Raw genomic sequence first — 266,296 nt, 5'->3', positions numbered from 1 at the left:
TGCTTAGTCATGCTGGCCACATGACTCGGAAAAAATGTCCGTGGACGAACGTCGGCTCCCTTGGCCAGTAAAGCGAGATGAGCGCCGCAACCCCAGAGTCAGCCACAACTGGACCTAATGGGCAGGAGTCCCTTTACCTTTATAGTATACACACACACACACAACCTGAGCCTGCAATGGAAGAGTTCACAGGAGAACAACCCCAAAAGGGTCTTTGTTCCCCCATGGCCACAGCCTTTGATTCAAACAGACATCAACCACTGTTCTGCCTTTCCAGCCTGAAGCTTTCCTTCCAACTTTTAGAATCCCTAATCTGTCCTGATTGCCCAATGCCAGGAACACATACTCTAGATTTTCTCCCACAACTGGACAGAGAGCCTGGAGATAGAGAGAATCTCTATAGATCACAGCAACACCCACTCCCCAATCCTTGAGTCTGGCCTGATGCTGCACTGAGTACCCAGGTGAGCACAACTCCACCCCACTGTTCACCCACCCAGGTTTAAGTAATACATGCCAGATCAGCCAGATCACGGATGAGGGAGATTTTATTCTGGACCAACCTGGCATTCAACAGCAGCAGTCACAGACCCGAGGGCTGGCTGATATGACAACCACAGTTTCCCAGCTTGGATGAGGGGCTGGCACAAGGCACAGTCACTAACTGCCTATGCCGTGTGCCGCTTACCCGGCCTGCCCTTCCTCCCATGCCATACATCTCCCTATCCAGAACCACTGTAAGTGGGTCTCCCCCGCTCCTCACCTCCCAGGCACATCCCACAAAATACTCTTACAACTCAGTTAAAGACAGTTAAAACACACACACATGCAAAAAAAATTTAAGGATATAAAAAACAATTTAAAAGCAATTTAAAAGAAGAAGCCCTCTCTGCTGGGCAGCAGCAGCAGCAGTCCTTATAAAACCTGTCAGGCCCCGCCCTGGGCCAGATGGGTAGAGGCAGGAGCAGGGCCCTCTGGCAAATCTGTGCAGGGATGCCCAGTTCTTTCATTCTGCTTCTTGCACTTGCTTCATGTTACCATTCAAGGGTGACGTAACAAAAGAAAATGGATCTAAAGAGGATGAATTGGGAAGGAGTTTAAAAGGGCAAAACATATCTGAAGCCGGAGCAGCATAGACTATTGTATATGTGTGTGTACTTCTTTAGGTTGCAGTCCTATCCACATTTATTTGGGTACAAACTCTCTGTGGGATTTACTTGCATAAGACTGAGCTGTGGGTTTATAAATAAAGTTAATAAATAAATAAAGATTGCTCAGGTTATCAGTTTGCACCCTCTCACTCAATCACATCTCTTGTTGCCCTTAGTTAGCAAAATATGCTGGTAGCTATGATTATTTCACTACGGAAATATCAGCAACTGAGACAGACACATAAAAAAGGATATGGATTTCTGAGTATTAAGAGAGGATATTCTTTTGCATAATGTAATCCTGCAGGTCTTTGTTACAAACAGCAATAGACATCTAACCAAAATTCTCTTACCAGAGTACTAGGACTCAGCTATAAAGCTGCAATTAAAACATTTTAAGTGTGTTTTAAGTGCAATATACAATGTGACACTAGATGGAGATGATGAGACATGGAAAATTCAATGTATTTTTAAAAACGCATTTTCTTTTTAAAGCATTTTCAGAAGGGATTTATATGTGTGTAGATTGCACCCTAGTCAGCCAAGTTATTGAAAACTTTTGAAGAGCTCAAGAACTATGTACAACTGTCTGGAGTCTGGAATCTTGCTCTCTTCCTCAGAATTAGTTCAAGAGCAGCTGCTACATATGAACTAACTGAGAAGTGGGTCATCACCCAACATAGCTTGCCAAAAACTGCTGATGTAACCACATGCCCTCATGAAGTCATCATCAAAAGAAATTTTAAGCTGAACATTTGAAATACTTTTAGAATACAGTGGACGCTCGGGTTGCGAACGTGATCTGTGCAGGAGGCATGTTCTCAACCCGCAGCGTTCACAACCTGCAGTGCCATGTCTGCGCATGTGTGGGTTGCGATTCGGCACTTCTGCACATGTGCAAAGCCTGATTTAGTGTTCCTGCGCATGCGCGAGCGCCAAAACCCAGAAGTAACCAGTTCCGGTACTTCCAGGTTCAGCACGGTGCACAACCCAAAAACGCATGACCTGAAGCGTCTGTAACCCGAGGTATGACTGTAGTTCTAGAATCTTCCAGAGGATGAGATGAATGGGACACCCAGGGACGGCCTGTCTATTGGGCACGGTGAAGCCATTTGCTTTAGGCAGCGGAGCTTACTGCTTCCCCACCCTACCCCCTCCGTTGTGCAACTGCCTGCCCCCCAGGGCTTTGCCTGCCCCGCCAACACAGCCCTGTATCCCAGCATTCACACTTCCCATCAGCATTTACTGGGGGAAATGCTTGAAAGCAACTTCAGGGGTGGGTTGTTTAATTCTAACACTTATGAAGACGAAATCATATAGTTACTATGTAAAGATCATACAGTCACAAAGAGAAACACATACAGCCTTAACTGCTCTTTATCCACTGGTACACATCTTGGCATTCAGCAAGTCTAATCAGCTGGCCAGCAAGCCTTGACTCATTTTATAAGAAATAAAGTGTATCTTGGACACAATAGTACTTTTCTTTGTGGATGAGTGTCACCAGTGAATCACCAGAAATGAAACTCTTCTGATTAATACGTAAATATCAACCAGGAGAATTTGAATCACAGACTCCTTTATTAAGTCTTGTTCCTGACACAGCTTCCCTTGCTCCTCTTTATGGTTTACCTTGTATCATTTATTCTTCTCATTTGTACACAGGTCTGAACAGGATAGTTTGACCGTCATCAGACGCTGTGGTATATGAGAGTGTGAAGTGTCTCAACTCGTTGATAATACAGAATTATTTGGAAACCATTAAAATGGTTACATTGAAAACCTACAACTCCTCTGCCTCTTTTTTATTCCTTTTATGAAAGGTTAAATGGAAGACAATGGCATTTGCTTTTCTTGTGCATAGAAGCTTGAGCTGTGATGCACCATGGAGCCACAATTCTAAGCACTCTTAAAAATGAGAGTTCCCATTATCCATTGGTGTGTACGCAGCCTAAGAGCATTGCAGTAGCTTTTCAGGACGTTGTTAACCAGAGTATTTAAAGGAGGGAACCCCTATAGGATGTCTTCTTTTCCCACTTGCTTTACCTTTGCTGAAAGATGGCTTATTCTTCCTGATGTTGACACTGTAGCTGCTCTTTCTCATGTTGGCTTCCCCGTTTTTGTTTGTTTGTTCTCCTTTCCAAGAGTCCAAGTGCTGGTATAGGTTTCAGCCATCCATGCTGAATTCTAGGAACATCTGAACTGCTGCCTTTCCTGTTAATTGTCAAAACACCCACACCTTCCTTACGATAATATTGTTTGTTTTTCTCCTTCTTCCCCGAGTGGTGAAAAGTTCAGGGCAGCCTATGCAGGGTCAAAGGGAACAGAGTGCCAATGTCTTCAAAAACCCTTTGAAAGAATCTGTTGAATCTCTGTTTGCAGGAGTGTCAATCTTACAGGCTCAAAGCACAATCAGTGCAAGGCCCAGATCGAACAATCTCTGATCTCCCAACACTCTGTAATGTGGTAGTTGGTGGTTACTGGACTTGGCAGGGCAGCTAGAGAGTATGGCCGGTGGGGTCACAAAAGTGTCGCCAAGTTGTTCTGATTTCCTCTCCCTTGGGAAGACAACATAGACACTGAAGCATTGCAAATGAGCAAAGACTTGGTACCTAACTAAACTGATACACTAGGAAAGGTAGGCAGGTTTGGAGTCTGTGTCCCTTTCAAAATTTATCTGCTTCGCTAGCTTGATTGTTCCCATTCCCTTAACAGCCTATAACATTTGCTTCTGCAAGCTTCATATAAAATTTAGCAGATTGGAGCCTGAATTTTGAATTTTCTGCCACTCTTGCATAACATAATTTTGGTGGCTGCTCTCTGGTTTTCTTTTTTTACAAGGTGCTCCCCAGAAGTGCTTCACTCTGAACTTAGCTTCCTGGACTAAGTCACTGTTACTCCACAACTCTGAGTTCCCATGAGAAAATGATGCCCTTTCACTATTCATGACAGGACTATCCTACCCTTTACAACACAAAGAACACTCACCTACAGCAATTATGCACATAACAAGTGAATAGTTCCTTTGAACTCCATGGTTTTATTCACTCCATAAAGAGACTTGGCCTGCCAGTCCCAAGCCTACCTAAGTCGCTTGGCCTTGCATAATGGTCTTGCATTCACCAGATGAACTTTATTTCGAGATTGCCCTGTTTAAGGGAGTGCCTCTCACAATGCCAGCTCTGTGTGAAATTCTGGGTTTGTTTGCTTTATAACAGAATATTATAGACTATCAAAATGCAATGCAGGATGAGTACTATAGTCCAAAGGCATCCCTAGGAGTTAGTGAAGTTGGCCCCCACTAAGGGTGCAGACCCACCCCCACATGACTTAAAGTTATTATAGTTTTATATAATTACTCTGCAGTATCAGAAGCTGACTTTATAGATCAGGGGTCAGCAAACTTTTTTAGCAAGGGGTCGGTCCACTGTCCCTCAGACCTTGTTGGGGGGCCAGACTATATTTTGGGTGGGGGAAAATAATGAATGAATTCCTATGCCCCACAAGTAACCCAGAGATGCATTTTAAATAAAAGGACACCTTCTGCTCATGTCAAAACGCGCTGATTCCTGGACCGTCCGCAGGCCAGATTTAGAAGACGATTGGGCTGCATCCGGGCCCCAGGCCTTAGTTTGCCTACCCATGCTGTAGATCCTTCTGCGCTACTGATATCTGGGTCTTTAATTGTGTTGTATATTTTTTATTTCTTCTAAAAAAGGGATTTTTGTAGACGTTACTTTGCTGAAGAACTAGACTGCAAAATTTGGAGATGTGCAAAATTCAAAGGGTGGCGATGTTTCAGTTCATGTATTATTTCAGAAAGTGTGAATGAGGTAAGTTCCCCTTTTAAGGCAAACCAAACTGAATCTCTCACACATCCCTAATGCAGACCCAGCATCAGCACCTGGCATGGTCAGGAGCCCAGGAGCCTCACAGGGGCTGACAGCTGTTCCCACAGCAAACTCTCCTGGACCATTTTAACCTTTACTAGGGTGGGAAAAAGTGAAGTGCTGGCTGAGGCTGCCCACCATCTTGATTTTCCTAGGAGGCCTGCAATGTCCTCCAGCCCCTGGGGCAACTGAGATTTGCAGATCATCTTGAATGGGGCAGGCCCTGGCGCAGGGGGCCACAAGTTCCATGAGCAGGTTTATGGTTGAGCTATGTGCCTGAATATCAGGTCCAAATCCAACACTGGGACATGTTGGGTCCATGCGTAATCTGAATGCTTTCCTTGTGGGTGAACGTTCTTTATTTATTGTTGCACAAAGAAATCAAATGTCGCAATATTTCACATTCTGCTAGCAATGGCACAAGAAAGCCAATGTGCCAGATAAACTTAGGAAGATAAGGAAGTGCATAGCTAGAGTGCATATATTATCATCACAATGAGATGCCATTGTTTATGGAACAAACAAAATCTAATATGCAAGCAGATGGTCAGTCCGGATAGGTAAATAAGAAAGGCTAGGGCTTAAGGCTGAGAATGAACAATAGCCCCGGAAGAAAGCATGCCACCCCCTTTGACCAGACTTCCATCCAGGAAGCGCAGGCCGTACTATAGTCATCCTGTATCCTGTTCTCCGTCTAAGGGCATAGATTCAGTTCCAGTTAATCATACTAGCCCTGCTTTCCTGCATAGAAACGTTGCAGATTCTAAGCAGAATTACAATGGGAAATGTTTCTCTGGGATTCCTCTGCACAGTCTGAAAAATGAAGGGGAACTCAGAAATGAATGTTTGGGGTGCAGAGCAGAATGAGCATGCAAAGCTGCCTTAAACTGAATCAGACCATTGATTCAACTAGCCCCCTTCTGTCTAAACTGGCAACAACTCTCTAGGGTCTCAAACAGATAGTCTTCCCTGCGAGATGCTGAGGACTGAAGCTGGTATCTTCAGGATGCAAAACACGTCCTCTGCCCATTGAGCTAAATCCCTTCCCTGTATGTGGCTCTTCCCCCCCCCCCTTTTTGCTTCCTACTTCACTTGTCTCATGCGTCAGGAAAATGGAGCAGACTAGAGCCTTTTGTGGAGAACAGAGTTGCCAGAATTAATGTGGATCACCAGAGCTCCCATGCCTTTGACAATTTGCGTGCGGAAAGGAATTTGACGGACTGAGACTTCTTTTAACAATGTCGTACCGTGATGGGAGAAGCGACATGACTGCAAATGAGGAATTACGTGACATTTTGCATTGATTTTACTAGGCAAACAAAGGTAGAAAATGCCCATTATTATTAAAGCATTCATTGATTTAGAAACACCTTGCTTGAAATACCATTATCCACTTGGTCCATTATTCTAGATCGATTAGGTCAGTTACTTATTTATTTATCTGCTTCAGATAATAGAAGTCTCTAAGTGGTTTACATAAAAACAATAAAAATGCAACAACATTCAATAAAATTTCCTAATAATAAGATAAACATGATATAAAAACTGAGTGGTGCACAAAACAAAAATAAAATTGAATTAAGAGTAAATCTCTGGGACTTTACAAAGGTGTTGGAATCTTGGCAGAACTACAGTTCCCAATGTTAAATTGAGGGTGCCGTATCTCCAGTGTGAGGAAACACTTTCCAGTGCTTTCCAACATGGGAAACCCATTGGCATTTCAGTGGTTACATGCCAATGGTGGCTGGGGATTCTTCCCTGTGCATGGTAAGCCACAGTCTCCAGAAACACTGGAGGTTTCAACACCTATGTCTCTCCACCCAGGCAAATGGCAATACTACAGTCCATAGACATATTCCAGCCAGGTCAAAGGAGGGCCAGGGAGGGGTGTGGCTAAAGATTGTGTGACACATTTTTATAGCCATTTCCTGTAAGTTTATAGATGAGTTTACAGTCATTTGTGAAATCTGGCACTACTGTAGCTATGTGGTGTGGGCAGCTAATTTCATGTTTAGCTTCATGCGTGCCGTGTGGGTGGGAGAACACCCCCTGGCCCCATGCGTCACATAGGCCTAACTTGCACACATACCCGTTTAAAGTTATTCTGACTTACACTAATGAGTTTCCATTCTTTCCTTCACAGCAACATTGGCATCATGTAGTGGAAATAATATATAATCAGAGGGTTCTGAGAGGAAGGAAGAGGACCGGCTATATATGGTCACCTTCATTTGTAGGAAGTTGAGAAACACCATAACTGTTTTCACATTTCCTAGCGGGAAGAAAGAGAGGGGAAATGACTGTGGGTCGTGCTTTCCTGAGCTAAGCTAAGCAACATAGGATGCAGGTCTGCTAAGACCTGTGCTCCCTGAAATGCCCACATCAGCAAAAAAGGTGAGTGTGTTTGTGTGCAAATATTCCTCCATGAAAAGGTGGCATGTTTTCCAACACAGCGCTTCCTCTGTGTGCACCGTTAACCTCCTGCTTTTCTCGACGAACATCATCCAATTGGTAGACCAAAAAGGATAGCGCTTAAATGGCTTGCTCGCAAAACTGCAGGTTCACTTAACAACACAGAGGGAACTTCAGGCCTGCCTGTGGCCCTCCAAGCTTCTTTGTCTGGCCCTCGGGGCTCTCTCTAGGCCACACCCCTTTCTGCCCCTGCTCTGTGCCCTCAAGTGATTTTGCCTGGCTTGAATGTGTCCTTCAACTATGCTAATTTCTCTTGCTTGCTTGCTTGGATGGAGAGATACTGTATAGGGGAGCATGTAGGAACCTCTGGCTTTGGTGAGGCTGGAATGTAACCCACTGCACAAAAGCAAGAGCCTCATCCATTGCCTCTGGCCCTGTCTAGCCCTGGCATGCGGCTCCTGAAAGGATATCTATAAGGAATGCAGTCATCAGGCTGATAAAAGACTGTGGCCACTTTCACACCATGCCATCTTCCACTTTAAACAGTCATGAATCCGCGCCCCCCCCCCCAATAATGATGGGAGCCATTGTTTGTTAAGGGTGCAGAGAGTTGCTAGGAAATGCCAATTCCCTTCCCAGAGCTGTTTAACAATCAATCCCTTTTCACATGGAACTCTGGGAGATTAAGAGGGGTTTCCTAACAACTCTCAGGACCCTTGACAAACTACATATCCCATAATTCTTTGGGGGGAAGCTATGACCACCTGAAGTGGTATAGTGCTTTAAATGTATGGTGTGAATGTGGCCTACGAGCACAGACCCATTTACTATGCATCCAGTGCACTACTATCGCTGCTTTGGGAAGCAGTGTACACACGACATTAGTCACAATCTATACTTATTTTGTATTGATCCTGTCGGTTCTTATGAAATACTACATTTTGCCAAAAACCAGCTGAATTGAGAAAAAGAATGGCCAGCCTGCATTGTAAGCCAGTAATGTGCACACAGTCAGATATTCCCCAGCCCTGACTTAACACACGAAAACGATGCATCTATGTTGTCTTTCAGCTTGCCGGAGGGAAATACTTCTTGCAATGGCCCAGAGGATATGTAAAATAAACAGGAAACCTTCACTATAATGTAGATGGCATGCCAGAAATACGTTCTCTTATCAAAGCAATGGGACCCTAAGTGGGAAGCGGTACTTAACCAGACAGCAAGGAAACCATTTATGCACCTAGCATAAGTTAGGACTGATTGTGCCTTAAGATCTCCCTCAGTCCAGGCCCTGGCACTGCGTGACAAGATTCTCTTTGTTAAATGGTGTTTTGAATTAAAGTTCAGAGTATAATACCCTCATTGTGACAACGAGGGATGAAATCAGCTTCTTTGCTCAGTGTACCAGCCAGAGAAAAACAAGAGCGCAACATCCCAGGGAGAGTCCTTGGCGCAGCTCAAACCGAGGAAGATTCCCAAAGTTCTAGTCTTACATGTGGATTTCCAAGCAGAAAAAAGGATGGTAAGGTGAGAGTTGCGGTCTTTGTACAAAAGAACTGCACCACCACACTGCCTAACCAGGGCGGTTAGTTCTTCTGACACCGACTTGCTTTATGCGCTTGGGCAAGTCATTGAAAATAATGTGTTCTTGACTATCTCAGATAACAATGGTTATCTGTTCGTTCCACTGATCTTAACTGGCTAGGTTTTACATGTTTTAATATACAGGACTCATAGATTTCTCAGGCCCCTTGAGATCTGGCCAGCTAAAAGTCTAAATAAATGACTTCATAAATAAGGGGGTGGTTAGGCATCTTAGCCTCCACCAGATCCAAGTGGAACCTTACACAAAAATGATGGGGAGGGAATTCTTGTTCTGATCACCCCTCTTTGTCTTCTCAACTTTATTTATTTATCATTAAATTTGTATACTGTCCTTCATTGGAAGAGCTCACCGCAGTTTGCTGCACAAAAACACAAGATAACAATGCAAAATACATAATAAAAACAAGAACAGAACAAACCAATAACCCCCCTCCCACTTCTTTTCCCCATCTTCCTTCCACCACAATTTGCAAGTTCCCTTTACCTCGCCTGCCAGAAGATGATGCAGAATTCAGAACCGGCAGCCCCAGTGTTTCACAGCATGTTAAAGAATCACTGCAGCAGGATTTATGGTGCTATTTCAGGGAATATATGGAATGGGCCAAGATTTGGCAACTGTGACACTGGATCCCATGATGCTTCCCCAACTGGGCAAGCAATGAGAGGGAGTACATAGAGGCAGCTGTGATGACACTCCACTGTTTCTGAGTTGGTGCAGCATAGTGGCAGTTGCTGGTCTCAGTCAAGAGTGGCACAGCTACAAAATCTGCCAGAGGGGTAATGGTCAAGCATTTGCCATTCAGACACTTGCTTGAAGACAGCTCTGACTCATCCCCCAAAGAGCAGAGGAGTGACAGATTGGCAGATGGCTCTGCCACGCAAACATCTCCTCCTGATGTCTCTAGCACATCTCTTCCGTTCTATGCCTCTCTGTGAGTTTCAGGCCCCAGACAGCTGCTGCTGTTAATTATGATAACATTCCTGATCCAGGAATGGGAATTAGAATAATGAATTGGTACATAGTGGTAACTGTTTTGCTTTCTGGAGAAAATGCCTGTATTAATTTTTGCTAAGCAAGCTTCATTTACCACGTAATAGACTGTGGTTCAGATGGAATTTTTACCCAAATATATGGCCTTTTAAAAGAGAGGGAATTGTTTCATCTGGTGTTATATTTTGTACGTATCTGTTTGGTCGGAGGCCAGAAGAGTTTTGGAACATTGATTTCATCTGTTTGCTTCTTAATTTTTAGACTAAGCCTTATACCGGATCAGCACAGTTTAAATGTCAGGAGCTGGAGTCAAGTGAAGGTCTGCAATAAAAACAAAAACAAAAAGACTGGTCTCTGTGAAGTTAACTCTTCATTCACAAAAATCAAAACAATGCAAACCTAGTGATCCCAGAACTCTTCCCAGTAGTTCTTGCCCCACTGAGGCAGCTGCAAGGACTTCCTAGGTTTTTCTAAGGAGATGTAGATTGTGCCTGCATTCAACCAATCTCTCCTCTGCCCTTTTCACTTCGCTCTGTGTTCTAGGAGACCAAGGGAGAGGGGAGCTGGTCTCAGCAGGAGGGGGAGACTGCCTCTTTGTCCCCCTCCTCTGCCCCAGCCTCTTCCTGCTCACTAAACCCTGTTACCCCTCTTTTGCTTCTGACAACTCTTCCTTCCAGTCTGCTCCCTCCTCTTCCTCTGCCCATTCATTGTTTTCCCACCACCAGTCCCCTGGCTCTGACCTTCTTCCCCTGGGGGTTCCCCAGTTGGTGCCTCTACATCCAGCCAATCCATGACATTGACCCATGCCAGGGGGGCATTTGAAAACTTGACATGCCCTGCAACTCATACCATGGCCTGTTGTCTTGGCAGTAACAGAATGCTTCTGTCAAGCTTAATTTCAGGGAGGGAGGTGGTTCTGTGGGCACATGTGTGCCTGCAGGCAGCATGTTGGTGGCCCCTGATATATGCAGCGCAGGCTGCAAGCTCTCATCTTTGGAGAATTTTCTTTATGCCTCTTGTGCCTATTCACTGTCTGGAGCTGTAAGCCAATTCTGAGATGCTTGGTGCCTGAGGTAGAAAACCCAAATGGCACCTACCAGAAGTAAAAATATCATAGTCAATTAAATAACTAACAGTGTGCTGCTCTTTAATGGTTCACGATATCTGCCATCTGGAGCAGCTGCCTAATGGTGTGGCAGAGCCTCAAGCACAGGCTAAATTCATTATTTTCAAAACTGAAAAAGAATTAAACAGCTGATGTTTACGGGATACCGTTCCCTCCAGCTCCATATCAACATTTTCACAAGTCGCATTCATTTCCACGACTAGCTGTTTGTTTCCAACTTTGATCAGAATGAGCAATGGCATTCAATTCTCTTTAACAGGTAGGGAACAAGACGACAGCAGTGTGTAAGTCCCATGGGTGGGCAAACCAGTGACACCTCGTGGCAAAGACTGGAAGCGATGAAGTTAACAAATCAAGAGGTTTGGTAAGTCACAAGGAGAGGAATGCCTTCAAAAGACAAACGTAATGAGAATGGAATTTTAAATGCTGTGTTTCATTCACATAGCCTCATTCCCGACTCTAGTACAGCTTTGTTTCTGTTTCCATGTACTGATTATTATATTTGTTTCTGATTTGTGCATGTAGCCAGAAGCCTAAAACATGCAAATTATGGTAGCAGAATTATTATTAAATAAATGTAATTATACCTTTCCCCCACCCTCTTAATTTACATAATATATATTGGTTAGAGAAAACAGACCCTCTGATTATGTTTAAATTGCCTGGATGCAAAACCTTGTTCTTGTTGTTTTTACTGGTTGTTTTTTTAAAGTTTATACAAGCACACAGTGAGTAATGTGGTGGAATAACTTTTGAAATTATATTACCTCTGAAAAAATATTTTACATTTCCGCCTGCCCTTTCTCAAGGGGCTCAGAGCAACACGCACATTTCTCAGTTCAATTCCATTTTATATTCACAGTGAGAAAGGGTAAACAAAGAGATTATGAAGGACCCAAGAGCGCCAAGCAAACTTCATAGCTATATGAAGCTCTGAAACACAGATTAGGACCAGGACACATAAATGGCTGTCTTTGGTTGCCTGCCTGCTCTTTAAGAGCCACAAAAACAGGACTGGGGAGCCTTTGGCCCTCCAAATGTTGCTAAACTCCAATTCCCATCAGCCCTAGCATCGTCAGGGGTGATGGGTGTTGTCATTCATTAGCATCTGGAGAGCCAAAGGTTCCCCACACCTGTATTAGAGAGACTCTACTCACAATCCTGCTGGTATCCAAGGTAATTTTGGCAGGGATACAGCAGTGAGCCTTCTCTGTGGCAACACCTAGGGGGTTGGACCATCTTACTCAGTGGTTGCTTCAAGACAACCTGTTTATTGAGTATTGCTCCTGATTTCTTTGCACACAAGTTACAGGAAGGTTAGGCTATTTATTGAGCGTACGTTCCAATTTATGGGGATGTTAGACAATGCTGTGTCTTACCATTGTCCTCCCACACTTTCCAGTGTGTTTCCCCATCACTTTCCCAATCACAAAGTGTCTGGCTTTGTGGGGAAATGGCTACATTGCACAAAAATCACTCAACTGTAATTGTGCAACCTGAGTTTGCTGGTATGTGGTTAATTCCCACCCCTGAATAGCCAGCCTGGGGTGGTTGTCTTGCTTCCTCTCTGATGGTTTTCTGTCGCCTGATGAGGACCTTCCTCTTTTGACAGGCCAAACTGAAAGTATTTCTGATAATTTTTTTATAGAACTAGCCCAGGTTGTGCTCATCTGCTGTGCCATCTTTTAGCATTTAAATTCTTGTTGAGATGTTTGCGATTGTTTTCAAAATTGGTTTCAAGTCACCCTAAGTGATGGATGGTGGCGTTGTTTCTCTTGCTTAAACGGAAGGGTGGGATGGAAATACGTTAAATCAATAAATAATTAAAATAAAGGATGTGGATTTGAACCCAGGTATCTCCGATTCTTGTCCGACTCCTTATCCCCTGCACTGCTTGGCAATTCCAACCATGCGTTTGGAATGACAGTGAGTCACAGTATAAGAAATATAAATGACAAGGTCTTGTGGCACCTTAAAGATGTACAAATTCTGTTATGGGCTTTTTGTGAACTAGAGCTAACTTCATTGAATGCTAATTTGGATGGGCTCCAGGTAATCTATAGCCATGTTACTTTCTGAGGTTTTATTCCTTTCCCTAGCACTGTCTTCCTCTGAAATCTGTTCTGAAGACATTTGTAGTACTGACAGCTGAGGTTTTGGAGTGTTCTTTCTGCATTGCTAGGATTGTAAGTGATTTTGAGGAAAGTGAGCTACTGTCACACGTACCATGGCCGTGACACTGACATTAGTTAAGTAAAAGGGGGGGGGGCATGTTGGGAACAGCTCAGGAACTTGGCTCAAGGACTGGTTTACATCTCTCCTTCTTCTTTCCATTCTATTGTTTCCACCAAGAGTAATTAAAAACAAAAAAAAAGCAACTGCAAAATGGACTGAGGGTCAGAAGAATGCACCTCCAATGTAACTTCTGTTGCAGCAGCCAGACAGCCTAGCAGGGCATTAGATGAGCGGTTAAAACACCTTCAGCTGTGCCCCGTCACCCTTAACCTTCGAATTGCACTCTTAAACCTTTTTTCAAAGCAAGCATCCATCACATTCTTTTCCTTCATGTTGTTCACTTTTGTTGTTTCTGTTTTCCATGGGAGGAAGTTTAAAAATTGCCTCAGTTTCACGTCAGTTTTTGCCTTCCTCCTTCTCAGAGCTTGGCTCAGTTCCCTAATTTGCCAATTGCAAAGGGCTGCAATAACAACAACAACAAATGTTCCAAGGCAAACAGAAACCTGCTTTCATTCACCTTTTATTAAACTGAAGTGTTTTCATTGATCAGAGACCGCTACACCAATTTTCCCCAACTCAGGCTCAATTGGGTGCTTAATCGACCTGACGGTGTCTTACCCTTCTATAAAGAATCATGATATTACAAGGGTTCTTGGTATTAATTAAAGTTTCTAAAGGATTTGGCCAGTTGGATTTAACATGATTAGAAAAGATATGTATCAAAAAGCAAGTAAAACAGTTAATTTCATTAAAGCAACAACAGGGAGCCAGTGTTAGGTAGCGGTAGAGAAATCGGATGTGAAATGGGGAGACCTGGTTTGTGTTGGCACCCATCACATTTTTATGTATATGAGTATCAGAACCTTATTTTTACCCCCACCCCTCAAAAAGGAGTGCACACATGCAATGAACACATAAGCATGTAGTAGGAATGCTATCACTGCTCACAACTTGGGCACTAGAGATAGGAACGCTGTCAGATTCTTCCACCCAACTGGGACCCCTAATTGGCCAGGCACATATTTATTTATATATATTCTGCCTTTAAGGTGGAGTACAAATAAAATTAAATAAATGAATAAAATCACAATAAAAGGATATTGAAACAAACCAAGTCATCAGGATTCTGAAGCCATTTTCTGCCATCTCTCTCTCTCCCTCTCCTGGGATCTTTCCCTCGGTGGCGATAAGATGACCCTTTTCCTCAGACCACTGAATACATGGCTGCAACAGGGTGCAAGGAAGAGCACAATCAACTGGAGCATCAGTGTCAATGTGTGGTTGGCAGGGGCTTTCTGCATCACACTTTCATTGAACGTGTGGGAGGCTTTGTTTGAATGCTCTGTGTCTCAGCCTAGTCTGCTTCACAGGGTTTCTGAGAGCATAAAAAGAGGAGAAAGTGCTATTAGATGTGTAAAATGCCCTTTGGAAGGTTCCTGTTTTTAGTTTCCTCAAATGAGGGGGCATTCCTAGGAGCAGCTCTGGCTTTGAATTATGATATCAGTGGTGATGTTTTACAACCATAATTAGACACTTTATAAACCAGCACCAATATGGAGCTCCCAATTAGCTTAAATCCTTACAGGAATATTTTGTGCTGCATGTTGGTACCAGAGAGGTTGGACGGTTGTCTCAAGTCCTTTAGGGGACAAAATAATATCAAGATTTCCTTTAGGTAATCTGGTAGGTTAGATGTAGCACAGTCAAGCAAAGGAAATTCCTTCCAGTTGCTTCTACATGATATTTGTCTTTGTCTGAAACCAAGAGGTGCATGTCCATATTGAGAGCAGTTTTCTCTTTTCTTTTACCTGTCTGACACAAACTATCATATTTAAAGTGAAAGTGAGCTACACAAACTTTCATCAAGGCCTTGCATCTGAAAGCCACTGGAAATGACCATCATTGCCATCTCTCTTCTAAATTTTCCAAATGTTAATCAGCTGAAGGACAGAGAAACCTTACATTTCATGTACAAATAAAATTTCAGTATCATCCTCACCTACAAAGTTCAGATGGGTTTATCTTTCCTTTCAATGATGCCTAGTTATATGGAGCCTGTTAGAATGATCAGTTCAGTTGAAACTTCCTCACATGAGGTAATAAACTCATAATCAACCATTAGCTTCTTTCACTAAATTTATCATGCACAAAAACAGGCCAATAAGGTGAAGATGGATGAGTGGACCATGCTCAAATATGGGGATTTGCCCACTACAAGTTCACTGCAATTGCTACCCAACCCATGGACATGTTTAGTTGGAAATAAACCCACTGAGAACGATGAGATTCCCTTCTTTGTAAAATGATAATGCTGACTTTTCATCTTTGCTTTGTGAAATTGTCCCCCAAGGACCCATACTTAGATTTGGAGCTGATCTCGTGCCATGGGCAGGTTCACTGGAAACTGGATTGCTGAAAACGAATGTAAATTGCCTTTTCATCTCTGGACATCTTGTGTTTTGGAAAGCCACAAGAACATGGCTGGTCCTAAACTGAAAGGTACTATTGCAGAGAATTTAACACAGTTGAGGAAAGCCAGTCCTTGTACTAGATGAGAGCCATTAACTTTTAGAGTATCTCTTCTTCATGATGACGTTAAGTGGATCAGATCCCTATTGCACAAAAATAAAGGTCTTGAAGTCCTGCCAAATTTTGGCATCTGGTAGCTCTTATGGAGTGTTACATCTGCTCACAATAACAGTGTAAGGGAATTGAGTGCTCCTAGAACCACAGGTTCCATTGTCACCATTTGAAACAGCAAAGGTCACTCTTTTTTCAGCCTCCTCTGAGGAAAGCATTTTTTTTAAATGGTTGGCCTAATATGGGATGACCAAAGAACCACCTTGGTTCTGATATTATTATATGCCAGATATTACATCTACTCTCAATTTTCATCATCTAGATGGGGATCTGTGAAAGTAGCATTGGAACCACTTGTGAGAACACAAACATTCCTCCCCAAATCAATCATGATCCAGAAATGTGTTGTCCTGCCTTTGGTGATCCTGACTCTCCAGTGTGTGCCTCATAGAGATAAGCAAAGCTAAGATTGAACATAAAAGTGGCTGTACTGCTGTAAGCTGGTCACCAGTTAAAAGCTGCCCTTTGTAGGGGCCAACAAAAGTACCAACCCATTGACATCATAGACAGCTGTGTGGAGGCAGGATAGTTGCTCTTCCTGTGTTGCTGTGCCGCAAATAGTAGTTCTCATTCAATAGTCCCAAATCAACCAAAATGCAGTCCCATGAGCCTTTCAAATAGATGTTGACTTACACCACCCTTTTCGCCAGTGTAAGTTCAGCTTGGTTGCCAGATCGCGTGACTGAGCTGAACAAAGTTAAGACCCAGCATATAGTGCTCACTGAAAGGACAGATCGTGAAGCTGAGGCTCCAATACTTTGGCCACCTCATGAGAAGAGAAGACTCCCTGGAAAAGACCCTGATGTTGGGAAAGATGGATGGCACAAGGAGAAGGGGATGACAGAGGACGAGATGGTTGGACAGTGTTCTCTAAGCTACAAACATGAGTCTGACCAAACTGCGGGAGGCAGTAGAAGACAGGAGTGCCTGGCGTGCTCTGGTCCGTGGGGTCACGAAGAGTCGGACACGACTAAACAACTAAACAACAACAAATATGTCTCCCATGCCCAGTCCAACCTCTACCACTTTCCCAGAATGCCCATTTTCAAGGTTTTTGCAGCCTAAAATCCAGGCTCCAGGATGGAGATATTGATTTTAATTATCTACCCAAATCTTTAGCTACAAATTTCCAGTAATAATTATTTTTAAAGGATGGTCCATGAGAGGTTGGTTTATACAGTCCAATAGGAAGTTCTCCTATGCAAGCAACATTGAAATGCATGGAGACTATGCAAAACACAAGTGCTCTTCATTTTGGTAGGGATTTCCCTGTAGGTTGTGCCCCACAGGGCAAAACCATCAGCTATCTTTCATGACATCCAAAATCTGCCATCTCAGGCAGCTGCTGCCTTGCTGCCCCTTATAGGAGGGTCGAGCTGCCTCTAAATCCCACCCATAAAGGAAGGGAGATAATATCCGAAAGATGGGTGAGAGCCTTCAGAGTGAGAGCATGCAATTAGATAATAGCCCAAGGACTGAGTGATCCGATCAAGATTAAAGGTAATGCATTTCCTATGAATGGACATCAGGCAATGAGCTCCAGTAATCACTGCAAAGAGAATACAGTTCAAAGAGATGAATGGAGTGAGAGTGGGGAACCGGAGAGAGCCCAAAACCTTGAAAAAGACGTCAGCCAGCTTTTGCAATCAATAAGCAAGCATCCCTGGGAATGACACAACCTTGATCAATGAGTCCAAATGACACACATTATACTATGATGCTAAATACAAAAATATTCTTCTCTGTAATAGGCATTCTAGCCGTATTTGTATGACCCTTCAGTTTGGAAATATTTGTGGTGGCTAGTTTGGCACTAATAAGCAACACCGATGCCTTAGGGGAAACACTGAAAATAGCAATAGTAGCACATTAAAAGTGATAATGGTGGCAGCTAAACATCCTTGTTGAATCTGAGTGTGGAAGCAGTCTCAGTCAATGTCTTTAAAAGTTATTCAGGAGAGTATGTGTGAGTGAGTGTGTGAGTTGTGTGTGTGTGGCTTTTTTCCGCTGGAACTCACCAGGACTCAGTTCCAGCACTTATCAGGTGGGCACCATTGCCATTACTGTATAAGAGAACAAGGGATGTGTTCATGGTGAATTCCAGCACCTCTTTTTTGCAAAAAAATAGCATGGTGGGGTATAATGCAGCTGAGACAAGATCAACCACATAATAAAAGTGTCCAGTACTGCCACCAGAATTTTTGCTTTTTTAACCAAAGTACTTGTTTAAGCAGAGTTGAGAAAAGCATTCACTAGATGTGCAGATAATTATAGACACAATGAGTGGTATTCAACATTAGTCCTCCTTTGAGTAAACCTGTTGAAATTAATGGACATGGCTAACAAGTTCTTTAATTTCAATGGCTCTGCTCTGAGTAGGATTTAGGTTGATTGAATGCAGCCCAATATTACACAACACATTTTTATGCTGTTTGGTTAACTCTAAATCTATTTAAAAGAAGTAGATTGCTATATATAAAGCCTGTTCTCCTGGCATCCACCAAGCCCACAGCTGCCAAAACTATGGTTAGCCCTTGTCTGTGTGCAAATTCACGTCAAAACCACTTAATCCTTTTAGCAGGAGAAGCATCAGGGTTGCTATCATACACCCCCACCCCCCACAAACAAAATAATTTGGAACTCTGGTAACAGAGCAACCATTAGAAGTACACCACACAGGACAATCAAGGAATTTAACAAGGGTTATTCCAGACAGAACAATTCAGAGTCAGCAAATCAATATTAGATATGCCCAAGGTATAGAAAGATGCACTCTGCACATGCACTTTTGATTGAGAAATCAAGGAGCCTGCACATCCAGAAATCTGTTAACCAACTACATAGCAATTCTATGTGCAAAAAGCTGCATAAAAAATGTCTGCCCTTTTTCTTTCACATTGCAGATAATGCTCTCTACTACACACTCTCCTTAAAGTCTCTTTAATGTTTCAAAGGAATCCATATAAGTGGTCCCTCCTCACAGCTGATCAATCTTAATTAATTTCAAGAGGCCGCAGATGGTAAAATGATATGCTCAAACAGCTCCCTCAGGAATCTCTCTTCCTACTGCTCATTATAAAAAAAACCAGAAGAGAAATTATACTTTCTTTGGCATTTCTTCTACTCTTGTAACTGATCTAGAGAAAGTTGAAATTGAACCCAGGACTTCTGCAAACAGGAGCCCATCCCTTAGGAAAGTCCTGCATTTCCAATGCAGTGCAAACAACTTTTGTGTGTTTGGTTAGATGCAATCTTTGATTTATTTCAGGAGAAAAATGCAAATGAAACCTGTGTTGCCAGCAGTTTGAACGATACGCACAAATAAAGAAGCCTTTGGAATATGTAGTATATAAGGCACTGTGGGTGGGAGAGAGATGAATTAAATAGGGCAGAAGAAGAAGATCTTGCTCACAGAAATGGGATCTGAACTTTTCTTGCATGGGAAGATTTACTCACCAGCCTTTAGGACCTAGAGCAGTAGCTTTCAGATATCCCACTGTAGTGTACCTTTTGCAGGATACATCTGGCACATGGCAGAGGTTTCTGGGGACTGTTTTAAGGCACATGTGTAGTTCACATGGGGCACAGCTGGATTCTATTGTTGCTCTGTTTGAACAGCACTAGCCTATGAAAGTCTAATCTGAGCCAACAGGGGCTTGATCACATAGGAAGATGAACATACGGTGCTGCCTTATACTGGCAGTCCATTGGGTCATTTAGCTTGGTACTGTCAACACTGGCAGAAGATCTCCAGGGTTTCTGCACAGGGCATTTCCCAGTCCCGGCAGGAGGTGCCAGCCTAAGCGTGGGCTCCTCCCTGATCTTCAATATGGGTGGGGGACAGGCGGTAATTTAAGGTATACAGAGAATGTGCTCAGGAAGCATTTATTATGAATCTTTGTTCTAATTTCCCTTGGAATGTCTGAAGACAGCACAATGCCCAGTGTAGCTACAGGAGGACAAGCAGGTTCTGCTTCTGATGTCACATGTCAATAAGGACTCAGACATCCAGTTACTGGAACAGGATTACTAGAAACTGCCTTATACGATGTCAGATCATCCTTGGTCTATCATCTAGGTCTGTATTGTCCACATTAACCAGCTCCTGTTTTAGTTTCCTACAGGGGACATTCCCAGCACTACCTCTAGATGCCAGGGGCTGGCAACTTGGGGCCTTCTGCATGCAAAGCAGATGTTCTACCACTGAGCTAAGGCCCCTTCCCTTGTTCTGAAAGCCCTTTGCAATGAAAACAGAATTCACAGCTCAAATGGCACCCCTGTCCCACGCAAGTGAAGCCATTCTAGGAAAACTGTCCTAAACCCATGAGCACTTACTTGGGAGTGAGAGCTGCAGAGTGAAAAAGTAGGCTGTGACAGCAGAATTATGGACTAAAACACTGGAGGTGGGGGCTAAATGTCCCACTATTTATACCATATGCTGTATTGTACATGTGCTGATTTATTGAGTATGTTGCAGCCATGAGGGCATAGGCAAAATATTACTGGCATGCTACTTATTTTTTAAACCCACAACAAATTAGAAAACAAATTATTGGGTTGCCTCCAGACAACCTGTTTATTGAGGGTTCATCCCAATTTGTTTCCGCTGAAGTTATACGATTTCTAACCTGGATAGCTCAGTTGGTTAGAGCATGATGCTGATAATGCCAAGGTTGCAGGTTTGATTCCCCGTATGGGACAGCTGCATATTCCTGCCTTGCAGGGGGTTGGACTAGATGATCCTCAGGGTGCCTTCCAACTCTAGGATTCTATTATCTATGGTTGCTACCTCACCCTTTCTAGTGCATTTCCCCATCACTTTCTACTGCAAAAAGTCACTTTGTTCTTTACGCGCCTTTGCTGAAAAAGAGCACAAAATCTGACTTCAATTGTGCAAGCCCGTTTTGTCCCTCCCACAAAATAATGGGAGCCTGGAGCTCAAATGAGGGCCCACCTAAAAGAAAGTTAGTAGCGATGGGCATGTTATCATTTTCTAGTGCCTGAGAAGGATTGCAACATTGTAGAAGAGTGTATGTTTTGCATGCAAAAGATTCAATCCTTAGTATCTCCAGATGTGGTTTCCTTGCTTTGGAATCGCGGAGAGAAATCATGCCAAGCCAATACTGAACTTGATGAATCGGTGATATTACACCGCAGAAGCATCCTCCTTTGTTTCTATGAGAGAAATTAACTCCACATTTCCCCCCTTCTTTAATAGTCCCTTTGTTTTCTGGAGATACGCGGTCTCCACATAAATACGCGCGCGCGCTCGCGTCTTTCGTTTTCTCCTCGGTCAAGGTTTTAAATCAAACTGGTTTGATTTGCATCTTGCGAAGCAGGCAACCATTGGTGCAACCCGAATTTTAACAATCAGACTGAGTATCTCGCCATTTATCAGCCCTGTAAAATTTACGCAGGGTCACATAGGTTCTCTTGCACAGGTTAAGGAAAAACGAACCAGCTGCGCCAGGGAAATGGGCTTCACGACTTCCGTTGCCAAACAGATACTTTCCCCATAGCAGCCTAACAAGCTTCCTCCTCCGTCAGGCTTACAGAGGGACTACAGCTCCCACAATGCAAAGCAGCCTAACAAGCTGCCACGTGACTACAATCACCCTCTCTTCTTCCGATGTTGGGTGGCATCAGGTCACATGAGAGAAGGAAGTATGGCTGCAGTGGGCGAGGAGGATTTCGCGGCGCTTCAGATCTTGCTGAAAGTAGGTGCATATTTCTTTATTTGTGGGCAGTTGTTGTTTACTGCAAGATCTATCAGCTCTCATAATTTTTAATGATGTATAAAGCACGTTGTGGGGATGAAAGGGTGATATTGAAAATCAGTCATTTATATCATTCGCCCATGATAGCACTGCTAACGTCCAAAGTGCTGCACATTTTTTAATGTATCTTTACTATAACCCTGGCAGTTAGATCGGACAGGGACGGTGGCTAAAAAGAGATTTGTCGAAAGCCCTTCAAGTGATTGAAGAAGTCCCAGCGAAAGATACAAAAATGGGAAATCAAGATAACAAACTTTTTATAAAAGAATGGAAATGGTTTATTGAATATTTACAAATAAACTGTGAACAGATAAGAACATTGGCAGGATTACTATAATAATCTGCAGTTTTATAACAGTATGGATGAATAAAGAAGTAAGTTAAGTTAATTTGGAATATCCAGAAAATGTAAAAAATAAATTTAAGGAACCGCAGAAAGAGGGGGAAGGAAGTCAAGTTTCAAAATGTTAAAATGATTACAAAATTATTGAAATGTATAAAATAAAATTAAAAGAAAAGAAAAGAAAAAAGAAAAGAAAAGAAAAGAAAGCTCTTCAAATGAGGTCATGATGGAGCCACATTTGGAGCTCTGATCAGATTGAAGTTCACTGAAGTCACTGTTATTTCCTCCCCTCTTTCAAAGAACCTGTTCATTAGCAGAATCGTGTTTTCAATGGGCTCATTCTTCCATTTGAAAATCAACCAGGATGCACGCCTAGAAACATTGTGTCACATTTTATAGGCTACATGGGTGGGATTTTTCATTGATGCTGACATGTCAGGTTAAATACCCTTCCCCCTCCAAAAAATGGTAATATCCTTTGGATTGTTTAGGGCTATCCAATGACACTGAATGTTGGAAATTTAACATTTTCCTTCATGCTCCCGCAAAATGTAGTAACAGCCATCAACTTTGACAGCTTTAAAAGAAGATTACAGAAATTCATGGAAGAGAGCCGTCATGGCTAGTAGCTGTTGATAGTCCTACATTCTGCCACCCTTGTCACAGGCTGTATGCCAATGTATGCCAGTTGCTTGGAGTAACAAGTGAGGACAGTGCTTTCGCTCTCTGGTCCTGCTTGAAGGTTGGCCACTGTGGGAACAGCATGCTGAACTAAATAGGCCTTTGACCTGATCCAGCAGGGCTCTTTTTACATTCACAATCCTACGTTCACAATTGCGTTCATTAAGTCCCATTGCATTACACCTCCAGAATATATGAAAGTGCAGTTTATAAATACTTATAAAGTAAGGTTGCACAGCTAAATCGCTAGTTATCAGTGAGCCATCCCTGAAAAGGAAATGAGGATAGATAACCGTAATTGGACATGACAGTGATGGCCTTTCCTATTTCCCCACCCCCACCCTCAGTTTATGATATTAAGAGGTATTATAACCTCTGTAGATGGGATCCAGTTCTGCTTACATGGCTAATGGCAGCTGATGAGAGCTAGTTTTCTTTAGTTTGTGCAAAGATAAATTTGAGCTGCACCATATCCTGTGTTTTGAAAAAGCTCACTGTTCATTTCTCTTTCCCAGGCTTCATCAAAGGATGTAGTTCGGCAGTTATGCCAGGAGTGCTTTTCTAGCTCTGCAGGTGGTTCTGACAAACTGATTGAGAACACGTGTTCCAGTCTCTCGGTTACGCCAAATGAAGCAAGTCAGGTAAGATTTAGGCTGTAACCCTGTGCATGATTATCTGGGAGTAAGTCCCACTGAAGAGACATGTGTTGCACTATTAAGTCAAGTTGGCTTTTTTGACAGATCCTGATGTTTTATCGCTTTTTTATTATTAATAATATTCTGCTGCCCAGAGTGGCTGGGGAAACCCAGCCAGATTGACAGGGTATAAATCTATTATCATCATCATCCTGAGGAGGGAGGGGCTGGTTAGGTGTAAAGACTGAGCAGCAAGAGCTCAGAACAGGAAGAAGAGAGCCTCTAGCTCAGGGGGCAAGGAGAGATCAGGGTTCAGGATTAAAGGGCAGAGGCCAAATGGTGAACTGGACTGATGGGAATCAGGCAGCAGAGTGCATATATACGATATAGTGTGTTGGTGCTGGGTTGAAAGTGAGAGAGAGAGAGATTGCCACATTTTGTTGACATGGTACCTGAAAGATCTGTCTGGTTCCTCTTGCAGCTGATCCGATCTTTGCACAATCTTACAAGACACACAGTCTATCATGGCCTGACGTCACCAGAAGAAATTCTCGCCCTCTTTCCAGAAGGATTTCACCAGAATCTTAAAAACCTCTTGACCAAGATAATCCTGGAAAATGTGTAAGTGTCATTGAAGCTGTTTTCCATGGAATTAGACCACTGGTCCATGTAGCTCAGCATTGTCTCCACTGACAAGCAGGGTTTCAGGGAGAAGTCTTTCTCAGCCATGCCTGGATATACCTGGGATCACACCTGGGACTTTTGGCATGCAAAAGATGTGCTGTGACACTGAGCTGCAGCCCTTCCCATCAGGTTTGTAGTGTTGGACAAAAATACCCCCCTAGGCAGTGGATTGGTAGGTTAGTCAGGCTTCACACTATTATCCAGTTGTCCCTGCTTTCTAGCTGGTCATTGGGTGTGTAGTAACACCAGATTCCCAATTAGATGGTCACCATGTGTTAGGATTAAAGGCAGGCAGCGATGACCTGTCCCTCTCAATGGCAAGTGATTTTTGCACTCCCTGAATGGTGGAATAAGGCTGGAGCCGTAGCCCCATGTACATGGGAGTTTGCTCCACTGGAATTCTATAGGGCTTACTTCTGAGTAGACATGGATCTGATTGCACTCTAAATCAGATCATTTGCCCTCCATAGAGTACATTTTGGTTTATTAAAACTGGTGGGGCTGAAACCTCTTGTGCTTTGGACTCCTTCAGACTTGATGGCTGCAATATGGTACTTCATGTGGCGAAAATAGCTTTCCTGAATCCACCTTCAGTCCCTGCTGCTACTCTGTGTTTCAAAGACAAATGGTGCATATTTACATTTTCTCTGCTCTTTTCAGCTCTGCCTGGAGAAATGAAGCACAAGCCAGTCAAAGTAAGTAATGGGCTTTGTTGAGGAGCAGTTCTCGTTTCTGAAATGGTTACCCTTGCATTTATTGGGGGTATTTATTAGGTGGTCTTGCTTCGGGAATGGACTGGATGAGAGGCACCAAAATGAAGCTCAATCCAGATAAGACTGAGGCAGTGTTAGTGGGCTGTTCCCTAGACTGGATGGATGGGAGGCTGCCTGCTCTTAATAGGGTTACACTCCCTAGGAAGGAGCGGGTATGTAGCTTGGGGGTACTTGTGGATCCTTTCCTGTGGCTTGAGGCTCAGGTGGCCTCAGTCATGTGGAGTGCCTTCCATTAGCTTCCATTAGCCAGCGTGGTGTAGTGGTTAAGAGCGGTAGTCTCGTAATCCGGGGAACTGGGTTCGCGTCTCCGCTCCTCCACATGCAGCTGCTGGGTGACTTTGGGCCAGACACACTTCTCTGAAGTCTCTCAACCCCACTCACCTCACAGAGTGTTTGTTGTGGGGGAGGAAGGGAAAGGAGAATGTTAGCCACTTTGAGACTCCTTTGGGTAGTGATAAAGCGGGGTATCAAATCCAAACTCCTCTTCTTCTGGTGGCCCAGCTGCGCCCCTATCTGGGATAGCCTAACTTCACTTGTCTATGCTCTGGTAACCTCTAGGTTAGATTACTCCAACACTGTATGCTGAGGGTTGCCTCTGAAGATGGTTCAGAAACTTCAGCTGGTTGAGAACTCGGCAGCCAGGTTGTTCACTGGGGCAATACTCTTTGAGCATGTTATACCAACCCTGACCCGACTTCACTGGCTGCCAATTAGCTTCCAGGCCAAAAGTGCTAGTTTTGACCTCTAAAGCCTTAAACAGCTTGGAACTGCAGTACCTCAAGGACCATCTCCCCCACCCTCAAATGAACCAACCCAGACCCTGGAGTCATAATCTGAGGCCCTTCTTCATATGCCTCTTCTGCGAGAAACCCGGAGGGTGGCAACACGAGAATGGGTCTCTTCTTTGGTGGCTCCCCATTTGTGTAATTCTCTCCCTAGGGAGACTCACCTGGCACCCTCATTACGTATCTTTAGGTGCTGGGCAAAAACGTTTTTCTGTAACCAGCCCTTTGGCTGATTAAGCATTCTGTGGACATTTAAATGTGTTTGCCATAGGGGGATTATTGGTTTGTTTTTGTTTTGTTTTGTATTATATGTTTTCATGTTGTGAACTGCCCTGTGATCTTTGGATTAAGGGTAGTAGTAATAATAATAATAATAATAATAATAATAATAATATAACCATCATCACCACACTTACGTTGTGTCAGTAGTGGCAGCTCCTTTCCTCATATGTTCTCTGTATGAAACCATCTTTTTTAGCTCTGCTACTTACCTAACTTTTGACTAGCAACCTTCTATATAGAAAGTTTGTGCTGTATGAATGAGTTACAAGGATCTACATGCTATTCATTAGTAAAAGGTGTGGAATGAACACCTCAGCGACTAAACTGTGCCATCAGTGTGCATGTTATGAGAGGATTGGCCCCTGTCCCATGAAGCTTACAATTTAAAAATCAACATAGGAAACAGAGGAAATGGAGGAAAGAGTAAACAGGAAAGCAAAATGTGATTGCTTGTTTGTTTGTTCAGTTAAGTGCTTACTTACCAGCAGAGTTATTAGTAGGGCGTGGGAATCTTGGTCTTGGTTCACCATATAATGTAGCAACCTTGTTAGCAATTATCCAGTACAAAGTTTATCCTTTGGCTGTGGAAGGAATTAATTTTTGAGCATCCTCTCTATGTTGCCTCTGGCTCTTCCAGCTCGCACATATGGTGTCTTTGTGATGTTGGACGAGAGGACTGGTATCTCATTCTGGCAGGGGAAAAACAAATGGTAGCTTATGCCAATACAAGGTTGACTTCTTTTCAAACACCGTTTTAGATAAATTCCTCCCCCACCTTGTCCTAGAGCTGTGTTGCCTTTTTTTTTTTTTTTGCACGAGACGACAGAGAGAGAGAGAGAAGTGGACTATTGTACGTGATGCTTTTTTGTGCAAGGAATCTATTATTGTTGTTTATATAATGGCTTCAAGATTCATGGTAGTCTAAAGAGTTTTTTAAAAGATAGGATGGGGAAATATTTGGACAATAGGAGTCTTATTCAAATAAAGAGAACAAAAATGAACATCCATTGTCAACTTATGTTTGTTTTGTCAGCAAGGTAAGTAAAAAGAAGAAGAATTTGCAGAGTGTATTTTTAAAAACAAAAAACCAACAATAAAAAAATATTTCAACAGGATACCAGCTAGGCTGGCTGTCGCACCATTGGATAAAGGAGTAAAAGGTGTGCAGAGAACCTGAACAAACTTATTTGAGTCTGTTCTCACACAATAGATGATAAGAGAAGCATAGAAAGCTGCCTTATACTGAGTAAGACCATTGGTCAATTTAGCTCAGCTTTGTCAACACTAACAGACAGTGGCTTTTCAGGGTTTCAGGCAGGAGACATTTCTAGACCTACCTGGAGATGATGGGGATTGAACGAGAGACCTTCTGTATGTACAGCAGTTGTTCCACCACTGAACTTCTTTATGCATTGTATGGAGAAAAAAGATAGAAAGGGTTTTTTTCCCCCCCTTCTCTGTGTATTGTGCTACTGGAACTTTCGGTCGTTCAATGAAACTGATTGGACAGGAGATTCTGAATAAGAAATAGAAAATGCTTCTTTATATCACAGATACACAATACTCCTTGTTGATGAGCCCCAGCTTTTTAAGGAGTTAAGACAGATTTATGAAGCTTAAGTCTATTAGCAGCTACCGGTTTTGTTGGCAGTATGTAATTATAGCTCTTTCCAACTCTACAGTTCTATGATTCTCTGGGACAGAAGCTTTCAGCAAGTGTTACTGAGCAGCAAAAGAAATGTGAATACAATAAAATAAAGATGGAAACCCCAAATGTAGTGATATTAGGATTTGGTGGTGGTTGTTTAATAAAGGCCATGTTAAAAATCCTTAGCTGGTTTTCAGCTGTGGCGTTGAATTAAAAAGCAGCTTTTCAAATGAGTTGCTAGATAAATTGAGCAAGCCTCAATTCCAAGCATGCTTGTTTGGAAGCAAGTCCCATTGAATTCAATGAGAGTTGGTTCCCTAATAAGTTTGTTTAGGATTGCGATCTGCAGAATATTTGGGATTTCTTGTTTCCTAAACATTTGCACGATTGCTGCTTTCTGCAGCTCTGTTAGAAATAAGGTCAAGGTTTTGCTCCAGGAGTCATCAGTCAAGTAGAAGTGTCCCTAGAGCACCCAGGGCCTGATATCCCATGCAGTATAAGGACATCCTTTTGTTAACAGGCACCAGAATTGCAGTCACGTTCTTTACATTGGTTGGTTTTCAGAACCTGATTTATTTGTGGCTGCTGAGTGCCTACCCACAGTGCCTCTCAAACTGGAAGCTTGTCAGAGGGAAGGGGGATGATGGAAAGAGATGTTTAAAAAATGCACGAAGGTAACTCCTAGTCAGTTCGGCCAGATTGGATGGAGGAATGAGGCTACAATCCTGTATACACTTATTTGGGAGCAAACCCTGCTGAATGCAGTAGGACTTAGTAAATAGCTGTGAAGACTCTTTTTTTAAAAAATGAGATCACTGTCATAATTGTGCTCCCTCCGTCAATTTTTCAAATGTTCACTGACATTCTTTTAATTCTGTTCTATTCAAGTGCAGAATTAAGGTTAAGGATACGGAATTTGGCACCCTGCAAACCAATTATTTTTATTTAAAACAACAACAAAATTTCTGGCTCTTACAGATATGAAAATGGGCTTGAAATGTTGTGCATTTTTTAAAAAAAACCATTGAATCATCAGAATATTTTACAATACCACAAAACAAAGGACCAAGTGGCAACTTGCCATTATAGATCCATGATGCATGGTTAACTATTACTTCAGACCATAGAAAAGGTTCGATCAAGAAAATGGGAGTATTGTTTTCATAGAATCTGAGAGGACTAATAGTAGTGAGTATGCACATGTAATCAGTGCTATATTTACATTGCATGGATAACCTTGGGACTGGATTTCTTAATCACGTTGTGTTGGAGCTCTCGAACATGCACTTCAGTATTACCTGGAAATGAGATTTAAATAAACTTTATTTAACAATGTAAAAAAACCAACAACTAAAAACAGCCTTAGTGGTTAAGAAATCTAAGTATGGCTTTTAAGCATTGCCGAAACAGAGAATGATTACCCCATTGCTCTGTGGCAGGCAACAGGGTCCTCCTCCATCTTTTCTGGTGCTCCTTCCCTTCCTCTTCCAGTAACAACATACAGGCAACCACATGGCAATCTTGGGGACACCTTGCCTAGTCTCAATTCTCTTCACAGCTCTGGGGGCTAAAGTGGAGAGTTCTTGCTCTGTTGTTGCTGCTGCTGCTGCTATTGTCATTTTAACAGGCTGAGCCAGACCCTTCTTGTCTCTGCTTGAAGAGAAGCCTTGTCTGACCTTTAGTGTTCTCAAGGGAAATGGGGCTCTTTTTAGCCAGCTTGATTCTTATTTATGGCTTGTCTATCTTGGCAGGATCAAGAGCCAATATATTCTTTTCAGAGCCAGAACTTACACAGCAAACAATGCTGGAAACATATTTTAAATCCCCCAAATGCCAGCATGAAACGAGGTCTTGGGTAGAGGACACCCACATCACCTGCCACCTGATTAGGAATAGGCCAAAGCCGACTGACAGAGCACAGACTTTTTTCACCCCGAGACCATTATTTATCATAATTATCCGACTTTCCAAAAATTTAACACTTCTTGAGATACAGCACATGCTTTGCTTGCAAAAGGTCTCCAGCATCTTCAAGATAGGCCTGGGAAAGATTCCTGCCTGAAACTCTGGGGAGCCACTATGAGTCCGCCTTGACAAAACCGGGCTTGACAAAACCAATGGTCTGACTTGGTCCTGTGATCCTTTGAGCCATATCCACCTGGGGTGTTCTGACTCTGAACTCTGGTCCCCCTCAACATGCATAAGCTCTACTGATGAGACGCACTTCTTCCCAATCTTACATGAGGATGAAGTTTTATACGAAAGCTACAGTTTTAGCATGTGAACCCTTCCAGGGTTTTTTTTTATAATTTGCTCACAGAGATATCCCCTGAATAGCTCTGAAATTACCCCTGGCATGCGGTCCATGAGTTCAGTATCCTGATAATTACAGTTCAAAGGTCTGTGTGTTCATTCATTCCATTTTAATTCCAGTTTCCCTGCCCCGGCTTGTGGATCTGGACTGGAGGGTAGATATCAAGACCTCCTCAGACAGTATCAGCAGAATGGCTGTCCCTACCTGCCTGCTGCAGCTGAAGGTATTGTTTCTTGAGAGCCATTCATGACCCACCATGCTCAACACAGTCCCACCTATCAGCAGTGTACCAGAGGCTGAGAAATTATCTTAGCTTTACAGCTTGTTTGGGGTTGTGAAACCACTGAAAAGCCACAGCACAATGAGAGGAGAGTTGCAACTTGTGAGCATCTGTGATGACACATGATTGCATCTGTGATGACACCCCTGGCCTCTAGACAGTTTCCCACAGCTTCTGAAGCTCTAGTTGTACAATGGCTTACTCACGCTATTACCAGGTCACACTATATCACCAAGACTTAAGTGTAAAGTCCCATTTATTTCAGTGGTGAAAATCCCATAAACTAGGTTGGATCCACACCAAGTAGGCTAGATCCATACTATGTGCAGCTTACTTAGTGTGGCTGTCTTGATAGAGTCTTAATTGATGGAGTTGTGATTGTTCAGTGATGAGGACTTTGCATCTACTGCAAAGCAGAAGTGTCAGCTTTTTGTGCATACCTTGATTTATGGAAGAACAGCAAAGCTGCATTCAGACATAGCTGGAAGGTATGTTGAGTCAGCTAACCCAGAAGAGGGAAAGCATCGGGTTGGTCTCTGGTTAGGACTCCTTTTTTTGAAAGGTGACTAGATAAACTGGAATTCAAGAATGTTAAGAAGATAAAGCAGATGTAGCCAAGCCCTGCAGATGCTGTAGGAATCCAACTCCCATTAGCCCTTGCCAGCAGAGCCTAGTGGTCAGGTCTGGTGAGAGTTGTAGTCCAACAATATTGGAGAGGACAGCTTGTTGAATAGCCCTGCTTTAGAATTTATGGCTTGTCCACCAAACCATCCTTCCTGGCTGGGTTTGGTAGAAGCTGGACATTGGAAAAGGCATTTTGTGTTCCTTAAGGATAGGGAAATATCCCTGTTCTCTGTCAGTAGAAATATTAATCTGCCAGAAGAGAAGGAGGGCTGGGATTAAACCAAGAAGGTGGTTTTGATGGTGATTTCAAGCTCTGGGATCTTTTTTCTTTTTCAGATTCAGGAAGATGCTGCCTTGTGTGGGAATGACTTCACAACCTCAGCATTGACAGTAGAGTTGAATAAGCAAACATTGGACACTATGTTAGATGGCCTGGGAAGGATACGGGACCAGCTTTCTGCTGTTGCAAATAAATAAAGCCTTCTGACTAAAGGATTCCAACAGCTTTTCACATGCGGAAGATAACTCTCCTGTCTTGCCAACCTGGCTGTGACATTTTACCAACAGCCAATCTTTGGCTTTCTCTTCCTCCTCATAACCAAACATCATTGTTATTTTTTTACTTTTCAATGAAATGGCATGGGCTTTTTTCCCCTTCAGAAGCAAAGACTTCAACACTTTCTCGCTCCGATGCCTGACATAAGCTCATAATGACAATCAGGACCTCCTCTTGTACATATTCCTAGAGAGGCTCATAACTCAGCTTGGAGCAGGAACGAAGAGCAGCCGATGAAGCGGACTGTGTCTTCTGCCTCTGAAATGGGAGATGAACATTAACATGGCTAATAGGCTGGCTTGCAGCCTCAGCGCACTCTTGAAAGGTGTTTGCTGAGAAGTGTGGGATGTTGGTCTTTTCCTCCTCACTGAGGCACAGCTTTTGAAACAGACCATCCAGGCTGCAGTGCGTTCTCTCTCGCGGCGGAAATACCTTGCGTGTGAACTTTTCAGTTCCAAGTTTAAACTGCTGGAATGAATTCAGTAGCAAGTATCACCAATCTGATGATGGAGGAGAGAAAGTTTTGTCGCTTCGTATTGGCGTTAACAGGAGGCTCTGTGATAGACTTGGATGTACTGAGAAAGGTTGCTAATGGCAACTGGTTCCTGTAGCAACAAAGTCACTGCACACATTTATGAATTATTAAGCGTTTCATTTAAAATACAACGATTGTGCTAGATGGATTTATGTTTGCTTTAAATAAAACAAACAAACAAACCAGGGCCTTTTCCTTGTTTTTCTTCTGGTGATTAAGTTTAGCGTTTTCCTTTGGTACTTTGAAGTGTACTGTTGTGGATTTCTTATTCTTATTTCTTCTTTCTCTTTCAATCCATGGGTTACATCTTTAAAGTTCATGATATACCTAGATCTCCTTTTCTTTCTTTTGTAAGCTGTGTTTAACTGACCGTTTAACCACCCCTTTACTGCTACATGAACAGCATTGAACTAGGTAATCATAGAGTTGTAGAACATAAAAACCTCCAAGGAAGGAGAGTCCACCACCATTGCATCTTTTGCTGGTTTCTTTTTGTGCAACTCAAAGGTGTTTTCGCATCTTGCTTGATGTGACAGAGAATGGAAAGGGCAGTGTGCACACACATCTGCACATGCATGTAGACAACTGGCTTTTGAATGGCTGGAATGTAGCTTACTGCCTTTATCCTGTATGTTTATCTTGTGAGCTGCCCTGAAATCTTTGGATGAAGGGCAGTATATAAACTTAACAAATAAACAATAATAATTTAAAAGGAAGAGCCACAACCATTGCTCCACCCACTTTTGTCTCTGGCCCCACCCACTGTTGGAGCCTGGCCCCCAGAAAGTTACTCATGAGGAAATGTGGCGCTTGTGCCAAAAAAAGTTTCTGTACCCTTGGCCTAAAAGCAAGCAGGTGTCTTGTCTCCACTCCTTTAAACAAAGACATGAAGTTTTGTTTCCTTCACCTGAAATTCATTCATTCATTTTTTTTTTATTTTGGCATTCAGTATGTTAATTCTACACTATTAATTACACAGTTTTCCCTGCATCCTTCCCTCTTTGTGGACAGTTTTGTACATAAAATGGCTGGCTGATTTATTTTCTGCAAAGCCTTGTGTGGCTGGAATTGCTCGAGCGTTATTGAATAGCTGTCGCCCACTCAATGTAACTTGATTAAGGTTTAATAATTCAGCTGCCGATGGGCTCGCTGCTTTCCAGCAGCCACAGTGCCGATACCCACCGTCAGGCTGGCAGGCTCGGCTCCTTCCCAAGCAGGGCTTTCTCTCTCTCCGCTTCCCATGCTATCTGTATCCTACGGCAATTGTTGAGGCGGTTAATCGCACTAATACGTTGTGTTTATATGGCATCCATTCAACAACTATTAAGCCCGCCGTACAAATGGGGGAAGCCGAACTGCAGGAGCTGCGAAGTGCTTTATCAGAGCCTCTGTTCCTGTAAATCAGCAGCAGCATCGCAGAGGCAGAATTGGGAAGTGCAGATCAGAAAAGTTACGTGCCTTGGAGGGCTACAGTTGCTGGGTCCCACAGGTAGGGAGAGGGTTGTTGCACTTGGGTGCCGTTTGTGAACTTTACACGGTTGGCCACTGAGAACAGGATGCTGGACTAGGTGAGCCTTGGGCCAGATGCAGCAGGACTCTTCATATGTACAGTGCCAGCCTAACCCAAGAGACATGCACTCAGGAAGGGAGCTCTGCACTCTTCCTTGGCATGCCCATGGCAGTTTGCTCCAGGGTATAGTTTTCCGCCAAAGGCCTGCCGACAAATGTTCCAGTAAGGAGAAGAAAGCATCTGTAAGGGGCTTCTGTCTCTTCCCAGTCCCTCTTATTGCCTCCTGTTCCCCTGCTGATACCCCATGGATATCCCTCCTTTTGTTTGATGGCTCTGCACTCCTATTTATGTAGAGTCCTTTTCTTTCTTTTGTTCCTTTTGGTTGTTTTTTTATATTCTTATTTACTTTTACAATAATTATCTCAATAGAATAAAACAATAAATAAGCAAGCAAGCAAGCAAGCATGGGAAAAAGTGGCCCCATTAATACTTTTTATCATAAATAAATAAGAATAAAAATGTGCACCCTACCACCGAGACCATTCCATTGTAACTATCCAACCTCCCAAAATTTCAGCACCTCTTGCGATGGTTTGACCCCATTCCATTTTAACAGTACAAATTCTGCAAATACCTTCCATATCTCCTCAAAATCATTTCTGCATATTCCCCTTCTTACCTTAATGGTATATGTAAATTTATCATTAATAGCTATATCCCACACCTCTTTATACCATTCTTCCATTCAATAGTCTGCTTGCATCTTCCACTTTCTAGCTATAATTATTTGTGCAGCTGTCCATGAATTTGTGAGCAAGTCCTTCATAGCCTGCGAACCTTCCACGCCATCGCAAATTGATAATAATGCTGTCTCCGGACTAGACTCCTTTTCAAGCGAACTCCATAGTGTGTTCAGAGTGCTCTGTGATGTGTTCCTGTGCAGCACCTCACAAACGAGATCATAGTGATGCCATGCTTGCAAATAGTTATGGAACTGATAGAGCCCTTTTGTCTGTGTCTCCCTCCTCCCACTGCAGAACAGTTGGCTGACGTCTGCTCATTTCTTTAAGAGGTTGCTGGCACTTCTTAAGATCTTGGAAAAGGAATCTCCATGCATGAAACTTTTATGGCACTGCGCTGTGCTTAAGCCATCTTCGTATGCATGCATGCACATCAGCCAATAATATTATGAGGAGCAAGCTGCATGTGTGTGATGTAGTTTGGACTTGGCTTTAATGAGATGACAACTTGAGAGGCTGTCATCTCACATGGAGGAATTGGCTGGCAGGGGTGGGGGGAAGAGAAAGGTGGCACATAATCATTTCTGCTTTGATTGGTTTCTTTTTCTGTCCCCAACCCTACCCCAAACACTGCTTTTTCCCTCTTGGGAAATAAGTGGCTGAGGTGCATTTTTGAGAAGGCAAAGTTCTCTTGAATGCTCCTGTGCTCATGAGTGCAGCTGTTTGAGGCTGTTTTTCATTCTTCTTTTTAAGAAAAGCGTTCTTTCCCAGCTCTCAGCCATTACGTTTGCTACTGGCCTGAGGTAAATCGCAACAAGAAGTGTCCATTGTTGCTGTCTTGATATGCCACTTTTTTCTCCTCAAAAGCTGAGTGTATTGGTTTCATAGTGCTGCCTTGTGTCCATGCAGCACTGTGTTGGCTCAAGTGTTTTTCTTACAGCCTTCAAATTATCAGCTCTAAAAGCTCTTAAAGGACTGTTTGTGCAGCAGCTGCCAGAGAGTGCAAGAGTTGCCATCCAGGTAGGTGTACAGGTGTGATGACATGGACTGACCTGGGAGCAATCACTACTTTTTAAGAAATGCAAATATAGCAAACATGCACAGCTATTTATGTATTTTTTAATCCAGCAATTCAGAGGCCAAGATTTTAAAGTCCCTTTATAGGAAATTTGCTTAATTGTTATAGGCATTTGCTTAAAAGTTTCCAATTGAAATGAACAGGAATGAAGCATTTAAGGCTGCTTTAAGGTCCTAAATGTGGTTACAAGGGAGTAAGGCCGACTGAGCACAGATTGTGTCTGAGTGAACATGGATCGGATTGCGCTGCCTCTGCCACCAGCTTTCATGGTGAGGTGGTAGAATACCTCCTTCTGCATGCAAAAGAGCCTCCCTCCAATGTTGCACGGAGCATTGGGTAGGATCTCTGAAACCCAATCAGCATACAGAATACTGAGCTAGATGGACCAATGGTCTGATTTGGTATAAGGCAGCGTCATATCTTCCCACTTACAAAGGTCCCCTCACTGCTCCAATGTTCAGTCAATGAGACTTTGGTGAGTCTCATTGGGGAGTGAGATGCAAAATGAAGAAACGACGACAACAGGTGCAACTAGATTTTAATGTGGGCAGTCTGTGGTTAGGATTTCCTGCATGCTCTAAGATGTGAGTAGCAGCTGCCGCAGGAGAAGCTGTTGGAATGGCTTGGGGCTGTGGTGTTGTGGGGAAGGGTGTTTTCCCATTTGAAGCTGCCCTCCCCCTGCACTTCCCACTGATGTTTGCAGCATAAGGTGAAAATGAAAAGGTATCAGTTGTTGGAGGAGTAAAACAATGGGAGAGCTATTCCCTTCATGTGCCGCTTTTTACTTACCTAGAGTCAGCTGTTTATTTAGCCTTTGTGCAGGATGCTAAACAAGATGCATCTTTGGCCAGGCCCACAAGGCCTTTCCCCGTGTTCTTAATCACAGATCTCTTGTGCCCCATCTAATTTTGGCCCAAAGTCAGGATGAGTTCAAACCACCCAATGACCTTAATGCCCTCTTAGAGGTTACTTTCCTGTTGCCTGATCTTCTCCCCCAATGAAGTATGTTTGGAAGGAGGCATTTCTCATAGTCTTCTGCCGAGCCATCAAGTAAGATAGTACTTCTGTGAAAATGTTCGGTGTTCCCATTTACAAATGGGCAAATTGTTTCTGAATGTTATGGATCAGTGTCAGAGTCGGCCCACAAATTTGGCTGATCTATGCTTCTGATCTCATCCTGCGCTTCAACTGTATCTTACTCAAAATCTTCCAGGAGAGAATGAGTGAACTGGATAGTGGAGGATGGGAATGAAAGAGGCCACAGCAGTTTTGCAAAGCCCCTTTGTGCCTTGCGTGTTTTCCCCAGAAGATGGCACCCCTGGACTCTTGATTTTAACTGCATAATCTCATGGAAGCAGCAGAGTTGACAGTGTGTCTGTAGGGTGAAGTGAGGATATAGGAAGCTGCCCTACACAGAGCTAAGCCAAGCATCTTCCTAATCCTGTTTTGTCAACACTCACTGGCAATGGCTGTATGGAGTTTGGCAAGTGTGTTTCCCAGCCCTACCTAAAGATTTTGGGACTGAACTGGAATCCTTTTGCAGCAAAGCACTTCCCCTACCAGGTGCCTCTCCATCTTTTGAATTGTGAAAGAAGGAGGAAAACAGAACTTATTTACTGCTTAAGAAAAAGGCCTTTCGCCTGAGATGCGGAAAGCGTCTGCAGTAGGTGTGGGAGCACACACTTTCAATGTCCTTTTGAAAGGAAAAGGAGACAGATCAAGTGCACATCTTCCTATTTATGCCGCATCTCAATGCAGACGCTGTGAGGATGGTCCTGTTTAGCAACAGTCTATTTAAAAAGTTTATTATTGAGCACATAATATATAGTTTTAAAACTGAAACTAGCATAAATACAGAAGAGCACAAATCATTTTCCATCTCTAACAATGGGGGTGGTTTTGTTGCAGGGTGTCAGGACTTCCATTTCTCAACAACCATTTCTATTGTTTTTATTTACTATATTTATTCATCACTTTTGACACACAAAAGTGTCCCGGAGTGACTTACAAAACATAAAGAAACACATAACATAAGACTTTGTGAGCCATGTATAAAAACAATAATAAAACAGAATACCCCAATATGCTTTTCAATATTTATTGAAAGGATAAATGCTACCCATTCCACTTCAAGATGAGCACCAAGGACAGGCAAAGAAACATATTTCAACACGCTCCAAATTAATGGCCAAATGCTGACACATATATTTTCTCCTGGCATCCCAAACCAGACAGCAGAGAGAGCATTCCATAAATAGGGAGCCACCACTGGAAAGTCTAGTTCTTGTGTTGCCACTGTCTGCTTCACCCTAAGAATCTCTGATGGGGCTGGATTAACAATTAAGCAAAATAAACACATGCTTAGGGCATCAAGGGAAGGAGGACAGCACAGATTTTTTCCATTCTTGGACTTACTATGGACCATATAGACCAACAAAAATAAACAACACTATTTACACAAATGTAGAAAAATAAACGGTGCTGGAGGAGACTCTTGAGAGTCCCATGGACTCCAAGAAGATCAAACCTATGCAGTCTTAAGGAAATCAGCCCTGAGTGCTCAATGGAAGGACAGATGAAGCTGAGGCTCCAATACTTTGGCCACCTCATGAGAAGAGAAGACTCCCTGGAAAAGACCCTGATGTTGGGAAAGATGGAGGGCACAAGGAGAAGGGGACAACAGAGGACGAGGTGGTTGGATAGTGTTCTCGAAGCTACCAGCATGAGTTTGACCAAACTGCGGGAGGCAGTGGAAGACAGAAGTGCCTGGCGTGCTCTGGTCCATGGGGTCATGAAGAGTCGGACACGACTAAACGACTAAACAACAACAACACAGAAAAATAAACATTATTTTCCATCTTACTGTAGGTTTTGCTTCATTTCAAAATGATTAGAGCCTCTAAAGGCCTTGGTTACTGAGAACTCTGGGCGGCTCCCAACAGAATTTTAAAAACATAATAAAACATCAAACATTAAAAACTTCCCTAGGCAGGGCTGCCTTCAGATGTCTTCTAAAAGTCAGATAGTTGTTTATTTCATTGACATCTGATGGGAGGGTGTTCCACAGGGCGGGTGTCACTACTAAGAAGGCCCTCTGCCTGGTTCCCTGTAACCTCTCTTCTTGCAGGGAGGGAACTGCCAGAAGACCCTTGGAGGAGGACCTCAGTGTCTGGGCTGAACGTTGGGGGTGGAGACGCTCCTTCAGGTATACTGGGCTGAGGCTGTTTAGGGCTTTAAAAGTCAGCAGCAATACTTTGAATTATGCTCTGAAACATACTGGAAGCCAATGTAGGTCTTTCATTGTTATATGACTTGGTGGCCACTCCCAATCACCAGTCTTGCTGCCGCATTCTGGATTAATTGTAGTTTCCAGGTCGCTTTCAAAGGTAGCCCCACGTAGAGCGCGTTGCAGTAGTCCAAGCGAGAGATAACTAGAGCATGCACCACTCTGGTGAGTTCAGACCCATTGATGAGGTATGGTGACTACATATGGCCGATTGTCTTTTGCTTTGCTTTATTATGCCTTTAAAGTGTATGGTTGGAAATCTGTCCTATATAATTACAAACAAATAAATAACTTTCTGGCCCAGCACCTCCAGTTTGCCACCATGCAGAAAGACACCCTTCAAAGTATTTTAAATAAAGGAAGATTTATTTGTCCTAATCTTTTCCTTAAAAGGAGCAAAAACTCACCCCTTCTTTCATTTCTCTCTTTAATGCAGCTGCCACCCTGCATAGCTTTTCTAGTTTATTTTTGCTTCCTTCCCCGGAAGAAGAGAAATCTTTATCCTCTTCTCCCTCATCATCTCTTTCAGGGAAGGCTTGTAATAGCAGCAGTGGCAAGTTCATTTTCTATGCAATTTGTTTTTCAGGCTGACAGTGTCCCTTTATGCTGATGAGACAGTGGAAGTTCAGTGCCAACAACTAGCAACAGAATTATAATGGCATCCATTAGGGGTTGTTAAGTAGAATCTGCCACTGGTTCTTCTTGTAATTTAAGGGTGATAACTCAGCTATGCAAATAAGATTCAGGAAACAAACTGCATAATTAAAAAAGAAGATGAAGAACCAGAGCCCTCAAGTGAGGTTTTTAACAAAATGGGAAAGTGATCAAAAGCACCATCCAGCAGGAAGGTTGATTAGGCTGAAGGTTAGAGACAGGCCTAAGGTCAACCAGTCTGTGTACAGATTTGAACCTGGGTCTCCCAACTCCTGGCCTGATATGCCAATCACTTCCGTACACTATGATTAAATGATTAAACACCTTTTTAGCAATTCAAAAGAGAAAATAATGATACAGGGCTCATTATTTTACAGGGTTCATTATTTTAAATTCAATTATCTGTGGCACAAGTAGCCATCGTGGTTCCCTCCCTATGTTGTTAGGTTCGATCTCTCATCATTTGTTAAAACTTGATCGTTTGGCGTGGCAGCATCTCAAACTTTGGAATTCCCTGCCTATTGAGATCAAGCAGGATCCTTCACTGTACTCATTTCAGCACCTGCTAAAAACATTCTGGCACCGGCGGTGGGAGGCCTCATTAGGGAAAGTGCACCTCGGTTCAAGAACAGTTTCATTTTAAGAACGGACTTCTGGAAAGGATTAAGTTTGTAAACCAAAGTATCCCTATATTTTAAATTTTGGTTGTTTGAAACTATAGCTGGTGTGTTTTTCCTTGGTTTTATCTTTTTGTAGGCCGTTTTGAGGTTTTTTACAATCAATCAGTGTATAAATTTTATGAAATAAATAAATCCCCAGCCAGCATGTCCAACCGTCAGAGGTGATGTGAATTCTAGTCTCACCCCATCTGGAAAGCAAACTTTGGCTACTCTTGACTTACAGGTATACAAATTGCATAGGGGCATCTTTGAAGGGACACTTTCTACTTCTCTTTTACAGAAAGGAACACTACTGATCAGGTACCTACTGATACATGTGTATCAATCAGAGAGAGATTCATATGCACATCTATGCTGTTTTGATTAACCCTCATACAATAATTTGACTAGAACTATTGAGTGCTAGTCCTACTGAAGACATGTGTTCATTTGTCCTTAGTTCATCCATTTCCTCTCCATCCTTTTCTTCCTGCACATTATAATCACATGCACACTTTCTTAGGAGTAAGTCCTGTTGAACTTAATATGGCTTGCATCTGAGTAGACCTGCATGGGATTATACTGCCACTGTTGAATTTTAGGTTGCAAACTCTTCACTTAATGGAGCGGGTGGCGCTGTGGTCTAAACCTCTGAGCCATTGGGATGTGCCAGTTGGAAGGTTGGCGGTTCAAATCCCCGCAACGGGGTTAGCTCCCATTGATCTGTCCCAGCTCCTGCCAACCTAGCAGTTCGAAAGCATGCCAGTGTGAGTAGATAAATAGGTACCGCTGTGGCAGAAAGGTAAACTGTGTTTCTGTGCACTCTGGCACTCATCATGGTGTTCAGTTGCACCAGAAGCGATTTAGTCATGCTGGCCACATGACCCAGAAAGCTGCCTGTGGACAAACGCCGGTTCCCTCAGCGTGAAAGCGGAGATAAGCGCCGCACCCCATAGTCAAATTTGACGAGACTTAACTGTTTACTCCATAAAACAACATGTACATAGATGGTGCATTAAATATTAGTAGCAACAATCTGCGTTGAGAATTGCATTCTCTTGGCCATTATGCTGAAGGCATTAACAATGGTCTTTTGTTTATCCTTTCTTAGGCAACTTCAATTAGAGCTTTTATGTAGTAGTTTAATTTTTTTTTTTTACCCTACCCTAGACTGGAGTGGGGCAACTTCAATAAAATGGGGGTGGGGACAATTACTGCAGGACAAGCTTCCTTGTGCAATAGCATCCTTGTGCTAACTAACATATTTGAACCATGTGCCTGGGTGTTTCTTCTGCTTAATGGTAGTGGTGGGGATACTGGTTGTGCTTGGAGGCATTAGTACAATGGTCACTGTTAAACTCTGCTGTTTCAATATCTTCTTCTGTGGTGATCACACGTTGCTGAGTAAGATTGTCTTCCACGAACATGGTCTTAACAGTGAGTCCGTAAGTGGCTATGGAGGCCAATTCTGGATCCACACGTCCTTCCACAGTGTGAACATAGGTTTCTGGGCGGGAGTTGATCACGGTGAGGGTTTGCCAAATGTGCCTTCCTCTTAGCATGTTTCTCCCTTTCGTCCTGAGTTCGAGTGTCTTCTAAACCCATGACACCTTTGGTAAAGGCTGTTCTCGTGGAGGGCTCGCAGGCCAGTGTCTCCCAGTTTGCACTGGCAAGCATTAAAAAATGTTGCTAGGACATCACCTGGGAGAACGCGTGTGTGCTGGTCCAGGGGGGAGGTTACCGTGGGGCGAGGTCCAGGACCTGAGTTGAGGGTCGGCAGACAGTCCTCAACGGGCGAAGCGGGGTCCACAGCGAGGAGCCGAGCAAGGACAGGAACTCTGGGGGAACAGGACTGGATGCTGGCCGAAACAGCTCTTCAACGATGTTGCTCCCGCAACCTGGGACCGGGCTGACTGACCTTTATCTTCTCTGAGGCCAGGGGCGGCCCCGGCCCCCAGGAGACCCGCCTCTCCTGGCCTTAAGGCAAGCACTCCTTCTGGGAGAAACCAGTTCCCTTCGCCTCTCTGCCCTGAGCTTCTGCACTTCAGGAGAGGCTGAAGGGTTACTGGACCCAGGGGGAGACTCACCTGTAGGAACTGAGTCCTCAACCACCTCCGGAGCCAGAGTGGATTCACCTGGTGCCTGCCCCTGAGGATCCGGCACAGGTGCAGGCGCTTCAGAGGCGGGGACTCCTGTGCAGGCTGGGATTCCTCCGGTTCAGCCTCTGAATCGGATTCCCAGGCCATCACAGCGTGCTTCATTCAAACAGACGCAGTAATAGATCAATAATACATCACCTCATGCTGAAGTCCACAGAGCTAAGGATGTTAAAATTGATGAATGCATTTTAAATCAACACATATCTCTTCATTCGGAGCAGTTGGAGGGAGGGAGGGCTGGGATGTGCACAGCCATCTGTTTCTTAGGATAGCTTTGTGTTTTTGTGTTTTTTTACTGGGCACAGATGGCAAACATCAAACACTGAAAGTGTTCCCATGTAGAACAGCAGTAATATGAGCATTCATCGACACAGGTTTTCACTCGTGGGTTTTCCCATGACCTTGTTTTTCACAATGGGTCAGCATGCCAGATTGGGTTGAATCTAATGGAAGAGGATGCCAGATTCCCAAAGGAGGAAAGGCTTTCATTTGCTGCTCATAACCAAGCTTAGCTATACTTAGGAAGGGCACGAGAGGATTATTAGGGAGTGCATAATTCCACACAAATTGCTTCCCTTGTTTCAGAAAACAAGGCTATCAACTGGTGATATGAGGGAATAGCAGAGATGCTGAAGCAGCAAGGCACTTTTTTCGCTTAGGGAAATTGAGGGATATTGGAAGCTGCCCTTGGTCTGTCCAGTTCAGTGTACACCATCTTTCTGCATCCTGGTGCACTCTTTGTGTTTAGGACTACCATTCCCATCAGCCCCAGCCCACTGCTTTTTAATGACTGGCAGCAGCTTTCCTACCAAGACATGCATGGGACGGAAGCGGGACCTTCTCCGTGTAAAACATGGGTTTTATTCCAATTCACATTCCCATCAGCACAGCGATTTCCGCTTGTGGCTTCACCCCCACCTTGTGCACCCTCTATATCTGTTCCAGAGGTTTTCCCAACTCTCTGGAGCAGATTTGGGGAGGTGTGGGGAGAGGAGAGGGCTGCAAAGTCTTGCACTAATGGAACATGTTACTTGGATACCACCTCATGTGCTCTACCACTGAGTCCCAGCCAGTAACTGAATTTTCAGGGTTTGTTTGCCACACAAGTGGTGAGAAAAATAATGATCAAGTGTGAAGACTGTCAGGAAGATGTAAGTTAACCCACACTGACTTTTCCAGCACAAAATAATTTAAGAATCAATGGACAGGAAGTACTGAAAATGTTGCCACTCATGTCTTCTTAGGAATGGTGAGGCAAATGTTATCTTTCACAACATTGCAACCCTTTACCTGTACGCTCAGCAACAAGTCCCTCCAATTTCAGTGGGCTTGATCTCCAGTAAATGTGTTTAGAACAGTAGCCTAATACAGTTCACATGTATTAGATGGAACAATGTACAGTGGTACCTTTACAAACTTAATCTGTTCCAGAAGTCCATTCTTAAACCAAACCGTTCTTAAACCAAGGCGTGCTTTCCCATAGCAGTGGGGGACTCAGTTTACAAAGGGAACACACTCAACAGGAAGCAAAACATGTTCTTATTCCAAGGCAAAGTTCACAAACCAAAACACTTACATCCGGGTTTGCAGCGTTCTTAATCCAAGTTGTTCATAAACTAAGCTGTTCTTAAACCAAGGTACCACTGTATATTGTTGCCTCTGGATTTTAGCCCCTAAGTACCCCTGCTTATCAGGCATATCCCTATTTTCAGGCTACAAAAGAGACTAGGAAGATGTCTTGAAAGAACAGCATTTCTCCCTACCATTTTTAGCCCATTGATCTTCTTTTTCCCTGCCATTAGAACTGTGGGGAGTCCCATCCAAAAGACTGACACTGGGTAGGGGAAATGAATTGGAAACACAAGGCAAAAGCGAATCACATAACATGCACTTAGTTTCCATACTTGTCTACAGGGATGGCTGAACTTTGCTTGTAAGGCGTTGCTGCTTTATTATTTCATCAGTACCAAAAGGACACCTTAATTAATGAATTTTTACTATGGAGACAACGAACCCGGCTGTATCTGACTGGCGAGTGCAGGAAACAATTTCATAAGCTCATTACGCCTCTCTGCTGAAATCATCTAAGAAGCCACAAAGTTTACCAGTGCCTGAAAGACAATTTGACTTTCAGGTAAGGAAATCCGATCAGTCACAGTTCTTGGGCAAGGCAGCTTGGAGGAAAAATCCAAATCGCAAGCTGTATCTTAACTGAGCATGCAGATAACTGCCCCTCTGTGATAACCACAGGGGTGCTGGAGGGAGGGAAAGGACAATGGGGTGACCACAGATATTACCCTCTGTTTCCTCCCACTGAACTGTGACTCAGACTCCCAACATCACTCCTGGCTGTGTGACCCTTGGAGGGAGTCCTCAATTTCCCTTTTTATCTAATGGATGCAATATTACTCCTTGCATGCCTCACAGGGGAAATAGGGCAAGTTATGCTTTGTACTAGTTTAAGCATATTTTTTCCTGAAAGCCGCTGCGTACAGCCTTGACAAATTAGTCGCCTGTAGCTGGGAAAAAGACAATGGTGTCAGATGTAAAAACCTTCTGTAGTGAATGATTAGAGGATCCTGTTACATGTGCCAACTGCTACTTAGCAAGAGAGGCTGCCCCACTGGTGAATTTTTCTTCCTTGCTTCCCAATTACTGTATCAGCTGTGCTAGGGGCGAAGGTCAGTCCGCGTGAGCACTTCCGATATTAGGGGCCTGGGGTGAAACACATGCTATAGCTCAGCTGGTTAGAGTGTGATGCTGATAACACCAAGGTTGCAAGTTTGATCCCCGTATGGGGCAGCTGCATATTCCTGCATTGCAGGGGGTTGGACTAGATGATCCTTGGGACCCTTACAACTCTATGGTTTTATGCCAGTGCTTCTTAAGCTCAAGTACCATTACATACACATATGCATACGAGGGGCAAAACTGTGACACCCAATGTTTCTCTTAAGAATGTTTCTCTTAAGAAGAGCCTGTTGGGTCAGGCCACTGGCCCATCTAGTCCTGCATCCTGTTCTCAAAGTGGTGGGCATGGGGGGGGGGGACAGGAGGTGGCAATTCCTGCTTCTCCTCAGGTGACGACGTGGGATGGGCCGCCCCTGCCTATACATGCACAGCTGAACATATAAAGGCATTGCGTAGGATCATACAGGGACACAAAAATTTAAGCACTGTTGAATGCCATAGGGAATGATACTCAACCACAGTGTCTCCAAGACTCTGGAGAACTACCATCTCTGTACTGCCTGCCTTCATGCCTGCAGCACACAGGATCACAGGCTGTCTCTTACATTTGTGGCCTTCATAACACCTGAAAGAACACAGCAATTTCTGAGAATGCATAGCTGTCCTCCGTAAGTTTTCAGCATGCTTCGCATCTGGTGACGGCCGGCACCAGAGACTCCTCATTGATAAAAAGAATGTGACTCCTCAGATGGCACGCAAGCTCAGTGCTCTTAACATTCTTCTTTATAGACCCGTTAAGGGGGCAAAATGAAAGTGAAGAGGGATGGGGGCGATTTCTCTGCATATTTCTTAGCTATTCCAAATGTGTCTGCATGAGCAGAAAGGAATTTTTGGCATTACTAAATGGATCAAGGCTGGAGCGGGATTAACTAGCACAGAGTTTTGTTTTTACAGCTGGGCTACCCTGTTCTCCAGATTTTATTCTTATGTGCAATGCTCACTCCATATGGGTAGACTTAGGGGGCAGTTTCTACGCTGTCCCATTAAGAATGCCATCACGCCACTGAAGGTCTCCTGACCCAAGTGCAGGAATGCAGAGGCACATCCAAATCCGTTTTATGAGGAGACATCGGGCAAGCCTGCGTAATGGTAGTGTTTGTGGAGGAATAAAGCAGAGATTACCTAACAGCCAAATCTCGGCGTGAAAAAGCAATTTGTCAGGGATCATCAGTGAAAGGTTGCTGAGGCTAGCCAGAGTTGAAAGGCCTCGGGAATTAGGAGCCGAGAAAGGAAGCCAGTTAAGGTCAAGGGCCAGAGATAGGTCAGAAAGGCAGGAGGCCAGAAATTAAAGCCAGTGTCCTAGAAGCCAAAGCAAATCAAAATGCCAAGAGGTTAACCTGAGGCAGGGATCAAGGCCAACAGTGGAGAGAGCAGTGAGGAGACTGCTTGAACTGAGAACAAGGTAGAAGACAAGGGACTGGGGGAGGGGGGCTTCAGACCCCATATTTTGCAGAAGAAATCCAAGCACAAAGATTATGGTGGTCCCTTCTTTGGAGATACAGTTCCCTCATGGCTTTTAGGTGGCAACTGAAAGCATGTCTTTTCACATAGGTATTTGAGGGAGGATACTAAACCCAGTATACCTGAAGGAGTGTCTCCACCCACATCGTTCAGCCTGGACACTGAGGTCCAGCACCCAGGGCCTTCTGGTGGTTCCCTCACTGCAAGAAGTGAGGTTACAGGGAACCAGGCAGAGGGCTTTCTCGGTAGTGGCGCCCATCCTGCGGAATGTGCTCTCATCAGATGTCAAGGAAATAAACAACTATCTGACTTTTGGAAGACATCTGAAGGCAGCCCTGTTTAGGGAAGTTTTTAATGTTTGATGTTTTGTCACTTTTTTATATATTCTGTTGGGAGCCGCCCAGAGTGGCTGGGGAACCCAGTCAGATGGGCAGGGTATGTATGCATGTATGTATGTATGTATGTATGTATGTATTATTATTAATAATAATAATAATAATAGTAACAACAACTGCTGTGGTTTTCTTTGGGGTCGACCGCTGAATTATTACTAGCCTTGTTAAAATGCCTTGGAGTGGTTTTCAGCAATGAGTTAGACCATCCTCACCTGAGAGAGAAGTATAGAACATCGATTCCATTTCAACAAATGAATGAATGAATGAATGAATGAACGCATTTGCCCACGTTCTTTGTAATAAGAAAGCAGCCTTCCCAGCAGCAGGGCTCTGCGGGGCTTCTGCTGTGGAAAATTGTTTCTTTTTACTGTATCGCAGGGCAATGTGCTGCATCCCAAGTCATCCACACAGTACTTTGACTGCTTTCCCGTATTCAGCCCAGTGCCAGTCTGGCTCAGGAATAGAAACCTGACAACTTTGCAGGCTGAGGTGCTATGGCGGCTTTATCACTCAGTCCTCAGACCAGTGAGCCTGCCTTTGAAAATAATCCAGCTCATCTTCCCGGGCTTGGTGTTTTCCTTTTGTCTCAGTGGGCCTTTTTCATGCCTTGTTAGCACATTTTCAGCCGGTTTGAAGAATGCTTTGAAGGGCGGGCCTGCCACCAGGAGCCTTGCACTGGAGCCCTTTGATGTTAATCCCGGCTTTATGTGTCTACATGACATTTCTGCGGACAAGCTGGTGTTTTCTCCATCACCTGGCAGGCACTGCTGCGAAGCGAGTGACACCATCAATAATGCTCCGATGACCACCGTTTTTATTTCGGTTAATGGCTGAGAGGGGGAAGGAGGGAAGAGGCAGTAAGATGTGGGGAAATGATGGAGTTCCCAAGGCTACCTAGCAGGAATGGGATATGGCAGCTTTTGCCTAGGCAGCGCTGGGCAGCCTTTGGGCCTCCAAATGGAGCTGGACTCCCAACTCCCATCATCCCTAACCATTGGCCAAGATGGAGGGAGCTGGTGGAATTGGAGTCCAACAGCACCTGAAGGACCTAAGGTTCCCCAGGCCTGACCTAAGGTGTATTTTGTAGCATTTGGCACAACTGTGGTAAATCCCTCCCTTCCTCAGTTCAATGCTGATGGCACTTCTCCTTTAAACAACTTTTTTTTATTATGGAAGGAAGTTACTTAGTATAAATAACACAGAATAAGGTGAAGTGAAAGACTGAAGAAAATACAGCTGCTGTAGTAGAAGAAAAGATGGAAGAAGAGAAGCAGGAGAAGGGAAGAGGGGGGCAAGAATATTGTTAAATGGATTGAGAAAAGCCTTTCCCCCCCTTTTCTTTGTGCAGATTATGGAAATAAATAGCTGATAAGCATTAAAGATGATTTACATTATGTCAGTCAATGTGAGGCTGACTTTACACATCAAAGTGTTTTTAGTTTTTTAATCATTAAAATTGTTTATACAGTATATATGAAAATGTGCAACATATTTCCTGGCAAGCAATTAATAGATGAGGAGACAATATACACATAAACACACACCTCCTTGCTCAAAGAAAACTAGTATGTCAGGAAAAAATGTTCAACTGAGTCTTCCGCTGGCAGTTTAGTTCCTGACTCCCCCCCCCCCCCAGCTTTCAATGTTTTTCCGTTTCACCAGTCCTTACCGCACTGCAATTTTTTGGAAAGTTTCTCATGACGTAAACTAACTTATACAAACTAAACACACATGTGCTAAACTGATTGCTTTACAGATTGTGTTGTATGATAAGGAGGGGGGAAATGAGTATATTTTTCATAGGGCTAAGAGGGCTCTGGGATGGTCTGTGGGACAGGGTGGGTTGTCTTCTTCAACAGAAGCTGAGCAAGTAATGTGCTTTCACAGTATAGTCCCAGTTAGTGCTTAAACCTTGGCCCAACTCCCAACTAATCACTCTTGCCTCACTCCAGTCTAAACCATGCCAGGCAACATAATCTACTGAAGATCTATCCTGAGAGCTCAGAGGCATTAAAAGTGAGGCATTAACAAAATTCAGTGCCAAAAAACCTGCTTGCTTCTCTGAAGAGTTTTCCAGATAGGACTGAGCAAAATAATGTTTACCCCACTTTGCCTAGTCCCTTCCTCCACACACACACACACACACACACACACACATATTTATAAATATAGTGAACTTTAATACCAATCTGCTATTCTCCAGAGCACTTTGAGAATAAGGCCAGGATAATTTATTTCCATTTGCTTTCCCTTTTCTGTCCTCAGGACAGGACAGGACAGTGCAGTTTCAGCGGACTCTTGTCCCAGCCAGCTTATTCTGCTCTATCAAAATCCTTTCTACCTATGAGTGATCACTATTGATTTGTTTCTGGCAGAGTTCCAGTATCCCAAACAGGCAGAAATCCATCAGGAAACACTTTCCCTGCAATGCACCTCTTGTTGTATTTCTGCCCACTGGGTCTCTGTTGAATTTCTGTCTGCCTTGAAGCCCAAATCTAGCCCTGTTCTCAGTCCTCCTGAGATGAGGGAGAGGGAAAGAACATGCACACTGGTGAGCCACACGGCAATTCCCGGCCCATCCGCGGGCCAGATCCAGAAGGCAGTTGGACCTGATCCAGCCTGCGGGCCTTAGTTTGCCTACCCATGACGTAGGCTTTAGGCAAACAACATAGAGGAAATGGCTGCCACATGCCTGATAAATTATAGGTGACGACTGGTCTCTAGATTTATTTCTAGCACTGAGCTACTAAGCCCAGCAACCTTTTGTTCCTTCTTTTATTGAAACTTTTAAATTCCAGTTGGTCATTACAAGAACTCTAACTAAGAGGTAAAAATGGTAAAGGTAAAGGACCCCTGGACAGTTAAGTCCGGTCAAAAGCAACTATGGGGTTGTGGCACTCATCTCACTTTCAGGCCGAGGGATCCAGCATTTGTCCACAGACAGCTTTCTGATTCATGTTGCCAGCATGACTAAACCGCTTCTGGCACAACGGAACACTGTGACAGAAACCAGAGTGCACGGAAACATCGTTTACCTTTCTGCCACAGCAGCACCCATTTATCTACTTGTACTGGCATGCTTTCGAACTGCTAAGTTGGCAGTAGCTGGGACAGAGCAACAGGAGCTCATCCCACCACAGGGATTCAAACCGCTGAGCTTCTGATCGGCTAGCCCAAGGGCTTTAGACCACAGTGCCACCCATGTCCTTGTAACTAAGAAAAAGTGCCTGAGTTTCCTTTTTCCCTCCCAGCTCGCAATCCCTTTTCCTTTCTGTCATGTCTTTTAGATTTTAAACCTGAGGGCAGGGACTGTCCTATCAATGGCACTCAGTAAATTGCTCTGGGGGCCTTTTTTGACTGAAGACTAGGATGAAATGCTTTCAATAAATGTATGGGCACACACACCACCCGAGGGTGAAAAGCACATTGTTGGATCAGTTGACAAGAGTGCGAGACGCTTGCCATTTAGTTCACAGAACCCCAATTTAAGCAGGATGTGAAGTAGAATGAAAAGAGCTGGGCCGAGAGCTTACATATTTCCACATCCAGCAGCTCTCCTGTAATAGGTATCAACAAATCTATTTGTCTTTCCTTTAATCTCTCAGAGGATACTTTTTGTGTTTGACATTAACAACCAAGTGCATTCCATCTTCTGCCAGTCTGTCTTACATAAGTGGGAAAGTCTTTACCCGTGGCAGTTAAGAAGCCCATCTCCCAAACATCTCTCCCTGCCCCAAGGGCCTGTGCCGCTGTTCAAGAGGGTATTTTAAGCTTTCACATCTAGAGAAGCCATAATTGAACCTGACACAGGAGCACTAAGAGCCCTGCTCTCACACAGAGCTCCTGAGAGTGCATCACGCCTTCATTTTGATGGCCCTTGCAGCTTGAGGGATACCCCGGTCAGGAGGAACTGCAACATGGATGTATGCCCCTGGAGGAGGAGGAGGAGAGGACAGAGGGTGAAGAAAGAGGTGGGAGTAGAGGGGAGACCTTTCCTCGTCTTTTGGATCCCCTGGGAAACTCAACAAACCTGTTGCAGCTGGAACTGTTTGAATGGGACACAGCTGTGGGAAGCCTGAGGAAGTATCATCTTCCTTGGGCTTGCCCATAAAAAGCAAGTCTAGAGGGATTCCAGGAGTGAGGCTTTTGTGGGTGAGCTAAGAGTTTGTTTAGACCCTGGAGGCTGAGAGGAAGGGTGCATCAGAAGGAAAATAAACTGATATTTATTTTTATAGATATTAGTAACTTTGTAGTGATGTAACATTTTTATATTTAATGCTGTATTTTCTGTAACATTTTATTTAAGTTGTCTGTTGTTGCTTCAGTGTTTTGTACACTGCTTAGAAGTATTTTTAATATGTTAAGTGGAATAGAAATTAAATAATCAATCAATCAATCAATCAGTGCAATTTGATGATTCCCCCACAAAATAAGCACCACATTGGATGGAGTGAATTTCCAAAAGATAAATTCAAAAATTAATCCAAACAGTATAAAGGACCTTAGCTTTTTTATTTTTTATTTATAAAAATATACATATACAGTACTGCTGTATTGTTAAAAAAAAAATTGCAGGGTTTTACAATAGAAGAAAACAAGACCAAGCAATAGTTCAGTGGTAGAGCATCTGCTTTGCATGCAGAACTCCCCAGGTTCAATCCCTGGCATCTCTGGGCAGATCTGTGGAGGTCAGATGCCAGCAGATAACGCTGAGCTAGGTGGTCTGACTTGGCATAAAGCAGCTTCCAATGTTCCTATGATTGCACCAGTTCTTTTTGTCAGTTTGCATTTCTTAGTACAGAAAGTATTGATCTGATGTGTAGAGATCTTTCCTGTTCTGCTTAGTTAAAGAGGGTTCTGGAAAGTTTTCTTTCTATATGAAAGAAACAGGCAGAAGGTTCTTGTTTGGGTTATTTCTTCTGGGAAGCTGAGTACATCTGGTTTAAACTGGTTCTGTTCACTGCCAGAGGAACAGGGGTGTGGGGGGAGCGTACTGCCCCTGGCGCCCCGATCCCGGTGGGGTGCCATCACGGCTGCCCCCCCCCCCACGCTGGGTGCCACGCCCCCGCAGGCAGCACACCACGCCCCTGTGGACAGCATGCCACGCCCCCGGGATGTGCGCCAGCCACACCCCCATCTGCTCTCCCCCCCCCTCCCACTGCCGGAGCTTGAAGCTCCGCCACTGGTTCTGTTATTTATCTGTCAAGGTTATGCTAACTATAATAATCAGTCCAAGAGGAGCCTGGGTTTCACTTTCTTTCACTTCTATCTCTTTGATCTGTTCTGTTCTGTATGCTTAGTGTTAAGTTTAAGTTTTATTATAAGTCATTGTAAGTTTGGCACTGTGCCAATCCTGAATGTATTGGATTTGTGACCATTATGCTCATTTGCCTTCAGTAGCAGTAAAGCTCTGCTGGATGAAGTACAATTGCCTCTGGTCTATTTTGGGGGGAATTCTGCAACGTGTCTTTAAGTTGTTTCCTTCTCCAGAGATGGTGCGACACTTTTCCCTGGGGGAGGTGGGGAGTGCTTGGTCCCATGTGCACCAAGGCCTGAGTAGAGCCTGTTGCAGATGCGATGAAATCCACAAGCCCCACTCCCTGACCCCACCCAAACCACACCTTTCTTGTAGCTTTCAAAGGGCAGCACCTAAGGGAGACCCCCTGGCACCCCTGTAATCTGAGCACTGTTTCAAAAATCCTAACAGGAATTCAGTCACCCTGGAGACTGAATTTTCTCTCTCCCTTTCTCCTCTTTTGGCTGATTCCCTTCTTCCCCACTCCCTTTCACCTTCTCGATCGCAGTCTCTCAGCACTCTAATTGCCTGGAGTTCTAGCAAGGTTTGCAACCCCAGCAGAGCTAGCTGTAGTTCCCACCGCTTCCAGTCTTTGGCTGCAGCGTCTACAATGCAATGTGAGAAACCAGCAGAAAGGAAACAAATTGGGGCAGCATCAGTATTTAGGACAGCTGGTGCAATAAGCCATGTGATGTGTTCTTAATAATGACGAAGGGCTGCTGATTTGGGGAGCAAATTATCTTTTCTTTTTTTTTAATTTGCTCATCGGCTTAAAAATCTGGTCTGACAATAGCTTAAGCCTCATTGACTTGACCGCTTTCCTTATTGGTTTCCTAGCTTGAATCTGAGCCGTTTCCCCGTTGCTTAGGAAACATCACGGAGAAGGGGGGGAGAGATGTCTATTCTGCGGAGGGAAAAGAGCAATAACATTTCATATAACTTCTGCTGACAGAGACAGCCTCAAACCTGAAGGGGATTGAGGGCAAAGATCTAATTTTGCAATAGGATGATATCCAGTTTTTCTATTATTACGCAGGGTCAGAAGATCTCTCCTTTGTCAAAGTCAGCTTTGGTCCTGGTGAAAGGAACTGGATAAAGATTTGCAGCCAAAAAAGAAAAAAAAGAGGCAGTGCTGCTTTCTGCAGAAAAGGTTAATGCAGGCAGTTCGTACGGAAGTAAAAAAGGTGCAATATAATTATGCCTCAGCACCTTCACTGTCATAAGATGCTTTGTTACCTCAGGCAAGTTTGCTTCTTTGCCACTTACTGTTTCTTTAATTCCTCGTGATTTCTTTAATTCCTCCAGAAATATTATCACCATATGACAGTGAAGGCTTATATATGTTTTTGGCCAGCATGCCTAGTGCTTTAGGTCACGAAGCTGTTTGCAACAACAACAACAACAATGTATTATTTATAGTCCGCCCATCTGACTGGGTTTCCCCAGCCACTCTGGGCGGCTCCCAACAGAATATTTAAAAAAGCGACAAAACATAAAACATTAAAAACTTCCCTAAACAGAGCTGCCTTCAGATGTCTTCTGAAAGTCAGATAGTTGTTTACTTCCTTGACATCTAATGGGACGGCATTCCACATGGCAGGTGCCACTACCGAGAAGGCCCTGTGCCTGGTTCCCTGTAACCTCACTTCTCGCAGTGAGGGAACTGCCAGAAGGCCTCCAGAGCTGGACCTCTGTGTCCAACAACAACCTTTCACTGTTCATATGGGGCACTTCAAGCTCAGGGGCCAAATGTGTCCCCCATCTCTGTCTGGCCCCTGCTGGGCACCAAGCTGGCCAAGGCTCCCTGAAGGCAAAGAGACAGAGGAGCTAGAGCCTTTGCCTGAGGGAATTTTGTGCATGCTAGATTGTTTCCCTTCCTGTCCCACTTCTTTGCCTCCATCCCTTTAACCCACCTCACCCTTTTGTCATTTTCAGATTGTGATTCTCACAATGGAAGCATCCCCACATGTCTGAATGATGACCGTTGAAAATATTTCCCATCTCCCACTATCCTCCTCCTGTGCTGGGACTTATTGCCCACTGCTTGTAACTACACATTGTCTTTTGCCCAGCACTGCTGGCACCTGAACTTTCTGCAATACCCGATTATCGCAACATAAGCACACTTAATTCAAAGCCAACACCGCCCAGGATAAAACATCTCATCTCTCCAACAGGCTGTGCAAACACTGCATTTTTATCTAAAGTGGCGAAGTCAACCATCTCCATTTCACAGGGATTTAGAGTCTTAATTCCATCCTAAATGTTTGCATAACACTTTGAATTCCCTCAGAGTGTCAGAGCCAAAGCTCTGCTACCAGGCCCTGAAAGCTTGGAAGAAATCAATTTTGGAGAAAGAGGATGGTGGGAAAAGAAATGAGACAAAATGGGTCCGTGCTGACATACTAAACAGCAACAGCTCTGTGTTCCTCTCCGATCACTTTCTACACCCAAGTTTGGGGCCATGAGCAAGCTCTCCACTGTGGGAATTAATTGGGGATTTTTTTTTCACAGTATCTGGGTCCATGAACTGACAGGATCTGTTCCAATCCACCCGCATCTTCGAGCTCTCTCCACTCTCGTGCTTAGCTGGCAGCCTAAGTCAACTGTTCAAAAGAGCATTCAAAATAAAAATGCGCATCAACGCTTTGGAACTAATATATCCAATCAGAACATTAAAAAAGGAGGTGCAATTTGTCTGTTGTCAGAGAAAGAAGCGCCAGAAGGTTTATAACGTTAGTCTAATATACACAACTGGAAGTACAGTGGTGCCCCGCAAGACGAATGCCTCGCAAGACGGAAAACCCGCTAGACGAAAGGGTTTTCCGTTTTGGAAGTGCTTCGCAAAACGAATTTCCTATGGGCTTGCTTGGCAAGACGAAAATGTCTTGCGAGTTCCTGCGGTTTTTTCCCCTCCCCCCCCCCTTTTCCCCAAGCCGCTAAGCGGCTTATCAGCTGATCCGCTAAGCCGCTTAACAGCTGATCCGCTAAGCCGCTTATCAGCTGATCCGCTAAGCCGCTTATCAGCTGATCCGCTAAGCCCACTAAGCCGCTAATAGCGCTAATCCGCTAAGCCGCTAATGGGCTTGCTTCGCAAGACGAAAAAAACCGCAAGACGAAGAGACTCGCAGAACGGATTCTTTTCGTCTTGCGAGGCACCACTGTATCTGGGTCCATGAACTGACAGGATCTGTTCCAATCCACCCGCATCTTTGAGCTCTCTCTGCTCTCGTGCTTAGCTGGCCCTCTAAGACAACTTTTCAAAAGAGCATTCAAAATAAAAATGTGTATCAACGCTTTGGAACTAATATATCCAATCAGAACATTAAAAAAGGAGGTGTGATTTGTCTGTTGTCAGAGAAAGAAGCGCCAGAAGGCCTCTCCTGCGATTCCCCCAATCCCTTTCCCTTTGCCTCCTGCTTTAATTGGAAAACACTGGCTTGCTTGTAGTCCAGGAGAAAAGAAAAGAAATAAATAAAGCAAGGGAACACTTGGTGCATTTCAAAGAGCTGTCGTCAAAGTAACTGGGCTAAAACCTAGGTGGGTTTATTTATCTGTGTTCTCCGCTTGAGAAACTCCAGTTGAAATGGGCTTTCAGGGTACAAAAGTAGCCAAGATTATTCCTCCTCTCTGCCTCCTCCCCCCTGTCCCTTCCACATCTGCCATTCAGCCAGCCACACTTGCTTGCCCGGACCCCTTGGTGGTGCCCAGATGCCAGGAAACGAAAAGGTAGTCCCGCTTCAGGCCTGCTTTAGTCCACAGGCTGGCTGTGGATGTGATTAACGAGCAGCCGCTGGCAGATGCAGCTTATCTTGAGAATGCACAAAGGCAGCGGGTAAGCAGGCATGAAAAGTGCACATTTTTCACCCGCAGTGCTACTGCTGAGCAGGGAGGTGGAAGGCAGAGATTTCTCATGCCTTCGCCACAGAATGCCAGATATCCACGAGATGCGGCAGCAACCCGAGATCTAAGAAGGGCTTCCGTTCACAGCTCTGCCTCCCAAAGCCTAATTCAGCAGTGAGGTGCTTCAACACAAATTTTGGAAAAGTAAAGAGAAGGCCCGAAAGAGAAGTTCTTGCATTCACCTGCAGATCTAGAGGCTGCCAGTGCGGCGGAGGAGCCAAAATCGAATCAGAGGCCCAGTAAAATTGCAAGAGAGGACAGGCTCAAATCAGATTATTTAGGAAGTGGATGGTGTACAAATTGTCCAAATAGGAACACTAAAACAGGATGTTGCAGAGCAAGACAAAATGAGAGCTGACGGCCGCCACTCGCAAGGCCAACTTCACAATATCTTGAGTGATATAAAACCCTTCCTGTGACTGTACACAAACCACAGTTTTGATGCATCCCACGCTTGCATGCTTTGTTTTACGTCTGCAAGATGTCATTGTCCAAGTGGCAGCCTGCATTTCTCCCCCATTTAATTTGGATTTTCCTTAACGGCAGGTAATATGGTAAGAGGCATGTAAAACTACATGTAACCCAACTGTGAACATGCTGAGGCACATTGTGTGGGTTTGTTGTTGTTTTCTACTTGTTTGGTGACATTTCGCTGGATGCTATATATCACCACAATCCTAACTTCTATGGGTGGTGCACTCCTCAGCAGGCTGCTGGTGGGACCAGGCGCAACACAGGCACATTTTTAGTTTTTAGCCCACTTTTTTGTGCAAGTCAGATATACTTGAAAACTACTACCTCAAAAATTAATAAAAAGATAGCCCTTGTGCACAGGTAAGCAAATACCAGTGAGCAGGTTTACAACGGACTTCACGTTTCTGGAACTCAGGGAGAGCAAGGAAGTACCAACTGAGGGGACAACAACAAAAGGGCAAATACACTCTCTCAAATACCACCTAATAACGTGGATGGGAAACACTGAGACCAAGTTCAGCTGAAAGTGCTGACGTGTGAATGAAAGGGGGGAAATAGATTTATGTACATGAATATTCTGGTGTGTACACAGCTTTTGTCCAGCTTAAAATGAACAAAGGAGCGCAAAACCCTTCATCTATCAATATATTTGGATGATTCCAACGATTACCCTCATATTTTGGCTCATTCAAGAGGGAAATCGAGAGGCTTATTTTCTTCCTGTCTAATAGGAACCCAATTTACACGTCTCCTCCCCTAAACCTTGTGAATGACAAGGACTAAGCACCCACTTCCATAAAAAAGCAGACACCACACGTATTCTTTTACTGCATTTTGATTGAATATCTTTTGTCCCTTGAACATAATTGAAGTGTAGGTGGGTTCAGGCAGGACCCAAGACTGAGTTCCAAAAGGATTTATTGGAATACCAGGAACAAGAAGAACAAGACTGACAAAGAGGGACACTTGGCACAGTATATATACCTTAAGCTGGCCCAGGCAAAACAAACAAACAAACAATACAGTGGTACCTCGGGTTAAGAACTTAATTCGTTCTGGAGGTTCGTTCTTAACATGAAATTGTTCTTAACCTGAAGCACCACTTTAGCTAATAGGGTCTCCTGCTGCCGCTGCACCGCTGCTGCGCGATTTCTGTTCTCATCCTGAAGCCAAGTTCTTAACCCAAGGTACTATTTCTGGGTTAGCGGAGTCTGTAAGCTGAAGCATCTGTAACCTGAAGCATCTGTAACCTGAGGTACCACTATATTAGCGAATCCCAGCACTGATCCTATCTCAGCAGGGATTGGCAGCCTGCCAGCTACTAACAATGTCATTGGAGGGTTTTAGAATCCTCTCTGTCTTTTGTTATGCAGATGAAGCTCCTGAGCGCCAGGAGGCCTGAAGGCCTAGGCCTGCATTGCATGCATACGATGCTTGCATACATAACACCAATATATTTCAGATGTTTCCTTGCGTCTGTTTCCTGGATGAACATCCATGAAAGATATTCTGCTTGAAAGTTACTGAATCTTCCTTGGAGAATATATCAGTTCAGATACCTTTCTTCATTTTGTTTTCAATGCAAACTGTTCTTTCTCTCATTCTCTCCGTTTTGAATTGTTTAATAAAAGACTTGTTTGAAGACTTATTTGAATTGTTCAAATAAAAGAATTTGAACTTTGGAGGTAACTCAGTACTTTGTTCATTCAGGATCTGACTCTCTCATTTGCCTAATCGGTTGTCCATGCTGCATGCTTTTAAGGAGAATTAAAGGCAACCTGCTAGCAGGTTTACCCCCTTCTCCACATATTTGGTTTCAGATTCAGAAGAGTCAACATGGTGGCAGCAGCGATGGAATTCAGAAGCAAACCTCTCTTATTCTGTTCTACCTCGCAAGAGTGTGCCCTTTCTCTTATACTTTAAGGAGGACTCAAATGTAATTTCCTTCAGCTAGTAAATACGGTGGGGTTTTTTAGGAAATCATATTTTCTCAGGGCTCAGTAACAACATTTCATTGCTGGGAAAATGTGTTCCCTCCTGTAGCATGGGGATTAACAGATTGACAACAAAAGTGGATTTTGTGAGTCCTTATGGTAGCTAAGAGACTTAGGTTTTGAGCCTGGAAGGATAAATACCCACTGTCTATTGTGCCATGGTCTGAGGGCTTCATTGCCCTGGCGACACTGAAACGTATTTCATATAGGCATCAATTTCATGCGGATACCTATTGGACATCTGAGGGACTTATATGAACTTTTCTGTTTAAGATTTGTGCACTGATGGGCATCATGTCTGCAATGTGAACTGGTGGTAGTCTACTGTTGTTAATAGTACTGTATTATTTGTATCTTACATTTTTTTCCGTTTCTCTTCCTCCTTTCTCTCCTTTCATTTTATTTCTCGTTTCTCCTTGTTAATTTTACCAATAAAAAAATTAATAAGGTGACCCATCCCTTTGCAATTAGCACAGCATGCAAATGTCAAGGACTCTTCCCATCCTGCAGCCGACTGGTTGATCCACTATGGGAAATGAGTCACTTAAACATATATTAGGGGGTGTGCATTGGCTATGCGTACCTCAAATTACAAGGCAAGGTGGGGTGATTCAGGGAAGGTTTTCACTTTTTTAAAAAAAAATACAAACAAACAATTTTATAGGATGGTTCTCACATTTCTGAACTGGATACCTAAGCTTCTGAGTGGTTCGGTGACTTTGTTTCTCGAAACATTGAACTACTGACACCCCCCACAAAGAAAGGAAAGCAAGCTGAAAGGAGAAATGTCCAGAGCTCAAGGATCATTCTTCATTATGACAGAAAGACCTACCAGTAGTTTTTAATCCTAGTGAATTATTTTCTAGTGCACTCCATGCATCGTGATTTGGGTGGAGAGAGAGTAAAATCTGCTTGGTTTTTTTGCATAGGACTTGCCGATCAGAAGGTCGGCGGTTTGAATCCTGCGACGGGGTGAGCTCCAGTTGCTCAGTCCCAGCTCCTGCCAACCTAGCAGTTTGAAAGCATGTCAAAGTGCAAGTAGATAAATAGGTACCGCTCCGGCGGGAAAGTAAATGGCGTTTCCGTGCGCTGCTCTGGTTCGCCAGAAGCGGCTTAGTCATGCTGGCCTCATGACCCGGAAGCTGTACGCGGCTCCCTCGGCCAATAAAGTGAGATGAGCACCGCAACCCCAGAGTCAGTCACGACTGGACCTAAAATGGTCAGGGGTCCCTTTACCTTTACCTATGCCTTACCCTATGCAGGTCAGTGGAGTGGTTGTCATTCCCTAAAATGGGATGGGGAGCCCACAGTCTACTACTAACTATTAGGGTTAGAGGGGCCTTGCTGGCAGTGGAGGCTGATCATTATGGCAAAAGAGACTCTTCCTCACCAACCTCAGTCTCCCTCAGGTGACCCCATCTGATTGCCTTCATACAAACAACCAGTCCAGGGGGTGCCATTCGTGGTCAGCTTCTTCCTCCCCAGCTTGGGGGCTTGCAAATTAGAAGCTGCTTGTATCTGAATGAAAATTGCTTTGTCCATATCATGTTGGCATCAATCAAGCACCCATCTCACTTCTTTTCAACAGTGAATTTGGGTATCCCCAATCCTGGGGGTGATCTGAACCCTTGCTTAAAACTCCTTGCATGTATCTATGTACTTATAATTTGATACACTTAATTGGAGCAGGTCAGCCCCAATTTTAACCACTTTGGAAAAGGTGGGGGGGGGAGTTCTAGCCAGCTGGTTCCCCAATATAGTGAATGGGGCACCCACAGCTTTTATATAGAGTGGCTTGGAACCCAGAGCACAGACTGAAGAGGAGAGAACAAAGAGAGTGGCTAAGAAACAGATCAGAATTTTTAGATACATGTACAAGATGAATCTTTGGGCTCATGTGCACCCTTAAAATATATCCTACCTGCTCTATTCAGACTCTGCAGGGCAGTAGTATAAATTGAGAACCAGGAGGTGACCACCTTACAAATCTCTGATATAAAAAGCCCAGTTAATTTTGTTAAATTTCCTGCACCGGAAATGTTTCCTGGTCCATTCCCTGGAAATAAAGGGTGGGCCTGCATTTATTCATATAAGTGCTATCAGTATGCATAGTGCTTTACAGTGTGACAGGAAGACAGGTCTCTGTCCCAAGGCACATACAATCTAAAAAGGCAGCCTATGATCCTTGCCCAACTTGACTTTATTAATATTTTAATATCCATTAGGATAGCAGCAGGGTGTTCTTAATCATGATGAATGGGGGTGCCTTAAATGTGATTAATGAGCTGTAGGGTTAATGTGGAGTCCTGACTGACTGAGATTGTCAGACGTGATTAAGGGAAACACCTATCATATCTCCACATCCTTGCTGCTCTCAACGTTTTAAGCCGAACACATTTAGGATGTTAATGAAATTACGAAGCGTATTAATATTTTACAATTTCTTTGAGAATGTGAACCATTCCTTCCACTGACCATCCTCACAATGGATCATTAGTTCCTAAATTCACATTAATTTGTTACTTGCAGTTCCCAGTGCCCTCAAGATTTTACCAGAAAAGTTTAATGAATCTGGGGAACTTCAGGACCCTGGGTGCCCAGGTTACCCCCCTTGCTCCCTCATTCCCTCGCTCCTCCCTCCCCTTTTCTCTTTCTTCAAACTAGAAATGAGAATACATTTATTTTTAATGGAGAGGTAAGATGAAAGAGAAGCTGCTGCAGATCAGAAGCTGCTACTATTCCATCTAATTAACTTCACCTGAATTTTCAAAGGAAGGAGGGGGGAAAGATCTGAAAATAATTTCAATCCACTTTCTCTGCTCCCCCCCAACACACACTTCTAGTCATCTTGTGTTTGATGCTCTGCTAATATAGAGGTAGCAGGGATGATTCTTTAATTCCCGAACCCCAAATATATCATCAAAGAGAATTCCTGAAGTCATTTTCAGGCAAACAAGAGGTGTTCTGTGTTTTTTTTTTTAAAAAAATGTATATTGTCATTATGGATTTAGTGTTTTAATTGTTTTTAAAGGATTTGGTTGTATACCAGATACAGAACTCAAGTTATTCGGCAATTAACAGTTATTTCTTTTATTTATTACAGTATTTTTATACCACTGTATCATCATGTATCAGGGTGGTGTGGAACATAAAACACCATTGAAAACAATATGAATAATCATTCAAGCAACTGGCTAATCGATTGATCAGTCAATAAAAATAAAACAGACACATAGGTCTGTTGGCATGAAAGGGTATTCAAGAGATGCCTGAAGGTCAAAAGCAAAGATCCCTGCCAAATCTCTGCTGGAAGAGCATTCCACAGCATAGGACCAACATCATCCAATTCCTGACTTCCGGTTGAAACTAGTTGGGCCTCTGCAGCATGGGGAACAATTAATAGCGCTGCTTCAGGTGATCTCAGTGATTGGGGTGGGATATAAGGGTTCAGATGGTCCTGGACCCAAGTGCTTCAGGGCTTTGTGTATTGACACAAGAACCTTGAACCTGGCCTGATAGCAAATGTGCAGCCAATGCAGATGTTTTAGCATAGGTAACAAACAAATAAACAAAAATAGTGGACAATAAAGTGATGAGAAGTCTAAAGGTAAAGGACCCCTGGACGGTTAAGTCCAGTCAAAGGCAACTATGGGGTTGCGGCGCTCATCTCACTTTCAGGCCGAGGGTGCCAGCGTTTGTCCACAGACAGCTTTCTAGGTCATGTGGCCAGTGTGACTAAACTGCTTCTGGCTCAACAGAACACTGATGGAAGCCAAAGCGCACAGAAATGACATTTACCTTCCTGCCAGATCGGTACCTATTTATCTACTTGCACTGGCATGCTTTTGAACTGCTAGGTTGGCAGAAGCCAGGACAGAGCAACGGGAGCTCACCCCATCACGAGGATTCAAACCGCGACCTTCTGATTGGCAAGCCCAAGAGGCTCAGTGGTTTAGACAACAGCGCCACCTGCATCCTATTGATGCGAAGTCTATCCATGATGTTGTAAGATCTGTGAAAGTCACCACTTAATGTCACTTTAGACCAGAAGTTCCCAAACTAATTTGGCATGCTGCCCCCTTTTCAGAAAAAAAAATTACTCCGTGCCCCCCTACCTTCTTTAAGCAAACAAACTGAAAGATGCATTGATAGATATGTGTTCTTTTGTGTATATATATTTCTACCTATGTCCTATAACAGGCTTCCTCAAACTTGGCCCTCCACATGTTTTGAGACTACAATTCTCATCATCCCTGACCACTGGTACTGCTAGCTAGGCATCATGGGAGTTGTAGGCCAAAAAACATCTGGAGGGCTGAGTTTGATGAAGCCTGTCCTAGAACACAGTAAAGCTGAAATCCACTTCCTGGGCCTGGATGAAGCTGAAAAGGGTTCACCCAAGCCCAGGAAAACCCCTCGCCTTCAGCACGACCACCAGATCCAGGGGAGGCATTGTTGCCATCCTGTAACAGTGCCCAACTTGGTGGTAGGCGTCATTACACAGCAGATAAAACATGTACAAATGGTTTTTCAATTTTTTCTTCTTTCTTTATGCTTCCACTGTGCCCATGTTTTATTCAACACCCTTTAACTGCACCCAAGGCTACTACTGCCTGCCTGGATCATTCCAGCACCTCCCAAGGAGCAGTATCGGCCACTTTGGGAAGCACTGCTTTAATCAGTTGTTGAATACTCATGAACGAACTGGCCTTTATGTTGAAACAATGATGCTTGAAACAAAATGGGACCATCAGCTGTGAACCTCAATTGCAATTGTCCCCATGCTAGAGCTTGGGGGAATGTTGTATGAAGCCCATCAGGGCAGGCTGTTTGTTGCCCTGGTATGCATGCAAGGTACAAGTGGACATTGCACAGGTCAGCAGGGCATTGGTTGGCCTGTTGTCCCCAAGGCAAGTTTTTATCCCCCAATTATCAAAGGTTTTTACCTGTGCAACAACTGGATTAACTTGATTTGCTTTTGTAAAGGTTCCATTAACATGTGATATGCTTCATTCTGGACCTGAGTGAGTAGTAGCCACGGTGCTCTTCTGTAAATGATATGCCCATTTGTTTAAAGTTCAAGTCACTTTCAGCAATGAACAGACTGTATCAACTGCTAACAAAGCACTTACCACCTTGTGCCTGTTGGAGGAATTTCAAGTCACAGAACCTTAAAATATCATCAGTTTAAAATGTGAGCAGGAGACTCTTTTCAGGGGAAGGGGCACTAGCTTTGAACGACATTTGCAGATTGCAAGCTAAGTAAATGCGCACCGCCAGTCAGAGATGTTTGAACTTTAATGCCATCACTGCTTTCAGGAAAATGTGTTTAGATGTCAGAGTGAATATACGTGATCAATTATGACGGCTGGCTTTGGCACAGATACCATTTTCCCTGGCATGGCTTTCTTGCGAATATAAGTGAGATTTATGTTCAGCAACGTACTAAAGAATGTTTTAACATATGATACAGAAGAATTGCCTGTATTTGGATAGTAATTAATATAATTTGAATCACACAAGGGCTCAAGTACAAGCCAGTTTCAGCATATGTGAACGACAGGGGTACTCGAGCGTATTGGAAACGGAAAGATCTGCAGCTTAGAGGTGGAGAATCTACTTTGCAGGCAAAAGATCCTAGGTTCAGTCTACTAAGTACTACTGCCTAGCAACATTAACTGTAGTTCTGCTTTAAGTTTGTACATTAACTCTACAGATGCATGGTATTTTTTATATATGATATTCATTTCATTGATATGAATATGATAGGGCTGCCATATTTCAAAAGTGAAAATCCAGACACAAAAGTTGTTAAGCTTTTGGCAAAGTTTATGTGATTTTTCTCATTACATTCAGATTTTCCCATGCATTTGCAACCCGGACAGTGCTTCCGTCCAGGAAATTCCAGACCTATGGCAACCTGAGAATATGAACCTTAATGACTCATATTCATAGTTCAGACTTGCTGAGATTTAGTTATGCATTTTTTTTGCATTTTCACTGGACTGGCACATGGGTCTCTTACTGGCACATATTTATAATCAGTGCTTTCCCCCCCCCCCCTAGAAAAAAGTGCCAGAACTCATCCCCTCAGTCACCAACTCAGACGCTGACACCACCACCATCTTGAAACCAAAACCATGTGACAAGATGCTGGGCTATACCATCTTATAGGGAGATTCAGATTGCCCCCCCCCCAGCACTTTCTCTCATTAATGGGAAGCAAAGTGTTTACAATACGTACTCTTCAAGGCTGCAACTTGAAATCCTGCTGTTTTATACCCTCCTTTATTTGCAGGCGACTCACTGTGCGAAGCAGCTATACTTGGTGGGCACCACCATGCAGCACAGATCCCCCATGTTGAGCGTGGCCATGGCAGCATCCAGCCACCGCCACCTTCATCCTCCGGCCTCCAGGCATGTGCCCTGGTGGCAGCCTGGCCTGCGCTGCACAGGTGCCCTTGTGGACAAGCAAGCCTTGACCATTGCTTCTCTGTATCACGAGGCAGCTGGAGTGCTCCCTCCAGCTTCTGCTGCCGCTGCGCATGCGTTGCTATTTGGATCTCACTGCGGCTGTGGTTTTTTGGTAAACAAAGCAGCATTATCATCTTCAGGAAGGTGGCCCACAATAGCACCCACCTGAGAATTCAAGAGAAATGTCTCCAGATACACTAACAACGTTATGTCAAAGTGTATATACCAAAAACCCCACAGTTTTAACAGACACAAAATGATGCATAGTAATGTATAATGCTTGGATTGTTGACCGCAAAGAAAGAGATGTATCAACAACAATTATGATCATATGTCTTATTATTATTTTATTACTCGGAGGGGGGCGTTTTTTTGTTTCTTGACTTGGTTATTTTGCTTGTGTTGTTGAAGGGCTTCTTCCTCTGGTTTGTCTACCTGACTCATTATAAGGCAGCTTCCTATGTTCCCATGTAAAGGGTTCTGCTTAGGTGAAAGCTATACTGGAGCCACTATTTCTGAGAATTAAATGCGCTCAGCATTGCAGTAAGTCAGTTGGCCTTGGTCTGCATGGATCATCCGCACAAAGACCTTTGTTAACTGGAAATTCCATTCGGAGTCGTAAGTGGAATTATTATGGGAATTTTTAAAGAAAGAGATCAGCCAGCCAACAAATCATGTGGGATTGGATGGCGTTGAGAGTGGTATGTTTTCCATCTCTTTTGGCCTTCAAAATAAAGTTTGGATTCTCTGTGACCCATCAAATTTTTATGGGTCTGGTGAAGTTTAGCACTGAGTAAATTTATGTCTTTGGTGAAACAGGAAGCAAAGCTCTGCAAGCTTTTCTCTTCGGTTTTAGAGTCACAACCCTTATCCTGATTGGGTCTGGATTGGCTGAGCATTCAGAAGGACTGAGCTATTGTTCATAAACTAAGCAGATGGCCATGAGGAAGCCCTGTTGTTATACTCACCTCTAGACATAACTGAAAATCCATAGCAAAGGACTGTGAGGTTCTTCCCTGGCACAGAACTTAGATCCATGTTCAGAAATTCTTTTAAAGGTTTGGGGCCAAGAATTGTTCTGCTTTCAAATAAATGGTTAAAGCTGTCAGGAGAGTTCCACAAAAGACCACATATGGTAGACCAAAAATGACTATCCCTATTAGGGATAGAAGTGGGAAGTGTGGCAAGAAACACATGGGGTGTGGTAAGGAACACCCTGGAATTGGCAAGCAATAGAAAACATGGAGTGACAACTTTTTGATAACCTATGGGATGCACAGCAATGTTAAGAGTGCAACTAATGGCTGATCATAGGCTGAACTTAGAATCATACACTAGTGGCCCAAACCTTTTGGGGAAAGTGTATTTCTCAGGTTTGATGGCTCATAACACCTGATTGGCTCTCTAAACCCTCATACTCATTGGCTACATTCAAATGAAGGAAAGCAACCTAAGCAAGTTGTGCTTCCTTTTTCTGGTTATTTGGCTATAACTTTTTATTTAATACAGTGGTACCTCTGGTTGGGAACTGAATCCGTTCCGGAGGTCCATTCGTAACCGGAAACCGCTCATAACATGAGGCACGCTTTCCCTAATGGTGCCTCCCACTGCTGCCGTGCTGTCGGAGCGTGGTTTCCTCTCGCATCCCGGGGCAAAGTTCACAAGAAGGGGCATTTATTCCGGGTTAGTGGAGCGCGTAACCGGAAGAATTCATAAGGGGGACAGTTCGCAACACGAGGTACAACTGTACAGATAATTGCATCACATTATTCATTAATTTTTTTCCATTGATATATAATTTTATGGTATTACTCCAAAAAAAGTGGTATTATGAGCCATCAAACCTCAGAAATACACTTTTCCCAAAAGGTTTCCACAATTTTGGCCACTAGTGTAGAGTTGGAAGGGGTCTTGACTGCATCTGCTCCAACCCCCTGCTCAATGTAGGAAATCCAGAGCTAGAGAATGCCCATGCAATGGATGTCTTGCCTCTGCCTGAAGGCCTCCAACACCCCCCTAGGTAATGGTTGAACCGCTCTTACCATCCAAAAATTGCTCCTAAGGTTCAATGGAAATCTTGGTGGGAAATGGTGGGTACCTGTATCTTAAGCCCATTAGATGAGGGAGGACCGTAGCTCAATGGAAGAGTCTCTACTTTGCATGCAGAAGGTCCCTGGTTCAATCCCTGGCGTCTCCAGGAAGTACCAGGAAATATCCCTTCTTTGGAATCCAGAAGAGTTGCTGCCATTTGGTGCAGACAGTACTGAATTAGATGGACCAATGATCTGATTCAGTAGAAGGCTGCTTCCTACGCTCTTGGTCCTATATCTTTGTGACAGCCTTTCAGGTATTTGAAGAACAAGCTGACGACAAACATGTCAGATGTGTCCTTTGTTTATTAGCAGTGTTGTGCTAACATTTAGAAGATTGGATATCAACAGCTTGGCGGCGACAGGAGACACATATAATTAGTCCACAGTCTGTGAAAATCTCATAGGCATCTGCATGTGGTTAGTCCAACACCACTGAGATGTTACATTAATATCAATTAAGCGACCTTAACAACTTTCTTCTCGCAAGCTTCGGATATCGTCTTATAAGGCGAAGGATCAATGCAGGCTGAATCGATTCCAGACAAGCTTTCAGGGCCAGTGGAGCGACTTCTTGCTTGCATCAAACTCCTTTGATGCTGTGGGTTTGTCTTTTGTGTTGGTGTAGATGCTGTCGGTGGACACTTAACTATGAAAAGTCTGCTTTTTCTGACTGACTTAAGAGAGATACAGCAATTTTGGGACAGAAAAGAGAGCTTAGAGACTATTCTTGAACAATAGTAATTTGATTCTTCCCTTGATTGGCCTCTGCTGACAAAAAAAAGGTCACATTTAAAGTACATGGCTTCCCCCAAAGAATTCTGGGAACAGTAGTGCCTCACAGAGCTATAATTCCTAGCAGCCCTAACAAACTACAGTTCCCACAATTCTCTGGTGGTTGTAATGTGTTTTAAATATGCTTCAGATGAATGGTGTGTATGCAGCCCAACACCCAATAACCAAAATATAGGTGAGATTGATGAAGCCAACTCCAAATGGACTCCTGCTGTTCCTGATTTTGAGATTTCTTGTGCTACCGAAAGAGATGATTCTAAGGCTCTTTTATCTCCCTGTTTATGATAATGGAAATTAACTGCACTTGTGGTTTCCAGAGAGCTTGTTTAAGACCTAGCCATCTGAAAGGGGAACTTGAAGGATGAATGGTAGACTCTAGGTCTGTCAGAAGCTAGTAAACCTCCTGTTTCCAGAAAATCTGGTCATAGAGCAATAATAGGAGGGGTAGTACAGCCCTAGATTAACTTCAAGCTATCACGGGCACCTGTGAGAAATATTTTTCGGTTTTAAAGAGGTTTCTTTTCTTTTTTAAAAGCAAAGACACATCTGGTGTACAACCCATTAGGAATTTCTGATACACAAGCTGTATTGAAATGAATGTGAGTGCAATAGAAACAATTTTTGCGCTTGGCTGCTTATGTCCATTTCAAAAAGTTCCTTGCAGGAGAAGGTCCTGATGGATTGTTCCCATTACTATTATTGCAAGGCCAATGTATTCAAGGTGGTAGGTGGCACCTGCAATTAAAATGAAGGCTATTTGCTTTGTTGAAAAATAAAAACTTGTCTTAGTTGAAATGAGGGCAAGACATCTTGTTATTGAGTTGACAAACTGATGGCCATACTTTTGTTACTGAACGATTGGTCACACTTAAATACAGAGGATTTGCAGGTCACAGTAAGAACTTCTGCTATGGCCAGCAAATGGGATATGGAGCTTTATTTACCTTCAGGCCACTAGTTTAAAGCAGTTACTCTTTCCAAGCCATTGAAAGTTAAAAGTTATTCTGAAGTGATTTTCACATTGTAGAACTACAATGGGATTTTAATGGTTTTCCTTTCTAGATACCTTTTAGGTGATGCCCAAGAGAGCTTTGGGATGTCGTACTTACTGTACTGAGATGACCATAGGCATTGGGCCCTGTGAGTATTCAGCATCGTTTGGCCAATGACTTTAACACTGTGCTGTGCAATCCTGAGATCAATGGCATTAAACCTCTTTTAGCTACACTTCCCATACTGACTTCTCTAAGAATCAGAGCCAGATGTTTATCAGCACAATATGGCTGCAGCTTCCCTGCAACACTTGAGTGTCACGGAATGGATCATAAAAGGAGGATGGTGCTAAACTGGAGCCCTCTACGCAATCTACCCATTGGATGCAACTCTCTAATTGGATCCTTCCAGCAAAAATGCCAATGGCTACCGCTATTGGCACTATTTAACTTAACGAATTAGCACTCAGACATGACAAAGAAGCCTCTAGAAGAAAAACATGCTCTGGATTGCACTTGTAACTACATTATTCACATAGACCAAATATATAAAGGAAGCCACAGTGGCATCAGTAGCCATAGGCAGCCTAAGGATGCTGCATGTGGTTCACTGAATACATTTGGCATTGGACCATCTTCTCTGCTTTTACTTTCAAGTTGTATGAAATAGTCAAACAGCCCTACATGACTGAGGTTGAAATTTATGTCTGCATCAATTCCGTCTGTTCCAAGCTGCCCTGCCTGCTAAATAACCAAACTAGCCCCTACCAGGCTGCAGATGGATACTCAACAGCCCCACCAACCCTGACCCCAAAGTCTCTTCCCGATAACCCTGACTGGCTTTTTCCAGACAAGAGGTGCACTGCTTAGTAAGTGACTACCCAAGTCTGGATTCAAACTTATGTGCACTGGAAAAACACATCAGAGAAGGCTGGGTTTGACATTTCCCCCTGACAGGTTTGTTTGTTTGTTTTTGTTTGTTTGTTTGTTTGAAGTCCAGGGAGTTTGTTTCCAGGGGGAACTCGATAGATAAGATAAACTTTATTCGCATTAGCCAACAGCCATAGCAACATAAAACAAGCAACATATACAAAGAAAGAGAGACAACAATGGGTAAAAAGGACAATCAAATGATCAAGATTATTGTTCAGATAGTGGCCCTTAATCTCATTGCACCCTCGATTCCAGGGGGAATATGTAATATGCAACCTCCCCGCCTGATGTAAGGTGCCACAACCCAGCAAAAATATTACTGATTGCATAAACTCTCAGACAATGAAATGATATCTGAACACTTGCCACCAAATTTGGATGATGCCACTGAAACACAAAGAGCGTTGTGAGGCTCTTCACATGGGGCTGAAAAGACGACACCTTAAACATTAAACAAAACCAAAACAAAGATCTAGCCTTAACGACAGGAGAAAGCAGAATTTTAAAAAGTATACAAAAATAGTGCGTGATTTAGAATTTAGCTTCGAAAAATAGGAAGCTGCCTTATACTGCCAGACCACTGGTCCATCCAGGTCAGTGTTGTCCACTTTGAGTGGCAGTGGTTCCCTAGGGTTTCTGTCAGGAAGTCTCTCCCAGCTCTGTTTGAATGAATAAAAAGGTTAAAAGGGAAAGTGTGCAATCTGTCTTCATGCATTCCAACATCACTCAAGTGACACAAATGCCACAATGCTTTTTTCCCCTTCTTAAAAGTAGACCATTCAAGTCTCTTTGGTGCACTTTGGTAAAGCTACCGGTATATAACTGTACCTTGGTCTGTGTTCTGTTGTTAAATGGATTATTACTTCCTCTGGTATTGTTGATGAATGTGTATGCAATTTAAAAATAAAATAATCCTCGCCTTTGATTTTAAAAGTGATATTTAATAAAGGGCTTTAAATTTTCCATGCAAAAGCATTCCCTTGATTTACTGGCAATCAATAAACCATCTTTCCAGAGAATCCAGCACATCAAAGCTTGTGGGACTTTCGGCACTTTTGACTGACAGGTAATCTAGCCTGAAATATTATATTGATTGGGAGCAGCTTTCTAGACGTAACTTGAATAGCTCATCGGTATACAATGCTGAGCTTATCACATGGAATGTAACCATCACAACTTGAAAAAGCAAAAGTGAAATATATAATTTGCAAATGTCAAAACTGAATCATCAAGTGAGACTCACCCAAACGTCTGGCACTCTCCCATTTTATTATGTTATCAGCACAGGTCAAACAGTTACATATTCAGCAGTATTAGGAAGCCTAGTTGATGGTATAGCATCAAATAGTTTCTCCATGAAAAGAGAGATGTCTGCAATACTCCAAGCTATATTGCAAAAAAGCCAGCCAGGTATATTACCAGAGATCACAGGGGGATCATCTCTCCACCCCCTGCCATTTCACACCACATACCTAGCTTCCGGAACTGGTTTCTGGCCAACCAGGACCAGCTCTGCCATTAGGCAGGTTGCAGAGGAGAGAAGAAGGGAACATGTTACCTAGGTCCAGAAATCCGAGGCATCCTAACCTGGGCTGAGGGAGAGAAATGATGCTGAACTCTGTAGCTCATGTTTGAAAACATTTCTGCATACAGTGGTACCTCGGGTTAAGAACTTAATTCGTTCTGGAGGTCCGTTCTTAACCTGAAACCGTTCTTAACCTGAGGTACCACTTAAGCTAATGAGGCCTCCTGCTGCCGCCATGCTGCCACCACACGATTTCTGTTCTCATCCTGAAGCAAAGTTCTTAACCCGAGGTACTATTTCTGTACCCAAGGTACAGGTGTCTGTAACCTGAAGCATCCGTAACCCAAGGTACCACTGTACTTATTTTCCCACATCTCCGTGAGTTGTCAAAATCGGAGGAAGTTTGCACAAATCAGGGAAGTATTGTAGCCAGCCAGTGTAGACAATAGAGAGCTAAATGGGCCAATGGTCTAAGGCGATTTCCCATGTTCTTATGTGAATAGATCACCCGAGACAAAAAATAAAATAAATGCTACCTGACTTTTGCAGCTACTACCTACGGTGGCTATGCTCTCCCTCCGCAGGTTGGAGACAGAAATGCTTCTGAATACCAGTGGCTGAAAACCGCAGGAGGCGTGCTCAAATCTTGCTTGCTAGTTTCTCAAAGGCACCTGGTTGGTCGCTGTGAGAACAGGTTGTGGGGCTAGAGGGGTCAATGGCCTAATCCTTCTGGCTCTTCTTATGTTCTTATTTGCAGGCTGTACAAGTGAAGCACCATTTTGGTAAGCTTCTAGGGGACCAGGAAGAATCATAGAATCATAGAGTAACTGCTTGAGAGTTTCAAGGCTTAGCTTAGGAGTGATGGGAAGGGTGTTGTTTTTTGCATGTGTTCTTGTGGTGCTAAAACTCAGTCTCTCGGTGTGTTGCCATCCACCATGCCCCATTAAGCTGGATGTTTTTTACATCATGATGTTGCATCGTTTCAGAAGCTTGGTGGCGGTCCCCACCCCTCAAAATTGCTGAAATGTTCCCTTTCCCTTATGCTACCTGCAAATGTAAAGCAACGCTGGAAAATGGCATTTCAGACCAGGTTTAAAAGCTCCAAACACGCCAGTGAATATTAGCTTCTGCTAAGTTATAATTCACCAGGAGAAGGAAAAAAAGAGAGGCACATTTGCAGACAAGTCAGCAAAACTGGAACTCGGAGCCATTACTGTGCAATCAAGCAAACAACAAAAGCCTTATTATTTCTGAACTTTCCTTTCCATCAAGATGTTTCCTCCCCAAATTATTTCACCGCAGAAGTTTTGATTAAAAACATTTCTTGCCCTTATGTACAGCGTATGATGAAAGAGACAATTAAAGGAGTTTCGTTGCACATAATGAAGTCCTGCATCTGACAGGGGCCATCAGGGGGCAAGGCTGAGAGCTAATAAAGGCAAAAGAACACGCGGCTTCAGGCTGCCTTTGTGACAATAATGTGAGGCTCAGAAAACTGGAAAGCAAAATAAAGGCATCTTCTCTGCATTTTGCAGCTAACTTAAGATTAATTTCCTTTCCCTACTCACAAACAGCTTTAAGAAAGATCAACATTTTTAAGAGATTTAATGATGCTGAACAATAACAACCCCAAAAGAACATGTTAAATGTATAAAGTATACATCAGAACTCAGCCAAGCTGCTGCTGCTGACCTTCCAATATTGCAAAAATGGTCCAAGCTATATAATGAGCTGACAAAAGTGACAACAAACCAGACTATAATTTGAAACATTTCCAGTTTTTGGCAGGTAACATTAGCCAGGCATGGGTTTAAAATCTCCAACTTCCTACTTTGTTTCTTATATAAAACTGGGAGAGCAAAGTGAAAAAGAAAACCAAGCCGATTTAAAGGGGGGGGGCTGTCTCCATGGGATGGAGAGAATGGAAAATAAAAGGGTTCAGGGGATAAAATTCTCAGCATTTTCACTTAAGCTGCCAATACACCAATCAAACGTAGCTAGTGAGACTCTGGGCTGCAATATGAGTCTTGTAGGGAAGACTGAATACACCCTGCATTTGCATTCCTTGAAAAGGAGGCCTGAACCAAAATTGTGTAGCTGGCAGCTTGCAGTACACGTTGAATGTTACATTTGAGAGTGGATGTTTCCTGGTGTGCTGCTCCCTTTAAGTACCAGGACTCTTGTGGAAAGGGAATGGAAGAGCGTACATGAGACTGAAGATCAGATCGCCTTCTCAATCTGGCCCGCGGATGGTCCAGGAATCAGCATGGTTTTGCATGAGTAGTATGTGTGCTTTTATTTAAAATGCATCTCTGGGTTATTTATGGGGCAAGGAATTCATTCCCCCCCCAAAAAAAATATATAGTCCAGCCCACCATATGGTCTGAGGGATGGTGGACCAGCCCATGGCTGAAAAAGGTTGCTGACCCCTGCTCAAGACTGTGCACACACACGTTTTTAAGCGCACCCCCCCCCCCAGAATCCTGGGAACTATAGTTTCTGAAGGGTGTTGTGTGGTGGTTTTGGCTAAAGAAGGAAGTTACCTCTGTCCACAGCCATCTCTTTTATGCCCAGCTGCACCCTGGATGCAATGGCATGTATACTTAGATACAATTCAGTTTTAAAAAGTTCAAAGTACAATTGAGTTTAGAAACTTCATATAGGTTTAATGTCGTAATTCCAGTTGAAAAGATGCAATGCCCTTTTTAACTGGATAAACGTCCCACCTTCTCAATCACACTGCTGCTACTGCACCTTCTCAAGCAAGGCGTAAGGGACCTGGCTTTTGTTTTGTTAGACTACATTCTTCAAAGGCAAAAGGATGAAATGAATTGCTTACTGAGATGGGCACTTCTGAGGCTAGGAAAAGGTAAAGGGACCCCTGACCATTAGGTCCAGTCGCGGACGACTCTGGAGTTGTGGCGCTCATCTCGCTTTATTGGCCAAGGGAGCCAGCTTACAGCTTCCAGGTCATGTGGCCAGCATGACTAAGCCGCTTCTGGCGAACCAGAGCAGCGCACGGAAACACCGTTTACCTTCCCTCCAGAGTGCTACCTATTTATCTACTTGCACTGTGTGCTTTCAAACTTGTTAGTTTGGCAGGAGCAGGAACGGAGCAATGGGAACTCACCCTGTTGCGGGGATTTGAACCACTGACCTTCTGATCGGCAAGTCCTAGGTTCTGTGGTTTAACCCACAGCGCCACCCACGTCCCACTTCTGAGACTACCAAGAGGCTAATCTAAGCCAAAGTTGGGAGAACCTTTAAAATGTATGATATGCTGGCCACAGCCTGCAGCAGTATCTGAAGATATGCTATGGTTTTTATATATATATATATATATATATCATAATAGCCTCTTCTGCCCACAAACTTCAGATCTTTAAGAAAGGAGGGAAAAACTGGAGACGTATTCAAAAGCAGTTTAATGTTTCTCAGGACCACTACAACAAAGAAGAAACAGAGCACCGAAGAAACCCTCTAAATGCGGAGTTTCTGCTAAGAATATAACTTACAAGACCTGCCGAATGACGGCCAATATCTCTCTATGATCATATAAAGAGCTTAATTTGTAACCGGGGAGGGCATAATGGAGAAAGCACCTTCTCAAGAGGCAAGGAGTAAGATGCAGAGGCTGATAGTGGAGGCTCAGCTGCCTCAGGCATGTCTGTACCAGATCTGTTTTATTTGCAAGATTTCTAGGGCACTTTTTAGCAACTGCTCCCAAAGTGATGTACAGACAATTCTATAAAGCCTGTGAAAATCAAAATTTAAAGTTAATGTAAAACTAATACAGCCAATGGCTAGCAATGAAACATTTTTATAAACACGAATCTCTATGATCTGACAGTGAAAATAGCACAAGGCTGTCTGCACATCAAGTTCCCCAGAAATGATCAATAATCTGCTTCCTATTTCCGCTGTATGGAATTTAAGTCCCTTTCAGATTTTAAAAAACGTCCATACAAATGGACACATACAGAGGGTGCACATGAGGAACTTAAACGTAAGAGAGAAGGGCTTTAGCTTCCATTATATATTTTTTCTATGTACAATATGTTCTTGGGGGGGGGGAGCATTGGGTTTTGTGTGCTCCCCCTGTATTTTGAAGCTGTACAGCTCAGATATGTTTGCCATCTCATTTAATTAAGCTAAAGCCACGGCAAAACAGTGGGTGTCCATTCAGTGACAAAGCCTGACTTGCTCATGCAGCAGTTTCATCTTTAAAATAATGAGGGCAATTCCGCAGATTTGAGGCAAACTCAATATTCTAGTAACAGACAATAAAAGCAATACGCAGCTAAAAATCAGAAGCTGCAACTTGATTGCCATTTTATTTTTTGCTGCCCAATATTAAGCTCCTTTTAGGGTGAAGTTTTGGTGAAGTTTTGAACTATTCATTTGGAGATTATTTCTTGTAAACCACTTAGAGGATTGACTTACAATCAAGAGGTATATAAGCATTGTTAAATAAAATAAAATGAATAAATACTCCATTTTTATTCCTGGGAACCAAAATACATTTCAATTATATACATCAGAGGTGGGCAGAAGGTAGATCAGTATCTAATGGTTGATTGCCAAGAAAACTCTTCCACACCATTAAATTAAGACTGCTGAAATGAGGGGTATGGGGGTGGGGGTATAACCAGGAATGGATTTTTGTGTGAAGGGGGGAAGCACTGTGAACTCATCAGCTCAGTTCTGGGACTCAAAACAAGTCCCTGGGCTCAGCAGGTGCTCAGGTGCACCGTGTTCTTTAATTCTATGTGTAAGCAGGGCTTTTTTCAGCTGGAACTTGCTGCAACTCAGTGGATACCATTGCCATTATAAGAGAACAAGGGGTGAGTTCTGGCACCTCTTTTTCTAGAAAAATAGCACTGAGTGTAGGTCTTTTGTGCCCGACTCCAATGCGTGGATCTTGGGAGTTTTAGTAAAATGAAAAGTAGATCCTGCACACCTTAAGTCTGTTTTGCTGGATTGCATCCCTATTTGGAATATAACCACCAGAATGTGAACTTTTATTCCTGGAATATGCACTGCTCCACTGATAGAAATGAACATGTATTAGACTAGGGATGTGGAACCTGCACCCTTTCAAATGTTGTTGGAGTCCAAGTGCCATCAGACCCAGCCAGCAAAAAAATAAAATAAAAAATCTGGCGGGTCAAAGGTTCCCCTTCCCTGTATTAGGCAAATACTATTGACTGGGATTGTGGTCATGGAGGCTTCAGGCTTGTGTTTTTTAAAGAGCTGCTCCTATGCCATGTCAAACTGAAGGGACAAATATGTGAGAATGAATAGCAGACAGTAAGAAAATAAAAGAAAACTATACAAGGAATGCCCAAGCCCTTAGGTGTGCCTAAAGTAGCTCTTTGGATCCTGCCTTATGTAAATAACTTCAACACTTTAGGAAGAATCTTAGCTAATGCACTGCAGGGGGAAAATGTACTATTTATGCATTACTATTTAAAATAAGGTTTAAAACCTCATTTTGTGTTAAATTCAGTTATGAAACATTCAAATTCTCAGCACTCTTCAAAAGTTATAGCCCCTTCAGGGGTTTAGTGTTACCACAATAGAGGGCATAATTTTAAGATATATGAATATGAAAATAAGGCTGCCTTTGAAGGAAATTTTAACATTACCAAATGTGCACAGTTCCGAGACATGCTAGTGTATTTGTCCTGTTACTAAGCTGTTCCTTGCAATGAGCTTGAAAAGCACACTATACTGCCCTATTTATACCTAGAATCATAATATGGTAGAGTTGAAAGAGACCCTGAGGATCATCTAGTCCAGGCTTCCTCAACCTCAGCCCTCCAGATGTTTTGAGGACTACAATTCCCATCATCCCTGGCCACTGATCCTGCTAGCTTGGGATCATGGGAGTTGTAGGCCAAAAGCGTCTGGAGGGATTTAGTCCAACCCCCTGCAAGGCAGGAATATACAGCTGTCCATCAAACCTGCAACCTTGGCGTTATCAGCACCACACTCTAACCAACTGAGATATCCAGGCTTATTCTTTCTTTTTTAGTTTCCCAAGGGGGGGGGGGATTCCTTTCTTCTTTTGACCTGTGGGGGGAGGGAGGGATGCAAACATACAATTAAAAAAAAGTATTTATTTTAGAAGTCCAAAACTAAATATTTCAACACAAATGTACAGCCAAAAGAAAGGCATTGGGTAAAAGAGGAGACACTGCAGCCAATTAAAGCCTATAAACACAGTAACTTGATTTCAGGGGCTGAATGATGCCCAAGTACTGATCATTTTAAAGACTGAGTCACACCATGCAGCAATGTGAGTGTCATGTGTATGCCAGTGTTTGCAGCGATATGTGCTGTACAGGACAGTTGAGTGTTTGCAAGCAGGCAAAGAAAAAAGCTAACATGCCCCTCTACTTTGCGTACTGAAAATGCTGCTGCGAATGTAGCAAATGAAGCTTGCTGTATAGAGTGTGAATCATAATTTCATCCAGCAAACACCAAAGAGTGAATGTGATTTCTTTTTCCCCTGTATCAAAACAGTTGTAATTCATAGAGTATCAAAGTTATTTCCTGATGAGCTACAGCTCTGAAATTTGGTACCTGCATATTTCAAGGCACTTCAAATGATAAAAAGGGGAAAGGGGGTAAAAGAGAGAGAAAAATGTCGCTTCACTCTCTTAAAATGGGAAATAAAGCATGCCTCTAACTGCAACCAGAAAGATTAATTTTGGCACACATGTAGCCTGAAACACTCTAAAATCTTGAGAGGAGGACAGACATTCATATATCTATCAGAACAGGGGACTCAAAAGGAACCTCCAAATGGTCAAGCCCAGGCACAGGCAAACTCAGCCCTCCAGATGTTTTGGGACTACAACTCCCATCATCCCTGACCACTGGTCCTGTTAGCTGGCGATAATGGAAGTTGTAGTCCCAAAACAAATGGAGGGCCAAGTTTGCCTATGCCTAGTCAAGTCATTCCCATTCTGGATAGGAAGCTGAAATCCCAAGACACAGTAATTATCGCTACAAAACCCTGAAAGAGAAACTTCTTAAAGTCTTAAGCACTGGGGGAAAGGCTGACATAAAGTACTCTGCGACTACTAGATGAGTCTACAGACTGGCTATTTTGACACCTAACCATCAAAACATGGACATAAAGCTGACCTCAAAATTAGGTTCCGTATTCCAGCACAAAGTAAGCAAGTCAAACTGGATGTAGCGTAGGTATGTTGGGTTATTTATAGCAGTTCTGCTTCCTCTTCAGGCTTGGATTCCGCTCCCCGCCCCCTTGTGGTGATTCCAGTAGCCCCCAGCAACACAGATCAATACTTGCATAATGCAAGTTTTGTATATTACATACATACTTACAAGACATAAATACACATTTTTTAAAAAATAAAGAAAAAACACGTAGAGATGTTTTGAAATATAGGTATAGATCTAGGCACATGTGCATATATTATATTATATTCCGACACATGCACATAGTCAATACCCTTGAAATACCTTAAAAGCATGATGTATTACAGAAAGTCAAAGTTAAATCTGAACTGAAATTCCAGAACTGTTCCCACAAGCTCAAAACAAAACACTGGAGACTAATGTGGCCGAGGCCACTGGTGTCATTCACATTCCCATGAGGCAAAGCTGTTAACGGTGTTTGCAAAGCCCCGGTTTCTTTCAGTGTGGAATGCGCTAGAGAATCTCCCTAATACACTGCAGTCATTGTGTAGAAGAAGTCCAAGTGACCCTGGACTTCTTAGGTCCAGTCCAAGTCCAAGCAGTCGATCCATAAGAACCTTACTGTTTACAGCACTCTGACAGAATCTGAATTGATCAGAGAGTCACTCTGCTCAGCTGTAATTTCACACGGTGCGCCGCGAGAGTCCACACTGGCAGCGGTGCTTCTCGTCCGACTACTGTCCACAGTCCCTGGACTTCTTGCCCCTGTAGCATCTGTGCTCGCCACACTCCCAGTCCGAGAGCGATATGGAGGGAGTTCTATGTGACTCTGGGATTCGGATTCTGAGGAATAAGGAGGTGGAGGAAGATCAAACCACGGTGGTCTGCTGCAAGGTATAAATGAGACGGCAAATTACTAAAGGTACAAAGAGAGCATGAAGTATCTGATTGTTGCTACAGTGGTACCTTGGTTCTCAAGCGCCTTGGTACTCAAACACCTTGGTTCCCAAGCACTGAAAACTCGAAAGTAAGTGTTCCGGTTTTCAAATGTTTTTCGGAAGCCAAATGTCCAATGCGGCTGTCAGCTATTGTTTCCGGGGTGCCTGAACCAATCAGAAGCCATGCCTTGGTTTCTGAACATTTTGGAAGTCAAACGTACTTCTGGAATGGATTAAGTTTGAGAACCAAGGTACCACTGTATACCAAGCACACTAACCTTATATGTACTAGAGAAAGGATACGTAGCTACATACATATATTAGTTGTCAAGCCAGATGTGTATTTGTTTATATACAAATTGTTTTCCATGCAGGAAAACGTGGTTCTGGCTATGCACAGCACAGATTGACTGACTCCTGTGACATTAAGACTTTAATCTGTCCCATCCATGGAATGATTTTACAAATCTTAAAATTTTTATTTTGTAAAATGAAAAATTAAAAGTTTAAATGAATACATTTTAATATGTTTTTTAAAAATGGACCACCTGCCAGAAAAATGGGGTGCAAGACAGATGGCTGAATCAGCATTCAAAGTGCTGTTAAGTGCCATCTGTCCAATAGGGAGGGGGAGAGAGAGAGAGAGAGCGCTGGGCTTACTTACTCTGTAGCATAACAAGAGAGGATAGCAAGTCCTATATAAATGTAGTTTTGTAATAATGCCTGGCATGTATGTAGCAAGGAATATTTAGGACCATCATTCTCCCATTCCCCATCCCCCTATATGAAAATGGTAAATGAAATGCACAAGCTGATATTGGGCTACAGAACATTTCATTCTACATGATTCTGGCCATTCTTCCTATCCCCAGGACAGCAATGAAGAAGAACTGGACTGCTGGCCTAAGTTCAAGGCATGCTGGAAATCTATCAACATTACAAAGCTGCTGCCTGCTGCCACCAATCACCACAATCACTACTGAAGCCATGACGGCCATGGTAGTAAAGCCAAGAAATGAATGAATTGGCTTCCTATTCCTACAAAGCACTGTTGTAGCCACATATCTCCCACAACAGACTGTGGGCAGATAATGTTTTTATTGGATCAGCGTCTGATGATGCAGCAGGCATGCCAGCAAGTTTCAAGAGCTACATTTTAAAATCTGGGAAATCCAAGGCAAATTTCAAAATAAATACATGAAGTCACTAATTAACTGTTAGTCAACACAATTAACTATGAACAAAGAATCCTACAGGCAAAGTCTTTTACAAAGTGAGTTTTCTTGCTTTTTCCCTTCCTTGCACAATAAATGAGCTTTGTGTACTATCTCTTTCAGAGGCTCCAGATGTCTTCTCTCAAGGTAGCACTTCCACACAGAGATGATGCATTCTCCTAAGGCACAAACCTAAGCATTTGTGTCGGGGAAATGCAATTTCCTCTCCCACATGTGGGAATTGCGACTGTGAGTGCATTTCAGAACATGGTTTCAAGAACCCCATGGCACTTAGCGATGCCATTAATGGTGAATGACAATTCCCTGCCCCCTTCCTTGTGCGCAACCTTTTGAAAGTTTAATTTTGTTTTGAATTATTTATTCTTTAAAGGTTGAAGACTCCCATACTGTACCATTTGAGTGCAAAAGTGCTTGTGTAGCCCCTTAAAGGAAAAATGGTGAACAGGAAGAAAAAGTGGAGTCTGCCTCCCTCCCCGCAACCTCTGGCAACAATGGCCTGCTATTATGCACATTTTTAAAAAATACTTAGTGCTTTGAAAGTTCTGCACTCCCCATTTCCATCAAAAGTGCCTATGACTTTCTTGGTTCAAACAACAACAATGCACAACTCCACTATTATGAGAAAACAGTCTTTCTCATTGTATTCTATAAAAGTGAAGTATTGTTTGTAGAAATAGCACTAAAAGCCAGCTGTGAGGAACTTTGGCTCTCCAGATGTTGCTGAACTGCAGCTTCCGAAAGATGGGAGTTCTAGTTCAGCAACACCCTATGTTCCCTCTGTCAGCGATGCACAGAAGTGATGGTGCCTCAGAGTTTCCAAGCGACAGCTATTCTATACTGGACTAGTGCTGGGACGCATGCTTAGTGCACATACCTTTGGTCTAGTACAGCTTCTGAATAGGATGGTGGGGAGTCCAGGTCTGGTGGCCTGTGGTAGGCCTGGTTGGACATGTATTGGACCCCGTTGTTGACATTGTAGGTGACACTGCACTGGTGTGGGTGGTCGAGGACAACCAGCCGGGAGAGGAGGACGGGGTGCTGCAGTCGATGTACAGGAAGCGTCATGAGGTTGTTGCGCTTTCGCTGGTGGTGCAAAACCAAGGCGAGGAGGGCCACTACCAGCACAAAAATGGCAGAGCTGCCAATGACTGCATAGGTGATGCTGGGATAGAAGATCAGCTGAGGCTCGGAGGTCACATAATTCTGGTCGCTGCCAGCTTCTGCAAGGGAGAGGAAAGGAGAAAGAGAAAATTAGTCCCTGTGGAAGAGAAGCAGCACTTCTGTTCCCTAGCTATATTCTCTGCTAATGTACCACTGGCTGGCTTCCCACCAAGTTTTCCTCCTCCTTTAGGAAGTGTGGAAAATGAGCTTATCAAGAACATATGCACCCAAAATGGAGACCAGCTGACTGAAATTGCACATTTCCTTTTGCCTGCCTCAGATGTTTCTGCTTTGTGCAGATGTGCTCCATGGCTGTGGAGGGAAAGAAAAGTCAACAGGAAAGACAAGAAGATTTATTTAGCCTTGTATCAGCACTTATGATTTAACTTTTTAGTAAACAGCTGAATGGAAAAAGTCACGTCCCGTTTCCATGTGGTAAGGCTTAAAACAGAATACGTCTTGCCTAAACCCCAGTGCAATGCTAATCCAACTGACAAGCCCAGAAGAATTACCAGCTGTCCACTCCCCCCCCCCCAGCTTATCTGTGTGCAGAAAGAAGAGAAAACTTTTGTATAGCTTCCCAGCCTAATTGCCTGGAGGTGAATTTTCTGTGCTACAGGCAATCAGGTGTGCGACTATTTACAATTCCGTTAGCCATTGATTTTGACCATGCTGTGCCATCTCTCTTATCTTTCTCAAAACAAACAGTTTCATTGCAAATCTGAAACAAACATAAAGATACACATCATTAATTGTTTCTTAGCAAAACCAAACACCTCTTAAAGAAAATGAAACCATCATAAAATATTAAATGAACCTTTTGCTTAGCACAATATTGTGTTGCGGCAATAGGAGAATCGGACTACCAATTTATTTTGTTAAAGCCCTTTATGATGCTGGTAAGCAACAGGCCACATGATACCAATGATTAACATATCAGCTGGTATTAAACATCAAACGTTTCTATGGTTTTGTAAAGAATGAAAATGGTTTCTTGGAATTCAACACAAAGCTCTTTGCCCAAATATCCTAAAGCCAACATTTGCACTCCCTCTCTGTTTTAAATTTCAAAACAGCAACTCCTTACATTGTTAAATGCAGTCTGCACATTCCAGGGCAACTTCAAAAAATTCCCAGTCAAGAAAGATAGCAGATTTTAAATGTATTCAATTATTTAAAGCCAAACATTTATTCAAATAGTGCTTGCCTTGCTAGCTAAGAAAGAAATGAGAGAATACGGTTAGGGAACACATACAGTAAGTCACACTGCTCCCTTGTGTGTCTGTTTGAAAAAATGTGAAATGAGAGCCACTAATGGCCCTGTGGCATTTCATTACTGGTTGTTGTTTTTTAACCTGCTGCATATTGTGTCAAAACCTTCCTAAGGAACTCAGGATTACCTGATTGTGACATTCTCCTCTTTTAACTTGAAGCAAATTAAAATAAAGAAGCACCAATGTGAGGCAACCACTCATCTCAGCAGAACTCAGTTTCTGCTATTGCTGCCTCCGGGCTTATTGCTTATACTCCCACCACCACCTGCTAAATTTGAAGAGGAAAAGGGGAAAGATAAAATGGAACAGGGTTTTAGACTGCCATCTAATGCTGCACAACTAAAGCCCTGTAAGGCTGGGGGATGAATTCCCAAGTGCTGCTATCTTTAGGGTGCTGCATCGTCACTTATTTCCAGCAAACTAGCATTTCTTGAGCTTTGTCCCAGGACATACTTCCCAGTTCTGTCCAGTCTAGCCACTACATCATATATACATCTCTGGAAACAGGGGTATGGAAACAGCTGAATCCCTGAAACTCGAGTACAGTATTTGAGAAAAAGCAGCAAAAGGAATTAAGTATTGCACTTGCCCACACTATTAAGCAGACATCTTTTGCAGCAACCCAGCTTGACCCAATACGATGGCAAGCAGAGGTGCATGAATTCTACCTGGATGCTGTGATCCAAGCAAGCAGAAGAGAGTGCCATAGCTACTTCGCTGCTGGAGCTCGAATGCTCCCATGCCTAGGATAGATAAGCACTAACAATTAGGATAGGGCAGATCACGCACTGGTTGAGTTTGATGTTCAGCAATGACTGGCACTGTCAGAACAGACAGCTATGAGTGATGATACGACAGGCAGTGTGTATACTGTGCATAAGAAAACCAGCGCACTGAATGTTATATGTATCAGGAATGTTGTTGTTGTTGTTTAGTCGTTCAGTCGTGTCCCACTCTTCGTGACCCCATGGACCAGAGCACGCCAGGCACTCCTGTCTTCCACTGCCACCCGCAGTTTGGTCAGATTCATGTTTGTAGCTTCGAGAACACTGTCTAACCATCTCATCCTCTGTCGTCCCCTTCTCCTTGTGCCCTCCAACTTGCCCAACATCAGGGTCTTTTCCAGTGAGTCTTCTCTTCTCATGAGGTGGCCAAAGTATTGGAGCCTCAGCTTCACGATCTGTCCTTCCAGTGAGCACTCAGGGCTGATTTCCTTAAGAATGGATGCATTTGATCTTCTTGCAGTCCATGGGACTCTCAAGAGTTTCCTCCAGCACCATAATTCAAAAGCGTCAATTCTTCGGCGATCAGCCTTCTTTATGGTCCAGCTCTCACTTCCATACATCACTACTGGGAAAACCATAGCTTTTACTATACGGACCTTTGTTGGCAAGGTGATGTCTCTGCTTTTTAAAATGCTGTCTAGGTTTGTCATTGCTTTCCTCCCAAGAAGCAGGCGTCTCTTAATTTCGTGGCTGCTGTCACCATCTGCAGTGATCATGGAGCCCAAGAAAGTAAAATCTCTCACTGCCTCCATTTCCTCCCCTTCTATTTGCCAGGAGGTGATGGGACCAGTGGCCATGATCTTCGTTTTTTTGATGTTGAGCTTCAGACCATATTTTGCACTCTCCTCTTTCACCCTCAATAAAGGTTTTTTAATTCCTCCTCACTTTCTGCCATCAAGGTTGTGTCATCTGCATATCTGAGGTTGTTGATATTTCTTCCGGCAATCTTAATTCCGGCTAGGGATTCATCCAGCCCAGCCTTTCGCATGATGAATTCTGCATATAAGTTAAATAAGCAGGGAGACAAAATACAGCCTTGTCGTACTCCTTTCCCAATTTTGAACCAATCAGTTGTATCAGGAATAGGTGGGATCAAATCCTCCTTCCACTATGAAACACACAGGAGGATTTTAGAAAATCACCATATCTCAACTCAGCTTCTTTCACAGGGTTGAAGATTTAAAAAGCAGTGGGGAGTAAAATTATTACAATAAAGCTAAATATCTTAGGACAACAGTTAGAAGAAAAATTGGCATATGATATGGTGCTATCAGTTGATGTTCACTATACCTGGAGTTGAGGTGAAAAATGGAGAATTGGTGGAACACTTCTTGTACTCCCACCTGTCCCAGGTACTAAATATAGCCCTCCCCAATTTGCACCACCAAGCAACCCCTGGGGAGGTCAGATCCACACCTGGAAACCAGACTGCTCTCACTCATTATGGCAGGGAGGTGGAAATAAGGCTGGAAGCTCGATTGCTCATAACACATTATGACAGAGGGGTGGAAATAAGGCAGCATTTTGACTGGATATTCAGTTTAGAATTTTAGAGAAATTTATGGCTTTTTAGTTCTGCTCTAATAACTTTCAGCAAATACTTATGCATCACAGATGAAGCTACTGAATTAAGTTTCCTGGTAATGCAAAGGGAACATTTCTCTGTGAAGAGCCAGGTATGATGACACACGGAGATTTAGAATACTGTTTGTTCTGTTTCATAACAACAGAGAGAGTGGACAAGCTGAATTAACTCAGATTCATGCGGCTTCCATTCTTCTCTGGTTTTCTTAGCAGGATCTATGTATTTTAACAGCACTAGGTAGAGATAGTTCATCAATGCCACTTTCGCCTATTAAACCTCATTAGCAGAAAACATGCTGAGTGTGCAGACTAGAAGCTTTGAGGATAAAAGTATATATAAAAGGCCCAAATAGTTATGGCTGAACAGAGGGATGGTAATGAAAAACATTACAGGGTGTACTCAAAGGACCGTTTTATTATCCATGAACAAATTACACCATCTTAAAATTATTAAAAAAGGTCTAGGACCAATTGTATTAGGCCTCTTAAGACACTGGGAAATGGAGAGGCCATTACTTTGTCTCTCCTCAGCTGAGCTGTTTCACACTTCATCAGGGCTAAAAGCTTTTGAAATACATAATCGGAGCAGGCATCTGCAGCTTTAATGAACACAAGTAACTGCCCATCTCCCAACAAAAGATACCACTTTGACATCACATTTAAATTCCAGCAGATTAAAAAAAATAAAAAATGTGGCAGCTGCAAAATCACCAAGCCTGCTGGTTAGCACACCCTGCTTGTACAGAACTCAGAGCTGCTGGATAAGAGCTCAGGGTGACTCTGTGCTGCCCGATAGTCCTTAATTCTGTGCTGCCTCATAACACTGGGCAACAATTTTTTACTTTTTGAATGTTGTCTAGATTTCTACAACTGATTTAGGGTATCTTTGCACTGCTGAATCAGGAAATGGCATCCATTTCTCTCCATCAGGTCAGGTTTTTGTGCTATGTTGATTTGAAAAAAATCAGATCTTGTGACAAAATCGATTACATTTTTGTGGCATCATCAGCTGATTTTTGTCAACACTTATCCTAAATATGTTTTTAAGAGAAAAAAATGTTTTTCCAACAACATATATTGATTACCTGATAGAAAGATCGATTACTGTAAACTGAATGGTGGGCATTGATAAAGGTAAGAACACGTAAATTGCATGTTGCTTCACCATTTTTCAAACTTCAGGGCTTGAACTTCCATTTCTTGGAACTCCTGGAATGCTCAGTGGCAGGGAGGTCTCTCTTCAGAGTCCAACAGTAGTCAGCCATCATGACTGCGTCCCAGCGACCCTGATACCTGGTCTCCATCTCTTTCATGTCCTGATGGAATCTCTCCCCCTGCTCATCACTCATTGAACCCAGGTTCTCAGGAAACCGGTCCATATGTGAAAAGAGGTAGTGCATCTTGACGCTCATGTTGCAGCCCAGGTTTCTGAAAGCAGTCAGCATGTTGTTGACAAGTTCTGCGTAGTTTCTGGCCTTATTGTTGCCAAGAAAGTTCTTCACTACCAGAACCAATGCCTTCCACGCTTCCAGTTCCACTTCGTTCATTGAGTTTCCGAACTCTGGATCTCTGATGAGCTGACGGATCTGAGGACCGTCAAAGATGCCAGCTTTCAACTTCTCCATGGTCAATCCTGGAAAAGCCTGGCACAAGTAAGTGAAGCAGTCACCATCCTTGTCCAGAGCCTGCTTGATTAAGCCGAGCTTGATGTGCAGCGGTGGGAAGACTATTCTGCCTCTGTCAACCAGAGGGTCGTTGATGACATTCCTTTTTCTGCAAGGCACCAATTCCTCCCACACAGGCCAGTCCTTCTTCATGTAATGCTGAGCACGGTCCCTACTATCCCACATGCACAGAAAACATGGGTACTTGGTGAAGCCAGACTGTTGTCCCAACAAAAAGTTCACCATCTTCAGGTCAACACAAATAAACCACTTATGCTGATCATAACCAATTTTCTCCAGCACATACTTCACCCCTTCATAGTTCTCCTTCAGTGTACTTGAGTGAGCCAGGGGTTTTGATCCCCCAACTTTATGCTTTGCCGCACCAATTTATGGAAGATTTCGAGGTTTTATGACTTCAAACTGATCCCTTTTCGACATAATCACCCAGAACTCTCGAACCTGAATACTTCTTGTCATTAAAATAATCATTTCCAATCAAAACAATTATTCGACATGGCATTTTACCCCCACCAACTTCTTCTAAAATGCTCCACACAAGCGTACATGTGAACAAAAATGTAAAAAAACGACATGTGACCGTAACTCAAAAACCTGACCTGATTGAGCAAAACCAATGTGATTTTTGGATTCAGCGCATCAGATTCGTCCTAAATCAGCTGAAAAAACGCAGACAACAAATTTGTTGTTGACCAGTGTAATCCAGTAAGACCATGTAAAGTGTGTGTGTGTATGTTCTAAGGGGAAAGCTTTCAGGACAGGTGTGTGTGAGTGGGGGTGAGGGTGTAGGCAGCTTCACCCCAGGTCCAGTTTGAATAACTCTGTGAGAATAACTCCAAACATAAGCCAAAGGCTCCATGCACTGCATTCATCTTATTATCAGAATTAGGTGGAAACAAGCTCTTTGTGAGTCCTGAATGTACAAGTTGCAGGTACTGATTAGGGCAGGCAACAGATATCCAAGAAGGGTTTTTGAGACCTTGCTCAGCCTCCTGTTGCAAAGCTCAGCTTATTATTTTAATAATGTGCTTGGTTGTATGGCGGATCTGTTCCCTTTCTCTTCTGGAAGTCCCTGTGGTCCTTGATACAACTTGTAGAAAATGAGGTTCTGACACAGTGCTGTGGGCCCTGCATATCTGATAACGTTTAAAGCACCACTGGACATATCTTTTCCATGAAAGGAGTACTGGAGTATGTGCAGCAAAATGCACTGTATGAGAACCCCAGACATTACAAGCTGAGTGAGGGACAGGGAGCTAATTTTGTTTGCCCCACCTTGGCAATTGCAAATAATCACGCTAGCCCTATTTTCACCTTCAGGTCCCTAGTCAGAATCTGCTTGCCACTGGGCAAAGTGATTGGCAGAGGAAATGAAAGAGACTCTCAGGGTGTCTTCCTATTGCCACGAAGTGTGGAATTTTGAAGAAGTGAACCTGACCTCAAAAAAACCCTTAGGAAGGAGCCGGCATGCTTACTTGTCTCTGTGTACTTCACTGCTGATACAGATGCTCAATCCCCCTCTCAGAAGCAGTGCTGCTTAAGAGCTGATGGGTAAATGTAGGATCCCCTATCTTCCTTTTTTGCATTAGTAGCAGTGACAGCATAGCCATTGACATGGAGATGCATTATCTAGTGTGGCTGCCACCTCTTGGCATGCTGGAAAATGAGTAGAAGGCACAAGACATAAGTGTCATTGAGCCCCTCTTCCAACCATGTGAATGATGTGTGCACCTTCATTTTCTTTAATGATATACAAGTGCTTACTATACATATAGTAATTTGCTACTCTTGTTATCCAAGGCATTCCAGCAGAAAGTAAGTCTAGCTATGCATGCACTTAGACTCTTTCTCCTTTATGTACCTGAACAGTGGCAGCCACACACAAAAATCCATTTGGTACAGCAGCGTCTATAGCTGGTTGCCTCTGAAGGGTTGCCGGCAGGGGTTGTCCTGTTAATTGTTTCTAGTATCTGGTATTCAGGTGCAAACTACATTTGTACATGAAGATCTGTAACCCCCATAAGGTTGCCAGTCACCATCTTAACTGCTCAGAGAAATTGAGTCCAACTCAGTTCATCCCAGTAATAGCAGACAGGCTGGACAAATATCTTGGGGATAGCTGCTAAACAGGTTCATCAGTCTGGCTAAGCTGTGCTGGCTTTGAAAGTAGTTCTTCAGCCATCCACCTGCGAGAAGAAAGAGAGAACCTGCCTCTGTGCTGGGCAACATGTTTTTATAGCACTTGAGTGGCATCCTTCAGTGAGGGGCTGGGAGTGCTTGACCTCAAAGTGAAAGGTCACAGCACATGCATGAAAAGGATCTACAGTGAAGGTGTTTACTGACAGAGTTTTGGAACAAGACTCTCTGATGTCTAAACGTTGGAGATGAATCTTCTTTTCCATTTTACACAAGTAAACTGCTCTGGGACCAGTTTTGGCAGAAGACAATAGGTATATATTTTAAATAAATAAGACAAAACAAAACATGTTGCTATCATAGCTAGTGGCTACTAAGAGATCTATCTTCCATAATTTGTCTTATGTTGTTGTTGTTGTTGTTTAGTGGTTTAGTCATGACCGACTCTTCGTGACCCCATGGACCAGAGCACGCCAGGCACTCCTGTCTTCCACTGCCTCCCGCAGTTTGGTCAAACTCATGCTAGTAGCTTCGAGAACACTGTCCAACCATCTTGTCCTCTGTCGTCCCCTTCTCCTTGTGCCCTCCATCTTTCCCAACATCACGGTCTTTTCCAGGGAGTCTTCTCTTCTCATGAGGTGGCCAAAGTATTGGAGTCTCAGCTTCAGGATCTGTCCTTCCAGGGAGCACTCAGGGCTGATTTCCTTAAGAATGGATAGGTTTGATCTTCTTGCAGTCCATGGGACTCTCAAGAGTCTCCTCCAGCACCATAATTCAAAAAAATTGTCTTATAAATTTATCTAATTGTTTTTATTATTTATTTTATTTTACTAAGTGATTTATAAACTGCCTTTTGGGGCACAACTGCCCAAACCAGCGTACAGAATTCTGTATGAAGCATGATAACCTTCAAAACCAAATTAATTCTGCCCACTTTGAACTAAGCCACAGCAATTAAATTTTATCACAGCAATTAACAAGTAGGTGGAAGTGAAAATGGGATCTGTAAGACCAAGCTATATGTAGTGCGAGGTTTTCAGAGTCAAAGGAATACTTTTCACAATCTATTGCCAACTGTTAATTTAGTCCTTAGCACACAGAACTTTTCTTTACAAAACTTGCGACACTACACAAGAACAGTGTTGTTGGCTGCATAGTTCATTTCAGCTATTGCTTAGCACTGCTGCACACTGCACACTGACTCATCTGACAGAAGACCCAGAATTTCACCTCTCACCTTCTCTCCTTTTTATTTCTTACAATGCTGGATAATTATCCAGAGCACCTCTCCTGTCCCAGTTTCAATGTGGGGAAAAGAAAGGCCTAGAAAGGACATAATCAGCAAAGTGAGAAAGTAAGCCGAGAACACATGAATACTAAGTTCTAAAATTAATCTTAAGAGCTATAAAAAGGGATGGGCTTTGATAATATCAAGTGCTGTCCATGGTGTACAAAACACGTTACAAAGCTTAAATGATTTATCACCTTAAAAGGTAGGCTAGGACAGCACAGTGCCTCTGGGACAATTCACACAACTATACCAGACCCTGATACTTGTAGCAAAAAGGTCATCCATGCTTGCTTGTTTGCTAACCCAGATGTGTGCATCTGCTGCAAAAGGATGATGTCAGCTCAACACTGTGCGAACTGGTCTCTATGTAGGCTACCCAGAGAATGTCATGGCTGCCAGGTTTTGCACCCGGTTCTTTCAAGTTCAATGAACACTCTTTATTAATCAACTGCAACCCACTGTTATAATTTCATTTGCAAAGCAAGTGTTCCTCAGTGAGGAACCCCGACAGTTGACCAACCTGCAGGGGCTTTCCAGATTTAATCTGGGATACAAACACACCTTATAAGGCTAGCACAGTTTCCAACCTCATACATGTCTCATACAGGGGCGAGGAGAACATCTTTAGGAGAAATTCAGTGGGCAGGAGGGGTGGGTGCTTAGCTGTTTCCTGCCCACCAATTCTCCAAATGCCTACTCTGGCCACCTGTGGCCCAGCCCTCTCTGCCAAGTCAAGTTCCAAGCCTGGCTTGAAAGAAGATGGCAATGAAGATAATCAGTGAGCATAGGAAGGCTTGAGTACCCTAATTCCTGCCTGTTGCATAGCCCTACAAATGCTATTCTCACCCCTGTGCTCTGTGTCGCTTCAGGAAACACACATTTGGAAATACACATTTTCCAAGCTAGATTCTTGGGCTACAACAGGAAGCATGCAACTTCAAGTTCTGGTACCAACATTAAGCATACTGAGTGGACGCAGAGAAAACATATTTGGTATTATCTAGAAACAGCAAATTAACTTATAGCAAGATACTGCTTTAATACTACAGGCTATTGGTTTGCATGGGAGGGAAAGCAGGGCGATAATAAGATTCCGTTATAATCCAAGGGTTTAATGAGCCTGCAGAGTCAGCTGCAGTTGGCAAGAAATACTGCTAGCTTAAGCGTGATTTAGATATACTGTAAAGTGTATTTTAATCCACTTTTAAATGTAGTGCAGTCATTCAAAGACTTTATTTTCAGGAAGTGGCAGTCTGAAAAACTGCTAGCACAACATCTATGTACTCCGGCATATTATTTTAATGAACACACAGTTGCTCTAAAGAAGTGCTCAAGAGAAGAGATGCTGTCAGATAAGCAGTCCATATGGTTTAGTTCTCTGAAAGATAGTGTCCAGAAGATTTAGAATATGCAGGACCCTTTGACCAAGGCAGAAAAATCAATCCAGAAAGCTGAAAGAAAAAGGCCCGTTAGGTCATGCAGAGCATGTTCAGACATTATCTCCAACATCTAATCATTAGTATACTATTTATTATCGACATAGCTCCCACAAACAAGAGTTGTACAAAGACTCACTTCCCAACGCTGCAAGGCTGGAAGTAGCTCACACTGCATCCTAGCCCATGTCCTTCTCCAGTTCAGGTACCACCCAAAAGGGGATAAAGCAGCAACTCCTTTACCCAAGAGGTTGCACCCACCCTGCCATTCAAGAACTCATGAATTAGGTCCCGATATACAGGTTGTGAAGTCAAAACTGTTTGCCAACTTCAGGTATATGCTAATAGGTAATATCACTAGTCAAGGGAGGAAGTTCATCAAACATCTTACACAATAACCAGGGGACAGAAAAGCAATATGGGCAACGCTGACTAGCTCTAAATCCTCCAGATAATCTCAGGGAGCAGCAAATATTACTTTGGCCACAATGGAGCTTTAAAAGTTTAAAGGTAACTTGAAGCACAGCTGAGGTTCCATGTTCTCCAAGCACAAACAAATGGTTATGCATTTCCTTCTCTATGCAGGCGAGTTTTATTCCTCACATACACTATTCTGTATTTATGGATTGTTTCAAACACAAGGATATGCAAACCAATACGTATGAGTAATGCCCTAATTAATATTGGCATAGCCACATTATCAATATTTCTCCTAGAAAAAGAAAAGAGGAGAGGGAAAGCAGAAAAAACATTTCAAATCCATAGAAAGTATTGATGGTAATACAAAATAAAAAGCCATAAAGCGGACAGAAGAGAATTCAAACTGTGCTTTGTTGTGCCTCTATGGAAATGGATTGGCTAACTACTGAGTGCACTTCTTTTTGAATTTGTTGCAAGCATTGGTGATGCTGTGACTCTCACTGATTGATTTAAGTGGTTGGTAACAAGTGTGCTTCCCTTGTTTTCATATCTACCAGCTAAGGCACTGTTATACATTTCTCTTTTTTTTAGTGTCAGAAGTAGGCAGGAAGGAGAATTTTGTTGGTCTACAATGAAAAGCAACCCAACCTAAATGTGAAGTTCCTGGACTTATACATGGATCAGAATGCAATTATCAGTTGGACTGCCTGCTTCTCTGAAAAATATTTACAAAAATACCTATTTTATGGGAGAAAGCGCACACAGATGTGTATTTTAGGGCAAAATGCATAGAAAAGAATTGTTGTTGTTTAGTCGTTTAGTTGTGTCCGACTCTTCGTGACCCCATGGACCAGAGCACGCCAGGCACTCCTGCCTTCCACTGCCTCCTGCAATTTGGTCAAACTCATGCTGGTAGCTTCAAGAACACTGTCCAACCATCTCGTCCTCTGTCGTCCCCTTCTCCTTGTGCCCTCCATCTTTCCCAGCATCAGGGTCTTTTCCAGGGAGTCTTCTCTTCTCATGAGGTGGCTGGAGCCTCAGCTTCAGGATCTGTCCTTCCAGTGAGCACTCAGGGCTGATTTCCTTAAGAATGGATAGGTTTGTTCTTCTTGCAGTTCATGGGACTCTCAAGAGTCTCCTCCAGCACCATAATTCAAAAGCATCAATTCTTCGGCGATCAGCCTTCTTTATGGTCCCCTTCATGGATCACTGCCTTGCTGTGGCGAAGGGGCTTGAATAACTCAGAGAAGCTATGAACTATGCCGAGCAGGGCACCCAAGGTCATAGTGGAGAGTTTTGACCAAATGTGATCCACCTGGAGGAGGAACCGGCAAGCCACTCCAGTACCCCACCAAGAAAACTCCATGGACAAAGACAATAGAAAAGAATACAAAAGCACAAACTCAAGGAGAGAAATTCATACAAGTTAGGAGGGAAATCCTTACAAGTATGTTTTAGGGAATATGTGTACAATTTAAAAGCATTTCTTCCATGTGTCTTTTATTATTAATATCTGCAAACAGATTGAAACAGTACTGTAGCAGTAGGTGACTAAGTATTAGAAATGCTTTCAAGCCAATGACTTGGTTTAGAATCCTTCTAGGTGTTGCCACCATCTATAAATGCTGCAATCTGCCTCCATTCCGACCAGTGCATGTAACAAATCAATCACTTTCGAACCCTGCCAGCAACCTGTGCCATCTGACCAATACTCTCTCGAAGTGAAACTTGTTCATTTTTTGTTATGGGAAAGAGGTAGGTGGCTAAGGCTGGCCTAACCCAGTCAACAGCAGATCCATTCCCAGTTATTAATCATACATGGAATTCATGGAAGATAGACAATTCCATTCAAGCGTAAGTCACCCCCCGCTTTCTGAATGGATGCTACTAGATAGATTAGCAAATTCACCCAAGCACCTGCAAAGCTGTCACATCCCACTGACAAATGCAAAGAGTAGATACTCCAAATATTCCTCTATCAGCATGAATGCATTGAGAATTTCTGGCTACTGGCAGAGTAGCAAGGCCATTAACATGCCACCGATATGTGTGTGTTCGAGTATAATTAATTATATACTGATAGCAAAGACAATTTTCTCTAATAGATTCTCATTTTGCTAGTTAAACACACAAATGACATATTAGAAAAAGGACTCATGTTTCTATCCATCTTGTCACAAGAAAGAGGACCCAGTGTTAGGTCAAGTTCAGAATGTCTTCCATTTAAACGGTAAAGGAATACAATACACCAAGTGCTTGACATAAGTATTATCTCATCCCAGAGGTGATTTCATTAGACCACTTATACACAATTGGCAGTTCTATAAATTCTAAAACTTTACAAGCAAATCACAAGCACATAAAAATACTTGCCTTTTGAAACGATGTGCAAAGTTAACTTGGATTTCTTTTGTAGATTGATTCAGTGAAGCATGTCTGGCAGTAAATCAAGATATTACAATCCCTGGGACTCTATCCAAGCGCCTTATTCCCCATTTGATGTACACATTGCATAAAGATTCAGTCTCACTTCAGCAAGTTTTTGCAGAAATAAATTAAGCAAAAGATTGCTTTAATTACAAAAAGGAGAAAACTGCTTCACTTGGCAGGAAGATTCTTTTTTAATTTTTTTCTCCTCCCCACACCCCACCCCCATTTAAAAAACTATTCTTGACAGCAAATGCATGATTGAAGTGACCATATCAAGCTTGTCCACTTGCAGGGAAATGGGTTTCCCTTTTGGCCGTGAAATTAACTGGATACCATTGAAGACAAAATGCTCGACAGAGTGGATGGAACTTTGATTCAGTGTGGCAAGACTTCTGTTGTATTGTTAATAGGAACAGATTCAAAACTACAACATATCTGAACAACCTGTCACCCACACATTCTGAACACTAAATATAATGGGGTTATATCAGTCATGATTTATTGAGTCCTTAATGGGCTGCGTTTGGCTTTGTGGGTCACAATTTATATGGGCCTAATCAAGAATATGGAGAAAAGCATTATATTAAAAAGCAGTATGACTAATATATTCAACATGATAGTAAATCTTACACAGAACAGGTGCAAACCTACTGATAAGTGTTGTGGCATGCTCTCTGACCATTCCAGTGGTAACTTGGGGAGGAGATTCATTCAAGTTGTATTTAAACAAGAGAAAATTGCCTAGTAGGAATAATTGGTGGAGAATGCTCTAAACTATACGTTTGCAGTCTACTTATGTTTCGAATTCACTGCTAAATCCAGTTTAAAAGGTTAGGAATTATTAACACACAAGAGGAGAAAACCTTCACTGTGGCACATTCTTGGTTCAGGTTCAGTGTGTAGAATTAATACCAAGAAACTTAATAGGATTCTGCCTCGTAACTATGGTGTATTATTAAAGCCTAAGAAAAACATGTTCTCTCTTTTATGAAACCTTGTAATACCACATTTATAGTACAGTGTCCAGTTTGAGGCATTTTATCTGAAGGAAAAGTGGGTATGATGCTGCAAAGATGAAGGTGCAATCAGTGCATGAGCAATTAAAGGGAAATATCAAGAACTGTACAAAAATATTACAATTTTATTAAGTTTGCAGAATTTAATTAATGAGATTGACAGATTGATCAATGCAAGTTTCTGCCCCACAATTAGCCACTAACCTTTCACTATGATGCATTCTCAGTATGCACTAGTTTCCTGGCTCGGAGTAGTCATTGACTAATATGAACTCTGAGCACATCTCCTAGTGCTGCCCTGAAAATATGGTCACCTATGCTCAAGACTCAGGAAACCCATCCAAAGCAGCTGAATGGTGTGAGATTCAGAGGAGAAAAAAAGAAGCACCTCTTCACAGAGCACAGACTTACATTGACCCAGGATGTAGGGATAGTCAACAACTCGGATGCATTTACAAGGAGGTTAGACAAATTTGTGCAGAACAAGGCTATCAATGGCTATTAGTCATGATGACTGTGTACTAGCTCCAGTATTGGAGTCAGTATGCCTCTGAATACCAGTTGCTGGAGAGCACTGTTACACTCATGTCCTGCTTTCCGGCTTTCCACCGGTATCTGGTTGGTCACTATGAAAATGGAATGCTGGACTAGATGGGCCTTTGGTCTGACTGAATGGAGCTCTTCCTGAGCAGTAAGAACAAGTCAATACTATGTCAGACTGAAATGGTTCTAGATAATTTGCTTACTGACCAGCCACCAAGTTGTGTATTACCTTGTCCAGAAAAGAGATGTTCACAACTGAGCTGTAGTTATTTGAAACATCAGGGTCCAGGGAAATCTTCAGGTGGCAATGCACCTTCCACTTTTGCTTCCTATGTGAGGCATTAACCACTTCCTGGACCCACCCAATCAATCCCTCCTAGCTAGAGAATAATAGTCATAATGGGCAAGCATAAGAGAGCATGTGCCCCTATCTTCAGCACACACAAATCTATAATAGCATGTACTGAAATAAGTCATTTGCAAGGTTATTTAACACAGATTTCTTGAAGCACTCCAAGAGCATACAAACCCACCACTGCAATGGTTTAATTATGCAGAGTTGGGAATATAAACTGGTGACCCTGTAGTAGTAAGTACTACCTATTGACTGACACCCTCTTGCTCCAGAAGTCTGTTTTTCCTGACTTAAAATGTACACGCAACAACTTTTGAGCTGAAATTCAGATCTGGATAGAAAGAACAGAGAGGCAGGGAATACGTATCCCCAATCCATTAAGATTTGAGCAATTTCATTACTTACCTCTCTGCAACTAGGCTCACCAGCACTTTCCTGATATATAAATCACATAGGACTTTGGATAAAGTTTCCACAGACTGATTTAAAAAATATATAAAATTAAGGGTTCCTTCTGGTGTAGGACAACTGGCCAACCACGCTAGCATATCTTTTAATGCTGCACTGTTGATATCAGAAGATTCTTTGCTCACAGCTGCATTTCACATGCACAAAAAGGTTGATACTTTTGTTTTTAAATGCCACAAATGTTAAGTTTACCTGATTTTGAGAGAGCTTTACATTAAAATCATCAAGAAATGAGTGTATAAGAGTACAATAGCTACCAAGGGCACAGGCAATGATATATGGCTCCAAGGAACTCTGCTTGTGAAAAATGGAACATGAAATGTCATTTCCATATCCTGGCATACAGCTTATTTTCCTGGAAATTTTCTAATAGTTTTGAGGGGATTAAAACAAAAAAAGCAGCTTCTATAGCTAAGGCAGCTAAAAGTTTAATTAAATACAATTGCTTGCTGTGCTTGCCTTCCCAAACTGCCTCATGCATATTCATCACTGTAATTACAGTAGGAAAAAAAAATCCCACAACTAATTATGCCATACTCCTTGTCTTCTACACATGCCTGGAATTTTTTGCATAATTACTACTGAAATTAATTGCAAGTTAGTTAATTTTGCACTTTGTCCTTTCATGCTTATTTGAAATTTGGTGCCCCCTCCCCTGCCCAAGTCATACACAACGGTTTACACCAGAAAACAGTGAACGCCAATATACTCTCTAATTACTTGCAATAATAAGACACGTGCTTTGTTGTAAACTTCAACATAGTGCTCTCCATAAAATACATAGTGTTTGTAAGTCATGCTGTCGCTGGCCCTCTTGTTGAAATTCCTATAGCGCTCTACTGCTTGACTGACATGGCTTGAAACTACCTTGTTCTTCGCTCTGGGGAAGTATAGGATGTGGTGCGAGAGGCTGCAACTCAAAAGGAAAACCATTGTCAGGATCTTTGGCTTTTGGTTGTATTTTTAACCTTTGGAGTTTACAAAAGGAAAGATAAGGAAGCTGCACCATCACCACTAAATCATTTGTAAGATGGAGGAAGATTTTATCAGGCTTGGCAGATGCTTAAAATGCATGCATGGTGCATGAAATTCAGAAGGTTGCATACATCTTTAATAATAATAATATTTTGACAAAGTAATAAGAATAAATAAATAAGAGTAAAAATATGCACCCCACCATTCCATTGTAACTATCCAACCTCCCAAAATTTCAACACCTCCTGCGATGGTTTCCGTTTTAACAGTACAAGGCTGCATACTCCTTCACCAGCAATGAAAGATAGGTTTTTAGTTGTTTTGTATTTTTTCATCAGCAAGAGCCATACTGACACTGACCTGTGCTGGCAAGCCACATAAAACAAGCCTGATGCAGTAAAATCGTTTGGTTGGGAACACACCTCCAATGCCATTAGTATCCCTGAGTACCATAAAGTCCATCTACAAACATGTTTCAAGTCCTTTAACGACAAGAGTGGTCGCCCAAACAGAATGCCATGACAGGGGAAACAAATGGGATTCTTAATGTACCAAGCAAACACTGATTCCTTGTCTTAAATAAAGTTTCTAAATGCAATGCAAATAGATACATTAGCAAGAACAGCTTGGGAATAGTTATAAATATAAAATGAGGTACATATTCACAGCACAGAGCCACCCATAAAATTCTTCTGTGAATCGGCTCTTTTAAGATTACATGGCTTGAATCCTAAGTTACTCTTCTCTTTATGCAAGTGTGGATACTTGCAACTTCTCAATTTGCATCCCTCGCTCTATGCCACACCATTCACAAGGGTCTCCAAACTTGCATGAGCCATGGGGACCACAGAGGGAATGCCCCATTTTGTGAGTGTGAATTAGGACCCAAGCCTTTTCGTTTCCAAGCACACAGAACTGACAGAAACCGAAGACATCTCTGGGGCTCCTTATTTGCTCAAACAATTCATAACATATGGTAATGAAAATCTGTGTGTTCTTGGCAAGCTCAGCTGCAGCACTTGGAACAATGGTGCAAATGCCAGGCTCCGTGGGCCTCAGGAAGTCTACTGGAGCTGACTCTGGTTGCTGGCATCTCTTTTTCTTTTTAAAAAGTCAAGCACCAGGCAGGGATGAAGTCATCCACCATCATCATCTTCCCAGAATGCCTAGAGTAGCAGGGCCCAGAGGCATTATGGTGAAATTTAGATGGCAGGTGATGCAGCCTCACTGGAGCCTTGTTTCACATTACTAGCCTGAGTGCCACCAGCTAACTATCTTAGTGAAAGTGTTTTGAAAAAGAAATGTCAGCTCCCCCTCTTGGTTTCCATTGCTTGCTACGTTTACTGGGGTAGAGGGCAAAGGGCAACTGATGCAGGGGCTTCTCAAATCTGCTGCTGACTTGATGTTTGGGACATCGCAGTGGGCAGCTTCTATATACCCCTACTCAAGTATTTTGTGCTACCTTTGGGTCATTATTTTTCTTCAGCAGTTTTGGAGTTCAAGTCTTCATAAGATTAAAAAGGTAAAGGTACCCCTGCCCGTATGGGCCAGTCTTGCCAGACTCTAGGGTTGTGCGCCCATCTCACTCAAGAGGCCGGGGGCCAGCGCTGTCCGGAGACACTTCCGGGTCACGTGGCCAGCGTGACATCGCTACTCTGGCGAGCCAGAGCCGCACACGGAACGCCGTTTACCTTCCCGCTAGTAAGCGGTCCCTATTTATCTACTTGCACCCGGGGGTGCTTTCGAACTGCTAGGTTGGCAGGCGCTGGGACCGAGCAACGGGAGCGCACCCCGCTGCGGGGATTCGAACCGCTGACCTTTCGATCGGCAAGCCCTAAGCGCTGAGGCTTTTACCCACAGCGCCACCCGCGTCCCTCCTTCATAAGATTATGTTAACTCAAACATTTATGCCAGCAGTTATCCAACTTTGTTCCCCTTCACAACACTTTAAAATTGCTCGGGGGGAGGCTGTGGGGGGCAGGTTGGTGAACCACTGAAGAAACCTTTCTTCTTCAAAATTGTCAAAAATTGAAAATCATGGGAACCAAGCCAGGCTGCTAAGAAGGGCTACTTTAACTGTTACCAGGGAACTTGCAACTTATAGACTACATCAGCATCATACTGCAAAAATCGCAGGCCCTAAACAAGGCTTTGTTAGCCTGTTTGATAGGTCCAGTTCTTGTTTTGACAAGAGGCCCACAGGACACTGGGAGAGGGAGCAGCAAGTATAGGTCTCAGTGAACAACTTGCTCTTTTAAATTCTGTGAGAGTGATGGCTTTCATACATCCAGGACCAGAGCACCTCTTCCTGGTTCTACCCCTTTTCTGGGGGAATGGGAAGCCTTAAAAGGGGGCAGGCATCTGATTTGGAGCCTAGCACTCTCCACACTGACAAGGCCTGCAGGTACATTAGTAAGTTGACATGAGGATATGAGTCACTGGTATGGAGAGGGGCAGTTTCTCAGTGGGGGCTGGCTCCATAGGGATGGACTCCATAGGTCCTGATCTCAATAGCCTTTGATCCTCAGGCTGCAGCTTAGGTCTAGTCACAATGCTGGAATGATAGATTGGAGCCTCTGAGTCAAGAGTTGCAACCCAGGCTGCTACATAGGGCAAGGGTCCTGACATCTGTCTCCAACACCAGTGACAAATCCGACTGGACTTTCTTCCTTGGAGCCAAAGTTCAGGTTGTTACTCCAGCTGGGAGTCCTGACAAATGGTCTCAATCTCCATTGTCAGGAAAAAAACAACAATCAAGTGCAGGGTCAATTACAATTGCTCTCTATGGTTCCACATCTGCATGGGCCATCTGAGTAGAGCTCACAGAATGCTTTGGATAAGCCCTTCTTATCCAGACTTTGGGCATAACCAGAGAAATGCTGTAATCTTTCCAGTGATATAAGCTCTGCTTGCTCACTCATTCAAATGTGGCTGTGGGCTCTATTCAGCCAGAAGTAGTTGCAGGAAAACGTATGAAAAAAACACCACTTGCACTCTTTCCTTCCTCACCCCTGCTTACCCTCAGAAAGAATAACCACCTGTCACTGTATTTTTAGAACTATCCTGGGGTGTTACACTGTCTAGACAAAAAACAAAGACCAGAATACATAATAGTTTTTCATTGTCAACAGCTTTTATCTAGTTGCTCCTATGGGGACTTTTGCCCATAAATCAGGTTCCTGCGGAGTGAAAATCATGCCTTACAGAACAAGAGTCGAGGATGAGCTCTACACAATTCGAACTACAGAATGCTTGCTTGCTTTCACAATTCAGCATCCTGACTTGACCCAGAAGGAAAAGGCATCAGAAATGATCTGAATATGCCACTCATCCTCCCCCCCCCAACTCTGTTACACACAGGTAAGCAGCTACTATTATGACTACAACAGTGTTGCTTTTCATTCACAAAGTGCTTTGCAATTTTAGCTTTAACCCTCACAACTCTGCAGATTTTATTTTTAAGCTGCAGTTGCATTAGAAACTCACACAATACTCTGCAATAAGTGCACAGCAGAAAGGTTTTGAATTGTGTTCACTAAGTTGAAGGGTCAACCATTTATCTATGAATCCAACTGGCTCTCTCTGCTCTCCCAGGCGCTATACAGGGAGCTCCTTTTACAATGCTTATTAACAACAACTAAACTTTTCTTCCATGAAGCAAATCATTTCATCAGGATAATCTCTGGCTGTCTTTCCCAAACTGGTGCTCTTCGGTTGTGTTTGGACTACAACTATAATCATTGGCCATACTGCCTGGGGTTGATGAGAGTTGGATTCCCAAACACCTGTAGGGACAAGGTTGGGAAAGTCTCATCTATGGCTTTCTCTACCATGAGCTTATCACACACTTGGGGTGATTCAAGTACAACTTGGACCAGGGGTCAGCAAACTTTTTCAGAAGGGGGGTGGTCCACTGTCCCTCGGATCTAGTAGGGGGCCGGACTATCTATCTATCTATCTATCTATCTATCTATCTATCTATCTATCTATCTATATCATCTATCTATCTATAATGAACAAATTCCTAAGCCCCACAAATAACCCAGAGATGCATTTTAAATAAAAGCACACATTCTACTCATGTAAAAACACCAGGCAGGCCCACAAATAACTCAGAGATGCATTTTAAATAAAAGGACACATTCTACTCATGTAAAAACACGCTGATTCCCAGACCATCCACGGGCCAGATTTAGAAGGCGATTAGGCCAGATCCAGCCCCCGGGCCTTAGTTTGCCTACCCGTGATTTGGACTGTACATACCCACACCATTTGCCCTTATACATTATTGTTATGAACTAGAAAGTAATCACCTGAATACTGCTTTTCCAAGAGCATCAGGCCAAACGAAGGGGAAATGCTTAGAAAAACTATGTTTCCCTTACTTGCCTAATTCAGACCAGGAAGACTGGAAAACCTGGGAAACTTTGTCCTATGGTAGATCAAAGTGAGCCAAAATAACCCACAGCTCATCTGGCTCTTGCCTTCTACTACTCCAATAATTCCTGTTGCCTCAGACACTCCTGCCATATAATGACTTAAGCTTCATTCTAATATAAAGAAGGTACTGCAGAGAGAGAGAGAGAGAGAGAGAGAGAGAGAGAGAGAGAGAGAGAGAGATCCCCTGACAGTAATGTGGGAAGAAGCCATTACTGAATTGAGTAAGTGAGGCTCAGTGGAGTGTGTGGCTTTTCGTGAAAAGGTATGATAGTGACATAATACACCTTCCACTGTGAAGATATATGTGAGTCTCTGACCATTCAGAAAGAAGTCACATAGCCAAATCAGATTCGCTAGATAGTGTAGGAATATTGCTACCAATTTGCTGTATCAATGGAGAGACGGCTGTAGCTCAGTGGTACAGCATCTGCTTTGCACGCACAGTGTCCCAGGTTCAATTCCCAGCATCTCTAGTGACGGCTGGAAGAGAACTCTGCCTGGAATCCTAGAGAGCTGCTGCCAGTCAGTGAAGACATTGCTAAACTAGATAGGCCAACGGGCCGACTCAATATAAGGCAGCTTCCTATCTACATTAGAAGTGTTGAACCAATGGGGAATGAATAAGCAATGACCAGGCACACCCAAAAGTGTATACATGAAGGTGGTGGGCAGGAACATTTTAGCACCCCCAAACAGCTCCATTTAAACAGGTTAATGTTGGGTGCTGCTTTATAGCCATTTAATACCAGAATATAAGTTCAAGTTACCATATTTGATTATAAAAGGGTAGTTTTATGCCTTTCTTTTTAGGCTGCTATTTAGTGTTCCTGATTCTCTTCCTTGGTATCCTGACTGGATGTTTATCGCAGTTAGAATGACTATGATGTATCTGCACCTATTGGTGAAAATAGTTTTTAAAAAATGGTCTCCCCCCGCCTTTCCCATTTTTCCCAACCCACTATCTGAAAAATTGAGATATTCTATCTCTGAGATGTTCAGCAGCAGAGAAGATTTTTTCTAGACGTCTCTTAACATGGTATGCAAGCTGAGAAAATTCCTTTTGGAAATTAATCTTCCTGCCTGAAATCTGATAGCTTCCTGTCTTCCTTCGCAATTTATACTTTTTCTTCTTCTCTCTCCACTTAATGGAATTAACATAAAGCCTTTTCATGAACTATATAGCCTGATAAAATGGGCAGTTAAAACTATAAATGATTTTAAAGTGAGGGTTAAATATACACCGGATAGCCCCATGGTCTGTACTGCTAAACCATATGCATCTGGCTCAAATTAAACACTATCAGTTTCTAAACCAAAACATAAAACCAACTCTGTATTTGGAGGAAGAAAGCAAGGCTGTTCGAAAAGGCATTTGGCTGAAGGTTCTTCTGGCTTGTTATTTTAATACTGTCCCTTTTATAGTTGTGTTTTATGTTATGTTTCCCATTTTAGTAATTCTGTGTTGTTATGAGGCTGTGCTTTGTGTTTTTTAGACCCACTACCTGGAATGCATGTTCTTTTAGTCCACTCTCTCCAGCAACAACCTGAAGCCTCACGCTGAAGGTATCATCAAACAGTATCATCAAACAGCTCTTTACCACCACTGTTAATCAGTTGGTTAGTTGTTGGGCTCATCTCATTTATCATATAATTTGCTGGTTTTGTTCTATAGCTGATTTTAGTCTGCACAGTCAATATAAGCCCATGGCATAATGAAGTAGCAGATTCACTGAAACCAACAGGCTTAGATTACTGAAGTCCAGTGATTTCAATGGATCGACGTTGAATAATGTTGAATATCTGTTAGTCTCACTGGAAGAGACCAAAATTGCCACTTCGCTGGAAATATTTATACCACGGTGTTGGCTGGTCATGCTCTACGCTATTGCCTTTTGCTAAGATGTTACAGGATCGCAATGTGATTTTTGGTGAATAATTTTTTCATTACTAGTAATTTGTCATTACTAGGGATTTAAACTGCCTTGGGTACAGTAAAGTAAAAATGTGGTGAACACATTAAAAATGAAATGAAATGTGGTTTCGTGGATTGGTGAAAAGCTTCATGTTTTCTTTACATTGTGATGTTACAAAGCAACTTATTATTATCCATGTAGGGAATGAAACGGTTTCAAGTCTCCTCCAACACCTCCCCCCCACCTCCGTTTCCTGGAGTAATGCTTCTATAAATGCTTTTTGTATCTGGCAATCACTCCTGCACAGGATTCAACGGAAAGTGTAATGTACACAAACCTCATCAAGAAGCTACCTAATACTATAAGGATTCAAAAAAAAATTGCACAAGAAACAAACCCTGAAGTAATATAACATGTAGTTAAAAATACATTGAATGCCTCAGGCCTTGGGCTTGATATTTCCACATAACCATTTCTTACTCTCATGATTGACAGGTGAGAACTGTGAAACCTTCAAAAAATACTTATATCAATTTTTTTTCATATCAAGTACTACTGCATCACCATTGATCATGATCACTATAACCCTTTTATGATAGCACAACTTAGAATGAATTTAACTTAACCCTTATAATCTTTGTCTGTTGTCAACATGGTGCTCTGCTATTTAAATGTACACACACACACACACACACACACACAATTATGTTAAAGGACACACACATTCTGAACTGTTCAAAGGTTTGCACCCATGTTTATTGTTCTGCTGTTGGGTTATACTGTATCTATTAAACTGTGAAAGCTTTCAGGCTAAAGCAATTTTAAGTTTATGATCCTACTTGTTGGTTTGTTGTTGTTTTTTAAAAAAAAGCTAATGAAATACGTGCTGCTTATAGCAAACTGCTATCCCACCGGGAGGCATTTTCATTAATATAGCTTGTTCAAATAAAAACAAATGCAGTTTCCCTTGATCTGTCAAGCAGTTCTATTGTAGTCTGAATGCAAGGAAATTAAGGTACACACAAAAATATGGGTGAGGTCTTTTCAGAAAAGGCCTGTTAGAATACAGTCAATCCCATCAATCCATTAATATACCCTTTGCTTGTAACTCAGCATCATAGTAAGGAGCTCCAGGGAATGTATCTGCAGAAGCAGGAAAGGTGTGTTTTTTCCCCCATAGAAGGGAAACACAATTTGATACTAAACAACAGCTTGCCTCTTTGGCATCAGAATCTCTTCTATTCAAAAGTGTTCCTGCCAAGCATGTGGTTCCTAGTCCAACCTCTGCATCAAAGTTCTTCCATATAGAAAAATTAAATAAATTCTCAGCCACCTATTCCATGTGATCCATGTTATACTGATCCACTAGGTTTTTACTATTTCTTTTCACGGTTGCAATTAATTCCCCTATTCCTCCCCCCACCACATCCTCATTTTTTTTAGCACCTGGAAACTCTACTTCATTGAACACTATTTGATAAAGAGCTTCGGGGATTTTCTGCAACATATGTTGATGTTCTAATAGTTTTATTTTCAAGTCCACATGAAAGTTGTTGTTGTTGTTTTAAATTCAGTCACTGTCTGATTCTGACCTTGTAGCCTGTTCTTTGTAAAATCATTTTCAACTGAAGGAATGATGCAAGGGAAAACCTGAGCCTGACAGATGTGCCTGCAGAAGCTGGCTGGCTGAGCAAGTCAAAGCACATCTATTCTAGCTGGAAAGAGACTATCCATTTTGCTCCAGACCAGATCAGGAGAGGCAAGGCTTGTTAAGGGGAAAGAAGGCAAACATGACAAATGAAGAACTCAAAATCTGCTCAAATATGAGCTGTGCCACAAAACAAAAAGAACAAGCCTGCATGCATTTTTTTATCTCTCTCAACTTATTTCAAATTTTCATTCCCCTTGGATCTACTTCCTTGTTTTCTAGTTTTCACTTCTCCTGCATCATCAGTGATTGCATTCACTAACAATAAATTATGCCTTATTGTTCTGTGAGATGCATCCTAAGATTATGCAACCTTGCTTCTCCTCCCTTGGGCAGCTGTCAGATCAGAATCTTAACATCCATTTTTCAATTAGCCACAGTTTAGCATTCTGTCTCAACTCAGACCAACTCGTTTATCTTAACTATGGTTTATCGAAACATTAAGCAAGGCTTGATGTTGGATCATTTTAGGAAACCATAGTTAAGACTAACCAAACTTTGCAATGCTGACTTCCTTGCAGCCACACTGGAAGAGGGGAAGGGATCTGGCATGTAATGATAAAAAGGGAGGCTACCCTCTGACTCCTCAAGTAATGGTTAGAAATGGGCAAACTTGCAGTTAAAAGTCAGGATACTGATGGCTGCTAAAGACCTAAGGGCCAAAATTCATGTGACAATAAAATGATGCACTGCCATACCCTCCCCCCAAAATGGACTTGAGGATCGCCATACCAAAAAAGTTGGGAACCACTGCTCAACTGGAGAAAATAATTCTCACACTGTTTCTACTGTTTTAATACAACACTCTTCTAATGCTAGAGCTATTTTTAATACATTTCAATGGTTTTGCTTTTGCTTTTGTATTGTATTTTATTTTAATTTTCTATGAGCTGCCCAGGGAATATGCATTATTTATTCACTGGCCTACATAAATATAGCAGAATTCGTAAATAAAAGTTTAACCCAGCAATTCAGCGTAGACATTTAAAAGCCTTCTGAAACAGAAATATTTTCGCAAGCTGGCTAAAAACAAGAAGAGAGGTTTCTTGGCAGGCCACTTTGGGCAGAGAGAGGATCAGCAGGGGTCCTGCCACCAAAAAGGCTCCACTTCTTATCACCACATTTCAGCCTCACTAGACTATGGCACTTGAAGCAGGTCTTTCAGCTGATATTGTCAGCAACGGGGGAGGAACTATTGCAGAAGAAGCCTTTCCCTTTAAGTACCATAGGCTTGTGTCAAGTGGATTGAGACCAGCATTCTGAAGTACAACTGGAAACAAAGTGGAAGCCCATAAGACTTTCAGAAGGCTGGCGTATGTTTTCTGCAGCCTCTTCTGGTTAATCATCAGCCCGCAATATTCACACCAGTTGAAATTTCCAAAACATTTAAAGAGCAATTTTTCTTTCTTCAAAGACAGGGGGGAAAGATTCCTTATTCTACTATGAGCCTGCCTCCTAGCACTTGCTATGTTTCATCAACATTGGTTGACTTCAGCACGGCAAAGCTTTCAGATAGCTAATCATAATTATTTTAAAAGCACAATCATTGTGCAGAAGTGTGGAATGGATTGGTGGTTTATTGTTCAGAGACTACTATAAAACTCAATAATTTTTCCAGTCTCTGTTCTTTCCGCTTGGCCTTTTCAGCTGAGGAAGTTATACACTTCAAGGTAATTTTTCTGACCCCACTGCGATTTTTCTGCCTGATTAGTCATTTGCTTGAAAGGAAGATACAAAATTGCACTAATACAATAAATTTTGTAAGGTTAAGGCTGATAATCACCAACTTCTTTCCATCTTTTGATAGATACCACTATTAGATTTCAAAAGGGAATTGGAATACCTTCAATTCACAAGTATTAAAAATAGATACACACTATATTCTAAAACCAATACTAAAAAGAAATTTCAAAAATAATGATTTGCGTAAATCATTTTTAAAAATCTACAAATTACACTACGCCAAGTTCATCCTACCATGGGGCTTATGAAAGAAGCCCCATCACCTTTTTCTCATTCAAGACCTTATTTTCTACCACTGCTAGCTGATACTACTGGAATTTATAGAGTTAAGAAATTATTTCTATCTACAGAAAATGTAGTGGCTGCAATAAAATTGTCAAATGGCTAGAGAAGATATCTGGTATTTAACCATAACAATACTTCCTGTATCTTTCCCAGATAGTTTTCTCACATATTATTGTTTGGGTGTTTTTTTTAAAAAAGGAATTCCATTCATGGTCCTGGTCTAAGGAAAATATATCCAAATGCTATTGTTTCCTCTCTTAAAAGTTCATTTATTCCCTTAAGTTTCCCAATTACCTCATGGGGTATGAGTTTTCATTTCAAGCTGCTGAGTCTGCTGTATCTATCAGCTTGATAAAAATTCAGATATGCAGAAAGCTATGCAGAGCATACAACACAATATCCATACAACAGACTATCGAAAACGTCCACCCAAAGATGTATAAAACGAAAGCGCAGAAACAAAACTGTGTGGCCTATCCAAGATGTCTAACCTGATGGAAGAAACCACTGAGTAGGCCATGTAGTGCCAGGATTAGCTCATGGCTGGTCACTGGTGGCCAGTAGAATGGACTTTGCAGATTCAGGATCTGCAATCTCAGAACTGTACACACACCGCTTTCTCTGTAGCTGAGTTTAATTTGCTTTTCTCTCACTTTTAGTTGGTGACTTTCTACTCAAATAGCAGCAATTAAGGTAAAGGTAAAGGTACCCCTGCCCGTACGGGCCAGTCTTGACAGACTCTAGGGTTGTGCGCCCATCTCACTTAAGAGGCCGGGGGCCAGCGCTGTCAGGAGACACTTCCGGGTCACGTGGCCAGCGTGACAAGCTGCATCTGGCGAGCCAGCGCAGCACACGGAAACGCCGTTTACCTTCCCGCCAGTAAGCGGTCCCTATTTATCTACTTGCACCCAGGGGTGCTTTCAAACTGCTAGGTTGGCATGTGCTGGGACCGAGCAACGGGAGCACACCCCGCTGTGGGGATTCGAACCGCCGACCTTTCGATCGGCAAGCCCTAGGCACTGAGGCTTTTACCCACAGCGCCACCCGCGTCCCGACAATTAGTAGTGCATAAATAGTTTCTTGGGCCCGTCTGCTCCCAAAGGCCTGAAATGCAAGTTGTTATTCAGGATGCCATGCTTAACTTGGGCTTGCAAAATAGAATCATCTCTCTCTCTGGGACTTTCTTTCATGGAAGCCTATTTCTAGAATCTGGCTATTCAAGTTTTTCCTACAAAAGTACAGAACGTAATGCAAAAGGTGGAAATGCAGTTGACTTCTATTTATCTTTGTTTACTTACAGCAGAGGAATAAAACAATGAATACGTTATATTTTTGGCATTAACATTCAGCAACATTCACTACTCATACTCTTGTCAATTGAAAATACATGCAAATATAGAAAGGCAAGAGGGGAACTGCACCTTTACATATCTTGCAGGAAATGAATGAAAATGTATGAAGCAGTGACATCTGAAGCGCAAACTGTCTTTTGAAGAATGCTGCAGACTAAATGGATTTTGTATTAAATTCAAATTTGGTTAGCAGTGAGGTCTTTTGAAAAACAAAGCTATTTTAATTTCAACAGGTTTTTTTGTGGTTTTAAAGATTGGTTTTATGCAAGATATAAACGAATTTTCAGAGAGAGATCCAACTACATTACCAAAGGCAGAAATGGGTGTTTCACCACATGTATGGTTTGAAATGCGTCCAGGTAGGTATTCTTTGTGGGATTTGTACTACTCATGCATGAAGAACTTTTGCAACATCCACATGATTTTATTGGTATCAAAATACCACTCCCCCCCCCCCCAATTTAATCTGGATTTGCTATTTCACAGGGAAATCAAATATTTTTTATTGTTTTTTACCTGTTGCCCATCTGTTGCCAACAACCCATTTGCAGTATGTCAACTATCTGTTAGCAAATTAAGTCCCAATCTGGAAGCACCCTAGATGGCTTGTTACTGGATTGAATTCCTTTCATAATCCGAATTTGGTACTTTCAATATGGGGGAGCTTTGTTACAGCCTGCTGCTCATTTCATAACTCATATTTGAATAAGCTTGAATAATAATGCATTAAAAACATCTCTTTCACTGCTGTCACATTCTCCCTCTTGCACCCAATCTACCTCACCTTCTCTCCTTAGGAGAGGAGAAAATCCCAATATGCAACCTTTTGTGACATAGGAGATTTATTTCTTGCCCTAGCAAACACGTAGGCCATGGGTATGGCCCAGGGGCTGGATTCAGCCCAATAACCTTCTAAATCGGGCCCGCGGATGGAATCAGCGTGTTTTTACATGAGTAGAATGTGTCCTTCTATTTAAAATGCATTTCTGGGTTATTTGTGGGACATAGGAATTCGTTCATTTTTCCCTTCAAAATATAGTCCAGCCCCCGACTGGATCTGAGGAACAAGGGACTGGCCATCTGTTGAAAAAGTTTGCTGACCCCTGATGTAGGGCTTAGGAGAGTAGGCATGTACCCTCCACTCCCATATGGAGTGTTTCCGCTTGCGCTATGGGATTTTCCCTTCTCTGCTCCCATCATGTCCTCTGAAACCAGCTCGGGATGTGTGTGTTAAAAGAACCGTCATAACAGTGTGCAGGGTGAGAAGAGGGGATCATTCCATCTGGCAAGCTGCAATGCTTGTGTAGAAGGGACGTTCGCTATAGTGTGGCATTGAATTCCACCTGATAAATTCAAACCTGCCTGAAACAAGTCCACAGTCCACTTTTGCCCTGGAGTATTTGGAAGACCTTGGGCAAGTCACTGGCTGTGGCTGCAGCTCAGCAGTCCAATGAAAACAGTTTCTTACCTCATTACGATGTTAAGAGGATGAATAATTAAGAACATTTTGACTCATTTAAGGGTGCTATAGAAATTAATTCTAACTAGGTTAATAATTTTTATGTAGGTAGTCAGCCATAAAATATCATGATGCTACTACTCATATATATACAGACTCATAGGAATAGTATTTTGATATGCATAAGAAGAAAAAGACACATGGTGCACAATTAAAATCATTGCCTGTTATCTTAAGCCTATGTTTGAAGTGGGAAAAGTACCATTTCCCTGCAGCTACATTTGGTTCAGAGACTGTCAAAATGACCACAATCATTAACACGGTAACTGCCCTACCAGCTCATTTGCATATGAATATCTGAGCACCTTTGACCATTGGAATGCCAGAGGAGGATCGAGAAAATAAAACCAAAAGAAAGTTAAAAAAAAATATTTTCCCCCATTATAATTACCAGTAATAATTATTAGAAGAGTAGTTTTTTCAAGTGCTTACTTTTAATATGTATTACTTATATTTGTATGCTGTACTGCACTCTGATATTGATTTTAATGAAGAGTTATAAATTACCTAAACCAATCATAGAATTTCCATTCATGCACATCTGTGCACCTGATTTTTGCAGAACCACCCACCCCCAGCCCCCCACACAACCATCATTTATTTATTTGCATTTACAGACTGCCAACAAATGGTCCCAGTGCAAGTTACCAAAAAATGTAACAAATTAAACTCATAAAATAAAAATTGCAAGAAACAACTCATATCAAAATAGCAGTGCCTGACAATACAGGAAGAAAGAATTTATTAGGGGCAGGGCTGACAAAAATTGGGTGCCCTGACTCATTTAAGCAGAAACATTTCTGCTAAAGTGAAGTTGCCATTAGATACAACCCAAAGACAGTTTTTCTAATCTGGTTCGGTCTTTTAGTTTAGCTATACCTGAAGTAGAAAAGAGTTAATCTGAGTTAAGCAGACTGAAAAGGAACAGCTGATGCTATGCAGAAATGTTTGTTGATTGTGACAGAAATAGGAGCAGCAAAAATAGGATATACTTAAGCTATTTTCGTGAACACTTCTCTCCTCCTCCAGCCGCTCACTAAAAGACTAGGAGTCTTCTGCTATACAGCAGTCTCTGAGGATTATGTAAACTTTCATTCATATTCAAAAGGGCACATTCCTTCAAATCCCAGCGGATGATAACAGCATGCTTACCGATACACTATTTTAGTTCTGACAGATGCATTTTTCAGACCAAACCCATTTGTTTGAACAGAGAGGAAAAGCCACAGAAATCTCAAGTTAGATTTCCAGCCTCATTTTCCTTTTTCTCCTGTGCCAGAGGGACTGAAGAACACAACTGTCTGACAGAAGGCTGGCCACTTGGGAACATCACCAGGCGAGAGTGAGGGGAGAAGAAAATTTCCAACAGTGTACAGGCAGCTGGACCAACTCCTACACCAATTACCTGCATCCCATGCCAGAAGGCATAACAAAATGGCAAAAGAGCAAAATCTTCTGCTTCTATCACTTTTTTTTTTCTGTGACAACCAGGCAAGGAATTTTAGAAAGAAGGGAAAAAAATTAGCAAGAAACAGAATGTTGCGGAGAACATTCTGTGGGCTGCATGTATGCTAGCGGTGAGCAGGAACAAGTGACAAAAGTAGGTAGAGCAATAGAAGTGACCAGTGCTTATTTAGCTGGCATTTGCCAGAACTCAGCTCTGGCACCTCTTAGGTGGATTCCATTGCCATTATAAGAGAACAAGGGAGGCATTCATGGTGAGTTCTGGTGCCTCTTTTTCTAGGAAAACAGCACTGGAAGTGACTCTTACCTTTGTAGATTCCAGACATGGAAAACACAGAAGTTTTGACACCCACACCCCCATTCAGCCACCCCACGTTTCCACCTTCCATCCAGGCCTGCATTATTCCCACAAAAGAACACACTGCAGTCAGCCAAAAGCACTAGACGGAGGTGCACCATTGGACAGGGGATGTGGCGTGGCTTAGGGATAGTCCTAAGTGTTGGATAGAGAGGCTTGGAGTGCTACATTTGGCTCCCAAGCCTGAGGTTCACCACCTTTGCCTGACAAGCATTTCAAGCCTCTGCCTTTGTCTCAATTTAATGTTTTCACCAAAGGGACATTGGGATCAGTAGGCAAAATGGGGAATGATGTGATGCTGCACATCTAAAAACAGCCATCTGAGTACTGTAGTCTAAGTAAACAAAAGTTGCTGAGGAATCCTGTGTATGCTAACTCAGAAATATCTTCAATGATACTCAGTTCCTTGGTAAATAGGTATAGGTTTTGGAAGCTTATATTTGTCAGCACAGTAGCTACTTAATTTTAATTCATGATGTCAAGAGGACCAGAGGTCCAATGCAAGTGTACATTCCATGGAAATCAAAGGCATGCTCTGCCTTTGCACAGCAGTGACTGGCAGCAGGAAGGAGACCAACGGACCCTTCTCTTGCCCACCACCTTCCTCCTCTGGTTCTTCCCTCCACACTTTCTGCCCACCTTGAGCTCCAGGCCTGTGCTTATGATGGAAATAGAACCCACCCTGCAGAGGGGCACAGAGGAAAATGAGGGAAGGGAAGGGTTAAGCGGCCTTGTTCTATTTACTGCTTCTCTGCTGGAAACCTTGCCTTGCTGGCCCCACTATGCAAGGGAGAAATGACAGCCAGGTAGAAAGTGCAATGCCCAAGAACTGTTTTAAAGCAACTGACCCGCGAGACTTTCATACCATGCTTCAAACAAGATTTTCATATCGCTTGGCTTGACAAAATGAGAGTGGAAACTATGGTAAAAATACAGGACCATCTCTCCTCAGCCAGAGTCTCAGCAGCATGTCTCCATGCCAGGAAGCAATGAGAGGCTGGTGGATGTGCCAGCATGGCCTTCTGGGATCTGTGGCACTTCTGGAATCCACATTGGGAGTAACTTTTGTATCTTCCCTTCCCACTCCCCGAGTCCATTTCTTTTCTACTACGATTTCAGACCCATTGAAGCTCCATTTCAGCTGCTGTTGGGTATGGAATAGGCACAACATATGTGATATGGTTTTTTCTTGTTCTTCAAATGTATTTTCTGGATCTCTAAATTTTAATAACTTCTGCAGTTCAGGAACTGTTAATATCAATAGTGCAATAACAAATAGTGTTTGCCACTGGCATTGTTCATATTTCCTTCAAGAGAAGAGCACCAGCAGATTGCTTCCAGCCCCAATAGCTTTTTATTGCCCTTCCCTGTCTGTTTCCTATCATTACAGCTTTTCTTTCAAGCTTGAAATTATAGGCATGATGCCTTCATTGTTCCTTTTACATTTACCACGCCCCTATGGCATCAAAGGAACCGTCTGTATAAACATGCTGTCAACAATCAGATCCATGGAAATATTACATGTTCAGAAACACTGCACAGAAGACAGGGATTAATATCTATGTGATGCAGAGGGCAAAAAAAACATAGTTAACAAATCGGTTTTTCTTTGTTCAAAAAGTTGTATTTATGTTGCTTCAGTTCAAATAACAAATCTATTTAACAAGCTCTTGAAATGATTATTCAATTGTGATTTTCATTCTTTACATTTGCTGGCTGTTTACCATAATGGCCAGGCGCTTATAAAGAAGTTTATTTTTTCTTGTAAGTTTACTATGTCCACAGAAATCAGATAAGTTAAAAAAAAAGAACTGTTGCCAATGCCTGTGTGTGTAGTATATTAACCCCACTCCCACTTAGATGTACCATAGCATAGCTCTTCATCTCCCCTCCATGCTCCTCCACCACTAGCTGGGGACAGGGCTATGGTTTGGGGAAAGCATAAGATGCCAAGGAAGAACTGGGGCTGGAAGTTTTGTGACTAAGCAGGCAATCCTGAGATGGCCAGGTGTGACCTCATAAATTCCCAACTCCCTAGAGATTGTGCATATTACCCCCAACAGCACATATATGAACAGGGTAAATATGTTTAAACCAGTAACACTATTTACCACAGAGCCACAAACGAGCCTTTAAAACCCCTAAAAATTGGGCAGTGTGTTCTTTGGTTCATTAATAATATTGGGGGGAAATTACAGGTCAGCAAATTTTCTCTATGCACATGATGCATTGAACCAGTCAGCTACCAACTGAATCCAGATCAATTAAACCTGTGTGCTATAGAAACTCTGCCATTCGATGTACAAGCTGCTGACTAAACATCTATAGATTGATCTCGGGGGGGGGGGGGAGACCATGTATCAAGGGAGACAATTATTAAAGATCTAACTATCATGGGACTGGATAGCTCAGAAAATAGATATATACACACAGAGAGGAAATGGAAGCTCACTGGCTGGTATTAAAAAGGCCCACATCTTTTTTTTCAGTTTGCTCTACCCAAGAGGCAAAAGACGTGCACCAAAGACATGCATCATGAAATCTAACTTCCTTTTGGGAATTTAGGTGGTGTCCTCTTTTCACTGGAGAGGAACAGTGAGGTCTGCAGAAACTACTGGTTTGCATTTTTGGTTCCCAAATTTAATCCACATGGAGCAGAGCATGTTAAGAAAGGAGGTATGAATATAAGACTGATTATGATCTGAGAAATGGTTTGGGGGTTTTTAAGTTGTTTGATCTGTATTCATTTATTACATTTAAACAAATGTGGATGTACCTGATCTGAGAAATGCAACATTTGGAAGCAAGGAAATATTGTTTTAATGTGTGTGTGCATTCAGCATTGTCTCTGTACAGACTGCCACACTACTGTACAGTCGTACCTTGGTACTCAAACGGAATCCGTTCCGGAAGTCCATTCAACTTCCGAAAACGTTCAAAAACCAAGGCGCAGCTTCCGATTGGCTGCAGGAGCTTCCTGCACTCAATCAGAAGCTGCGGAAGCTGTGTTGGACGTTTGGCTCCCAAAAAACGTTCACAAACCAGAACACTCACTTCTAGGTTTGCGGCATTCAGGAGCCAAAACATTCAACTCACAAGGCGTTCAAAAACCAAGGAACGACTGTATATCCATTTCCAGTCACATGGAAAGTAACTTCCATAGCAGCCACTTTCCATTACCAACTTGTATGCTCAAAACAAAGTGAAAACGAGGTTAAAAACTGACAAAGGGGTTGCATCTTATTCTGGCTTGACATACCATCATCCATGCTGAGCCCTTAGGTCAGAAAACACTTTTTATGTAAGGGAATATTCTTATTACAACACTGACTCCTTAGTATTCTGTTATGATGAAGCTATATTAAATGAGTTTGACATGAGAAGTCAGTGCTGAATCAGTGCGCTTCAGTGGTCTTATGTGACTCTGGCTTGAAAAACAGAAAGAAAGGAATCCGGATGAATTATCTTAAGGCTACAACCAGACTTTTTTCAAGACAACAAGCACTGCTATTAGACGAAGAATCTGCAAAATTAATACTCAGCTGGAAGCATTCATTAAACTAACAACTTCATGCCCTGTACAGAGGCTTAATGGATAAGATTAGGGAGAAAATAACAGTTTTCAGCCAACACTAAACCAATTTTGTGTTTCTCTATCTAAAGAAGCATACATTAAGTTTTGTTGTTGGGTGGGGGAGAAAGACTAAAATTGTATGAAAATACACACAAGCAGAAATAAATGAGAGGCACATTCCATATTTTCTTGTATTCACTGAAATTTGAATCTAAGATATAAATGTGGGGTTATGAAACTCATGAATATTTATTCTATTGGTTGCTTTTTCCTCACCAAACAGAAGGGAGGGAAAGTACAAGTTAATCATGAACCTTTCTACTTAGTGTATGTTTGACACATTGCTGCAAGACATGCACATTTCTATGAAGAAAGGGTATGCATCGTATCACAGGTATACACCCTGGCATATGGAAATTGGCAGTATGTTCTAAATGCATTTACAAATAGATTGATCTTCATATAACATTGTAACATAGGTTTTCTCCTTCAGAGGTCTGTCAATATTGGGTTGAAACACAACAGTATAAAGGAATTCAAACAGGCCATTTACAAAGCAAAGTTAAGACATTCTGACAATATGATCTTTCAGCACCTCTTACCATTTAAGAATTGCAAAAATCTTTTTGAAGAGATTCATTTTCAATTAAAAATTAGGTTAATTGGGGTCAAACTGAACAGGCGGGTCATGTTTTATGAATATTTTAGTGCTCATCAAGATGTGCTCACTCATTTTGGACCAGAAAATAGCAATGGGGCTGGGGAACAACGTGGGCAATGCTACTTACTGCACCGATGGTAACAAATAGCCAAATTAGACTGGCTAAATTGGTGAGGGCACTTGGGTAATTTCGCCAGAATTTGGGCTGCAACATGTTTGATGTTTGATATTATGTTGGGAGCTGCCCAAACCCAGCCAGATGGGCAGGGTATAATTAATAATAATAATAATAATAGTAGTAGTAGTAGTAGTAGTAAATTATTATTATTATTATTATTATTATTATTATTCATTTGAGTAGGACCACTTCTTAAAAGGAATCTTTTGTGAATCCTTAACTACACCATGCACCACTGTACCATTTCTAAAAACAGAGAATATATATATATATATATATATATATATATATATATATATATATTAGCTTCTATTCCTGTGTTTTTATGCTAACCACCAAGCATCCTGAAGACATTTTCCCCTCTTGACTCTTCATTTCAACTTTCTTTTAACTAATCTTTTCATCTTTGAAAAACTCCCTCTTTTGTAGTTAAATATGACTGCTGCCCCATTTATTTTTAACATATACCCAAGTATCTCAGTAACATTTGTGTTGAGCAATAGATCCTGGGTACTACTTGGTTATAGTCAAGGGCTGCATTTCATCTAGTCAGTTCCATGACTAGCTGGCTGTATGGTACATTTATTTATCACATTTAGAAATGTGGTGTGTGTGTGTGTGTGTGTGTGTGTGTGTCACAATTTGAATGTACATTTACCCAGTGGATGCAGAGGATAGTTAAAATCATACACTGTTACAATATCCTTTGTGTGTTTCTCTGTTATTTATTTCTCCACTCCAAGTTCATCCTCAGACCTTTGGTCAGCTCAGGAGATGGGAGAAGAGTTTGATTCCAGTATTAAATTATTTTGTATTTAATCTACAGTGATTATTTGAAGGACTTTATTTCTTCTTTCCAGCTTGTTAGATTTTATGCTATTTTTAAATGTTGCTCTTAAGAAATGTATAAAAAAGCAAAGGGACCATTCTCATAGTATAGGGAAACCCCCACTTCGTTCCCTCATAATACCTTTCTCTCTCTCATTGCGAACATAAGTCTAAGCTCATAGGCAGCTTATATAAGTGACTGGTTACATCAGTGGAATTTGTTTTGATGATCAGAATCTATTCTTCAGGCTGATAGAACATTGCAAATGACCAGGAATACATTCCTAATTAAAGGGAAACATAGAAAGGAGCTGAACAGCACGAAGAACAAACCAATCCATCCATTAATCTGCCCTTTCTGAACTCTTCAACCATTAAAATATTCCTCCAATTGACTAGAGACCTCCCTCCATCATTCAGTAAATGAAGGCCACCTAACGAGACATAGCTATTTCTAGATACTCTCCCTTAAGAGGGAAAATGAAAAGCTTTTCAATGAATAGGAGAGTGAGAGGGATGTTCTTCAAGACTGGTTAAAGCTACTTGTGCATGAATGAGAGATGAAGAGATGAATAAATGAGTGAATAAGTGAATTTGCTTTTAAGAATGGAAACTACTAGATGGTATTTTAATGAGAACACTGCATGCATGAAAAGAAACATGTTCTTAGATATGCAACATTTTCACTAAATAGTATTTTTTTAAAAAAAAATCTATACATTTTAAATGCATGTTATGCTTTTAGTTTCCTATTCTAATTAAGTTTGGCAATGTTGGCAAACTTAACCTGAACTGAAGACATTAGAATTTTGCAAAGCTGCAGCTGCATTTAAGCTTCCAGCAACAATGTATCTCTTAGGATTTTGATAACATTTCATCGAATAGGATGACATTTATAAGATTTCTACATAAAGTCTACAAATGATGAAGGTCTAAAAGCAGACCTACTAGAAAATTAAACAGGTCAGAAAGCAAGAGGTGCATGAAATCTTCAGTCTGCAAAACCTTCTTTCCCTCCTCCAGGACTCTAGAACTAAATAGCACTCAGGTGCCTCACTCCTGCATCTCTTTGTCCATCAACTCACTTACCCACACTTGTCACAAGTACACAAACTGAAATAATTTAGGTTTGCCTGTTCTACATATTTCCTATCACAGATATAGTTTCTTTAAGAATGGGATTCTAGACAGGCCAAGGAGGAAAAAGCAGCATACAGGGAGGTGTTAACATATGCATAAAAGACCAAACGTGCAAGGAAATAAGTGATGAAACAGAAAGAAGCATCAGTTGACTGCTAAGGGAACTGGCCTAAAAAGCATTTTACACAGTTTTGCTGTTAGGGAAAGATCACTTTTCCACAGACCTAGTGGCTCTGGGGAGCCTTAAAGTCTCAGCAAGAAATAATTTTGCTGGCTTTTCTCCAGCCATCCTTGAGTGAGTTGCAGGAGGAAAGGGGAAGAAAAGTGTGGCAAATCTCCATGGAAAATTCACCAGCACCAGCTATACTAAGCTGGAGCAAGATAATGCAGGAACTCCAGGACTCTGTGCTCTCTGGTCTTACCATAAGAAAGTTTATTCAGAATTCCAGACTTAGTTTCCCAGGAGCCTTGGCAATATGGGAGGGAGTGTTTTTACATGTGACCATTTAAGTTAAGGCTTCAAGACAGTCTCAGAATACAAATTTAACCAACATAGGTACAGAGTGAAACGGTACTGAGGAAAGACCTTTGCATCCTAGGTTAGGCAGGTTAGAAGTACTGCATGCATGGTCTGAGAGTAATTTTATCTCTATGTGGATTCAGTGGCAGTTAGTATCCATTTTCAATCTGGTGGGGTGGAGGCATACACTGTCACACAAACCATTTCTCTCTCACACACGCACATGCACATATCCACCATTAAGGTGCTGTAAGGTGGAAAAGAATAGATGTTCAGGAGCAGATGTTCAATCTGGCAGAAATGCTGTTGTGACAAAAAGTACTAATTTAGGAGGACTACTGGCGTCCTTTCACTACCAGCAGTGCTACTCAGAAAAACTGGAAGAGACTGCACAAATAAAATATATGCCAAATGAGTCTTCTTTATACTGAATAGAGAATATATGAATGAATAAAACAAAAATGAATGAAGAGCATTAAAACTGTCTTCTTCAGGACTAAAATAATTATACTTGCTACATATTTGCTTGATGAATCAAACCAGATTCCAAGGCAATAGCAATTGGTAATAGAGCAGAGTTCAAAGAGTTGACAAAACTGCCTCTGTCTCAACTTTTTTGAGAGGCTTGTATGGATATTTAAATAGCTATCCAATATTTTGAAAGGGAAACAGTATTTTCTCTCTCTTAAGAAACCCATTTGCAAAATGATGCTTCAGATACCAAATGTGCACAGGGAAAAAGAGTTATAATTTCATCCAGAGAGATAACAAGCCTTTGTATTTGCCACAAGATGGAGTATTTTCAGTTCCCATCCTTATTATTTCAACCTCCCACTATACAAAGGGTCAGCAATCACAAATGTATAACTAAGTTCATTGGTGAATGCTAGCCCTTTGCATAGTGAGAGGTTTAAATAATAGTGCACTGTGAATATATTCAAAGAACTGAATGATTTAAAGGACAGCAAGCATAAGCTCCTGCTACATATTTGTTGAGCTTGCTTTTATAGAAACTGGGGAAGAGAGGGAGAAACAAAATCCAGAAAGGATTCTCTGTGCAAGAATGAATGGAGTGGTTGAAACTTGTCATCAAAATGGAAAACAAAATATGAATAGCACTAGTTTAGTAAGGCTCACCGACTCCCTGTTTTTGCATTGCTGAGAAACAGCTGACCAATTGGACCTGGAGAATGCTGACAAGCCTCTCTAACTAGTGTCACTTTGGTTTTCTTGGTGAAATAAAAATGGAACAAAACAGGTTTACACTAATAAAGGAAGACCAAAAGTTAAGCAGTAACTACAAGCTAAATTGAAAACTATGTCTATTTAGAGCCCGTTTAAGCCATATGTGCTTGATTTTGTTTCACTAAAACCAACAGCAATTCATAGTGCTTAAATTTGGCTGGTTTGCCTTAATGTTAACTTAGGACATTTTAAGACGTCTGTGCTGCAGTATGAAAGGAGCATATTAAATATGTATATACCCTCAGTGACCCTTAATTAACAATAATTTTCAACAACTAACAACGCATATATCATTTTAGATAGGTTTGGACTTTACTGCCAACAAACATAAAGCAATATCGATCAATAAGCCCCCGGGCAACAATTAGTACAGGCAACTATCTCTAACGTACAATTTAGTGATGCTCCAATGCACAGCAGAAGTTCAGCACTTATCTGACAGTGAGGCGCAAATTAAATGTGCATGGCGTATATGCTTTGTACCTTAGGAAATAAGATGAAAAGTGCAGCCACATATATTATAAAACAGTCTCTCTGTCCATTTGCTAATGATTAGCTAAATTTAACCACACTCATGGGGTGAATGAAGTTTTAGGGGACCATAGTCAGACTTTTATATGCCTGTTGTCTTTGTCCATGGAGATTTCTTGGCAGGGATACTGGAGTGGCTTGCTGGTTCCTGCTCCAGGTGGATCACGTTTGGTCGAAACTCTCCCAGTAGTGATGTATGGAAGTGAGAGCTGGACCATAAAGAAGGCTGATCGCTGAAGAATTGATGCTTTTGAATTATGGTGCTGTAGGAGACTTTTGAGAGTCCCATGGACTGCAAGAAGATCAAACCTATCCATTCTGCAGGAAATCAGCCCTGAGTGCTCACTGGAAGGACAGATCGTGAAGCTGAGGCTCCAATACTTTGGCCACCTCATGAGAAGAGAAGACTCCCTGGAAAAGACCCTGATGCTGGGAAAGATGGAGGCTAATACTTTCCCCTGAATCCTGAAAACGTGTTTTCACTTGACTGTGTTTGAGAATGGGCTGGAAATGCCAGCTAAACCATCAGAATTACAGAGGCTGCACCCCTGCTATTTGCGTGTATGCTTGTGTTAATGGTATGGCAAGTATTGCATATAGTTAGGTTTTGGGGGAGGACCTGTGACCTACCCACCTATATGTTGTTGGGCTGCAACTCCCATCACCCCTGACCACTGGCCATGCTGGCTGTTAACTGATGGGACATGAAGTCCAACAATAGCTGGGAAGGAACCACAGATTTTCCATCCTTGAGTTAGTTTGTTGAATAGGTCATTTACGGAGTTGTATCACTGATAAATATTTACTGGCTAGAATCAGGACCAATTCACACAGTATCCTCCTCCTCAGAAGGGAAGCAGGTGTATTTTTGTAATCCTCCTCTGCCTGGAGAAGGGGTGGGACTGGAACAGCTTGCAGGGCAGGTTTACTTCGCTGGAAGCAGTGCCTATGGAGGAAAGATCAGCAGCCCAGGGCTCAGCAGATGCCACAGCGACTCTGAGTTTCATGTGCTGCAGCCACCTTTACCTACTAAGGAGGAACAGCAGCTGCCTGGTTAAGTGACGTGCTACACTTGAAAAAATAATAATAATTAGAGACTACTGCTGATCCTCACAAAAATTAGGAGAGGCTCTTCTCATACACTACATTAGCAATCTTTATAAAAACTTTGCAAGGTAAGCAGGCCAACATAACTACCTCCAAATAACAATTTGGGGGGTGGGGGACTGAGGCTGAAAAGTAGTGATTAGCTGAAAACCACACAGTGAGATTTAAACCAGGTATTTCCAAGCTCATGTTCACTCTCTTGTATGATATTTTTCAAACAAAGACGACCAGAGTTGAACAGGAAACATATTAATAGGATTACAAGCTGTCTGGCATTTCTGAAGGTATCTGGTTACATCTTTTCCCAGAAACAAGACACGGAGCAAAACACAGTAGTGAACAATTTTGGCGACAGAGGAAAATACACCTGTATAGATGCCAGATTGCAAGGTATCCAGCCTCCAGCAGCAGCCCTGAGAATACAGTCACCCTATTCAGATGTATATGAGCTGTTAAGCTAAGGGACTATACCTCCCAGTTTTGCTACCCTAAACCTCCATATGTTCACATTCCGCAAGCACCTCTGAATGTAGACAGACATCCTATGCCTGATCTGTATCCTACATTTTTGCAAGACAAAGACTGAGCATTGGAAGTATAAACATGCAGGATCCACAAACATCAGCGGTGGGACCAGCAAACACAATCCTAGTACATGTTCACAGGGGAAATCCATAAATGCCACACAAGGAATCTGAAGCCTGATGATCCTAACCCTTCGCTGTCTGTAAAGAGTCTTCAGCCACATCCTGAGTTGGACTGGGATCCAGTTCCAGCAAAAGCACACAAGGGTGGAAAATTTAAAAGCATACTCTATAACTCGGCTGTTAAATTCAGTAACCTGCTCAAGCTATCAAGTCAAACCCAAGAATAAATGCTTTTAGTCTTTTCTCAAAATTCCCTCCCCTTCCCATAATATTCTGTTCAAAGTGGAGTCATACAGGAAAATGTTGCTGCCAAACATGCCCTTTATGCCAAAACTGTTCAGGAAATCACTTCCTCTGTCTTAATTGCATACTAAGAAGCATCAGCAGAATTACCTGTGACACATTCAGTAAATCAAAATAACAGCATTCAACTTCACATGTTAAACCTAGGAAAGAAGAAATCATGGCAGAGAGAAACAAAAGCCTAACCACAGTTGGGCTAGAGGATTGATTCCAAGGGTCATCTGACCCGCATATGCAACCAGATGATATCGGTTAGCAATTCTCTTGCTCCTCTAGCCCATTTTTTTCTCAACCTTGGGTCACCAGATGTTGTTGGACTACAAGGGATGATGGGAGTTGTAGTCAAACAGAATTTGGTGACCCACGGTTGAGAAAGGATGCTCTAGCCTTAGCTATAGTTTGTCAATTTGAGCATCACATCACATCTGCAAAAGAATGGTTCCAGTTTCTGGGTTGCTAGCCAAATACAAACCATGGTTTGTCAATTCAGACATCATGCCAAACCATAATTATGAGCCCTTAATCTTGGCAGTCCTGATCTGACTGCTGATTGGAACTCACAAGGCATGGCAAGCCAGTGGCTGCAGCACCATGGAAAGTTCTTAGTAAACAACTTGAAGACAGACTGAAGAGACCTGAGACCTACCTCCAGTTTACCCTCCCTAAGCACTGCCCACTTGCTTGAAGGATGTCAATTCTTAAAGGGCCAACCCCCTGGCCTGCAGATTGGCACTTCTCTCTCTGACCCCCCACCTGGCATCCTCCTAGCATCACTGGATAGATATGATAGTCAGGAGGCACACTGCCTTTGGGCTCAGGGAAAGGGGATTCCTGAATGTCATGGCTCTGTTTCAATGGATGCTGCTTCTGAAGAATCTTGCCTACCAGATCCAGGCTCAGGGGCCTCGAGCCCAATGTTGGAAGCCTGATCCATGTTCCTAGCCAGCAACCCAGCGGCCTTTGACTCAGCTGGCTCATCCTCCTCCTCCGATTCCAAGCTCTCGAAGCTCCAAGCAAAGGCCACGACACTGTCAGAACTGAGTTGCAAATGTCTCTTTTATTCCACTGTTCATTTTGTTTTTATTTTTAACCCAGTCTACTTCCTTCTCAATTATACTCATTAAGCATGAGTCATGATGAAAGCAAGTGGAACAGCTCAGTATTTCATTCCCGCTGTGCAGGTCAGATGGTGAACAACTGATCTTCAAACAGAAATTTATACACCTATGGCGCTTCATCAAGACTTCAGAACATATGTTGAAAATATGAGCAGTATTATGCAGTGATCCAACACGCAGGCTGCTTTGACAGCAGCAGGAATTACAGTACAGCAAGCACCCATCCTCGCCAATGTATATCACATGGCAAGAGGACATTTAATCCCTCTTTACTTCAGGAGAGACTAGGCACTGTGGCAGGAGAATGTACTGAATAGCTGTAAGCATTTAGTGCACCAGTGGACCATATTCTTCTTCCTGACAAAGAAAGATAGGTGAGTTTCTTCAGGGTCTTTCTTAAGACAGAAGAGTGCCTGTTCTGCCCATGACTGAAAGGAGACACCCAGCCCCAATCTGTGATACACTATGTGGCCACAACTCTTCTAAGCAACCTTCCGACAGCTAACTTACTGAAATAGCTACCACATAATATTTCTGGTGCATTAGAGCCATTAAGGTTTTTGACTGCTCTTGCCTGACACTGGAAGGGAACAAATCTGGTTGATTGGTTCACACAGAGATGATCATACAGTCTCGGGAATATTTAAGCATTCTACATGCCACCGGCCTTTGACAGAAAACACCTTACTGAGGTCACCAAATAGGCAGAAGACGGAACATTAATCACCATGCATCAAGCTTTCATCTCCTGTTGCTTAGAAGTGATGGAGAAGGGTAAGGAATAGAACAAGCAATAAAGCAAAGAACCCCCACCTTTACCCTTTTGTGTTCATAGCTTCAGTGTGACTGTTGGTTTGATAAATGACTAGGAGTAAGTAGAAAAACTCTATGGCTTCATAGCTTCTATTACTGGATTCTCTCCTGCTGAGAACCAGCTCTCTTCCAAAGGGAAACCTGTGGTGTGATGTGCATTTGTTAACCAAGGGACTGCACAGACTGCAGTCCTCAGAGGTGTCATCCAACAGACCAGAATATCAAGAAAATTCCAGCAAGGGTTCCCATAATCAAGTCCATTCTACATCTTTGTTAAATGGTGAAATGTGTGTTGCATTCTGAGACGTTAGGTTAGGCAACCTAATATGCAAACTTCTATTGGCATGTGAGAGTTGGAGCTTTCAACTTATAGCAATCTCTTACTAAAAAGTGTGAATGCTCCTATACCAAAGGAAGATGCCTTAACAAAATATACTAGTAGGTGTAACATGGATGTTGACACTGCCTGGGAGAAATGGGGCAACTGCTGCCTATCACAAAGCAAAACTAAGGACTAAGTGGAATATACAGTTTGTTCAATAAAGATAAAAATAAACCAAGATTAACCATTTTTTATGATCCAGATGTGGACTTTATACAATTAGAGGTAGGGCTGATATCAACCCTACTTCTAATGGTGCAAAGTCCACATCTGAATCCTAAAAAACTGGTTAATCTTGGATTATTTTTATTGAACAAACTGTATATTCCACTTGATTAGAATCAAACCTTTAAGCAGTTTCCAAAGGATATCTGAATTATTGGTTAAAAATGATTAAAAACAACTACTTAAAACATCTAATTGCTAATTAAAATTAACAGTAAACAAAAAAAAATGATTAAAATACATCAACATCCACATGTCTGAATGTGCTTCATTAAACATGTCAGCTTCATAAATCATTGTTTAAAGTTGGCTGCTTGCAACGATAGGTAAGACTAACCAATTTTGTCTGGGTTCAGACGTAACACTAAGCAATGCAAAACGTTGTTAGTACAGTGGTACCTCTGGTTATGAACTTAGTTCTGGAGGTCCATTCCTAACCTGAGGTACCACTTTATCTAATGGGGCCTCCCACTGCCGCCACCGCACAATTTCTGTTCTCATCCTGAGGTAAAGTTCTTACCTCAGGATGAGTCTGTAAGCCGAAGTGTTTGTACGCAGAGCCTGTAACCCAAAGTGTTTGTAACCCAAGGTGTTTGTAACCTAAGGTACCACTGTATTGACCATTGTGTTGTGCACTTTTAATCTGGGAGGAAACTCCAGCTCCTTAAGAATCATTTTATCCTATATTCCTGTAGTTGTATTTTCCACTGGAAGGGGTGGGGAAATCCCTGTAACTACAGCTGCAGAATGTCTGCAATTGCAAGTAATCCCCAGCTCAGAAGGGAGAATCAGAGGGAAAGTACGGCAGGAGGAGTAACCTACATTTTACCCTGTAACCTCCTACTGGAATCACGGGGAGGAGAATTACTTATGCCAAGTCTATCCAGACCTAGCTTCTTGCTCCTCTTGTGGGTGTGTTTGTGCAACCAGGGGGCCTAAGGATGTGTTCCTCTCCAATGCCACCCATTACTTCACTCCATTTTGGGGGACCCATGGGTGCAAATCCACTGTCAAAGCTTTTCTGAAGTGCTTTGTGTCATTTCCATGAGTACGTTTCTGGCAGAAGTTGGCAGTTCTCCATTTGTGGTTGTCCTAAGACCAGTGGGCGCAGGGCTGCACCCTGTGTGGGATTAATGAATGAATAATAAATTGAGTATATCTCATAAGTATGCATGTTAATAAAATAGTTCTGAAGTAAAACATATTTTACTTGTTTTTATATTATGCATTCATGCAATGCATCAGGTAAACATACTAAAAGAGGCATTTCCTCCTGCGTGAAAGAGAAAATGGTGTGGGACATTTGCATTTCCCCCCGACATACTTGTATGAACTGTTTTTAAAAGCCCATTTCCTAATTAACCAGAGGTACTTTAATATATCAAGAGGTTTTTAATTGATTTACCAATTAACCAAACTAAATGGGGGAAAGCAAACGATAAAAGGAGGAACTATTTGAATTCCTATCTTTCTCAAAGTCGTATCACATCATACAGATCCCAAGCTCCCTAAGGGGAAAACCATAATATGCAAGTAGTAGATTCATATTATTACTTCCTATATTTAAGGCAAGTTTCTAAACCAGAAAGGAGGGGGAGAGATAGTACTATTTTATGCCGGATGCCAACAATTACTTATTCCCATCGGCACACAATGACCAGAATTACATTAGCACAAATCAGTTTAATATATTGCATATATTAAAATCCACTTAGGTTTTATTTGGTGTGAAATCTAGTGCAATGAAAAGTCTGAACTGACAACCCCTTATGAGATCATAAGTACCTTGCAGGCAGCTGCTCTGGAAGCTTTCTGTTCCCTGGCTGCTATTCTACAGGGTTCACTTATAGGAAGCACAGTAGCCCACTCAGTTTTGTTCTCTGTGAAATGTACCCAGATAACTACAGTGGTCAGCTTTGTGGTATGGCTCTTTGCCAACTGCACCTGGATTCAGGCTCAAAGCTGCTTTGTCTTCTGAAGAACAACCTAGATTTGGTAGCCTTACTTTAAAAAGTTCTTGAAAAACTGTTGTAAGTGAAGAAAGCTGAATCAAATTTAAATAAAATGTACGTATTACACATTTCAATGAATGCATAAGGGAAGATCTGAACAGATTATTTTCAGTGTAAAACAAAGTAATAAAGACTACTGATAACTGCCAGAAGACCAGTTTGATGTTTCCATCAACAGTAAGACTCTAAATGGTTTAACAAACCTGGTGGCGAGCAGAAGGATCCAGCAAATTGCATGGTATCAAACCCAGCTCCTGCACAGCAAGGGTGTGCCAAGTCAAAGAAGTTGAAACTGATTTCTATTTAGCAGTAGCAGGTCACCTTGCTGCCAAGGTGTTCAAGCACGTCTGAAATGAGGATTTTAAAGGAGGAGTTGAAGAGCACTACTTGACTCATTGTGACCCACTGGGATAAGGAGGAGTGTGAATGGCATGGCAGGCCTCCCTGTAGTTACTTCCTAAAAGCAAGAGCTAGACTTGACAACCTTAGGTTAGGTGTTCACGATTCACTGTTGGCTCAAGCCTGAAAACTTTTTTCTAGCCTGAAAGCCTGAAAGCTTTTTTCTAGAAAAAGAGGTGCCGGAACTCACCATGAACACCCTCGTTCTCTTAGAATGGCAATGGAGCTCACCTGAGAGGTGCTGGTACTGACTTCCAGTGAGTTTTGGCAGAAAAAAAGGCTTGCTGAAAACTAGCCTACGTGTAGCAGGCCTTCAGAAAATCCCATTCCCAGAGTATTTGTGTAGTGTAGGTGACATCATTTGGGAGAAATTTCAATCCATAATGCCCCTTAAGGCACTCCATCCAACTTAGTTTAAAATTCCAAGGGAAGAGAAGAGGCTGCAGAGAACCAAGCCATACATATATAGATGTGTGGATATCAATAATAGAAGCCCCAGCAGTTATTTAATCCTGCTACAACAATCTTATCCCAAGACAAATTGAGGCTGTCAGGGGTACACAGGTGGGCAACCAACACATGTGGCAAACCCTGCTAGGGGGCAAGCATTCATCTCCAGACACAAATCAACCTTTCCCTTTACTCTCTTGATAGAGCAGGAGAGAAATGATGCAGAAATTAGCTGCTGGTTCTCAGTTCCTGGATAACACAAAAGTCTGAAACAGAGCAGTTTAGTTACTAAGGAACTAAGAATACAAAATAAGCTTTAATCTAACCCATATCATAAACACATGTTTGAGATCCACAATAACTTTCTCCAATCAAAACCATATTTTTTGCACAGTGTTTGTATATGATGAACTCAGATTACAATTACAAATAAGGAACTGGGGGTGGGTGTGCCCCACTTAATGAGCTCAATTTTGATCTTTTATGGAAATAATGAACTGGAAAGGAGTAAGTAAGTAAATTCAGCATTGTGGAAATGAATTCTTTCGAGGGGAGAGGAAAGGTTACAAAAAGTGTGCATGGAATTATTTGTGCTACACCACATAAAGAATTATCCAAGAAAAGTGAGCCATCAAATCAAAATTTCCCTGCTTTCAGCAAACACTTTTTTCCAATTAACACGGAACTATTCACCTTTCTAAATCAAGCAAGATTGCAAAACTGAATGCGTAATTGACATTTTTTTGTAAAAAAATTAAAACAATTCCAAGTGCAAGATAGTTGCACAATGGTATTCAATTACTAGCTCATCATAGGCATCTGCTTTGCATCTTGTAAAAGATGTCCCCTAAAATGATAAAATCACTTATTCTTTTAAAGACTACTGAAGTACATTTTACTGTGGAAAAAATGAGTGGAATAGGCAAGAGAATAACTTATCAGGAAAAGTTATATCCAGCTGATTAAACTTTCTGGAAGCTACTTCTGAGCACCAGATGCTATAAGCAAGCTATTTTTGGCTACTAAAATATGCACAAGCACAGGCTTGCTTTAATTAAGCTTTTGGTGTCATTTCATTTGTATCTGTTCTCAAGAATTTTCTTGCTTTTTATTTAGTCTGCCTTTAACTATTAAGCTCCAGATGTAGTTTGCATTTGGACTAAGCTGATGTACAGTAATTGCACGTTAAGCTTCAGTTTACAGCCTACATAAATAACAAGCCAAAGACAGACTCAATAAAAGGAAACTTAGCACAGCCAGAATTGGGCTGTAAGGAATCAGGAAGCCTAAGCAATATTGCAGCCATGTGAGCTTAAGGATATTTCAATCTGCTGTGTGTAAAGGACTGGTTACAGGCTCAACGTGAGGCAGAGTGCGCTATAAGCCATTTCCATTTTAGAAATAAGACACTGGAGTATTTCATTGCAAATCAGGATGTGCCTGCACCATTTGGCAGGCATTTCTAGAATCCACCACACAGCAGGGTTCTGATCCTAGTTCATTTTCTTCTCAGTAAACTGTCGAGTTTCTGGATTGAACCATTCACTTTTGATATCTTAGGAGCTGAAGAGGAAACTAGTATTGCACTGGGCGAACTAATAGGAAGTGTCTATCTTCAATAAGTTGTACTTTTAATCCTGGAATGTACTAAGTAATTACTTCTTGCTTGACTTTGCTCTTGGTTGAGAAAAACTAAAGAGAAAGTAAGATGTCAAAATGTTCTCCAAAGTACACAGTCCATCATTCTTCAAAGAATCATCCCAATCTTGTTTCTTTGCACTTCGTTTCACCTTGGTAATGCTTTGACACCATCAAAACCTTTGGCACCAATCCTGTGGTGTCAAGAGTGGCCAGAGACTGGATGAAGGTGGAGGTCATGCATATGGTCTGCCCACATAAGCACATTATCAGGGAAGATCAGATTGCTGATGCAGATGAAAAATATATGAAAAGGCTCCCAGATTTGTTGGGAGGGTTTTGGTTCCCTTGGCAAACTCCTCTGAGTAAATCCACAGTGTCAGCTAGAAATGATTCCCACCATCTCCTTCTGATGAGAAGGCTGCATACTCATACCTTGAATAGTCTTAACCCAGAAACCATTATTCATGCCTACAAAATCAAATAATATCACAGTGTGTGCCTGCTCTTAGAGACCAAAGCCAACATAAAATATAGCAGCTACTAGAGGTTTAAAATGCTCTGGTTTCAAATCATGGAAATAATACAAAACCATGAAGCTTTAAAAGACTTAACCCACACATGCCTTAGATACACATAAAGGATACATATATATAGAAGGCATTTTATGCAAGTTGGAGTTATAGAAATACTTTTATAAATAAAATAATGTAGAGATGAGATCTTGATGGATGGCCCTTAAGAAAGGCCAATATCAGACCATAAGCATCAGAATATAAGCATCTTCAACAGAAAACACAAGACTTTGGGCTGGGATACTCCATAAGTATTAAGATAGAAGGAGATGTGTCTGACTTCTGAAATTTAATTTCATGTTTTATCTCCCCTTAACGCTATCAAGCAAAAATGAAAGTATGTGTTCAGGAAAAGTTTAATAAGTTTGGCACCTACTTTTGGTATTGGGAAAGATGTGAGAAATAGAAGAGATATGGATTGTGTTGAAAATCAAATGCTGAAGGACTTGCCTGAATGGGTAACATGCAAATTGGTTGAGGGCTCTGCAATAACCATTATCGGATCCTGCAATCTTTCTGTTAGCATGAGACTAGAGAACCGCTGACTTGAGCGTAATCACAAACACTAAACTTGCATCTTTTAATGGATCACTTATCCCTCCTGCCTTAAGCAACTGGAAAATGGCTAAAAGAAGGTAGTCACTGAAGGCCAGACTGCAGTCTCAGCAGATCCAAGTGGGGTTAATAGCCAGGTTTTTCTTCTTTCCTTGGAAAAGGTTTGAGTGCAGACAAAATGCTAATCAGAAGGCGAATGTCTTCAATGCCTGGTAATAGAATACTCGAACTAACAATTAATGAGGCTTGCAGACCACCCAGCCTGTAATTGGGCAACAATGCTATCATTAAACTAATAACAGCATTGTGGGGATATTACCATGCTTTGGCACTTTGCAAGCATCATTCAGAGTCAGTTAAGGAACCAATAAGCACAGCAATAAAAGGAAAATGAGTTCACAGTAGCCAAATGGGTTAAAAGAAAGAAGAGCTTTTAACAAGCATGTGAGAGGGCACAGAAGTCCACTAGGAAACTTGGGATTGATGCAACAGCAGATTTTGCAGTGGACTTTATTTACACACTATTTCCAGAACACACACACACACAAATGGCGGCGGGGGGGGACACATTTGAGAAACAAAAAATGAAGTGGCTATAGAATTACTGTTAAATTTAATGAAATACTTGAATGGATAATGCGAACACGCAATTGCTTTATTTTAAATAAGGTAAAGAAAAAGAAAAGATTTATAGTGCAAACCTACGGACTTCCATTTGATCATACAACTTAAGATAGCAATACATATACAAACACAGGAGGCGTAGGCTTGAAAGAGGCCATATATGGCTTTGAAGTAATGAACTACCTTAATAAAAAACAAACATAACCACAAAGCTTTTGTGATTCTCTGCAGTATATTTGACTGGGACTTTAGAAAAGTATATTGCAATGTATTCCATCTGAGACCCCTGAACAGTAAAGAGAGGGTGAACAACTTCATTTTGTAGATGGTGAAACTGAACCAAAAACCCCCAGAGAGGTTGAAAAAGTTATTTTCTGTGAATTAATTGCCACTGTTAAAAATTTTCTCTTCACGGGGTCTCAGAAATTCTACAAGTATATATTAGAATTCACATGGATAGCACATGGCATTATAAAGCATCTTTAAAACACACCTGTTTGTTTCCCTTTTAAATTTGTCTACACATGTTTTGTTGCTTTGAGTCACATTTAGAAACCTACACAAAGTGACAGAAAATCCTCAGAATTGGGAATCTGGCAGCACTAATATGGAACAGTTTGTTTTATTCAGTTTCACACTACTTTATCAATATTGGTTTTAGAGTTATATTAAAGACAGTACACACCTCCACAACACCTGTGTTGATAACACATGGGTTTTAGCCTTTAAAAAATATTGAAGACAGTTCTACCCAATTCCTCTCCTTCTTTCATATGTGCCACTTGCCCGCAAAAGCTTGTAGACATGGTTTTTTGAGGGTTAGGCATTGATTTTAGAGTTGTACTGCACTTCCACAACACCTGGGTATGACAGACTCTTAGATGTTGCTTTCTGAAGGTTAGGCACTGGTCAACAACCTCCCCCCCCCCCTCTCTGAATACCAAACACTGGTGACAAGCAGGTGAATGCTGTTGTCTTAATGCCTTGCTTCTTTTGAACTTCCAGGGGCATTTGGGTATGTTGTTTTTTGATGTCCTAAGGACCAACAAGCCACTGGGTTTGTTGACTGTGACACCTTGTGTACAGTTCCCAAAGCTCTTGCTGAAGCTAAGAAACTTCCTGGTGGGAATTTGATCAGAAATGATCTTCACGCTTATGGAACTGGCAACATGTCTGCTACACACCATGCAGTACTTACAAGAATTTGTGACATTCACAGAGAAGACAGTATGGGAGATAAATAGCATATTATTTTGACAAAAAAGTTGAGGCTTGCTCTGGGGAAAAAAATCAAAAACTGATAGACATGTTTGTCCAGAACTCCCTAAATATAATTTATATAATAATAATAGAATGCTAAAATGTTTCAACACAGGCAAAGAAAGCAATAATGTTAATTAAGAATGAGGTTGAGAGAATTCAGTACCTGGCTGTGAAAATCATATTCTACTTACCAGAAGGGTTTCCACAGCTATCCTCATCACTGTTGTCATGGCAGTTATCCTGATTGTCACACATAAAGCTTTTATCAATGCACAAGCCGTTCCTGCAGTGGAATCGGTCTGTAGAGCATATCAAGGGATTCGCTGCTGTAAAAACAAAAGGAACAACATTTTGCTCTAAACTTGAGACTTCACCCAAATAGGCAGTACAGTGGTACCTCAATTTTCAAGCATCTTGGAAGCCGAATGTTTCGGTCTTTGAACACCGAAAACCCGGAAGTACTTGCTTCCATTTTTGAACATGCCTCAAAAGTTGAACGGCTTCTGCTGCGTGTTTTTCTTTTTTCTCCATTTACTTTGCCGACTGTCCTTTGCGCCTCGGTTGCCAAACGTTTCGGAAGTTGAACAGTCTTCCAGAACTGATTGCGTTCGACAACAGAGCTACCACTATACACGAGTCAGATGTTAACCTGTTTGTTTCCATAGGACAACACTTCAATACATTCAGTATTTGCTCCTTAGGGAAAGGCACTTTTCAAGAAACACAGTGCTCCACAGAACAGAAAGTTTTGTTTTACTGCAGCCAACCCAGCAACTAAATCTTAGTATATGCATCTGAAACAATCACATCTTTCTCTCTCTTTATGCCTGTCTCCACCTCTTGTATTTTCCCTATGTCAATTTTTTATATTGTCTGCACTTTCCTGATGCATGGCAATGTGAGCAGCAGGCCGTAGCAAAAGCCAGAAAGCCACTGCTCAACAAAATGGCAAGCAGGATAGAGACTGAGGCTCAAGAGAACAAATTTTTAAAAGAAAACAATTGGGGGGAAACAGAATGGGAGGAGAAATATATAAACAGACAGGCAAACAACTTTCTTTTCAACCAAACCAAAATCTCACTTCACCAGTACATAAAATGTATCATACATACATACATACATACAGTGGCAACAGTTCTACCAACCACAGCTACAAAAAGACTGCATGATGATATAAAATGGTGCCATCATTACATGTCTTGAGATGCCAGGCAACAACATTATTCTTTACCCAGGCCTTCAGCCACTAAATAAACTATGGCTTCTTAAATGTGTATGCATGGGGGGACTGTTATTATATTTCATTATGTTGCATAAATTATGCTCTTAATGTTGCACACTCCCCTGGGATCTTTAGATAAAGGGTGGTATATAAAGCAAAATAAAAATAATAAAAATATTAACAACAACAACAGGCGTGAGGAAAATGTATTTCATATTTGTGCTGCCTCTGTAAGGCTAAACAGAAACATACATTGTTTTTTAGTTGACAAGGTCAAGGAACAACATGACTCAGGGGACATCTCAGAAGATGCAGTGGAAAGAAATGTTAACAGAGATAGATGGGGGGGGAATGAAATATAGCAATATGGAATTGCACAGAATGACAGTCATTAAGACCCCTATGTGGCAAAGATAAATGAGGCTTTAAAAAAAAAGCAACCCACTTCCAACAACATGCACTTTTATACACTGTGGCATTTCTTTTGTAAAATAACGAATAATCTTATTTTATAAAAGAAATGTTCCTTACAGGTAACTTAAATGGTATGAATTATCATTCTGAACTCCACCTGTTCACGAGCTGCCCTATTGTGACCTTAACATTTAAAAGAGATCAGCTACAAAGAGAAGTGCCTTGTAAACTTGGAATACAACCATGGATTGTAAAAGCAAACCTGCAATAGAGATAAGCTACTCATCTACATAAACTCCAGGATTCTCCAGAGGTGTGGGGGCTTATGTTATTCTAGAGAGAGTTTTCCATTTATAAAGTCAGTTTGCCTCTGATGGGTTCTGCCACTAACAAAGCCAAATGCAGATACTTGTAAATAGCAGCAAGGTTTGTGGTGCTGAATTTGGGCTACAGGTATTAATAAAATATATTTAATTACTTTATTTATGAAAAAAAGGGAAACCTTCTGCCCACAGGTAGAAAGATACTTACTGCAGTTTTCTTCATCGCTGCCATCAGGACAGTCCGCAAAACCATTGCATCGGAAGCGGCCAATGATACAGTGAATTCCACTTGCGCAGGGGAAGAAGGTGGAGCCACACTTAGATTTGGCTTTTGCTGTAGGAGGAGAAAATGAGAAAATATGGGTGGTGCCTCTGTCAGAACTGGTCACAAGGGTCTCAGACTTCTTCCAATAAGGATGTTTCCAAAGCTTAGTTTAAATGTTTAGTAACAGAATTAATGTCAAAGCCAGAGTCAATTTTAATTAATGTCAAAGCGCAATAGTCACTTCCGCTTGCTTGGCTGGTGATACACAGGTGTGTGTGTGTGTGTGTGTGTGTGTGTGTGTGTGTGTGTTTTAAGCCATCAATATAGCATAGGGCTAGGCCACTACTGTATTGGTGTTCTAGTCATTTCAAGCTTCCTTAAATTTCCTAACCAGTTTTAACCCACAAGACTTCCCAGTGTTTGAACTGGCACAAGGATTTAATCATTCTGACCACTGTTTTCTGACAAGTATGACAATCAGCCAGACTCTGAAACTTCACAGCAGTTGCGCAGGAATTTTTGCCATTTTCCCAAATCTATAGTTCCATAGTTTGGAGCAAGACTGGGGATTATTTGGCAGATGCATAATCAAAGTGTTTAAAGAGACTTGGCCATTCAGAGCCAAACAGGCAAGCCTATCTTTTCTGTCTAGAACAGGCCTGAAGGCATTGGGTGTACCTGCTTGAAGATGCCCTGTGCCCACCTGTCTCTCCCTTGGGACGGATGAGCTGGTTTGGAAGAGATGAAGATTTGAAATGCCTTGCCTGAAAGGCAAGGCCAGCAGGAAGTGGAAACTTAAATTGTAGGCCCTGGCACTTAAGATTTCAATTCAACAGATACGAAATTGTTTGCTATATATTAATGAAAAAAAGACTTCAGGGAGGCCCAACCCTTGACTCTGTAAAGCAAAGGATGGGTAACTTATGTCCCTCTAGATGTTGCTGGACCAACTCCCATCATCCCTGACCACTGGCTATACTGACTGGTCAACAATACCTGGAGGAACAGAATTTCCCAACCTAGACTAGTTGCTGCAGAAATCACTGCATAAGAACATGATTTGGGGGGGAAACAGAAAGAACTGGGAGCAGCAGAGCATCACACAGCAATCACAACTACACTGTTCCTTGAACAAGGCACACTAATGAAAAATCACGAACAAGACATCCTCCTTCCAAAAATGTATTATTTGAGAGACAAAGTGGTAACCTTTGTACCACATTTTATTTTTCCACAGGCTTTCAAGCTCATCAAGAAAATTTCTCAAACCACCTCATCAAGATCTGTTCTGCACAGCTTCTGGCCTCTTTGACACTTTCCTCTTCTATTCCAAAATCACAGCTAGAAAGTCACCCAAAAGCATATCATTTAGAAACCGTAAGTGTAGTTATTTAATGGATTGAGAACTGGCTAAAACAAACCAAGGAGATAGATTACAATAGTACGTTTGCATAGGTAATCCATTAGCAGTGAACTGAGAGATGGGTTTATTCTACAGCGAAGAGGTTTCTTTCCTGGGTCACATGAAAAAGAACCCACTTTTCTGAAAGAGACTTAATTATATGATTCATGTACTTAATGCATTTGTAGCCCATCTTCCCAGTAAAAATCCCTCTCAAAATGGATTACAACTTTAAGCAAACAATAATATAAATAATATAAAAATACAATTAAAATGCATCCAAACACATAATAACAGCAGCAGCACATAAAACACATAAAATACCAACCCAGATAAAAGTGAGCCAGACAAAAAGGTTTTCAAGGGCTGCCTAAAATGAGCCCCCCCCCCCCGGTGTGTGTGATATCATGCTCTAGAATCCCTGTAATATTACTTAACTAGCATTATCGGTGAATATGCAGTATATAGAATTTCATGCAACATAAGCCCTATTCAGCTGACTTAAACAGGAGATAATCAGTATGTAGAAAGAGAATTATGCCCACAGACTCTGTCTCCAGCTCTCACAACTATGTAAGTCTGTGCAGAAGAATTAAAGGTGAGACTTGTAGGTACAGTATAATTTTCTCTTCAAACCTTTTAGTTGGCTGAATGAGGCTACACTCTTTTTTTTCAGCTGGATGAAGCAGTCTTAATGTTGCAAGAAATTATCTGTACTGCAGAGGTACTGAAAATACTATATACGTCATACAAGTCTACATGCTAAATGCAATTAAAGAGACAGAACAGGACCAAAGTATGGGTACCACCTGCACATGAACGTAGCCAAAGCAAACATGATGAATTTCCTGTGTTTTGCTTAACTGAACACAGCCAGGTTTTTGCCGATGAGAAATGAGATGATTCACATTTGCATGTATCAGTCAATGATCTGCAGCATATATGTGATACTTCTTTTGAAAAAACCATTATATTTGGCATATGTCCTGTCTATGGTGTTTCATCTGAGACAGTAAATTCACCAGTGCAAAATGAATCAGCAGTCACTCAGTGATGAACATGAATGTGTGAATACGCAGTTTATGAAGATCAATAAGGGAGAAATGGAGGAAGGGTCAAGGGGAAAAAAGAGAGAAGCTATGGAGTAGACAAAAGCCGAGCTTGCTGAGCAACCATTTGGACAAATATCCTTTTCAGAGCTAAAGTGACTGCCATTGAACTGAAGGCTTCTCCTGCTGGCAGGTAATAATGTATAAAGGATTTTTATTAAGAAGCAGCCACAGTAACTCTTAAACTGATTTACTATCTTTCAAAAACAAAGTAATGCAATTCCTTTATGGCACACACCCTTTGCAGATGCATTAGTCCTTAGCTGGGCTTGTAGAGCAGAAAATGAGACATATCAACTAAATGTCACTTGCACACCAGCTACCATATTTTTCTGGGCAGGAACCAAGGACAACTCAGAAATAGGAGGCCATCGTTTTGAAGAGACGAGAAAATAAATTATCTGTGAGTTACTGCTATGACATACCAATTCTGGCAGTGGAAAAGTCTTAAACAGAAATACTGTATAAATAGTGAATTCTCTTCCAAATTTTAAGTTAAACTGAACTCTGAATAAGAATGTGTGGTTACAATGGGATCTGCTACCTCATTCAATATCCTTGTGGGAAGCAACAAGTTGATATATCCTTTAGAGTGAATGGTCTTTTTACATTGAGTTTTTGGAAACTGCAAACGCTGAATCCTACTGTCTCCAGGGTTTTAAATAAATCAGTGTTCTTAGAGCAGCCTGACTACCCAATGAAGAACTCTGAGGCCATATTCATACAACATTCCACTCCTTAATAGGTCCATGTTTCATGTATAAGCAGTTCTGATGTGGGTAGCATTCAAGCATGCAACCTTGGCTAGAAGGTCTACAGCAGAGATTACCAGCATAGTGTTCACATGTACCAGATTGCTCCCCCCCCCCCCCAGTTTGGGGGGTTTAGGGGGTTTAGGGCTTTTTTTATGCCAGGTACTTCATTTACCCACAGAGGAATTTTTCTGAATGTACTTGGGGGAGGGGGTTACACTCAAGTATGCTGTAAGTGTGCATGAGAGAGATGCACAGATGTGTATCTATGGTATGCATGTGTGTAGTATGCATAAGAAAGCCTGAGTGTGGATATTTTCCCCAGTACTGGGGAGTACTCCCTGTAATTTGATAGCAATAGCATCATGGGGAGGAGGGGCCAGTATTGTGTGATCTCCACATACAGGATCTGCAGGAGATAGATGACTTTACACAGCAAGAATATAGTTGTCCAGGGAGCCTGAAGGGAGCAGCAATGACTGTACTCTCTCTAATTTTATGCTAGTACATGCCTACAGCAGTCATGTTGTGTTATGCCTTGTCCCAATGGCAGCCACATTTTGTGACTGGTGCCCACACTGCTCTACAACATTCAACCTGCCTTCAACCCCTACCACTTCTAAAGCAGCAGAAATCCCTGTACAAGCAATGTTGAGTGGGGTAAGTATAAGAGCAGTATAGACTACTCTAAACCTAAGAAATTATTCTATGACCTCTTGTCTCAAGCACATGGCTAGTGTTATCCAATGGTAAGGTTGCCTTGGTTGACTCTCATAGGACAAACCTCCTCCTACAGGAACAGCCTTGTAGAAGGTAACATCGTAACCATGTCTAACTGCACATTTGTGACCCTAATATAAGCAACAGATTTCACTTTCTGTAAAGTGGTTCTGAGTACACTTGGCCAATAACCAGCCACGTGGTGTCATTTGATGGATCTGAATTTGAGTTATAATATGCTCTATGGCCCTCTAGATGTTATTGGACTCCCAACGCCCATCAATCTCAGACAGCATGGCCAATTATTAGGAGTGATGGGGACTATAGGCCAACGGCCTCTGGCGAACCAGATTCTCCATCCCTGCTCTAAAGACTCAGGTGCCTGAAATATGACAGAGCAGTCCTTCTGTGATCCCTGAACATCTACTTCAGTGACAGTCACAGAAATCAGGATTCTATGACTAACACAAGCCTACTACGGCGTCAGAACAGATGGCATCAGGACAAGGACAGAGGGAAAAGCAAGAAGCAAGGAAAGCACCATCCATGGCACACGACTGGGTTTTGTTAGCATATGTATATTAAGCAGGTGCCTCAGACAGCTGCCTCAGACCCATGGAAGGGAAATGTTAGAGAAAGAAAAAGAGGAAAGACTTCAATCCAGCAATGGTTACAGCAGATCCTTGAGTGTTATGCCAAATCCAGAGCAGCAGCACTTGAATCCATCATGGACCATAAAAGCCACCATCACTAACAAAGCACCCCTATTTTCATAACACCTTTTCTGTTTTAAGACAATGACCATGCCATTTTAAACACGATCTAATGATGCAATGACCTTTTCCACTTGCAGTTTATTTTATGATCCTTTCTGCAAGTCATCTTCCACCTGGGGGTAAAATTTCTCCATAAAACGCAGTCTGTTATAACTAAGTAGTTGTTGTTCCAGTACAGAAAAGGCAAACACTACACTGTTGCCTTGGTTAGCAGTGGAACATATTACTATGTTTCAGGGCATATATATATATATATATATATATATATATATATATATATATATCCTTCTCTCTAAAGATTAATCTGTTTTATGATTTTTCCAGCAACAAACTTTTTAAAAAGTGTGCAGCAGAAACATAGAGATGTAATATGAAGTACACAGACAATTATAGAGTATTATTCTTCTACTTGGACAGACATCTCTGGAAAAACCAGAAGGGTAATATGTCATTTTTGCTAGCTCTTAGGGCCAGTAACACATACTTTGAAATTAGATGTCCAAATATTTCCCACCAAACTATGTCAACTACTAAAGCAATTCTCCTAAACATTGTCTGTTAGTGTGACAAATCACCACTAAGAGTAAACTACTATGCATTAAAGTTATCAGAACTGTGTCACACAAGAATGTTGCCTCAGGAGATCCCTGGGTTAATATCAGGAAGAAGCTGTATCAGGAGCATTAGTCTCAGTCAGATAATAATTGATGATGAATTTGGCCTATTACAACCTTGGTCCCCTTTCATGCAGAAGCAACCACTTGGTGCACAGGCTCATTGTCCTGTGAACAGAACTGCAATGCTTCATTGTCAGCGACTCATCCTTAACCCCTCTCTGCCAGGCTGCCCACAACAAACTCCAGCAGTGCTGCTGCAGCAGAGGCACTCTTCAGATGTTGAAGAATTCCCATAAAATCAGCACCATGTGACTTGATTCATCAGGTGCCTCAGACAGCTTTGATGGAGCTACTAGCTTAAAAGCACCTTGTAATGTGACACAGCAGCACAACTACAAAGGGGGGGGCGCAAATAATTTCCCATATGCTCATTTATTCAGAGAATATCAAAAGCCCACAGTAGTAGTGGTAGCTTGTATTTCTCACAGTGAGGCTAAGGGGTGAATACTCTGTTAGCCAACTACCTAAAGCAAAAGATGACTTGGGTCAGTAGAGATGGGAAGGAGCCTTGTAAATGCTCACACAATTTCAACAAACACATTTTCAGAACCTTCCCAAGAAAAGAATTCCTTTAGCATCCCCAGATTTAATTTGTTACATCAGAGGTTTTCAACCTTTTTGAAACCAACCACATTCTTTCTGCAGCACCCCTGTGGGGCTCAGGAGCCCAGTTGTGTCACCCCTTGCCTGCAGAGCTAGCAGCCTCTCACCCTTTTTCGAGCATACTCCCTTATGGAGTGTTCCCTCAGTCTCCTTTCCCCTCTCCTTTGGAGTCCTCCGGGCAGCTGCTGCTGCCATCCATGATCTCTGAGCTGTCCCCCCGCCCCCCGCCTCAAACAGAGATTCCTCCCAGAAGCAGCATTCACCTGCAGAGCTTGTAGCCAAGGCTGCTGCAATAAACACCTGTGAAAGCCTTTGGGAGGGAGAGACATGAGAGGGCATCATAGAAGGGAGGGAAAGAAAAAGGGACAAAGGCCACTGTTGCCTGCGTCACCCCTGGCCATCACTCAAGGCACCCTAAGGTGCCATGGCACACTGGTTGAAAACCACTGTGTTACATCATCTATCAACTCCCAGAAGCAAAGCATTTTCAATCCACGCACAGCAATAGGACAGGGAAACAGTACTCTAAAACAAGCCATTTGAAAGCCCTATACAGGATAAACAATGGGAAGGCTGAGAGGCTAGTCCTACCCTCACCCCCTGCTCTCTTCTACAATGATTCCCTAGCCCAGGTTTCAGCAACATGCGGCCCACGGGGGTCGTTTAAATGGCCCTCGAGCCACTCGCTTGGTGAGTCCCCGTGCGCTGCGCTAAACCGGCGCAGTGCGGAGCGGGAACTTGCTTCCACGGAGCCGAAAATCGTGTCTGTGCAGACGCCGAAAACCGCAGATGCGCAGGAGCGATCTCCATGGGAGTGAACTGGCCCAGGCAAGGTAAACCTTGCCGACCCCTGCCCTAGCCCAATGAATGGACAAGCAGGCATTGCCCCATTCTTCCCCTCACATGATTGCAAATTGCAAATCATGTGAGAGGAAACATCCAAGCAAGGCTAAAATGAACTGGGAATAGGACAGTAAAGTGTCAGCTAAGTGTGACATGTAATCATATCTTTCTCCTGAATTCTTTTTTTTTTTCCTTTTCTTTTTTATGTAGCCTCATGAGGCTACAACTTCAAGCAGGAAAATGGCTGCTTAACACTTTTCATTCTCATTTTCATCACCCCCCCCCCACATGTCCTGTTTCTCCACTAACATTAACCCTCTCCTGATGCCCTCCACCCCCTACAAAAAAATAAAAAAACAGAAAAAAGATGCAAGAAACATGGTGAAAAAAATACGGATATATTTTTCTGCATGGGGAAAGAGCAGTTGTAGAGATTTTGAGCAGGAAAACTACCAAAAGGAAAGGGTTAAGCTGCTCATTCAGTTTTGTCATTTTTTGCTGCTCAAACTCACAGCCTCCTGAGGCTGCTTTTGGTTAAACAAAATAAGAAGTTAGGAGAAGGATGCAAGCAATTGCGTGTCATGTCTAGTTTAGCCCTAAGCTCCACATCTGCTTCAATCCACTCAAGTCTTCTAAAAACAGACTTCTATTAACTCTCAAAAATTTCAGCTTGATGGCATGTGTAACATAAGCAACAGCTGGGGAGCTCTCTGTATGCTAGCTGAGAACTCGTCCATTCTGTGCCATGGACGGTAGGTTATTGACCTCATACACACAGAGACATCTCACATGGCCAGGACTAGAGTCAGATAATCCACACAGCAGCTTATCTTACCCAAGTCCCTTTGGAGCTTGCAGATTTTCACCAACAGCTTCTAAATAGCTGTGCAGTTTTCAAGGGTGCTTTACATTGTAGTCCAAAGCATCTTGGGGGCAAGTTGTCAAAGTCTGCTCTAAAGCCCTGGGCATGCCAATAAGCCCTCAAATGCCAAAACACCATAAGAGTTGGTACTTGCCATATTTCGGGGGGCATTGGTAACCTAATTAACTTTTGTATTGTGATTTTTTTTTTAAGTCCACAATAACCATTTGAGAAGTGGCAGATTTGAATTCCCTGATAAATTGCTATCTGGAGATTTTGGAATGTTTTGTTTTTGTTGCTGTTGTTGTTAAAGTATAGATACCAAGCACAGTGTGTCCTGCTAGGTTGTTCCCCTATTGTTCCATAAAAGCTTATGCCACAAAAAAGCTGTTAGTCTTCAAGGTACCACAATATTCTGCTGTTTTCTCAACAACAAACTAACTGGATACCCTTCTGGAAACTGTAGTTTTTGCAGAGTTCCTTAGGTTCCCCATTCCCCACCCTCAAATGTTGGGTGTGGTGGAGAAACAACATTTTGGAAGCTATGTTCATGTCTTCTCCAGCAAGGAAGCACATTTTTCACCAATTTTCACAGAGGTAGAACTGTGGTTACTCTTGGCAAGGCAACTTTCCTTTGCATTTACATGGATACAGTAATCACACCACTGGATATGACTGGGGCTAAATGTATGACAGCTCCACAGTTTGACAGAAGAGGCAACTAGTATTCCTTGTTCTTGAATACCAACTTTCACACCCTCTGGATAGCGACAACAATGTCATAACTCCCTATGGAAACCCTTAAAAAGATGTGGGAACTTGATATTGACATGCAAATTCTTCCCAAGGACTGCGATAAAATTTAGGAATCACGACCCTTAAAATCTGTTTCCAGTTTTCTGAGGTACAACTCCTTAAAATTATTATACAGATGGTATCGCACTCCTTGGCAAATGCCAAAAATGTTTTCTTCTATGTCACCTAACTGATGGGAGGGGTTGCAATGAACTTGGTACATATTATCATTTATGGTGGGAATGTCAGTTGATGAAAGATTTCTGGAATTTAATTTTGACAGAAATGTAAAATATTACTAAGGAAACTATTGTTTGTTGTCCAAAATCAATGTTACTGAGTATTTCTGATGATGTCAATGTATATATATTGTCAAAAGAATTGTTTGATCTTGGCAACACGAATAGTAATTGCAACTCAATGGGAAACAGTCCCAAATCTTACACTGGACACTTGGTACCACTCACTCTGGAATATAGCTAAAATGGAGAAAAGTCACACGTAATTTGAGATTCCAGCAACGACTAGGATGTCCAGACACTTATAAAAAATATCATATCATATAAAATGATTTGGCGTTCATTTATGACATATAGATTGGAACCATCATTTTCAAGGCAACCCTCGTCACAAGCCTGGGGCAAATACGGTACTAGATGATCTGATAAAGTTGCTAATCTTTACTTGGGCTATGTTATTTTAGCTACTCATCCAATGTGCCTATGCTATAGTTTCATTTTTCATCTTTTAATTTTGGCTGTTGTTATAACCAATGTCATAACTTCCCAAAGACAAACAATAGATTAGAAGGAGAAATGAAATTGAAAACTGAAAGTTTCCCTGTTGGCAGAGATTTAAGTGTAATGAAATAACCAAGTGTACACGCTACAACAAAAAACAGGAAGACCAAAACAGCTTTAAAATGTGCAGCATCTACTTACATGCGTATCCTCCAATAAATTCTAAACACAGGAGTGTTTGGGTATTGACAGAATTTACTGGAGGGTGAGCATGGATGCTTTAGTTGGGATCCCTCAAGGTCCCTACCAGCTCTACAATGCTATGATCCTAAACAAGTAAAACTTTTGATCTATTTTTGTTATCTGTTTCCTAAAGTTTGTCTGAACAACAACATTACATGCTGGAAGACAAATTCTGCATCAGTTCCATTATGCTGACTTATTCATGTACTCATCTATATGCAGTAGAAAATAATCTGCTTCCAAAAGATTTCTCTAGGTCTTATGAGAATTACTGAACAGTCCAATGCTTGTCAGGCAGTAGTGGGAAACACTGCTCATGGAGTTCTGTTCCTTTTACTGGCAAGTCATTCAAGCCTGTTTTGGTGCCACTTATCTAAAAATAGGGGTGGTATTTATGTATCTCAGAGGGATGTCATTGTTCTAAATTGATGATTATTTACAAAATACTCCCAGTATATTGTGCCACAGACTATGCAAGCGGAATTTGACAGGAGTAAACTTTCTAGCTAGCTATTCAACACACAATAATAAATATTTGAGTCACAACCAGGTGGCAAAGAGATCTTTGCTATGTGTTTACACTTGACGCTGCCTGCCAAACCTTTAGGGGGAAAGATGGAGAAGAAAGCAAATAGTCAAGAGTCTTGACACATTTTGGAAATAAGTGGAAGCATTCAGACATCTGAACCCGCCCCATAGTGTGCAAAGATATCAACCTTTGGAGGACTGAATATTAAAATTATTGTAAAAAATCATTCCTAAGTCTTCACATCCTATACTGCGACATGAGGAGACATGAGGAGGAGGCAACTGTCTGAATTAGGAGTTAGTTCTTCAAAGTATACTTCGCTGAGAAAATAATCCCTAGAATTATATTGCTAATGGTATATAGTAAGTCAATAAAATTGGTTAATTGGTAAACATGCACCCCCATGATCAACATCATCATCATCATTATTTCTCAAAACTTTTTCTCCCTGTCTTCATTTTGGACTTTTCTACAATACAAACTTCGTATTTTATTCCTTGGTCCAGTAGATCCAGTAGAGAAGCACAAAATAAAGACAGAAAGAGACACAGTTTTGTGCAATAATCTACTGGCCCCAGAAAGTTATTGGCAGTCATAAACACTGCACTCTTAAGATATTTAGTTTTACACTCTGCACCATCTAGCAAGGAGATTCCAATTTTTTTAATAAAAAAAACCTCCTCGGCAGCTTCTTCAATCATCTCCCTACAGTTCTTCCACTGAAATGAATTTACTGTCTGGATAAACTGTCTTCAGAAAGAGAAAAAAGAGAAGGAAGAAAGGCTTGAAGAAAGAAAGCTGTCATCAGTGATAACACCAGAGCTCATCAGGACATTTCCCATAGCTACACCCTGAGGAAGACCACAAAAATGCAGGCAGTGCTCAAGGGTACTTACCTCTGACTGCATAGGATCAATTTGTAAAACACAATGGGCTATAGCAAATGATGTTCAGCCAGCTGCAATACAACCTAAACCTAAAGGTTTGCTTTTAATCAGCAAAGGACTATTATCATATAAACTGAAGTACAGGAACTCCATCAAAGGAAAGGAAAGTAGTATCTAGCCTCTCCTTATCTTCATCATCTTCCGACTTCCTCTATGCCAATCTGTCACAAACCAACTTGAAAGACTCATTATCAACTTGCTCACATGCCAAATGAAGAAAGATCCATCTATTTTCACTACTCTCCAGCAGATGACACTGTCACTCCTGCTCTGAAAAGGTCCTCTGCATTTCTCCTCCACTATCACTGTCTGTAACCAAGGAAGCTGATCAAATCCTGGCAGAAAACACTTTAGCCACTTTTAGCAATTCTGCTTAGAACAAGCACTTTATGTGGATCTAAGCCCCCTGGAAATAATTCAATGCACTTTCCATCATTACATTCTCTATTACAGAAAATATTCTACAGAGCCAAACATTGTCATATTTGATTTCATAACATATGCAAACCAGCATGATTGCAGACACCTGCAGGATCATCTACATGGTGTTGTTGCAGCCAGTTTATCATTGCTGTTGTTTCCTGAAGACACATTTGGGGCTTAATATCTTCTCACGCTATTAATTTCTTTATTAACACTTGGCACTGCTTTTCTCTCCCCAGTTCAGATCATAAATGGGTTTCATATTTCCTCAACACCACTGAACCAAACAAGCACAGAACAAATAAAAAATGTGAATAGCAGTCTCAAAGCTTTCGGGCTCAACATAGAACAATATAAAGCACAATTTCATTTTTGTTGCAGATTCGTATGTTGTACAATGCTTTAAAACCACTAGATCCTTACAATGGCCTGGAAAGGAAAGGATTCATAGAAACCAAACCTATCCATCATAAAAACACCACAATGTGCTGAATGCAGGATCTTTGCAGCAGCATGACATGCCCAACTTGCTCTAGTGACCCATCACAGAATTGTAGAGTCCAACCCCCTACAATGCAGGAATATGCAGCTGTCCCATATGGGGACTGAACCTGCAACCATGGAATTATCAGCTCCAAACTCTAACTACAGCGATTTCTCCTGATCTTTATTACAAGTGAAGCTCATCCATTTATTCTTTCTACAGGAAGAACTCATTCTAAATCTTGGCATTCCAATACAAAATCCATGCACTCCAGCTTCTAATAGACCATCCCATTAAGTGACAATAGAGCATCTTCTGCTTGGACCAATGCTGCTAATTTGCTTTGGCAAATGGCCATTTCTGCTGTAACTGCACATTGTTCTTATTAAAGTTGAGCAGATGGCAGACAGTTTCCATCTTAAACAAGGTAACACACTGTAGAGTGTTGCAGGCAATGTACTGTGCACAGAGTTATGACAAGTGGAAAATGACAAGAAGGGTTGGTTGGCACAGGAGATCAGCAGCCGCTGTCTAAATCCTGCCGGGTGGCACCAGCCTGTGTTCTTTTTTTAGGTGTCTCAGGATCCATCAAATCCACAGCCTGCCTAGGAAACATCCCATTTTGAAACTTACTTCGGGTGGCAGCTTTCTGTCCAACCAGGCAAAGGCTTCCATCCTGCAGACACTACCTCCTCTACCCACCTAGTGATGGCATTCAGTGGAGGCCAAGGGAAACTGACCAATGCTGCATCCTAACCCTCTCCAGCCATCAACATTGGGAATGTTCATGTTGTGCTCAGAGAGCAGGATAATAAAAACAGCATGAGCCACAGCATGCTTACTCAGAAGTAAATCCCACTGCTCCAATGAAGCTTCCTTCCATGTAGGTGTGCAGATTGTAGCCAAACTTCTGCTGCTCTATAAAAAGGCCACAACATTCTTTGCAGATGTTATTTGGCTGATCTTTGACTCCTAGGCTACTGCTGAATTGTTTAGGGAAGGCTCAGCTTTAGACAATCCCCAGTGTTTTCACATGTTGCTACTGCAACAGAAGCCACATTTCTTAGCAAGTGAAAGCCTTATTCTGCCTAACAAAATACCTAGACCTGTAAATGAGTGCTCAAGGTTAGTATTTCTAGAAGAGTAGACTGAGCTACTTTAATGCCCTTCATGAGTTTCTGTACATGAAATTGATTAATTAGCCTCTGACTCCTGTGTGGATAATTCCAAGCAAAATCAGCCATAATAATTGCAAACAAGATCATAAGTAGCTATCAGAGAAAGCGCTTTGCAGTTTCACTCTCTTCTAGTGTGGTTAGTTAATATTATTCAGTGTTTCTTTTTAAAGAGGTGGTTTAAGCCAAATATTGCCTGAGATATGCAGCTGGGATAGCTCAGCCAGTAGAGCATGTGACTCTTAATCTCAGGGTTGTGGGTTCAAGTCACACGTTGGGCAAAAGATTCCTGTATGGGGGGGTTGGACTAGATGACCCTTGTGGTCTCTTCCAAACTCTACAATTCTGTGATTCTATGCAAACTGATTCACTACTACTAGCTTTATAGAGAAAGGAGATTGACAAAAGTACCATGTCCCAGTTAAGGAATTCAACAACCTTTGTGGGACGGCACAGTGTAGTCCTGAGTAGCAGAGAATGACTAAGGTGCAGTTTAGTTAGTTTGGTGGGTGGGGGGACTTTTCTAACAGTAGCTTTTAAGGAACCAACAATAAGCGATATTTAATAGGATACCAAAAGCTTACTGTCATCCTTTGTAGAATGTAAGCTCCGGCCCTTAAGTTTCTAATGATGCAGTTGATTTCAAAAACATTTTCATTATTGGAAGCTTTATGCCTTAATAGTCCCTGGCTTGATGAAGACTGAATCCATTTAGACTGTATCCCTACATGTTCAGCCTATTCAGAATCCTCCTGAAAGTGTCAGTTCAAGGCAATACTGTGATATCCAGTCCAGCGAAAATGGGCAGGAGGACAGCAGAAGGCACTTCCTTTGGGGTAGCAAACTCTACTGATGTTCCCCTTCCTGTTTTAAAAAGGTCCTGAAGGTACACTGAAGGGAAGGGAACATTCACCTTGCATAAAAAATGGTGTGTGTTTGGAAAGAGACTTTGATCATGAGAGCTGAAACTTAGTGATCTTAGCTGTTTCCCCAGGGCAATAATTCCTTCTAAAATCTGAAGTCCAGACAGCAAAGATGACAAGGGCTTCTCCAGACTTTACTTACGGCTGGTTGGTTTTCATTCCATACCAGTTGCTTCTTTACAAGGTCAACATATGTACAGGATATGGAGATGAGGCTTACATCATTGAAGCTGTTTGGGTTCTGGTCTGTTACAGTAACAGGGACTGATGCCTAAAACAAGCTTCCCTTTTAACAAGAAGTGGCAGAATTTATTAATATTAAGTACCTTCATATCTCCTTTAATGTTTTTTAAAAAGCAGTTGCAAGTTTTTGTAATATGAAATATATTTAAACGCTACTCACTTGTGGCCTTTTCAGTAAATGTGCCCTTTAAAAAGTTATATCAATAGTTCAAGAATAAATTATTCTGTTTGAATTCAGAATTTGGAGCTAAAATTGGTATTGATGTACTTTTAACAGTACAACAATCAAAACTCCTGGCTGCAGACTAAACCTTTAATACTGTATTCATCTTCTCAGATAACATTGTGTATATAATTAGTACAATTTTCTTTATGTTCTTTCTCTGGGAATTTGTTAGGCGGCAAAACCTGTTACAAATGTATACAGTGACAATGAGAGCATTAGATGATGTTGCCTAGTTGGTGGTTCTTCACTCAAATGGTGAAGAAATCATTATACTATAAACTCAGAGGGCACTTGAAAGTCAGTAAAAGGAGCACTTTCTATGGGAATTTGCTCAACCAGACTATTAATTGTCACACCATGAGAGCTAGATTAAAAAAAAACTGGTTGATCTGCAAGCAATTTTATACTCAGTAGAGTTCTCTTCCTACTTCTTGGGAACATTTGTCCAACATTTTTAGAAGAAGCAAATTTTCAAGTGCTAAGTGTAGAGACATGAAAGTATGTGGTTTTATTAAACACTTTGAAATAAATGGTAATCAGCTCTAATGGTGCTCTTTGGACAGGAAGTAGCGAGTGATTCCAGCTTTGTGGTTCATAGTTTGCAGTTATGGAATCAGTTCACAGTGCTGAGAAATACTCCCACTGTAGACAATGGTGAACAACTGACAGAGCAGATAAAGCTAGACAAGGCTAAGGTAAGAAGAACCCTGCTAGATCAGACAAACAGGCCATGGAATCCAAAATCTCATTTCTAACAGTGGCGAGACAGACCAGATCACCAAATAACTTGAGAGCAATAGTCTACCTCTATTATTTATCCCTTAGCAACTGATTTTTAGAGGTATAATGCCTCCGAACATGAAAAATCCATGTAGCTATTAGTCATTGGTAGACCTGTGATATATGAAATTGTCCCATTTGTCTTTGCCTGTCTTTGCCTGTCTAGGTAGCCCTGCATTTGAAACAGGCAGTATTTCCAGGATGCTCTCTTGAAGGTCTGAACCTCAGTTTCTTAAACTAGAACCTCATATGTTTACTGTAGTGTAGGTAAAAGACCCCAGCACTGCCTTGCTGCACTGGGCTAGATGGATCATTGGTGTAACTTCTTAATGGGGAGTATTCTAACAAGACCCTTTTCTGGGTTTTTTCAGTGTGTCCCCTAAGGCAGCAACAACAAAACACAGACTACATGTGGCTTGCCAAGGCCTCCTTTTGTACCTTCAGAGTAGCAAGCTCAAAGGTCAGGGATGAGGATCCTCTGGTCTATGGGCCTAATTAGGCCTGCCAGGTTTTGCCATTTGGCCGCCGGGCCATTTTAGACAAATCAAAGCCATATAATGCCAGAAATGGGATAGGTAAAGGTAGTGCTTGGACAGAAGGTGGTGCTTTGCAGGCTTATCGGCTGTGCCTGCAAAGCTTCTTGTGCAGCTGTTCCCAAGCACCAAAAACCAGTTGGTTCTTGGGAAGCACAGCACCCCCATATTTGCCAGCATGGTTTGATTTCGAACCACAGGTCATAATTGTGATGTCAGGTGATTAACAGGTAGGCTGCCCTACCTGTCAGACTTGGTGAATGGTAAGATGTGTGGAGATGAGGATCCAGTCTACTGTAAGGATCCAGTTCCCTAAAGCTCCCATAGGTGAATCACCACATAACCGAAGGAAGCAACAGTAGAGTAGGAATGTGTAGTCCAGGCTGAAGACCTTGGAATCTGAGAGCAACAGATTGTGCACATGCCACCCACCCCTCCCACAAAGCAGTCTTCAGGTGCATTGTGAATCAGCAGCTATTCATTTTAATCTGAATATTTAAGAAACCGCTTACAATGCCATAAAGTCTGCTCTATTTTCATATTCCAAGAACAGATTGCAGTGAAGGCATTCACAAATCCCTTCCTTCTTACACTAAAAGCACCACAAAATTAAGCACCAAATTAGTATTCAGTCCATTTCTGCTTAGCTATTCTAACCTTTAAATGCAATGGTCATGCATAGCAAAGATAAACGTGGCTGGTCACTGGGTGTCACTGTTGGTTTACAGACACATTTCTGAAAGCACACAGCACTGGCAGAAAAAAGTTTCTTCTCCCCCAAGGTGGTGGTGGAGGGGGGGTTATAATCAGAAATGTCTGGATATTTGGTACAGCTTTAATTTTGGCTCCTATCGTGTCAGGCAGTAAGCTAGGATGATGTGCCATACTTTGAAAATGCACCATCTGCTGCTCGTTAGCTGACAAAGGCAGCAACCTACCAACTCTCTAAGTAGCTGTTGCTCATTAGCTGACAAAAGCCACTTTCAATGCTCACATATTATTAGATTATTTTAGACAGAAGAAGATTATATGTGATGAAGAAAGGGTGGGGGGAGTAAAGAATGAAACACAGAACACAAAGGGAAATTAAATATGGCAGCATGATCAGGATCCTACTCCCAGTGAAGCCGAAGACAAGATTCACAATTAAACACCGATGTGATGTGTGCTTGGGACTCTGGGAAAACACCTCCCAGCTGTTCCAGAGATACTGTTAGCAAAATGAGAAACAAAATATATTTCACAATATAATCCTCTCCCTCAGGTTTACCTTAGTTTCCCTAACACTTCTTTTCATACTTTCCTATTTTTGTGTATGTGATCAGCAGTCAGACCTGGAGACTGGTCCTCTTCTCCTCGGTGCCCTCTCACTGCAGACTGACAGATGCAGCATGAACAAGCCTGGCCAATGTGCTTGGGACCAGAACTGACTTCAAAAACAAGTGAGTTAACAGTCTCCTCCAGCTCCTTCAATTTATCCTGGCTTTTGTTTGGGATTTTGCATGTGTCAAGCGTAATCTTGGCTTCTATTAAAGAAAGCCACCTAGGGTCAATTCTTTTCCCGCCTACTACAAGCAGCTTTCATAAGATGCAAAACCAATCACCAGGGCTACACACTTTCCACAACTGTGTTGGCTAGTAGCAGCCACCTCAACAGCTATTTTAAAGGAATTTAAGAGGTTCTCTATTTCAAGAGGTGCACACAGGAGATGTCAAACTAACCTACATTGGAACAATGAGAAATGAAGGGTTGTATAGCGGATTACAGAAGTGGCACACCCAGGAGCACTTAATGAGGATTTGCCATACATTGGCCTGGTTTGCACAGCACACTAAGCTAAATCATGGTTTGGCACAAATATGTAAAGTGCTCCATCCCAGTTGTTCTACTGCTGTGCTGTACTGCATGGCTTGTATGTCATCCAAACTCTGGCTCATGGTTTAGCTGTCCTGTACAAACCACCAGCCAGTCTGGTAACGGTGAAATCACAAGTCTGAGTTTGGACAATAAGCTAAGTCAAGCCGTGACTTACCTAAGCAAAGCAGCTGCAATCCCGTCTCCCCAACCCACCTGCTTGTACCAAGCTATGATTTGGCTTAGTGTGATGTATAAACCAGGCCACTGAATAACTGTCCATTTTACTCAGCTTTTTGTACTTAGTAATTTAGTTATGTAATGTTGGCCCACTCCTTCCATTCTACTATTCCAATTCCGCTAATTGCAAATTGTGAACCAAGGAATGATAGCTTCTGGACTCATATTTCTAGTGTAAAATAATGTGATTTGGGGATAGGTGTTGTAAGGATTCTGTGACCCAGACAAACATTTTCTGCCATAAACCTGATACTCCCAAAGACTTCAGAAGTGTCATGCCTTAGAAGAGTACAGCTAATGTAACCTATACACAAGAAGGGCCTCCTGGATTAGCCCTATGGTCTCACAGTAACCAAACAGATGCCAATTAGTGGTACAAAAGCAGAACCTCAGTACAACAGCACTCTTACCTCCTACAGCTTCCCCCAACTGATATTCAGAAACATACTGCCTCAAACCATGGAGGCAGAGGATAACCCTTGCAGCTAGTAGCCATTGGTAGCATTTGAAGCCATCCAAGTTGGTGGGCATCACTGCCTCCTGCAGGAGTGAGTTCCATAGTGTAATTATGGTGTAACAGTGCAATAGAAACAAGTATTTTCTATTGTCTTTCCTGAATCTTCCAACATTCAGTTTCATTGGATGGCTACAAGTTTCCTGCCTGGCAGGGGGTTGGTGTTTCCTGCCTGGCAGGGGGTTGGACTCGATGGCCCTTGTGGTCTCTTCCAACTCTATGATTCTGTGATTCTATGAAGTTCTAGAGTTGGGGGGGGGGGGTGGGATTCTCTATCCGCTTTCTCCATGTGATGCACAATTTATTACACTTCTAATATCTAATCACCTTTTGCCTGCCTTTTCTCTAAACTAATAAGTCCCAGATGTTACAACCTTTCCTCATAGGGGAGAAGCTCCAACCCCTGGATCATTTCTGAACTTCTTCCAACTCTACAGAACTGTATACATGATTCTAAATATATTAATTTTGTTAGACCTGTATACCACTGCTCTTCCAGGCTGCTGAGGCCTCAAGCTGATCTCCCACCGCTCTGCAGGTCAGGCCCAGATATTCTTCAATAGAATTGTAGCATTTCATCTGGAGGGTCACAGGCTCCTCAACCGTTTTATTCAAATGCTAAAATTCTATTGGTTACATTCACAGCAGTTTTCATCAGAAGAGGTGTTAAGTCTATAATAACCAACACAACAAATTGTCTAGAGGCAAATTTAAAATCATTGTAGCTGTACTATAAGGACCAATTCGTCCAGACATACAAGACAGAAATAAATCCATGGTTAAGTTACCCCTTTTGGAATGGGGACTACACACTGCTTTTCCAGGGGCAGCTTCCCAGCAGTCAATGACATCAGGGACAAAAGATTGTGGGGAATCAGCTTAACTTAATTAAGCCGGTTAATAAAGAGCTAATACCAGATTGGATTTAGCAGTGCCTTAAAGAGATACATGTGAATACACCCTGGAGTGCTGGGGAAAAAGTTGAACAAGTACAGAAAGAAGTGCCCCAGTTATTGCAATTGGAAAAGATACATTTTAGTAGCTCTCTATAAAAGGTAACATTGATCTGTCATACACTTAGTTACATTTTTAATTACAGATCTTAATGTTTCTTTTTTGGGGAGCAGAATCCCACAGTGTTGCAAATATAATGTTGCAAAACCTACTCACTTTCATAAACAAGTTGGATTTGTGTTTGTTGGTTTCTCTGGAAACTTCTCTCTCTTTGTATCATGGATGGTGGCTCATATTATGGATATATGTATTATTTTATTTATACTGTTGCTACAAGTTTGTCATGGCCTTTGGCTAAAACAATAAACTTATGAACTGAATGCAGTCATACCTTGGTTGTCAAACAGAATCTGTTCCGCGAGTTAACTTCCAAAAACATTCGACAACCAAGTCGCAGCTTCCGATCGGCTGCAGGAGCTTCCTGAACTGAATTGGAAGGTGCGGAAGGCACATCTGACATTCGGGTTCCAGAAAACGTTCTCAAACTGGAACAGTTTGAGAGCCAAAACATTCAAGTAGCAAGGCATTCGGGATCCAAGGTACGACTGTACTCAGTTTCATAGCAGAGTGTAGACCATCAGCAAAGATCAGTTGGTCCTATTGCTTAGATCAATTCAACCTCTGTGACCCTTGCCAATACTGCCTAGTTAAATCATGCTGAGATAGATGTGCCCAGTTTCTTAATGTTAATGTTATTCTTCAGGAACTGAGGGTGCCACTACTACCTCTCTCTCTCTCTCTCTCTCTATATATATATATATATGTCAGTCTCAAAGGTTCAGTTTTCGAGCAAGATGACAGTATATGCATTTGGCATTAAGTCTCAATTGTTCAAGAGGATTTTCTTAATCCTCTGTAGTCAGATTGCAGACAAAGGCCAAGATCCTATCTGATCATCTGGGCTTAGGATAAACTGTGGGATTTGGTGGGGGAGGTGGTCATTGAGACAGCAAATAGTTCAGGTACTGAAAATGAACTGTATTCCAGGCCCACTGCATTTTGGAGAAATTATTTCCTAAAGGGCACAATTTTAGCAACAAATGAATAGGACATTGTAGTGACTCCTATCGTAAACACGACTGCACTCTGTACAATCTGTACAAGCTACAATCTGTACAAACTACAATCAAATGCTACTGGACCACCTGTCTTATTTGATATGGGAAGTGGGAGTCTGCCTTAAGCTTGCTCTAAATTTTCCTTCTCTTTATAGTCCTAGAAAGTCATGCTGTTTACATCATAGGCGATGTCTTGCAGGGCTTAAGTAGGACCTGCTGGATCAAGCCAATAGCCCACCTGGTCTCACAGTGACCAAACAAGTGACCATTGGGAAGCCCGCAAGCAGGACCTGAGTGCAACACTATTCTTCCCCACTTGTGATTCCTAGCAACTGTTGCTCCAAGGCATACTGCCTCTGGTAGTGCAAACAGAATATGGAAGCATGGCCCTTTTATGTCCTCTGTATTTTATATGCCAATTCTACCCTTATTGTCAAATGGAAACCTTGCAACCATCATGTATAATTTGTAAGTGTAAGGGTTAGTTTCTCTAAAACTCTCTGGAAGGGGCTAGCCTTGGAGACTGTTCAGAACTACAGATGACGCTCCCCAGTCTTCCTGAGTGGGGAGCAAATTGTCAAGCGCAAAAGACTCAAGTGCAGTTGATCACACTGGCTGCCAATTAGCTTTGAGGCACAATTTAAGATGCTGGTTATTATTACCTTTAAATCCATACACAGTGGGACCCAACATAATGGAAGCGGTGCCTTTTGCTATCTAAATCTTCCTCCAGCCAATCTACACGGGAAAGTCTGATCCCGTCACCCTACTCGATAAATAAAATCCTGTGAGTTACAAAGCAGGGCTGTCGTGTAGCACCTTAAGTATGCTATGCTCTTCCCACTTGGAGCACACACCTTAAACATTCTTTTAATTTCACAACACTAGTTTTACATCTTGAATTTTCTGTGCTTTCTGGCATGTTAACAGTGGATTGATTTCTTCCCATTGATTTTATTTACTCAGTGCTAGAGCTCTTGCCATTTTTCTCCATTTTGTAAGGCAAGTTACGCCATCATTTTGTAATGAGAAAGTCAGGGTATAAAATAAATTAAAATGAAAGTCTGCAGCCCTCCAGAGTTATTTAAAACTGAAAATCTATCACCACGGTCTCTTCTGTTTACATGTACCTCACCTGTCAACTATAGGGCATAACAGGAAATGAATCACCTGCTTCCCAGATTCCTTTTCCTTTGCATTATTTTTAAATTTATTCATGAGATCAGTTCAGTTAGCAGACAAAGGTAGGGAAAAACAAAACAAAAAAAGGATTATTATCTCTGCTTGGGTGAAATAAAAATGGCCTAGCTAATATATTTTAATAATCTAATGCAACTAGAAAAGGGGGGAAATATCATAGTTCTGCAAAAACATCAATTGACAAATCCCAAGACATTAACCCAATCCAACTGACGAAAGGAATTTTATGAACTGAGGTTTTGCAGCTATTTAAATTTTACTGGCAGATACTATATTAATTACTACCAAAACCTTGTGGATCCAGTGTATTGTCAGTGACAAAAGAATATTGTGAATTGAGTCTATGGTCACTGGCAGACTATTACTGACTTATTCATAAGCAAAAAAGAAGTCTGTTCAGCAACACTTCATTAATTGCTTATTTTCAAGGCAGTAGGTAGCATGCAAAGAAGAAATAAACAAAATTATATGAAAAGGAAAATAAAAATATATTTGAGTACTCTTTTTTTAAATGCACACACACACACAGAGAGAGAGAGAGATGTATTCCACTGGGTTTAAGGATAAGATTTGGTCTTGAATACAGTGGATGGAAAGAATGTTGAATTACACCTAAACTTGGCCAGAGATTATTATCCCAGGTCCCATAATGACAATCCCAGAACACCTAATTTAAGATACAATTGTAAGCCAAAAAGGAAATCCAATCCACTCTTTGCTGTTAATGTTAATTCTTTGTTGTCAGGCGATCAGGGCCACACAACTTTAGGCAACAAACATTACATCACAGTAGTGGTTTTGGTGCCATGGAATGTTTTTGCCTAAACAGCCAATATAGAACTTAGAAAATGTGTTTGCAAGACACATGGTGCTTGCTGGGTCTTAGTTTCCTTTTGCAAAGATTTAACCAAAGAACACATGCATTTATTTGACAAATAAAAAGCAGAAAAGGCATTCTAAGTTCAAGCTGAAGTTCTGTCAGCTGCCCTGACAGAACGATAATTTACGGCAACACTGAATTCTTCCCTGAAGTATTATGATTATTTTAACCTCTCTTCCTGTTTCGAGGTGAAGTGAGGTTGCAACTAAAATGTTTTCAATTGAAACAAACAGAAATGACCCAATCAAAGTAGAAAGAAGTCAATCAAGTTTTGAATATTCCCCAAATAGATTTCTTTCCTATGCTGTTTATAAGTCTCTGTGGAAGACAAACCAAAGACAGAACAGAAAGAAATAACACAGAAAATTTGTGAAAATTGTTACTGTGTTTCTAAGAAGGAAGCGTGGAAACGAAGGCTGTTCTCACTTGGACCCAATGATAAGTGTCATAAACTTAGGTCCTCAGAGCAGAGACTATGAGTGGCTCTAAGCCCTGTCCTTTGGCGTAAGAGGGGGTTGAGAACATTCTGAGGATTGCAGTCTTGTGGAGAACAATACACAGAATTTATAGGAACAATGATGTTCACATAGGCAAGCATTACGACTGACAGTCGCATGCACAACTTTGCTAATACTTACCAAACTATTTATGTTTGATTGTGAAATTCTGCATAAATGAATTGCTCTCTGCATTTGGAGATTTTGAATTACTGTATGTTGTTTATAGGGAAGTACTGATCCACATTTCTTCTGTTTTTGTTGTGAAATCATGTGATTACACTATTTCATCCAGATCACTTTTTGCAGGTATTGCACTCAGCAAGCTCATCTGCTTTTGCACATCACTAACCAGGAAAGTGAGCGGGAGGGGGAGATGCAAACTGAAAAATATGGTAAACCTGTTCCAGAATTTTAGAAATTATGTGGGTTAAACTGAAATATGGGGCAAATTCGAGACACAAAAAATATTCAAACAGACTGCATCTGCTCATGACAAATTTGGATAGAGCAAACGCAGATTTTATTGCCAGCCCAGCAATGAAATTTGCAGTGCCCTTCAGAAAGGTACTGTCTTCGTCAACCTACAATAAATTGTACTGCCACCAAGCAAGAAGCGAACAGTCACTTCAGTTAGACAAACCAATAAGAAATATGGTAACACTGGTTGAATACTAATCGCTGAAATGCATTTGATTTTTACATGGCTGAGTCTTGCTATTCAAAATATGAAAGGTAGCAATCAAGTAGAGGACACTCACGGCATTCCTTCTCATCACTTTTGTCAAAGCAGTCTGGCAGCCCATCACATTGCCAGGCTCCTGGGATGCAACGTCCATTACTGCACATGAAGTTTCCAGGAATATTACATTCATTTGTGAAGTTATTCCAAGGCAACTGTTGGCCTTCTGCAACAAGAAGATAAAATGCACAGTGTTTACATATGCAGAAACTGCTTTCACATCTAAAGCAATACTGCTGGCTCCCCTTTTCCATTAGTAGAGGCACCCACTGAATCAAAGGCCCTTCCATGAACGGCACAACAGTGCCTGCCTTAAATAATACCATGTTTGGCCTTAGTTTTGGTCTCTGCCTTACAAGGGAGCCATCCATTATGATTAGGGCTAGAGATAGAATAGCTGAATAACTGAGTTTATATATATATATATATATATATTCAAAGGAAAGGGAATCACTATTCATTCACCTTAACATGAAAAGATCTCACAAGCTAAAATTTCTTTGCATTGGGAGAAGCTACAATTATTAAGGATGCAGTTCTATACATACATACCCACTGAAGTCAATGGGATTTACTTCTGACTAGATATGTATAGGATTACACAGTCTACAAAGTACCCTCTCCAATCCATTTTATGACTGGAACTGCAGACTAGAGCTTTTCCATCACACCTGCCCAATATCTTATTCCACTCCCCACTATTCACACAGAGGAAGTGGGTGGTACAAAAGAGGGACCGTTTTTTTTCAATTCATACAATTAGTTTATTTCTAAAGTTCTAAATTCCAGTTTGAAATTCTGATAATAGTAAAAAATGGTTCATCCACACTGATGGAATTTGCCAAGTTTTGTAACCTGTGTGTGTATTTGACAGAGACATTTTATTTTAACCCTAGTTAACTAAGAATTATTGGAGGAATAGTTGCATAAACAAACTTGGATTTTTATTTATATGTGATTTTCCGGGTCCAATCCCCAGTATCTCTAGATAAGCAACTCTTAAGTGACTTGGCCTAAAGATATTACTAAATGAAACCCTCAAGACTGCTGTTAGTCAAAATATATACTAATAAGGATAGAGGATTGTGATATTGGAAAGAAAGTAAGTCTTGCTCACTAAGGTATGCCATTTTCTATCTCAAAGTGAACCATCGTCATCAGTTTCAGAAGGGACTCAGTGTTAACTTTGAAGCAAGTTCTGCAAATACGATTTCTAGTTTATAGTTGTTGATTTCATGGGGACATATATGTTTTAATACTTTGAATACCAGCATAAAACATGCAGAGGTAGCATCAGCAGTACAGAAATATAATGTTTACTCAGGCAACTATCGCTGACCCTTTGATTTCTTAAGCAGTTTACATACCATGGAATACACAAATAATAAAAAAAGATCTCTTAAGATGAAAGGGTAAATCAAGGATTGGGCAACCTCATTTAAGAAATTCAGCAACATCTTTAATGTCTACACATGTTTAACATCTCCTCCCAATACTTCAAGCTGCTTTCATGTACCATTTGCTTTACATAGTAATAACACCATTTTCCATCTTATCATTATGGTTGAAAAGTACAAAATTATTTTGGCACAACTGCAAGTGTTTGGTCCCCACGGTGCTGCAGTAAACAGTATGCACACTATGATAGCTGCCTGTATCTAAGTAGACATATTGAGCTCTGGGATCCCATTCCCTCATGGTTTTCAATGCTGAATAAATTGTATAATGCTTTTCTTGAACCTTAATTTTTATGAAGTAGTTAGCTGAAAAATCTCATGTAATTTTTTTTTAATGCAGAACTTCAGAGAGTTCAGAATCATAATAGTGAGAAACAAAGATATTTTTAATAACATGTCTTTCCTTAAGAAAAAAGTTGAGATTTTCAAAATTCTGATATAAATCTTAACTGTTTCAGTACTGATTTCATTCCATATCAGATGAAAGGCAACACAGCGCTGACCAGAAACTATAATCAATGTTACTTTTGCCTTTGTCATTTTGATCATTAAAAGTTCAAACATTGCATTTTAAAACGTCTTTACAAACAACTTGGATGAAGAAATTGAGGGGATGCTTATCAAATTTGCAGATGACAACAAACTGTAGGGGTAGGTAATGCCACAGAATTTATTAGAGCAAGCTAATAAAATGAATTTCAATAGGGACAAATGTAAGGTTGTGCACTTAGGCACGATGAACCAGATGCACAAATATAGGATGGGGGACCCCTGGCTTACTAGCAGTACATGTGAAAAGGATCTGGGGACTTGGTGGAACACAAGCTTAACATGAGTCAACAGTGTGATGCAGCAGCAAAAAAGCTAACAATAGTTTAGGCTGCATCAACAGAAGTATAGTGTTAGTACTATAGTAATAGTACCACTCTATACTGCTTTAGTCAGACTACACCTGGAATACTGTGTCCAATTCTGGGGACCAGCATTTAAGAAGGATGTTGACAAGCTGGAACATGTGCAGAGGAGGGTCTGGAAATGAAGCCTTATGAGGAACAGTTGAAGGAGCTGGGTATCTTTAGCCTGGAAAGAGGAGACTTGAGAGGAGATATGATAGCCATCTTCAAATATCTTAAGGGCTGTCACATGGAAGAGGTAATAAGCTTGTTTTCTCCTGATCTGGAGAGTAGGAGAAGTCACAAGAAAGGAGATTCCAACTAAACATCAGGGAAAACTTTCTGACAGCTAGAGCTGTTCAACAGTGGAACATTCTCCCTCAGGAGGTTGTGGACTCTCCTTCCATGGAGGTTTTTAAGCAGAGCTTGGATGGCCATCTGTCATGGATGCTTTAGCTGAGATTCCTGTATTGTAGGAGGTTGGACTAGATGACTCTTGGGGTCCCTCCCAATTCTACAATTCTATTACTTTATGATTCTATGAAAGTGCTAAATGCTTGTCGTATTTTACCTCAGGGATGGTTGCATGTCCCAGAGATTCTTTGTACCAAATTACGTAGATGCATTCTGAATGTGCTCTACCATCATGCTTTCATATCCTCTCCTTTATAAAAATTTCCAATAAATAAATAAGAATAATTAATCCCCAAACTGACTGTGCTTGGTTTAATCCCACCAAACATGACATGGCTAGGCTTCACAGTTGGAGATTGTTGGTGAAATCCCCAGCCTCGGGTTTTAAGCGTCTCCACAGCAGCTGTTGCTTCTGCTTGGGTAGAGACAAAAATAAATACAAAGCTCACAAGTCCTCTTTAATGGCTGAGAGAAAACAAGGAACATGTGCCAGTTGGGAAATAAAGTTTGTGTAGAAGCTGTGGGTGGCATCAAATCAATATAAAGTCCAACCCAAGCCAAAACAGATAGACAAGTCATGGTTTCTTGCTTATGTAAGAAACTAGCTCCATGTGGTTGCCTAAAAAGAGTGTTTCCAACACTAATGAGCATTAAAGAAAACATTTTACAGAAGGGCTTCATGTTATCCAGATAAAAAGTTATGACAAAGCCAAGCAAGTAACACTAGGGGAGAAATATACTACATATTCATGACTGCTCCTTCAACTTTTTATTCATGCATTACTTGTGTCAGGCATTGTATTGACAGTGAAGCAGGGCCACTCTTTTAGCCCCACCTCAGGTATTTCCACCACACTCATGAGTTGTGTGTGATTACCTGCAGAGAAAATCAAGTATGTGAGTACCTATTCTCGTGTAGGGGCTCTGCACATCTGAATTTATCTGCAGACAACTGAACATAACACACAGCTTTTGAGGAAAAGGCCCAGTGGCAGAGGAGGGGCTAAATGGATAGCCCAACTCTGCCGTCAACACAGATATGCCCCAGGAGACGCATTAGTAAGGCTTCAGAGACGACATCCATAGGTAGGGATGTCACTTGTCTGCCCTGCCTCTCTCCCCTCCTCTCCGAAAGAACATTTCTGACTAAACACCAGAGAAATAAAATCTCTGCATAGCAAGCATTATGGGTAGCTGACACCATAGCATTAATAATACAATAAGAATGAGGGTGAGGATGTTTGGGCTACATCACTTCAGTGCTTGGGCAGTAGCCATATTTTTAGCCTGCATTCATATTAACACAAGTGAACAGCATTAGGCAACCTATAGGGAGCTATACAGCTGAACATATTACACTCTATCCCACTTCACTGGCAACAAGAGAATTAAAAGTAAAACTTATTCTCTAGGATGCAAACTGGCAACTTCACTTGTGCCCTTTGGAGGACTTAATTGCTAAGTAATGCTGGGGCCTAACGATCTGGAAGACACTTCTACATAAATCCTTGCTATGCGTGCTATAGTGCAAAGGGCAGGCATTTTGCAGAGAAGCTTCTCTTGATTGCAAACAGCAGATTCAGAGAAACCTATTTTTGTTATGCCACAGTAAAGTAAGAAAGAGTTTAAACTTCTTTGCCCAGCCCCCCATAACCTAGAGGCTAAAGCTTCTGTGGGGCTGCTATTCACATCACAAAAACATATACATTAATTGTATTCATGCAATGGACTTCACATCAGCTTTATCTAAGAAAATGAGAAACAAAAAAACCTGAAACCTCAACAACTTTAAAAGCCATTGGTGCAGAGACAGAGCTGTACCTTGGCTAATACTAGTAAAGGAAAGATAGAGGTTTAAAATTGCATAGGGTGGGAGTGCAGGACTGCACAGCAGTTAGGAGGCTACTCGCATTATATCTGGCACCGTGCCTCAGAAGGAACACTGTTCCATGTCCCTTGCTATGAATGAGATGGTAAGAGATGGAAACTACTAAAAATCGATACCCCATTATTCACTAACTTGGTTTGGCCCTAGATTCAAATTTAACCTTTTCTTTATAAGTGCTCTTACACAAGATCAGACCTGCTGAATCAGGCATCTAGTCCAAAATCTTATTTCCCACAGAGGATAATTAAATTGCACTGGGAAGCTCAGAGGCACAGCTTGAAGGTTTCATCCCTCACCCACTAGTTCTCTCTGAAATTTCCATACAGCTTTTGATTAACAGCTTTTAGTAGACACATACTCCATGAACCCGGTTTTAAAGCCATTTAAGCTAATGGCCATCACTAAATACTAGGGCAGTGAATTTCAGCATATGTATGCAAGCATGCAGGTGGCAAGAACTAACATAAAGACATTCAATTGTCTAACTTTTCATATGAAAATGTCTAGCATGGCCAAGAAAACATGTTCTCTGTCTATGCAGCAGTTTACTTTTCCTGTTAAGTCTATCTGTGGCTAATTGTTCTCTTAGCAAACACAACTGCTAACATTTTTATTGGCAACCTGTGAGAGAGCCTGTGAGCAGCATTTACACAAACAGGAAGGAACACATAGCTCAGACACCACAAGAGAGTGCAATAGTAAACCCTAAAAGCTTCTCAATCTCTTAGGAGTTTCAAAACCAAAAGGTTTTGAATACCTACACTTTCACAATGAACTACACTTAACTAACACATGAAACGCCCACCAGATCAGGCCAGTGGCCCATATAGCCCGTCAACCAGGTGCCTATGCACAGCCCAGAAGTATTTCCCCCTCCTGTGGTTTCCAGCAACTGGAATTCAGAAGCATACCTCCAGCAGTGAGGGAACCAAATGTGGATCTGATTTCTTTTTATTTATTTAATTTCTTTTTAAATTTATATCCCACCTATCCTCTAAGGAGCTCAATGTGGTGTAGATAGTTTTCTCCTCACCCCATTTTATCCTTGGAACAACCCTGTATGGTAGCTTAGGTTGACAGACTGTGACTGGCCCAAGGTCACCCCATGAGGTCACGTGGGGACTAGATCTCTCAGGTCCTATATGACACTATAACCACTGCTGGTGGTTAGAGCAGGTTACAGAGGCAACTGGATGTCCTATGAGATGCTACTCTGAGCTATCTGTAAGGAAGATAAAGGTAAAGGGACCCCTGACCAGTAGGTCCAGTTGTGACCAACTCTGGGGTTGCAGCGCTCATCTCATTTATTGGTTGAGGGAGCCAGTGTACAGCTTCCGGGTCATGTGGCCAGCATGACTAAGCCGCTTCTGGTGAACCAGAGCTGTGCACGTAAATGCCGTTTACCTTCCTGCCAGAGCAGTACCTTTTTATCTACTTGCACTTTGATATGCTTTCAAACTGCTAGGTTGGCAGGAGCAGGGACCAAGCAACAGGAGCTCACCCCATCACAGGGATTCGAACCGCCAACCTTCTGATCGGCAAGCCCTGTCTCTGTGGTTTAACCCACAGCGCCACCCGCGTCCCCCAGTTTTGGCTTCATAACCACAAATATGAGAAGACTCAAATCAATATTCATATACAGATGATGATGTATATATCAGGTAAGTCCTATTAGCTAGGTATATTTTCATCTATGCATGCACATACACATCCCACTCTCCATTTTGTGTTAAGCAAATGCTTCTTCAAATTGAAATGGAAGTTTAAAACTGGTTAAGCACTGCTGAGCTGAAATTGTTGCAGGGCTGCAATCTGAAGCCATAAACCCATAAAAAGTAAGTGCATAGAAGTTGTGAAGCACAATGCTCAAAGCACATTTGTCCCATAACTGATAAATGGTTCCAATAAGAAAAGAGGTACATTTTCTTTTAAAAATACGTATCCCCATGATAAATGTAAGATGCATTATAAGAGTCTTAACTAGAGAATGAACCATTAAGAGTCCAAAATTGCAAATTGAATCCTGAAAGACATTCAGCTACTCCCAGAAACACTCAGAAAAGCTTTTACCAACTCAGATCCTTATTAATATTCTACTCCTGCTTTTAATTCCTGTTTTAAAGCATTCACATTTTGCTGTGTAAATGCAGTTTTTATTGGCACTAATTAGCTGAAAGAACAATAAGAAAACAAAGCTGAACAGATAAAATAATGCAACTTATTTATGATGTTATGTACACAATCCAAAAGCTGCGGCTGCGATTTTGTGAAAGCATTGTGTCTTCTTGCATACTGATACCCTCAAGCTCCAGAGTAAAATCATCAATTTTACTGGGAGATACAAGAATTACTTAAAATCGAATTGGGTGGAAACCAAACTCCATAGCTATAATGTGACAGGTGTTAAGCGTTAACTAGAAGACTACACAAATAAAATGGATTGTACTTCAAGTGATCAAATCTACAGGCTCTCAAGAAAAACTGTTAGAATGTGAACTTTTGCCCACCAAGCTCAAGTACTGTAATAAGGCTGTTAGTTTGCTGCTGCTGTTGCTGCTGCTGCTGCTGCTGTTTTTAAAATGCCACAAAATTACCATCAGTTTGTTTTTGGAATGCCACAAAATTGTTACTTCTAGTTTGTATTTATTTACGGTATCTAATTAGTGAGGTATTCAATTTTTGATTAAAAAAACTAAAGCAGACCTGTTTAGTAAACCATGGCTAAAGTTAACCAGTTTGTCTACTTGAGACATAATTCTGAACTGCAATCATTTTGGGAGGCAGGGGAGGATGTGAGCCCAAGACTTGCTGAGCTGCTTCTGTAATAATAGTTTAGTGTTATGTCAAACAAGGCCACTGAAATGATTTAGTGTCAGATGTAAATAGCCTGGTTTAAGGTACACCACTGATTTATGTTTCATCTGAATTAACAAATTATGGTTTACACTCTTCCTGCAAACCCCAATTAGAAACTAGAGTTTAATCCTGATTTGCAGAGTAAGTGCAGACAATAGTTTGCATGTTCAGCTGAAATGCCAAGCAATAATTTTCCTAAAAGCAGCAGAGGAGGGGTGAAGTCTGCCTGCGCAATGGAATTATGGAGTGAAAGAAGAAATCTGAAACATGGATTGTCTAGAGGGTTGAATCCCAGTGTTGCATTTATAACATTTTACCTCAGTACTTATCTCCCCTCCATGATTCCAGCTGGGGTCCAGACATAGTGTAAACCATGGTTTGTGCTAACCACAACTGAGAGCCTACACCATACTTTGAGCTTCCAGAAATATGGCAGACAAATCATGGTTTAGAGGTGGTAATTGGCTTTTGATTCCCACATGCTCAGGACTTGGCTTCAAAAGTTCACTGCTGTCATAGTTTAACAAACCATGGTTTCATGTCATGTATAAATCACCTTAATTTTACAAAGAAAAATAAATTAATAAATCAGTTCTGCTATCAAAATGGTTTAGCATATTTTATATAATAAGGGATCCTGAATAACTGGGAAGCAGATGTTTTATTTACTTTTGATATACTGTGTGTACTTCTAAAAACTGGTGCTGGCAGGTGCCATCTCAGAAGAGTCATTCCCCCTAGGCATTCTTAAATATCTTCCTTCAAGACACACATTGATTACCTAAAAATAAAGTCAATATGCTTTTTGCTTCAGAACTGTTGCTTTACACTATACTGTAGTGGAGTTTGGAAGAAAAAAACCCAAATCATCCTTTAAAAACAACTAAAAACCCTTTTTAAAAACTATCATTTTACTTTTATCCACCCTTTTCAGGGTGCACATAAACTAAGTCTGTCCAAGGTGGTGTGCAGAGATTTTGGAATATCTTACACTTGTAACATTCTTCCTCTTCTCTGGACTTGGTAAAATGTACTTAGCAAAGTTTATCAGTAATTAAAATAAGAAACAAACTAATTTGTTAATTTCCTATACAGATAACAGCAGGAGCAGTTATCAAAGAGGTTCTTAAAAAGTTCCACACGTATAGGGAGGTTTTTAATGCTTGATGTTTTTATTATGTTTTTAGATGTGCTGTAAGCTGCCCAGAGTGACTGGGGAAGCCCAGTCAGATGGGCGGGGTATAATTATTATTATTATTATTATTATTATTGCAGTTAAATCCTGCAAATTCTTCTCTAGTAAATAATTTGGACTTGCTAGTAATCAAATAACCAAACTTGCCAATATAGCACATAAATAAGCCAGAGACTGTTCTGTATTTCCTTGATTTTTGTTAACAGCTTCTTTTATTTGTATGGACTCAAGAGGAAGTTGGAGAAAGAAGCCTGTTCACACACCTGTCATTTCATCTCACGCAGAAAAAGAAAAGTCCATGCATCACGACACTCAGGAGAGATAGGCAGTGAGGAATGGAAAAATCTGTCTGCATGTGGGGATTTGAATAAGAGTGAATACAGTTAGGGAAACTATTTTTGTAAAAAATAAAGCACATTGATCACACTGATCACCAACCCTGCCTACACATTCCGCCTGTGGTCCTCCCCTTTTAGTTTCGCCAAAGTTTCTTTCTCTCCTTCGGCCCCACACCACTGCTGCTGCTTGGGGGGAGGCAGAGAATGCAGGCTTTTTTCTCCAGTGTCCCATAGTAGCAACAGCAGCAGAGGGGGATGAAGAAGTGGTTCCGCTCCCCACTTGCCAACAGGCAGGAATAGTGGGAGCATTGGAAGTCTTGCAAGGCCTGCCCAGCACCTACCAGCCTGTGTCCACCTATGTTTAACTCCTCCTTGCTCCTTCACCAAAAACAGCCACTTACTCTCCAGAATTGCATTCCCTTCCTCTTACAGCTCGGCCAAACCAAGCCACAGAGGAACAGGCAGGGCAAAGCAGCTCCTCAGCAACTGTCCTGCTCCACTGCCACTTCCCTACTCCTTGGCCTCCTGTGCCACAGAGGCCAAAATGGCAGTCTCAATGTGAGGTGCACAGTGGCAGCAGAGCAGGACAGGTGTTGGGGAGCTGCCCTGGGCTGTCTTGACCATTCCTCTGCTGCTTGCCTGGGCTGCCAGCTCATTCACCTGCCAACTGTTCTGTCATCACACTGCAGTTCACATGGTCTATCAGCAGCCACACAAACTGCAACGTGACAACAGCCATACCATTTTATTATATAGTAAGAAAGGAATGCTGCAGCCTGGTATGAATAAATTAGAAGTCTAGACAAGGTGCCTCAACTGAAGGCAGTCCTTCTGAACAAGAGAATATCCATTACTCCCAGATTCATGAACTATTTTAAGAGGGGGGGGGGGAGATGCATCTCTGCTCTAGGGTAATGAGAGATTCATGACAGACACATCTTCAGAAGGAGGCAATTTTGTCTCTAATTCTTGAGACAGGCATGAAGACATTTGGCATATTCTGAGAACTATGTAATGAACTCTGAATGCATCCCTCATGCCCAAGTACATCACAAAGTCCTATTGAGTGTGCAGAAACTAATTAGTGTCTAACTGAGCTCTCCCAATTGTGCCTACTGGTCTGTCAATATATTCAACTTTTAAGTGAAACAGTAAGATGAAAGCAGTTTAAAATGAATAAAAATAGTTATTTTATTTACTTTTAAATAGCATAATACTTGAAATCATTACCGGATACCTGGAAATAATAGCTTTCATAGTTACAGTCTGAAAAACAGGACACCATCCCAGCTTCTTAATATGCTCTATTCAGCAATAAATTTTAAGAATATGTGCAAAATATAATGCGACCAGTTATTTCCTGCATGTATTACATTTCAGCTGCTTTCTGTAAGCAAATCAATAACACAAATGAATGGCATTGCATTTTGTCAATGGGATACAAACTGTTATGAAGATGCACAGCAGGCATTATATTGAAGTCAGCCCCATTCTTCTCACGGGAGTTTAATTTCACCTTATCTACTCTACTTATTCATCACAACAGAAACCCTCGCTGAAAGAAAATATATATCTCTATTACAACAGGACGTATATTCAGCAAATGCAGATAGGAAATAAATGTGCACTGTCATGTGCAGTATTTTCCAATGGCCAAGTAAGGGAAGAGTAAGGGCTAATCTTATTGTATGGCACAAGTGACAAATTCCAGCCGACAAAAATAGCCACAACAAAATGCAAGTAAAGTATATAATATATTAAGACAACCTTGCGACTAGTAGGAAAGTAATATAATGGCTTGCAATAAACAAAGCAAGCTTCAAATTACATCATTTTAACTGATAGCTGTATCTTGCAATGCAATGAACAGGCAGGAAATAATGGAATGAAGTGCAGAAGGGAAAGATTGAAGCTGCAAAGCAGAGCAATGATGAATTGCAGCTTCTTTACAAAGACTCAGGAAAAGCTCTCCACAGCATATATACAGCATGCAATACTCCAAGACTGTGTAAGTGTAGATCCGGCACAGGGCATGGGCGTAGCCAGAGGGGCAGCTCCCCCCAGAGATGGAGCTACCTGCTCTGGCACACATGCTGTGCACCCGGGGCGGGGCTAGTGTCCCGGGGGGGTGGGGCAGTGTTGTCAAACCCCTCCCCCAGGATGATATCCGGGGCGGACCGCACCCACCGCACCCCCTTCCTCCGCCAGTGGCTCCCCCCCCCCCCAGTGTTGGAGACTGGAATAGAAAAACTTGGAGCCAAATGGCTTCTAGGACCTGGGTTGTGGGCACCAAAACAGAATGTCTGGTTGCCACTGGGGAGGGGGGTCGACAACACTTTTTATTTATTATTTTGTTAAGCATGAACTAATATGCAATTCACATCGGTAACACATTGTTAATATCACATTTTTAGCAGAAATTGTTAATACATGTTTAAGTTGGTGTTTACAAGAAAATAAATTGGTACCGTACTTCAGTTTTCAAAACACTCTGCTCCTTATTGTTAAACCCCTTAACATATTGTCTGTGCTTAACATATACTTTGAGGCTTCAAAGCACATACATTTCAGTAATCCTTGAGTGTCAGCCAATTTTTCAGTTTTAAAATAGCTATATCTATAGCTAAATGAACAATAGGTACCTTCCTGAAAGGTTTTTTATGGCGATCCTGTTGCCATTTTTAAAAGTTTTTTTAAAAGGTGGGGTTTTTTTAGTTTACTAACCACTCCTGCAGATGCCAAAACGTTTTTGTGTCGCCTAAGCTCCCCCCTCACCTTCATCTTTTTAAAAAAGAGAAACTACCCACACTCACATTGACGTGCAACCTCTGAAGTGTTAACCATAGGTCAATGTGACCCTCAGCCAGAAAAGGGTTAAAGCACCCCTCAATTACAGAAACAAGCAAACTTCAACCAGTTATATATGAAGCTGGCATGTTTCTGTAAACCACACTAAAGATCAATTACAGTTTAGGCTTCAGACCTAACATGAAACTGTGGTTAAATAAAATAGGAAACAACTGCTTTCAAATGCATTGGAGGGAATTCATTGACACGCTATGGCAATTGTCCACTGGGGCAAGCATTTCAAATTGCCAGACAGAACAATCCTGCCTCTCCTCCCCAGCATGCTGTTCCGGAGATCCCCCCCTCCCCCCCACGCGCCAATCCTGGGAAACACAGCTGCAAGGGGGGGGGAAGCCCCATTGCACAAGTGGGAAGTCTTTGCACTGGGCTTCTGCTAACAGGACTCAATAGGGGAATCCCACCCTTTGTCACCACATCTAAGGAGAATGCACAAGCCTGAGGCTCGTGAACAAAATGAAAAACCATTGCTTATTCATTACGTCCAAACTGGGCCTTTATGTCTGAATGAAAACCATCTATCAAGGCCGATTATTTTTCTGTTTCCTATGCCTTTAGGGTAACTTCCCAAAGGGTGAGGATCTCATCTCTGTAAATGCTAATGCTCTGTGACACACTGTCACATCAGCTAAACAGGATGGTTTCACTAATTGTTAAAGCAAGGGGAAATATGCAGCATTGTTTAGGATTCACAAGGAAGAAGTTGTTGGTCCTCATCACAATGTCACATTATCTGAAATGGCAGCAGTTCCCATTTTCCAAAGCAAGTGTCTCTTACCTAATCCAAGTTTCATTAACTTCTGCAGAGGATCAATGACAGATACTGAGGAACATAATGTTCCATTTCTGTATCCACATCTATACCACTTGTTCCAAAATACAAGTTCCATCATCAGAAATCATAATTTTATAGAAATACGTCTATACAGAAATAGCAATCTTTGTGCTCAACTCAGAATCAGAGACCTGCTCATATTAGAAGGCTTCTCACCTAGTTCCTCTGCTCCCAGCTATTAACGTGCCAAATGTAAGAGGATACCCAGCAGTCAAGAAGCTTCCTCTGCAAGACACACTGCATTAATCATTTAGCTATTAATGGTCATGTAACTGGAGTATTTTTCCTAAGGACTGAACGTTGCTGTTGTCCATTATGTTGGCAGCATAGGCTTCCATTTAAATAAAGCAGAAGCAAATACCAGGAGGGCCCTACAGTGAATAACACTGCTTGAAACTACAGAGCATTTGTATGGATGAGAGACTTGTTTTTAAAAAGGAACATGATGAATGTGTGAAGCTTAAAGAATAAATATAATTTGTGTAACTTAGATTTATAAAGCTCACTAACGCTGCAGAAGTTGATAAATGGTTATAGGTTTTCCCACCATCTTCCTAACCTCTTATAAGCAATTAATTTCCCTCTGTTCAAATGCAATATACTCTATAACATACACTGGAGGCAGAGTTATATGCTCATCACTTGAATAATCTACATAGGTATTCCTGACTCAGGAAGTTAAACATGCAGCAAAAGAACGTCTCACTGCATTAACCATTCATGTTGCCATCTTCCTGATTAACACCTCATAAAATGTAGGTGCAGCATATAGATGACAGAAAAGCAACACCAGAATAAAACCCTGTGCATTGTTCTTAGGCAGAAAAGCATCCCAAAGGCTCTTGAATATTGAAGAATGTTATTGCTAGAATATTCAGCTAAATAGTACCTCCTTTAAAGAAGCATAGAGGAGCCTTACAGTTGAGGAACACACCAATGTCCCATTATCACCAACAATTATGGGTTCTGGATTCTGCATGGCTGTGAATAAACAAAATGGTTTCTTTATGCAGCCTATTACAGAGAAATCCTGAGAATAATGAGAAGAGTTCAAATCACCACTCGAGATACATATAGAAGAGCAAGATATATTAAAAATAATTAAATTTTCAGTTTGAAACATTAGTAGCAATAAAGAGGCTTACTCACCTGCTACTAGCTTCACATTTTAGCCAGTTGCTGGACATAATGAAAAACAATCCTTGATAATCTGACTATGCAGAACTGCGTAAAGATGTTTCTTTTAGGGTGCTAAATATATTTAAAGATGCTAAATTGTGTTATACTTAAAGATGCTAAATGGCCTGTGATAACTTTTTTTTTTTAAAGTCTTTGCTTGTTCCTGAAGGGAGCTCAAGAATAGTAGAACATTACACAAACAACCCACTGCTGCAAAAACCTTTTCCTTAAGAGTTATGAGAAGGGAGTTGAAGGCCTCCAAAGATTATATAGCAGCATGCGTAGTTACGTGTGCAAAGAGTACATTATTGGTACTGGAGTCTCATGTCCATACATTGCTTAACTAATCCTGGACTCTCTTATGATTAGGCTGATGATTTGTATTCCAATGAGATACTTGCCAAATACCTTACTGATACAATCCTTCACATTTGATCCAGGCTGGACTCCCTGTTGTCCACAGGACTCTCTACTGTTAGCTAGATCTCAGGTGATGCCTCTGTACAGGAGCCATGCCTGGTTCTATCTCATTGCTTTTGTTTGGATGGCTTGGAGATACAGTACTGTAAACTTGATAGAGATGGTCTTCTTGGAATGGTTCAACTAGCCATTTGTGCTCAGAATATACGTTCTTCCTTATCAACGAGGTGGGCAAGGCCATTAGTGTTATTACCACCACAGTGAGGTGAGGACTTCCTGCATCTCTTAAGGAAGCTGTTACATGGCCATTCCTAAAGCACTCTTTCTTGAACTGTTTAGATCCACAGAGTTGCTGGCAAGTCTTTATATACCCTTGGAGCAAGCACTTAGAGGTGGTGGATTCTTTTGAATACTTATCAGTTTCAATCCGGTTTCAGGCTTCATGTCAATCTGGTTTCATACCCACTTCTGCATCCATTTCAATCTGGTTTCCTGAAGGAGATTTGCAACCTTGAGTGTTTTCCTTTACACAGCCATGCTTCTATATTCCTAGCTGGCAGCTGTATAGGCAAGCACACCCTCTTCCAGCTTTGACATTCTTATAACTGTCTTCTCCTTCATCAAGATCAGGTCTCCATAATCCATTCCTTGGCAACCTCAACATTGGATTACTGTCATCAAGTATACATGGGGCTGATTTTCAAGATGATCTGGAAACTACATCTGGTCCAGAACTAAGTGCCAGGATTTTAACTAGTCATTCAGAGCTTACATTAACACAAGCCCTAAATAATCTACCCACCGGTTTGTAGGATCGATTCAAAATCCTGGTTTTGGTCCTTAAAAGTTCTACAAAACCCAGGTCACAATTATCTGAAGTAATGCCCCCTTTCCTCCCAGATTTGTCCCAAGATACTCTATCATAAATTGGCTTGTTGACTAAAATACAACATGTGACTTTTAAGAGCCTTCTCCATAGCAATGCAAACATTTATGAAATGCACCATCACTTTAACTTTTAAACTGTTAACTGAGTTGGCTTTTCAAAGAGAGAATTGGATTTTCAACTGGAGAGTTGTTTTAATCCCTGTCATATTTATTTGTTGATTGTTATTGTAAATTTCACGTTGTTGACTGTATTGTTGTTTTTAAAAATCTTTCGGGAACTGCTCATGAAAACACTGTGTAACAGAGCAGTGTTAAAGCTGAACAAATAAGTAGGTCCAGACTAAGCAAATGAAGAGGTTTCACACTGACAACATGATCCAGATTACACTGCCAACCTTGAAGACACATCTTTATGAGCGACACCTTGCCAGCAAAAACCCTTTGCTAACAGCTATGAATCATGTTCAAGCACTTTTTTAAAACTTGGTGTAAATAGTTCTGCACTGGGGAGATAAAAATCAAGCAACACCCTATCTAAATAAACATTGCACAACAAAAGAGTGAAAACAGAGAGCAACATGAAAGCTCTGCCATTCCAATGAGTGGAATAGAAATTAAGCAAGCAATTATTTGAGGTCTTTTTCAGACCAGAATCCCTGTTAGTTACACCACTTTCAAGTTGGTATGACTTCTTTGTTGATAATGAAGTTGTGCTGGTGTGACCGAGTACATAAACAAGCATTTAAACGAGCAAATCTTTTGAAGAAGAATGCCTTCACATTCAGAAGGGGCTTAAAAACAGTAGCTAATGGTAATTTCCCCTTCCTTCCTGATATATCCTTCTCCCAAACACAAGCTTCAAAGTTCTCCAGAAGAAACAGTCAGCAGGGGGGAATGATTCTGCGGTAGCCTATGTCCAATTCTTGGGCATGTCATTCCAAGAGACACAGCTTTTAACATGCAACACAGCAATGGCATCCTTTAGTTACTGGGCTGTTCTCTTTCTCCATTTCATTCTTAAAAACAAGATGCCAACCAAGCTCCTTATACGCTAAAAGGGACACAGTGCTAATGGATAAGAGACACAAATGGACAATGTTAATACTCCGGTAAAACTGATGGAAATATGTTGTTTCACGGATAATACTAAACCACAGTTTAGAACTTAGTGCCCAGGATAAATGGAACCTAAGCAAAGCTTCTCTCTCCTCCCTTGTAGCTGGGAGAAGGACTACACTTTACCTTCACAGAATCCTAGCTAGTTGCCAGGTAGGAGTAAAAGACTGTGGTTTAAAACAAGCTACTAAATTTTTAAGCAAGTCAGCTTCAAGCCATGGGTTATGAAACTGGCTTGTTAAATTAATCCAAGTTTGTTTCAAAACACTTCGGGGCGAGGGTAGCATGCAAGCTTGAGGATTTGATCAGGCTCCTTCCTGCCCATGAATATAAGCACTTAGTGACCATACAAACCAGAGTCCACTGTATAAACCCATTTATAAGGCTATAAGGGATGTCTGAATATAAAATGTAACTGTTTTCAAGCGTATGTTTTATTTCAAATGGATTTATTAATATATTTAGTTTAGGTCATTTCAGCTTAAGAAATGTCTGCTACAAACATCCCACCCACTCCTTTTTCCTAAAGGTTAGGGTCAGAGCTGGGGCTAGACTCCAGGTTCAAATGCACAGCAAACAATGAAAATATATGACATGTGCATTCAGTAGTGGCTGGGAGCTATTCATGTTAAGTCACCTTTTTTTCTTTTTTCTTTTACTTTCCACAAACAAAGCTGCACCTTCATTTAAATAAAGAAAGATTAAAAGATACTATGGTAGACGTTGAAAGCTGCCAGCCCTAATAATCTGCATTGCACAATGCACAAAGAATTTTTCTTTGTGGAAGGAAATTAACAAGATAAACCAGACATGTTCCATCTCTAATTTCTTTGACTGTAGGATATTGCTGCATGTCATTTCACAGTACTCCACCCATACATTACCCTAGTAGATGTAAAGACCCAGCATGTGCCAAGAGAGAAGCCAGCACCAATTTCCTTGCCAAAATCTATTTTGTCAATCATTTTGCAGCAACTACACTAAAGAAGATAGTTTGGGCCAAACTAATGTAACATTGGAAGCATTTTAATTTTTTTGCCCCCAAGTTTTCTTTGTGCATTCAATTAGATCTATGGAGTTTTGCAAGCACAAGTCAGTCACATATTCTTGCCTTAATCCTGGGAAATATATGTTTTACAGGTAAACGCCCAGGTCTGGAATGAGTTCACTTTGCTTACTTCTCCAAGCAATCATATTCTGGAAGTCACAATAGCTTCTGGTTGCACACCTAATGCTCTTGAGTCACCCATCACATTATTGTTAAGTGGGTGTGACTGCTTCCAAAATCTGAATTTGCAAAGATGCTGTAGGTTACTGTTTTAATTTGATCACTCTCTTAAGAATGATCTGTCAACACAGAGCTCTGGACCAGATAACGTCCTTATTTTCTTTTAAAAAGGGAAAGTCTGGTACATTCAGTGCATTTTTTCATTGAAGAAAATGGGTGTGCATGGTCAGAGATTTAGAAATAATCACAGTTTGTGGCACTTTTTTCAAGCTATCTGAAGAACCTTGACTGGATTTCTGAAAGTTGTCATCTGCTTTCAATGTACAAAGTCATGCTTTTAGTCTCAGTTTCCTAGCTGGTTCCCCCTTAGCTGTTTTAGGAGTAATCCCTGGTACCACTTGTTCACCAAAGGAGTGACAACAATCCAGAATGCGGCAGCTAGACTGGTGACTGGGAATGGCGGCCGGGACCATATAACACTGGTCCTAAAGAATCTTCTTTGGCTCCCGGTATGTTTCCGAGCACAGTTCAAAGTGTTGGTACAGTGGTACCTCAGGTTAAGTACTTAATACGTTCTGGAGGTCCGTTCTTAACCTCAAGCACCACTTTAGCTAATGGGGCCTCCTGCTGCTACTGCGCGGCTGGAGCACAATTTTTGTTCTTATCCTGAAACAAAGTTCTTAACCCGAGGTACTATTTCTGGGTTAGCGGAGTCTGTAATCTGAAGTGTCTGTAACCTGAGGTACTACTGTACTGACATTTAAAGCCCTAGACAGCCTCAGCCCAGTATTCCTGAAGGAAAGTCTCCACCCCCATCATTCAGCCCAGACACCGAGGTCCACCTCTAAGGGTCTTCTGACAGCTCCCTCACTGCAAGAAGTGAAATTATAGGGAACCAGGCAGAGGGCATTCTTGGCAGCTGCACCCTCCCTGTGGAACGCCCTCTCATCAGATGTCAAGGAGATAAATAACTACAACTTTTAGAGGACATCTGAAGGCAGCCCTGTACTTTTATTATTATTATTAGCCTTGCTCACTTGGTAGAGCATGAGACTCTTCATCCCAGGGTCATGGGTTTGAGCCCCACCCTGGGCAAAATATTCCTACATTGCAGGGGATTGTACTAGATGAGCCACGTGGTCACTTCCAACTCTGCAACTCTATAATTCTAAGTCATATGGCCTATTAAAAGTGGAAGTAATCCAATGATAAGCTTTACACTTCACTTGGCAGCAGAGACAAAATTTATCAGGCATTGTGCCTGCAGGACAAGACTGTTTCCATTATAACAATTTCACAAATCAAGTTGCAGTTATGACATATGTAACTGTGCAAATCTGGCATTAAAGGGCTCTTTCTGCAGTCATAAGAAAATTGTGGTAGACAAAAATTACCACATTCTGGCTATGCTAATACAAAATGCAATGTGGGTGGGAAGTATTTTTTTATTTACGCATTTAAAATTCACACTTTCATAAAAACGTATCAAGGCAGTATAAAACATATGAGAATGAAATCAACAAAAGAATCCATAAAAACATGTGTCACTCCCACCCCTACTGTATTCTATATTCATTTATGCTCCTATATTTTATTCTTTAAAACTGACACAGTTACAGCAGAGGAGGGGGTGGGTTCATGACCAACCCTATTCCTGTGACTGTAATTTGTTTTAGCTGTTTTAAACTCTGAGTTTTAAATTGCTGTAACTGCCCTGGGACCACATTGGCGAAGGGTGGGTAATAGAGTTAATTAAATAGTAACATGATCTCAATGTGTATCATGGGACATGGGTGGCGCTGTGGTCTAAACTACTGAGCCTTGGGCTTACCAATCAAAAGGTCAGTGGTGGACAGGGTGAGCTCCTGTTGCTTTGTCCCAGCTCCTGCCAACCTAGCAGTTCGAAAGCACCCCAAAAAGTGCAAGTAGATTAATAGGTACCACTTCAGCAGGAAAGTAAACAGCATTTCCATTCGCTGCTCTGGTTTCGCCAGAAGCGGCTTAGTCATGCTGGCCACATTACCCAGAAAAACTGTCTGCGGAGCAGACAAACCCCAGCTCCCTCGGCCTGTAAAGCGAGATGAGCGCTGCAACCCCAGAGTCGTTCACGACTAGACTTAACTGTCAGGGGTCCCTTTACCTTTAATGTGCATCAACCCCACACTCCTGTGGCTGCTGCTACGTATCCCAGCCCTGGGAAGGGTCCTGACTCAAAATGATCTGGGCAGAAGCGAAAAGTTCCAAATAGCCAGTATAAAGTAAGTCAAGTAAGAACCAGAGCAGTTATTCACTCAAATGGTAAAGAATTGGCAGGCTTGACTTCAGGTATTGATGGTTAGAGGTACTGATGCTTTTAGATGGCATTGGATGCCAACTCAACTGTTGCTCTTACATATTACATGTGCCCCAGGGCCCCTAAATCATGCAGTCAGCCTTGATAAGCACCATGGCATGGAATATCATGTTAAAATAGGTAAGGCCATGTATACGTGTTATGTATACTGATCAACAATGTTGGGAGACTTTGCCCTGAAAAGCACCATACAAATCCTGAAATAAATAAATCCCTAATTTCCCCTGCCTCAAAAAGCAACTAAGAGATGCAGCTTAAGTACTACACACAATAAAATTAAGTTGGTTTAGAAGATATACAAATCAGCGTGCTGACTAAAAGTAACATTCCTCCGGAGAATACACGGACGGCAGCCAAGGAAACAATTAATAAATTATATGGGCAAGCAACACCTCCGCTCAACCTCAGTTTGCACTCACCGTACTGTCAGAGTGATCAAAGCTGCTGCTTGAGTTTTCACATATAGTTTGACTCTGCTAATTACATAATAATATCCACTGAACCAGACATCTCTACACTGATGATTTTTAGAAATTGGAAAGCAAGTGCCCTGATATTAACCTGAGGGCTCTCAAACAACCAACAGGCCAGCGGGTCCATTTAAGAAATTTACTAGAAAGCCTAAAAACTCTCTTGGCAAGTATTCAAAAGTCCTATTAGGAATCTTCTAGAAACTCATTCTGATTAGATTATGTGTTTCACCATAATTTGTATAGATGCCTTTTGCTAATAAAAAAAGCTCAAATAAAGTGTATACATAAAGAAGCAAATTAACAAGAAGGAATGACTAGATGTGCCAGCTATAAGTCTATGGTAGCAAAAGCTCTTTTTTAAATGGCCAGTTATCACCATTTCCCCCTGTGCCAAGGGGGAAATGGAACATTTGAAATGCTAATCACTTTTTCCTGACTACCACTGATTTCAGCAAAACCTCCAGAAATGACAGCATATATAGAAGCCAACACTCTAGGTTTAGTAGCCAAAGAAATGCTTTTCATAAGTACTTACAAAGGGCAATATCCAATTGTGTCCATCTGCTCGCAAAACAAACTTCCACCCAGAATAGGACTTCCCCTTCTACTCTTCCTTATTACAGCCTCTGTGCGCCCACAGAAGCTTTTGAGGGCTGGGGGGAAGCATTAATGCAATATTAGATTTCACCTACAATTCCTATTGCTTGCAATTGCCTGAAGACTTCAGCATTTGCAAATCATGCAAAACTGACAAATAGGTAATGCACTCCCTAAGCCCAATTTTCCAGATTTGAAAAGACTAAGAATCTATACATTTGAACCAAATCTCATTGTGAAGATTTATTCTGGGACAGAACCTTTTCAGACCACAAGAATAATGGAGGAAGAGGTTTGTGCTTTTTGAATGCCCCGGACATCAAAAGCTAGAGTTATCAAAGAGTTGTCTGTAACAAATGTTTCTTTCCAATTGACAAATAAACAGGAATTTTCTTATGGGAAAATTGCACTGGAAAAACTGTCATGTGCAGTACTTATATGAAGTGATACAATCTCAGAAGAACTCCACCGCATTACTTTGCTGGGTGTTCACTGACCAGAAACATATGCCTCAAAATCTCCCTCAATATAGCATGTTCCCTTCAGAGTCAATTAAAAACAGTACTTCACAGTCAAGGGCTTGTTAGCTGGAGGAAGGAGAAAAGCACAAGACTTTTCTCAGCAGTAAAAGAGATAGCCCATCCAACTGCTATTAATGACAAATGATGCTAGCCTGTAAAGTTTCCCATGGTCTATTTAAGTTAAAGGTCAGTAGGCGGTCTGGAGGTACAGCACTGGTGAACTATTTTAAAATCATGTCTCCTGTTTCAATACATTAAAATATATTTCGGTAGAAATATTTTCATCATACCCTTTTGCCAAGACAAACATCCTCTTTTTAATTTTCTTCTTTTTTTAAGTAACTCTAAACTTTTGATACACAGAAGCTGACGGTCTCTCTGCCTGAACTGAAATTGCTGTCAAATCTAACTTTTAACACGCTGCTCTAAGTGCCTATTAACAAACCACTCACTCATTTAAAAGAGAATACCACTGAAACAGGAGACCTGAACGATGACAAACCAGGGGCCTGCAAAATTCATTTCACTTGGCATGAAGCAAAGCCTTTCCTGCAACTGTTAAAATGCCATTTTTAACATTGAAACATATATTCTACATTTTACCTAGGCACAGATTTTGCTATGCTTAAGTACTACAAAAGACATAATAACTCTACAAAATATGTGACTATCTGTCCTACATGTCAATGTACATAAAAGTGCATGGAAGCCCTGTGTTTGTAAGCAGCTACACTTCAGTCACAGTCTGAGAGCTGCAGGCTGGCCGGGGAAATCTCAGAACTAAAATGTTTGCATAGGCAGAATTAGAAAGATTGCTTTACACAGCTTTGTCACTGAACTTCTCTTGCACCTAACTTCTCCTGCAACAGGCACCTAAGAGGTTAGGTCAGAGCAGTTTCTACTGGTAGGCAGGTAGACCAGATTTGGGATCAAATACTATGCTATCATAACGACAGCAAGCTTAAAGTTATTTCATATATTATACAGATGCCCCCTGACTTACACAGGGGTTACATTCCAGGCACCTGCATGCAAAATTGAAATAATGTAAAGTGATTTATTTATTTATATATTCATTTCGTGGCGGCCTGTGTAAAAGCGGCCATGCGCAAGTAGAATGTGCATAAGGGGGTGCCTGTAATTATATTTCTAACCACCATTTAGAGTTTTTATCTTATGCATCAAAACTTCTTAACCAGTCTATGTAGCTAACCAGCAATTCCCATGAGAATCAGGAAAACGTGACTACTGGCTATTTGAGTCCAACACATGCAGCTGCCTGCCCTATGTAAGGATCCATTTGGTGCCCAGTACATATTAGTAACTTGAAAAAGTCCAACCTTCCCAAATCTTTTATACCTATTGCAAATGTTGATGTATAGGGAAACTTCACCAGTGGCTGTTTAGGTGTACAATGCAGTACCTACAATGGAAAGTACTAATCTTTCCCATCTGTGCATATAAATCAAAGCACGTTTCCAAAAAATACTGGTTTACTTTTGACATAGTGCACACCTACATTGTCATGTTATTCAAAGAAACAGTCACTGCCAACTTGCTTAGCAGCACGTTTATTCATCTACTACTCCTGTGTTCTTACATTATGAAAACGAAGTAGAGGTGCTACTCATTTTTCACTAGCTCATTCATAAGCAACAGCAGCAATATCACATTACTTCCCCTTCCTTCACAGATTGTTGATACAACTCTGTTCCATAACGCAGTGAAGTTATAATCTAGTCTAGCAGCAAACAATTTTAGAATCCTATGTTGTTTCTGAGCAGGATACAACTCTTGTTGCCCTGAATGTAGGGAGAAGCACAAACATTGGCTAGTTTAGCTTCATTAGTAAAGGGAAACAAGAAAAAAACAGCACAATTTCAACATAAGCGGTCCTATGTGGGAAACAGCAGGAAGCCAGGTGGAATGCCTGCAAACTTTTAACAGTGCAATAACATTGCATTTTTTCTCCAGGCAAATCTCCACTTGTCTTTTGAAGAGCCCTTGAATAGGCAATGCTTTGCAACACTGGTGATTTGTTTGCATGTGTTTTTGAATTAAGTCTCTGGCTGTATTCTTACAAACTCAGCAACAATAGTTGCAGTACCAGGAAGGTATAAACCTACTAAGGATAGGCTATGTTGATGACATATTATAATCATAATATATGCCTGGTTTCTTCATGAGGAAAGACACTTAAACTACTACGCTGTGGCCTAAATATGTTTCCATAGTCCTAAAATTTGCCTGATTACAGGTGAAACTCGAAAAATTATATCGTGGAAAAGTTCATTTATTTCAGTAATTCAACTTAAAAGGTGAAACTAATATATGAGATAGACTCATGACATGCAAAGAGAGATATGTCAAGTCTTTATTTGTTATAACTGTGATGATTATGGCGTACAGCTGATGAAAAGCCCAAATTAACAATGTGGCACTGCTGAGATGTTATGGAAGACCAGGATGCTTCAATAGCAGCCTTCAGCTCTTCTGCATTGCTCAGTCTCATGTCTCTCATCTTTCCCTTGGCAAATCAACACAGACTGTGCAAACTTCACACTGGACTTCAAGCATCTGGCATTGTGTGCCTCCCCATTCTTCCTTCAGACTCTGGATCCTTGGTTTCCAAATGAGATGCAAGAGCTGCTCTCATCAGAAAAGAGATTTGGGGAGCCATGTCATCAGCTGGTGTTGCTCCACTGTGCTTCATTAAGTCCAGGGTCAACACAGCTCCAGGAGATTTTGGAGCACTTCATGCTTCCTTCTGCAGACAAGCTTTATGGGGATGCTGACTTCATTTTCCAGCAGGACTTTGGCACCTGCCCACACTGCCAAAAGTACCAAAACCTGGTTCAATGCCCATGGGATTACTGTGCTTAATTGGCCAGCAAACTTGCCTGACCTGAACCCCATAGAGAATCTATGGGGCCTTGCCAAGAGAAAAATGAGACATGAGACCAAGGAATGCAGAAGAGCTGAAGGCTGCTATTGAAGCATCCTGGTCTTCCACAACACCTCAGCAGTGCCATAGGCTAATAACATCCATGCCACGCCGCACTGAGGCAGTAACTGATGCAAAAGGGGCCCAAACCAAGTACTGAGTACATATGCATGCTTCTACTTCTCAGAGGTCCAATATTGCTCTATTTGCAGTCCTTGTTTTGCTGATTTCATTTAATATTCTAATTTTCTGAGATTGTTAATTTGGGGTTTTCATCAGCTGTACACCATGATCATCACAATTATAACAAATAAAGGCTTGACATATCTCGCTTTGCATGTCATGAGTCTATCTCATATATTAGTTTCACCTTTTAAGTTGAATTACTGAAATAAATGAACTTTTCCATGATATTCTAATTTTTCGAGTTTCACCTGTAGATGAGAAATTGGAAGCTATTTTGAATTAGGTGTTTATTCCCTTGTTTTAGCTTATCTCCTGAATTTATTATGCTATACAAATAAAGTACTCAGTATTTTATTACATGACACAAATGAGTTCAAACATCCTATTTTATTCTTCTGTTTATGTATCCTCCATTTGAGAACTATATGCAACTACCTTATACAATGATCAAACGCAAATAAAAGGCCTTCACAAATGAACGTATACTTCTCAACATTCAATGGTATGGTTCCCATTCACCAAGCACAGGCTTCTTCTTGAAGGAGATTTGGGGAGCGGGGAGAATTAATTGGGTGTTTCCTTGCTTGTCTGTAATCAGTTTGGGTCAAAAACTTCCTACTGTACTACATAATGTATAAAAAGAAAGCTGTTTTCATTTGTTAAATGAAAACTAGTATTGAAAACGAAATCACCCTTTAGTAATAAAGTAGAGCTAGAAAAATAAAGAAGAAGCTGATATTACATTTCAAGTTAAACTAGATGTATCATAATAATTCAAGAATTAGTTTTGGAAGTTACCCATATTAAATAGATTTTAACTCCAAGGTGAATTTGTATATTTAATTCTCTTACAGTGATTGTACTGATATGTATGCAGGGAAACTGGAAAGCCTTGTCCCCACCCACCCCCCACCCCCAATGTTAATTTCTCTCATTCATCTTTGCGTTCTGCAATTACAATCCTGATTACTTTATACTTTTCAGAATACTGCAGTGAATAAGATCTGGAACTTGGAAACTAGTATTTGAGATTTTGTTTTGCAGAACTTAATAGCCACAGTTAGCAATCCTGGTTAGGAGGGGTTGTTCAAACCATAGTTCAGACATAATGGCAAAAAGAAAGAAAGCAATGAATAAAGTCCTGTTTATCAGAGGGAATTGAAGAGGAAGGAACTTGTGATCACAGTGGGTATTCATCTCAATGCAGCCAAAGAAAGCTATCTGTAGTGTGTGAAATCCAAATGTTTATAACAGCATACTTTTCATGGTTGTTTGCTTCATTTTTAGGAGTTAAAGAGAACCATGGGACCAAATGTCTGATATAAGTTCCTAAAGATCCCTACTATGTGTTTTTTCCCCTCAAAGAAACTTCTGTTGCTGACGGTTATTGGGGAAAACTAAATTTGATCAAGGGGTGGTTGTGGTCCTTCTCTCTCTTTTCCACCACTTAACCATCAAGGAGTTATGTAGCAACAGACACAGCTAAACAAAGCAAGGTTTTAGGTTTTAAAACATATTTTACACACTTTGTCACAACGCCTACAGGTATCATACACACAATAAATTCATACCTATATCAAAGATGCAAAAATAACCCTCAGCCTGTATTCAGATTTCGACAAACAAGTGCCCACTATTGTAAAAAGTGTTCTGTCCTTCATTAGCAATATGGCAACTTGTGTTTGTACATTTCATTATTATTTTTTATCATGACATTCTGATTTATTACTCAATGATGTTTTTGTTTTCCAGTGAGGGTCAATTAAGTATTAATCCATTACATTAATGAACATCAAAGCAAATCATTATCATTACCTAGCCAATTATATATTCCTGCTAATCTTTTGGAAAAATAATTTTACCAACATGGGAGATCTCAGTTCTCTTACCTGTCAGAGCTTTCCTGTGTGATGTTTAGATTATATACTGAAAGGATGCAAAACCCTAACAATCTAGAGATGTGCAGCTAAGCTTTGAAAATCTTGCTATCTCAGCTCCGTATCTCAAAGATAATAAGTAACACTTCCTAGTGTCCACATACATCTGTTAATAACAGGTTGTTAAATAACAACCACTATTTCAATAAACACTTGTTCCTGAAATGGTAGGGCTATATCATTTGTTATAATGTTGCAGGATTTCTATTCATAACAATAGCAAACCAGAAATACACTAGCCTTCTCCAGAATATCTTCAGCACTACAAGTCCTGTGTTGAAGCACTAACTTGGTATATAAGAAGAGCTCAACTGGTCAGACCAAAGGGTCCATCTAGTCTAGAATCCCATTCTTACAACAGCCAACCAGAAGCCTACGGGAAGTCTGCAAGCAGAACATAAGTGCAACAGCGCTCGATCTCCACTTGCAATTCCTAGCAACTAATGAATTGCATACCAAGTGAGTGCAAGGAACTACATGCAGGTGAGCAAAACACTCCATTCCTCCTTTGCTCCCAGGACAAAAAGGCAGTGGTCTGCTGCACAAGGGTCAGAGCTCTCCAACACTCCTCTGCCAGCAGACTAGCAAGTTCTGTGGACTTACGTACAAGGCCGCAATAAACAAGTGTGTAAAAGTAAGGCAACCCTGGGTTAAAGGGTCCCTGGAGAGTTATGCAGGACCTGACTTTTTAAAAGGCCATTTTGCGCATTGTGGCCACTCACTGTATAACTTCCATTGGCATGACCATGTCATGAGAGTTGTGTACACAACAACTCTCCACACAGAATGTATTATTCCCCTCCCCAAGCACCACACTTTTTGCGAGGGGGGGGGAGAGTTCTCAAATGACATTTTAAAAATCACCCAACAGCATAGGAAGCTGCTGCACAGAAATGTATTTCCAATATGACAACAGTGGCAGCCATAATATATAAACTGACCCCAAGGCTCAAGTTAACACAAGGCTGTAAGAGAGAGACAACTTGGAGATTAGAAGACCACAAGACTGACCAAAGCCAAATTCTATTGATGTGTACAAATGCTTCCAGTGAATAAAGCCCAGGTGATGCCCCTGGGAAAATACAAGACAGCTGTGAAATTCTCAGTACTCCTACAAACATGGTGTAGCAAATGGCACAGTCCTCCCAGTGCTACTTTTCTGTTTGCTGAACTTATCCAGCAAAACACTGTACTTACACGAGTCAAAGAACAACAATTTTCAAATATGAAATATTTAAATAGTTTCTTTTTAAAAAATCTGGGTTAATAAATGTGTGTCATTTTTGCTTGTACAGCAACAGGTGGTGATGCTGCTTGCAATGGTAAAACTACTGTATGACACTGAAAGCAAAGAATGCAACTTAATGTGACATCAATGCATCTGGAGATAAAGCACTCCTAATATTATATGGGGAAGCTCATAAAGAACTGTATATGAGCTTTGCAAACACTTTTTAAAATCGCAAAGTTGCTACAGCAAAATCCTTTGTACACCCACAGCATCTTCTGCCAACATCTACTGCAACAAAGTATTACTATTTACACATGGTTATTATTAAATACAAACAGACAGCAGATAAATCACTCAGCTTAGATGAGAATGGAAAATCCAAGATGGAATGATGTGTTGTGCAGTCAGGGCAAAAAAAAAAAAAAAGAGGAGAGTTTTATGTCTAGCACCACCAACTTTGCTTAGTTTTGATAGAATTCTCCCAGTTCCCACTGTGGGCACATTTTATGTGTAGTTGCAGAGTGGTGTGAAATGCTTTAATTGGGGGAGGGGGGAGTGTGATAAATAAGATCCTTAGAACACAGACATTTTGCTAGCATTTTCATTAAATCTAGTAAACAGAAATGGCATTTGAACCTGTGTTCAATTCAACCTGAAAGACATTTTGAATTGTTTCTTTGAAAGTATTTATGCTGTCAGAAAGTTCATTTTGTTTTGAGTTGGGCTCCACAATTTCAAGTGTTATAAAGAAAAAAACAGCACTAGAGTAATTCCTCTGCATCAAGTGTTCTCAATTATGTGTTCTTACAACATCTGTATCTCCTGCTAGAAGTGGAGATGCAAAGCTGCATTGATCCAGGTTTTGAAGACTTAATACATAGTTCATATTTTCAGGTATCAAGGGCCTCTGTTTAGCACTGTGAAAAGTGCCTCTTCCAAGTTACCCCGAAGCAGTGTCTTATTCTCATCACTCTTTGGTGTGGATTTCTTGGGTGAATTAGAGGTTAGGAAGAGTTCCTGCCTTGCAGCAGGGGGCTGGAGCAGAAGACATCTGGACATGTGGCATCACAGAGATGTCTGGTTCCTCTCTCCTCAACTATACTTCTTCTCCTAGAGATATGCTGCTGAGTATCACCTTTCTAACTCCTGCCAAACTGACTTAGAAGGGAAGAGGATCTGGATGGAAGTACCCCAATCAAAACTCATCAAATGTCAAACTGGTGATACTGGTTGGGCCTTTCAAGACACAGTAGCGTATCTCTACAGAAAGGAAGGAGAATGTCAACACAAACACCAACCAAAACCTGATGCTCCTTTGGGACAGAAGCGCCCTGTGGTTCCATGTGTATTTTTATGAAATACAATGAAGGTTTACCCCAGGACCTCCATGACACTTTGCACCACAGCTAGATGTAAAGAACCCCAGTACCAGAAGTCACTAAGGTTACATTTAACCCCTTATGTGACTGTTCTAAGCAAATGAATGGGGCAGGGGAAGGAACTTTTCGAATACAGTCATACCTTTAGTTGCGTTATGTTCGCAACCCGAAAATCCGCAACCTGAACCTGTGTGCTTTGCGCATGCGCACGAGCGCTCTATTGCTTCATGTGCACGTGCAGAAGCGGCGCTCTACTTATGGACTTTTCAGGGTGCGGATGGCACCCTGGAACGGATCGTGTCCGTAAGTAGAGGTACCACTGTACTATGAATGCTCTGGGTGGGGGTGGGGGTGTGGAATATTTTACCATGTTGTTGTATATTCCTTCAAGAAGCTCTCCCTTCTCTAACACAGGACTGATAGGCTTTTTTAAAAAAATAATAATAATATACAAACTGAACTGTGAGAAGAGACAGGCATGGTAAGGCACTTTGTAAAACACTACAGAAATTATCAACAAACTACAGTACTTAAAAGGAACAGAGCGGAGAGCTGGAGCTGCCAGTCACCAGCCTGCCTCTCCAGCTGAGGTGAAGAGTTTGGGGGGGGGGAGGAAGAGAGGAATCAGCAACTCTACCACTCACGCACCCCAAACAAAACCAGAAAGCTGGTATCGTGGGACTTATCCCATCTGGGGGTATCGCAACCAAGCAGCGTTGTCCGAGAAAATCCAGGTAACCCTGGAAAGAGTAGACGCAAACGCACTCCCAAGTTGCTGCGCATGTTGTGCTTTGTGTGAGGCGGCTCTCCCCCCTTTCCAAGTCCACACCGAGGGGTCCTGGACCCTCGCAAAGCCCGCGCCTCCTCCGCCACCCTCAGCCTGAGGGGGACATGGTAAAGCGAGGGGGGCGTGAGGCGCCGCTGCCCTCCGGGGTTCCTGCAGGTCCGTCCCCACGGCGCGCTCGCCTCCCCTTCCCCCAGCTCGCCCTCCAGCCAGCTCTTTCCCGCCCCCCATTCCCCGCTTCCTGTGGGTGCGCGCCCGGCGCCGACTCACCCGCCGAGCCCAGGAGCAGCCACAGCAGCCACATTGCCCCCAAGCGCCACGGCCGCTCCGGAAAGTTTTAAGGCTCTGCCGAGCGCCTCCGCCTCTCGGCCCAAGCCCGGCCCAGGCCCAGGCGGCTGTGCGGGCGGGGAGGGGGAAGCGGGAGGAGGGCCAGGGGGAGGCTCCCTCCTTCCCCAGCAGCCGGACCCTCACGCCCAACCAGACAGCCAGACAGCCTGCCTGCCGTCTACGCGCTCGCTCTCTCGCTCTCCCGTTCGCGCGCAGCCTCTGGAGCGCAGGGTGGCGAGGCTACTTGGTGCCATTGCACCGCCCTCGCGGCGTCCCTGAGCCCAGGCGGCCGCCGCCGCGCCCTGCCCTGCCCCGCGGCGCCCCTGTTTCCCGAGCGCCGCCTGCCCGGCTCCGAGCAGGGCTCCAGTTTGAGAAGGGGCCCCGAGCTCGCTCCGCTTCCCCTCCTCGCGTCTCCGTGGACAGGCTTACTTTGGAGTAACACCCGCCGGACTCAGGGACTTGCCCTCTGAGCAAAACGTGTGGAGGCTTAGCTTGCTTGGAAATAAATGTGTTCAGGCTTAGCTTGCTACTCAAGTCAGTGAAACTTAAAAGTCTGGCTAACCCTGAGACTAAATGAACTCTAGGGAAGGCAAAATGCTGTTGCCTTCTGGTTCACCTACCTAGCCACCAAAGGGATCTCAAAGGTCATTTTGTCTGGGCGTCTCCTATGCAGTACTTCCTATGCAACCTGCAAAATATCCCCTGAAAAATCCAGAGTGCACAATAGGCTGCTTGCTCTTCCTTCTCAGTTGCCATTTGCATTGGACTGACCTCTCCTACATTGCACACATCCTTAAACATGCACACATGTTATTAGATGCCAGGAATGGACATTCACCCTCTATTTTGTGCAGAGCAGAGAAAAGATGCAAAGAGCTTCTTCCTGTGAGTGAGTGCAGTGGTGGGTGTTATAAGTACCCTTTTTCTCACCGATGTGGCTCCATCTCCTTTTCTGCTCTTTAAAAGGTAGCAGTCATGTTGTGCTAAGCCACACACCCCTGCTGCAATTATTTTGGGACTGAGACACCCCACACTATCCCAAAATTCCAAATGGGCCAGTGATAAAGAGGGTAGCATGCCTCCCCCCAAAAAAGCTGAGAGCATTCAAAACGAACGGCAAAATAAAAGAGAATTGTGTCTCAAGATCCTGGGGAAGGGAAAGAGGCAACCCCTGGTTTTCTTCATCAGCAGGTGGTTCAAACCTTCTACTTTGTTCTTGATAGTGGCCATCCAACCTCTACTTACAAACCTCTAAGGAAGAAGAATCCACCACCTTCTGAGGAAGTCAGTTCCACTGTCAAGCAGCTTGCACCATCAGGAAGGTATTCCTGAAGCATAGTCTATATTTATTGTGATGTTGACTGGCTTCTCGCACAGTGGGCCAAAAGAATGATCCTTCAATACCTTCTGCACACAAACATGCTTGCAGGAGAGGATGGAAAGTATGGCTTCTTGTGACTGAATTGCTTTTGTTGTTTCCTGACTGTTCAGGATATCCGACACAGGGCTAGTTGTGTAAATATGCATTATTCATTAATAAGGATACCCGGTGACCTGATTTTGTCAGGACAGGAAAAAGTGCTGAATTATTGAGAAGGAGTCAGGGAGAGAAGGAGCATACAAGCGCAGTGCTGAACTCTTTTCTTATTTATTTTGTTACTTCAAGTTTCCATTCATGAGTGACTGTAACTCCATAGAACTCCTGTATACCAATGTAGGTTGGTCAATTGCTACTTTCTGTGGTTTGTTATTATTACAATTTAAGGAAGCCCTGGAGCAGTACTTAATCCGGTTTGCAATTATGTGAACAGTCAGCCAAGCTACTGAGGCTTCCATCCCATAATGCACACATGTTTAGTAGGCCCCAGCATACTTACTTCTGAGTAAACACATCATATGCTTGTTTTCCAGCTTTTGTATCTTTGCACATTTGAAAGCAGGAATGAGATGGGAACCTATGAAACCTACACTCCTGTTCCTTTTCACAGTGCAGCTAATCTCTCTTGTTTTCTTCTGTGTCAAAAAGCATATCTGCTCTCATTCTTCATCTGTTGATCTCACATTTATCTTCCTGGAATCTCTTGTTGACTGCCAGTAATGGAGTTTTTCATCATAACTAATCAATCAGAATTCTCTTGGTGAATTTACAGTCTGTCTAAAGTAGTCAGATTCCCCAAGGTTCAGGGTTAAGGAAATATGTGCAGTGCATTTTCACAGCTTATGTGTGGGCATATGGACCAAATGTTTATGAACCAAATCCTGATACATCTGATACATCCCAAGTTTCATTAGGTTTCACGTATATATTTTTTCTTTAATCAGTAATAATTAAAGATTTAAGGCTCACTGACTAGGGCTTTGGCTCCGAAAGACTGGTACGTGTGCCCAGCAATGTCAACGCTTCTTTCATAAAATTTTCCTTTTTTTGTAATTCAGGGGAAATACAGATAATTTTGGAATATAAGAAATTCAAAATGCCAGCTAGCATTTATTATTAAGAGGCAATTAGAGTTTGTTCAAATACTACATTTATAACATTCTAATCAGCAGTCTCACATCAAACCTGTTTGATAGCAGTCTCAAACCAGTCTTACATCAAACCTGTACAGTGGTACCTCAGGTTACAAACACCTTGGGTTACAAACACTTCGGGTTACAGACTCCGCTAACCCGGAAGTAGTACCTCAGGTTAAGAACTTTACCTCAGGATGAGAACAGAAATTGCACGGCAGCGGGAGGCCCCATTAGCTAAAGTGGTACCTCAGGTTAAGAACAGTTTCAGGTTGAGAACGGACCTCTGGACCGAATTAAGTTCGTAACCAGAGATACCACTGTACTAATATTTATAGTTAAACCATTTCTCTTGTCTTTCTGCAGAACTGCAAATGAAATTGTTAACATCTGGTGGACCAAACTCACTCACTCATGTAATTTTCCACTGGTCTCTATAATGTACAAACCAAATATCTTTTAATAAGGTATAGCCTAAAGACACTTGATACAAGTTTAACAACCTTGCCGAAGCTAAGCAGGTCTGGGGATGGATGGGAGATAATCTGATAACTTTAGGTAGGTTGCCTTCAGCTTTATAAAATGAAATAAAAGTGTTTTGACTAAATAAATAATAAATAATATGTAAAATAGGCTGCTTCCATACATATGGATTGAAGACACTAATTTGGACTTCTGAGTATAGGAGTCAATTGATCATCTTTTTAGAGTATGTAAAGATAATGTATTTGAGAAACTCTATTTGTACACAGATAAAGAAAAAAAACCCCATACACATGAAGATATAAAAAAGGCATAACTATGATTGCGTTACAGATGTTTATTTTTCTGTCACAGTTAAATAGGTTTAACAGGTATCTGTTTTTCTGTCCCACCTTGAGGCTTTTAACCATGACCCGCAGTGGCTCTATCATACCGCCCTCAAGCCTTCGCAAAGCTGTCATATGTACACAGCTTTATTCCCAGAAAAGACCTCAGAATACATTTAACAGGAGCATGAAACTACTGAGTAACTTTATTTCAGCCAAGAACTCAATTCTTTATGTAATAGCCTAAAGCTGCCAACTGGTTTTTAAAACTGTCACCAACTAATCTGCAGAAAAATACTGCTGGGTACAAGCTGAGTTCGTGTAATTCATTTTTAATATAGCCAACTGAGAAGCCTGGGTTCTAGAGATTTATTGATGAGGATTTCATATAATTTGGAGGGATGAATGTTTTTCATTATTATTTTAATACCTAGCATTTTTTTGTTGTTGTTACAGATTGAGTGAAGCTTTGCCCATCAGTCATTAAATTCCAAGTGCTTGCAGTTAATTTCTGGAGCTGAAAATGGCTATTCGCTGCAGGAATTAGTGCCAAAAATAAAGAAGATATTCTAGCCACTAGGACTATGAGCTCTGTGGGACAATAAGTTTGTTTCAAATCTTCTCTTCAGGCAGAATAACACTGTAGTTTGAACATCTTGATAAGCCTGTCATTGAGAGAGAGCAAAAGCAACACTTTTGGAATTACTCTTAATTCTTATCTTAATTTTTAAAGCTTAGACAGAACATAAATACAGAATGTCGTGTAAGCCTTAGTAAAATAAAAATAAAACCTAGCTATGGGATGTTTTTAAATTGTATGCCTGTATGTTTCATATTCCCATTGGGTTCCCTTTACTATAATGAAATATACTTCTCCTTGAACCTCCCGTCTCAAAACATAGCTCCTTTCCCATCATCCGATGAAGTAATACTAACCCCAAATTTATAAGTGTCTCTGTTGCTTATTATGAAGCTACATTTAATACTATTAGATGTGATTAAAACACAATAGCTGTGTTGTGCAAGTGCTAGCACTTTTGCACCAAAGAGGGACATCTCTTGCCAGGTTTGAAGTTTATCTGCCATGGGCTGAGAGTGCATTTTTGAGAGAGGTAGGGCTGTAGTACAAGATACCCGAAAGGGCCCCTTCCATTCAATTTTCTGATAGATTTTAAAGACAATTCATGCCATTTCAAAACATGGTAACCATATGCCATTTTCCTCTTTGTCAAACATGCTATAATGTACAAGAGTTGAAATGAGCATCTCTAAGGCTCAAAGACATCAATAATTGATTCTAACAACTGTGGGGGGAAAGGAAGGTCACACAAGGACACTTTCCTATTCCCTCCTTCTTCCAGCCTCTTTCCTCAGAAAAAGCCCTTCTGATGAGTCAGGGATGGGATTCAGGGGAGAAGGGGAGGTAATTGACGAAATTCTGCTTCGTGCACAGAATGTGGCTGACTCCATTTTGTTTGAAGCAACTCCTACTTTCTCCAGCAGCCCACTCTAGCTCATCTCATGCCCTTTAGGAGGATCCCCTGATTCACCAGAGAGGCTTTTTATGAGGCTAAGTCCCCTTGTAGAACTCAAGCTTAAGTGTTTGCAGATACCCACTGCTGTAATGGATTAGTGATGTCCTCTTTCTAAGTTTTCTCGCATAAGAATCCTAGCTTAAATGTTTGTGGACACTTATTCCTGGGTTAAACTTGATTTTTTAAAAAAAAGAATTAAGATAATTTCATTCCAGTTCTAAAATACATAAATGCACTCATGTAATCACACAGACTCCAATGTACCCCCGCCCCATGCATTAATATGAGCACAATGAAGGACGTTGACAAGCTGGAACATGTGCAGAGGGCAACCATGATGATCAACTAAACCTTATGAGGAGCGCTTGAAGGAGTTGAGTATGCTTAGCCTAGAAAAATGGAAACTGGGAGGAAATAGGATAGCCATCTTCAAATATCTTAAGCAGGGATAGGCAACCTAAGGCCTGGGGGCTAGATGCGGCCCAATTGCCTTCTCAATCCGGCCTGCGGACAGTCCGGGAATCATCATGTTTTTACATGACTGGAATGTGTGCTTTTATTTAAAATGCATCTCTGGGTTATTTGTGGGGCATAGGAATTCGTTCATTCCCCCCCCCCCCTTCAAAATACAGTGGTACCTTGGGTTAAGAACTTAATTCATTCCGGAGGTCTGTTCTTAACCTGAAACTGTTCTTAACCTGAGGTACCACTTTAGCTAATGGGGCCTCCTGCTGCTGCTGCATGATTTCTGTTCTCATCCTGAAGCAAAGATCTTAACCCGAGGTACTATTTTTGGGTTATACGGAGTCTGTAACCTGAAGCGTCTGTTACCTGAAGCGTCTGTAACCCGAGGTACCACTATATAGTCCAGCCCACCACATGGTCTGAGGGACGGTGGACTGGCCCATGGCTCAAAAAGGTTACTGACCCCTGATCTTAAGGGCTGTCATGTGGAAGAGGGAACATGCTTGTTTTCTCCTGCTCTGGAGGGAAGGACATGAGACAATGGTTTTCAGTTACAAGAAAGGAGATTCCGACTAAACATTTGGAAAAACTTTCTGACAGTAAGAGCTGTTCGGCAGTGGAACAGACTCCCACGAGAGGTGGTGAACTCTCCTTGTTTGGAGGTTTTTAACCAGAGGTTGGATTGCCACCTGTCATGGATGCTCTAGCTGAGATTCCTGCTTTGCAGGGGGCTGGACTCAATGACCCTTGGAGCACCTTCGTACTCTAAGATTCTATGATTCTATGAATTTAACGGTACAAAGACAAATTTAACAGATTATATTTTGAACAAAAGAATGATCAGATAATATAAATGACCAGATTAAAATAAACACAGATGCTGCTTCTTAGTAGCTCAGAAGAATACACATCTATGGAGCATGTTCGACTACGTGGAGCCAGAACAATGGGACTGTTCACACCCACACACCCACACAGCATTAATTCAAAGAATATGAGAGGCAGTCATGCTTAGCATTCATGCAGCAGTTTTTATTGTTAAAAGCATCTCATATACACAGTCTCAGTAATCCCTACTACAGCCTTATTAGACCATTATTGTCCTATGTGATATTACTAATAGCAAACCATTACTAATAGCAAGTGTGGGTCCTTATGAAGTCAAAGGAGCACCATCTGTGCACAACTGGGAAGTATTATCATGGTTGGGGGAACCCCAAGGTTTTCTGATATACAATATTAAGGCAAAAGCCTCAGTAGGGTGGAGTCTTGCTTAAAAGAACTTACAGGTGGATTGTGCAAATAAAACCTAAGATTTATATCCCACTCTTCATTAGAAATGATATTTAAATGATTTTAAAAAACCCAAATCAGTAAGATACAGTGTTATATAATGCATTCCAACACAATCCAGCCAGCTGTTCAGCTTCAAAAGCTTGCTTGCAAGCATGTCTAATGCAAAGGGCTTCCTATATTTCCAAGTACGTGGTACGGTATTAGGTTTGCATTGTGTGTGAGTCTAACAGCCTGGTCTTTAATTGATGAATGAGAACCAGAGTATGTCTTCACTAAATGATGGATTATTCCATACCAATCAGCAACTTTTGACCGTATTAAGCTGGCATCATGTTGTTCCAGCACTCCAGTGGAAAGAGCTTTGCTGATCTGCCACCTTCATTGATTGCGTTAGTAATAGTGTTACTGCCCACCACAGTCTCTGCCGAGTGGTAGCAAAATTCCAGGGGTCTTGGTGCTTAACCAGGGTTTGTGTTCCTTTGGAATGAGGCACAGTGGAAACTATTGTCTTTAAGAAATATGGTTTATTTTACACATATTTACAACATGAGCTTTTCATGGAGGGAATACAGAGCCAGTGTGCATGGACTTCTCCTTTCTCCAAACCTGTTTTTCAAAAGGCTACTTTCCCCCCTGTGGTGACATTATACTCCCTGTTACCCTGGCAACCTCCCACTCCCAAATCTGCAGTTGCCTTTTGGTAACTAATGCACAGCTGGGGGAGGAATTTCATCCACTTCTTGTCTGACCCTGAATGTCTTACCTTTTTTCAGGGTACTGATTCTGTTATCACTTTATTTGATAGCACCTCTCTAAGCGAAGCAACTGAGGAAACTGGCTTGACTTTTTTTTTAAGGCCTTGCTAAATCCATTGATCAAACCCCACATTTTCTAATTTCAGAAATTATGCAGAAATCCCAATACTCAGGAATTTTAGGGGATCTTCACTCCTTGCAAACTCATAACAATGTATGTATTGTTTTCAAACTCATAGATTTAGAAATCACACTGTGTCGTGGCACCCTGAGGTGTCTTGAATGATGGTCAGGGATACTGCAGGCAACACTGTCCTCTGTCCCTCTTTCCTTCCCTCCCTCCTCTGGTGCCCTCTTGCATTTCTGACTCCCAAAGGCTTATACAGCTGTTTGTTGCAGCAGCCGTGGCTACAAGCTCCACAGGCAAATGCTGCCTCTGGGGCTGGCCAGGGGGTGCTGGTTGCCAGGAGCTGAAGTGGCCTCGGAGTAAGCAAGCAAGCAAGCAAGCAAGCGGGTGAGGGAGCCCAGCCAGTCAGTGCCAGCCCTTGCTGCTAGAAATGGACAGACAAGTCCTAGGCCCCTGTGGGGCAGTGTGAGGAGGCACCTCTCTTTGGGGCAGAGGGATGCAACCAGGGGCAGCAGCTGCCTGCCCAGAGGACTCCCAAGGAGAGGAGAGAGAAGAGAAGGCTGAGGGAACAAGGGAGGGTATTTGAAAAAGGGTGAGAGGCTGCCAGCTCTAAAGGCAAGGGGTTACATAACTGGGCTCCTGAGCCCCACAGGGGTGCCACAAAAGGAATGTAGTTGGTCAAGGGAGCAGTGGACTCAAAAGGTTGAAAACCTCTGACCTAAGCTATCAATTTACATAACTGCTTGACTAACAACCAACACAAAACAAGTAGCATCAAGGACTCACCTGGGTATGTGCTCATTTTTGGTGCCAGATGGAATTGACAGATGCAGAGGGGGAGAAAGCAAGAGATGCCAAAATGAAAGATTAGCTCAGCAAATCCATGGCAACCTTGATGAGTTATCTCAGGATTTCCCTCTTCACATATTTAACTAATGAACAATCTAAACCACCAACTGAACCTAACTAAATATAGAATGATTGTGTGTTTAAATGGGGAGGTCTCCAAACATAAACGATACAGTCTTAGGCAAGTCACTACCGTACGTCTTAGTCTCTGAACATGAATTCTATCAGAATATCCGGGAAACAACAGCACATTTTGTGAGTTTCCCAGGGGGTCCAAAGGATGGGAAAAGGGCACCCTTCCACTCACAGTTTTTCCTCCAGCCTCTGCCCTCTTTTTCTTCAGCTGCTGGTACAAACACATGCATACAGACAAATACAAACACAAACAAACAGAACAAGGACCACCCACTTGCCTCCAAGCACATCAGTATTCGGCTTTAAAAAAATTAACCTACCCAACCCAAGCATTTCTATTGGTGTTGCCTCAGGTGCTAGCTCCTATACCCTACTATTATTTCCCTCTCCATCTCTGCCCCCTTACTCCTTACCCAGTTCATCTGATTGGAAGTCCCAGCACAACTGTCTCCCTGGTCTTTGTTTTAACAATTATAGAGACGTTAAATAGGCACTAATTCTCCAGTCAAATTATTATGCAGCTTGGGGTTCCCTGCCCCATAAACAGGCCACAAAGAACGTAAGAATGTTTGTATGTAATATATAACAGTATAGGGTTTTTGTTCAACCTGGGTTTTTGCTTTTTGTTTTTTTTGTACACAGGCTGAAAAAATGAGAGTGGGAATGTGTTTGGTTGTCATACCTCTTGCATGAGATTGATGAGTATAAAAATTTGAGGTCGTGTTAATTATGGACAAAACCTTATAATAATATACTGCAGCATTTCATAAATGACTGGCTGCTGCTTTGGTAAGTCTTTGAATTAGTCACCATGCTTAGTTGCCGGATTTTGATAGATTCAAAATCACAAACAATCCTTTTCTTTTAATTATATCACACCGAGATGATAAATGTGGCTTCTAGAAACATTTATAAAATGGACTTCTTCATTAGCATTTATCATACCAGCCATGCCTCTTACCATATGAGCACATATCCATTTACCGGTTAAAATTCATCTTCATTATGGCTTTCTAATGTTTTGATCTTTTAACTCTGCTTCCAGCTAGGAGTTGTTCCAAAGACTCTGGAAAAATTTAGCCCCAAATGGCAATTGTGCAGTGCAGTGACCTAGACAAAGGTCTTCATTAGTCATCCAATATTCCGCATGAAGGCGAGCCAGTGGAAATTATGTGGGCTAAGGAAGTATTAATTCCCACCATTTACATGCCATTAAGTGCCATTTTGTACATTGCATTTGAAAGTGTACTAGAAAATTTTACATCTACACCTAGATGTAATCTATTGTGACAAAGAGGCCAAGCTAGACATGGGTGAATTGTGTGAATGCAATTAACATGCACTTTTTTGTTATGTAAATAGTACCTGCAGGAAAGTCTGTGCCATGAGAAGCAGGAAGATTGACTTTTTCCTTTCCCTACCACATTCCTGAAGAAGAAATATCTACTCCCAAACTACTACAGTCGTAGCTCGGTTTTCGAACAGCTTAGTTCTCGAATGTTTTGGCTCCCGATCACCGCAAACCCGGAAGTGACTGTTCCAGTTTGCAAACTATTTTTGGAAGCCAAACGTCTGGCGGGGCTTCCGCAGCTTCCAAATGGCTGCAGGAGCTTCCTGCAGCCAATCAGAAGCCGTGATTTGGTTTTCGAAAGTTTTGGAAGTTGAACAGACTTCCGGAACGGATTCCATTTGACTTCCAAGGTACAACTGTATATGCATTTTGAGGAAAGCTTTCAGTTGAAGCTAATTAATGTCATGTCTAGTTTGGCCCAAATAGATGTTTGCAAAGGTGACTATGATACAAGTACAGTTGCGAGGCCTTTATGTTATGGCCTGTAGGTGTTTTTCTTCAGAAAAACTGCTGGGTTGGGGTTTGAGATTAAGAGGGTTTGAGATTAAGAGGCACAGTGCTCCAGACCCAGTTAGCTGGAGGGGCCTTGTACGTAGGTCAAGTAATCCAGCTTCCTGCTTGATTTCCTGCAGGAAAACCAGAGCTTCAACATCCCCAATAGACAATTATCTAATATCTGCTTGAAGGCCTCTTGTGAAGGAAAAGTGTTCCCCTTCTCGTGGCGGTACCCAATTTAATTGTCAAACTGTTCTTACTAGAAATGTCTCCTAATGTTCAATTAAGCCTGCTCTCCTGTAATTTAGGTTCATTATTAATATTATTATTCATTAAATTTGTCTACAGTAGATCTCAGGGTGTTTCACAACATAAAAATGCAATATAGAAACACAAAATACATAATAAAAAAACAAGAACCCCCCCTACAAACAAATAACCCCCTCCCCCACAAACTCCTTAGACCTCTTTCCATGCTCTGAGTCAGCAGTGAACCTTTGCTCTGTTCTGTGTTGAAATTAAGGTCCTGAACTTACCCCACCCTTCCCAATGGGTGAGAGGGTAGTAACAAAACAGGACCAGAGGCTGGCGAAAGAGAGTCTGGGAACTATATTTAAAATGCATCAGCAAAAGACCAGTGAATGCATTTCAGTGTATGAAAGGTATAAGCATAATCCACAGAGACTATTACAAGAAAATCACATTATATATAAACGAATATTGGGTGAATGAGAATACAACAAACATTATATGCAGGCAAATGCTACAGCTTACATGAAAAACAAAAGAGAATATGGACATGCACTATTAAACCACACAATGGAATATCTATTAGCTGTTCGGTGCAAAGATCACAATATGTTATATTGGGATTAACTTTTAACTTCACTCTACTTAAATTGTCATTTTACCTCAATATTTTTGCCTATTAAAAGCAGTAATTGTGACATGCAACACTAGCAACATCAGTTTTAACTACTGTTCAGCTCTACTTTGATTTACCATCTAGTTTTCTCACGAATCCAAACAAGCTGAAAGCTTTTCTGTGTTCCCATCTATATAGCAATTTATCCTAAAAGCTGAAAAAAGAGAAAAGGAAAAAGAGCTCAGCTACCTTTCCAAGCAGGGGTCCAAAGGTACGGGTTTCTGCAGACTCATGAGAGGATTGAAAGGCGAAGCCAGCATTCCTGCTTCCTACATCCCAAATCCCAGGCAGGGAGAGACATTTCTCATGTTAAGATACACATTAGGATCATAGTAAACTACCTTATACTGAGTCAGGCTATTGGTCCATGTAGCCCAGTGTTGCCTTCACTGATTGGCAGTCACTGTCTAGGGTTTCAGGTACGAGTCTTTCCCAGCCCAACCTGGATATTTGGAGGATTGAACCTAGGGGCGTCCATGTGCAAGTTGTGTGTTCTGCCACTGAGCTGCAGCCAGAATTTCTTGACTAAAATTTCCGTCCATTGTACTCCATACCTTCACTACATACCGAGTCCCCCCCCCCAAAAAAAAAATGACGAGCAACTTAAGTGTCAGCCTTTTTAAGTCACTGTCTCCTCTCAGTCTTCTCCAGTTAAATAGGGCCAGTTCCTTATTAGGACTTCTTTTTCAGCCTGCCAGCCATTTTCACTGCCTTCCCTAAACCTATTCCGATTTGCCTACATCTTTCTTAAAATATGTCTCTCAGAACGGGACATATTCCTCCAGTTGAGATCACACTAGTGCAGTATAAAATGCAACTACTTCTTATGTCTTGGAAACTATAGTGTTATTAATGTAACCAACCATCACATTAACCTCTCTGGTAGTTATCTCACACCGCTAGCTCATGTTCTGCTTGACTCCAAGATAATGTTCAAATGTAGTGCTGCCAAGCCAGTATCCCCCATCTTATACCTTTGCATTTGATTCCCCCTTCCTCCAAATGCAGAATTTTGTACTTGTCTCTATGCCCATGCCCGATGTCCCATTTGTCACCTCCCTGCAGTTTTATGAGTTTCCAATCAGCTATGAATCCATCCGACTGTACTATTGTCTCTAGCCCACAATTAACCACTTTACTAACTGAAACAGCCTGGAGCGGATTTGTCAAATGCTTTTAAAAAATAAATTATGTCCACAGCATTCCCATAATCAACTAAGTTAGTAACCCAATTCAAAAAGGTTAGCCTGGCAGGATTTATTGTTGACAAATACATGCTGCTTTTCCCAATAACTGCATTGTTATCAATATGCTTAACTAACTGCTATGAAACCTGTTCTAGCACCTTGCCTAGTATTGAAATCTGACTGACTCTCTTCAAGGCTTTGGGGGGCTATAAACAGAATTATCAGGAAAAACAAAACGTTATCAAGAAGCTGAGACCACATGCCGTACGTTTTTCTGTTCTCCCCTCCAATTGTGGCAAATGTACAGTCTACTCAGGCAAAACATCTTGGAGTCCATACTATAGGGGCTTGAGGTCATGTTGATCCCCTGTCCTGTGACATATGAGTGGAGAAACTTGACCAAGCGAGTTATGCAGTCTGCATGACTGATGCCCTTCTTTCACTGTGGAGGTATCTGGGGAGGTTAAGAGAAAGAAGATTTTTTTTCCAGAGACACTTCAGGTCCTTCAGTGTCAAATCACTGCTGTATGGCTTCATATTCATAATAAGTGACTACATGATCTGCAATCCAAATGTCCTTATAATTTAATGGTGGGAGCCTAGTTACTCTGAAAACAGCCTTGAGAACTTTCTTTTAAAAATTAAGGGGCATTTTTATTATATTAGAATAATACAGTAATACCAGTATTGATTCAATTTTCCTATTAAGGTTCCTAGGCCAACACCATTTCCAAAATAGCAGAATAATGCTAAGTAAACTTATTGAGGCTCCAATACTTTGGCCACCTCATGAGAAGAGAAGACTCCCTGGAAAAGACCCTGATGTTGGGAAAGATGGAGGGCACAAGAAGAAGGGGACGACAGAGGACGAGATGGTTGGATAGTGTTCGCAAAGCTACCAGCATGAGTTTGACCAAACTGCAGGAGGCAGTGGAAGACAGGAGTGCCTGGCGTGCTCTGGTCCATGGGGTCATGAAGAGTTGGACACGACTAAACGACTAAACAACAACAACAACAAACTTATTGTTGCCCTGTTTACAGGTATATTTGAATTTAATACTACTTAAATAGTGCTGTCTCTCAGCATATGAATCGACCAGGACTCTACAATCATCCTCTGAGGCCCTTGTGGGTGTTCCTCTTCCATGAGAAGTCTGGAGGGTGGCAACACAAGAAAGGGCCTTTTCTGTGGTGGTTCCCTGCTTGTGGAATGGTCTCTCCAAGGAGCTTGACAAGTGCTTTCATTACATATCCCTTCTTCCAGGCCTTTGGTCAATCAAGCAATCTATGGCATTTTAAACTTGGGTGGAGTATTGTTTTTGTTTAACTATGTTATGTATTTACCACCCAGTGATCCTTGGATGATGGGCAGTATAGAAACTGAATATAGTGGTTTCTCCGGTTGCATACGGAATCCGTTCCGGAGCTCCGGTTGGATCCCGAGGAATTCGCAACCGGAGGTACCGCTTCTGCACATGCGTGCGGGGCGAGACCCGGAAAAATACTTCCGGGTTTGCCACGTTCACATCTTGAAGGATACACAACCAGAGGTGTACGTATCCAGAGGTTACCACTGTATATAAATAAAATAAATAAAATAAATACTTATCAATTGAAACGCTTCTAATTCCAGTTGCATTATAGTTACCAGTGGGTGATATCCAGCTGTCATACTCACAGACCAACTGAAGTTCCGTATTTTTCGCTCTATAAGATGCACCAGATCACAAGACGCACCTAGTTTTCGGAGGAGGAAAACAAGAAAAAAAATATTCTGAATCTCAGAAGCCAGAACAGTAAGAGGGATCGCTGCTCAGCGAAAGCAGCAATCCCTCTTGCTGTTCTGGCTTCTGGGATAGCTGTGCAGCCTGCATTCGCTCCATAAGACGCACACACATTTCCCCTTACTTTTTAGGAGGGAAAAGTGAGTCTTATAGAGCAAAAAATACAGTATATTGATTTCAATGGGTGTACTGGGTGACTAACATTGGACAGCACACTACCTGACAAATCATCTCTGTTTTGTGCAGAGCCTTTAAATTTCATTGGCTATACAACACAACATAGGGAACACAGGAAGTTGCCTTGGAGGCCACACCTGCATGGCACATTTAAAGCAGTAGTGTAACACTTTAGAGTCATGACTCCCCGCCCCCCAAAAAAAGAATTCTGGGAAGTTTAGTTTTTTAGGGTGCTGAAAACCCCTATTCCCATCAGAGATCTACAATGCCCAAAGTGGTTTAACAATTAATTCGGCTTCCCACGACAAGCCTGCATCTCTCCTAACAACTCTCAGCTACCTTAACACACTAAAGTTCCCCAGGGTTCTTTGGGGGAAGCCTTGACAGTTAAGGTGGTATGATACTACAGTGGTACCTCAGGTTAAGTACTTAATTCATTCTGGAGGTCCATTCTTAACCTGAAACTGTTCTTAACTTGAAGCACCACTTTAGCTAATGAGGCCTCCTGCTGCCACCGTGCCGCCAGAGCATGATTTCTGTTCTCATCCTGAAGCAAAGTTCTTAACCTGAAGCACTATTTCTGGGTTCGCAGAGTCTGTAATCTGAAGCGTATGTAATCTGAAGTGTATGTAACCCGAGGTACCACTGTACTTTAAATATATAGTGCAGATGGGGCCATACTGAGTCAGATGGTTGGTTCCTCTGGCTCAATATTGCCTCCATTGAATGGCAACGACTCTGCAGCGCTTCGCGCAAGGGATGTTGCCAGCCCTACCTAGAGATGCTAGGGATTGAACCTGAGACTTTTGCATGCAAAGAGATATTCTGCCACTGAGCTGCAATGCAGCCCTTCTCCAATATAGCAACATATTCTGTTTCACAACCTTTTAAAAAAACCATTTAGCTGTAATTAATGTTCCTGGTGCTTAAAGCATACTTCCTATTAAATGTTGATTTGTCTTTTGTATACTTTATTTAACATCTCTGAGAGATTACTTTGGGATTTATTTATTTTACAAAAAAAAGCTGGCAAATATTATTTAGGAGTCATAAATGCTTCCTATTATTGACATCTTCCTATTTGTATGCGGGTGTGTCATGGGAACATTCGACATGGAGATTTGGAACGTTCACTATGCAACAAATAATCAAAAACGCAATGTCATCTTTGCCTTCTGAAAAAAATTAAATGAGATGCGATAGTTTCTATGGAGTCAATATTTCAGGGAACAGAACAGAAATTTTTTGCTCTCTTGTGTTTTACAAAATAATTGGCTGTAATCTGTGTTTGCTCTAGACCTGTGCATGATGGGATCAGTAGGTCTGCTCCTCTTGTTACATTTCTTAAAGCTCAAATGCCCTTAGTTGCATGTCTCTTGCCGAGCAAAACAACCTGGTTTTTAATTAACTTGAGCTTTGTGAATCCAGTTAAATAAATTTGTCAAGCTCATTTGGTGCTGTAAATGTATCTTGTCTGTGGCAGAAAGCTCCCCAGTGCTGTAGCCCCTTAAGTTTGAATGCTGATTCATAATGAGTTTGTCACTGGGTGATAACATCTCTCTTTGGAAACAGAACATTCTGCTAAATGTGGACAAATTCAGATTTCCAAAGAATCAAGTGAAATAGATGTGGAAGTGTTAAACCACATTAAATTCAAGAACGGGCTTCCTGTAGCCAATCCATTTATCTGCTGGCTGAGGGTTGTTTGCTCAAGAGTAAGCTGCAGAAATGAACGAGCTCTTTGTTTATACATATCCTAACGTATAACTCCTTATGGCCAAGCTAAATATAATATGGGGTAGTCCCGTTTGCTTTTTCTGCTGCTAAATTTCATTGGGGGGTGAGCAGTGGCTCTGAATGGTTGTTTAACCCTTTCCTCCCATGCAATTCTCCCAATCAAAATTGCCCTCCTCTCCCCAAAGGTATTATCAGTCCTGCAAGATGATTTTGAGTATGCAACTGAATCCCTTTCACAAAAGAGGTGGCTTCTAGCATATCTTCTTCAGTGGCCTTTAAGAAGTTTTTGCCCATATGTTAGAATGATTTGGTGAAATTCTCAGAATCTGCTTTCATATGGTAGTCCAGAATTGCACTTATACTCAGACTGCATGATGTTCCCCTCCTTCTTGTGGGTGAAGAATTGCAGTAGCTGAGCATCCACACTTGAAATTATGTACACAGTGGAAGGAGGGGATGCGTCAGTTTCTCTGTTGTGCTAAGATTCCAGCGCAGATCAGTAAATGTTTAAAACTGAGCCACAGTTCTGTCTGCAGGGTAGGCCTGGCAGCTCTATTTAGAGAAGACGACAAATGATTTGCATAATTCTTCCTGGGGTGATTTTTTAAATTTAAACTACCTAAGTATTTTTCTTATTCATAGGAACTAATCAGGAATACGGAGCATTTGGCATGCATTGTTTTGTCTGAAAGGCATTTTCAGTTCCTTTTGGAATGAATTACGTTAATTTCCCACCTCTGCTCAAAACACTAATATTTACTGCTAATTATCCCAGAACAGTCATAACAGAAAACACAAAGAAATGCAACATGATTATATCATCTGTAAATGCCTAAACTCGCTTCCTAGACAATAGGACCATATCAATAATTTCCATTAGCATAATGGACAGCAAGTAAACTAGAAAAAACTTTTCTCCAAACCTCAAATGTAATGAAGACAAGTGATCACCGGGGATCATCTGGCGGTTCGGTGAAAAATCAATAAAATGAATGACCAGATCAATAAATAGTCCCTTTAGTGAATATAGAAGATTGCTTCAAAAAGATCCATTACTGGCGCTTTTGACATATAAATTACATATGGAAGATCAATACATCTCTATGATGAGAAAACCTTATGCAGCTTTGAAGGACTGGAGGTTGTGTTGCTTACTGTCACACATAACCAATTTCAGATCCTCAGCAGATGCAGATTTATTGAAGTCACTGTAACTTGATATGGAAGGGGGGGGCAAGTCTTCTTCACCTTCTTCTTCGCTACAATATATCCATTTACTTCCAATTGTCAATGTCAAAAGGGACTAAAATCTATAAAATTCATAGAAAATCAACATGCCAATTTGCTCAATTTCTCTAGGACTCCATGACACCTCCCCTGTCCTCCATAATCCCTCAAGCAAGGTGTCAAGACGCTGATCCTGTCAAATCACTCTGCCAAGCCTTTCCTCTGGGCAATGCCAGATGGCAGACTATGCATACATGGACCATTGTCTTCTCATCACCAGTACTCAGGATGTGCTTATCTGCGCATATCTCCAGTTCTGCATATTCCCCCCTCCCTCCCTCCAGGATGTTAATCCTGTGTAACCCAACCTCTTCTTAATGTATTCATGATGTAATCTGTGTAACCCAACCTCTTCTTAATGTATTCATGATGTAACTGGGATGTATTTTGCACTGTATTCTGGGACATGGAGGGAAGTTTCAAAAGTTCATGTCACCCCTTTCTCGCTGTTCAATCTCGCCTTGAGCCTGTTGTGCAATAAACTTGGATCTTCTGCAGTTTGCTCCTGTCTCCGCCTGAGCTCATTTTCCTCTGCAGGGACCCGCGGACTTAGTCCGACGAGCTGGGTGGCAGAGCAGCCTTGCACCCAGATTTTACCGTAACAGACTGAAGCAAATGTTTCTGGCTGAGGATTAGCTATTATAGTCTCACTTCAAGTCCTGCTTTTTAATGCTGTCTAATATCTGACTGCCCTTCCTAGCAAAAGAGCATGAAAAATTAATGAATCAGCAATGACTACCTTGGGATATTCTCTGTACTTAGGTGTGCACTTGTGCAAGAACAGAAAACAATGACAGCAGAGCTGTCCTTACACCGTGAAGTGGCTCTGACATATGGATTTCAGCATTAATGGATCATTAATTTCCCATTTCCCCCCAAAGGCCCGTTGGTCCCTTGGATATTATACCAAGAGAAGATGGCTATGGATTTGCCCCACTGTGGCACACAGAAAAGATCACCTGTGATCATGGTAGGTGTACCTGAAAAGGAGGCAATGGTGTGACCATGACTGATGACCCAAGATCACATTATTCAGATGTTGCTGGATGGTTCACAAGAATGACCAACCTGGAAGAAGGAAGGGGGAAGCGAAGGAGGCAGCAAGATGGGCCTTAGGAGGCCCTTGGAGAGCAAAGGAAGGGACAGGGAAGCCAGGACAGGGAGGCCTAATTGCTGCTGGGTGACCGAGAGAAGGGAGAAAGAAACAGAGGAGCCTTTTGCACCAAAAGATTGCGAAGATTTCTGCGGCAACCGCTCCAGCGCAGCAAGCCAGGAGCCTCTCAGACCTGACCCTGTACAAGGTAGTTGTGAGGCTATCTACGTTAAGCAACACTGTGCACACTCTAGAGCATTACAAAGCTAAATGAGAGTAGTTGGAGTGGGGGTTGCAGTGCTTCCCTCCCCTAAAAGGAGTGTTCCTGTTCAGGGTTTCTGTCAGCCATTTCCTCGAAGGATAGCATTCCCCTCTCGCTTTTCCTGTGCTCTCTTTTTCTTTTCCAGCTGGCTGTATACAGGAGTACTGAACATGATCAGATCAAACTGGGATTTTTGGAGCAGGGCAGGGCAGGGGCAGGGGCAGTGTTGTCTCCTCAGATTTCATAATTACAAGGCACTTTTGCAAACCTCAGATTTCTCCTGGCTGTACAAATGCCCCCTTCTTGTTTCTCAATAGCTTTGCCAAGCTACAGTCCTATTTGCATTTTCTACCCGAGTTCATTATTAGAAGGAGTGGTGGCGATTATGTTGACGAAGAGCTAGTGGTGTTTCCATTTGGCCTAACAAAGCTTGTGGAACTTAAAAGCCTGCTTAGAATTATAGAATTGTAGAGTTAGAAGAGACCACAAAGGCCCTCTAGTCAGAACCCCCTTCAATGCAGGAATCTTTTTGCCCAATGTGGGCCTTGAACCCTCGACCCTGAGATTAAGAGTCCTATGCTCTACCAACTGAGCTATCCCTGTCATGTTACCAAGAGAAGTTGACAGAATCCTCTTACCTGTTGTCCACCCTCAAACTCCATGGCTTCACTTTGAGCGCAGTCAGTGTAAACTGATTATAGAGAGAAGCTAGCAGCATGATGCATAGATTCTCTTGCCAGTCCCCCCCCCCCCTTATGTTGCATATTTACTATAGAAAGGGGTGTTCCCAGACTGCAGAGACATTTTCCCCTAGATGTCGGAAACAGCGGAAACATTTCTTGTCTAACATCAAGCATCCGTTGCTAATAAGCAGGCACTTCCACGTTTCCCTACCTAACATAAAAGAGTGTGGGTGTTACTAGACACATCACAATTGAACAGACATTAATAAACACTAATGAAGTCTTGGGGGACAGACTTAGGCAGTTATTCAGTTTTACTCTGGGGAGACTTGCCTGCGACCTAAGTAGTGAACCGGTGTAGCCATGTTAATAAGCTTACAAGATCACAGCATGAGCTTGCATGGCCACGGGCCAGATATCATGGCTGCAGTTCATCCCTGGCGTCACATATGGGTCGGAGGGATGGGAGTTACACCAGGGAAGATCTTTGGCTCACTGCTGCTCATCATTAGAGATTATGCACATACAGGATACCTAGACTGGATTAAGGGGATCTAAGGATTCTGCTTATAGTTTCTGACATTCTTCTGGTGCATAAAAACAAAACAAAAAACCCACAAATATTAACATGATAATATATTAGCTATATATTTTGTGTCTGCAGGGAGAAGAGTTGTGGTTCACACTCACCTGCTCCGTCCCCAAATGACTACTGATCTGCTTTGCAGCAAGTAGCCAATAAAAGCCTTTGCTTTGTGTCTGGGTCACGATAAATGGGACACAGAATCCCATAAGAGCTGGACTCCAGACAGGAAGTTTTAGAGGCAGTGCACAGTTCAGGGCTTGAAGGAAAATGTCACCAGTAGGCAGGATCTGATTTCAAGGCTGGCCTAATGATGTTGGCTGGTGCAGAGCCAATGGGAAACAATTCCCGCTTGGATTAGATTACACTCCTGCACCCGTCAAGGCACATTCCCTTTCCTGCTCTTTCTGAAAGCACCCCTGAGAACAGCAGTCCCTTTCTCTGTCTCTTACCGGCCTCCTGCTAATGCAGCCTCTTCTGAAAGCTGTGCAAATTTGCTAACAGCGTGGAAAATGTGGCGTTTCCCACTTGCCATCACCCTCTTCTGAAATCTCACTTTTGATAAAACTGTGACTGAGGAATCAATCTGACACGAGTGGCTCTCTTGGATGTGGCACAGCATACCGTGGCTGCAGGGAAATGTGTCAGTTCCACTTCATGGCCACACCTTTGACACAAAACACTAGGATGGGAGCGGTCTAAAAAGCACCAGAAATCTTAGCTCCTCTCTCAGGGCATAGCACTAGCCCAAACAAAATATATTTCTACATATCTTACTGCGAAGCACATTTGAAATCAAAGTTTCTGTTGTTGCTGGAGGTAGGGGCGAGGACTGTTCAGATCATCACCATTTTTTGCTGAGTGTGTTTTCCTGCCTTATTTGGAAACACATATAATAACGGAGAAAACACAGTCAATGTCACCCATGCAGCCACTTTCCAAAACTATGCAAATGTTCTAGAAAATGTTTGGAAGGTAGAATTCAGATTGTGTTGCAGCAAGGTATCATCTGATAGAGGGTTGGCTGCATTAGATTTCCCCAAAGTCTGCAATTCAGTTATGTTGCCTAAATGGCCCCATTTGCACACAATTGAAAGGGAGGTAGCCTTCCTGCAAGGCAATAAAATATGTGTGCCTTTTTGCAAAATCACAGTTTATTGTTGTGAGACAGGACACCCCAGAAGTAATTGTTCAGATTAGAAGTTTATTAAGTCTTTGTTACAGGGCACAAATGTCCTCCAAACATCAAGTATGGCAGAGATCTTAGGATCCATTGTAACAGGATCTGCTAAGCACTTTTCCCCCAGACTCGACTCTCCTCTCTCCTGGAATTCAGTGGTTCCCATTGTCTTCTGTGGGAGGAGATTTACAGCTGCAGTTGGAAGGCAGTTGAGATTACAATAAATTTTGTCTTCCTCCTGTTCTCTCCATGCTGATAGTTCTTTCTTCCATAAATCAACTCAATTAACTGTAAACATATTTGATTCATTATGTCTTCCTGGTCTTGGGACCAAACTTACCGTAACTATCCATTTTTAAATGCCTTCCTGATTTTGGGGGCTGGATTTTGAAACATTTCATCTGTGTTACCTCATGCGGCAGCAGATGTCATTGTTGGACACCTGCTGGACCCACCTTAATTCTTTCCTAGCCCAGTCTCTAAGCAGTGCATCATTAGAATTTCCATTGCTGCCCAGAGATAGCATCACTCCAGGGCATTGGGGGAATTTAAACAGTGACTACCTCTGCTGGCATTGTCAGATAAGCTCACCATGCATGGAGGTAGGTACCCACTGAAGGACACATTTCCCAGAGCCCGCTCTGATCTGGAGCAGATCATGCCCCAAGCTTTGTTAGCACTCATTCTGCTTTCTCTTCACCATCCTTATTGGCTAGGTCAGTCTTTAAATACTCATCATCTTTCTCAGGTTTCTGTCTCTGGTGTGATGTCTCAGCTTTGTTTTCCTCCCACCACACCATATTCCTAGAGCACTGCACCATTGATCCAGATGGCTTCTCATCTTCCTTTATGTAAGACACTTTCAAAAATATGTCTCTCCACTTTGCTTTTTTCATTTTGATCAGTCTTGGGCCACCCACAAACCACCAGAATTTTGTGGGAGGGATTCAAGCACCTATAAGAAATTTCAGTTTGCATATTTAAAGCACACTGGTGCAGCAAATCCATTTTTTTAAAATGGACTTTTTTCCTTAGGAAAGTGCTGCGGAAGTGCTCTGAAAAGTGTGGGATGAATGAATGATCAACCGGAAGATGTAGAAACTCCATACAAAGAAATCAGGATGAATGCAAGATGAATTGTCATTGTTAGGCTGGAACTAACAATGAAAAAGTATGCTAGAGGCTGTCTCCAGACTATCACTCATTCATGAAAGGGATTCAGTTGCATACTGGAAATAAAGTTTTGCACAATTAAACTGGATTAAAGTGCTCTGTTGCACTGGTGCAGCAAACCCACTTTTTAAAAAGTGGAGCTTTTGTGGTTAAGCAAGTGATGATGAAATGTGCTTAAAAGTGTGGAATACAGTATATGACTGAGTGATGGGAAGATGTATAAGCTCCCTACAAACAAAGCAGAACAAATGGTCAGTAAAGAACAAGCATAATCTGACCTCTGCATAAGCTTTGTGCAAACAAATCAGGATGTATGTTCAATAAGCAGGCCGTCTGGAGGAACCCTTCTCTTGCCTTGCCCCTCCCCCCTCCCTGGTTTTCATTCTTTGTGAATTGTGCTTTATGAAATCGTAAGCCTGTAGGTGGGCTCATAACACTTAATTTTGTGTGGCATCTGGTACAGCAATAGGCACCGTTTAAGAAATAAATGATGGAGAGGAGAGAAGTCAATGGAAGCCACTTACTTTTATGGAAAATAAATAAATAGAGCACTCTATTTACTGTCAGTAAATATCTTACTACTATATACTTAATAAGAAACAAACATCAGATGACAGTATCAGAGCATCTTGAACCTTTCTTAGACATATATTATATGAAGTGCTATTTGTGAATAAAAAATAATTGCCAGCACAGATAAACGGGAAATTCAGAGATAAAAGTGGGAAACATAGCAGTTGCAGCTTGACTTGCTTTCTTGGACTGTGATAGCTGTATAAAAGAAATGAGAAATGAAAATGAAATGTACAACTGAGGTAGCCCTGTAGATATGCTAACTGCATCCCTTCGGACAATAAGATTCCTTAGGTTTAAGGATGATGGGTTGTTTTTTGAACAGGGATGGGGAACCTCAGGCCCATGGGCCAAATGCCTCACTAGTTGAACCTCAATATTCTCCCTAGGCCACACCCCTTTTGCAGACCACACCCCTTTCCAGCCCTGCTCCTTGCCTTCCTTCAGTGCTTTGGTCTGGCTAGAAAGCATCCTTAAACTATGGTAATGTATTTTTCTTTGCCTCGATGCAAAGGTGTGTCTGTCTCTCTGTGTGTGTTTGTGTGTGTGTAAAAACCTCTGATTTTGGAATGACTAGGAGTCCATCTCCTTTTGCCTCCAGCTCTGTGCACCACCAGCATGCGACCCCTGGAAGGTTGTCCACAAAGCAGTGTGGCCTTGGGGCTGAAAAAGGTTCCCACTCCTAAGCCTGCACACTCCAAAGCCTGTGTTTAATTTTCTGAAATTTCTTAATGGCACTGGCAAGTTAACTGGCAGAGATTGGCAAGCAAACAGAAAAGGATGGGCTTTGCAAGCAATCGGCTGAAAATGGAGAGAGATTCACTTTATGAAAAAGGATTCTAATGATGCTAACATTCTGCACACTATTCAGCTGAGCCTTGTTTATAGAACCATCATGTGCAGAATAAACATGTTTGGGCAAGTAGAACTATAACAACAAGCCCTGACTTGAACTACTCATTTATGGACTATTATTTGCATATCTGTAAATGCTATTCTGTTGCTTTTAGGGTTTGTAGAAATAGGTTTGCATGTTTCTTAGAGCTTGTATTTTTTGTGTTTTTATCTAATTTTTCTCTTGGAGACAGCTTTGATGGCTGTGAACTGGAAAAATAAATTTTCCTTTTGTGTGAATATATATAAAATGTACTGTGTGATCTCCTTAGGTGCAGCCAGAGATTCTATAAAAAGTGGTGTAAATTATTTAAAACAAGCAGTTAAATAATGTTTCATTGTTGGACTTTGGCACTGAATCCAGATGCCAGGGCCGATGCCCCATTTAAGCTGCAATACACTTATCTGGGAACTCAGTGGGACTTCCTTCTGAGTAGACATGTATAGGATTGCACAGTTAACGTATATTTATTCATAGCCAATTTCCTTGACTATTTCTGCATCCAAGTTCCACAGAATGTTATTCAGTTAGTAGAGAGAGGGTGGACTCATCACATGGGAATTTAAACAAGGTTTCATGACCTTGACCAAATGTATGTCTCTGTAGTTACTTATGAAATCATCATGTTGGGTATGATATTTCAGGTAAGGAGTCAAGATTAGTGCACGAAATAATGATCCTTATAATATATTTCATTCATAACAATCCATCCTGAGATCCAGATAAGTCCTTGCAATGTCCCAAAGGGGTTTCACCCAAACCTTGCACATCAAACTAACTATTCTGGGTTTTGCTTTGGATATACTGGGCAGTATCCAATCATTGTGTCCATCCACACAATGAACTCCTTTTCTCACCCCCACATACACTCCCCAAATCTGTGTTCTAGAACTGATTTAGGGGGCACACAGGGGAGAGGAGAGGGATGAAAGTTCCATTAAGCAAGGAGAAAACCTTGCATTGTTGGGATGAGTCACATCATGCTACTTTGGAATACAGTGGTACCTCGGGTTAAGAACTTAATTCGTTCTGGAGGTCCGTTCTTAACCTGAAACTGTTCTTAACCTGAGGTACCACTTTAGCTAATGTGGCCTCCCGCTCTCCCATGCCGCCACCACCCAATTTCTGTTCTCATCCTGAAGCAAAGTTCTTAACCCCAGGTACTATTTCTGGGTTAGCGGAGTCTGTAACCTGAAGCGTCTGTAACCTGAAGCATCTGTAACCAGAGGTACCGCTGTACAAGGCACAGATGCTAATGAATTTGAAGGCCACTATTTTTGCCTTTTCCTATCCTGAGCCAGATGACAGTTCTATGTGCAGGTTAAGAGTTCACAGTCCTCCAGTCATCCAGCCACGGGCAATATGATGCAAATCGGATCAATCTAATCTATGAACAAAATATTTCCAAGGGTGCATTACATCCAGGAACTCCGCAGAGAAGAGGGGACGCTCTAATGAGGCTGCCACACTTCATTAACGCATTTAATTGCTGCCGTTTATATGATTTGAAAACCTTCACCGATTGGTAGCTCTGTCGGCAAAACTTTCCAAAGCAGATGAGATTTGCATTTGGCAGCTACTTCCACATGGATCTGATTCCAGGGCTAAAGCTGAAGTATTTCCCTAAGGCAAATAGCAGAAGGCTGCGAGGGAAGGCACCTGGAAAATAACAAGAAGGATATTAATAACGCAGAACACGCCCTTGACTTTAGCACGCACCCAGGAGAAGCAAAACGGAGGGATTTATGCGAGCGTTGGCAAAGCCTTCTCAAAGTATCAGGCTGCCGTGGAAGTTTCTTTTTTTAAAAAAAGGCATTGCTTCCTACAGGCAGGCTACAATCCTCAGATGGTTTCAGGCACGCCCTGTTCATTTCCATTGGCTTGGAGACAGCAGAAAACCTTGAGGACTGGGCTTCCCTCAAAGGATCTGGATTTCCAGGAGGGCTTTGCAGTGGTATTTCACACCAGTCAAAACAATAAGAAATCTTATTTCAATAGTGGTGCTACTTTGATATTTTCCCTATGACTTTAAGCCGGGCCTGATGGATGCCTTCATTATTTCTTCCCCAGGCTCGCGAGTCTATTTTTATACCCGCACCGGCCAAGCATTTCTCAGCAACACCAAATGCAGAATATATTATCAGTACACAGGCATTAGCATTCAGGGTTACTTGATTCTGATCAGTGACCGAGACTGTGGATGCAATGCACTGTGCTTTGCAGCAGGAGGAAGAGAACTGGAGGGGGTGGGGAGAGCCTTGGTGAGTTTGTTCTTAGTACAAATATCAGCACAAAAGCCTTGCTGAACTTAGATATAGACTTATGGTTCCTAATAAGTGTTTGCTTTTTGCCTCAAGCCCCTTACGCTACTGGTTTCTACAATTGCCAGACAACCCTGTGTTCCACCAGCTTTTCACTGCACCTGCTTTCCCCCTCCTTTAACCCATTACCCTCACACATCCTAAAAAGTGTGGATTCTTAAGCTGCGAAGATGCAGGATCTTCACAGTTGCCAGGTGTGCAACGTCTGAACAGATCTGAGGATCTTGAACGAAGCTTTTCAGTATGTCTCTGTCTCTCTGTGTACCTTCCAAATTAGAGGACTTGGGTATTTTCAATTTCTGTTTGACGGAAGTGGTGAGCATAGTTATTTCTTCTTTCCACCTGCTGGCAGGGTATTTAATTACCGGATATGAGCTTTCCCTCATTCACAGACTCACCTGAGCCATATAGTAAGGGGGGGTTAGAAGGCAAGGCAAAACAGAGAGGGGGGGTGTAAATATGAAGGTTATAAAAATAGAGAAGAAACTGGGAATGGAAACATGGTACATGTGGGGGTGGATCAAGAAAGTTGAGGCTTGTAACTGAGTAACAAACAGGATGCTTGGAGAAAGGGAGTACAGACTGTGAGTGGAGGAGGCAGGAAGCAGGGGGTGGGGAATCCTGAGGCATTTTAAAAAACAAAAATTCACAAATTGCTACAGAAAAGTGGAGAACTGGGTTTAAGACTGGAAAAAAGAGAAATGGAGAAAGCCAAAATTGGACGATCCTTCCATCCTCATTCTGAATATGACCTTTATCAAGCTTGCTCAAAGGTAAACTCCACTGAAATTATTGTTATTTCATTTGACCTTATGCACAGAATTGCAGTTACAGATGCAAAAAGTCCCCCTTCTCTGTTGCTAATCCCCTGAGTGTCCTCCCTAGAAACCGTAAGCACTGAATAGTACATTACATATCCATTCAAAATGCCATAACTTACTGCAACTGCTTCCAAGTCCCGTGGCTTCATATTCCTGGCTCTTCAGAACACCCTGAGTCCTGTAATAACATGTCACTCAAGAAACAAACTATTTCTGCTTAGTATGTCAGCTGGAGTTTTGCAGCTGTTTTCTTCAGCATGCCAGAGAATGTGATCAATGAATTTCTGCCAGCTTATGGGTGGAGCTGCTTTTACCCCGTAGGAGTGAATCCCGAGAACAAGTTACCCTCTGCTGTAAGAGATTAAGCAGATAAGGTGCCTTGCCAGAGGTGTTGATTGTTTGAATACAGAAGCTTTCCTTCCTCCCAACCCAGTCACATTCTTCAAAAAGGGAGGAGTAGACACTGAGCAGTAAACCCTTCACTAAGGTGCTTGGAGACATCTCCGGTTTCAGTAGAAAGATCTTATCCAGCTCATCCAGGTGTAGAATATATGACTCCCAGTGACAGGAGGCTAGGCTGTGAAGACTCTCAACACTATATTTCAATGGTGTGTTTTTTCTGGAAAAGCAGTTACCCACTTCTTATACCTCTGAACTGTAGCATGGCAGTTTTTAGATTTTGTGTCTTTAAGGAAACCTTTCCACATTGGCATGTCTGCTGAGTTCCATTTGTATGTTGTATCTTACCTTGGGATGGGGGTACTTTGCAGAGCATAGTTGAAATGGAGTCCTGGCCAGGTCTACAGGATCTTCTAATTGCCCCACTGGGAGCTGGGAGCAGATCCTACAGTTCTTCCAAATGGGGACTTCATTAAGATGAACATTTTCTGGAAAATGAGCGAAGAAGAATGGAAACTTAAACTGATGGAATACACACAGCTTGTAGACCTAGCATATAGAATAAGAGAACAAGAACAACATATGTTTAAAGAAGATTGGAAAATGTTTATTGAATATATGGAGGAAATTTGTGTATATTTGAAAACATGGGCAGCATTAAGATAAATTCAACAGTGGAAATAAGTTTTGATGGATCTAATAAAGGAATACTGAATGGTTTATATATAAAATATGCAGGGATTTATGTTATGCAAAATGAACCATGGAAAGAGAAGGGAAGTCATTGATATTTTAAGGTTATTTAAATGAATATTCTAAAATGTAAAGCAGAACATTTAATAAAAATTATAGCGGGGTGGGTGGGTGAGAGATGCACATTTTCTGTGCACACATTTGGCGCAATCATTTCCACACATTCCAATTTTTCATTCGTAGTATCCATTGCTGTTCCATCACTTGGGATTCACATTGAGTGGAACTCAATGTCAGCCTTCTCCAGCCAGCTTTCGTGTTCCACAATGGACAAAATGGGAAGATTGTGCTTTTTGGGGTGTATCCATTTCCATTTGTGTATGGTCTTATGCAAGATTTTATATGAAGAATATATATAATACCAATGTATGTACTGCTGTTACAGGCTGCATGCATTTCTTACATTTAAAGCACACAGACACCAGGCAAGAGAATCCTAGGAACTGTCCTTTACCCCTCACAGAGTTTGCAGACAAGCCATCAGAGTCTGTCAGCCATTGTCCATCTACTCAGGAGGGGATCTATTTCTTCCTCAGAGCTACAGTTACAGAGCCCTCTGCCTCTGAGGAGCCCTGGTCTGGGGCCATGACCGAAAACGCCTAACTCTCTCATGTGACTGCATTGACTGGAGGTTAAGATCAGGAGTAGGGAACTCGGAAGCTTGTCCGCCATGCCTGATCTTTCCAATGATAAATATCTCAATACTGCTATAATAGGCTTGCCTGTGCATGCTAGAGTTTTCCTTATTACATGGTTGTTTTTCTGTTTCATTATTTCATTTGGAGCCTTCACTTCTTTTCTTTTTTCTTTCCAGTAACCTGCAGTTTTTAATGTATCAAGAAGTAATATTGTAACACATGACAAGCTGAACTGAAAGGATTCAAGATCTGGGACACAAAACAGGTGATCCGAAGGCTCCACATGGTCTATCTTCTCTATATCCTCTCTGACAGCTGCCTTTATACCTTGGTTATAAACAAAAGTTGCCTTTTTGGGGAGTCCAGTCAACAAAAGTTTTGGGAACACTGTACTCTCTTTTTATGTAGCTGTTATGCAGGTGTTCACAAGTGATGCTGCCAAGGAAAGCAAAAGAAAAGGTTCTTCCACTATACCTTATGGCAAAGAGGTGAAACATATGATACGTACACAGTTTGTATATCTGTCTGAGGTGAGATTCATCAATATACTAAACAAATCTACCATATATTTTGGAAAGTGGTTTGTCAGTCTGTCTTTTTGACTGTTCTCCATAGGTTCATCCACCTCTTGAAATATCTTCACCAAACTTGGCAGTGGGTTCCTGAGCTGGGACCAGTGTTCGTCATCAACATTTGGACACCTGCTGCAATTTTGAATCCACTTGGTGGACCAAAATGTCACTTAGGCATGATTTCACCCATTTTTTGATATAGCGTCAGCCGCCTCTCAAGATATCGGCACCAAACTCAGCACGAAGGTTCCTAAAGTAGGACTCGTGGATGTCATCATTGCTTGGAGGCTGGATGTCTTTTTTTGAATCAATATGGTGGACCAGTATGTGACTTTGGTGTGACTTTTTTGGCATAGGTTTGGCTGCCACTAAGTATATTGTTGCCAAGCACAGCATGAGGGTTCACAAGGTGTGTGGGGATCTTCATTGATGTTTGAATTCCGGATGCCATTTTGATTCAAGACTGAAACATGACCTAGGCATGACTTTGACCAATTTTTGGTGTTATGAGTCCAAACTTTCAAGTTGCACTATCTATGCTACGAATTCCTGGGCAGCGACAAGCACTTTCTACAGCAACATGCAATCCATAATGCACATACACTTTTAATACATTGATATCACGCACCCATGATTTGCTCGCTTTCTCCTTCTCCTTCTGTAGAATGTAGCCTTTTCTTTTTCCACTTCAGCATGAGAATCAGAAGTGCTTGTCCTGTGGAATACTTCACAAGGACTGAGACTGCAAGAGTAAGGGAGAAGGTTGTGGTGGTGTTATTTATGTACCTTTGTGCACGTCTCTGCATATGTATGAGTGCTGGCAGAAGAACTATGGTATATGGATCAGACATTTTGGATTTAATTCACAGGTGCTGCATTTCTCAGACAAGCTTTGCCCTTGAGCTGGCCATTCAAGTTTCTTGAAAAATGCAACCTACAAGAAGCAAAACTACAAAGACATTGTATGATATTGATCAAGAGTAACATTTGCTCTTCCATTAGGCAACAGGATCAGTCCTCTTCACTGCCAGAACCTTGTATTATTAAAACTATACTGGGAGTACAATGATTCTTATCCTAGGTCTTTGCTAGCAACTCCTCCACCGGAGAGTGGAGATATTTGTTTTGATTTGATGAGGTCCTAAAGCCAATGTAATTATTTGCCTTTCAGAAATCCTTTGTATCTATTGCATCCCTTTCTTTCTAACAGAGAGGGGAGCTCAGAAGGCTTGAGGCGATGCTTCTGGCTGTGCTGTGGCTACCCAGCCCATTTACTTGCTGAGGGCAGAGTGTCATTTTGTAGCTTGGCCTCCTTGCATCTGGAAGCAATTTTAATTGGTTTCTGCTATAGTAAATCCATTGCCAGCTAGAATATTGCCTTTGCACAGCATTTGAATTGTAATTTTCTACAGGGGTTGTTGTGTTAGTCTATGGAGGTCCTATGCGAGTGCCTGGAGGCAGTTGGAGGATGGATGGCGGCTAACAGATTGAGGTTGAATCCTGACAAGACAGAAGTACTCCTTTTGGGGGACAGGGGGCGTTCAGGTGTCGGGGACTCCCTGGTCCTGAATGGGCAACTGTGCCCCTGAAGGAGCAGGTGCGCAGCCTGGGAGTCATTTTGGACTCACTGCTGTCCATGGAGGCACAGGTTAATTCTGTGTCCAGGGCAGCTTTCTACCAGCTCCATCTGGTACGCAGGCTGAGACCCTACCTGCCCACAGACTGTCTCACCAGAGTGGTGCATGCTCTAGTTATCTCTATCTGGTTATCTGAGAGATGGAGAAGAAGCAACAGGGTGACACTCCCCCGTCCCTCTACCATTAGAGGAAGTCAATCAGGGCAACCAAGCCTTCTTCAGTGCTAAAACTGGGCCTGAAACCCAACTGAAATAGGTCTAGATAAACTCCTCCAGGCATACCTCCAGCTGGTCATCCACCACCATCACAAGCACCTTGGCCCAGAATGGTAAGGACAATGAGCAGAGGCCCAACAAGCTGGGAGATGGAGCTTAGCCAGTATGGTGTGACCTGTTGAGCTGGCTAATAGACACAAGTACCTCTAATTCAGAGCATCCAAGCTATTCTGATTCTGTGTATTAGGGAACAGCTGGAGACACCGCATAGTAGCTGATCACTCTGTGTGCTTATTATTTGCATATTCCTTTGTTTGAAAAGGTTAAACAAATCACAGGGCAAGGCAGAAATTCAGAATAATAAGGATATTTATAGAAGAGTTTCCACTTACTCCAGCCTCTCCAGGCCTACTGTGCTCCTTTCAATCTAGCAAAATCCTTTGTCTGCTTTAGCTAACTCATTATATGTTGATTTATAGAACAGTACTGTGAGGAGGAAACGGCAGGAGCCAAACTTGCCAGGTGGCAGTTCATTCTCCTGCTCCAAGCACAGAGGCATGGGCTGCTGACAACAGGCCAGTCTCGGAGGGGGGAAACTGCTAATCGGTTCCAGAAGATGATCTGGCGAGAAGATGGGAGCTACTGCCAGGTTCTGGCCTCCAAAGAAAGGAGGATCGATCTGATTCTGGAGGATTATAACGGGATGGTGGTAGTCAGGGGAAATAGTGGAACACCTGGCTACCACTCCTGCAGATATAGAGTATGGCATTATTGGAGCAGGATATAACCCTCACACCATTTCTTTCTTGAATGCATGTGTGCACCACCACCCAGGTCCATATAAAAGAAAATAAGGCAACAAGGTCACAACATGATGACGATGATGCAATGGGCAGGCACAAACACACACACAATTTATATCAGGGAAGGAACAACCTGTGACCCTCCAGATGTCATTGGATTCCAACTCCCCTCAGTCCCACCCAGCATGGCCAGTGGTCAGGGATGATGGAAACTGTAGTCCAACAACTTCTGGAGGGCCACAGGTTCCTCACTCCTAGTTTACATATTCTCCTGACTGGTGAGATGTTCCAGTGGAGCTCCACATTGTCTTGTTTTCTTTGGATGAAAGAGCATGGGAGAGTTACAGTTCTTTTTAAATAGTTGGTGCTTTGAAATAAATAAATATGCAAGCAGAGCACAAGTGGGGGTAAACAAGCTCAACAGCAAGGCAGCAGATCCTCTATCTTGCATCTCATTCCCACAGAGAGGAACCCCCACAGCCACAGCTGCTTCACCTTCAGCTAACTCGCTGCCTTCTTTTTCTCTCTCTAACTGCTGTGTATTGCACACAATCTTCCAAACTGTTGTCTCAAACCCTGCTTCTCCTGCAGGTAAATTGCCCTTTAGAAAACAGAGAGGCTGAGGCAACCCAGTTTCTCTCTCTCTCTCTCTCTCTCTCTCTCTCTCTCTCTCTCTCTCTCTTTCTCTCTCTCTCTCTCACACACACACACCTCCACACTATCCATAGAATAGCGTAGAATCAACTATTTATTGCAGACTAGTTAGGACTTGCATTGAGACTACAGAAGCAAAGATGCACCATTTCCATGAGAACACTGTTCTCTCTCCCTCAAGCCCAACACTCCTTTCCTAGGCTTAATGTTGCAGCCCTATATTGAAGACCTAAATCACATCTATGCTGTTCTGTTCTGTATGCAAATGGTGGGAAACTCCAGCCAACATATTGGCATAACAATAGGAAAAAAGTTAAGAATGTGGTGGGCATCATGCCATTATGGTTATTGCAACACTGTTCGAAAAGTACATATAGGAAATAGGGGAAGCTGGTACCAGTACCAGTCAAAGCCAGTTACCAAACTCTGACCATAATAAGGGTAAACTCTGGAGAATCCAGGTATTACTTCACTTTTAGCTTATGATCAAATACTCAGTGCTCAGAATTTAAATCCGTATATACAGCCCCTTCTTGCCATTTTCTTGTATAGGAAGAGTACCTAAAGCAGATTTTCTGGTTGAAGGGGGCTGCCAAAAGCCCAGAATGAAGAGCATCCAGGTCAGTGTAAACAGGATTGTCAGGGTTACCAAATTGTGCCTGGATTTTAGAAATGGCTAATAAGGTCATTTTTAAACACATTTCTCCAGCTCCTGGCCCCATCATGGCAAAGTTTCATTAAAGTGCAAGTAATCCATTTTATGAGCGCAATAATAAAAAGAATCTTTGCCTCAATGCTTCCTTGATTAATAAATTCTCATACATTTTTTTCCTGTCTCTCACACTTCATCTCACACTGCAGGGAATGTCCCTTGAGATACTAACCAAGAGCTTGTGAAAATCAAGGGTTCATACAGCCCACACAAACAAAAGGGAAGCTGCACTTAAAACTGGACAAGCAGAGATAACTGTAAGAAGGAGCTAGGAGCGTAAAGTTCTGTGTCGTTGAGCCACCTGCCTTGAGGGATGATTTGTTGCATCATGCTGAGCATAGACTTTTAAGTTGGAAGAAGACAGAAGACCATCGAGCTCAGATTTTCCTCCAAGCTAGGATTCTCCAAACATCAGATAAATTCTTGTTAAGAACCTACCAGAAAGCTTCCAAAGGCAGCTCGTTCCATTGGCCCATCTTCTCTTAGGGTTAAGAACTTCTGTAGGGGGGAAATCTTCATCTATTTACACCATCTTGGACCCCAAATTTCTAATAATTAAGCCCTTTCAATGCAGCAGCAAAATAAAAGGAAAAACAGGGCAGGATTCAACTAATATTTTACATGTGAAGAACAAGGTCTGCTTATACAAGGGATCTTTCCCTCTCCTCCTTCCCTTGCCCTACATGGAACCCTGGAGGATTGTGTAAACCCTGAGAACAGGTTTAGTGGGCTCATAAGGAGTACATTGAGGAAGGGGGTAGGGAGTCCCATTGCACAAATGGACCTCATTTCCTGCATGCATACTCTGCTTAGCACTACACTGATTTTCACCCATACTGAACTTGTCATCCTTTGTATGCCTAGGTCCTTAGGGCCACCATCCCCAAGTCATTTTGATGCTTGGTGGAATGAGCCCACTTACAAAAGCTTACCAGACTGTCAGTTGACTAGTACTTCAACATTGGTGATGGGACAGCATCCTTCACTGCACTGAGAGTAGTTAGGACAGCTTAGGGGTTGTAAAACAGGCCTGGTGGGAAGAGGGAAATGACTGAACTCAGAAGCAACAGCCAAGGTAGGCTCCCATTGCTGATCTCCCAGCATCCAAAACTGAGCCAACCACCTCCCTCTGTTCATGGTAGAGTTGGCCTTGCCTCGACCTGTGAGTCCCATTAGCTACTTAGCCCTAATTTTGTGTGTGCGCGCATTTGATATGATTCTCATCAATTTCTGTATTTGCCTTTGGTGAACGTCAAAGGCAAATATTGTCTGATGCCTAGTTCAATAGAGTTTACTCACAGGTCAACAGTTCTAGGATTGCAGCCTAACCAAAGAAAGACATTATGTTGGCTTGACATGATTAACCTTTTCAGAAACCATGGCCAGTAGCTATGAAATAAATGGCTTAGAAATACTCACAAACGTATTTCTTTATACTTTTAAACTAAAAAGTAGTGTTTAATGCTTGTCAGCAAGCTTCTTTTTTTAAAAAAAGTCATTATGCTGGTATAATACTTGGGGGTAAGGAAAGAAGAAAATTACATGGTGATAAGAAGAATAACTAAAATATGGTACTTTCTCATATCTACAAGACCCTCTGTTCTATTTGTGAAGCCTGACAATGTGACGATCACTAATACCGTAACCTCGACAAGAGAGAGATAATTACATTCAGTGTCAATTCTTTGCCATCTGGTCCTCATTTCTGATCAATGGAAAATTCTACCTTTAGCTCAAGTGCAGTATGACACAACTGGAAATATGCTATGGAGCATTTTCTTTCTCAGAACGTCAGTATTAATCATGCCTCGAAACAGGCTAATAAAACTAGCTAAACAAGGAACTGAGTCTGAGAAACAGCACACCAGTTCAATTACTATATGCAGGTTCAAAGCAAGCACATGTCAGTCTCCTTGATTAGCCAAAGCAAGGTCCAGTATCCTTTCACTGGAATCAATAGGGTTACCATTTCTCATGATTGCATAGCCCTTTATTTATATATCACCATCCATCTAAATGACACTTTACAAAATTATGAATAAAGGGATATAGCATTACCTTTTCACCTAGATTGCTTGTGTCCTATGTGGAGGAAACATTTGTTCTCTTCAGATAGGACCTGAACCAACAGCTTCAAATTACAAGAAACAGCCTTAAGGCTGCATACGCACAGCAGTTTATTCTAGAATCAATGCCGACTAAGTACTTGGGTTTTTTTCCTACATGGTCCACACACAATCTAGATCTACTACATCTTTTTTGCCCCTGAAAAGAAACTTGAGAAACTGATTTCATTTCAAAAACAAAACCCCATTGCAGATTGAGTCTGTATTATCCTGCAGTGTGTTTGTTTGTGACCGGGCAGTCGATGTGGAATCCACACCTGCCCAACAATGTTGTGGGAGCAGATACAAAGATCACTACTTCCTTCATATGAAAGGAGGTGGTCCTTGACGTATTGCAGTCCTGGGTGATTCCAGATTGAGAAAAAATGGCACTTTGGTGCAACAAACTTTTTAGTGTGTGTGACAAAGGGGGGTACGCCCAAGAAAGCCTCTCACACCCCCTTTGCTGCCCAACTGCAACACAACAGCCCTGCAGTACTGCCAGTGGGTCTTCCTCTCCAGTAGTTGCTGCTACCACCCGCCCACTTACTTCTGTAACACAGATGGGAAGAACTGGTGGTGAACTAAAGCAATGACTTTTTTAAAGGTTCTGAGCCAGTGCCCCAGCACTCCTCAGTCCAACGTGTGCCTTTGTGATTTACTCAGAGTGTAGCAGCAGCCCAAATTCTCTCTGAGTCTCTTCCAAACCTCAGAAGAGTGTGCTGGTCACTTATAATTCCAGTCCTAAACTCCCAGTAGATGGAATACCAAGCGTCCAGGGACATGGGAATTCTAAAACCCTGATGTTGGCAACATACACACTTCAACTGTCAAATTAGGAAACTATTAGAAACTAGTAGGTAAGGGGAAAGCAGGGTACAAACAGAGTACAAAATAAACCCAAGCACTGTGGCTCTAAAACTGAACCAATCCTAGTCTATTCGTTACTCTCGTCATTCAAGTTTACTCACAAAGAATCAGCAAGACTAGGCAGCTTCATGGAAGATCCTATCATGGAACCCTGGTGCTGGAAAGGGAACTGTATCCCCTGATGCTTGGAGGGGAAAGAGCTGCAAGAAGCAGCTCAGCTTTTTAAAAGCTCTTTTCCTGCTCATGGTGTATGCCTTGGTTCTTTATCCACTTCCTCAGGTAGGCTGTCTTGCACATGAAGATGCCTAGCAGCAGATATGTGATGACTTGGCTTAGGGAAATGGTGAGCATTTCAGTCCTTTCTTTACAGTGTGTCTGCAACCTAAGACTAAACTTCAGGGACTCAGCTACATTAGTAAAGAAAAAGCATTTTAACTGCACTTTAACACCGTGACACCAGAAGGCACCATGGAGTTCTGTCTTTCAGCAATGTGATTTCCCATTATGAGGTCTACAACACATTTTCCTGAAATGTTTTTTTGATGTGTCTAGATCCAGCCCAGGAAAAACTTTCTGAGGGTATAAAATCGGGCTGCCTTAGAAAGTGGTAGACTCTGCTCTGTTAGATGCTGGATGGCCACCTATCAGGGCGGTCACTAAATGAAGTACTTTCCAATTCTTTGATTCTATTATCAATATATGCAAATGTTTTTATATGGAGGATCATGCAATGATATGAGTAGCACTGCACTGAGTCCATGGTAGCCTAAATGAGGTTTACTGTCTCATCTGTTGTTTGTGAGAACAAGGCCTAAGAGAAAGCTTAGCTACACAGCGGGCTCACTTGCTTCTGTTTGATGTGCCATTTGTTTGTATTGCTCTCAGCATATGATTAGTGCTCCCTGCATTGGAAACACATCTTTGATATCCACATGGGTTTTCCTAGCATGCCTGGGCTCATTCTGAGACAAGGCTGTTCACTACCCTTTTCCAAAGTTCTTGCTGCTGATTCTCCTGCCCTGTGGGCTATATCTTGTGAATTAACTCTTGCAGGCTGTGACTCTGCTTGATAGAGCAAGTTCTGTTAATGCAGATGGTGCACATTGGACACGGATTACAGATGTTTCCGAGTGGCAGTGATGCATAGAAAATTAGTAATGCAGGCAAGCCCATATAGACCTCTGCTTCTAAATGAAATGGGTAGGCCTATATCTTATCTGTATGAATAGCAGCTGCTTGAGTGCTCCACGGTATGAATGAACACTGCGTGAACTCAGAGCCTGTCAGCACCCTCGTCAATGTCACATCTCTCTTGCTTTCCATCTGGCACACTTGCTAGTTGCTTATACTGCAAATGTTGACCGCTTTGGGGGTACCTTTCCAAGGTCCAGAGCTGGTTGTTTCCAAGACTTCCTCTTTGTTTGTATTCTTTTGCTCCCTTTGATACGGTTTGTGGAAAGATCTGTGGGTCCACAGGAAGCCCTGAAAAGGAGTTGCTACTAAGGCAATAAATTGTCCCATTAATCCAAGCAGTTCCCTAACAAGGCTGCACTCCTAAACATGCCTACTCAAAGGTAAGTGTCACTGAATTCAATACAGCTTACTCCCAGGTAAGTGGGCTCAGGATTGCAGCTAGAAGTGTGAGAAAGAAGGCAATAAGTCATGGTCCACTTATTTTAAAGAACTTATCTCCCTTTTTACAGTTCTTTATCTTTAAATAATCAGACAACTGACCTTTCTGATTGCCCTTCGAATAGGAGACTGTGCAATAGCCCATGTGATCACCACAAATCATATTTCACTTGCCAAATACTCTTTTGAGGTCTGAGTAGCCCCACTTTAGTACACTTAATGGGCAGTTATTCTGAAGCAAAAACAACAGCAGCAGCAACACCCCACTATCCTTGGGAAATGTTTTGGCTGGGCAGATATGCCTATCTGTGAGCTAGGCTGTGAGAAAGCAGAGATGACATGATAAAGAGGGAGAAGGAGAAAGGGAGACCAATAATGGTCAAAAACATCTACCTCCGTATGTTTATAGGTCTTTGCAGCATATGGTTAAACTGAAATGCTATGCACTGGAATTGCTTAAAAAAAAACATACCCTCTAACATTTTTCCAATGAAAATAGGGACGTCCCATTCCATAATGATAATTTTACTATTTATACACCACACATCTTACTGATTTGCCCCAGCATTCGGGGCAGCTTGCAACATATATAAAAACATAATAAAACATTAAACGTTAAAAAGCCCCTTCCCTATACAGAATTGCCTTCTCACAGCTTGGGGGTTGGATAATTCCATACCCTCCAACATTTACCCTCCATGAATTTATCTCTAAATCAGAAATTGGAAAACTGGAAAATATGGACACTTGGAGGGTCTGAAATAAAAATAAAATATTGGAAAATCCAGTTGTGTGAGGATTCTTTTAATATGGTGAGTGTGAAAGAGGAAACCATGGGTGAATGGGAGATTGGGTCTTGGCAAAGGACGGTTCTGGTGGCCTGTTGGGATCGCCTGGTAGGGAGCCAGTAATGGGAAAGTTTGCAAACTTAATCTCTGGCTCTGCAGCGAACTAATCCTCCTGCATTGACATTAATCTTTTCAGCAGAGATCAAAGAACCCTTCTTATCTTTCAGTTTGATCACTGAGCCAGAAAACACAGCGCAGGTCTTTGGTCTTTGCTGGCTGTATAAATAAGGAGATGCCAATATCTTTGCTAGGAAGTGAATTTGCCAGTCCCTATCCAAGACTTGGGTTAGGCATCTACCACTTAGTGCTCATTTGCGGCTCTCTGACATGCAGCAAACTCTGTTGGTGCCTTTGAACCAGAATGTTATAACTTCATTTGTACTCTTTATTCTGTTCTTTCTTACAAAAACATTATGAAATAGATTATTTTAAGACCCATATTAGAGAAAGCGAAACTGCGGTTGAGAAAGTGGTTTGCCTAAGGCCACCCAGTGTGCTGATGGCTTAGGAGAGGAATTCTATCCATGGAGAAATCAATATATGAGGCCCCCAAGAATCATTTGCTTCATTACTTCAGATTTGGGGAGGGAGTGGTTTAGATGGGGCTTGGCTCCCGTACCTTTTTTTGATGCCCATCTTAGTGACTGTTTTTAAAAATCTTTATTGGGTAGCATGATTTGCCTAAAACTGGGTGGAGTAAGGGTGTGGGTTTTGTGGATTTCATTAAAAGTCCCCTACACGCTTCCCAATGATACTTTGAGTGCCAGTTTCCCATGACAGACATTACAGTGGTACCTCAGGTTAAGTACTTAATTCGTTCTGGAGGTCCAGTCTTAACCTGAAACTGTTCTTAACCTGAAGCACCACTGTAGCTAATGGGGCCTCCTGCTGCCGCTGCACTGCCACTGCACAATTTCTGTTCTCATCCTGAAGCAAAGTTCTTAACCCGAGGTACTATTTCTGGGTTAGCGGAGTCTGTAACCTGAAGCATATGTAACGAAGCGTATGCAACCTGAGGTACCACTTTACTTTCTGTCTGTGAACACATCCATCTCAAGTGCATATTTTTGTTGAAGCAAAGATTGTTCAACGGGACACTGAATAACCACCAACACAATAAGTAGATGTTCTATTAACAGGTATCATTCTTTAGCACACACAAAGCTACATTGCAAGACCTAAAGACTTCCCCACACCACCACCCAGTTCAGAGCCTGGCATGAAACTTGATGTGCACATGCAGTTTTGACACACATGGGCCAGATCTTCAATTGCAAAAGATGATGGACTTCTGCTGATGAACCTCTGCAAAAGGACGTAAAAGGCAGCCTATGTGGGCAGTGGAACCAAATTTTGAATAAAAGAGTTTCTGCACCTGTAGAGGTGACATGATAGAAGTTTATAAAATGATGCACGGCATAGAAGAAAGTAGATAGAGAACAGGTTTTTTCCATCTCTCATAACACTAGAACTCATTGACAGCCAATGAAGCTGAATGTTAGAAGATTCAGGACTTCTTCATGCAGCACATATTTAAACTATAGAACAGGTCAATAGCTCACAGGTGGAGAGCATGGGGGGCGTTATGTGTAAGGTTCTTTAGGAAGCACACATGAGATAGGGCAATTGTACTGGATGCTATTGTAAATAGGAACAGAATACAACATTATGAATATTAGCACTCAAGACTAAATAGTCTGCAGAACAGAACGGTGGGGGGGGGCAGCTATTCATATTGTTACACAGGATTCAGCAAAACACTGGAAGACCTTGGTGCTGTTATTGGAATCCTAAATCTCATTTCTCTTTCATTTTGAAAAGCATTGAGAGGGCATGCCATCTATGTCATCTTAAGTCAACTGAACTGCCCAGTGTAATCAGTTCCTGATAGTTTCCCAACAAGAATCCCAGCTAGGATGACCACTAGATGCAAATAATTTCAGCAGGAGAAGCTAAGGATGCGAGTCATGCAGCAACACAGTGGACATTCATATTTCTACAAATTTCCCAATCATGCCTCAGTCTAGGAGACCATGGCTTCTCTAAATCCCTTCATTCCTAGTTTTGTCACCCACCACCTCTGGGAAGTACACCTGGAGTCCTGGAAAAGAGGGTGAATGAGACTACTGGGTGGGAGAAGCTGTGGCTGCTTAGTCCCATACCACATTGGGGATTTAAAGACATGTGAATGTTCCCTGGATAGGATGCAACTTGTCAAGTCCAGGTTTTTCTCAGTCCTGAGCAAATGAGATGCATCTGTATTCTGCTGCACAAAGCACACCTGCCTCTCTGGGATGACATCTTTCAAAACTCTGCGCTTCTCCACCTCACTTATAAGTGGTCAGGAAGTTCAACTTTAAATGTGTGAAGCCTTCATGCTATTTCCTTTGAGACAAAAGCATCCGTAGATAAGCCTCTTTGAACTGCCTTTAAACAATGCGAGGAAGAGAGATTGTTCAAGGCCTAGGATGCAGGTGTGCCTTCCCCCACATCCTATAACCAAACTTCTAGTAAACATAATTAAAGGAGCCTGTGTGTTCTGCTGGTTGTCCAATTGCAGGACACCTGTAAAGGGAAGCGAAACATGCACTGGAATGAATACAGAGCAGTTCTAACTATAAACACAAACACCGGGCAGATTCCTTTTCTTCTTGGCCATCATCAAACAGGAAACGAGACACAGCTGTGTAGAGAATTGGCAAGTTGGTACGTGTATTTAGCATGAACAGAAAGTTTTCCACAGGTAATTTTATAAGGCAGGTTTTTGGCATTAGTTCGCATTGCTTGGTAACCTGATTCTTATCCTTGGACAGCATGCTAGAGAATGTACTTTAAATATATGAACAGCAGTCAGACTTTCAATAGTGCCGTCCCTCCGAGGACTTCCAAGAGATGAGTTTCATTTGTGATGACAGGCATCTCTGGCAGGCAAAGCTTTCACGTTGCTTTGGAGATGAGCTGAAAGAGAAGGTCCTCCTAAGTTATACTGAATGATGTCCATGGGGAATATGCAGAATCCTCCTGGAGGCTTGGCACTGCTGAAAGCACTTGGTCAGCAGACCACTGTGGTGTTACGGATAACATGTTGGAGTTGAGAGATCCCGGTTCAGGTCCTTGCTCAACCATGAAGCTTGCTGGGTTATCTTGGGATAGAAGTGTCTCAGTTTAACCTACTAACCAGCCTATGTTCATGGTGGAGCAAGGATAGGATGCAAATATGTGATAAAGACATAGATTTGACTTTGATATTGGCATACATCAAGGAAGAAGACCTTAGTTGACTTAAGTTCAGACTTTAGAGCTGCTCAAGGTACCTGCTCATGTGGAGGAGCTGAACAGATAGCTATGCTGGCTTCAGGGTCTGTGGCCAACAGACATGATCCTACTTCTTCACACGTTTCCGAGTAGGTAAAGTGTTATATGCTGGTGGCAGTTTGCTCCACAAGCAACATAGCAGCCACATTCTGCACCAACTACAGCCTCCAGACCAACCCCCAAGAGTAGCTTCATACAGAGTGTGTTGCAGTAATCCAACCAGGAGGTTACCAATGCATGGACAGCTATGGCTGATCTAGGCAAGGCTGAAACCATCTTACCAACCAAAGTTGGAAAAGGCACTCCTAGTCACCGAGGACACCTGCATCTCTAGTGACAGCATTCAGAGTACCAACAAACTATGCACTAGTTCCTTCAGTGGGAGTGTGACCCCACCCAGGGCAGGTAACTTAGCAGCTTCCTGAACACAGAAACCAGTGACCCACAGAGCTTCTATCTTGTGATGATTCAGACTCGGTTTATTAGCCCTCATCCATCCCACCAGTGCACCTTCTCAGGCATTCCCAGTTGAGATGTTAAAGAGAAATTAGAGTTGAGTATCTCCAGCATACTGATGACACTTTGCTTCCCAACGCCTAATGCAGGCTTCCTCAACCTCGGCCCTCCATATGTTTTTGGCCTACAACTCCCATGATCCCTAGCTAGCAGGACCAGTGGTCAGGTATGATGGCAATTGTGGTCTCAAAACATATGGAGGGCCAAGGTTGAGGAAGCCTGGCCTAATGATTGCTCTGAGCATCGTATAGATGTTTAATATCAACAAAGGCAATATAGAGCCCTGTGCGGCCCGAGAAGCACTCATCCAATGTGGCCTCCTGTAACCACCCCCAGAGTATTGCAGACCAGAACTACAGCAGAACAGTGCCCCTGATATCCGTCTCCTTTAGATGATCCAGGACACCATAATCAATGGTATCAGAAGCTGATGAGAGATCTTGTAAGAGCAACAGGACCACATTCTCTCCACCCCTCTCTTTATAGAGGCCATCCATCAGGGCAATCAAAGCAGATTCAGTCCTGAATCGGGGTGTGAACCAAGATTGGAATGGGCCTAGATTATCAGTTTCCTCCAAGGATGCCTGCTGCTCCTTTACTGTAGTACACACAGGTGAAGTCTGGTTAAGCATCTGCAGTGGGAAGAATGGTCAAACTATGTTTGATGCCATTCATGTCTTTAGCTCTGGAGTGAGTGCTTTAAGAGTGGGGGGAGGGGGGCAGAGCTGGTATGAAAGAGGAGATGAAGATAGATGAGGACCGTGGCATAAGGGAAAGGTGGCTGACACAAAGTTAAAACCCTTTGCACCAGCTATTTGCAGTAAGAGGAAAACTACTTGTCTTCCAAATGAAAACTGCTACTTTAAGCATGCTTTTTAAAAAGTGCCAAAAAAGAGAATAATTTGCTCCTTTTATATGTACACATACAAATTGGTCTAATTTCCAGTCCTCTTCACACCACAAGGATCACAATTCCCAGAGGTTTAGTGCAAGAGGAGCAAGTCAAGTGCAATTTAGCAGCACGCTAACCCAAAGCAAGCTCCTAGTGTGCTCAGGGGCTGTGTTAAATTTCCTTCGTAGCACAGATTTTTCTTCATCCTTTTATCAACACTTTTTGTTTAACAACACAAACCAAGAACAAACAATTATTAACCTTATGCTTGAGTAGGATTGCTTTGGGTGAGGAACTATGAGGAATGTGATAATACGAGGAACTAAAACAAACAAAGCTCAAAAGCATTTACATATTTGTAGTTCTGCAAACCTAGTTTCCGTCCATTACTTCCTAACCGTCCATTAGCCTAGCTCCATAAAACTTCCATTCCCTCCCCAGCAGAGAAATGCTACAAACTTTCCCATAGATGTGCACTATATTGCTTGTGGCTACTGTGCGTTCAGGAAGGAACAGCCTACTCTTTTCACCACTGAGTCTCTGCCTTGAAAAAGGGCAGATTAGAAATGCTGCCGCCACGGCCTTAAGTTCTTTTCCTCATTCATCATAAATGTTTAATTAACAATAGTTCAAATAGGCCTTTCCCTGTTTTCGGGAATAAAGGAGATGAGAAATGGGAGCGAGCTGCAGGGTGACCTTCTATATGGAGCAGATGGCAGGGCTGTGGCTTGGACAAATGTTTAACTGCATAACCACCACAATATTACAGTCTGATTATAGGCAAGGCAGGTCGGCTCAATTTAGTAGCAGTTCAGGACAATAAAGCTTTTCACATTTAGATTATTTGTGGGGGCGGGGATATGGATCTTTGTTACAATTGCAAGTGGGAACAGCTTCTACTTCTGTATCTTGGGTAGCAGTAAGATCAAGTCCAAAGAACTGGAGAATTTGGCTTCTTTTTTCCTCTTAGTATATGAGCCTATGGTTTTAACAAGTACATCATGTGTACAGATGTTGCTGAATTTCAGTTCCCATGCCTCCCATTTTGCTTAGTGATGGATGCTTTAGTTATGGCCTGGTTAGATTACTCTAATGTGCTCTACACGACGGGACTGCCATGGAAGGCCATTTGGAAACTTCAGCTGGTACACATGAAAATACATACAGCCCCTTATTTGTTGGCTTTCTGGTTCTGGTCAGCATTTGTGTTTTATTAACTGTTGTATCTTCTACTGCTAATTTTAATGTGGTCCTATTGTTATTGCTGCTTAATGTTGCAGACATTAATAGATTGTGTTTTTGTCATTGGCCATGTTGTGCGCCACCTTGTGAAGATACCATGCAATCTCTTAAATAAAATCTACTAAATAAAATATGCAATCTGTTCAGACAGTGTTAGACCTGAAAGCGCTCTATGCTCTATTTATCAGGCTCAGTTTCCCATGCGTAAATCTGAAGTGACAGCAAAGATTTACCTCATTAACAGTTACCATAACAAGTCTACAAAGTGCCTAGACCTCACCCTGTTCATTTGCAACAGCTGGTGAGAATTAGTGCCTTTCCTGATCACTAGATGTTATTTGGAGTGAGTCTTGGCCTCCTCTGTATATCTGCATCATACTGATCCAGGTGTGATGTTTTCCTCATATCTTCCATCCACACAAGTGCTATGAAATGATCAGCAGTGACTTTCTGTAAAGGTGCAAGCAAAGCAGCATTGGTTTTGACATCAACCATGGACTGCTCTTTTTCTGTCACTTTCCAATAGCAGCTTAACTCAAATGAACTAGAGTCACACTTGCTTGTTAGGGTAAATGTGTGTCAAGTGAGACGGTGAATATTGGGCCAGTCTGTGGTCATGACTTTCATAATAAAATGCAGTAAAATTGTATGACAGGATATTTGACAGAATATTCCTCTTCAAAGTATACACAATAAAAAAGCTGATATATCCAACTTGGGCTTCTTTATTCTTATCTGTGGTAAAACCAAAAGGGGAACATAGGAAATTCTTAAGACCACATATTTAGCTAAACCGCTATGGCCTAAATGATATTTTATGGACGATTAATCTAACAGCCGGTCATCTTTCAAGAGCTGACAAAGGCAAATACTTCTCCAGGGGCCTCTTTGATGAGCCATCCCCTCACTCTTCTTAGCTTCCGCCATCTCAGAGTCTTTAGAGTGCCCATTATGCCCCCTCCCTGAGGAGGAGTATGGAAAGATTTATAACCTCCACATGCTGCAATAGTAGAGGCCTTTGAATTAAAGGGAGATGGCTGAAATCTTAGTGAAGGCAAAAAAGAATCAAATGTCCATTCAAGAAGGTAAATGAAATTGTTATGATGTTACGGTGAGTGAGATCATTTCAAAAACGGAAGCAACGCTTGAGAAGGCCTGGTTACCATTGAGTTGTCTTCTCAAGCCACACCTCCCTCCCTCCCCCCCCCCATATGAAGTACCCTTCCACCCAAATGAGTCCACATTGGCAAAGTCCAAGCAATAAAAACATATTTAAAACATTTCCAATACTGATGCAGACTGGGAGAGATCTCAACTTAAAAGGCTTTAGCTCATTGTTTTGTACTACCAATCCAGCAACTGACTTGAACACAAGAGCTGTTGTTTATGAAATATTCAGCTTTGCAGTCATTGAAAACTGTCAGGTAAAATATAGTAGCTGGGTTCAGTGAGAAACTACGATCTGGGTGACAAAGCTGAAAAGGCCTGTCTTCTGTGCTCATCACCACAATTCAGCAGGCCATAAAGCACAGCTTCACTAATGTAATGACATTCTCAGGCAGGCCCATACCTGAGAGGATGGACCACAGCTCAGTGGTGAAGCTCATCCTTTACATGCAGAATATTGCAGATACTAATATTGCACAGCTTGAAGCAACTAGAAACATAACAACTGACTCCCTTTGGAAGAAATCATTGTCCAGACCCATAAAAATATTATTAAAACTTTTACTTGCAGAATTCTTCAAAACAAAACAGACCCATCAAATGATACATCCAAAAATATCCATACAACATCTTGTGCTGCCCAGCACAGGCCCAGCACCTTAGAAAATATGAAATGATCTAACTGCCGGAAATCAAGCCTATATAGGGAGAAACTGGCAACTCTCCCAGGCACCCGGTTTGGTCTCCTGTTGACCTCCCTGGCTGCATTCCCCAGCAAGATCCAGGCTAGGTCTCGATAGGCGATTCTTCCCAAACGTGGGAAGAACACACCCACTCCCTCCTGCTCCCCCGGCAGGGAAAAGGAGATAGACAGAAACGTATTTACATGCTTTTATTTCTGTCTTTGCAGCATTACAGAAAACATGTCTGTACTCTTCAAACTCCAGCAGTCAAGTGACAAAGACTTCCTGTACTTCCTGTACATACGTAAGAGGAAGGGCTCATATTACACTCTGAGCTAATTCCGGTGCATTGCCCTGTGAACTGACTGTCCCACTGTTTCCCATGGACAGTCCCAACATTCCCATCATGTTTTGTTTTCAAGCTAGCAGTTTGCAGCTGCATTGCATCCATATCGTAACACTAACTGGACCTATAAGCAAAGGCCCATTTTCTCCGGAGATGTTTTCTCCCTCCCTCCAAGAGGGTCATTTAGACCTCCTTACTTCCACAGGGTTTGAGATGAAAGACTCAAAAGCAACTCCCTTTAAAATGGAGATTTGCAACCAAATACCTTTGTCACATGATCTAAGGTTACAGCACTCACCTGTTAGCTAGCAGAAAGCAATAACGAGTTAATCCAATGGATAGCTCAGTTGATCGGAGTGTAGTGCTGATAATGCCAAGGTTGCAGGTTCGATCCCCGTATGAGACAGCTGCATATTCCAGAGGGTTGGACTAGATGATCCTCAGGGCACCTTGCTAACACCACCATCTGGGACCTTCTCTTCAGCCAACACAAAACAGTATGTCCTGCTAATTGACCCAAAAGGATATAATAGGTGCTGGTACTGGAACCCACTGAAAGGTCAAAAAGAAACGTCTCCTGGTGTAGCCCATCCAAGTGGTGAGGGCAACCAAGGTAGTCTCAGCCTTGCAGCTGGGTTGGAAACCAGCTTATTTATTTTTTTAATCAGTTCATCCAAACAGACCTGAAGACATTTACTGGTAAAAATAACAGTGCACAAGTGTATTTTGAACAAGACTTACTAAAGCTAATAATGATCTCAAGAAAAGATATTGGAAACAGTGTCATGGTTTTCATAGGTACTAAGTAAACAGATGCTGGGGAGGGGGGAGGCACAGCCTGAGGTCCTTTGATGGGATCAGAGTCAAAAAGAAGCACAAATACTAAAGGCTGCATTATTATAATCACCCAGAGGGATTTCAGAGGTGCTGCTCTCAAGGAAAGTAATCACAACTGTGTAAAGACCATAGACAATCACTCACTGATTAAATCTTTTCTGCCTTTCAAAGACTCAGCTGTCGCTCAGCGGTGGAAGCGAGTTTGCCTAGGCAGTTTCGTAAAATGCCTTTGCCAAAATCCAAACAATCTACACATCTGTTCTTACCTGCATTGCTGAATTGCATCTCCCACTACTTCCTCTCTACTGTGGAAAGAGATGTTGTGGCTCTTGATATTTTTTCCAGTCAGGAACTGTATGGTTGAGGCCCACCGAGTAGGGGGAGTTGTGTGTGCCTTCTGCTTTACTGTTGGGGATGGGGATGCATAGGATTGCAACATTACACAAAGCACCTGCCTGGTATTAGTGGGCCCATTGGACTGAGCTCCTCAGCCGAAATATCTTCTGCTGAGCTGTGAACTCACTAGGTAGTTTTGAGCATGACACTTTTGTTCAGCTTCAACTCCCCATCTGCAATATGGAGATAACAATACTGACCTGCCCTAATTGGGTATTGTCAGGGTAAATGGCATAATGCATGTCAGATGCTTTGAACACTCAGAACACACACTATAAATGCTAAGCAGTATTATTAATCTCCTGGACACTTTAGGGCCTCTTTTCCACAGGAGGAATCCACTTTAACCAAGTGTTGAGACCAGATGATATGTCAGTGTCTAGAGATAATTGAAGGTAGGACTTTAAGCAGAGCTGATCCAGTGTGCAGCTACCCTGAGACGCTGGGCTTCTCAGCAACACTCAATAACAAATCCAGGGAGATAACATGTATCAACAGCACTTTGGTTAAGGGGTTTGCTTTTCCCACTTCTTTAGGAGCACTCCCAGCTTCTGCCTAGGGATAACGTTGGTAGTCCTTGGAATTTGCCCAGTGGAGTTCACATACTCTCCCAAGGAAGAATAAAAACAATTCCATTATGTGTTGACACCTGTGAGTTCTCTTATCTCTAAGTTTTTGGTTTGTACTAGTTAGGAGAGCAAAGACCGTAGTGGCTTACTTTCGCCCTATCTCTTTCTGTTGTGCCTGAGACAGCAGCAGTGGTTACTACATATCAGTTTTGGAGCACTGAAAAGGAACATTCACACCCTTTCATATGTTCTCATGATTACCCTGCTTCTTTTCCCACTGTACAGGTTTTAATTTAAAGGATAATTATAAAATATAATAAGGCAGAAGGAGAGGAGATCAAACCATGATCCCTACAAGGAAATTCACTTCCAAAAATTATTGGTTTTGACCATGCTTTGAAATGAACACAAATTGTTTCATGCCTTCAGCCAATGGATTCGTTGTTAAGGAATTCTTACATGGTCAACATTTATCTGTGATTCTGTATCCCCACACTGTAAACAAAAGAGAACATCCTGTTTTTGGATCTCTGAATGATCAACATGATCACACTAATTGAATTGTTCCTGCATGAATTGTGTCATAGTCTTGTCTTGTGCCTTGTTAAAAGAAAATACATAATCATTGTTTGGTGTATCTAAAAGTTACCTAGATCAGTCCCTTGCATAAAGACTGGATGCTTCATATATTAGTCTCTTGAAAGATTAACCTGCATGATCAGTGCAATGTAGAATCTGCAATTTTCAACAAACATAGAAAAGAGACAATGTAGATATGCTGCAGTGCCAAAGGACTCAAGCAACTAATCCAAACCACATTCTACATGTGGCAAAATCAAGGTAACCCAGGCAAAAGTTGACTCCATCTCACTGGGGGTTCTCTCTGCTCTGCATTTTCACCAGTTCGGAAAACAGATTTAAAAATATAAACAAAAGCACAACATAGAGTAGCTTCCAATTGTGCCAATCTTCAGGTAGTGTTTATGGAACAAAAAGCACAGTTTCTATGCACATTAGCCTGATTTCAGCGAAACTTAGTTTCAAGTTTAGAATTGCAGACTTAAGTTCTAACACCCAATGCTATATCTGTTTTGACTCACTTGGCATTTGGGGCTAGTACAAAATTCTACAAGTGAAAATTTATGCTTTTCCTCTTGGTCCCAGTAGATGTTGAGTCCCCTGTCTCACATCCTTTTCCTGCTGTTTAAATTGGCACCTTCTTCAGGAAAAAAACCCACATCCCTTTGAGCTTACACACTTGGCTGCAGGTATTAAGGGAACCATCTCCCATTGTAAATAATGAAAATCTCTCAGTATCCACTGCCAAGTAATCTTGGGCTTGCTCCTTAGCAAGAAATATCGGCAGGCATATTGTTAGCATAGTGCAGGGGAACAAACTCATGGTTGCAGTGTTTCCCTCTTCTAAAGCCCCAAGGAATAGCTTGGCACTCCTGACTTGCCTTTATTGAGTTCTCCCTACTGCTTTGCACTGCACAGCACATTAGATAGGTTGATCATGCAAGACTGAAACTAGTAATAAATATGTCGGGCTGAGCAAATAGGACACAGAAATTGGAAGGAGTAGAGGAATTGCACTATGACTGCTGATGGGCCTTTGCGAAGCTGTTTTTCATGGTGACAGAAAAAAGCCTGTATGCTATACAGGTAGCTTGGAGGAGAATATATGGCATCCAAAATGCTTAGAAGCTGAATTTTTGCCTGGAATATTAAAGAACGTGAGGTGACATTGATATAAATGGAGAATGAGGGAAGGGAACAGGCTATGGAACTGATTACGCACATGTCATGGGAGACAGTGAATGAGTGTGGATGATCATGGCAATTTCCAAACGAGCAGACATGAGGATGATTTGGCAAGGAGGACTGGGGTGGGGAAGGGAAACTACTCTGGACGGTTGATCTATTTCATGCATGCCTACAAGAAGCATCACTTTATGTGTGTTAAATCTGCTTGTAGGCTGTATATCCTATCAGTACTGCCTGTAAAAAGTGACGGAATAAGCACTTTGTGAAACATTCGACAGCTCGTCTTTGCTCGCCAGTTTCCTTCCTCATCCTTGATTGCTTCCTTTTCAGAACTCGCGGCTCGTATATTTCCACTCTTGGGGAAAAAATAGTATGCAACCAATTTCCACTATGCTTCCTGAGTGCCTCGATTAATCACCCTCATCATAGTCTTAGGATTTATATTGTTACATGCCACCCCCAATCTCCATAGCAGTGCGAGATTTCAGGGAGCTCCAGGTGCCCTTACCAGGGTCTGTGTTTCCTTTTGGAAAAATGAGGCACAGAAGAGACAGTGGTGTCTTTGTGATATATGGTTTATTTACACATATATACAACCTGAGCCTATGATGGAGGCACTTCCAATAGCACACTCCAGGTGGGTCCTGTTTCTTCCATGGCCACAGTCCTGGATTCAAACTGTCAGCCAACGTGGTGCTCTGACCCCCCTTTCTGCAGCCTGCTGCCACTTGCAGGCTGACTCCTCCCCCCCCCCAGTTCACATCAGGCAAACGGCAATCCTAAATGCAACTCTGCTAACCAACACAGAGCTGAAGAAGGGGACTCAGCCCTCTGCTGCCTGGTACAGAGTCTCTGCAAATGGCGCCTGACTTTGTTTGCTCAACAACTCAGCCATACTCAGCAACTGAATCCCTCCACGTCCAAACACTCATGGGACTTGGTTGAATTCTAACCATTTCCTGCTTCCAGGAATTTCATAGAATCATAGAATTGGAAGAGACCACAACGGCCATCGAGTCCAACCCCCTGCCAAGCAGGAAACACCATCAGAGCACTCCTGACATATGGTTGTCAAGCCTCTGCTTAAAGACCTCCAAAGAAGGAGACTCCACCACACTCCTTGGCAGCAAATTCCACTGTCGAACAGCTCTTACTGTCAGGAAGTTCTTCCTAATGTTTAGGTGGAATCTTCTTTCTTGTAGTTTGGATCCATTGCTCCGTGTCCGCTTCTCTGGAGCAGCAGAAAACAACCTTTCTCCCTCCTCTAGGTGACATCCTTTTATATATTTGAACATGGCTATCATATCACCCCTTAACCTCCTCTTCTCCAGGCTAAACATGCCCAGCTCCCTTAGCCGTTCCTCATAAGGCATCGTTTCCAGGCCTTTGACCATTTTGGTTGCCCTCCTCTGGACACGTTCCAGTTTGTCAGTGTCCTTCTTGAACTGTGGTGCCCAGAACTGGACACATTTGGGGGAGTCTAGGTAAATGTAAAGGTACCACTGACCATTAGGTCCAGTCTTGGACGACTCTGGGGTTGCAGCGCTCATCTCGCACTGTAGGCCAAGGGAGCCAGCGTTTGTCTGCAGACAGCTTCCAGGTCATGTGGCCAGCATGACAAAGGCGCTTCTGGTGAACCAGAGCAGTGCATGGAAATGCTGTTTACCTTCCCACCGGAGCGGTACCTATTTATCTACTTGCACTTTGACATGCTTTCAAACTGCTAGGTGGACAGGAGCTGGGACTGAACAACGGGAGCTCACCCCGTCATGGGGATTTGGACTGCCGACCTTCTGATTGGCAAGCCCTAGGCACTGTGATTTAGACCACAGCACCACCCGCGCTAACCCCCCACAAACTTATAACAATGCTGCTTTGGAGCATTCAGAGTATTTCATTGTCAATCCATTAACATTTCTATATCCTCCTTCCACCAAGGAGCTCAGGGAGTATCTTGGCCATTCTTGTAACAACAATCACAGAAGGTGAAATCAGTATTATTATCAGCATAGTGCAGGTGGAGGACTGGGTCACAGACAGGCAGCTGGAACCATAGGGCCAGCCAGTGGTCAGCTCAAAGAGTAAGTCAGGATCGAAGAATGAACTGGCAGGCAGAATAGAGGAGTAAGCTGCAAGAATGTGCAAGGATGCAAGAAGACGTCAAAGCTCAGGAGGAACTTGATGCTAGAGCAAGACTCTGCTGAAACAGGAAGCCCTAATATACTGCTTCCTGCTCAGTAGGATCCAGTGGTCAGTCAGGGTGGATAGAATCAGTCCAGAGCCTGAAGGTATCATAGAATTGTAGAGTTGGAAGGGACCAATTAGTCCAGAATCCTGAAACGCCCACTAGTGGGCGGTAGGGACCAGGTTGACAACCCCTGATCTAGTCCAACCCCCTGCATAGAGTGGTTGATAGGGAGTTCATAGAGAAGCAGCAGTTCATTTGGATTTGCTGGTATGTGGCTGGATCTAGACACGTTAAAGAAGCGATTCAATTAAACGCATTGTAAATCCTTACAGGGAAATCCAGTAGGGAAAGATGGGACTCCACAGCGCCATCTGGTGTCACAGTGCTATATCACATATACAACACTTTTTCTTTACCAATCTAGCTGAGTCCTCAAATCTCAGCTGAAAAGAATAACAGTCTGGAAGCACTCTCAGCTGTGGCACCTACACTTTATGCTCTGTCGCTTGGCTGCCTCCTTAATAATTTGCCAAAGGATATATTATTCTAAGGACACTTTGATCTAGGACAACTATCCAGTCCCTGATTGCTCTGCTGCTATGATAGTGGATTTTTGTTGCTTTTGTCTTTTTTTTCTTTTAATGTGACGCCTGGTGTTCTCTTTGTGTGTGTTTAGTATTGTGAAGGGTTTTACTTGTTTATTTAGTTCATTGCTGTTATCTGATTGTGCTTCATAATTTTTAGATGGTTGTCAGCTGCTTTGAGAGTCCTCTGGTGGAAGGGCAGCCTATGCATTTAAATATTTGTATACATAGTAATTCAGCAGCATAACAAACACCTTTTCACTTTGTAGCCTATTGGGCTCTAAACCGGCTGGAGCAGACTCCTTCACAATCTGGGCTCCTTCATATCTGAGCGATGGAGGTGTGCGTTTTCCTTTGCCATGATGCAGATGTTACAGATGTCAGAAAAGATTACATTTCATTAAGCTACTGTGGCTTCAGCTAACCCCAGTGCCCTCGCACAAGAGCAAGGAACAGCCCTGCAGCAGGAATAAGATATGACAGCCGCAGAAAGCTGCATGCAGACAATGATGGAAGACAACCCTTTGGCATTATCATCAACTGGAGTTAATATATGCACAGGGAAAGGCTTTGTTGCTAGACTGCATGTCAGGCTGGATGGGGATATCAGTGATGGCAGGCAGAAAGTATGGTCAATGAGACTGAAGATCAAATGCATGAACCTAGTCATTGGTATTCACACAACAGTGAAGAGACATGGTAGTTTCCACTTCCTCACTATCAATAGCAGGTCTCTATGCCTACAAACGCGGGACGCTGGTCGGCAGTTCGAATCCCCACGGCGGGGTGAGCTCCCATCTTTCGGTCCCAGCTCCTGCCCACCTAGCAGTTCGAAAGCACCCTTAAGTGCAAGTAGATAAATAGGTACCTCTTATAGCGGGAAGGTAAACGGCGTTTCCGTGTGCTGCGCTGGTGCTGGCTTGCCAGAGCAGCTTCGTCACGCTGGCCACATGACCCAGAAGTGTCTTCGGACAGTGCTGGCCCCTGGCCTCTTAAGTGAGATGGGCGCACAACCCTAGAGTCGGACACGACTGGCCCGTACGGGCAGGGGTACCTTTATGCCTACAAACTGATGAGAGAAATTCCTTGCTGGCAATGCTCCTGAGCCAATAAAGGAAAATTCAAGGCCTGCATGCTATGGAAGCATGATATACTTTGGAAAGAGAACACTGTAGAAGCTTGGTGGTGGGGTGGGGGGGATACATTTTATTAGGCCAGAATGTAATCCATAGTCTGGTAGTGAGAGCGGACTAATTTACAAAAAACAAATAAGTGAGATAAGCAGTAGTGCAGCTAAGTCCAGACCTTGGGGGGCAAACTCCAGGGTCTCATAACCCACCCACCCACCCACCCACAAAAAAATATACTCAGAGAAGGACAGAAAGGCAGACATGTACATGGTTACAGATGTTCTTTTTATTATTTATTGTTTTTTCTCTGTATTTGCACTAGATTGTTGTCATGCCAGCTGCATGCAGGGGAGAGTGAGCCAGTGAGCGAGGCAGCAAATGAGGGAAGAGCAATGGCTGCACCACTATCACCACCACCAGTGAGGAGGAGGAGGAGGTGAGTGGAAGGAGAGCCCCACAGGATACAGCTTCCCCATGATGACAAGGGACTGATGTCAATATTCATCACATCCGGATCACCCTCTTCTTGCCCAGTTGAAGAAACAAGGTCCAGAATGTGGCCTGCCACATGCGTTGGGACAGCCCTATGGTCATCATGGCAGCCAAGAAGACATGAAGAAGAGAAGAAGAAGAGTTTGGATTTGATATCCCTCTTTATCACTACCCTAAGGAGTCTCAAAGTGGCTAACCATCTCTTTTCCCTTCCTCCCCCACAACAAACATTCTGTGAGGTGAGTGAGGCTGAGAGACTTCAAAGAAGTGTGACTAGCCCAAGGTTACCCAGCAGCTGCATGTGGAGGAGCGGGGACGCGAACCCAGTTCACCAGATTACAAGTCCACTGCTCTTAACACTCCTGCAATACTACGGGATGACAACTTGCACCTGCTGAAATTCCCTCTTCCATGTAACCTTAATAGAACCTTGGCTTTCATTGCATCTGATCAGGCTTTGCCTAAGGCAGGGTTCTCCAGAAAGGAAACAGAGTGGATGAGTGGCACAGACAGGAAGCGAAACGAACTCTTCAAATGCAAAGGTATACAGAAACTTATCGGAGACAAGCAACGTTTTGGCAAAAGCTTCAGGTCACGCTCACAAGCGGAAAGCCATTCTCACTTGATTTCCCATATTCCTGTGGTCATTGGCTTTATCAGTAGTAGTGAAGCGAAGTGAAACGAAGCGAATACAACTGTGTAGGACATAATCCTGGCAGAAAACCCACTAGCCACCAATGGGGAGCTGTGGCAGCACCAGAGCTTAACGAGAGTTGGAACTTGAGCAAGGTGAATGCTAGAAATAGATTATCTTCCCCCTCCCTAGGCAGCAGGATAAAGCTTGCAGACTTGTGATGTCACAAATCTCAGCAACAAAAGATTTTGGGAATTGGACTGCTGTAAAGCTCATTAATTAACCAAACTGAGAAGACAAAATAAAGGAAGAGTCGGAAGAGTATCTGGCTTGGAAAGAAAAACGTGTTCTGGTCTCGATATGGTGGCACTACAACTAACACAAGGGTGCCTTCAGACTGTTACAATCTTGTGGGAGCATTCAAGCACAAATTTGGGTTTGCACAATGAAAGTAAATGCTCTGAGAGGAATTAAGTGCCTCACTAAGGTAATTGTTCTGCCAGGGCTGGCATTTCACCTTGCCAAATGGAACAATCTCTACTTTCCCCCCTACACCAGTGGTTCCCAACCTTTATTTGGCCATGCCCCACCTAAGCATCTCTAAAATCCTGATGCCACCGCCCCCATGACATATAATTCTTATTATTCAAAAAGTGAACTCCTATTCACGTGGAGGAAGCCTGAAAGGCCATTCACTATTAATAACTCAAATAGCCCCCCTTAATACTCAATTTGCCTCCCTGTGGGGGAGTGCCCCATGTTGGGAACCACGGCCCTACACAGTGTGCCAATGTTAGGGGCACACAGGATGACAGCCCCATTGCGCAATAAAACACACTTGTGCTGGGTTTCATCTGACAGGACTCATTAGGAGAATCCCACCTTCAGTTTTTGTTCTTAAGAAAAATAACTTTTTGTTGTTAAGAAAGTGCAGAAAAACATGGAAAGATGTGGGACGAGCAATGATTAATGGGAAGACATGTAAGTGCCCTGCAAGCAAATCAGGAAGAATGGTCACTGTTATGTTACCGTAATATAAACAAATCAGAATGAATGCTCAATAAAGACAGAACATAGCCTAGCCTCTGTGTAAGATTTGTGCAAGCAATTCACACTGAATGCATTATAAATTATGTTATCTGGACTCTGGAAGGGTCCATCAATAGAGGAACGTTCAGCACTTACAAAACTCAAAATATTCACTAATCTATAAACATATTCTGTTCCTGGATGATTTATTATTATTATTATTATTATTATTATTATTATTATCCATTTCATTTCATTTCTGAATCGCTTAGCATGAGGCATCCTAATGCCAGTGTACTGGAAGAAGCAAAGATCACCAGTGTTGAAGCAATGATTCTTCAACATCAACTTCATTGGACTGGTCATGTTGTTCGGATGCCTAATTATTATCTCCCAAAGCAACTACTCTATTCTGAACTTAAAAATGGTAAGCGTGATGCTGGTGGTCAACAAAAGAGGATCAAAGACTCTCTCAAGGCAAATCTTTAAAAATGTAGTATAGACACCAACAGGGACGCGGGTGGCGCTGTGGGTTAAAGCCTCAGCGCCTAGGGCTTGCCGATCGAAAGGTCAGCGGTTCGAATCCCCGCAGCGGGGTGCGCTCCCGTCGTTCGGTCCCAGCGCCTGCCAACCTAGCAGTTCGAAAGCACTCCTGGGTGCAAGTAGATAAATAGGGACCGCTTACTAGCGGGAAGGTAAACGGCGTTTCCGTGTGCAGCTCTGGCTCGCCAGAGCAGCGATGTCACGCTGGCCACGTGACCCGGAAGTCGGACAGCGCTGGCCCCCGGCCTCTTGAGTGAGATGGGCGCACAACCCTAGAGTCTGTCAAGACTGGCCCGTACGGGCAGGGGTACCTTTACCTTTTTATAGACACCAACAACTGGGAAACACTGGCCTGCGAGTGCTCCAATTGGAGAACAGTCTTTACCAAAGGTGCCATGGGTTTTGAAGACACTCAAACTCAGGATGAAAGGGAGAAATGTGCTAAGAGGAAGGCATGTTTGGCAAATCCACACCGTGATCAACTTCCGCCCGGGAACAAATGTCCCCACTGTGGAAGGATGTGTGGATCCAGAATTGGCTTCCACAGTCATTTACGGACTCAACTGTTAAAACTGTTCATGGAAGACAATCTTACTTGGCTACGAGTGATCACCAATGAAGAAGAAAGTGATTTGCAATATAACAACATATATCAAAACAGTTACATATATAAAAACTGTTTAAAAAAAAACCTATTATAAGTTTAGTTTAAAACAGCAGCCTCTGCATACAATTGGTGCAAATGAAACAGATACCAACTGGTTAAAGACATTAGAAAGCTTGTCGAAAGAGCGATGCCTTTAGAAGCCAGCAAGAAAACGATAAAATAATGGATAACTAAAAAATAATGATTGCTTCTTTTTTTGTAAACTTAATATAAGCCACTTCAGGGGCCTGGAATGACAGGAAAGTGAGGTAAAATATTTTAATATACAATCCAATGCTTATGAGCCAAATGGGCCCATTGCAATGGGTTTATAGCACTCCAACATAAATGTTTCCCAAAAACAGTGGCCTTGAGGCTTTGTAACAATTTGTCAGAAGATGTCTGATTATCCTCAGGCCTGCAGATATTTAGATGCCACTGGCAGACATTTCTAATTAGCTTTCTGTAATTTTATGTATCCTAATTATTTTGATGTAAGGTCTATCACATATCTATATACTGCGGATGCAATTTATATCATGACCTCCATGAATGGTTCACTGGAAGCACAGATGTAAATTTACAAAGAGTAAATAAAATTAATTGCTAGAAACAGATTAAGACTTAAGCATAGGGCATGATCCACTGTAAGTTATGTGTACAGTGATACCTTGGGTTACAGACGCTTCAGGTTACAGGCGCTTCAGGTTACAGACTACACTAACCCGGAAATAGTACCTCGGGTTAAGAACTTTGCTTCAGGATGAGAACAGAAATCATGCGGTGGCAGCAGGAGGCCCCATTAGCTAAAGTGGTACCTCAGGTTAAGAACGGAGCTCCAGAATGAATTAAGTTCTTATCTCGAGGTAGCACTGTACTCAAAACACCACTGAAAGTCAGTTCAGCAGGAACTCTCAACACTGTGTTTGAGAGCCAATCTGTATGTACCAAGGACTGTACCAGTTCAGAATGCAGGTCATATATTTTTGAATGCTTCACTACATAAAAATATTTTCTCCCTGTGGAAAGATACTGTATTGAAGGAAAGGGTCCTATTTCAGGCTTTTCTCTGTTTTAACCTTTCTAGCATCTAAATGCATTATAGATATATTTTATGTGCAGGAGCATTCAAACTATTCCCATGGAGGCAAAAAGACCTTGAGAGAAGGGACTGAGTTTTTATTACTAAGCAGAACTTGGCTGCATTTTTAGAGAGAGGCCCAGCAACATGTCACTGAAATCATGCCCAGGGTTGGCTCAAGACACTTTGCCACCAGAGGCAGAACAGCAAAGGTGAAGAATATCCAAGGTTGGCCAAAATATTTTGGCATCTGAGGCAGAGACTCCCCCAGATAGACAATCTCACAAGCACCTCTCCCTCACAGTAAAAAAAAAAGGGGGGGGAGTCAGTATTAAACAGCTAATGACCTACTGCCATTTCATGACACCCGACATCAAGCAGCTACTTCACCCTGCCTAATGGTAGGGCCAGCCTTGACCCAGTGAAAGATTGAGACTAAGGACACTTCCAGGCTGTCACATCCTAGCAAATCCAGGCTGTGCAATTAAAGCCGATTTGGAGCTCTCACAAACAAACCGGCAAAGATCAAGCTTTCTGCAATAAGGAAATGACAAGAAATGTGTAGGATAACGCTTGACACAACATCATCCCACAAATAAATCTGACTGAATGCTCATTAAATAATCAGCATCCATCTTAAGGTAAAGGTAAAGGGACCCCTGACCATTAGGTCCAGTCATTCTTATCTTTCCACAAACAAGTTAGGCTAAATGCTCATGTGAGACAGTCTTTCCAGGAATATAGCCTTTAAGAGTACAGGTAAGAGACTTCATGTTAAAAATGACAGTATGTGGATGGAGAGCAAATTAGGGATGGAGGTTTCAGGTGAATGTCCTCCCTGTTATGTTAGATTTTCTCCTTTTCCTCACGGCTCTATTAGAGTCAATGTCTGTGAACCACCTTATATGTGCAAATGAATGCTTTCTAAGATGCAGTTTGGGTTTGATTGCTCTGTTGAGGTTTCCTTTTTCTAGAAAAGCGGCAGCTAACACAGATGCTGAGAGTCACTTGTCTACAATGACTAGCCTAGCCTAAGGAATATATCTGTTTGGATAGCAGGAGAGCTTTGCTTACAGAGCAGCCTTCCAGAGAAGGTGGGGAAATCAATCTCTTGATTTACTTCTTTCTCCAGACAAAAGTCAGTCTGGTTATTGTTGCACACCTAAGTTGTCAAATAAGATGCAGGATTTACACTGAGAGAATCTGATCAATAGCTACTGTAATCTGTGAGAGAGAGCTGTGTCTATATTTTGCTGTGTGGGTATTTTCCCCCCACAAAAGAATGAAGCTACCAGCCCCCCTGCTGGAATGGTTGGGAATTGTAGCGACAAATCAAAAAAGCGTGTGGAGCGTTTATCTTGCTGCAAAGTGCTTCCAGCACGTCCTTTTGCAAAGGTTTCTCTGCCTTCAACAGCTGCCTAGCAGACAGAAAACCAACAGGTGAATTCTGTATACAAATAAGTAGGTCAAAGCACATTTCCCCCAGTAAAATAATATGCTGGGGGGGGGGGGTCATATCAAGAAGCCAAGTTCATTTTTCTCAGATACCAGCAGTCAAGGACAGTTTCACTGACCGCTTTGCTACCCAAAGCTTGAGGTAATGTGTTTCTCTATGACAAAAACTGTGTCCTCAAGGAATGATCAATGCATGAAGATCTGGGATGTGCAATCCCAGATTCCTTCCTCCGTTCACCACTGTTAATCTGACACTATTTCAGAATGTCTGAAAGGGGTTCCCGCTATACTTGGATTTGAAGTGGAAACAATATTTTCTTGTAAGGCACTTTGAAGACACTTTATTGAAAAGCAGAATAAAACTTATTTTGACAGAATAATAAAAGCAGGTCCTAGCCCGGTCTACTCAGAACTGAGTCCCACTAAATTCATTGGGGCATACTCCCAGGTAGGTGGGGTCAGGATTGCAGCTTGTTAGTCAGTTTGCATTCTTGTCCAGTAAATCTGCAGCTGTGGTGAAAGAATTGAAACGAAACCTGCCTTTCCTTCTCGCCATCATAATTTAACATTATGTATATTGATTGATCTAAGGAAATCTACAATTATACAAATCTAAGGCTGCAATACTAAGGAAACATCCATAAGCTCACACTGCAAGATGAAGCTTCCTAATCAATACTGGTTAGGAAAAATGTCTGCAAATGCTAATCGTGACATGCAATACTTAGATCAGATTTCAAAAAAATAGCCTGGCATTTAAAGTACAATGGTTTTGAAAGGGACCAGACTGGTTCTTCAAGCAACCAGAGAAAAAACACATTTGACATTGCAAAAAAACCACATTTCATTGCAGTCTGATTTGCAGGACAATCCGAAATGGTACAGGCAGTGAAGTGGTAGACAATCCCTACCAGGGTAAGAGGATAATGCGTATTCTTTCCCTCCACATTTTTACCCCCCCCCCTTACTTATGACAGCTCCAGGAAATGGTCCTAGTCCTCGAGCCTCTCAGAGAAGCAGGGTTTGGGGGTTCAGTAAATCCAATGCCTCTTCAACCTGACTCCCTCCCCTACCCCCCACCCCCTGGTATGCCATGTTTCAGGGCTTAATGCCAGCTTCTGTAGACCTACACCTGAAAAACCTTTCATGGACAACAGGGGCCTCTGCGGTGACATGTCCCCTCATTGCTACCTGAACTCTTATCCCCTAGTGGGGAGGCACCTTCACCCAAATCCTAACACCCTCTAGCCAGCACGTCTAGGGATTAAGATTACTCAGCCCGGCATTATCATCATTATTTCTATTTTTAAAGAAAGAATGTTGCACAACAACTACTAACTAGTTATCATCACTACCACTACCGTCCCTGAATCTTGGATCGAAGACATTTGCAGCGGTGTGATTCAGCTGTGCTATTTTGTTATTTTAAAGCATTTGACTTATTACCCTTAAGAGACAAAATATTTCAAGAGAGATTCCATTTCCCGTCCTTCTCAGGTCCAAACCTCGTTTACATCCGCAAGCATCCATGCTACAAACAGGACAGATACACATGAGCAAAGCCGTAAAGCAAAGCATTTGCAACCCTCCCTCCCCCTCTATTGAATTCAGAAGACAGCACAAAAATCCTCAGCCCGCACAATCGATTATCTCACTTTATCAAGCCACACTCCTTGTTAGTCATTCAGCTAGATGGACTGCAGCCATCATGTTCTAAAGTGTAGCTCTTACAGTTCATGAATGTCTTGCCATTCACTCCCCCCTTCCTCCATTTGGATTCACACTTCATTAGCTGCTGAATGTTTATTCCCCAGGGGATCCTTCTCTTCTCTTTGGTTGACCCCTGAGCCGCTCCCTCTTTATTCCGCTTCTCTGCCAGCCCTGGGAAAATTGAAGTAATTGTGACCTGAGATGGTAGCAAGAACACTAAATCACCATGGGGTGTGGGGCAGTCTCTTCTTAGCCCAAAGTTTGATGACTAATGACAACAGGCACTCCCAAATGGTTGCTAAAACCAGGTGGGATTCAACCACATGCTGGCAAATCTAGGTTGCACAATTATAATGGATTGGGAGGTCTTGAACAATGAACTTGCTCCCCCCAAAATACAGAACTTTTTGCGATAAAGAGACAGTAAAATACCCTGGAAAGTGTGGGATAACTCTTGCTTTGGTGCAACGCTATCTAACCTTCCAGCAAGTAAATCAGAATGAGTGTTCATTAAATAGCCAGTTGTGCCTCATCTCCCTGCAAACAAATCAGGATAAATGCTCAATAAACAGGTCATCTGAAAGTGCTCTATAACTCTGGTGGAGGCCAGTTCCTCCAAAGGCAGTGCTAGCTGTCAGAGATAAACTTTGCCCAACTGACCAAAAATGCCTTCCATCATGGTGGGTTTCCACCCATACTGCCCCCCAATTAAGTTCTCTTTTGCAAACCACTTACTCAAGAGTAGTCTCACCAATTCCAGCTGAGTTATTCAGGAAGCAGGTGGTTTGAAGAAATCAAAACAACTATTTCGGGATGCGGGTGGCCCTGAGCCTAGGGCTTGCCAATCAGAAGGTCAGTGATTTGAATGTCCACGATGGGGTGAGCTCCTGTTGCTCGGTTCCTGCTCCTGCCAACCTAGCAGTTTGAAAGCACGTCAAAGTGCAATTAGATAAATAGGTACCGCTCTGGCAGGAAGGTAAGCAGCGTTTCCGTGTGCTGCTCTGGTTGGCCAGAAGTGGCTTAGTCATGCTGGCCACATGACCTGGAAGCTGTCTATTGACAAACGTCAGCTCCCTCTGCCAATAAAGCAAGATGAGTGCCGCAACCCTGCAACCCCAAAGTCATCCGCGACTGGACCTAACGGTCAGGGGTATCTTTACCTTTATGTCGAGAAAACATTTGCATGCATGCTATGCCTCTGATGCACACAAAAAATTTGTTGTTGTTTAGTCGTTTAGTCGTGTCCGACTCTTCGTGACCCCATGGACCAGAGCACGCCAGGCACTTCTGTCTTCCACTGCCTCTCGCAATTTAGTCAAACTCATGCTGGTAGCTTCGAGAACACTATCCAGCCATCTCGTCCTCTGTCGTCCCCTTCTCCTTGTGCCCTCCATCTTTCCCAACATCAGGGTCTTTTCCAGGGAGTCTTCTCATGAGGTGGCCAAAGTATTGGAGCCTCAGCTTCAGGATCTGTCCTTCCAGTGAGCACTCAGGGCTGATTTCCTTAAGAATGGATAGGTTTGATCTTCCTGCAGTCCATGGGACTCCCAAGGGTCTCCTCCAGCACCATAATTCAAAAGCATCAATTCTTCGGCGATTAGCCTTCTTTATGGTCCAGCTCTCACTTCCATACATCACTACAGGGAAAACCATAGCTTTAACTATACGGATCTTTGTTGGCAAGGTGATGTCTGTGTTTTTTAGGATGCTGTCTAGGTTTGTCATTGCTTTTCTGCCCGGACACTGAGGTCCAGCTCCGAGGGCCTTCTGGTGGTTCCCTCACTGCAAGAGGCCAAGTTACAGGGAACCAGGCAAAGGGCCTTCTCGGTAGTGGTGCCCACCCTGTGGAACGCCCTCCCATCAGATGTCAAAGCGATAAACAACTACCTGACATTCAGAAGACATCTGAAGGCAGCCCTGTTCAGGGAAGTTTTTAATATGTGACATTTTAGTGTATTTTTCATCTTTGTTGGAAGCCGCCCAGAGTGGCTGGGGAAACCCAGCCAGATGGGTGGGGTACAAATAAATTATTATTATTATTATTATTATTATTATTATTATTATTATTATTATTACTTTTCTCCCAAGAAGCAGGCGTCTTTTAATTTCGTGGCTGCTCTCACCATCTGCAGTGATCATGGAGTCCAAGAAAGTAAAATCTCTCACTGTCTCCATTTCTTCCCCTTCTATTTGCCAGGAGGTGATGGGACCAGTGGCCATGATCTTCGTTTTTTTGATGTTGAGCTTCAGACCATATTTTGCGCTCTCCTCTTTCACCCTCATTAAAAGGTGCTTTAATTCCTCCTCACTTTCTGCCATCAAGGTTGTGTCATCTGCATATCTGAGGTTGTTGATATTTCTTCCGGAGATCTTAATTCCGGCTTGGGATTCATCCAGCCCAGCCTTTCGCATGATGAATTCTGCATATAAGTTAAATAAGCAGGGGGACAATATACAGTCTTGCCGTACTCCTTTCCCAATTTTGAACCAATCAGTTGTTCCATATCCAGTTCTAACTGTAGCTTCTTGTAACAAACCAAAACATTAATCTCCTTGTTATGTATTCAGTGGCCTGTGTTTGCCTGAGCTTGAGTCTGGACTAAGAATTCTGAGCCCCTGTGTTCTGATTTGATACATGATATCCAATCACAGAACATTTCAGGATGTGGGCCTTCAACTCTGAGTTATGATTTGTCATTATGTCATTGGCCCTTAAACTCTGAGTTATGATTTGAAGCTTGGAAGTTTAGACAGCCAATCATGTTGGGAGTGGGTGTGGCCCAGGCCTTCAGAAGCATATATAAGCAGCTGTTTTGCCTCTGTTGTTCAGTTCTGTTAGTTCATTAAAGGTTCTTGCTTCTCATTGTGTCTTGCCTCGTGGGACCCCACCTACAGTTCACTCCTCATACACTACAACTCCCCTAGGCACTGGCCAACCTTCCTGGGTTTGATGGGAGCTGTAGTTTAGCAACATCTATACAGTCAAATCTTCCTGCACCTTTAAGAGCTGTGTAGAAGAGAGAAATCTTGTATGCAACTATTACATCTTCAGGAGCTCTGTCTCCCATTTCACCTATCAAGTTTTGCAATGTCCGTCCTGTATCCATCTTCTCATGGTTTCAGGGGAAAGGCTGTCCTGGGCCTACCAATTGAGACCCTCTAACTGGAGTTGTAGGAGGTGAGTCATACGTATGCTCTTGTATATGCAAACTACACAGTCGGCCACAAAGCTATAGCTGATCCAATACTTTAGCAAGACATTTTAGGTAAAGGGACCCCTGACTATTAGGTCCAGTCGTGCCCAACTCGGGGGTTGCAGCGCTCATCTATCTTGCTTTGTTGGCCGAGGGAGCCGGCGTACCACTTCCGGGTCATGTGGCCAGCATGACTAAGCTGCTTCTGGCAAACCAGAGCAGCGCACGGAAACACCATTTACCTTCCCACTGGAGTGGTACCTATTTATCTACTTGCACTTTGACGTGCTTTTGAACTGCTAGGTGGGCAGGAGCTGGGACCGAGCAACAGGACCTCACTCCGTCGCGGGGATTCGAACTGCCAACCTTCTGATCGGCAAGCCCTAGGCTCTGTGGTTTAGACCACAGTGCCACCCGCCAGCAAGGCACTTTAGGATTGTGTTAAACTGAGGCCTCTCCAAGGTGAGGAAAACAAAGGCAGAGTGCGGGGTGGGGAGGCCAAGCTTTGTGACGCTAATAAGCAAGGCCATATCCCATTGTTAGGCATGTGTTCCATTTACTGAACCCAGAACTTGGAAGAGGTGACATGGCACAGATGGTGCCAGTGGGCTAGACAATCACTGGTTGTTGCAGGGCACACAGTCATAAATGGGATTGCTTCTGCTGAATGCTAATGTCTGTTCTTGCATAAAAAGGAAAGGAGTGGCTTTGTGTCCCGGCCTTAGATACTGTTGCTTTAAGAAGGAGCAGCTGACTGTGACAGAATATTCTTCTGAGCATGTTGGGGAGAGCTAGAAGGAGGTCATGCCCTCACAACGGCGGTTCTTCGGTTAAATGAAACAGGTTCCAAGAAAGGACAGAAATGAAATTCATAAAAGTGGGTCATAGAGTTCACCGGGCAATTTAAGGCTTTCTGAAAAATTTAACACGAGCAGCGTTCAAGACAATATTGATTAGAAACAGGTTCATTTAACGTGCGGGTTCTCATCAAGTTCAAATTATGAGGCAGTTGTATTTTTTATATCATTCTCTTTTGAGCTATTTCTGTTTGTTCATATAAAAGAAAGATCCTTCTGTGATCTACAGCAAAGTCCTTTTAATCCTAGCACTAACAAAGGATCACATTCAAGTTCTGGGCTTTCTGTTTAGACAAAAGACTGGTTACCAAAATATGAATTGGGCGGAATTAGTCCACCCACTTAATTGCTGCCTTGTGCCTGCATATTTTACAACTGCTGAACCTGTAGAAATGAAGCAAATGAAGCTTTTTCCACTAGTAACTTCTTCCCTGTCCACGACTCTGCTAGGAAAAGTTCCACTTGCTTTATTGCTGCACATCCCCAGTTATTGTTCAAAATGCAGAAGCAGGGCTGCCTTTTGTGTTGGAAAATAGTGGCACAAACATGAATATGAGTTAAATGTGAACACATGCTCAGCCCCTGTTCAGCCACCACCTCCAACCAACTATCTATCTATCATCTATCTATCTATCTATCTATCTATCTATCTATCTATCTATCTATCTATCATCTATCTATCTATCTATCTATCTATCTATCTATCTATCTATCTCTATCTTTCAATCTATCATCTATCTATCTATCATCTATCTATCTCTATCTATCTATCATCTATCTATCTAACTCTATTGCCTATCTAACCACACACACACACACTACCATTCTCCTTCTTGACCAAATACTGTCTGTCTTATTCTCTCATCCCATCCAGATTTCCCATGAGTACTGGGGGGGGGGGGTGTCTGTCCCGAATGTGCCTTCTTGGTCAGTGCCATTTGCCATACCCTTTGCTGTAACCATCCCCCCAAAACCACATCCTCAGAGTTCTTCCAGTTCTGTGCTACAAGTTTTCATCAACTAAACCAACACCACGTCCTCCTACTGTAAATCTTTTAGCTCCTCTACAAATAAGCTGGGCAGGCTTGGACACACGTGTATACGTGCATGAAATAACATTCACTGGCAATTTAGCAGTGTAAGGGAAGAAAAACAAGAAACAACAAAAAACACAAAAGCCCGTTGTTTTCTGAAGCTGAGAATCTAAACCTCCTTTGAGAGGCAGGCGGCATATCCCTGCCTCTTTTGCATTTGCTTTCCCCAGATTTGTTTCTCTTTCATAAGTGCTCTGTGGGTGGCTCTTCTATAAAATGGAATAAGCACTAAGAAGGGATGGGAGCCTAATCTCTCCTTCCTCTCCATATGTAGAATTCAGCTACTATTAACTAAGATGTCTAAGGAGCAATAAAACAATGATCCTCCACCCAACCCCTACCCCATTTCACCCTCTGCAGTGGGCAGGTGTAATCCTGTGATTTTTTAAAAAATGAAATGGCACAAAAGGAACGTGTAATTGCAGTGTTCAGAAGTTTCCTGTGCTGTTATCATCACATGCCATTTTTTTTGTCTCAGAAGCCCATACGTAGTTTCTTCCCTTCCCACTTTCATCTTCACAACAATCCTGTGAGGCAGGTTAGGCTGAGAAATCGTGACCAGACTGAGGTCACCCAGTGAGCTTCGGGGCTGAACAGGGACTCAAACTCTAGTTCTCCAGATCCTAGTTCAGTATTTTGCTCTGCTACTGTCGGTTTAAATCAATAATTGATTTTCTTCATAGGTTTGTCACATACAAGTACAGTGGTACCTCGGGTTAAGTACTTAATTTGTTCCAGAGGTCCGTTCTTAACCTGAAACTGTTCTTAACCTGAGGTACCACTTTAGCTAATGGGGCCTCCCGCTGCCGCTGCACAGCCGGAGCACGATTTCTGTTCTCATCTTGAAGCAAAGTTCTTAACTTGAGGTACTATTTCTGGGTTAGCGGAGTCTGTAACCTGAAGCATCTGTAACCTGAAGCGTCTGTAACCTGAGGTACAACTGTACTACATAAAAGGGTACCATGTTGTTGTTGTTTTTCCTGGCAGGTCCTCTGGACTTCTCAAGCTACACAGCAGGCATCGTTTTCAAAACTTGGAAAAGTCTTGCCAGTTGAATTTCTCTGCTAAATTACTGGCTCCATGTAGCATTTAAAAAAGGAACAGGGATGCACCCTCCTGATGTGTGGAAGTAGGATTGTCAGCCTTTGTCTCAGCATATTTCTTATGTAAAGTTCTGATATGCCTGTCCCTTAAAGAGCTTTGAGAGTCTGAAAATGGGTGTATCAGACTGCTGCTCTCCCATTCTCCTATCTGCTGTAGGAGGAGGAGGAGGAGGAGAAGAAGAAGAAGAAGAAGAAGAAGAAGAAGGAGAAGAAGAAGAAGAAGAAGAAGAGTTTGGATTTGATATCCCGCCTTTCACTCCCTTTAAGGAGTCTCAAAGCGGCTAACATTCTCCTTTCCCTTCCTCCCCCACAACAGACACTCTGTGAGGTGAGTGGGGCTGAGAGACTGTGACTGGCCCAAGGTCACCCAGCAGCTGCATGTGGAGGAGCGGAGACGCGAACCCGGTTACCCAGATTACGTGACTACCGCTCTTAACCACTACACCACACTGGAAGGAGAGACCTGATTGATTCTCCAGGCAGGTAGTAGAGGATGGTGGGCCCAGCAGAGCTCTGTTCTTTCTTAGCACCATGGCGTTTCTAAAGGGACAGGCAAAATTTCCAGATGATTGTCTGGCTGCAGTATAGGATAAACGTATAAAGTCCCTTAGCCAGTTGAGGTTAAATTAAGTCTGAAGGCGAATAAAATGATTCCTGCTCATTTGCAAAGTAATACGTGGTATCCAGTAAAGAACAAAATGGAATCCCATGCTTATTAGGTATAAGTATCAGTAAAATGCACTAACATATCATCCTGGTACCCAGTTTGAGTTTGGTGCCTTTTGGTCTCACTTTCCAATTCATGGAGGTCAGCTGAAATATTTTCAGGCCTGACACTCAGAGCACTGTGTCTATTGACAATGGACAGACCATTTAAAAGTAAAAATTGGGTACCCACTGTCCACCCACAACGCAGCTGGAAAGAGCTTGGGACGCCTTCACATCAGTTCAGGGTGCCTCAGGCAAATCCTGCTTCACCTCAGGCAAACCCAGAATCTCACTTTGATTCCAGATTTGGGATTCATCTGAATCCACTCCATGCCCAGAGTTTTAACATGTTTTTGGTGCTGCTTATATACTTAATAGTTGCTATACAACTACTAACAGCAATTGAAGTAAGCCTTGCAATTTAATTTAAAATGCTTTTTAAATATTACTAAAAATGTGGGTGCTTGTCAAATAGCTTTTACTCAGAGTAGACCTATTGAAGTCTCATAGGCTGCCAGACCCTCCAAGTGTTCCTATTTTCCAGGGACATCCCTGATTTAGGGAAGCCATCCCAGATTCTGATTTGATCCTGGAATGTCCCACTTTTCCTTAGGATGTCCCTATTTTCATTGGAGGGTATGGAGTTATCCAGCCCCCCGAGCCGTCTGAAGTTTTTTTTTTTTAACATTTAATGTTCTATTACATTTTTATATATGTTGGAAGCTGCACAGAGTGGCTGGGGCAACCCAGTAAGATGTGTGGGGTATAAATAGTAAAATTATCATTATGGAATGGGACGTCCCTACTTTCGTTGGGGAAATGTTGGAGGGTATGGGCTGCAATCCAAATCATGCTTATCTGGCAGTACGTTCTGCCCCAGTGAATTCAATAGGACTTACTTCTGAGTAGACAGGAATGTGATGTTAGATTACTTGCCCTCCTCCCAATATCATTACACGAATGTATTGTACACAAATAATATTTACTGGGTGTCTACTAGCTGGGGCTGAGGGCATGGGTGTAGCCAGGATTTTTGTTAGGAGGGCAAGCCTTTTGTTAGGGGGGGAGGGACCTCATTTAGCTATGTAATTTTATTCATTTTTATTGATTTAGGGGGCAGCTGCCCCTCCCTGCCCCCCTTGACTACTACGGCCATGGCTAAGAGTTCTATTTAGACACAGTAGTTTAAAAATGGCCTGCAATGGAAGCATGCAAGTGGTTAACTGAATCCACGAGGCATTAAGCACCTGGTCTGGGGAGATCTTTGTTTGCCTGAGATGGCCCCAGACAGCATTCCACAGCTCTCTCCTCACCAGAGTAGGGGGGGGGGGAGTTTGCCTTCTAATCCTTGAAACAATAATAAGCTGCATTGCAATCACTAAGGGCTGGTTGCCGGGTTCCAAAGACTCGGTTAGGAATTTGGATTTTACATTCTTAAGTAGAAGCAAGTTAACTTCAGGGACTCTTCACATGAACAAGCTAAAATGTAAATTGAGGTCAGATAAGCTGAGGACTGCTTCACAGAACTGGTGTGTACCCCAAAACTCCTTGATGAAGCAGGGGGAAAAAGGAGGAGCTCTTCTGATCTACTCTATTCTCCTGCATGCAACAGCAGATAATTTTCTCTGCTGTGTTAGGAGGAGAAAGACCACCATTGAAAAACAAACAGGTCAACTGGAAGCAAAAAGGATCAGTTGTGGTTGGTTATTTTGACTCTCACTCCACTTAGGAATTTAAAAGTGCACCCATATTTTCTGGTTTGCAATCTGGCAACAACCTGCTGCATGTCATCCTAGTGAACACTAATTATTAAAGGGGAAATGAATGTCACACGATGGGTTCCACTGGAATATGATGACACATGGTGGGCATCCAGGAACAACCACATCATTTTTACACCATATGAAGAGGCCCATGAATGTCCTCACTGTGTGCCCTCGTCTTTTCAGTTGTCTGCAGCTTAGCCATCTTGCCAGACCTCTGCAAAGACTTTCATGAGTTTATGGTCCTTTTGACTGCTCTCAACATCTAGGACTAGGGTAGGCCAGTGCAAAAAGGACCCAAGGGTCCTGTACCTTTAACATGCGGAAGAGAAGATATCAGTAGATTCAGCTTTTCCCACATCTGCAGGTTAAGCTGCACTTGCCAAAGTGCTCCTTTCTACACAGAAGACAAACACACACACATCTTTCTATGTTTCCAATCCCACTAAATCAGGGATAGGGAACCTGTGGCCCCTCTCCATGTTGTTTGACCACAAATCGCACCATCCCTGACCATGCTGGCCACAGCCAATGAGAATGAGAGGCCCCTGGTTTCCCACTCTTGCTCTAAATGCACATCTGTAAATGAAACCAAAATGAAATGTAAATGAAATGAATTGAAACCAGAAGTCTTAAAGGGAAGATTGGCCCTCTGAAAAGACTGCCTGGGAAAGCAAAACACCATGATTCAGTGCAGTGCTTCAGCTCTATCAGAAATGCCATGCACCTGTCATTTTGTCATCTATCCATTACTCTGTCTGTTATTTCCAAATCCATAAGTCCTCTGAAATTTCCAGGGAATGCTCATCTTTGGGAAAGGCAGGTCCCTTCCTCTCTGGATTTTAATATGGTTTGCAGCATCTTCTTTTCGCAAGCAATATGCACTGAATTTGTTCCCCACTTGGACTTGACTTTGCATAACAGGCATCAACACTAAAGCCCCCAGAATTTATAGACTTCCTCTTGGACCCTGTTTGGATTGTGTCTTGGAAGTCAGATCCTAGGAAGCAAATGTGCTTGAGCCAGTTTTCATCCTCTCGTCTTTGCGACTGTTTATGCTATTATAGGATCCTATTACGACGTAATCCCGCCTGCTGTTAGAGAGGTTATGCTTAATAGAAACTTTGTGCAGAAAAATAAATTGAATGCACTGAAAAGAAACACTCACCTAAAGCTTGCAGGACGGCAGAAGTGGAAGAAAACATTAATAAATGTCAAGCAGGGGCTGGATAGCAAATCAAATATTGTACAAGCAAGATAAATTGAAGAGCCACTTTGTCATCCAGGGCCCAGTGAAGTGGTCCAGCTTCCTTCTCATAGTTACTTAGCCAGATGGAAAGAGCGGTTTAAGCTTTCAGAGACATTTTACAATGGCTTGTGCTCCAGGTGAAGCAAGTGGAAAGTGGAGCACGTGGTATACAGGCTTGGCCAAGCCTCTCGCTGTTCTTCTTGACTTCCAGCAGGACTGCTTGTCCTTTGAACTGTGCACAGCCAGAGTCACAAAGTTGAGCAGATGTGGCTTCCCTCACTATTGTAGTAGCTGCCACCACACAGGTGCCACGACAATGAGAGAAACTGCTTCTGAGGGACGTGTTGCCAGCTTGATTTCTTCAAGGCATCACTGGCTTCATATAAGGAAATAAATGTGTTAAGTGAATAGGTTTATAGGCTTCTGTGAAGGTGAATGGAGACAACAGGGGCACTTTACCACCATTTCCAAGTAACCCAGCTGGTTACCTTGGGCCTATTCAAAACTCTGTTTAGGCCTGCAACTTTCCCCCAGGGAAAACGCATGGTCTCCTGCTGGAACAAACAGCAGTCAGGTTTGCCACAGGTAGCCATTTGTTCCAATTTAGCACTAAAGAATGTATCTTCCGGGGAAAAGCGGCCGGGTAAAGGCAACATTGCTCAGACCCAGGCCTAGAAAGTGCAGAGCAAGCAGAAATCTGCTCAAGCCTATGGTTTCTATGTACGGGACAAGTGCAGACGAGCCCCTTGTCTTGCTGAGCAGTGAGGAAAATCATGCAAGTCTCCAAGTTCCTTAGATTCCTATAAGAGGTGGGCAGTGGAATGAGAGCCCTTGCTCTGTCACTGTTTCGGTTGCCTTCCAGTTAGTGCTATGTGACTGGACGAAGCAAGGAACGTTTTTGTAGCAGGGGCTGCAACTCGCACCTTCTAGGATTCTGAAATACCTGGGGAGGATTCATGGTTGGGGAAGGGCTGCAGCTCAGGGGTAGAACAGCTGCTTTGCATGCAGAAGGTCCCTGGTTCAATCAGTGGCAACTCCAGGCAGGGCCAGGAAAGCAGGGGGCCCCCATGTTTGAAACCTCCAAGGAGTAGCTGCCAGTCAGTGTAGACAATGCTGAGCTGGGGGGCCACAGTATAAGGCACTTTCCTATACAAAAAGGCTCCTTTCTTCACACAGGCACTTCCCACAAGCAGGAAGGTGACAGAAAGAGGGATGGAGCTCGTGCATTTTCCCCCGCTTCCTCCCCTCCACATACCCAGTGTGTTTGCTTCCCTGTTGGTAATGCCTGCACTATTGTCTTTACCACTTGGCAGGATGACACAGTTCAGCAGCTTGCCAAGTGATCACATAGCACTTATTAACTTCCTCTGGTTTCTAAGCAGTTGCCCGCAGCAACCCTCACTCCCTGCCTAGTGGGGGGGGGGGACTAACCTATTATCTTTCCAATGTTGTTGGACTTTGGCTCCCATCATCCCTGGCCACTGGCCATGCTGCTGGGACTGATGGAAGCTGGAGTCCAACAACCCTGTCCTGGAGAGAGCTCATGTTCAGCTGGCACCACATGCCATGTTTTGAGGCCTGAACAGAGTTTTCTCCATCCCTCCCTCATGCTACTTGGTCACATCTTTTCTGTCTTCTTTCTGCGGCAAGGGTGCACACATTATCCATTTCTGCACAGCCATGGAATATAGTACCGAGCTCAGAGTTCATAAAATAGAGCATTTTAGATTCCATTTAAACACACACACAGTGCTTTTTTTGAAAAAAATGTTTAGGGGTTCCCTCATCTTCCTACTCATATTGAAATACTGCCCCTCAATGAGGCCAAACTTAGTTTCACAAAATGTTTAGGGATATGCGTATTCCTGCATCCCCCCAGAAAAAAAGCACTGCACACACAAAAATTCAGTTTCTTGTTTCCATGGCTAGATAGAGTGAGCAAAGGTATGTGGCAAATGCCTGATAAAACTCTTGGCAGACAGAGTGAAAACTTAGTAGGATTTACAGTTATCAGAAGGGGCGGGAGGGGAAGTTTGAATGCCTCTCCCACAGCTCTTAACAGCATCACCACCCGCCATGATGACCCACAGGAAAAAAAGAGAGCAAAATAAGTACAGTGGTACCTCGGGTTGCAAACACTTCGGGTTACAGATGCTTCAGGTTACAGACTCTGCTAACCCAGAAATAGTACCTCGGATTAAGAACTTTGCTTCAGGATGAGAACAGAAATCATGCTCTGGCAGCACGGCGGCAGCAGGAGGCCCCATTAGCTAAAGTGGTGCCTCAGTTTAAGAACGGGTTAAGGTTCAGGTTAAGAACGGACCTCCAGAACAAATTAAGTTCTTAACCTGAGGTACCACTGTACGAAAACTGGCTTCAGTAAGACTGGTTATAACCTGCAAGCAGAGAAGCTGAATTCTTGACTGTTTTAGCTCAGAGCCTCGCAGATGGCGTTCCCTACCTCCTGCTGAAATTTGTTGCAGAATGTAGATGCACTCAGTTATGTTGTGGGGGCTACCAAGATGGTCAATCCACTAAGAATCACTTCCCCCTTATCTATGCAACTGTCTTTATTTTAAATATACATACATACATACATATATATATGTGTGTGTGTGTGTGTGTGTGTATACAGACAAAATGCAAAAAGGTGTCACATGACAGGAGCCCTCTTCATTCCCCTCACACTCAAACGGAAAGCTAATAATACAATGGGGTTGCAAAGCCACACTTTAGACTCACACCTACTTGATTTTGTAGCTTGTGGTGACTTCCTTAAGATTCCTCTAGATTGCTACAACAGCTACCTGAAAGATGCTATTAGCTTCACAGAGAAAACATTCAGGTACCACACACACATCTCAGTGTTTTCCCCATTGCAGAGTTAAAAGCAGTTTCAAGAGGAGGTTTAATTGAGAAGAGTGTAGCTTCTTTCCCAAGCACCACAACCCTGATCTTCAGCCATGTAGGGCCTGCTAATTAGTTCCATACATATCTAAAGTTGGGAGAACCTGATCCCAGCTCTCCTGTATCTTACCTAGTTTATCCCCAAATGAGGATCCTAAGACAGGCTCCCCCCCACCCCAAACCATCACCACCACTTGGGGTTGATTTCTAGAGCCTCTGGAATTTACATGCATCAAATCCTGCAGGAGGCAAAAGACTCAGGAAGTTTTAAACAAGGCCTGTCCTTTCATATGAACCAGGATTGCATTTGCAGTTCCAGAGACTAGGATAAGATGACAAGGTCCATCAATCCACATGATTTGAGGGAATAAACTGATCACCAGCTGGCGCTGGGAAGAAATATTCCTCCCAGCTAGAGTAGCAGTGCACTGCTCATTTCCACAGAAGGATTTATTCTTTCCCCTGATCCAGCATCACATCTTACCTTTCAGTGGAGAGGAGACTGTCGAGTTTGGATGGGTAGTTTATGAGCCACTTGTTATGTGGTTTCCCAGGACTAAGACATTACTGGGACAATAGACAGCAGCTGACCATGTTAGTGAGTCCCACTGAGTTCAACCTAGAAAACTTAAGCTTATGCTTATTCAGCTTTATTCATTACATTTCTACCCCAGTTTTCCACTAAGGAGTCCAGGGTGGCTTACAAGGTCATCGTCCCCCCATCCCATCTTCAGTACAACAACCCTATGCAGGGGAAGCACATCCTGTTTTACCACTTGGGATAAAACAGGAAGTGCCACTCCACCCAGCTGCCGCCCCCCTGTCCTCCCGCCTCCATCTCTGGCAGAGAAGTGATGCCAGCATGGGTACTGGTTTCTGGTGAGATTTTGTGCACTCCATGAGATCTTGTGAGATCTTGCCAGAAACAAGTTTCTCCACCAGTGCTGATTCTTTGCTGGCAGTGGAGGTAGCAGGGTGGGCAAGGCACCTGTGGCAGCATCACCTCAGGGGCTTCTGCCGCCTGAGATGGCTGCTTCACCCCATCTCCTGGTTGGGGTGGGCCTAACCCCATGAGATAAGTTGGGGTGAGAGACAGTGAATGACCCAAGGCATTCAGTGAGCTTTGTGGCTGAGAGAGGCTTCAAAGCTTAGTACCCCAGTCTTTAGTTCAACATTCTATCTCAGGTTGGTCAGCCTTGAGATGATTGCATAGATGATTAATACAATAACAACCACCTATGGCCCTCCAGCTGTTGAATGATTCCAACTCCCATCAGTTCCAGCCAGCATGGCCAATGGTCCTCCCAGCTGTACAACATCCCCATCCCTGCCGTGTTTGAAACTCCCATTGTTCTAGGCGCATTTTGTGACAGGTGATTTCATTAGCGCAAGCAGTTTCTGAGGTTTAGGTGCCGTACTGAGCCTAAG

General features: G+C 42.3%; 2 protein-coding genes and 3 long non-coding RNA genes across 7 annotated transcripts; 3 read left to right on the top strand and 2 right to left on the bottom strand.

Annotated features, from left to right (window-relative positions):
• Positions 1-10,960: 10,960 nt before the first annotated feature.
• LOC310681896 lies at positions 10,961-21,592 on the bottom strand. The gene is made up of 4 exons (XR_014513679.1): positions 21,509-21,592; positions 20,679-20,802; positions 14,522-14,785; positions 10,961-11,142 (listed from the first exon to the last, which is right to left on the bottom strand). It is a non-coding gene; the product is annotated as an uncharacterized lncRNA (long non-coding RNA).
• A 70-nt stretch (positions 21,593-21,662) lies between these two features.
• Positions 21,663-32,149, top strand: COMMD9 (COMM domain containing 9). Its single transcript, XM_083444558.1, has 6 exons — positions 21,663-21,767; positions 23,367-23,492; positions 23,968-24,107; positions 24,831-24,865; positions 30,092-30,195; positions 31,213-32,149. The coding sequence occupies exons 1-6, from the start codon at positions 21,702-21,704 to the stop codon at positions 31,351-31,353; spliced, it is 612 nt and encodes a 203-aa protein (XP_083300684.1). The 5' UTR covers positions 21,663-21,701; the 3' UTR covers positions 31,354-32,149.
• A 35,099-nt stretch (positions 32,150-67,248) lies between these two features.
• On the top strand, positions 67,249-75,989 carry LOC310681843. The gene is made up of 2 exons (XR_014513651.1): positions 67,249-74,005; positions 74,371-75,989. It is a non-coding gene; the product is annotated as an uncharacterized lncRNA (long non-coding RNA).
• Positions 74,543-190,107, bottom strand: LDLRAD3 (low density lipoprotein receptor class A domain containing 3). Of its 3 annotated transcripts, XR_014510915.1 has the most exons (7): positions 189,868-190,079; positions 159,640-159,786; positions 135,779-135,904; positions 133,803-133,937; positions 81,357-81,702; positions 78,261-79,196; positions 74,543-78,227 (listed from the first exon to the last, which is right to left on the bottom strand). XR_014510915.1 is itself a non-coding variant. In XM_083439419.1 (6 exons), the coding sequence occupies exons 1-6, from the start codon at positions 189,899-189,901 to the stop codon at positions 78,935-78,937; spliced, it is 1,050 nt and encodes a 349-aa protein (XP_083295545.1). In that variant the 5' UTR covers positions 189,902-190,107; the 3' UTR covers positions 74,543-78,934. The 3 variants fall into 3 exon arrangements, 2 of the variants coding, with proteins under 2 accessions (XP_083295545.1, XP_083295546.1); XM_083439419.1 differs by having other exon boundaries at positions 74,543-79,196; positions 189,868-190,107; XM_083439420.1 differs by having other exon boundaries at positions 74,543-79,152; positions 189,868-190,085.
• On the top strand, positions 189,389-246,610 carry LOC310682619. Its single transcript, XR_014514056.1, has 2 exons — positions 189,389-189,547; positions 244,726-246,610. It is a non-coding gene; the product is annotated as an uncharacterized lncRNA (long non-coding RNA).
• Positions 246,611-266,296: the final 19,686 nt, after the last annotated feature.

This window comes from Podarcis tiliguerta, assembly GCF_965153285.1.
Source record: "Podarcis tiliguerta genome assembly, chromosome: 1".
NCBI lineage: Eukaryota > Metazoa > Chordata > Lepidosauria > Squamata > Lacertidae > Podarcis > Podarcis tiliguerta.
Note: the sequence above shows the minus strand (reverse complement) of the source record. Positions and strands in the feature narration are given on the sequence as shown.

Excerpts from the sequence above, each read along its gene's own strand:
- COMMD9 (XM_083444558.1), top strand. The coding sequence starts at position 21,702 with ATGAGAGAAGGAAGTATGGCTGCAGTGGGCGAGGAGGATTTCGCGGCG. Across the intron at positions 21,768-23,366 it reads CGCTTCAGATCTTGCTGAAA|GCTTCATCAAAGGATGTAGT; the intron begins GTAGGTGCATAT and ends TCTCTTTCCCAG. Across the intron at positions 30,196-31,212 it reads CCTGCCTGCTGCAGCTGAAG|ATTCAGGAAGATGCTGCCTT; the intron begins GTATTGTTTCTT and ends TTTCTTTTTCAG.
- LDLRAD3 (XM_083439419.1), bottom strand. The coding sequence starts at position 189,901 with ATGTGGCTGCTGTGGCTGCTCCTGGGCTCGGCGG. Across the intron at positions 159,787-189,867 it reads GCTGCTCCTGGGCTCGGCGG|AAGGCCAACAGTTGCCTTGG; the intron begins GTGAGTCGGCGC and ends TTCTTGTTGCAG. Across the intron at positions 81,703-133,802 it reads TAGCTGTGGAAACCCTTCTG|AAGCTGGCAGCGACCAGAAT; the intron begins GTAAGTAGAATA and ends TCTCCCTTGCAG.